This window comes from Macaca mulatta, chromosome 19 (assembly GCF_049350105.2).
Source record: "Macaca mulatta isolate MMU2019108-1 chromosome 19, T2T-MMU8v2.0, whole genome shotgun sequence".
Classification (NCBI taxonomy): domain Eukaryota; kingdom Metazoa; phylum Chordata; class Mammalia; order Primates; family Cercopithecidae; genus Macaca; species Macaca mulatta.
The window spans coordinates 5,069,922-5,306,509 of NC_133424.1; the positions used below are offsets into that span (position 1 = coordinate 5,069,922).

General features: G+C 53.8%; 9 protein-coding genes and 6 long non-coding RNA genes across 59 annotated transcripts; 9 read left to right on the plus strand and 6 right to left on the minus strand.

The window, feature by feature from the left end:
• Nucleotides 1-8,874: 8,874 nt before the first annotated feature.
• Nucleotides 8,875-30,555, plus strand: YJU2 (YJU2 splicing factor homolog). 2 transcript variants are annotated; one of them, XM_077979558.1, is made up of 8 exons: nucleotides 8,875-8,957; nucleotides 10,867-10,967; nucleotides 12,665-12,809; nucleotides 15,204-15,338; nucleotides 19,711-19,892; nucleotides 22,718-22,838; nucleotides 28,182-28,332; nucleotides 30,023-30,555. In XM_077979558.1, exons 1-8 carry the CDS (start codon nucleotides 8,934-8,936, stop codon nucleotides 30,133-30,135), a joined length of 972 nt encoding a protein of 323 aa, XP_077835684.1. In that variant the 5' UTR covers nucleotides 8,875-8,933; the 3' UTR covers nucleotides 30,136-30,555. The 2 variants fall into 2 exon arrangements, with proteins under 2 accessions (XP_077835684.1, XP_014977997.2); XM_015122511.3 differs by having other exon boundaries at nucleotides 30,045-30,555.
• On the minus strand, nucleotides 22,233-23,218 carry LOC144337015 (uncharacterized). The gene is made up of 2 exons (XR_013409607.1): nucleotides 22,474-23,218; nucleotides 22,233-22,339 (listed from the first exon to the last, which is right to left on the minus strand). It is a non-coding gene; the product is annotated as an uncharacterized LOC144337015 (long non-coding RNA).
• Nucleotides 30,556-40,099: 9,544 nt separating the features above from the next.
• Nucleotides 40,100-52,572, plus strand: SHD (Src homology 2 domain containing transforming protein D). Of its 2 annotated transcripts, none has more exons than XM_077979511.1 (7): nucleotides 40,100-40,115; nucleotides 41,104-41,408; nucleotides 44,252-44,357; nucleotides 44,436-44,624; nucleotides 46,864-46,987; nucleotides 50,500-50,619; nucleotides 52,297-52,572. In XM_077979511.1, the coding sequence occupies exons 2-7, from the start codon at nucleotides 41,112-41,114 to the stop codon at nucleotides 52,481-52,483; spliced, it is 1,023 nt and encodes a 340-aa protein (XP_077835637.1). In that variant the 5' UTR covers nucleotides 40,100-40,115; nucleotides 41,104-41,111; the 3' UTR covers nucleotides 52,484-52,572. The 2 variants fall into 2 exon arrangements, with proteins under 2 accessions (XP_077835637.1, XP_077835636.1); XM_077979510.1 differs by lacking the exon at nucleotides 40,100-40,115 and adding an exon at nucleotides 40,260-40,574.
• On the plus strand, nucleotides 40,498-119,863 carry MPND (MPN domain containing). Of its 5 annotated transcripts, XM_077979472.1 has the most exons (14): nucleotides 40,498-40,501; nucleotides 101,486-101,512; nucleotides 101,597-101,883; nucleotides 103,514-103,750; nucleotides 111,653-111,785; nucleotides 113,401-113,485; nucleotides 113,680-113,776; nucleotides 114,331-114,403; nucleotides 114,480-114,556; nucleotides 117,117-117,285; nucleotides 117,381-117,451; nucleotides 117,948-118,037; nucleotides 118,946-119,038; nucleotides 119,701-119,863. In XM_077979472.1, the coding sequence occupies exons 2-14, from the start codon at nucleotides 101,506-101,508 to the stop codon at nucleotides 119,785-119,787; spliced, it is 1,506 nt and encodes a 501-aa protein (XP_077835598.1). In that variant the 5' UTR covers nucleotides 40,498-40,501; nucleotides 101,486-101,505; the 3' UTR covers nucleotides 119,788-119,863. The 5 variants fall into 5 exon arrangements, with proteins under 5 accessions (XP_077835598.1, XP_014978007.3, XP_077835599.1 ...); XM_015122521.3 differs by lacking the exon at nucleotides 40,498-40,501 and having other exon boundaries at nucleotides 101,456-101,512; XM_077979473.1 differs by lacking the exons at nucleotides 40,498-40,501; nucleotides 117,948-118,037 and having other exon boundaries at nucleotides 101,456-101,512.
• On the minus strand, nucleotides 53,955-64,794 carry TMIGD2 (transmembrane and immunoglobulin domain containing 2). 4 transcript variants are annotated; one of them, XM_028840289.2, is made up of 5 exons: nucleotides 64,342-64,794; nucleotides 59,639-59,998; nucleotides 56,494-56,535; nucleotides 56,302-56,400; nucleotides 53,955-54,601 (listed from the first exon to the last, which is right to left on the minus strand). In XM_028840289.2, the coding sequence occupies exons 1-5, from the start codon at nucleotides 64,385-64,387 to the stop codon at nucleotides 54,333-54,335; spliced, it is 816 nt and encodes a 271-aa protein (XP_028696122.2). In that variant the 5' UTR covers nucleotides 64,388-64,794; the 3' UTR covers nucleotides 53,955-54,332. The 4 variants fall into 4 exon arrangements, with proteins under 4 accessions (XP_028696122.2, XP_028696121.2, XP_077835686.1 ...); XM_028840288.2 differs by having other exon boundaries at nucleotides 56,290-56,400; nucleotides 64,342-64,785; XM_077979560.1 differs by lacking the exon at nucleotides 56,302-56,400 and having other exon boundaries at nucleotides 64,342-64,785.
• FSD1 (fibronectin type III and SPRY domain containing 1) lies at nucleotides 66,832-81,995 on the plus strand. 5 transcript variants are annotated; one of them, XM_077979477.1, is made up of 13 exons: nucleotides 66,832-66,933; nucleotides 68,109-68,232; nucleotides 68,361-68,492; nucleotides 70,126-70,227; nucleotides 71,165-71,187; nucleotides 71,367-71,488; nucleotides 73,067-73,276; nucleotides 76,711-76,809; nucleotides 77,881-78,040; nucleotides 78,407-78,486; nucleotides 81,139-81,390; nucleotides 81,501-81,589; nucleotides 81,685-81,995. In XM_077979477.1, exons 3-13 carry the CDS (start codon nucleotides 68,442-68,444, stop codon nucleotides 81,793-81,795), a joined length of 1,299 nt encoding a protein of 432 aa, XP_077835603.1. In that variant the 5' UTR covers nucleotides 66,832-66,933; nucleotides 68,109-68,232; nucleotides 68,361-68,441; the 3' UTR covers nucleotides 81,796-81,995. The 5 variants fall into 5 exon arrangements, with proteins under 5 accessions (XP_077835603.1, XP_028696123.1, XP_028696125.1 ...); XM_028840290.2 differs by having other exon boundaries at nucleotides 68,109-68,204; XM_028840292.2 differs by having other exon boundaries at nucleotides 68,109-68,204; nucleotides 81,139-81,299.
• STAP2 (signal transducing adaptor family member 2) lies at nucleotides 82,210-96,112 on the minus strand. 15 transcript variants are annotated; one of them, XM_077979483.1, is made up of 14 exons: nucleotides 95,856-96,111; nucleotides 91,404-91,475; nucleotides 91,122-91,248; nucleotides 89,470-89,522; nucleotides 88,391-88,471; nucleotides 87,305-87,405; nucleotides 86,681-86,815; nucleotides 85,478-85,547; nucleotides 85,286-85,388; nucleotides 85,104-85,169; nucleotides 83,245-83,415; nucleotides 83,070-83,162; nucleotides 82,622-82,696; nucleotides 82,210-82,364 (listed from the first exon to the last, which is right to left on the minus strand). In XM_077979483.1, the coding sequence occupies exons 1-14, from the start codon at nucleotides 95,955-95,957 to the stop codon at nucleotides 82,300-82,302; spliced, it is 1,314 nt and encodes a 437-aa protein (XP_077835609.1). In that variant the 5' UTR covers nucleotides 95,958-96,111; the 3' UTR covers nucleotides 82,210-82,299. The 15 variants fall into 15 exon arrangements, with proteins under 15 accessions (XP_077835609.1, XP_077835605.1, XP_028696127.1 ...); XM_077979479.1 differs by having other exon boundaries at nucleotides 82,622-82,834; XM_028840294.2 differs by lacking the exon at nucleotides 88,391-88,471 and having other exon boundaries at nucleotides 89,470-89,526; nucleotides 91,126-91,248; nucleotides 95,856-96,112.
• On the plus strand, nucleotides 103,992-105,746 carry LOC144337022 (uncharacterized). The gene is made up of 2 exons (XR_013409615.1): nucleotides 103,992-104,126; nucleotides 105,474-105,746. It is a non-coding gene; the product is annotated as an uncharacterized LOC144337022 (long non-coding RNA).
• A 285-nt stretch (nucleotides 119,864-120,148) lies between the features above and the next one.
• SH3GL1 (SH3 domain containing GRB2 like 1, endophilin A2) lies at nucleotides 120,149-160,874 on the minus strand. Of its 12 annotated transcripts, XM_077979499.1 has the most exons (11): nucleotides 160,651-160,874; nucleotides 142,641-142,758; nucleotides 127,017-127,085; nucleotides 126,278-126,350; nucleotides 125,290-125,433; nucleotides 123,904-124,037; nucleotides 123,547-123,705; nucleotides 123,225-123,328; nucleotides 122,460-122,584; nucleotides 122,170-122,226; nucleotides 120,149-121,629 (listed from the first exon to the last, which is right to left on the minus strand). In XM_077979499.1, the coding sequence occupies exons 3-11, from the start codon at nucleotides 127,023-127,025 to the stop codon at nucleotides 121,433-121,435; spliced, it is 1,002 nt and encodes a 333-aa protein (XP_077835625.1). In that variant the 5' UTR covers nucleotides 127,026-127,085; nucleotides 142,641-142,758; nucleotides 160,651-160,874; the 3' UTR covers nucleotides 120,149-121,432. The 12 variants fall into 12 exon arrangements, with proteins under 12 accessions (XP_077835625.1, XP_077835622.1, XP_028694430.1 ...); XM_077979496.1 differs by lacking the exon at nucleotides 142,641-142,758 and having other exon boundaries at nucleotides 125,308-125,433; XM_028838597.2 differs by lacking the exon at nucleotides 142,641-142,758.
• Nucleotides 123,934-130,796, plus strand: LOC144337033 (uncharacterized). Its single transcript, XR_013409626.1, has 2 exons — nucleotides 123,934-124,609; nucleotides 126,573-130,796. It is a non-coding gene; the product is annotated as an uncharacterized LOC144337033 (long non-coding RNA).
• On the plus strand, nucleotides 142,953-146,514 carry LOC144337031 (uncharacterized). Its single transcript, XR_013409624.1, has 2 exons — nucleotides 142,953-143,278; nucleotides 144,752-146,514. It is a non-coding gene; the product is annotated as an uncharacterized LOC144337031 (long non-coding RNA).
• On the minus strand, nucleotides 144,332-153,829 carry LOC144337004 (uncharacterized). The gene is made up of 2 exons (XR_013409594.1): nucleotides 153,417-153,829; nucleotides 144,332-144,686 (listed from the first exon to the last, which is right to left on the minus strand). It is a non-coding gene; the product is annotated as an uncharacterized LOC144337004 (long non-coding RNA).
• LOC144337026 (uncharacterized) lies at nucleotides 147,164-151,626 on the plus strand. The gene is made up of 3 exons (XR_013409619.1): nucleotides 147,164-147,332; nucleotides 147,507-147,589; nucleotides 147,915-151,626. It is a non-coding gene; the product is annotated as an uncharacterized LOC144337026 (long non-coding RNA).
• Nucleotides 160,875-164,849: 3,975 nt separating the features above from the next.
• CHAF1A (chromatin assembly factor 1 subunit A) lies at nucleotides 164,850-207,180 on the plus strand. 4 transcript variants are annotated; one of them, XM_015122523.3, is made up of 15 exons: nucleotides 164,850-165,016; nucleotides 168,114-168,164; nucleotides 170,844-171,700; nucleotides 181,142-181,198; nucleotides 186,668-186,897; nucleotides 187,752-187,812; nucleotides 188,225-188,293; nucleotides 192,350-192,576; nucleotides 193,127-193,295; nucleotides 193,397-193,477; nucleotides 194,359-194,451; nucleotides 195,756-196,020; nucleotides 196,915-197,378; nucleotides 206,068-206,164; nucleotides 206,697-207,180. In XM_015122523.3, exons 1-15 carry the CDS (start codon nucleotides 164,965-164,967, stop codon nucleotides 206,795-206,797), a joined length of 2,874 nt encoding a protein of 957 aa, XP_014978009.2. In that variant the 5' UTR covers nucleotides 164,850-164,964; the 3' UTR covers nucleotides 206,798-207,180. The 4 variants fall into 4 exon arrangements, with proteins under 4 accessions (XP_014978009.2, XP_077835463.1, XP_077835461.1 ...); XM_077979337.1 differs by lacking the exon at nucleotides 181,142-181,198; XM_077979335.1 differs by lacking the exon at nucleotides 168,114-168,164.
• Nucleotides 207,181-208,788: 1,608 nt separating this feature from the next.
• Nucleotides 208,789-221,956, minus strand: UBXN6 (UBX domain protein 6). 4 transcript variants are annotated; one of them, XM_077976481.1, is made up of 11 exons: nucleotides 221,758-221,956; nucleotides 217,765-217,928; nucleotides 217,285-217,349; nucleotides 216,119-216,322; nucleotides 212,125-212,246; nucleotides 211,345-211,420; nucleotides 210,644-210,728; nucleotides 210,308-210,527; nucleotides 210,098-210,228; nucleotides 209,865-210,013; nucleotides 208,789-209,409 (listed from the first exon to the last, which is right to left on the minus strand). In XM_077976481.1, exons 1-11 carry the CDS (start codon nucleotides 221,838-221,840, stop codon nucleotides 209,284-209,286), a joined length of 1,425 nt encoding a protein of 474 aa, XP_077832607.1. In that variant the 5' UTR covers nucleotides 221,841-221,956; the 3' UTR covers nucleotides 208,789-209,283.
• Nucleotides 221,957-236,588: the final 14,632 nt, after the last annotated feature.

Genomic DNA, 236,588 nt, shown 5'->3' on the forward strand with positions numbered 1-236,588 from the left:
CCTGTAGTCCCAGCTACTCGGGAGGCTGAGGCAGGAGAATGGCGTAAACCCGGGAGGCGGAGCTTGCAGTGAGCTGAGATCTGGCCACTGCACTCCAGCCTGGGCGACAGAGCGAGACTCCGTCTCAAAAAAAAAAAAAAAAAAAAAATCATAGTTGAGGCCGGGCCTGGCGGTTCACGCCAGTAATCCCAGCACTTTGGGAGGCCGAGGCAGGCAGATCATGAGGTCAGGAGTTCAAGACCAGCCTGACCAACATGGTGAAACCCCATCTCTACTAAAAATACAGAAATTAGCTGGGCGTTGTGGCGCATGCCCATAATGCGAGCTATTCAGGAGGCTGAGGCAGGAGAATTGCTTGAATCTGGGAGTCGGGGGTTGCAGTGAGCTGAGATTGCGCTACTGCACTCCAGCCTGGGCAACAGAGTGAGACTCTGTCTCAAAATAAAAACAAAGAAATCATAGTTAAAATGAAAACTCCAGCTGGGTATGGTGGCTCATGCCTGTAATCTCAGTACTTTGGGAGGCTGAGGCAGGTGGATCACTTGAGGTCAGGAGTTCAAGGCCAGCCTGGCCACCACAGTGAAACCGTGTCTCTACTGAAAATACAAAAATTAGGCAGGCGTGGTGGCGGGTGCCTATAATCCCAGCTACTCGGGATGCTGAGGCAGGAGAATTGCTTGAACCTGGGAGGCAGAGTTTGTAGTGAACTAAGATTGTGCCATTGCACTCCAGCCTGGCCGACAGAGTGACTAAGACTCCGTTGGATAAAAAATACAAAGAAATGAAGATTCCTCCCTTCGATTAGATGAGATCCGGCGAGGACTCAGCCCTAAACCAAAGGACACAGACACCACAAATCCCCACTGCCATACTGTCAGGGCTAGACCAGGGGACATCATGGGCCTGGGGATGTCAGGGTGGGGGGCTGGAGGTTCCACCTGGAGTGGGATAGTAGAGTCCATTCAGGGGCAGGCATGGTGGCTCACACCTGTAATCCCAGCACTTGAGAGGCCAAGGCGGGTGGATCACAAGGTCAGGAGTTCAAGACCAGCCTGGCTAAGATAGTGAAACCCCATCTCTACTAAAAATAATAATGCAAAAAATTAGCCAGGCATGTTGGTGTCTGCCTGTAGTCCCAGCTACTCGGGAGACTGAGGCAGGAGAATCGCTTGAACCCGGGAGGCGGAGGTTGTAGTGAGCCAAGATCGCGTCACTGCATTCCGGCCTGGGTGACAGAGTGAGACTCCAACTCAAAAAAAAAAAAAAAAGAATCCATTCAGATTAGCAGTTAGGTTGATTCACTTCCTTCTTTTTCTCTTTCTTTTTTTTTATTGAGATGGAGTCTCGCTCTATTGCTCAGGCTGGAGTGCAGTGGCGCAATCTTGGCTCACTGCAAGCTCCACCTCCCGGGTTCATGCCATTCTACTGCCTCAGTCTCCCCAGCGGCTGGGACTACAGGAGCCCTCCACCACGCCCGGCTAATTTTTTGTATTTGTAGTAGAGACGGGGTTTCACCGTGTTAGCCAGGATGGTCTTGATCTCCTGACCTCGTTATCTGCCCACCTCAGCCTCCCAAAGTGCTGGGATTACAGGCATGAGCCACTGCGCCCAGCTGGTTCACTTCCTGAAAACCTGCCCAGATGTCAGCTCCATTGAGGATAGACACCCATAAGGTATGAGTGGCTCTGGGGAGATTTAACTGAACAGTGGGCAAGGAAGGCAGCCAGGCCCTGAAGGAGAGAGAAACAGCCTTGGGCTTGTCTGTGGGTTCCACTTGGGTCGCCAGTCAAAAGTCACCTCCTCCAAGAAGCCTTCCCTGACTACCTCATCTGTGGCAGGTAGAGTAACACTCCGCAATCCCTCAAAGACATCCATGTCCCAATCTCCAGAGGTCATGAATATTTTGCCTGACGCAGCCAAAGGAACTTTGTGGAAGTAATTACATTAATAATCTCAAAGATCTTTAAAGATTAAAGATCTTTCATCAAATTAATGAAAATGGGCCAGGCATGGTGGCTCACGCCTGTAATCCCAACACTTTATGAGGCCAAGGCAGGAGGATTGCTCGAGGCCAAGAGCTCCAGACCAACCTGGGCAACATAGTGAGACCCTCATCTCTAAAAAAATAAAACAGGCCGGGCATGGGGGTTCATGCCTGTAATTCCAACACTTTGGGAATCAAAGGCGGGAGGATCATGAGGTCAGGAGTTCGAGACCAGCCTGACCAATATGGTGAGACCCTGTCTCTACTAAAAAATACAAAAATTAGCCAGGCGTTGTGGCATGCACCTGTAGTTCCAGCTACTCAGGAGGCTGAGGCAGAAGAATCACTTGAACCTGGGAGGCAGAGGTTGCAGTGAGCTGAGATCGCACCACTGCACTTCAGCCTGGGCAATAGAGCGAGACTCTGTCTCAAAAAAATAATAATAAAATAAAATAAAATTTAATAAAATAAGTTAGCCAGGTGTGATGTCATGTACTCATAGTCTCCCAGCTAATCAGACTGAGGTGGGAGGATCTCTTGAGCCCAGGAGATCAAGGCTGCAGTGAGCTATGATCTCACCACTGCACTCCAGCCTGGGCAAAAGAGCAAGACCCTGTCTCAAAAAAAAAAAAAAAAAAATTGGCCGGTCTCAGTGGCTCACGCCTGTAATCCCAGCACTTTGAGAGGCTGAGGTGGGCAGATCACGAGGTCAGGAATTTGAGACCAGCCTGGCCAATATGGTGAAACCCCATCTCTACTAAAATACAAAAAAAAAAAAAAATTAGCCAGATGTGGTGGCACACACCTGTAGTCCCAGCTAATTGGGAGGCTGGGGCAGGAGAATCACTTGAATCCAGGTGGTGGAGGTTGCAGTGAGCCAAGATCGTGCCACTGCACCCCAGCCTGGCAACAGAGTGAGACTCTGTCTCAAAAAAAAAAAAGTATTTCTAAAAATTTAATAGATGCCAGGCACAGTGGCTTACGCTGATAATCCCAGCACTTTGAGAGGCTGGGGCAGCTGGATTGCTTGAGCTCAGGAGTTTGAGACCAGCCTGGGCAACACAGTGAGACACCATCTCTACAAAAAATACAAGTTAGGCAGGCATGGTGGTACATGCCGGTGGTCCCAGCTACTCTGGAGGCTGAGGCAGGAGGATTGCCTGAGCCCAGGAGGTTGAGGCTTCAGTAAGCTATGATCGTGCCACTGCACTCCAGCCTGGGTGAGACAGTGAGACCCTGTCTCAATAGAAAAAAAAAAAGACTAATAGGGATGGGGTCTCACCATGTTCCTCAGACTAGATTCCAACTCCTAGTCTCAAGCAATCCTCTCACCTTGGCCTCCCAAAGTACTGGAATTACAGGGCTGATGAGCCACCATGCCCAGTCCATTTTTTATTTCTGACCTGTAAAACTATAATGAATGTTGTAGACAGACGCAGTGGCTCATGTCTATAATCCCAACACTTTGGAAGGCCAAGGTGGGAGGATCACTTGACCCCAGGAGTACTAGACCAGCCGTGGCAACCTATCAAGACCCTGTCTCTCAAAATAATAATTTAAAATGTAGCTGGGCATACTGGCATGCACTTTTAGTCCCAGCCACTCAGGAGGCTGAAGGGGGAGGATCTCTGAGCCTGGGAGCTCGAGGCTGCAGTCACTGTGATCACAGCACCACACTCCACCCTGGGTGACAGAGCAAGACCCTGTCTTAGAAAAAAATATAAATACATAAAACAAATGCGTGTTGTTCTCAGACACTGAGTTGGTAGCCATTTGTTACAACAGCCATAAGCCCCTCAAGCATCACCTACAATTGCCCCCTTTCCATCACTATTCATGGTCAAAAGACAAAGCTGCAACCTTGGCCAGGCACAGTGGCTCACGCCTGTAACCCCAGCACTTTGAGAAGCTGAGGCAGGTGAATCACTTGAGGTCAGGAGTTCGAGACCAGCCTGGCCAACATGGTGAAACCCCATCTCTACTAAAAATACAAAAATGAGCCTGGTGTGGTGGCACAGGCCTGTGGCCCCAGCGACTTGGGAGGCTGAGGCAGGAGAACTGCTTGAACTCAGGAGGTGGAGGTTGTGGTGAGGTGAGATCACATCACTGCACTCCAGCCTGGGCAACAGAGTAAGACTGCATCTCAAAACAAAACAAATGCTGCAACCTATATAGTTCAGAGATCTTAATTGGGTTTTCTTTGCAATTCTGGAATCGGGCAACACCTCATTTCATCAGATCGAATTAGCTACTAAAACGCCAGCCGTTTGGTCTAGGTCTTGCTGCCGTCTGCACAGAAAGCCAATCACTGAGACAACAAGGATTGCCAGGGAGGAATGCTTTATCCTGGGGCTGCAATCAAGGAGAAGGGGTGGTAAAGTCCCATATGTCTCCCTGACCAACTAAAATTGGGGAGTTTACATAGCTGGGGAATGGGAGAAAACAAATTCAGGGAGGATGTTAAGGAAATAATCTCGATGGATGATGGGGTCTGGACTCTCATTGTCTGGATATGATGATCTGATGAGTTTCAGTTCCTTGCCTGATGGTCAGTTTCCTGAGGAAGGAACCAAGATGAGACAAATGTTAAGTTTCAAGTTTTAAGACTAGGGAGGATCCATTTCTTTGTTTATTCAAATAATCATAAGTGTTCGTTCTATGGAACAATTGGACCAGTTTCAGAATGTTTCCATGAGCTGAGCAGAGAATATTAGGGGTTCTTTTTCTTTCTTTTTAAAGTCTGTTGGCCGGGCGCGGTGGCTCAAGCCTGTAATCCCAGCACTTTGGGAGGCCGAGACGGGCGGATCACGAGGTCAGGAGATCAAGACCATCCTGGCTAACACGGTGAAACCCTGTCTCTACTAAAAAAATACAAAAAATTAGCCAGGCGTGGTGGCGGGCGCCTGTGGTCCCAGCTACTCGGGAGGCTGAGGCAGGGGAATGGCGTGAACCTGGGAGGCGGAGCTTGCAGTGAGCCAGGATCATGCCACTGCACTCCAGCCTGGGTGACAGAGTGAGACTCCTTCTAAAATAAAATAAAATAAAATAAAGTCTGTTAAACCTTCCACTTTTGCAAAGCAGGTTTTATTTATTTATTTAATTATTTAGAGACAGAGTTTCGCTCTTGTTGCCCAGGCTGGCGTGCAATGGTGCAATTTCGACTCACTGCAACCCCTGCCTCCCGGGTTCAAGTGATTCTCCTGCCTCAGCTTCCCAAGTAGCTGGGATTACAGGCATGCACCACCACACCTGGCTAATTTTGTATTTTTAGTAGAGACGAGGTTTATCCATGTTGGTCGGGTTGGTCTTGAACTCCCGACCTTCACCACCGTGCCTGGCTAATTTTTTTTTTTTTTTTTTTTGAGGTGGAATCTCGCTCTGTCCCCCAGGCTGGAGTGCAGTGGCGCGATCTCGGCTCACTGCAAGCTCCGCCTCCCGGGTTCAATTCACGCCATTCTTCTGCCTTAGCCTCCGAGTAGCTGGGACTACAGGTGCCCGCCACCACGCCCGGCTAATTTTTTGTATTTTTAGTAGAGATGGGGTTTCACCATGTTAGCCAGGATGGTCTCAATCTCCTGAGCTCAGGCAATCCGCCCTCCTTGGCCTCCCAAAGTGCTGGGATTACAGGTGTGAGCTACCGCGCCTGGCCCTTTCTTCTTTTTTTGAAACAGAGTCTCACTCTTGTTGCCCACAGTGGAGTGCAGTGGTGTGATGTTGGCTCACTGCAACCTCCGCCTCCCGGGTTCAAGCGATTCTCCTGCCTCAGCCTCCGGAGTAGCTGGGATTATAGGCGCCTGCCCCACGCCTGGCTAATTTTTGTACTTTTAGTAGAGTTGGGTTTTTGCCATGTTGGCCAGGCTAGTCTCAAATTCCTGACCTCAGGTGATCCGACCATCTTGGCCTCCCAAAGTGCTGGGATTACAGGCGTGAGCCACCGCGCCCGGCGACTATAACGATCGTAAAAGCATATATTGCTGCACGATATCAGGACCTCTGGACCTTCCATTGTTGTAGGAATGCATCCTCCCAGGCATTTGTAAGATGTTTTCTCAATTGTAAACATCTTATGACCCTGGGTCGTGACTGGCAGCAAATGTGCCTTGTTACTTTTAAGATGGAATTGATTTGTGGCCGGGTGTGGTGGCTCATGCCTGTAATCCCAGCCCTTTGGGAGGCAGAGGTGGGCAGATCACCTGAGGTCAGGAGTCCGAGACCTGCCTGGCCAAAATGGCGAAACCTCATCTCTACTAAAAATACAAAAACTAGCCAGATGTGGTGGTGAGTGCCTGTAATCCCAGCTACTTGGGAGGCTGAGGCAGGAGAATCACTTGAACCTGGGAGGCGAAGATTGCCGTGAGCAGAGATCACGCCACTCCACTACAGCCTGGGTGACAGAAGCAGACTCTGTCTCAAAAAAAAAAAAAAAGAAAAGAAAAAAATGGAGTTGATTTTAAAATGGTGTCACCCGGCTCTCCTATGCTCCTGTTTCCCTAACATTCTGATCATTCCTCATGCCCTGAAATGACCCTTTTTAATCTATTGTCTGTCTGTCCCATCAGACAGTGATCCCTGTGAGGGCAGGAATCTTGTGTCTTTTCTTTTTTAAAGTAGAGACGGGGTCTTGCTATGTTACCCAGGCTGGTCTTGACCTCCGGGGCTCAATCACTCCTCCCACTTCAGCTTCCCAAAGTGCTGGGATTCCAGAGGTGAGCCACCTTGCCTGGCTGGAGTCTTAGGTCTTGTTGTCTCATGGGTCCGCATTTAGTGAGCAAGTCATCTTGTTAGAGGCATTCGAAGCAGTGACTCCATTTTGAGTAGGGGCTGGGTAAAATAAGGCTGAGACCTACTGGGCTGCATTCCCAGACGATTAAGGCATATTGAGTCACAGGATAAAACAGAAGTTTGGCACAAGATACAGGTCATAAAGACCCTGCTGCCGGGCGCGGTGGCTCAAGCCTGTAATGCCAGCACTTTGGGAGGCTGAGACGCACGGATCACGAGGTCAGGAGATGCAGACCATCCTGGCTAACCCAGTTAAACCCCCTCTCTACTAAAAAATACAAAAAAAAAAAACTAGCCGGGTGAAGTGGTGGGTGCCTGTAGTCCCAGCTGCTCGGGAGGCTGAGGCAGGAGAATGGCATGAACCTGGGAGGCGGAGCTTGCAGTGAGCTGAGATCCAGCCACTGCACTCCAGCATGGGTGACAGAGCCAGACTCCGACTCAAAAAAAAAAAAAAAAAAAAAAGACCTTGCTGATGAAACAGATTGCAGTGAAGAAGCCGGCTGAGACCAAGATGGCAACAAGAATTACCTGTGGTTGTCCTCACTGCTACACTCCCACCAGCGCCATGACGGTTTACAAATACTATGGCAGGCTGGGCGTGGTGGCTCACACCTGTAATCCCAGCACTTTGGGAGGCTGAGGTGGGTGGAACACTTGAGATCAGGAGTTCAAGACCAGCCTGGCCAACATGGGGAAACCCTGTCTCTACTAAAAACACAAAAATTAGCCAGGCATGGTGGAACACGCCTGCAATCACAGCTACTTGGGAGGCTGAGGCATTAGAATCACTTGAATACTGGAGGCGGAGGTTGCAGTGAGCCAAGATCGCACCACTGCCCGCTAGCCTGGGCAACAGAGCAAGACTCTTTCTCAAAAGATAAATAAATAAATAAACGATTGCCACAGCAACGTCAAGAAGTTACCCTATATGGTCTAAAAAAGGGAGGTATGAATCATCCACCCCTTGTTTTAGCATATCATCAAGAAATCACCATAAACATGGGCAACCAGCAGCCGTCGGGGATGCTCTGTCCATGGAGTAGCCATTCTTTTATTCATCTACGTTCTAAATAAACTTGCTTTTGCTTTGCACTGTGGACTCGCCCGGAATTCTTTCTTGCACGAGATCCAAGATCCCTCTCTTGGGGTCTGGATCCGGACCCCTTTCCTGGAACAATCTGACATAGAGGAAACGTCCATGAAAGGTGGGGAGGAGGCTGGAGAAGGAATGGGATGGGAAGTCCTCTTTATTTTTATTTATTTATTTATTTATTTTTTTTTTTGAGACGGGGTCTCGCTGTGTCACCCAGGCTGGAGTGCAGTGGCGCGATCTCGGCTCACTGCAAGCTCCGCCTCCCGGGTTCACGCCATTCTCCTGCCTCAGCCTCCGAGTAGCTGGGACTACAGGCGCCCGCCACCACGCCTGGCTAGTTTTTTGTATTTTTAGTAGAGACGGGGTTTCACCATGTTAGCCAGGTTGGTCTCGATCTCCTGACTTCGTGATCCACCCGCCTCGGCCTCCCAAAGTACTGGGATTACAGGCTTGAGCCACCGCGCCCGGCCGGGAAGTCCTCTTTAAAGGGAAGGCACAGGTGGGCAATGGAGGGACATTTGGGAGACACTGCGTATGTTTAGGAAGTGGGTTTGGAGCCTGATCTTTAAGTCAATGTCTGTGACTCAAGAGGTGTCCAGGGTCCTCTTAAGTCATCCTATATGTGGCCCCAACCCCATGTGAAAGCTGCGGGCACAGGAACGATGTGTGGATTCCCAGAGCCCAGAATACAAGGCAGGCGCATAATACATATTTGCTGATTAAAAGAATGAAGAACAAGGGCTGTCGCGACCCGCAGCCAGGTCACGTTACAAAATTTTAATGAGCCGCTGCCCGCTTCTAGGGGGCGCAGCGCACTCTACAAAACTCTCCAATTCCGTATGGATCCCGGAACCCTTATTTCGCGCTACTCAGGTTGCAACTCCGGAGGGAAGACGCCGGGACTTCCAGCTTGATAGACGGGGATTGGAACCAATGAAAGAAGTCGGCTATGTATGCTGCAGCCAATAACAGGATGAAGGAAGTGACGTTTACGGAAGTGAGGCTTCCGTCCGACAAGCTTGGCACTTAGGCTTAGCATTTCTCAGGTGCTTGCGAGGTGATTAGGAGGCGAAGATGTCGGAGCGAAAAGTATTAAACGTAAGTGTTGGGCGACTGGGGCTTTCCAGTCGGAGCGGGACATCCCGGAACTCCGGGAGAGGGAGGAGCTTCCTGGGATCTCTTCTTTGGAACCCTTCTTTCCCAACGGCCCTCCATGGGATGGGGCTTCCCAGACTCTTCCCCAGACTCCTCCCCATCGCCTTCCGTGGGGGGTGGGCCTTCGCTAAGTCTTCCCTTCCGGGCAGGGGTGTAGCCATCACCTGTGGGGCGTGGCTTGGGCTTTTACCCAATCACTTCACCAGATAGGGTTTTTCGGAGGGAATGATCCAATCATGTTATCTGGGGGCGGGGCTTCCTTAAAATACTGGCGGTCTTGTGCCATCCTTTTGAGGGGCGTGGCCGTATGAAGCCCTGCCCCTCTTGGGGCCTGTAGCCAATCGTGTTCTTTGGAGAGGGGTGTGTGTGTTTGTTTTTGTTGGGGTCTGGTCATGCAGATACTCTCTGCCTGACAGTGGCCAAGATTCCAGACTTCCAGAAGAAAAGCAGAGGTTCAGTATAAACCATAGTGTTGGCACAGTTCTGTTTTTTTGTTTTTTGAGACTGAGTTTTGCTCTTGCTGCCCGGGCTGGAGTGCAGTGGCACGTTCTTGGCTCATTGCAGCTTCTGCCTCCTGGGTTCAAGCGATTCTCCTGCTTCAGCCTTCTGAGTAGCTGGGATTACAGGTGCCCGCCACCACACCCGGCTAATTTTTGTTTTGTATTTTAGTAGAGATGAGGTTTCACCATGTTGCCCAGGGTGGTTTCGAACTCCTGAGCTCAGGCAATTCGCCCACCTCAGCCTCCCAAAGTGCTGGGATTACAGGCGTGAGCCACCGTGCCCGGCCGCACGCAGGTCTTTCTAGGAGAGCGGTCCCAGGCTTGCTGTAGGAACTCCTGGGAAACAGGAGCCGCGGAATACAAAGGCAGTGTGAGTATGGATTATGACAGATAACTCTACTGCACCACTGGAAAATAAAGCACTTTGTGTTTGAAGCACCTGCTGGGTACCAGACACTGCAAAGAGCAGTTTATCCCCCTTGCCTCAAGGAACCTGTGTAAAGACTCTTGGAGACAGAAGACAATGTGCCCGTTTCACAGAGGAGTAAACTGAGCCCCGCAGGTTTCAGCTACTTAGGATTCAGATCCAGGGACATGACTGTGTAGGAAACGATGTAGTATAGTAATTGGGAGGCTGAGCTAACAGTGTCCTGGTTTAACCTCTACAGAGTTGCTGGGGAATTGGGACACCTTGGGGAACTCAGTCTCCTGCCGGAACAACAGAAGCACTAAGCAAAGCTTAACCTCTACAAAGGGCAGGGTATGGGGCCTCACACATGTAATACCAGCACTTTGGGAGGCCAAGGAAGGTGGATCACCTGAGGTCAGGAGTTCAAGACCAGACTGGCCAACATGGTGAAACACCATCTCTACTAAAAATACAAAAATTAGCTGGGTGTGGTGGTGGGTGGCTGTAATCCCAGCTACTGGGGAGGCTGAGGCTGAGGCAGGAGAATCGCTTGAACCCGGGAGGCGGAGTTTTGCAGTGAGCTGAGATCACGGCACTACACTCCAGCCTGGGCAACAAGAGCAAAACTCCGTCTCAAAGCAAAAACAAACAAAAAAACTGGCTTTTTAGAGCTTCCCGTGTAGATAACATTTCATGTGTATTGTCGTGACTGGTATTTAGGAGAATCAAATGCATCCTGTATGTCTCCACTGAGAGAGAGTCAGGAAGCTTGTGCCTGGCCTCCCTCCGACTGTACTGAGTCCTGCCAGTCCTCTCTGCCTATCGCAGAACCTAGGGTGGGCTTGGGGACCCCCGACACAGCTCCCCAGAGCCCCTTCCCTCTGCCATGTCCTGCCCCTGCTTCTGAAAATAACTCCTCCAATGTTTCCTTCCTCCCCCGCAGAAATACTACCCGCCGGACTTTGACCCGTCAAAGATCCCCAAACTCAAGCTCCCCAAAGACCGGCAGTACGTGGTGCGGCTGATGGCCCCCTTCAACATGAGGTGAGCACCCCCCGCGAGACCCTACACACCAGCCGTGGCTGAAGGACGCAGTGCCTGACATCGACAGAGGTGACTCGTCCTGTGTTCAGACCAGATCACTGGTCCTGGCTCAGACATTGACCACTCTGGCCCTCCTCCGCCTCACCATTTGGAATTAAGCTCTGGACCTTTTAGAACCCCCGCCTCCGCCAGTGCCTGCCTTGAGATCTTGGTGGTTAGTAAACATATGAGCAGAGAGGATAGGACCCCACAGAGTTGCAGCCCCATAGATATATTTCAGCTTCTCCAACAGCCAAGTTCATCCTATCCCAGGGTCTTTGCACACACTGCTGCCCCTGCTTGGAACTCTCTCCCTCTACTTTCTTTCTTTTGTTGTTGTTGTTGTTGAGACAGAGTCTTGCTATGTCGCCCAGGCTGGAGTGCAGTGGTGTGATCTCGGCTCACTGCAACCTCCACCTCCCGGCTTCAAGCGATTCTCCTGCCTCAGCCTCCTGAGTAACGGGGATTACAGGTGTGCGCCACCATGCTCGGCTAATTTTTGTATTTTCAGTAGTGTTGGGGTTTCACCACGTTGGCCAGGCTGGTCTCAAACTCCTGACCTCAGGTGATCTGCCCTCCTGGGCCTCCCAAAGTGCTGTGATTGCAGGCATGAGCTACCACGCCTGGCTTTCTCCTTCTACTTACACGTGGTGGGCTCCTCTTGTCTGCCATAGGTCATGGCTCCAATCTCACCCCCTCCGGGAGGCCTCCATTGTCCCCACTCACGGTACCCACATCTTGCCCTTTGTAGCACTTTAGAATTATTGTATTTCACCAACTCTAAACCCCACACCTCTTCATGCTGTAGCATATCTGAAATCACACACCTGACGAGGAAAGAGCCATCTGGGTCAGTGAAATCTGGTTCATGCCCATGTGTTGATGGCCTGTCTGCGCCTCCCCCTCCTTCATTCATTTATTCATTCAGCACTCATTTATTGGGCACCTGCTGTGTGCCAGGGTCTGTGCTGGGCGCTAGAAACAAAGTCCCTGGCCTCACGGAGCCCGCAGTCTACTGGGAAGTGGAGATCATTGGTAGTCAGGCAGGTGCACGGGCCCCGGAAGTCAGGCAGGAGAGGGAGCCCCTGGGGCAGTGGCGGAGGAGGGAGGGCTGTAGGTAGCGGGGGTGGTCAGGGCGACATCAGGCAAATTGCTGATGGCACTGAGGTCTGAGGATGAAGGGCGTCACCGGCCATGGGACCGTAGGAGCAAAGGCCTTGAGCTGGGACTGAGCGGGGGGTGTTTGCAGGCTCAGACAGGAGGCAGGCGTGCTGGGCTGGGGAGCAGAGCCCCGAGTAGGAGCGGAAGAGGGAGGTGGGGCGGCATTTTTCTGTGCAGCGTCTTTCCTCCTGGGGGGTGGGATGCCCCGTAAGCACCAAGATTGCTTCTAGCAGTGCATGACAGGCAGGCGTCACCTACTCCGGGGGCTTCCCAAGCAGGCGACCCTTGGACTGAGCCCCAGAAAGATATGAATGAGAACACAAAGCTCTCAGGTAGAACAAATTTGGACACAGGGTGGGGCAGCCTGCCTCGTGAAGGAGGAAGCTCTCCGTCGCTGGAGGCAAGCAAGCAGTGATCTTGCAGGATGCCGCAGGGACAGCCCACCAGTGGGAGCCAGAGTTCCAAGACAGCTCGCTCCCCTACATCCCGCCCCACAGGTGTAAGACGTGCGGAGAATACATCTACAAGGGGAAGAAATTCAACGCTCGGAAGGAGACGGTGCAGAACGAGGTCTACCTGGGCCTGCCCATCTTCCGCTTCTACATCAAGTGCACGCGCTGCCTGGCAGAGATCACCTTCAAGGTAGACGAAACGGCCAGCCAAGCCGGTCCCTCTCCCCCAGCACACCTCAGATCAGGGCAGGCCCCGGGGTTCCTTACTCCGATCCTCTCCATGCAGGGAATCTCATTTCAGTTTATCCCCAATTAACAGACAACAGTTTGGGGGAGATGTTCATGGCAGCATTCTATATAAAGGCAAAAAGACAGAAGCGACCTAGATAGATAATAATAAGGCATGAGAAGAACAAATTAGCTTGCAGGCTGGGCACGGCTCACACCTGTAATCCCAGCACTTTGGGAGGCCAAGGCAGGTGGATTGCCTGAGGTCAGAAGTTCAAGACCACCCTAGCCAACATGGCAAAATGCCGTCTCTACTAAAAATACAAAAATTACTGCGCATGGTGGCGGACTATAATCCCAGTTACTCAAGAGGCTGAGGCAGGAGAATCGCTTGAACCTGGGAGGCAGAGGTTACAGTGAGCGAAGATTGCACCGCTGCACTCCAGCCTGGGCGACAGAGTGAGACTCCATCTGAAAAAAAAAAGCCGGGCACAGTGGCTCATGCCTATAATCCCAGCAGGTTGGGAGGCCAAGGCAGGAAAGAGAGCCCCTGAGGTCAGGAGTTCAAGACCAGCCTGGCCAACATTGTGAAACCCTGTCTCTACTAAAAATACAAAAACAAGCCGGGCGTGGTGGCTCTTGCCTGTAATCCCAGGTACTTGGGAGACCAAAGCAGGAGAATTGCTTAAACCCGGGAGGCAGAGCTTGCAGTGAGCCAAGATTGTGCCATTGCATTCCAGCCAGTGTAACAAAGTGAAACTCCGTGTCAAAAAAAAAAAAAAATTAGCATGCAATGGAATATTACGCAGCCAATAAAAATCACAATTTGACTTTTAATTGTTACCCTGAGGATTTGAGGAAAGGCTGAAGAGAACTTAAAATTTTCTCTTCCTATGCTTAAGTACTCTTTGAGTACTTTTTTGCCATAAACTTTCTTTCTTTGATTAAAAAAAACATTTTGGGCTGGGCGCAGTGGCTCACAGCTATAATTGCAGCACTTTGGGAGGCCAAGGCAAGCAGATCAGTTGAGGTCAGGAGTTCGAGACCAGCCTGGGCAACATGGCGAAACCGTGTCTCTACCAAAAAGAAATGTAAAAATTAGCCAGGTGTGGTGATGCATACCTGTAGTCCCAGCTACTCGGGAGGCTAAGGTGAGAGGATCACTTGAACCCAGGAGGCTGAGGTTGCAGTGAGCCATGACCCTGCCACTGCACTCCAGCCTGGGCAACAGAGCGAGACCCTCTCCCAAAAAAACCAAAAAAACGGCCGGGCGCGGTGGCTCACGCCTGTAATCCCAGCACTTTGGGAGGCCGAGACGGGCGGATCACGAGGTCGGGAGATCGAGACCATCCTGGCTAACACAGTGAAACCCTGTCTCTACTAAAAATACAAAAACTTAGCCGGGCGAGGTGGCAGGCGCCTGTAATCCCAGCTACTCGGGAGGCTGAGGCAGGAGAATGGCGTAAACCCGGGAGGCGGAGCTTGCAGTGAGCTGAGATCCGGCCACTGCACTCCAGCCTGGGCAACAGAGCGAGACTCCGTCTCAAAAAAAAAAAAAAAACAACAAAACCAAAAAAACGTAGTGTTACTATTAGCATTTAGACCGAAGGTAGATTTCAGTTTTTCTGCTAATGTCACTTTTCTGTTCCAGTGTGTAATTGAAGATACCAGGGTGTATTTAGCCTCTCTATTCAATAAACAATAACAGGGGCATGCTCTATACATATTCGTACATAGGGTTTATAATCAAAGAAAAGGTGTTAATAAATACAAAGGGCAGAAATCACAACATGTGCAGAGCCTTGGAGATCTTTTTTTTTTTTTTTTTGAGACAGGGTTCCACCTTGTAGCCAAGGCTGGAATGCAGTGTCACAATCTCAGCTCAGTGTAACCTCAACCTCCCAGGTTCATGCGATTCTCATACCCCAGCCTCCAGAGTAGCTGGGATTACAGGCATGTACCACCTTGCCCTGCCTAATTTTTGTATTTTTAGTAGAGACGAGGTTTCGCCATGTTGACCAGGCTGGTCTTGAATGCCTGACTTCCAGTGATCTGCCCGCCTTGTTGGAGATTTTATTTGCAGTCATGTTGAGGGTAGGGAGTGGAGGCTGCGGGGAGGCAGTGGGCAGATGAGAAGAGTCTTAAAGTCCATGCCAGGGCGTTGGGCATTTTTGCCCAAGGAGATGGGAGGAGCACTAGAAAGAAATCTCACCGGCCAAAGCAATAAGACAAGAAAAAGGAAAGGTAGTAGAACCAGTAAAAATCAGAGACCAGGGGCCCTGAACTGCTGGCGCTGCTTTAGAAGATTCCGGTGCCTGGGGATGTAGGAGCTGATGTCTGTCTATCTTCCCCCCAGACAGACCCTGAAAACACAGACTACACCATGGAGCACGGAGCCACGCGGAATTTCCAGGCTGAGAAGCTCCTGGAGGAGGAGGAGAAGAGGGTGCAGAAGGAGCGGGAGGATGAGGAGCTGAACAACCCCATGAAGGTGAGTTGGGGGCCGTGCAGGTGTTCATGAGCACTGTGTGTGTGTGTGGGTGCATGTGTGTGCTGGGGAGTGTGCCCTTCCTGCCTCAGGTCCCCAAGGAAGGAAGATGGGGTGGGGGACGTGGTTGGCAAAACTTCAAGATGTCCCCAGGAGGCCAGGCATAGTGGCTCATGCCTGTAATCTTAGCACTTTGGGAGGCTGAGGTGGGAGGATCACTTGAGGTCAGTAGTCCTAGACCAGCCTGGCCAACATGGCAAAACCCTGTTCCTACGAAAATTTTAAAAAATTAACACTGGCCGGGCGCAGTGGCTCAAGCCTGTAATCCCAGCACTTTGGGAGGCCGAGATGGGCGGATCATGAGGTCAGGAGATCGAGACTATCCTGGCTAACACGGTGAAACCCTGTCTCTACTAAAAAAATACAAAAAACTAGCCGGGCGAGGTGGCGGGCGCCTGTAGTCCCAGCTACTCGGGAGGCTGAGGCAGGAGAATGGCGTAAACCCAGGAGGTGGAGCTTGCAGTGAGCTGAGATCCGGCCACTGCACTCCAGCCTGGGCGACAGAGCGAGACTCCGTCTCAAAAAAAAAAAAAAAAATTAACACTGGGTGCTGTGGCTCACGCCTATAATCTCAGCACTTTGGGAAGCCAAGGTGGGCAGGTCATGAGGTCAGGGGTTTGAGACCAGCCTGACCAACATGGTGAAACCCTGTCTCTACTAAAAATACAAAAATTAGCTGGGCGTGGTGGCGCGCTTCTGAAATCACAGCTAATCAGGAGGCTGAGGCAGGAGAATCGCTTGGACCGGGGAGGCGGATGTTGCAGGGAGCCAAGATGGTGTCACTGCACTCCAACCTGGGTGACAGAGTGAGACTCTGTCTCAAAAACAAAAAAAAGTTTAGTCAAGCATGGTGGTGCATGCCTGTAATCCCAGCTACTCGGGAGGCTGAGGCAGGAGAATCGTTTGAACCTGGGAGGCAGAGGTTGCAGTGAGCTGAGATCACACCACTGCACTCCAGCCTGGGCAGCAAAGCAAGACTCCATCTGAAAAAAAAAAAAAAAAAGAAATTATGTTCACTTCCAATAGGACAATTTTGTTTTTTCTCAGAAATAATAAAATGAGCCAGGCATAGTGGCTTGAACGTGTAGTCCCAGCTACTTTAGGGGTTGAGACGGGAGGATCATTTGAGTCTAGGAGTCCAAGACCAGCCTGGGCAACATAGTGAGACTCTGTCGTTATGAAACATTAAAAAATTAGCCCAGTGCTGGCCAGGCACGGTGACTCACACCTGTAATACCAGCATTTTGGGAGGCTGAGGCAGGTGGATCACGAGGTCAGGAGTTCAAGACCAGCCTGGCCAAGATGGTGAAACCCCATCTCTACTAAAAATACAAAAAATTAACCGGGCATGGTGGCAGGCGCCTGTAATCCCAGCTACTTGGGAGGCTGAGGCAGAGAATTGCTTGAACTCAGGAGACAGAGGTTGCAGTGAGCTGAGATCATGCCATTGCACTCCAGCCTGGGCGACAGAGCAAGACTCTGTCTCAAAAAAAAAAAAAAAAAATTAGCCAGGTGCTTTGGGAGGCCGAGGCAGGTGGATCACCTGAGGTCAGGAGTTCAAGACCAGCCTGACCAACACGGCAAAACCCTGTCTCTACTAAAAATACAAAAATTAGCCGGTCATAGTGGCCCATGTCTATAATCCCAGCTACTCAGGAGCTACGCAGGAGAGTTGCTTGAACCCAGGAGGTGGAGGTTGCAGTGAGCCAAGATCACGCCATTGCACTCCAGCCTGGGCGACAAGAGTAAAACTCTATCTCAACAATAACAACAACAAAAATTAGGCAGGTGCACTGGTGTGCACCTGTGGTCCCACCTATTGGGGGGCTGAGGCGGGAGGATCACTTAAGCCCAGGAAGTTGAGGCTGCAGTGAGCTATGATCATACCACTGCACTCCAGCCTGGGAGGCAGAGCCAGACTGTCACTAAAATATATACACACACACACACACACACACACACACACACACATATATATACACATACATATACAAACACATACATATATACATGTGTATATATAATAAATTTTAAATGACTGTTCCCTGCTGTCCCGTCCTGCTTCCATATTTCCCATCCATTCCTATCTATTCCTAGACCCACCCACCTCTGCCAAATGTGAGTTTTCTGAGCAAGCCACATCAGAGCAGATCCAACATTTTCTATGGCCATGTGGAACAACTGGGAGGGAAATGAGCCTTGGCGAGGGTTTGGTGTGTGCCTGGGCCTGTCGCACTGCTGTCTGCGTGTGAATTTAGTTACACTGACAGCAAGGGGCTCTTACCCTGGTATTAGTCAGCTATTGCTACATAACAGGTTATCCCAAAACTTAGTGACTTAAAACAACAAACATTTATCATCCCACAGTTTCTGAGTGTCAGGCATCCAGAAGCAACTGAGCTGGATGGTTGTGGCTTAGGAGCTCCCATGAGGTTGCAGTCAAGGTGTTGGCCAGGGCAGTATCATCTGAAGGCTGGACTGGGGCTGGAGGAGCCACTCACAAACTGGCTCCCTCTACTGGCTGTTGGCTGTCGGCCTCAGTTCCTCACTGTGTGGGGAGCTGCTTGAGCATCCTCACAACATGGCTGCTGCCTACCCCAGAGCACGTGACCCAAGAGTGAGAGCAAGGAGGAAGCCTTGTGCTTTTACTTCCTAGTCGCAGAAGTTAATATGTCGTCACTTCTGTCATATTTCATTAGAGCCAGCCCCTGCTCAAGGGGAGGGGAGTCACCTCCACCCCTTAAAAGGAGGGGCATCAGAGTTTGTGGACGTATTTTTAAACTGTCAGAATTGCCATTTTCCAAAGGGCAAATACGACAAGGTCACAGCACTGGGAAGCAGCCAGGCGGGATTCACTCCCAGCCCTGCCTGGCTCCTCAGGGGCCTGTGGCCGCCAGACTTGCCTCCCTCAGCCTCAGTTTCCTTTTCTGTAAAATAGGGGTTGTTAGGATTAAATGAGATGGCATATGGAAACATCTTAGCCCAGGGCCCAGTGTACAGTAGGTGCTCAGTTTGTCTTTTACAATTTTTCCTTTTTATTATTGTTTTTGAGATGGAGTCTCACTCTGTCACCCAGGCTGGAATGCATTGGCATGATCTCAGCTCACTGCAACCTCTGCCTCCCGGGTTCAAGTGATTCTGCTGCCTCAGCCTCCCAAGTAGCTGGGATTACAGGTGTGTGCCACTACGCCTGGTTAATTTTTGTATTTTTATTTTTATTTATTTATGTTTTTGAGATGGAGTCTCACTGTCACCCAGGTTGGGGTGCATCAGTGCAATCTCGGCTCACTGCAACCTCTGCCTCCTGGGTTCAAACAATTCTCCTGCCTCAGCCTCCCAAGTAGCTGGGATTACAGGCACATGCCACTACGCCCGACTAATTTTTGTTTTTTTTTTTTTTTTTTTTTTTTTGAGACGGAGTCTTGCTCTGTAGCCCGGGCTGGAGTGCAGTGGCCGGATCTCAGCTCACTGCAAGCTCCGCCTCCCGGGTTTACACCATTCTCCTGCCTCAGCCTCCGGAGTAGCTGGGACTACAGGCGCCCGCCACCTCGCCCGGCTAGTTTTTTTTTGTATTTTTAGTAGAGACGGGGTTTCACGGTGTTAGCCAGGATGGTCTCGATCTCCTGACCTTGTGATCCGCCCGTCTCGGCCTCCCAAAGTGCTGGGATTACAGGCTTGAGCCACCGCGCCCGGCCTAATTTTTGTATTTTTAATAGAGATGGGGTTTCGTCATATTGGCCAGACTGGTCTCGAACTCCTGACCTCAAGTGATCCGCCCGCCTCAGCCTCCCAAAGTGCTGGGATTACAGGCGTGACCAATAACACCCAGCCTGTATTTTTAGTAGAGATGGGGTTTCACCATGTTGGCCAGGCTGGTCTTGAACTCCTGACCTCAGGTGATCCGCCCCTGCCCCCCCCCCCCCCCGGCTTCCCAAAATGCTGGGATTACAGACATGAGCCACCGCGCCTGGCCAAATTTTTCTTTATTATTCTTACTGAAAGATGGCACCAGGCCGGAAATCCAGGCCACCTGAGTCCAGAGCCAGCCTCTTTCCACCCCACCCTGTCCAGGGGCTCAGATCCTGGCTCCACCACTGCTCAGCCCCATGTGGTCACTTTCCCTCCCCAGACCTGAATGTTCTCACCTGTGAAATGGACACAGAGCTCTGGGCGTGGGCAGGGGGTTCCCTGAGCAGGATGGAAACATGTGGGTAGGGGATTCCTCCCTTGGCCCGTGGTGGCCCGCGAGGCCGGGCAGGATTTGCCCCGGGGTGTGATCCCCATGCACTCAGCCCCACCACCCTGCCCCCACCAGGTGCTGGAGAACCGGACCAAGGACTCCAAGCTGGAGATGGAGGTGCTGGAGAACCTCCAGGAGCTGAAAGACCTGAACCAGCGGCAGGCACACGTGGACTTTGAGGCCATGCTGCGGCAGCACCGCCTGTCCGAGGAGGAGCGGCGGAGGCAGGAGCAGGAAGAGGACGAGCAGGAGACCGCGTGAGTCCGGGCGGGTCCAACCCAGCCCCACCTCACAGCCTCTGCACTGGCAGGCGCTGCCTCTGCCCCAAACCCTTCCGCTGCTCTCTGCAGTGTCGCCTTTTCAGGGACCCCTTTCCCACCGCCAATCTCACTTTCTCCCTTGTGGCGTCTGTCTCAGGGGTCCCCAGCCCACTGCCAGGCACGGTGACTCAGCACGTGGTCACCCGCATGACTGCGGTTTGTCACAGTGAGAGGACACAGCAGATTCAGCAAAGGGAAAAGGCATTTGGGATGTGTCGGGGGCCGGGACTTCCAGATCCTCTCCTGGTGCAGCTTCGCAGGACGCGCCTCATCCCCCAGCCCGAGCTGGGAGGACTCGAGAGAGGCGCCATCCCCAGGAAAGCTCCTAGAGACCCAGCGTGGGGTTCCTATGGGAGGTCCCACAGGCCCCGCTGCCTGGCCCATGCCGGGATTCCAGACTCGACAGGAAAACAGGGCTCCGGCATAAACCATGGTGTTTGCCGGAACAGCTGAGGCCCCAGAGCCCGTCCCATCCATGAGGGTGGGAGGTCCCCCGCACAGGCTCCCAGACACCCACCAAGGGCCACCCTCACCAGCCGCCTTCTGAGGACACAGCCTCAGGCCTCCCGGGTGAACACTTTTCTTTTCTTTGAGACAGGGTGTCGCCGTGTCACCCACGCTGGAGTGCGGTACTGCAGCCATAGCTCATTGTAGCCTCCATCTCCCAGGCTCAGGCATTCCTCCTGCCTCAGCCTCCTGGGTAGCTGGGACCACAGGGGCACATTACCATGCCCAGCTAACTGTTTTTATTTTTGTAGACGGGACCTCGCTATGTTGGCCAGGCTGGTCTTGAACTCCCGGCCTCAAGCGATCCTCCCGCCTCAGCCTCCCGAAGTGCTGGATGACAGGTGTGAGCCCCTGCAGCTGGCTGGTGAATGCCTTTGACGCCGACCACCTCTGAGCCCTCATGCTGATCCCCTCCTTTCCTGGTACCTCGTCTCCCCTCCGTCCTTTAGAATCTGAGCTGTAAGGACAGGGACGTGGTGGCCTCTCCTGCATCCCCAGGGCTTCCAGCAGGTTTGGGTTTATGGTAGGTTCCTCATCAGTGCATAATTGGTGCACAGATCAGCGATGCCGTGCAGAACAGTGTTGCGAGCCTGCATTCATCCCGTACCTTCCGGACGCCGGGCGCGGCTCTAACCTCACTACCCACACAGCCCTGGGAGTCAGTGTGATTTTCGTCATGGGCAGGAGGGCTGAGGTCCAGGGAGGTCCAGACATGGGCCCCACCAAGATGACCCTCCAGGCTCCATCCAGACAGGCTGGTTCCAGCATCCAGGCGCTTAACCCCACCACTGCCCTCAATGGACATGGAAAAGTTAATGTAAAAATGTAGAAGGGGCCAGGCACGGGGCCTCCTGCCCCCCATCCCGCACTGTGGGAGGCCGAGGTGGACGGATCACCTGAGGTCAGGAGTTTGAGTCCAGCCTGGCCAGCATGGCCAAGGGCCATCTGTACTAAAAATACAAAAACAAATTAGCTGGGCGTGGTGGTGGATGCCTGTAATCCTAGCTGCTCCGGAGGCTGAGACAGGAGAATTGCCTGAACCCAGGAGGCGGAGGTTACAGTGAGCCAAGGTGGTGCCGCTGAACTCCAGCCTGGGCGACAGAGCAAGATTACGTCTAAAAAAAAGTTAAAAATTAAAAAGCAGACTGGGTGCGGTGGTTCACGCCCGTAATCCCAGCACTTTGGGAGGCCGAGGCGGGCGATCACCTGAGGTCAGGAGTTTGAGACCAGCCTGGCTAACATGGAGAAACCCCACCTCTACTAAAAATACAAAAATTAGCTGGACATGGTGGTGCCTGCCTGTAGTCCCAGCTACTTGGGAGGCTGAGGCTGGAGAATTGCTTGAACCCAGAAGGTGGAGGTTGCAGTGAGCCAAGATCGCACTACTGCACTCCAGCCTGGGCGACAGAGAAAGACTCCATCTCAAAAAAAAAAGCACACACACACACACAAATTAGCCAGGCATGGTGGCAGGCACCTGTAGTCCCAGCTACTCGGGAGGCTGAGGCAGGAGAATCGCTTCAACCCAGGAGACAGAGGTTGCGGTGAGCCAAGATTGCCCCACTGCACTCCAGCCTGGGCCACAGAGCGAGACTTTGTCTCAAAAATTAAATGAAATGAAAATTAATGAGGCATAGGGACACACGCCTGTGGACCCAGCTACTCAGGAAGCTGCGTGGGGAGGATCACTCGAGCCCAGGAGGTGGAAGTTGCAGTGAGCTATGATTGTGCCACTGCACCCCGCCTTGGGTGACAGTGAGACCTTGTGTCTTTTGTTGTTGTTTTTAGACAGAGTCTCGCTCTGTCGCCCAGGCTGGAGTGCAGTGGCGCGACCTCGGCTCACTGCAAGCTCTGCCTCCCGGGTTCACGCCATTCTCCTGCCTCAGCCTCCCGAGTAGCTGGGACTACAGGCGCCTGTCACCGTGCCCGGCTAATTTTTTGTATTTTTAGTAGAGACGGAGTTTCACCGTGTTAGCCAGGATGGTCGCGATCTCCTGACCTCGTGATTCACCCGCCTCGGCCTCCCAAAGTGCTGGGGTTACAGGCGTGAGCCACCGCGCCCGGCCTAGACCTTGTCTCTTTAAAAAAAAAAAAAAAAAGACAGTAATCTGTGTGCCCCCACTCCCTCCCACCCCTGCTCACTGAGGACAAAAAGAGATCTCTAGGCACCCAGGCCCCTCGCCACCCCAGCAGGCGCATCCCAGGCCCTGTTCCCCGTGCAGAGCACGTCCAGGTTCCCATCTTCCATCCCACAGAGCCCTGTTGGAGGAAGCCAGAAAGCGAAGGCTGCTGGAGGACTCCGACTCAGAGGATGAGGCTGCCCCCACGCCCCTGCAGCCAGCCCTTCGGCCCAACCCCACCGCCATCCTGGACGAGGTGAGGGGGGCTGCCTGAGTCCCGGGGACTCCCAGGTGAACTAGGGATAACTGAAGCCAGGGGTCAGCTTGACTTTTTCTTTTGTTTGTTTGTTTGTTTGTTTGAGACAGAGTCTTGCTCTGTCACCAGGCTGGAGTGCAGTGGCACAATCTCGGTTCACTGCAACCTCCGCCTCCCAGGTTTAAGTGATTCTCCTGCCTCAGCCTCCCAAGTAGCTGGGACTACAGGCGCCCACCACCACACCCGGCTCATTTTTTGTATTTTTAGTAGAGACGGGGTTTCACCATGTTGGGCAGGATGGTCTCAATCTCTTGTCCTCGTGATATGCCTGCCTCGGCCTTCCAAAGTGTTGGGATTTCAGGCCTGAGCCACTGTACCCAGCCAGAGCTTGACTTTTTCTTAAAAGGCCAGTCTGCATCCTAACTCCTCCACTGTGTGGCTATAGCCCAAAACAACCATGATCAGGTGTAAATAAGTGGGCGTTGCCTGGTGCCAATAAAAGCTTTATTTATAGGGTGGGTGCAGTGGCTCTTGCCTGTAATCTCAGCATTTTGTGAGGCCAAGGCAGGAGGATCGCTTGAGGCCGGGAGTTTGAGACCAGCCTGGGCAACAAAGTGAGACCCCTTCTTTACAAAATTACAAAAATTAGTCATGGGTGGTGGTGCATGTCTGTGGTCCCAGCTACTTGAGAGACCGAGGCAGGAGGACTGCTGGAGCCCAGAAGGTCAAGGCTACAGTGAGCTGTATCAGTGTCACTGAACTCCAGCCTGAGCAAGAGTGAGACCCTGTCTAAAATAAATAAATAAAAATTAAGGCTGAGTACAGTGGCTCACGCTTATTAATCCCAGCTACTCGGGAGGCTGAGGCAGGAGAATCGCTTGAACCTGGGAGGCGGAGGTTGCAGCGAGCCAAGATCGTGCCACTGCACTCCAGCCTGGGTGACAGAGTGAGACTCTGTCTCAAAAAAAAACTTAATTTACTAAAACCTGTGCCAGGCCTATGGGTCTGTAATTTGCCAACCCCTGTTTAAGCTGCTGAAAGAAGGGAATGTAAAGAAAGAACATAGAAGTTTATTTCTCAATCATGTAAGAGCCCTGGGCTGACACTCTAGGACTTCCGGGCAGCTCTGCTCCATGGAGCCATTCAGGGATTCAGGCTCCTTCCTTCTCCTGGAGCACGGCTTCCTGCGCTGTGTTCACAGCTGGCTCAGAGCACCTTCGGGGTCTGGCTGTGGGAAGGCAAAAGGTGCGTGGAGGACCACTCAGCCTCAGATGCGGCCCAGCTCAGTTCTTCTCTCACGCCATAGGCCACAGCACAGGCACAAGGCCCCATCTGGCTGCGAAGGAAACTGAGATGCGTCCTCCAGCTGGTCTGTGCCTGGCTGTGCTGCTAACTAGAACGAAGGGAGGCCGGGCGCCGTGGCTCAAAGTGCTGTAATCCCAGTACTTTGGGAGGCTGAGGCAGGCAGATCATCTGACATCAGGAGTTCAAGACTGGCCTGGCCAACATGGGGAAACGCCATTTCTACTAAAAATACAAAAATTAGCCGGGCATGGTGGTGCATGCCTGTAATCCCAGTTACTCGGGAGGCTGAGGCAGGAGAATCACTTGAACCTGGGAGCACAGGTTGCAGTGAGCCGAGATTGCACCATTACACTCCAGCCTGGGTGAAAGAGTGAGACTCCATCTCAAAAAACAAAAAAAGAAGGGGGGCAGGATCTTTGGCAGATGACCAGCATTTTCCACCACAGCTGACTCATCCAAGGTGGCCTCAGCCACTCTGGTTTGTTCATTGAAGAAGGTGGTAAAAGTAGGGGCTCATAAACCAATAACACAGACACACAGAAACGATTGTTCTTTTTTTTTTTTTTTTTTTTTTTTTAAACACAGAGTCTTGCTCTGTTGCCCAGGCTGGAGTGCAGTGGTGCAGTCCCAGCTCGTTACAGCCTCAACCTCCTGGGCTCAAGCAATCCTCCCACCTCAGTCTCCTGAGTAGGTGGGACCACAGGCACACATCACCATGCCTGACTAATTTTTCTTTTCTTTTTTCTTTTTTTAGACAGTTTCACTCTTGTTGCCCAGGCTGGAGTGCAGTGGTGTAATCTTGGCTCGCTGCAACCTTCGCCCCCCGGGTTCAAGCGATTCTTCTGCCTCAGCCTCCCAAGTAGCTGGGATTACAGGTGCCTGCCACCATACCTGGCTAATTTTTGTATTTTTTTTTTTTTTTTGAGACGGAGTCTCGCTCTGTTGCCCAGGCTGGAGTGCAGTGGCGCGATCTCGGCTCACTGCAAGCTCCGCCTCCCGGGTTCACGCCATTCTCCTGCCTCAGCCTTCCGAGTAGCTGGGACTACAGGCACCCACCACTACGCCCGGCTAATTTTTTTGTCCTTTTTGGTAGAGATGGGGTTTCATCATGTTAGCCAGGCTGATCTCGAACTCCTGACCTCAGGTGATTCACCTGCCTCGGCCTCCCAAAGTGCTGGGATTACAGGCGTGAGCCACTGCGCCTGGCCCCTAATTTTTCAAATTGTTTTTGCAGAGATGCGGTCTGGCTGTGTTGCCCAGGCTGGTCTCCTGCTCCTGGCCTCCAGCAGTTCTCCTGCCTTGGCCTCTAAAGGCACAGGGATTACAGGCATCAGCCACCATGGCTGACCCCAAGACAGTTTTCTAAAAGATCCTTTCTTTGAAGCTATATCCCCTGATTCGAGTTCTCACACTGTGGTTCTTGCATAAACCACTCCCAGAATTCATTGTCTACTACTTCCTCTCTCTTTTTTTTTTAAATGAATCAACAGAGTAAAGCTACTTTGAAAGCAGTCCAACCTTTTATGATGTATTCCCTCAGTCTTGTGCCTGTACCTGATTTTATCGCAGGTGTTTTATTTGGTTTTACATGATACACCTTCATCAAGACTTTTCAAACCTTCACCCTAACTTTTATAGGAAGGAATATCTCCACACTTGCATTTTCTTGCTTTATTTTAGAGATGAGGTCTTGCTCTGTCACCCAGGCTAGAGTGCAGTGATGTGATCACAGCTCACGGCAGCCTCCAACTCCTGGGGTCACATGATCCTCCCACCTCAGCCTCTCACGTAGCTGGGACTACAAGTGCATGCCACCACAGTCAGCTCATTTTTAATTTTCTTTTCTTTTTTTTTTTTTTTTAATTAGAGATGAGTCTGTATGTTGTCCAGGCTGGTCTCAAACTCCTGTCTTCAAGCAGTCCTCCCACCTTGGCCTCCCAATCCTTCGTTTAGTTTAATGATGATGAGTACCACCTGTAGAAACAGGTTTGGGAACTAACCTAGGTATCTTATTTTTATTTTTGAGACGGTCTCGTTCTTTCGCCCAGGCTGGAGTGCAGTGGCACAGTCTCCGCTCACTGCAAGCTCCGCCTCCCAGGCTAAAGTAATTGTCCTGCCTTAGCCTCCTCAGTAGCTGGGATTACGGGCGTGTGCTGCCACACCTGGCTGTTTTGTATTTTATTTTTATTAATAAAGTGACAGGGTTTCACCGTGTTGACCAAGCTGGTCTTGAACTCCTGACCTCAAGTGGTCCACCCGCCCCGGCCTCCCAAAGTGTTGGAATTACAGGTGTGCGCCACTGCACCTGGCCATCTGTGCCTTTTGACTTGTTTTCCTCGTTCTAACATCATCCCAGAGCCACGACTTTTTTTTTTTTTGAGACAGAGTCTCGCCCTGTCACCCAGGCTGGAGTGCAGTGGCACAATCTCAGCTCACTGCAACCTCCACCTCCCAGGTTCAAGCGATTCTCCTGCCTCAGTCTCCCGAGTAGCTGGGATTACAGGCATGTGCCACCAAGCCTGGCTAATTTCTTGTACTTATAGTAGAGATGGGGTTTCACTGTGTTAGCCAGGATGGTCTCGATCTGACCTCGTGATCCACCCACCTTGGCCTCCCAAAGTGCCAGGATTAGAGGCGTGAGCCACCGCACCCGGCCCAGAGCCACAACTTTAAGGAGGCCTCTCCACCACCTTAGCAGTGGCCGCCCCTCACACCATCGGCTTGGCACTCAAGGCCTCTGCCCATTCTCCATCCCACATAACCTGCCCTGGCACTTCCTGAATCACACGGTGGCTTCTCATCACACCTTTACCTGTGCCATTCCCCTTACCTGGGATGCCCCCTTTTCCTTCTCGCTTGGTGAACTCCTACCCACCCTTCAATACCCAATGCAAGACACCCTTCCTTTGAGAAGCTCATCCTCACAATTCAAGCTCATGCCCCCTGGCTTCTCTCTCACCCAGATGGATGTAGTCCTGCGTGTTGGTCTCCTTGTTCCTCTCCCTCCCCACAGTGAGCTCCGTGAGGGTAGAGCACCCATTGGGACTTCCTTAACCCAGTGGTTACCACTTCCTCTATTTAAACATAAAACAGATTAAAGAGGCCAGATGCAGTGGCTCACGCCTATCATCCCAGCTCTTTGGAACGCTGAGATGGGAGGATTGCTTGAGCCAGGAGTTCGAGACCAGCCCGGGTAACAGAGTGAGACCCTGTCTCTATAAAAATTAAAAATGTTAGCCCGGCATGGTGGCGTGCACCTGCAGGAGGCTAAGTCAGGAGAATCGCTTGAGCCCAGGAGTTCGAGGCTGCAATGAGCTATGTATGATTGCACCACTGCACTCCAGCCTGGGCAATAGAGTGAGACCTTCTCCAAAAAGAAATTTAATAAATAAAATAGATTAACAGGTCCCTTCTGTTGCAGTGAAGGAACTGGAAGTCTTTTCTATCTGCCCCTAACTCTTTCCCAAGGCGGCTTCCTCCATTTTCATGCGTTCTCTCAAGTACATTGAGCACCTCCTTGTGCCAGGAACTGTTTGTGGCACCACAGAGCCAGCAGTGGGGAAGACAGGAGCTCACGGCAGAGCTGGCGAGAGAGTTATAACAGCCAGCAGAGGGCACTGTGGGCACTGTGAGCGTGGACATGCAGCCTGCATGTGAGCTTGAACCATGATGGGCTTCTCAGGAGGGGTGTCTTGTGTTGGGTATTGAAGGGTGAGTAGGAGTTCACCAAGTGAGTGCATGGAAAAGGGGCCATCCCTGGTGAAGGGAATAGCATAGGTAAAGGCGTGGAGATGAGAAGTCACAGTATGATTCAGGAAGTGCCAGGGCAGGCTATGTGGGATGGAGAATGGACAGAGACCTTGAGTGCCAAGCCTGGGGCAGTGGGGAGCCATAGAGGAGTTTAGAGCAGAGGAGGAACATGGTCAGTGCAGCAGTGGAAGAGTGTGAATGGGGCAGTGAGCAGGGGTTGAGGGCAGAGGGGCCTGACTGGGCTCTGGATCCGGGCCAGACCCCCACACATGTCCCCATCACTTGCAGGCCCCAAAGCCCAAGAGGAAGGTGGAGGTCTGGGAGCAGAGCGTTGGCAGCCTGGGCAGCCGGCCCCCGCTGTCGAGGCTGGTCGTGGTGAAGAAGGCAAAGGCCGACCTGGACTGCGGCAATGGGCAGCCTCAGGCAGCCCCCGCCCCAGGTAAGGTCACAAGAGTTCCCAGAGCCGGGCGCGGTTTCCATAGTGACCTCCAGGTGGTGGCAGCGCTCCCTGTGCAATTACAGAAGCTTCATGGGGTGGGTTGAGGGTGGCCTGCAACCCCCACAGGACCAATTAGTGGAGTGAGCAGAGAAGGCGGGCAGCTTATTTTTGTCTTTTTTCTTTCTTTCTTTTTTTTTTTTTTTGAGTCAGTCTTGCTCTGTTTCCCAGGCTGGAGTGCAGTGGTGCCATCTCGGCTCACTGCAACCTCCGCCTTCCCGGTTCAAGCAGTTCTCTGCCTCAGCCTCCCAAATAGCTGGAACTACAGCACCACACCCGGCGAATCTTTTGTATTATTAGTAGAGATGGGGTTTCTTCATGTTGGTCAGGCTGGTCTTGAACTCCCGACCTCAGGTGATCTAGTCACCTCGGCCTCCCAGAGTGCTGGGATTACAGGCGTGAGCCACCGCGCCCGGCCTCTTTTTGTCTTTCAATTACAAAAAGAGCCAGTGCTTGCTTTTAAAGCCCAAATCCTGTGGGAATGTATAAAATCAATGTTGAATCCGTGTTTCCCTGCCCAGCCTTCGCTGCCAGCAGGTGCCAGGATCCCCCGTCCCACCTCCGGGGCTGTCTGTATGGCATGTGTGTCTCTGTTGTCACACACCTGGTGCTCTGTAGGGACGAGAGTCCCACACCCCCAGCCCTGGGGGATGGAGGATGGGAGTGGGGTCAGCATTGCCAGGTGGTTAAGACCAGAATTCAGAGCCAAGCATCCGGGGGGCAGGTACTTTGCACCCCTACCTGCTTGTCCTATGGCCTTGGCCAAGGGACTTTCCCCCCAGCGGGGCCTCAGTGTCGTGTCCTGTGAAATGCAGCCAAGGGGACCTACCTCACGTAGGTAGAGTCGGCTCCCGGTTTGGGTTGATTCCGTGAGCGGTGGCACTTGAGTAGACCCTGGCACACGACGAGACTGTGAGACATTTGAGACATTTTTATCAGTGCTGGTAAAAATTATGCCGTCTGGCCAGGCGCAGTAGCTCACACCTGTAATCCCAGCACTTTGGGAGGCCAAGACCGGCGGATCACTTGAGGTCAGGAGTTCAAGACCAGCCTGGCCAACATCATGAAACCCCATCTCTACTAAAATTAGCCAAGCATGGTGGCGGGTGCCTGTAATCCTAGCTACTTGGGAGGCTGAGGCAGGAGAATTTCTTGAATCTGGGAAGCGGAGGTTGCACTGAGCCAAGATCGCGCCACTGCACTCTAGCCTGGGTGACAGAGCGAGACTCCGTCTCAAAAAAAAAAAAAATTATCCCATTTGTCAGAGGAAAAGACCGAGAGCCAGAGTGGCTTTCACAGCTGGGCATAGAATCTGCCCCTCTTAATTGCATTAGTATGATTTTTCCTAAGGTGATTAAGTCCACAGTGACTGGACTTTGAACTTTGCGCCATTTCCATTTTTGGCAGTGCACGTTGCCTGCCTGGGCAGGGTTTGCATGGGCCATTGTTCGGAAGCGAAGCTGTTGAGTCCCAGGTGTGCAGACGTAAATCTGCGATGGGTCCCATCAGGTGCCATCCGGAAAGGCCAGGCCATTCACATGCTGTCGCCTCTGGGCTTTGCAAACCTGCAGAGGTGGCCGGTCCTGTGCTCCAGGCCTTGTCCCTGGCCCGTCTGCTCTGGAGCTGAGATGAGCTAACTCTCCCTCTCCCCCCAGGAGCCCCGCAGAGCAGGAAGGAGGCCGACCCTGCACCCCCGACGCCTGGCGCGTCCTCCCTGAGCCAGCTGGGTGCGTACCTGGACAGTGACGACAGCAACGGCAGCAACTGAGCCCTCCTAGGACCCCTGCCCTGGGTCAGGGCCACACATCCAGCTTCAGCCACATTGAGGCCGGCGTTGCTGGTGGTCGGGGCAGGAGGCCTTGGCGTAACCGGAGACCCTACAGACAAGTGCCAGCGTGCTCCAAGCACGTAGGGCCAACAGGGACCTCAACCCCGGGAGGTCGCTTCTCTCTGCCCTCACCAGCCTCTCAACACATCGGGGACACCTGCTGCTCCTGCCTCCACCTGTCACCATGCTTAGGGCTGCAGTATCCCTAGTGCGTCTCAGCTTCCAACACTACTTCAGGGTGTCAGTGTCTGGGGCACTGGGCGAGCCCACTGGCCTCTAGACGGCCTCATCTCTTCCTTCCACAAACTGTCTAGAACCAATAAAAGGAAATCTGCCAACCGCCCGGGCCCCTTCTCTCTCCCAGAGTCTGAGGAGGGCCCAGGACAAGGCTCTGTTAGCACAATTCGAGGGGCATTCACAGAGGTTTGTTTTTTGAGACAGGATCTAACTCTTGCCCAGGCTGGAGTGCAGTAGCGTATTCTTGGCTCACTGCAGCCTTGAACTTCCGAGCTCAGGTGATCCTCCCTCCTCAGTCTCGTGAGTCGCTGGAACCTCAGGTGTGTGCCACCATTCCTGGCTAACTTTTTGTATATTTAGAAGAGACTGGGTTTTGCCATGTTGCCCAGGTTGATCTTGAATTCATGGGCTCAAGCGATCTTCCTGCCTCGGCCTCACAAAGTGCTGGGGTCACAGGCATGAGCCCAGATATTTATATTTAGTTGTCGCCTAAGTGTGCCCAGGCTTACCATCTGGGCTTTTTTTGTTTTCTTTTATTTATTTTATTTATTTATTTATTTATTTATTTTTTTTTTTTTGAGACGGAGTCTCGCTCTGTCGCCCAGGCTGGAGTGCAGTGGCCGGATCTCAGCTCACTGCAAGCTCCGCCTCCCGGGTTCGGGCCATTCTCCTGTCTCAGCCTCCTGAGTAGCTGGGACTACAGGCGCCCGCCACCTCGCCCGGCTAGTTTTTTTTTTTGTATTTTTTAGTAGAGACGGGGTTTCACCGTGTTAGCCAGGATGGTCTCGATCTCCTGACCTCGTGATCCGCCCGTCTCGGCCTCCCAAAGTGCTGGGATTACAGGCTTGAGCCACCGCGCCCGGCCTCTTTTATTTTTTTTTATTTTTTATTTTTTTTTGAGACGGAGTCTCGCTCTGTCGCCCAGGCTGGAGTGCAGTGGCGCGATCTCGGCTCACTGCAAGCTCCGCCTCCCAGGTTCACGCCATTCTCCTGCCTCAGCCTCCCGAGTAGCTGGGACTACAGGCGCCCACAACCGCGCCCGGCTAATTTTTTGTATTTTTAATAGAGACGGGGTTTCTCCGTGGTCTCGATCTCCTGACCTTGTGATCCGCCCGCCTCGGCCTCCCAAAGTGCTGGGATTACAGGCGTGAGCCACCGCGCCCGGCCTTGTTTTCTTTTATTTATCTTTTTTCTTTTATTTATTTTTTTTCTTTCTTTACATTTTTTTTTTTTTTTTTTTTTTTTTTGGAGATGAAGATGAAGTCTCGCTCTCGTCTCCTAGGCTGGAGTGCAGTGGCGCGATCTTGGCTCACTGCAACCTCCACCTCCCGGGTTCAAGCAGTCCTCCTGCCTCAGGCTCCCGAGTAGCTGGGATTACAGCCACCTGCCACCACACTCTGCTAACTTTTGTATTTTTAGTAGAGACGGGGTTTCACCATGTTGGCCTGGCTGGTCTCGAACTCCTGACCTCAGGTGATCCGCCTGCCTTGGCCTCCCAAAGTGCTGGAATTACATGTGTGAGCCACCATGCCTGGCCTTTCTTTCTTTCTTTCTTTAAAAAAAACAAATTGAGAAACAGGGTCTGGCCATGTTGCCCAGTCTGGACTCAACCTCCTGTCCTCAACCAACCCTCCTGCCTCAGTCCCCTAAAATCCTAGGATTACAGGAACATGCCGCAGTTCCTATCCTGGGCCTAGCTTCCCTCACCCAACCCCCACCTTTTTCATGCAGGATCTTGGTCTTTCACCAAGGCTGGAGTGCAGTGGTATAGTCACAGCTCACTGCAGCCTCAATCTCCCAAGCTCAAGTGATCCTCCCACCTCAGCCTCCCAAGTAGCTGGGACTAGAGGCAGAGCCACCACACCTACCTAATTTTTAAATTTTTTTTCTTTTTTTTCTTTTTCTTTTTTTTTTTTTTGAGATGGAGTCTCTCTCTGTCGCCCAGGCTGGAGTGCAGTAGCACTATCTCGGCTCACTGCAAACTCCACCTCCCAGGTTCACGCCATTCTCCTGCCTCAGCCCCCTGAGTAGCTGGGACTGCAGGCGCCCGCCACCACGTCCAGCTAATTCTTTTTGTATTTTCAGTAGAGACGGGGTTTCACCATGTTAGCCAGGATGGTCTCGATCTCCTGACCTCATGATCCGCCCGCCTCAGCCTCCCAAAGTGCTGGGATTATAGGCTTGAGCCACCACGCCCAGTCCCGACACCCCTTCTTATGTTAACTTTTTTTTTTTTTTTTTTTTTGAGACAGCATCTCACTCTGTCACCCAGGCTGGAGTGCAGTGGCATGATCTTGGCTCACTGCAACCTCTGCCCGCTGGGTTCAAATGATTCTCATGCCTCAGCCTCCAGAGTAGCTGGGATTACAGGCACACACCACCATGCATGGCTAATTTTTCTATTTTTAGTAGAGATGGGGTTTCACTATGTGGCCAGGCTGGTCTCGAACTCCTGACCTCAAGTGATTTGCCCACCTCAGCCTCCCAAAGTGCTGGAATTACAGGTGTGAGCCACTGCGCCCAGCCAAAAAAAAACTTCTATGTATTGTTTTACAATAACATACAAATAAATAATGTATACCAAAAGTGGTGATGACTATGATGAAAATAAAGCAGGTAAGTGAGTTCTAAGAGGGTGCAGAGAGGATGCCTTGGGGGACGTGTTTATTGCTCACCTCTCCCTCTGTTTGTTTTCTTGTGCTGCATAACAAATTATTCCAAAACTGAGCAACTTAAAAACAACAGAAAGCTGGGTGTGGTTTCACTGGGTCTCCTGCTTTAAGGTTTAGCAAGGATTCAATCAAGACAGAGGCCAGGCTGGGCACAGTGGCTCACGGCTGTAATCGCAGCACTTTCAGAGGCTGAGGCAGGCAGATCACCTGAGGTCATGAGTTCAAGAGCAGCCTGGCCAACATGGCAAAACCCTGTCTCTACAAAAAATACAAAAATTAGCTGGGTGTGGGTGGCTCATGCCTGTAATCCCAGCTACTTGGGAGGCTGAGACAGGAGAATCACTTGAACCCAGGAGGTGGAGGTTGCAGTGAGCCAAGATTGTGCCATCGCACTCCAGCCCGGGGGACAAAGTGAGACTGTCTCAAAGAAAAAAAAAAAAAAAAGGACACAGGCCCGGGCTGGGGTGTCATCTGAAGGCTCAACTGGAGAAGGACCTGCTTCCAAACCTTTGTGGTTGTTGACAGAATTCAGTCCCTCATGGCTGTTGGCCACAAGACACTCTCAGTTTCTTACCTACACAGACCTTGTCTGCAGCTTCTATCTTTGTCCATCTGCTGCTGCTTTCGCAGAACACCACAGATGGGGTAAATTATGCACAGTAGAAGTTTATTTGGGCCACACGTGGTGGCTGATGCCTATAATCCCAGCACTTTTGGAGGCCGAGGTAGGTGTTTCACTTGAGGTCAGGAGTTTGAGACCAACCTGGCCAACATGGTGAAACCCTGTCTCTACTAAAAATACAAAAATTAGCTGGGTGTGGTGGCAGGCGCCTATAATCCCAGCTACTCCAGAGGCTGAGGCAGGAGAGTAACTTGAACCCAGGAGGCGGAGGTTGCAGTGAGCCAAGATCGTGCCACTGCACTCCGTCCAGCTTGGGCAACAGAGTGAGGCTCCATCTCAAAAAAATTGGTGCAACCCAGCACACTGAAACCAGCCGGCACATTGTGCGTGCTCACAAATGGGTTGAGTGGGCATCACCCCATTCCTCGGTGAGGAAGCAGGCTCAGGGAGCCCCAGGTTTCACCTCCTCCCTTCCCACATGCCACTCTTTCATACATCACTGGAATTTTATTTTTATTTCTTTTTTTTTCTCCTGGGAAGCTTTGTTCTCTCACCCTGTGTCCCAGGGGCAATTCTGCTGTCGGCTCCCAGTTCACTCCTGGGGGTTCCCAGGGCTGAGGGAGTCGAGGGGCAGGCACAGCCATGCATCGGGCTCTGTCCTTCCTGACCAGTGGGGGCCCCTCCCTGCCCTGCCCCACCTCCCAGCGCCCCCTACCTTCACCCTCTGAAGCCTGCCCTTCCCCCATCCCTGCCGACAGTACCCGTTCCCCACCAGCCCGCGTCTGTCATCCTGTCTTCGGGAGCTGTCAGCCTTCATCTGAGATCTCCTCCATCAACTCCTCCGGGGCTGCCTGGCTGCTGGAGCACATCAGAGGGATGGGGAGGAGGGGTGATGGGATCCCCTTCCGCTGGAGCCCACTGCCACCCCAGCCTGGGCTTACAGGAGAAGAGGGGCCCACGCCGTGTGAACCTGGGGCTCCCTGAGCCTGTTTCCTTATCTGGGAATGGGATGACACCACCCACTCGGTCCACAAACACCCCCGGGGACACGCTCTGTTGCTGCCCCATTTATGGGTAAGGGAGGCTTCTCAACCTCCAGGGTGAGGGAGGGACAGGGCCCGGGTTTGAATCTCCAGGCTCCAAGGCCATGCCTTTGGTTATCCGCCCCACTGCAACTCCACTGCAATTGCCTGCATGTCAGACTGGAGTCCTGGACGGGCTGGATCATGCCTCCCCCATCAGATAGGGGCCTCTAGAAGGAAGGCTCACGTCTCCTCTAATATAGACTGAGACCTTGTGAGTTAGTTGGGGCCATGCCTTCCGTGTTGGACTGGGGCCCTTGAAGTTTACACCATGCCTCTGCCATCTGACTGGGGACGCTTGAAGTTTGGACTATGCCTCCCTTTTCAGACTGGGGACCCTTGAAGGCAGGCCTGTGTCTCCTGCATTACTCTGGGATGCTTGAAGTCAAGGCTATGTCTCCTGCATTAGACAGGGGGCCTCTGAAGGTTGGACCTGCCTCCCCCATCAGACTGGAGATTCCCAAAGATAGGTTTATGTCTCCTTCATCAGAGTGGGAACCCTTCAAGGTAGGGCCACATCTCTCCCATCAAATGGAAGTTCCTGAAGTGAGACCCACAACTCCTCCATCAGACTGGGGGCTCCTGTGGACAAGGCCATGTCTCTGCCATCAGACTGTGAGTTAAGAAAGGCAAAGCTGGCTGGGCACAGTGGCTCACGCCTATAATCCCAGCACTTTGGGAGGCCGAGGCGAGCGGATCACCTGAGGTCAGGAGTTCAACACCAGCCTGGCCAACATGGCGAAACCCCGTCTCTATTAAAAATACAAAAATTAGCCTTGTGTGGTGGCATGCGCCTGTAATCCCAGCTACTCAGGAGGCTGAGGCAGGAGAATTGATTGAACCTGGGAGACGGAGGTTGCAGTGAGCCAAGGTCATGCCACTGCACTCCAGCCTGGGTGACAGAGTGAGACTCCGTCTCAAAAAAAAAAAAAAAAGAAAGATGGCTGAGTGTGGTGGCTCTCACCTGCAATCCCAAAGTTTTGGGAGGCCGAGGCAGGAGGATCACTTGAGGCTAGGAGTTCAAGACCAGCCTGGGTAACATTGCAAGACCCCAATTCTAGAAAAAAAAAATTTTTTTTAGATGGAGTCTCATTCTGTTGCCCAGGCTGGAGTGCAGTGGCACGATCTCAACTCACTGCAACCTCTGCCTCCCAGGTTCAAGCGATTCTCCAACCTCAGCCTCCCGAGTAGCTGGGATTACAATGTGCCCGCCACCAAGCCTGGATAATTTTTGTATTTTCAGTAGAGATGGGGTTTCACCATGTTGGCCAGGCTGGTCTCAAACTCCTGACCTCAGGTGATCCACCTGCCTCAGCCTCTGCAAGTGCTGGGATTACAGGTGTGAGCCACCACACCCGACCCTCTAGAAGAATTTTAAAAATTAAAAAACACAGGCCTGGCCAGGTACGGTGGCTCAAGCCTGTAATCCCAGCACTTTGGGAGGCTGAGGCGGGTGGATCACGAGGTCAAGAGATGGAGACCATCCTGGCCAACATGGTGAAACCCGGTCTCTACTAAAAAATCACTGAATTGTACACTCTAAATGGGTGAATTGTAGGATATGTGAGTCATGGTTTTTGGGTTTTTTGGTTTTTTTTTTTTTTTTGAGATGGAGTCTCACTCTGTTGCCCATGCTGGAGTGCAGTGGTGCAATCTTGGCTTATGGCAACCTCCGCTTCCCGAGTTCAAGTGATTCTCCTGCCTCCCGAGTAGCTGGGATTACAGGCACATGTCACCATACTCAGCTAATTTTTGTATTTTTAGTAGAGACAGGGTTTCACCATCTTGGCCAGGCTGGTCTCGAGCTCTTGACTTCAGGTGATCCACCTACCTTGGCCTCCCAAAGTGCTGGGATTACAGGTGTGAGTCACCGCAGCCGATGTGAATTATGTCTTTAAGAAAAAACAACAACAAAAAAAAAACACAGCAAGTCTGTACATGGTGGCTCACTCCTGTAATCTCAGCACTTTGGGGGGCCAAGGCGGGCGGATCACAAGGTCAGGAGCTCAAGAGCAGCCTGGCCAACATGGTGAAACACCATCTCTACTAAAAATATAAAATTTAGCTGGACATGGTGGCAGGCACCTGTAAACCCAGCTACTTGGGAGACTGCAGCAGGAGAATCGCTTGAACCCGGGAGGCAGAGGTTGCCGTGAGCTGAGATCGCACCACTGCACTCCAACCTGGGCGACAGAGCGGGACTCAACCTCAAAAAAAAAAAAAAAGAGCAAGGAAACCAAGCAAAAAGCACCAAAATCAGTGCCTGGCCATAAGTGCTTAACAGGGGTGAGCTGTTATTCTCTCATTTACCCACTGTCATGGGCCAGTGTCTGACAGGCTGGGATTCTGGAACCTGGGAGAACCTCCTGAGGATAGTTCCTTGGGCCCCACCCACCCTGGAGGAGCCCCCCATGAGCTGCCTCTCAGACCCAGAATGCTGGGGAAGGAGGGTCCCCGCTGCCCCGCCCACCTCCTTGTTATTACCCACTCAGCGCCCACCTCCTGGTAGCCCTCCCTGGTTCCCTCCTCTCCTGGTCAGAAATCCAAAGCTGGTGCAGTGGCTCAGTCCTGTAATCCCAGCACTCTGGGAGGCCAAAGGGAGTGTAATCCCAGCACTTTGGGAGCGGGGAGGATTGCTTGAAGACAGGAGTTCAAGTACAGCCTGGGCAACATAGCGAAACCCCATCTCTATAAAAAAAAAATTAGCCAGGTGTTGGCCAGGTGCGGTTGCTCATGCCTGTAATCTCAGTACTTCAGGAGGCTGTGGCAGGTGGATCATGAGGTTAGGAGTTCGAGACGAGCCTGACCAACATGGTGAAACCCCATCTCTACTAAAAATACAAAAATTAGCCATGCATGGTGGTGCATGCCTACTATAATCCCAGCTACTCAGGAGGCTGAGGCAGGAGAATTGCTTCAACCTGGGAGGCGGAGGTTGCAGTGAGCCGAGATCACACCACTGCACTCCAGGCCTGGGCAACAAAGCAAGACTCTGCCCCCCAAACAAACAAACAAAAAAAATTAGCCAGGTGTGGTGGTGTGCACCTGTAATCTTAGCTACTGGGAGGCTGAGATGGGGGGATCGTTTGAGCCCAGGATGTTGAGGCTGCAGTGAGCTGTGATTGCAATGCTACACTCCAGCCTGGGCAACAGAGCGAGACCCCTGTCTCAAAAAAAAAAAAAAAAAAAAAAAAAGAAGAAGAAGAAAAGAAAAGAAAAAGAAAGACATCCAAAGCTCACGAGATTACGTGGCTGATTCAAGGTCACAAGGCAAGGTGACTGGACCCCCAGCCTGGATCTCTGTCTCTTCTACCTCCTCCTCCTGCCTCTCCTGCCAGCCTCTCCCCTCTCCCCTCCTTGGGGTAGGGTGGGGGTGCAGCCCCAGGAGAAGCCAGCTCCAAAGCACAGGAAAGTCAAGTGCCGTTTGATTCTGGCCCGGGGGCCTCTAATTGCTATTCCTGGCACAGACTGTAATTAGAAGGCCCCTTTCAAATATTTATACCTCAGACATCTAGTCTTATCCGGCAGGGAGACGACTCGGATTTGATGAGATCTGTCAACAGCTCATCCCCGCGCCCTGGAATTGCCTTGCGGCTGACAGAAAGCACGACAATTATCTGCTGTGCTCCCTGGCCGCCCCGTGGGACGCCGCCTTGTCGCTGATCTGAAAGGGTGGGGGGAAGCGGGGGTGACCATGCACCTCAGGAGGGAGGAAGGAGTTCAACAGGTGTGTGTTGGGGAACACAGCCAGTGCAGGGAAGGGGAGGAACAGAAGGGTCTAGACACCTGCATCCTTCAGGGGCTTTGCCTTGTTGGCTCCAGGCCTCAGTTTTCCCATCTGGATAATGGAGCTCATCATGGAAAGGAGTTGCAGAACAGATTCCATGAAGAGCACTTTGGGAGGCCGAGGCCGGCGGATCACCTGAGGTCAGGAGTTCACGACCAGCCTGGCCAACATGGTGAAACCCCATCTCCACTAAAAGTACAAAAATTAGCTGGGCGTGGTGGCAGGAGCCTGTAATCCCAGCTACTCAGGAGGCTGAGGCAGGAGAATCGGTTGAACCCGGGAGGCGGAGGTTGCAGTGAGCCAAGATCACAACACTGCACTCCAGCCTGGGTGACAGGGCGAGACTCCGTCTCAAAAAAAAAAAAAAAAAAAGAGATTCCAGTGCCACCCTAGGCCAGGTCCCATGGCAGTGTCCAGGCAGAATGAGCTGTGGAGTGGCTCTGAACAAGTCCCTCCCATCTCTCTGCCTCGGTTTCCCCATCCATAAAACGAGGAATCCAGGTGATAACTCGGTCCCTCCTGGAATCCTTCCTAGAGCTGTCTGGCTTTTCCTGTTAGAAACCACATCTTTCAAATAAGGAAAACCAAGACTCAGGGGGTGACAGACCCTGCCCTCAGCCCCGCCGGGCTGCTAGGAGGGCCCAGTCATAGCAGTGTTAGTTCTGACTGCTGTCTCATCCTCCAGCTGTCGCCTCCAAGCTATGACCTGTGCCCAACCGGGGGGCTGGCCACCAGAGGAGAGAATCTGGGGTCCCATCCTTCCTGGCCACCCCTCACTCCAGTCATTAGGGGGAGCTGGGCAAGCCCCTTTATGGGGAAAGAAAAAAAAATGGTTCTGCACTGGAAAATTGGCCAGTGGCTTCCTTTTCCTCTCCCACCCCCCAAACCTCTCAGTGCCCTCACCCTCAGACAACGGCAGCAGCAGCTGACAACAGGCAGCCAGTTCAGGCCAGGCCCCTCTCACTTCTGCCCCTCTTCCCGCCCCCCGCCCCCCAGAAGCCACAAAGGGACAGATGCAGAGGACAGGCGCCAGGCACAGATACCATCTCCCTTCCCCAGGCCAGCTGCCCCCAACCCTCCCCCTGCCCGCAATTAGTCCCCTGGGAAGGGATCGGGGAACAGAGCAGAGCCCTCTTGGGGGAGGGGAAGCCTGATCCCCACCGTCCCTTCCTTTGCCCCCCTCTTCCTTCTGCTGCGTCAATATCAATTTCAACCAGTGACCTCTCCACCAATTTCCACACCCCCACTCTGCCGGTCCGTTTCACCGCCAGACATCGGTTCCATTTCGACCCTCAGTGGCGGTCATTCCCACCCCCTCTGCTGGTCAATTTCACCCCTTCTGGCGGTCAAGTCCAGTCCCCCATTTCCCGGGCAATTTCCCCCTCCCCTCCTTCTCCCCCTCCCCTCTCTTCCCTCTCTCCCTCCCCAGCAGTGTCACTCCCAGCCGGTCCCCACCTCCCGCGCTCCGCGCTCGCTGCGGCCAGTCTCGGGCGTCCGGGTCAGTGTCCAGCTGCCGCGGCCTCGGCCCCGGCGACTCCCGCCCCCAGCCCCCCTTCCCTCCGCGGGCAGCGGCTCCCTCCCTCCCCAGAACAGCTGAAGGTCTCAGTCACCTCCGAGGGGAGCGCAGGGGGAGGGGAGGGGCGGGGGACGCGGCCGAGGGGAGGCGGGGGAGCCTGGACGCTGCTGCCCGGGACGCGGCCCGGGGCTGGTGGGAACCGGGGCGTCCTCCCGCGCTCTCCCCTCCCCAGCGTCCCACCTCCCGGCGGCGGCGGGGAAAGTGTCTCCGAAAGCGTGAAGAGGGATTGGAGGAGGTTTTTATTTCCCTTTGTGCGGGTGGCTGGGGCCGGATCGAGGCGGCCCGGCCGGGGACCGCGGGATTGGGGGCTCCCCGCTGAGCCGAGAGGAGCGCGACAAAGGATGCGTCCCGCCGGGGTCACCGTCTCCGCGGCCCAACTTTGCGCGCGGCGCCTGCGCCCCTGGGGAGCCCGCCCGCTGCGCTGAGAACCCAGGCGTCCGGACTGGGCGAGGGGCCGGGAGCGTCCGCAGGTGGCGCTGGCCCCGATCTCCCGACCCCAGGAAGGGATCCCGGAGCTTCCCGGAGGCGGCGGGCGGCCGAGTTGTTCCAGGGAACCGCGCTGCCCGCGGAAACTCCGCGCGCCTCCGCGGATGCCCCTCGCCCTAGCCCCTAGCGCGCGGCACTCAGGGCCCTGCGGGACGCCCCCTTCCCCTGCGGTGCTTGCCAAACCCGGCTAAAGCGGGCTTGTCCTCCCTCCCTCCTCTGTCGCCTCCTTTCCCCCCCCCCCCTTTCACCTTTTCCTTGCCTCTATCCATCCAGAACCCCGCCAAAGGGCGCACCTGATCTTTCTCCTCCTTCCCTGCTCTTCCCTTCCTCTCCTCCTCCTCCTCCTCCTCCCCCTCCCTGAGGAAAGGGGCCTGGAGAAGGGTATGTGGGGGCCCCTCTGACAGTGGCCCGATTGGGGTGACAGGCGCCCAAATGGCCAAGTGGCTACGGGACTACCTGAGCTTTGGCGGTCGGAGGCCCCCTCCGCAGCCGCCCACCCCAGACTACACCGAGAGCGACATCCTGAGGGCCTACCGCGCGCAGAAGAACCTGGACTTCGAAGACCCCTATGAGGACGCGGAGAGCCGCTTGGAGCCGGACCCAGCGGGCCCTGGGGACTCCAAGAACCCCGGAGATGCCAAGTACGGCTCTCCCAAGCACCGGCTCATCAAGGTGGAGGCTGCGGATATGGCCAGAGCCAAGGCCCTTCTGGGCGGCCCCGGGGAGGAGGTGCGTGGCTGGGTGGCCCCGGGAGACTGGGTGGAGGGGAGGCTCAGGCTGGGCTCTCTGGATCCTGGAGAGCTTGTTTTATGTGTGAGCACAGCGGGGAACCGGGACAGCAGACAGACCCTTCCCAGTACTCCAGACCCCCACCTGCCTGGGGAGGTCTGTTATTTTTATTTTTTTATTTTTCGAGACAGAGTCTCCCTCTGTCACCCAGGCTGGAGCGCAGTGGTGGGATCTCGGCTCATTGCAACCTCCACCTCCTGGGGTTCAAGCGATTCTCCTGCCTCAGCCTCCTGAGTAGCTGGGATTACAGGTGTGCACCACCACACCCGGCTAATTTTTGTATTTTCAGTAGAGATGGGTTTCACTATGCTGGCCAGGCTGGACTCAAACTCCTGACCTCAGTTGATCCTCCCGGCTCTGCCTCCCAAAGTACTGGGATTACAGGTGTGAGTCACTGTGCCCAGGTCGATATCTGTCCCTTTTCAATGCATAATGCTGGTTATCCTCCTGCCTCTCTGACCACCCTGCTTGGTCTCTGGATCCTCCTCCTCCATGGCCATCCCCCGTGCCCCCCCAGCCCCCTCCCCTCAGCAACCCTTCCCTACGAACCTGGTGGGATCTTCCTAAAATAGATCTGAGTGAGTTGCTCCCCCGCAGGGCACCTAAACATCCCCCCGATGACGCTGCCCTTCCTACCACCATGTCCCCATTTTGTGTAAGTGAAACTGAGGCTCGCAGAATGGCAGTGACTTGCCTAAGGTCTCATGGGGTTCTAGCTTACTAGGATTTGAACTCAGGCCACCAGGTGCAGTAGCTCATACCTGTAATTCCAGCACTTTGGGAGGTTGAGGTGGGAGGATTGCTTGAGCCCAGGAGTTCGAGACCAGCCCAGGCTAACAGAGTGAGACCTCGTCTCTACAAAAAAAAAAATCAAAACATTAGCCAGTTGTGGTGCACACCTGTAGTCCCAGCTACTCAGGAGCCTGAAGCAGGAGGATCGCTTGAGCCTTAGAAGATCAAGGCTGCAGTGAGTCATGATTGCGCCACTGCACTTCAGCCTGGGTAACAGAGCAACACCCTGTCTCAAAAAAACAAAAACAAACAAACAAAAAGCCTGGGTGTGGTGGCTCACATCTGTAATGCCAGCACTTTGGGAGGTCCAGGCAGGTGGATCACCTGAGGTCAGGAGTTTGAGACCAGTATGGCCAACATGGTGAAACCCCGTCTCTACCAAAAATACAAAAATTAGCCGGGTCGCCTATAATCCCAGCTAATCGTGAGGATGATGCAGGAGAATTGCTTGAACCCAGGAGGCAGAGGTTGCAGTGAGCTGACATCGCACCACTGCCCTCCAGCCTGGGTGACAAGAGCAAGACTCTGTCTCAATAAACAAATAAACAAATAAATAAGAAGTGAGACGTTGGTAAGAAGAGCCAGGGACTCGAGGAAACCCGTTACACGGGATCAGACTCTGCCTCTTACTTACCAGCTGTGCGTCCTTGAGCAAAACACTCTGTGCCTTGGCTTCCTTGTCTGGAAAATGAGGACGGTGTGCTTACTACGTGTTGGTATTACAAATCAGCACAGGTAAAACCTTGACAACAGTGCTGGCACCTGAGACGCATTGAAGTGGGCGAAGGAGGGAGGCAGGTGTCTGTGTCGGGGAAATGGGATCAACATAGAGGGAGACGTGGGAAGCCGTCATCTGTTTGCAAGCACTTTTGGGTAACAGACTCCCTCTCCAACCCCCAAAATGAACTCTTGGAAAGTTATTTTTGCGCGGTGGCTCTTGCCTGTAATCCCAGCACTTTGGGAGGCTGAAGCGGGCAGTTCATCTAAGGTTGGGAGTTCGAGACCAGCCTGGCCAACATAGCGAAACCCCATCTCTACTAAAAATACAAAAATTAGCCAGGTGTGGTGGCAGGCACCTGTAATCCCAGCTACTTGGGAGACTGAGGCAGGAGAATCGCTTGATCCTGGAGGTCAGAGGTTGCAGTCAGCCGAGATCACGCCATTGCACTCCAGCCTGAGCGAGGGAGCAAGACTCCATCTCTAAATTAATTAATTAATTAATTAGGGCCAGGTGCAGTGGCTCATGCCTGTAATCCCAGGACTTTATGAGGCTGAGGCGGGCGGATCACGAGGTCAGGAGATCGAGACCATCCTGGCTAACACAGTGAAACCCCGTCTCTACTAAAAATACAAAAAATTAGCCGGGCGTGGTGGTGGGCGCCTGTAGTCCCAGCTGCTCAGGAGGCTGAGGCAGGGGAATGGTGTGAACCCGGAAGGCGGAGCTTGCAGTGAGCTGAGATCGCGCCACTGCACTCCAGCCTGGGTGACAGAGCGAGACTCCATCTCGAAAAATAAATTAATTAAATAAAAATTAATTAATTAAAAATAAAAACTCGGCAGGGCGTGGTGGCTCATGTCTGTAATCCCAACATTTTGGGAGGCCGAGGCAGGCAGATCATGAGGTCAGGAGATCGAGACCATCCTGGCTAACACGGTGAAACCCCGTCTCTACTAAAAATACAAAAAACTAGCCGGGCGAGGTGGCAGGCGCCTGTAGTCCCAGCTACTCAGGAGGCTGAGGCAGGAGAATTGCTTGAACTCAGGAAGCGGAGGTTGCAGTGAGCTGAGATCATGCCACTGCACTACAGCCTGGGTGACAGAGCGAGACTCCGTCTCAAAAAATAAATAATAAATTAACTAATAAAAATAAAAAATAAATAAAAACTCTTGGAGAGGTGTCAGATGGCCCTGTGAGCAGGCAAGAGGTGCAGCATCACTTAGCAGGGATGCCCCTCTGAGTCCTTGTCTTCTCGCCTTCCTTCTCTCCACAGCTGGAAGCTGACACTGAGTATTCGGACCCCTTTGATGCTCAGCCTCATCCTGCACCCCCGGATGATGGGTACATGGAGCCCTACGACGCCCAACGGGTCATGAGTGGTGAGTGGGCAGGGCTTGGGAGAAGGTAACAGGGTCCCAGATGGGAGCAGGAGCTGAACAGTATCCCCGACCTCCTAGAACTGCCCGGCAGAGGGGTGCAACTCTATGACACCCCTTATGAGGAACAGGACCCAGAGACAGCAGATGGACCCCCTTCTGGGCAGAAGCCTCGGCAGAGCCGGATGCCCCAGGAGGATGAACGGCCAGCAGATGAGTATGATCAGCCCTGGGAGTGGAAGAAAGACCACATCTCCAGGGCGTTTGCAGGTGCTTCTCAGACCCACACTCTGACATCTGAATGCCCCATCCCTGCATTTCCTCACCCGTCATGTCTCCTGTTTCAGTTTACAAAGTAGAGTCCAATTGGCTGGGCGTGGTGGCTCACACCTGTAATCCCAGCACTTTGGGAGGCCAAGGCGGGTGGATCACGAGGTCAGGAGATCGAGACCATCCTGGCTAACACGGTGAAACCCCGTCTCTACTAAAAAATACCAAAAAAAAAAAAAAAAAAAAAAAAAAATTAGCCGGGTGTGGTGGTGGGCTCTTGTAGTCCCAGCTACTCGGGAGGCTGAGACACAAGAATAGCGTGAACCCGGGAGGCAGAGCTTGCAGTGAGCCGAGATCGCGCCACTGCACTCCAGCCCGGGCGACAGGGCAAGACTCTGTCTCAGGAAAAAAAAAAAAAAGTAGAGTCCAATCACTTGCCACTTTGGTAGTTTATTAATTCTCACTAGAGTGTGAATGACTGATAGTCCTAAATTCTTTCTTCCAAGACAACCTACATCTTCCTTGGAAACGCAAATGCTTTTTAGAGTGGAATGGAACCTACTTATCCTGCTCAGTGTGGTGTGGGGCGGGGAATATGGCTTGCTTTTGGAATAGGATGTGGGGGTGGCAGGGGCAGCGTTTCTTACTAGCTGCTGGTAAACTACAGGTTAATTTCCAGCTGAACTGGATGAGCTTAGACAAGTCTCTGAACCTTAGTTTTCTGTAAAAGAGATAATGATAAAATCAGCTTTAAAAAATAAAATAGCCTGTAATCCCAGCACTTTGGGAGGCCGAGACGGGCGGATCACGAGGTCAGGAGATCAAGACCATCCTGGTTAACACGGTGAAACCCTGTCTCTACTAAAAAATACAAAAAAAAACTAGCCGGGCGAGGTGGCGGGCGCCTGTACTCCCAGCTACTCGGGAGGCTGAGGCAGGAGAATGGCGTAAACCCGGGAGGCGGAGCTTGCAGTGAGCTGAGATCCGGCCACTGCACTCCAGCCTGGACAACAGAGCGAGACTCCGTCTAAAAATAATAATAATAAATAAATAAATAAATAAATAAATAAATAAAATAGTTGCCAGGCATGGTGGCTCAGGCCTGTAATCCCAGCACTTTGGGAGGCCGAGGCAGGTGGATCATTTGAGGTCACGAGTTCGAGACCAGCCTGACCAACATGGAGAAACCTCCGTCTCTACTAAAAATACAAAATTACCCGGGCGTGGTGGCACGTGCCTGTAATCCCAGCTGCTCAGGAGGCTGAGGCAGGAGAATTGCTTTGAACCCAGGAGGCGGAGGTTGCGGTGAGTCAAGATCGCGCCACTGCACTCCAGCCTGGGCGACAACAGCTAAACTTGCATAGCATAGCATAGCATAGCATAGCATAGCACAGCACAGCACAGCACAGCACAGCACAGCACAGCACAGCACAGCATAGCATAGCATAGCATAGCATTTGGACCAGATTCTAGTTGTGCAAACACGACTTTGCCCCCAAACACGACTTTGCCCCCAAAGTTTTATTACTGGGAGGGTATTTAGAGCTCAGTGCCTTGGTCCACCTGTCTGTAGATTGGGGGTGATTTTCCAGTTTTAGGACTTGGCTCCAGTCTAGCCTGAACCCAGAAGGGATTTAGGAAGTAGGGCTTCTCTCTGGAAACTTTTTTTTTTTTTTTTTTTTTTTTTTTTTGAGACGGAGTCATGCTCTGTCGCCCAGGCTGGAGTGCAGTGGCCGGATCTCAGCTCACTGCAAGCTCCGCCTCCCGGGTTTACGCCATTCTCCTGCCTCAGCCTCCCAAGTAGCTGGGACTACAGGCGCCCGCCACTTCGCCCGGCTAGTTTTTTGTATTTTTTAGTAGAGACGGGGTTTCACCGTGTTAGCCAAGATGGTCTCGATCTCCTGACCTCGTGATCCGCCCGTCTCGGCCTCCCAAAGTGCTGGGATTACAGGCTTGAGCCACCGCGCCCGGCCTCTGGAAACTTCTAAACCACCCCCTCTAGCCAAGATCCTTGTGCGCCTTGCCACCAGATTTATAAATGACCACACCTATTTCTTCTGAAGGCCAATAGGTTACACCTGTGGCCAATCCAGCCCCTGCCTTAAGCGCAGCCCCTGGGCTCTGATAGGTTGTCCCAAGCTGGCCCTGCCTTCCTACTGAGATTCCATTGGCTTGCCCCTGCCCCGCCCCCCCAAGATAGGCTGGACTTAACCCTTTCCTCTCTAAATCTCCCTTCCAGTGCAGTTTGATAGTCCAGAGTGGGAGAGGACTCCAGGCTCAGCCAAGGAGCTCCGGAGACCCCCACCCAGAAGCCCCCAGCCTGCGGAGCGTGTGGACCCAGCCCTGCCCCTGGAGAAACAGCCGTGAGTGGGGAAGCTGAAGGTGGAGGAGCCCCGTTGAACGTTATCTGCAGACTCCAATGTATCAGGCAGAAGTTTTTTCGTTTTCCCAGATTAGAGGAACTGGGAGAACTTCGATTCATTCATCCACTTATTTCATTTCTTCAGCTACTCTTTACTGGGCGCCAGAGCCTGCTCTGTGCCAGGCACCCAGCTAGACACAAAAGCGAATCTGATGGGGTCCCTTTCCCTCTGGTATCAAGTTCTGGGTTCAAATCCCTGCTCTCCCCTCCTGGCTGTGTAGCCTGGGGCAAGTCACTTAACCTCTCTGAGCCTCAGGTTCCAACAGAAAAGGGAATTTGCTTCCTTAACCTGGGTGGGACTTACAGCCTCAGAGCCAAGAGACAGAAATCATTCTCAGCCCGAAGTTTTTGGTTCCTGGGATGGAGTCAGGAGGCGCAGCATTTTGGTGGGCTCGCAACTCCGTGCTGGGGTCGCACATGAGCTGGGAGACGCTGACTATGTTCCCTTCCAGCCTGGGAGGTCCTTGAGGGACTGCCCAAGTCCCCAGAATCCAGGCCATGTTATCAGTCACCCCTAAATCTCTTCGGTGGGCAATACAGAACTGGCTATTTAACTCTGAGGCCTAGGGAGTGAAGATTGTTCTCTTTTTCTCTTTCTCTTCCTCCCTTGCTCCCTCCCTCCCTCCCCAAGTCTTGCTCGGTCGCCCAGGCTGGAGCACAGTGACGCCATCTCGGCTCACTGCAACCTCCATCTCCCAGGTTCAAGTGATTCTCCTGCCTCAGCCTCCAGAATAGCTGGGACTACAGGCCTGCACCACCACGCCCAGCTAATTTTTGTGTTTTCAGTAGAGACGGGGTTTCAGTATGTCGGCCAGGCTGTTCTAGAACTCCTGATCTCGTGATCTGTCCACCTCAGCCTCCCAAAGTGCTGGGATTACAGGTGTGAGCTAGTGCGCCCGGCCCTTCCCTCTTCCTTCTTTTCTCTTCTCTCCTCTCCTCTCTTCTGTCTTCTCTTTTCCCTTTTTTTTCCGACAAAGTCTTGCTCTTGTCGCCCAGGCTGGAGTGCAGTGGTACATCTCAGCTGACTGCAATCTCCGCCTCCCCGGTTCAAGCAATTCTCTTGCCTCAGCCTCCCAAATAGCTGGAAATACAGGCTCCTGATACCACACTTGGCTAATTTTTGTATTTTTAGTAGAGATGGAGTTTCACCATGTTAGCCAGGCTGGTCTCAAACTCCTGACCTCAGGTGATGTGCCTGCCTTGGCCTTCCAAAGTGTCGGGATGACAGGCGTGAGCCACTGCCCTTTCTTCTTTCCTCTCCTTCCTTCCTTCCTTCCTTCCTTCCTTCCTTCCTTCCTTCCTTCCTTCCTTCCCTCCTTCCTTCCCTCCCTCCCTCCCTCCCTCCCTCTGTTCTTCCTTCCCCTTTCCCTTCCCCTCCCCCTTTCCCTTTCCCTTTCTCTTTTTCTCTTTCTCTCTTTCTCTTTCTTTCAGACAGGGTCTCGCTCTGTTGCCCAGGCTGAAGTGTAGTGGCACAATCATAGCTCACTGTACCCCTGAACTCCTGGGATCAATCCATCCTCCTGCCTTCGCCTCCTCCATGGGACCACAGGCGCGCCATATGTGCTTATTCTCTTTTCAGATTTCTTTCATTATGAACAACAGCAAAGGCTCTGGTGCTTCTCTGTCTTTGATACCTTGCTTGCAACTGCAGACCCCTTTGTGAGCACATTGAAGCAAAACATTAGGCCGGGCGCGGGGGCTCACGCCTGTAGTCCCAGCGCTTTGGGAGACCGAGGCGGGCAGATCACGAGGTCAAGAGATCGAGACCATCCTGGCCAACATGGTGAAACTCCAACTCTACTGAAAATACAAAAATTAGCTCTGTATGGTGGTGCATACCTGTAATCCCAGCTACTTGGGAGGCTGAGGCAGGAGAATGTCTTGAATCCAGGAGGTGGACGTTGCAGTGAGCTGAGATCACGCCACTGTACTCCAGCCTGGTGACAGAGAAAGACTCCATCTCAAAACAAAACAAAACAAAAAAACATTAAGAAAGGGGCTGGGTGCGGTGGCTCACGCGTGTAATCCCAGCACTTTGGGAGGCCGAAGCAGGCAGATAACCTGAAGTCAACAGTTCGAGACCAGCCTGGCCAACATGGTGAAACCCTGTCTCTATTAAAAATAGAAAAAAATTGGCCGGGCGCGGTGGCTTACGCCTGTAATCCCAGCACTTTGGGAGGCCGAGGCGGGCGGATCACAAGGTCAGGAGATCGAGACCACGGTGAAACCCCGTCTCTACTAAAAATACAAAAAATTAGCCGGGCGCAGTGGCGGGCGCCTGTAGTCCCAGCTACTCAGGAGGCTGAGGCAGGAGAATGGCGTAAACCCAGGAGGCGGAGCTTGCAGTGAGCCGAGATAGCGCCACTGCACTCCAGCCTGGGCGACAGAGCGAGACTCTGTCTCAAAAAAAAAAAAATAAATAAATAAATAAATAAATAAAAATAGAAAAAAATTAGCCAGTTGTGGGCTGGCACCTGTAGTCCCAGCTACTCAGGAGGCTAAGCCATGAGAATAACTTCAATCTGGGTGGCAGAGGTTACAGTGAACCAAGATCGTGCCACTGCACTCTAGCCTGAGAGACAGAATGAGACTCCGTCTCAAAAAAAAAAGAAAAACGAAAGGGACAGGTGGGTGAGGTACAAGATGAAGCACAGCTTTTGTGAAAGTGATTGAAGTTGACAAGGACATGAGAGAGGCTGTGAAGATCAAAGTCAGGTATACTAATAACCAGGGCTCTTCTTGAAAAATCCAAGGGGATCAGCCAGGTGCGGTGGCTCAAACCTGTAATCCTAGTACTTTGGAAGGCTGAGGAGGGCAGATAACCTGAGGTCAGGAGTTCCAAACCAGCCTGGCTAATGTGGTGAAACCCCATCTCTACTAAAAATACAAAACTTAGCTGGGTGTGGTGCTGCGCACCTGTAGTTCCAGCTACTTGGGAGGCTGAGGCAGGAAAATCGCTTGAACCCGGGAGGTGGAGGTTGAGGTGAGCCAAAATTGCACCACTGCACTCCAGCCTGGCAACAGAGCAAGACTCTGTCTCGGACGCCACAAGCCCACGCACAAGCTGTGCATGGACCCAACTGATATCAGAATGTGTTGTTTGTTTGTTTGTTTGTTTGTTTGTTTGTTTTGTACGGAGTCTCACTCTGTTGCCCAGACTGGAGTGCAGTGGCTGGATCTCAGCCCACTGCAACTTCCACCTCCCTGGTTCAAGCAGTTCCCCTACCTCAACCTCCGGAGTAGCCGGGATTACAGGCACCCGCCACCACGCCCAGCTAATTTTTTTGTATTTTTAGTAGAGATGGGGTTTCACCATGTTGGCGAGTCTGGTTTCCAACTCCTGACCTCAGGCAATCCGCCCGCCTCAGCCTCCCTGAGTGCTGGGATTACAGGGCCCCAGAGTGTGTTTGAAGGGGAACAGTCCTTGATGAGACGTCTGTCTGCACTCCGTAGGTGGTTTCATGGCCCCCTGAACAGGGCGGATGCAGAGAGCCTCCTGTCCCTCTGCAAGGAAGGCAGCTACCTAGTGCGGCTCAGCGAGACCAGCCCCCAGGACTGCTCCTTGTCTCTCAGGTGAGCCCTCAGCCTCACAGGGATTGCATGGGTCACAGGATTGTATGAGTCACCCTTTTGGGTTAATTCAGAGGGAACGGGAGGGTATGGCTCCAGCAGCCATTGGGAAGGGCTTCCAGGCCAGTGGGTGGGACTTCTAGGAGAAGGGGTGGGACTTCCGGGGAGGCCATTAGCTGGCTGCAAATTGAGGATGAGCTCCCCATCACTGGAGGTATATAAGAAGATGGAGTGGAAGGCACAGAGGAGGTCCAGGCCTCAGGTAAGATGAGGAACTAGGTGCACAAGATTCCTTTGGACTTCCCTTGTCCAAAAATGGAGGTATATCAATTTGTGTCTGTCTGAAGCCAAAATTTCAGGGTGTGCCTGTAAGCGTTGTAGGTTGAGACCCTGTTTGTATGCACTTCCGTCCCTAAAATTCTGTCTAATTATAAACCACTCCTAAGATTCTGCTAGGTGTCTGAGTGTAAGATCTAAAAGCACAAGATTGGGGCTGGGCATGGTGGTTCATGCCTGTAAACCTAGCACTTTGGAAGGCCGAGGAGGGCGGATCACTTGAGGTCGGGAGTTCGAGACCAGCCTGGCCAACGTGGTGAAACTCCTTCTCTCCTAAAAATACGAAAATTAGTCGGGCATACTGGTGCATACCTGTAATTCCAGCCACGTCGGAGGCTGAGGCAGGAGAATTGCTTGAATTCGGGAGACGGAAGACTACAGGCACACACCACCATGCTCGGCTAATTTTTGTATTCTTAGTACAGACAGGGTTTGGCCATGTTGGCCAGGCTGGTCTCAAACCCCCGGTCTCAAGCAATCCGCCTGACTCGGCCGCCCAAAGTGCTGGGATTACAGGTGTGGGTCACTGTACCTGGCCTGTTACTATTATCATTTTTATTATTATTATTTGAGATGGAGTCTCACTCTGTCACCCAGGCTGGGGTGCAGTGGCACAATATCAGCTCATTGCAGTCTCTGCCTCCCAGGTTCAAGGGATTCTCCTGCCTCAGCCTCCGGAGTAGCTGGGACTGCAGGTGCCTGCCACCATGCCCGGCTAATTTTTGTATTTTTAGTGGAGATGGGGTTTCACCATGTTGGCCAGGCTGGTCTTTTTTTTTTTTTTTTTTTTTGAGACGGAGTCTCGCTGTGTGGCCCAGGCTGGAGTGCAGTAGCGCGATCTCGGCTCACTGCAAGCTCCACCTCCCGGGTTCACACCATTCTCCCGCCTCAGCCTCCGAGTAGCTCGGACTACAGGTGCCCGCCACCACGCCCGGCTAGTTTTTTGTATTTTTAGTAGAGACGGGGTTTCACCATGTTAGCCAGGCTGGTCTTAAACTCCTGACCTCAAGTGATCCACCTGACTTGGCCTCCTAAAGTGCTGCGATTACTGGCGTGAGCCACCGTGCCTGCCTAATTTTTTAATGTTTTTCTGTGGAGATGGGGTCTCACTCTGTTGCCCAGGCTGGTCTCTAAGTCCTGGCCTGGAGCAATCCTATAGCCTCAGCCTCCCATATCACCGGGATTACAGGTGTGAGCAACTATCCCAGCCAGCACACTGCTGTTTACCAGAGAATGGAGACGCATGAGCACCTGGCCCTGGGCACTGTGGGAGGTGGCTTTGGGGATGGTGGCTTTCTGGGTGTGTCTGGGGTGCTAGGAGTCCCTTTCTCACTCATCACCCAGGAGCAGCCAGGGCTTCCTGCATCTGAAGTTCGCACGGACCCGAGAGAACCAGGTGGTGCTGGGTCAACACAGCGGGCCCTTCCCCAGCGTGCCCGAGCTCGTCCTCCACTACAGTTCACGCCCACTGCCGGTGCAGGGCGCTGAGCATCTGGCTCTGCTGTACCCCGTGGTCACGCAGACCCCCTGACAGTGACCCTCGGCCCCCTTTTGAGTCCTCGGGCCCAGAATTGTATCCCAAAGCCGTCCCATGGCCTAGAAAATAAATAAGTTATTGTTTGTGTTAGTTTCCTTTCTGGGCTGCAGAGGGAAGTGGGATCGCTGACTCCCAGCGGGAAAGCCCTAGGCAGTGCTGGAGAGGGGGATGATGGGGTAATTGAAACCCTGGAGGAGGCCCGGCGCGGTGGCTCACGCCTGTAATCCCAGCACTGTGGGAGGTTGAGGCGGGCAGATCACCTGAGGTTGGGAGTTCGAGACCACCCTGACCAACATGGAGAAACCCCGTCTCTACTAAAAATACAAGATTAACCGGGCGTGGTGGCGCGTGCCTCTAATCCCAGCTACTCAGGAGGCTGAGGCAGGAGAATCGTTTGAACCCAGGAGGCGCAGATTGCAGTGCGCTGAGATCATACCATTGCACTCCGGCCTGGGGAATGAGAGCGAAACTCTGTCTCAAAAACAAAACAAAACAAACAAACAAAAAACCTCGAGGCCTCACGGGCCAAGCACATCCCCAGCTCTTTGTTTTGGGGGCAGAGTTGGGATTGGAACCTGAATCTCCCATAGGGAGGGATCAGAACTCAGAGAGTAGGAGACAGAGCAGTCTCTTAGTGCTGAAGAAAGACAGAAGATGAAAACCGCACTCCACAGAAACCGACACACAAAGATGGAGAAACCGAGGGGGCCAGGCTCTCGGACCAGCCCCGCTCCCTCCTCCCGGCAGCAGGGGCTTGATCTGCAGAAAGGACATCTGTCCCCATGGAAACAGCAGAAGTAGGGGAGGGGAGCTGGGCCTAGCTGGTGTCACTTCAAGGTGACAGTCAGGCAGAAGACCCGGGGGGCTGGTAAACACCACGAATCCCCTGCCCTGCCCGCTCCTCCCCCTACCTCCAGGCCTGCCTGGGGGTGATGCCAGCTGAGGAGGGGGTCTTCCAGGGCAGGGGACCGTTTGGAAGCCAGAGCACCACTTCCTGCTCCTCGGATTTGTCCCTACAAGTATAAGGTGGGAGGGGGGCTTTGAGTTGTCACCAAGTCCCTTGGCCACAGTGGGCCTCTCCAGCCACCCCTGGGAGCTCTGGGACCCCCACATGACCCCTTAAATCTTTTTGGTGCATGTATGTGACAGGGACTCTACCACCCAGGCTGGAGGACAGTGATATAATTATAACTCACTGCAACTTCAACCTCTGAGGCTCAAGTGATCCTCCCCCCTCAGCCTCCCAAATAGCTGAGACCACAGACATCAGCTGCACCACTACGCCTGGCTAACTTTTGTATTTTTAGTAGAGATGGGGTTTCTCCATGTTGGCTGGTCTCGAACTCCCGACCTCAGGTGATCCGCCCACCTCGGCCCCCAAAGCGTTGGGATTACAGGCGTGAGCCACCGCACCTGATTTCTTCAGGTCTTTTTAGCACTCCCAAATCACCACAAACACACCAGCTTTGCTTTTTCTTCACAAGTCTTTATTAAGCGTTCTTGGGGGGAAAAGTGGGAGCGAGATCCATCATCATAGAAATGAGGACGGGGTCTCAGGATGGGGCTGTCGGGCTCCCAATCCTCCCGCGTCTTTTTTTTTTTTTTGAGACGGAGTCTCACTCTGTGGCCCAAGCTGGAGTGCAGTAGCGCAATCTCAGCTCACTGCAACCTCTGCCTCCCAGGTTCAAGCCAGGCTGGTCTCAAAGCCCTGACCTCAACTGTTCCACCCGCCTCAGCTTCCCAAACTGCTGGGATTACAGGCGTGAGCCACCGTGCCTGGCCTCGATCCCCCTTTTTTGTGTGTACCTATGGGTGGGGTCCCGTCGAGGTCGCCTGGGATCTCTTACTCCTCTCCCACTTTGGGGAACCCTCTTGGCCTCGGCTGCTGGGTGGGGCCTGGGCTAGGAAAGACCCTGACCATAGAAATGGGGTGGCCGGGCCTGGGGCTGGGGTAGGGTCTGGGAGCCAGATGCGGCTGGCAGGTGACCGGCTGCGGGAACGAGGTTGAATAAATGCTCTGGCCTCTCTGGTCCTTCGCCTCTCCAGAGCAGTCCTCAGTCTTCTTTGGAGCCCCCCGGGGCCGGTATAGGACATTGCTATAGAATGCATTTCCTAGGATGGATAACACAGATCGAGAGGGAACAGTCACTAAAGACAGCCCAGCCCTCTCTGGCTAACCTCAGGGGGATTTATCTCTCTTTTCTTTGTGTATGTGTGAGACAGAGTCTCGCTCTGTCGCCCAGGCTGGAGTGCAGTGGCGCGATCTCCGCTCACCGCAAGCTCCGCCTCCCGGGTTCACGCCATTCTCCTGCCTCAGCCTCCTGAGTAGCTGGGACCACAGGCGCCCACCACCACGCCCAGCTAATTTTTTGTATTTTTAGTGGAGATGGGGTTTCACCGTGTTAGCCAGGATGGTGTTGATCTCCTGACCTCATGATCCACCCACCTTGGTCTCCCAAAGTGCTGGAATTACGGGTGTGAGCCACTGCGCCTGGCCTTTTTTTTTTTTTTTTTTTTTTTTTGAGACAGAGTCTTACTCTGTCACCCGGGCTGGAGTTCAGAGGCGTGATCTCAGCTCACTGCAAGCTCCGCCTCCCAGGTTCAAGTGATTCTCCTGCCTCAGTCTCCCTAGTAGCTGGGATTACAAGCCCCTGCCACTATGTCTGGCTAATTTTTTGTATTTTTAGTAGAGATGAGGTTTCACCGTGTTGGCCAGGCTCGTCTTGAACTCCTGACCTCGTGATTCGCCCACCTTGGCCTCCCAAAGTGCTGGGATTACAGGCATGAGCCACTGCGCCCGGCCATTTTTTTTTTTTTTTTTTTTTTTTTCAAACTTGGTTGTTTGTTTGTTTTTTGAGACAGGATCTCTCTCTGTCACCCAGGCTGGAGTGCAGTGGGGAAACTATAGCTCACTGCAGCCTCTGCCTCCCAGATTCAAGCAATCCTCACACCTCAGCCTCCTGAGCAGCTGGGACCACAGGCGTGTGCCACCAAGCCTGGCTAATTTTTTTGTTGTTGTTGAGATGGAGCTTGCTGTGTCGCCCAGGCTGGAGTGCAGTGAGGCAGTCTCGGCTCACTGCAATCTCCGCTTTCTGGGTTCCAGTGATTCTCCTGCCTCAACCTCCTAAGCAGCTGGGACTACAGGCACAGGCCACCAAGCCTGGCTAATTTTTGTATTTTTAGTAGAGACTGGGTTTTACCATGTTGCCCAGGCTGGTCTCAAGCTCCTAACCTGCCTCGACCTCCCGAAATGCTGGGATAACAGGCATGAGACACCATGCACAGCCTAATTTTTCTTTTTTTTTCTTTTTTTTTTTTTTTTGAGACCAAGTCTTGCTCTGTCACCCAGGCTAGAGTGCTGTGGCGCGATCTTGGCTCAATGCAACCTCTGCCTCCTGGGTTCAAGCGATTCTCCTGCCTCAGTCTCCCAAGTAGCTGGTATTACAGACGTCCGCCACCATGCCTGGCTAATTTTTTGTATTTTTAGTAGAGACAAGGTTTCACCATGTTGTCCAGGCTGACCTCAGGTGATCCACCCACCTCGGCGTCCCAAAGTGCTCGGATTACAGGCATGAGCCACCACGCCCAGCAATTTTTAATTTTTTTTGTAGAGATGGGATCTTGCTAGGTTGCCCAGGCTAGGGGCTTTGTCTCTATTTCTGAAAAACATGAGTATAGGATATAGGAGCCAGGCTTCTCTTCCATCCCTCCTCCCTCCTTCCCCTGGGTGGGAGCACAGATGCAATGGGTCAAGCAGCTGCAGTTCCCACCTCCACCTCCTCCGCCCCACCCTCCCTTACCTGGGCTGTTACCTGAATCCCTTTGCTGGCAGCAGCGGCGGCCCCTGAACCAGGCGCCCAGCACGATCGCCACACCCACGCTTCCCGCCCCCAGCAGCACGAAGAGGAGTCCTGTGCTGGGGCGAAGAGATGGTCTGAGCAGGAGGGGAAGGGGTGGTGGTGGGGGAGGAAGATGCTGGGGGAGGAACACAGGGCAGGGCTCACCTGGGAAGCTTGGGGTCGGGTTTCTGTTCTGTGTGGGGTCATCTGCAGAGAAGAAATCTATGTCATGGGGGGGTGCCAGGCTTCTGCACCCTCCAAGAACAGAGCTCACGTCGGGGGACCTAAGTGTTCCTCCTCCTGCCAGGTCTTGTGGTTTTGGGCAGGTGTTCACTCTGAACCTCAGTTTCCTCTTCTGAAAAATGAGGCTCGGCAGGATGCGGTGGCTCAGGGCTGTAATCCGAGCACTATGGGAGGCTGAGGCAGGAGAATCACTTGAGGTCAGGAGTTCGAGACCAGCCTGGCCAATATGATGAAACCCCATCTCTACAAAAAATATAAAAATTAGCCGGACATGGTGGTGGACGTCTGTAATCCCAGCTACTCAAGAGGCCGAGACAGGAGAATCGCTTGAATCCAGGAGGGGGAGGCTGCAGTGAGCTGAGATCGTGCCACTGCACTCCAGCCTGGGCGACAGAGTAAGACTCCGTCTCAAAAAAGACGAAAAAAGAAAAAAAAAGAAGGCCGGGCGTAGTGGTTCACATCTGTAATCCCAGCACTTTGGGAGGCCAAGGCGGGCGGATTATGAGGTCAGGAGATCAAGAGCATCCTGGCTAACACGGTGAAACCCCATCTCTACTAAAAATACAAAAAAATTAGCCGGGCGAGGTGGCGGGTTCCTGTAGTCCCAGCTACTCGGGAGGTTGAGGCAGGAGAATGGTGTGAACCCGTGAGGCGGAGCTTGCAGTGAGCCGAGATCGTGCCACTGCACTGCAGCCTGGGCGACAGAGCAAGACTCCGTATTCCTCCATCTTTATCCTGGGATTTATCACTCTCCGGATCCTGTTTGGTTGTTTTTGTTTTTGTTTTTGTTTGAGCCTCTACTCCATGCCATGCCCATTTTATAGACTGGGAAACCGAGGCTCAGAGAACCTAAGTCACTTGTCTAGGGTCCCCTACCCAGACGGCAGCGGGGACCAGCTTTGAACAAAGCCCTGCCTCACGTCAGCTCAGAGATCCTAACACTTAGTTTCCTTGAGCACTTACTATGTCTCAGGCCCTGTGCTAAGCATTGTTTTGTTGTTGTTGTTTGTTTTTCTGGAGACAGGGTTGTTCTGTGTCGCCCCAGCTGGAAGGCAGTGGCGTGATCATAGCTTACTGCAGCCTCCAGCTCCTGGGCTCAAGTGATCCTCCCACCTCAGCCTCTCACATAGCTGGGACTATGGGTATGTGCCACCATGCCCGGCTAATTTTAGAATTTTTTGTAGAGATGGGGTCTTGCTGTGTTGGCCAAGCTGGTCTCGAACTCCTGGCCTCAAGCAATCCTCCTGCCTCGGCCTCCCAAAGTGCTGAGATATCAGGCGTGAGCCACTGCACTTGGATGATAGGAAGCACTTTAGCGATAACTGCTCTAAAGTCACCTGACCTGATGAGGAAACACTGTATGTATTTTGACAGCTAAGAGAACTGGCACAGAGAGGTCAAGTCACTTGCTCAAAATCACACAGCAAGTAAATGAAACAGGCTTGAATCCAGGTTTGTATAATTTACAGGAACCCCAGCTAAAGGCTGTGAATGCCACAATTAAGATAAGGTCCAGCACCCCAACTCCCTCCTCTTGCAGCCTCTGAGGTTGGCAGGCGATCCCTGGAGGCTGCCAAGCTGCTGTTCAGGGTTGGTGGGGGGTGGGGAAGCCAGCTGTGTGGGGCTGGACCTGCGCCCATTCTCGCAGCTGCCAACGCACAGCCTGGTGCCTCCACCACCCCGCCTCCTCTAATTGCTAATTGGCCCCTTTGACATTGGAGGGGTGGGGAGAGGTAGGCAACGCACCATAACACGCCCCTCCCTTGAGGCAGGCACGTGTCCCCGCCAGCAGGCTGGTCCTACCAGCTGGAGAGGAATGAGCATCTCGAGGGGCTGAGAGCTGGGTGCTTCATTCTGCCAGAGGGGGCTGGTCAGAGGCCCAGGGCCCACAGGCACCTCTCACAGAGCAGGAGGCAAAGCCTGGATCCCCTTGGGTTTCCCGATTCTGCCCAGGGTGGGTCCATAAGTGGGGGACATGGCAAAGGGGACAGTGCACGGGGAGCACCCCTACCTAGTGCGTAACGCTAGACATGTCTTGGCCCTCTCTGGCCTCCCCGTCTCCTCTGTAAAATGAGGCAGCTGGTGTTGCTGGTCTGGAGAGCTATCCGGAGGGTTTCTCCCAACTTTGAGAGTCTATGGCTTTATTTATTTATTTTTTTATTTTGAGACGGAGTCTTGCTCTGTAGCCCAGGCTGGAGTGCAGTGGTGCGGGTGTGATCTGAACTCACTGCAACCTCCCTCTCCTGGATTCTCCTGCCTCAGCCTCCTGAGTAGCTGGAATTACAGGCTGATGCCACCATGACCAGCTAATTTTTGTATTTTTAGTAGAGAAGCGGTTTTCATCAGGTTGGCCAGGCTGGTCTCGAACCCCCGACCTCAGGTGATCTACTCACCTAGGCCTTCCAAAGTGCTGGGATTACAGGGATGAGCTACCATGCCCAGCTGATGGCTTTATTTTATTCAGAGACAGGGTCTGGCTCTGTCGCCCAGGCTGGAGTGCAGTGGTGCACTCATAACTCACTGCAGCCTCCAACTCCTGGGCTCAAGTGATCCTCTCACCTTAGCCTCCCAAAATGCTGGGATTAGAAGCATCAACCACTATGCTTGGCTGATGACTTTCAATTCTGTATTCTAGAATTCTTGGATTATGGGCTAGGCATGGTGGCTCACGCCTGTAATCCCAGCACTTTGGGAGGCCGAGGCAGGCGGATCATGAGTTCAGGAGTTCGAGACCAGCCTGGCCAACATGGTGAAACCCCGTCTCTACTAAAAATACAAAAATTAGCTGGGTGTGGTGGCACGTGCCTGTAATCCCAGCTAATCAGGAGGCTGAGGTAGGAGAACTGCTTGTCCCGGGACCCGGGAAGTGGAGGTTGCCGTGAACCGAGATCACCACCATTGCACTCCAGCCCGGGCAACAAGAGTGAAACTCTGCCTCAGAGAAAAAAAAAAAAAAGTTTGATATGAAGAATTTAGAGCTTTTTATTTCTCAGAGTTTGAGACTCAAAAGTCTTAAGATTTTAGGATCCTCCCCACCGCCCTTCCCTCTCCCCACTGGCTTCAGTACCTGGGTCCACTAAGAGCCTTGTTACGTTGCCCTCAGCCTCCTCCAGCTCAGGAATCTCTATGGCCGCTGAGCACACATACGCCCCGCTGTGGTTGAGGCTCGCAGGGTCCAGCTTCAGGATGAGATGGCTGGGTGCCTGCCAGGAGAGCTGTCCCTGGGGCCCGCAGACCCCCAGGCTGAGGCTGCCGTTGGTGATGTATGGTTGGCACAGGATGGCCCCATCCTTGGTCCACCTAACACGGAGCCGTTCCCAGGCCGGCGCCTGGTCCACCTGGCAGACCAGGGTGGCCTGACTGCCCTGCCTCACCTGCAGGGAGTTGGGCCCCTGCTGCACACTCAGGCTTGAGGCTCCTTGCAGGGCTGGAAGACAGAAGAGGTAGAGGCAACCTTTCTGACGGTGTGCATGTGAGGCTGCGTAACTCACTCCCCTAGTGAGCCGGCAGTCTGGGTTTGAAACCTCACTTGCCTAAGCCGGGTGCCGTTCGTGGCTCACGCCTGTAGTCCCAGCACTTTGGAAGCCTGAGGTGGGAGGATTGCTTGAGCCCAGGAGTTCCAGACTAGCCTGAGGACATAGCAAGACCTCATCTCTACAATAAATATTTTAAAAGTAGCTGGGTTTGGTGGTGTGCACCTGGGGTCCCAGCTATTTAAGAGACTGAAGTGAGGGGATCGCTTGAGCCCAGGCATTTGAGGCTGCGGTGAGCTATGATCACACCATTGCACTCCAGCCTGGGTAACAAAGCAATACCCTGTCTCTAAAAATTAAACATAAAGGCCCCGCGGTGGCTCACGCCTGTAATCCCAGCACTTTGGGAGGCCAAGGCGGGCGGATTATGAGGTCAGGAGATCAAGACTATCCTGGCTAACAAGGTGAAACCCCATCTCTACTAAAAATACAAAACATTAGCCAGCGTGGTGGCGCACGCCTATAGTCCCAGCTACTCAGGAGGCTGAGGCAGGAGAATGGCCTGAACCCGGGAGGTGGAGGTTGCAGTAAGCTGAGATCAGGTGCCACTGCACTCCAGCCTGGGGGACAGAGTGTGAGACTCCGTCTCAAAAAAAAAAAAAAAAAAAAAATTTAAACTAAAAAAAAAAAAAACCCAAAGAACCTCACTGTCTGTATGACCTTTGGAAGGTCATGACTTGCTGAGGCTCAACAACCCCACCTGTAAAATGGGTATAAGTCGCTCAGAGCTTGTGGAATTCTGAGATAGTCTCCAGTACTCCACTACACAAATACCGCCTAGCATGTGCCAGGCCCTATGCTGGGTGTGGGGGACACAGACACAGGGGCGACCAAAGCAGATGAAAATCCCTGCCCTTCAGAAGCTGACAATCTAGGGTAAAAGAGACACAGGAAGTCATGAAATGAGAACTGCAATGGGGGAAAGGAATGGCAGTGGCCACAGAAGACACCAGTGAGGTCAGGGAACATCTATTCATTGAGAGTAATCAAGGAAGGCCTCCTTGAGGTGGTGACTTTTTTATTTTTTTATGTTTTTAGAGTTGGGGTCTGGCTCTAAGGTCCAGGCTGGAGTACAGTGGCACCATCACAGCTCACAGCATCCCTGAACTCCTGGGCTCAAGTGATCCTCCTACCTCAGCCTCCCAAGTAGCTGGGACTACAGGCATGTATCACTATGCCTGGCTGATTTTTTTGGTTTTGTAGAGGTTGGGGGTCTCATTATGTTGCCCAGGCTGGTCTTGAACTCCTGGGCTCAAGTGATCCTCCCACCTACACCTCCCAAAGTGCTGGGATTGTAGATGTGAGCCACTATGACCAGCCTTTTTTTTTCTTAAGACCACGCCACTGCACTCTAGCCTGGGCAACAGAGCGAGACTCCATATATAAGAAAAAAACGACTCCGTCTCACTCTGTTGCCCAGTCTGGAGTGCAATGGCACCATTAAAGCTCACTGCAGCCTCAACCTCCTGGGCTCATGGGCTGGGTGCCATGACTCATGCCTGTAATCCCTGCACTTTGGGAAGTCGAGGCTGGTGGATCACCTGAGGTCAGGAGTTCGAGACCAGCCTGGCCAATGTGGTGAAACCCTGTTTCTACTAAAAATACAAAAATTAGCCATTGTGGTGGCAGGCGCCTGGAATCCCAGCTACATGGGAGGCTGAGGCAGGAGAATTACTTGAATCTGAGAGGCAAAGGTTGCAGTGAGCTGAGACCATGCCACTGCACTCTAGCCTGGGCAACAGAGCAAGACTCCATATCAAAGAGTAAAAGACTCCATCTCATTCTGTTGCCCAGTCTGGAGTGCAGTGGCACCATCATAGCTCACTGCAGGATCAACCTCCTGGGCTTATGGGCTGGGCACAGTGGCTCACGCCTGTAATCCCAGCACTATGGGAGGCCGAGGTGGGTGGATCACCTGGGGTCAGGAGTTCAAGACCAGCCTGGCTAACATGGTGAAACCCTGTCTCTACTTAAAATACAAAAATTAGCTGCGCATGGTGGCAGGCACCTATAATCCCAGCTACTTAGGAGGCTGAGGCAGGAGAATCACTTGAACCTGGGAGGTGGAGGTTGCAGTGACCTGAGATCATGCCGGTGTACTCCAGCCTGGGTGACAGAGCGAGACTCTGTCTCAAACAAAACAAAACAAGGCCGGGTGCAGTGGCTCATGTCTCCAATCCCAGCACTTTGAGAGGCCAAGGCGGGCGGATCCCAAGGTCAGTAGATCAAGACCATTCTTCCCAACATGGAGAAACCCTGCCTCTACTAAAAATACAAAAATTAGCCGGGTGTGGTGGCACACACCTGTAGTCCCAGCTACTTGGGAGGCTGAGGCAGGAGAATCGCTTGAACCCAGGAGGCGGAGGTTGCAGTGAGCTGAGTTCGTGCCACTGCACTCCAGCCTGGGCAACAGAGTGAGACTCTGTCTCAAAACAAAAAAACAAAATAAAACACTCCTGGGTTCATGTGATCCTCCCACCTCAGCCTCTCAAATTGCTGGGATTACATGCACATGCCACTGTGTCCAGCCTGACCACAGATCTTAATGGAAAGGGGTAACCAGTGTGAGAAGGAAGGTATTGGAGGGTAAGAGCATTCCAGACAGTGCACAGTCCATGCAGAAGCCCTGGGGCAGGACTGTGTCTGACGTGTTGGAGGAACAGTGAGGAGGTCTGTGTGGCTGGAGCAGAGTGAGGAAGGGGAGACAGGGAGGAGGGAAGGAGGAAGGGTTGATCAGGGCCTGTGAGCCTTGGGGTGGTGTGGAGAGATGAGGAAAATTGGAAAATTAAGCAGTTTACGTTATAATCTAAGTGTGATGGAAAATCAGACAGCAGGGTAGAAATAGTCCAATTTAAGTTTTTGTTTGTTTGTTTGTTTTGTTTTTTTGAGACGGGGTCTCACTGTTGCCCAGGTTGGAGTGCAGTGACATGATCTTGGTTCACTGCAACCTCTGCCTCCTGGGTTCAAGTGATTCTTGTGGCTCAGCCTCTTGAGTAGCTGGGACTACAGGCACTCGCTACCATGCCTGGCTAATTTTTGTATTTTTAGTGGAGATGGAGTTTCACCAACATGGCCAGGCTGGTCTGGAACTCCTGACCTCAAGTGATCTACCTGCCTCAGTCTCCAATTTAAGTTTTAATAAGAAAGACCTTGGTTGGGCGTGGTGGCTCATGCCTGTTATCCCAGCACTTTGGGTACTCAAGACTGGATGATCGCTAGAGGCCAGGAGTTCAAGACTAGCCTGGGCAACATAGTGAAACCCATCTCTAAAAAACAAAAACGGCTGGGCACAGTGGCTCACGCCTGTAATCCCAGCACTTTGGGAGGCCGAGGCGGGTGGATTATGAGGTCAGGAGTCCTAGACGAGCCTGGCAAAGATGGCGAAACCCCGTCTCTACTAAAAATACAAAAAAAAATTAGCCAGGAGCGGTGGCCTGCGCCTGTAATCCCAGCTACTCGGGAGGCTAAGGCAGGAGAATCGCTTGAACCTGGAGGGTGGAGGTTGCAGTGAACCAAGATCGCGTCACTGCACTCCGGCCTGGGTGACAGAGCAAGACTCCTTCTCAAAAAACAAACAAACCAAAAAAATACGAAACAAACAAACAACAAAAAAAGTGCAAGCGGCTGGAATTGGAAGAGAGGGAAAGAGGAATGGAGGATTTCGCCGGAGGAAATGTGTGAAGGGCAGTAGCTTTTGTCCTTAATTTGAAACACAGAGGGAGCTGCTGCCGGAGTAGAAAGTTTGCTTTTAGCTGTGAGAAGTCTGACGTGTCTGTTAGAGTCCCGGAGAAGGTGAGGTTATGTGAAGTTCCCGGCATTTGAGATGCAATTGCAGAGGAGGGTAGAGACATGAGATGTGGAGAAGGGTATTAGGCAGCTGGAACAGCAGGTGCAAAGGCTTGAGGGCCAGATCCAACCTTCCCACTGGGGAAACAGAGAAAGAAAAGCTTCCAGGCTGGAGCAAGGGGGAGGGAGCAAAGGCATCGCGGAGGGTGAAGATGAGAGAGGTCAGGCCAGGCTGGTATGTAGGGCAAGGTTTAGATTGTATCCTAGGGGCCCTCAGAAGATCCTTCCTTAACCCTCCAGCCCCCATCATGTTCTGAGTCTCGGAGGGAGATGAGCCTTATCTGACAGAGTAGAGAGACTTAAGTTTAGAGGGGCCCTGAGCTGGGGGGGCAGGCAGCCGGGGATGACAGCAAGAGGTGGGTTCGGAGGGGAGGGAGACCCAGATACTCACCCCAGAACTGCACCAGGAGGCCCAGCACCATACCTGGGGACCCCATTCCTGGCCCATCAGACCCCTCTCCCCCTCCCAGTTGACAGACTTCCTGCCACAATCTCCGCCTCCCGCTGCAGAGACAGATGTGACACCCAGGGCCAGACAGCAGACGTCCGGTGTTCCAGGCTGCTGGGGGCTCCACTTCCTGCCACCTCGTGCCTCAGTTTCCCCAATGCATTTCCTATCTGAAAGGCAGCGTACAGACCAGGTGACATGGCTCATGTCTGTAATCCCAGCATTTTGGGAGGCTGAGGCAGGTGGATCACCTGAGGTCAGGAGTTTGAGACCAGCTTGGCCAACATGATGAAACCCCATCTCTGCTAAAAATACAGAAATTAGCTGGACATGGTGACGGATGCCTGTAATCCCAGCTACTTGAGAGGCTGAGGCAGGAGAATGGCTTAAACCCGGGAGGTGGAGGTTGCAGTGAGCCGAGATCACACCACTGCACTCCAGCCTGGGTGACAAGAGCGAAACTCTGTCTCAGAAAAAAAGAAAAGAAAGGCAGTGTACGTAAGTGAGTTGGGGGAATGCACCCCTGTGAGCTTTCTGGAAGGCTCTACATAAACACATTTGGGTACAGGAAGACAGTGTGAGAGCAGGTGGCTCCGTGGGGGAGGGGCAGGCAGCCTAAGCCTGAGCAGTGAGTTAAATGACAGGGTCCCTACCTCAATTATTTTGCTCCCAAAATGTCTTTCTTTTGCTGGGCGCTGTAGCTCACACCTGTAATCCCAGTACTTTGTGAGGCTGAGGTGGGAGGATCACTTTAGCCAAGTTTAAGATCATCCTAGGTAACACAGCGAGATCCCATCTCTATTAAAAAAAAAAAAAAAAAAAAAAAGATACAGGCCGAGCATGCTGGCCCAGGCCTGTAATCCCAGCACTTTGGGAGGCCAAGGCAGGTGGATCACCTGAGGTCAGGAGTTCGAGACCAGCCTAGCCAACATAGCAAAACTCAGTCTCTACTAAAAATACAAAAATTAGCTAGGCCTAGTGGTGGGTGCCTGTAGTCCCAGCTACTCAGTGGGGTTGAGGCAGGAGAATTGCTTGAACTGGGGAGATGGAGATTACAGGGAGCCGAGATCCTGCCACTGCACTCTAGCCTGAACGACAGAGTGAGACCCTGTCTCAAAAAAAAAAAAAAAAAAAAAAAGATACAAAACCGTTCCTGTCTCTAAAAAAAGAATAATAGGCTGGGTGCGGTGGCTCACGCCTGTAATTCCAGCACTTTGGAAGGCTGAGGTGGGTGGATTGTGAGGTCAGGAGATCGAGACCATCCTGGCTAACACGGTGAAACCCCATCTCTACTAAAAATACAAAAAAAAATTAGCCGGGCGTGGTGGCGGGCACCTGTAGTCCCAGCTACTGGGGAGGCTGAGGCAGGAGAATGGTGTGAACCCAGGAGGCAGAGCTTGCAGTGAGTCGAGATCGTGCCACTGCACTCTGGGCAACAGAGTGAGACTCCGTCTCAAAAAAAAAAAAAAAAAAAGAAAAGTCTTCCTTTGAGGTTCAGAGAAATAGATTTCTGTTGATAACTTTGGGTCCTATTACATGGCCTGGAGAAGCTTGGGGGTCCCGTGGAGGAGGTTCATGGGCTCTGGAGTTCCTCCCAGCCCTGCACCCCTCACCCCTGATTCTGTAGTGCCTTCTGGGAGGAGGTGGTGAACCCACAGACCTCAATGTCTCAGACCCAACTGCAGAGTGACCTCCTTTCTCACTCGGACGGAGAAGGCCTGCATCGTACGCAGCGCTCCTCTCCACCACAGTGAGGTTCTGCGGTGCCTGTGCCTGCACCTCCCCTGCAGACACACACACCCTCCCAGCCTCCCCTGCCCACTCCTTCCCGTAGTCAGAACATTCTGAAGCTCCACCCTTCCCCCCACCGTCTGCCGAGGGACCCTGGATAGATTAGGTCCCAGGTCCTTCCAAAGCTGGACACAGACATTCTTAGCTTCGCGCCTGGGCTGGCACGGAGACTTCTGGAGGAGCTGTTGGAACCTGGGGCTTTGTGGGGTGTATAGGAGTTTAGTTGTGACATAGGGACAAATGGAAAGAAGGCATTGGAGGCTGAACACCCTCTTGGGCAAAAGCCTTAGATTTTCAGTAAATGCAAGACGTGAGAAGGCGGGCTAGACAATTTGAGTAGCAAGGGATAACCTGTGTGAGTGAACAAGTGAGGAAACTGAGGCACGGGAGCACTAGAGATGATTCTGACGTCCCACGGCAGGGCCGGGGGTCGAGCCCCCTGTCCTCTGAGCCAAGGCTCTCTCCAGCTCACATATCACCACCGACACGGCCCGGTGAGCCCCAGGCGCTGGACGTGAGGGCTCTCGGCGACGCCAGCGCGGAACTACATTTCCCAGACGGCCGCGGCGGGCGCGCCTGCGCAGTGCGCGCGGTGATGGAGCGCTAACCGGGGGCGCGGCGGCAGCGAGGACTCGGCGGGCCATTGGCTACCGGCCGCGGCACAGGCAGCTTGGGGACTCAGCGTGCGCGGGGCCCGCGGGCCGGGCCGGGGTGACCTGGGCTGCAGCCATGGAAGAACAGAGGGTAGGACGGGGTGGGGCGGGGCGGGCCCTCTGGGGCGTCGGGGGCGGGGGAGGGGACCAGGTGTTGCCGCAGCGCCCCCACTCCCTCCCCGCCTCCGCCCCAGCTGCTCTGCGGCCGAGGCCCCACCCCGTCGCGACCCCGCCCGGATCTAGCCCCCCACCCCAGTTTGGGACGCAGTCCCCCCGACATCTTGGCTTGGGGCCAGGCACGTGCCTTCTAAGCCCCCCACCCTGCCCAGTATCCCAGTCCCATCCCTGACCCCCATCCCCCACGCCCTCCTTCCTGGCTGCGGACCAGGCATCCCGGCCCCCCGCCCCACCCTCGGAGGACGCCCCGCCAGCTCCGCAGTGCGGACCCCACCGACCCTGCCCCGGGGAAAAGAGCCAGTCGGAAGCCTGGGTCAGAGCAAGAGGCTCCTGAGCAGGATCCTCCCTCCCAGAATACCCTGCCCTTCCCCAAGACCTCCCTGCCCCTCCCCACTTACCTGGCGCCCCTGCATCCCTGGCCCGCAGGTTCCACCTTTGCCCAGGTAATTTCTTTCTCCTTGCTTGTCCTTGTCCCCCAGGTAGGCCCCACCCCTGTTCTGAGGCTAGCCCCTATCCCAGGCTATCCCACCTCCCTGGGATTTTTCTTCCACCGAGAACCCTTTCCCCAGGTTAGCCCATTTTCCAGCAGGCAACCTTTTCCTCTGGGGTTTTCTGTCCCCAGGCTAGCCCCTCGTGCCCCACCTTCAGGATGTAGGTATCGGGTTGTAGCCTTTGTGCTCAAGCACACCTGGTTCGGGCCGGGGTCTGTCCCTTCCTGAGAGGTTCTCTGTGAGCGTCAGTTTCCTCTCCTGTAATATGGGGTAGCTTAGGGCGCCCAGCTGCTATAGGTGAGTTGTATCAGTCCGGAGCTTCACCTCCTGGCTGGTGCCCAAGTTCGAGAACGTGGCAGCCCCCACATGTCCTCTCTGGATCCCTGGAGGGGAGCATGGGTCAGGGAGCCCGGCCAGGCTGAGGGACTCACCTGCCTGCCGTGTGTGTGTGCACGCGTGTGTGCATTTGTGTATGTGTGTGCATATGTGTGCACGTGTACACGTGTGCGTATACGTGTGTGCACGTGTGTGTACCTGTTTGCACACCTGTGTGTACGTGTGTGTGCACCTGTGTCTGTCCACACTTCTGGTGGTGCAGGAGGCCCTGAGGAAGATCATCACAACACTGGCTATGAAGAATGAAGAAATTCAGAGCTTTATCTATTCCCTGAAACAGATGCTGCTGAATGTGGAGGTGAAGGTGGTGGGGGAGTCCTGGGCAGGTGGGGGGAGGGGAGGAACCTGGAGGGTGCAGCCATAGGAACTGGCCTCTTGCTGTTAATGCCTGTGGGAGGTCTCAGTTTCCCCCTCTGAACACGGGCTTTGGCCAATCCTGGCTGTTCCGACCCAGGCGAACTCGACGAAGGTGCAGGAGGACCTCGAAGCAGAGTTCCAGTCCCTCTTCTCCGTCCTGGAGGAGCTGAAAGAAGGCATGCTTATGAAGATAAAACAGGACCGTGCCAGCCGCACCTACGAGCTGCAGGTGAGGGCTGGGGGCATCTTCCTCTCTCCGCCCACCCCCCTACTCAACAGAACGTAGCTGGCTCTCATCTTCTTCCCAAAACTGGGTGCTTCTTGAGTTTCTGATCTCTCCCCTGACCCCTCCCTGTCCATGGCCCCATCAATGCTCCATCCACCTGTACTCTCTCTTTTTTTGTTGTTTTTTTTTTGAGATGGAGGTCTTGCTCTGTCACCCAGGCTGGAGTGCAGTGGCAAGATCTCGGCTCACTGCAACCTCCACCTCCTGGGTTCAAGTGATACTCCTGCCTCAGCCTCCCAAGTAGCTGGGATTACAGGCACCCGCCACCATACTGGGATAATTTTCGTAATTTTAATAGAGATGGGGTTTCACTGTGTTGGCCAAGCTGGTCTCGAACTCCTGACCTCAGGTGATCCTCCCGCCTCAGCCTCCCAAACTGCTGGGATGACAGGCGTGAGCCCCTGTGCCCAGCCTGCCTGTGCTTTCTCTGAATCCCTTCTCCATCATGGTGTCCCCGCGTCTGGCTCAGATCTTCCCCTTCTGTCTTCACTCAGTGCCTCCGGTTTCTCAGCCCTTCCCACTGGCCCCCCAGATCTGAAGGTATCACCTCCACTTATACACCACCCATGGCTCCCGTGGGCTCTCACTCAGACTCCAAGCTGGGGTCACACAGGCTGCATCCAGACCTCCTGGGCAACTTCCTGACATCCCAGATTCCTGTCCCCAGGCAATCTGGCGCCCTGGAGCCTGGGTGTGGCCTGGGCATGTGAGTTTTTGGTTTGTTTGTGTTTTGAGACAGAGTCTTGTCCTGTCATCCAGGGTGGAGTACAGTGGCGCAATCATGCCTCACTGCAGCCTCCGCCTCCCAGGCTCAAGCGATCCTCCCACCTCAGCCTCCCAAGTAGCTGGGACCACAGGAAGGTGCCACTACTCCCAGCTAATTTTTGTATTTTTTGGTGGAGACTGGTTTTCACCATGTTGCCTAGACTCGTCTTGAACTCCTGGGCTCAAGCGATCTTTCTGCCTTGTCCTCCCAAATTGCTGGGATTACGGGTATGAGCCACTGCACCTGGCTCATGTGAGTTTTTTTTGTTCTGTTTTTTTTTTGGTTTTTTTTTTGTTTTTTGTTTTTTTTTTTTTGAGATGGAGTGTCGCTCTGTCACCCAGGCTGGATCAGTGGCACAATCTTAGCTCACTGCAACCTCTGCCTCCCAGGTTCAAGCGATTCTCCTGCCTCAGCTTCCCGAGTAGCTGGGATTACAGGTGCACACCACCACACCCGGTTAATTTTTTCTACATTTAGTAGAGATGGGATTTCACCGTGTTGGCCAGGCTTGTCTTGAACTCCTGACCTCAGGTGATCCTCCCGCCTCAGCCACCCAGAGTGCTGGGATTACAGGCATGAGCCACCGCACCCAGCCTTATGTGAGTTTTTAAGGAAGGAATTCCCCATGGATTCTGTTCTGCTCCCGGAGCCCAGCCCCATTTGGTGGGGCGCTTGAGGCTCCAATCTCCGTCTCTCACCTGGAGTTCGAGAAGGGCGTGGTACCCTGGATTCTGAATGGGGTGGGGAGCCCTCGGGGGGCCTGAGGCAGTGGGGTGAGTTGTCCCCTCCTTTGGTGCCTGGTGTCCACAGAACCAGCTGGCTGCCTGCACGCGGGCCCTGGAGAGCTCCGAGGAGCTTCTGGAGACAGCCAACCAGACTCTCCAGGCCATGGACCGCGAGGATTTTCCTCAGGTGGGTGCCTGTGATGCTGCCAGGCAAAGAACGATGCGCCCGGTCACGTTCGCATTTCAGGTGAACAAGCACATTTTTAGTGTAAGTGTAGCCCACCCATGCGATACTTAGCCAAAGCACATACTGATACCAAGAAAGTGTCCAGGCCGGGCGCAGTGGATACACCTGTAATCCCAGCACTTTGGGAGACCAAGGCGGGTGGATCAGCTGAGGTCACGAGTTAAAGACCAGCCTGGCCAACACGGCGAAGCCCCGTCTCTACTAAAAATACAAAAATTAGCTAGATGTGGTGGTGGGTGCCTGTAATCCCAGCTACTTGGGAGGCTGAGGTGGGAGAATCGCTTGAACCTGGGAGGCAGAGGTTGCCGTGAGCTGAGACTGTGCTACTGTACTCCAGACTGGGCAACAGAGCGAGACTTCATCTCAAAACAAAAAAAAGAAAAGAAAAGAAACAAAGCGTTCAGGCTGGGTGCAGTGGCTCATGCCTGTAATACCTGCAGTTTGGGAGGCCAAGGCAGGAGGATTGCTTGAGGCCAGAAGTTTCAGACCAACATGGGCAACATAGTGAAACCCCATCTCTACAAAAAATAAAGTTATTGGCTGGGTGCGGTGGCTCACGCCTATAATCCCAGCACTTTGGGAGGCTGAGGCAGGCGGATCACGAGGTCAAGAGATCGAGACCATCTTGGTTAACACGGTGAAACCCCGTCTCTACTAAATATGCAAAAAGTTAGCCGAGCATGGTGGTGGGCACCTGAGGTCCCAGCTACTCGGGAAGCTGAGGCAGGAGGATGGTGTGAACCCGGAAGGTGGAGGTTGCAGTGAGCTGAGATCACCCCATTGCACTCCAGCCTGGGCGACAGCAAGACTCCGTCTCAAAAAAAAAAAAAAAAAAAAAAAAAGAAATCTTTGAATGTTGTTCTGTTCCTCTCTCTAGGCTGCCAAGCAAATCAAAGATGGGTAAGACGCTGGGGTCTGGCCCCCACCCCACTTCCCTGCCCCTGGTGTGAAGACAGGGGCCGCCTGGTGAGGGTGTCTCAGCCCAGAGCCCCAGACGGGAGCCCTGGGGAGGGGCCCGCTTGCACCACAGATGACCAGGTCTGGGCCCCCGCGCAACGTCTGCCACCTCCTTCCCGCAGAGTGACCATGGCCCCTGCCTTCCGGCTATCACTGAAAGCGAAGGTCAGTGACAACATGAGTCACCTCATGGTGGACTTCGCACAAGAGCGGCAGATGCTACAGGCACTCAAGTTTCTGCCTGGTGAGAGGGGCACGCACTGGAGGGCCAGGACTTCCGGGGAATGACCTGGGAGGCTGTGAGGCCCTGAAACAGGACCTGGAGTAAGGTGGACGGCCAGGTGTCTGAATTCTACCTGGGGGAGGTGGAGCCCTAATAATTCCACGCCCTGTGGGGGGTGGAGTCCTCATGAAGCCCCACCCCTGGGTGGAGTCATGGGAAGACCCCACCCACTGGGTAGTGGCATCCTGGGAAAACTCTGTCCTCAGGAATGGAGCCCTGGGAATACCACGTCCGGGATGGGGGGGAAGTATTCATCAAGCCCCGCCCATGGGTGGAGCTATCAGAAAGCCCCACCCACCAGGGGGTGAGGTCCTGGGAAAACTCTGTCCCCAGGGGAGGAGCCATAAGAACACCACACCCTGTTGGGGGGGGGTCTCATGAAGTCCCGCCCATGGGTGGAGCCATCAGGAAGCCACACCCACCAAGGGGTGCAGTCCTGGGAAAACTTTGTCCCCCGAGGGTGGAGCCCTGAGGATACCATGTGCTTGGGGGAGTGGAGTCCTCCCGAGACCTCCTCCCTGGATACAGCCATGAGAAGGGCACACCCACCACATGGTAGCTCCTGGGAAAACCCTGTCCGCAGGGGTGGAGCCCTGAGAAGGCCATGCGCCCGAGGAGAAATGGGCTGAGAACCCAACCTGTCTATGATGCAGCCTCAAAGAAAGTCACGCCGGGCGCGGTGGCTCAAGCCTGTAATCCCAGCACTTTGGGAGGCTGAGACGGGCAGATCACGAGGTCAGGAGATCGAGACCATCCTGGCTAACACGGTGAAACCCCGTCTCTACTAAAAAATACAAAAAACTAGCCGGGCGAGGTGGCGGGCGCCTGTAGTCCCAGCTACTCGGGAGGCTGAGGCAGGAGAATGGCGTAAACCCGGGAGGCGGAGCTTGCAGTGAGCCGAGATCGCACCACTGCACTCCAGCCTGGGTGACAGAGCCAGACTCTGTCTCAAAAAAAAAAAAAAAAAAAAAAAAAAAGAAAGTCACATCCCTCATTGGCAGAGAATTTGCAATAATTCTGCCCCTAAATGATGGAATCCTGAGAAAGCTCAGCCCTCCCCCCACCCGCTGATGGAACCTTAGAGTCTCCATGGCTGGGCACGGTGGCTCACGCCTGTAATCCCAACACTTTGGGAGGTCGAGGCGGGTAGATCACCTGAGGTCAGGAGTTCAAGACCAGCCTGGCCAACATGGTGAAACCCCGACTCTACTAAAAATACAAAAAATTAGCCGAGTGTGGTGGCGCATGCCTGTAATCCCAGCTACTCGGGAGGCTGAGGCAGGAGAATCGCTTGAACCAGGGAGTCAGAGGTTGCAGTGAGCCAAGATCGTGCCACTGGACTCCAGCCTGGGTGACAAGAGAAAGACTCTGTCTCCAAAAAACAAAAAGTCTCCACCCCCGCAAGCGTGGAACCCCCCCAAAATTGGGGGCCATGCCCCCAAAAGTGTCCCTCATGTAGTTGGGCGGCGCTGCAGCAAGCCCCCTGCCCCCTGCACCAGGCACAGAACCCTGACCCCCTCTCCCTTCCGTCCGGGGCAGTGCCCAGCGCGCCGGTGATCGACCTGGCCGAGTCCCTGGTGGCAGATAACTGTGTGACCCTGGTGTGGCGCATGCCGGATGAGGACAGCAAGATTGACCACTACGTGCTGGAGTACCGGCGGACCAACTTCGAGGGCCCGCCCCGTCTCAAGGAGGACCAGCCCTGGATGGTCATCGAGGGAATCCGGCAGACAGAGTACACTCTGACAGGTAAGGGCAGCGTGCGCCAGCTCTGCCCAGCTGTGAACAGCAACCCCTTCCAGGCTGCCGTCTCGCCATCAGTCACTGGGGGCCTTGGGCACGATCCCCAAGACTCACAGAGTCTGGAAGCAGCCTGAGGAGGCGGATCAGAAGTATGAGACAGTGGCCGGGCGCGGTGGCTCACGCCTGTAATCCCAGCACTTTGGGAGGCTGAAGTGGGCGGATCGCCTGAGGTCAGGAGTTCAAACCAGCCTGGCCATCTATGGTGAAACCCCGTCTCTACTAAAAATACAAAAAAAATTAACTGGGCATGGTATCAGGCACCTGGAATCCCAGCTACTCGCGAGGCTGAGACGGGAGAATCGCTTGAACCAGGAAGGCGGAGGTGGCACTGAGCCAAGATCACGCTATGCCCTCGCACGAGATGCCCTCCAGCCTGGGCAACAAGAGCGAAACTCATCTCAGAAATAATAATAATAATAATAATAATGAATATATTTTTCTAGACATGGGATCTTGCCATTTCCCTAGGCTGGTCTCCAACTCCTGGCCTCAAGCAGTCCTGCCTCAGCCTCCCAAATAGCTGGGTACTGTCCTCGGAGCAGGGCACAACGCAGACAGTAATCTTTTCCCTTCTGGAGCTAGCATTCTGGATTCACCCTCCAAGTATTTGGGGTCCTCCTTGGCAGTTAAAGAAACTGAAAGCTGACCAGGCATGGTGGCTCAATCCTGTAATACAGCACTTTGGGAGGCTGAGGCAAGAGGATTGCTTGAGGCTGGGAGCTGGAGACTAGCTTGGGTAACAAAGCGAGAGCCCATCTATAAAAAAAATTTTTTTTTTAAAGTTATCTGAGCATGGTGGTCCCAGCTACCAAGGGAGGCTAAAGTGGGAGGATTGTTTGAGCGCAACAGTTGTAGACTACAGTGAGCCATGACTGCACCACCGCACTCCAGCCTGAACAACAGGGCGAGAGACCCTGTCTCTACAAAACAGAGAGAGAGAGAGAGAGAAAAGGAAGGAAGGGAGGGAGGGAAACCCAAGGAATCCACTCAGGTGTTGGAGGTAGGGTCTGAAGGGGGAAAGCCTCATGAGATTAAAAAGCCATCCTGGCCGGGTGCGGTGGCTCACGCTGTAATCCCAGCACTTTGGGAGGCTGAGGCCGGTGGATCCCTTGAAGTCAGGAACTCAAGACCAGCCTGGCCAGCCTGGCCAAAACATTAGCCGTGTGTGGTGGCGGATGCCTGTAATCCCAGCGACTCAGGAGGCTGAGGAGTGAGAATCACTTGAACCTGGGAGGGGAGGCTGCAGTGAGCAGAGATCGCGCCACTACACTCCAGCTTGGGCAACAGAGGGAGACTCCGTCTCAAAAAAAAAAAAAAAAAAGCCATCCTGATCGGGGAAACCCTCAGGGGCGGGGAGATCGGGGAAACCCTCAGGGGCGGGGAGAAGCTGGCTGAAGGGTTAACTGTCCACATTCTCTAGCTGCTTTTGGGCTGTAATCAGCCGGCTGGTTATCTGTAATTAGCATACAAGGTTAATCATGAGCTCGCTAATTGCAGGGGAAAAAGTCACCAGCCGCAGGAGAGCTTGCGAACAGCTATTGGCTTATCCTTCTCTTGAGAATCAAAATAAACACACCCCTTTTATTTGTTGTAAATAGGATTCCTCAAATCCCTCCTCCAAGCGTCCCCGCCTTTTTGGTTTTGTTTTCTGGTAACTTTGTATTTTGAAATAAATATAGATTCACAGGGAGTTGCCAAAACAACTAATACAAAAAGTACAGAGAGGACCCATGTAGTTAGCATAAAACCCGGGAAATGGACATGGGTGCAGTGGACTCACATCTTACCAGTTTTTTTTTTTTTTTTTTGAGATGGAGTCTTGCTCTGTCACCCAGGCTGGAGTACAGTGGCGCAATCTCGGCTCACTGTAAGCTCTGCCTCTGGGATTCCCGCCATTCTCCTGCCTCAGCCTCCTGAGTAGCTGGGACTACAGGCGCCCGCCACCACGCCCGGCTAATTTTTTGTATTTTTAGTAGAGACGGGGTTTCACCGTGTTAACCAGGATGGTCTCGATCTCCTGACCTCGTGATCCACCTGCCTCGGCCTCCCAAAGTGCTGGGATTACAGGCGTGAGCCACCGCGCCCGGCCACCAGTTTTTTGTGTTTTGTTTTGTTTTTTGTTTGTTTTTTTTTGAGACACCTGAGTCTCGCTCTGTTGCCCAGGCTGGAGTGCAGTGGCGTGATCTCAGCTCACTGCAACCTCTGCCTCCTGGGTTCAAGCAATTCTCCTGTCTCAGCCTCCCTAGTAGCTGGGATTACAGGTGTGAGCCACCGCGCTCGACCTTTTTTTTTTAAAGACAGGTTCTTGCTAGGTAGCACATGCTGGACTGCAGTGATGCAATCATAGCTCACTGCAGCTTCAACCTCTTGGGCTCACATGCTCCTCCTCCCTCAGCCTTCTGATTAACCGGGACTACAGGTGTGCACCCACCACACCTGGCTAACTTTTTTTGTGGGGGGATGGAGTTTTACTCTGTCACCCAGGCTGGAGTGCAGTGGCGTGATCTTGGCTCACTGCAACCTCTGCCTCCGGGTTCAAGCGATTCTCCTGCTGCAGCCTCCTGAGTAGCTGTGATTACAGGCACCACCCACCCCCCAGCCGCCCATTTTCATATTTTTAGTAGAGATGGGGTTTCATCATGTTGGCCAGGCTGGTCTTGAACTCCTGACCTCAAGTGATCTGCCCATCTTGGCCTTCCAAAGTGCTGACATTACAGGCGTGAGCCACCGCACCCAGACTAATTTTTTATGTTTTATTATTTATTTATTTGAGACAGAATCTCAAATAAATGTGTCGCCCAGGCTGGAGTGCAGTGGTGCAGTACAAATCTCTGTATTTTGTGACAGGATCTGAAAGCATCCTGATTGGTCTATGTGAGTTGGAGGTAGAGTCAAGTAATTCATAGCCCCTCAGGGAGAGGAGGGCAAGGATGGTTTCTCAGGGATAGGATGTTTATTTTTTATTTTTTCTTGAGACGGAGTTTTGCTCTTGTTGCCCAGGCTGGAGTTCAATGGCATGATCATGGCTCACCGCAACCTCTGCCTCCCGGGTTCAAGCAATTCTCTTGTCTCAGTCTCCTGAGTAGCTGGGACTACAGGCATGCGCCACCATGCCCGGCTAATTTTGTATTTTTAGTAGAGATGGGGTTTCATCATGTTGGTCAGGCTGGTCTTGAACTCCCAACCTCAGGTGATCCGCGTGCCTCGGCCTCCCAGAGCGCTGGGATTACAGGCGTGAGCCACTGCGTGTGGCCAGGTAAGGTGTTTATAAGGTGGTTCTTTGAATGGCGTTGGGAATCACAGTGGGACATGACAGCTTTAACCCATGACTCAGAGTCTCAGGGAATACACGGTGTTAAAATGCCTCTCTTGCCTCCCAGGTCTCAAGTTTGACATGAAATACATGAATTTCCGCGTGAAGGCCTGTAACAAGGCAGTTGCAGGAGAGTTCTCTGAGCCGGTGACTCTGGAGACACCAGGTGACTGGCTTCTACCCTTGCCCTACCTTTGACTCCATGGCCCTTTCCTCCCACGGCCCCCAGAGACCATGAGAATCCTCAAAGCAGGGCAACTTTGTTGCCCTGGCTGCCAGGAAGCTCAAAGCTCCGTCCACAGTGGCTTCCTTAGCCTGAGTATCTGCTATAACCCTGTTTTTGTCCTTTGCTTCTGAGGTTTACCCCAGTGTATCTCGATGGTTTTTATATACAGCCACACACACCCTCTCTTTGCCCAAAAATAGATAAGTCTTCTGTAGAGCTGGGGATGAGATTTGAGTAGTGAAGACCGATTCCAGAACCTTTCACAGTGACACCTTCGCATGCCCTGCTAGGAAGTCCCTCTGAAATCTAGCCTAACTCCCTCGTGCTGTAGCCCAGCCCCTTTCTTGGGATTAGCCCTCCATGGAAGCACAGGGTAGTGCAGTTGGCTTGAAAATGCCTCCAGAGGTCGGGCGCAGTGGCTCACGCCTCTGATCCCAGCACTTTGGGAGGCTGAGGTGGGCGGATCACAAGGTCAGGAGTTCGAAACCAGCCTGGCCAATATGGTGAAACCCCGTCTCTACTGAAAATACAAACATTAGCTGGGTGTGGTGGTGGGCACCTGTAGTCCCAGCTACTTGGGAGGCTGAGGCAGGAGAACTGCTTGAACCCAGGAGGCGGAGGTTGCAGTGAGCCAAGATTGTGCCACTGCACTCCAGCCTGAGTAACAGAGCGAGACTCCGTCTCCAAACAAAAAAAAAAGAAAATGCCTTCAGACCTGGGAGGGAGGCCTTTAGGCCACAACCCTCGGCCTTCGCGCCTCTGGCTCCATGTTCTGTCCCCTCTGCCCTTTGCCATATCGTCTCTCTTGTTGTCTTTCTGCTGGTCTCTCTATATCTGTCTCTCTCTGAGCCTTTGTTGGTCTCTCTGTCTCCGTCTTGGACCCTTGTCTCCTCGGCTCTCTGATTCTCTGTCCCTGTCTTGGTCTGTCTTGGTCACTGTCTGTCTCTCTGTCTCTCTCTGTGTCTCTCCGGGTTTCCCATCTCTGTGACTCCCACGTCTGCCCGGCCCCAGCGTTCATGTTCCGCCTGGATGCGTCCACATCCCACCAGAACCTGCGGGTGGATGATCTCTCCGTGGAGTGGGACGCTATGGGCGGGAAGGTGCAGGATATCAAGGCTCGCGAGAAAGATGGCAAGGGGCGGACGGCGTCTCCCATCAATTCCCCGGCCAGGTAGCCTGCCCCCTCCCCTCCCTAAGTCTCTGGTGGAGAAGATCAATCTGGACATGGACACAGAGCCCAGTGTGGTCACAGCTGGGGTGGAGAGGGGACCCAGGGCTGGGGGAACCCAGAGAGGGAATGAGGGGAGAGGAGATTTTGAGTGGGGTTTTGATGGGTAAATAGGAGTTTCCCAGATGACAGAGGGCACAGGCATATTCTGACATAAACATGAGATGCTAGATATATAGAAAGAGCCAAATACTGCCAGAGATTGACCCAACATCCACAGTGGCTGGGGTGGACTAGGGGAGCCATACCCTGGGAGAGATGAGTGTTAAACTGAGTCTCCTGAGACTGCCTACTCCCTGCCAACCACAGAGGTACTCCATCTCCCAAGAGGATGCCCTCAGGTCGTGGGGGTCGGGACCGCTTCACCGCTGAGTCCTACACAGTGCTGGGTAAGGAAGGGGAGAAAAAAGGGGAGAGGGGAGTTTTGGGCAGGGGCCTAATGGTGGGGGTTGAGGGAGAAGCTTTGCCTTTGGCTGCGGAAACAGGCAGCCATCAGCAAATCTGCTCCCGAAATAATAGGTTGTTCTGTCACTGCCGAAAAGGAAATATTTGGGGATAAGGGATTGCTGGGGAAAGCCAGAATTTATGGAGTGAAGGAAAGAGACTGTGGATCAGATGGTGCCTGGGCAGGAGCTTGGGGGCAATTGTCTGAACTCCGTGGAGTATCTGGGACTTGGGGAGTAGCTGGGATTTGAGGAGTAGCTGGAAAGAATGGTTGCCTGTAGAGCAGCTGGGTTTGTGGGGAAGCTGAAGCCAGGCAGGAGTTTTGGGGGATTGTCTGAGGGTATGTGGAGGAGCCAGAGAGAGCAGCCTGAAGAGAAGTCAATAGCAGCATAGGAATGATTGGATCCTGTGAAGAAGAAGCTGGAGTTAGTGGAGGAACTGGAGTTTAGGGGAACTGCTACTGTTCAGAATAGAGCTGGAGAAAGAGGCTAAAGTATGAGGAAGTCAGTGTGGTCAGGAATATCTAGGGAGAAGGAAGTTAGGGGGTAGCTGGGGTCATGAGGATAAGCTAGGGCCTGAGGGGAAGTTATGGTTCTGTGGGGATCTAGATTTTCTTGGGAGCACCAGGGATTGGTGAGAGTTTGGTTTAGGGAGAAGCAGAAGATACAGGGAGTTGTCACTGGAGTTGCTGAGATTTGTGAGAGAGAAACAGAGAGAAAGAGAGAGACATAACCCTTGGGAAAGGGCCTGGATAATTTGTGATTTGGGGAGTAGCTGAGATCAGGGAGGAGCAGACCTGGAGAAGACATGTATATAGAGGTTCATTTTGTATCTGGAGAGGAGCTGAGATATGATACAAAGATCAACTGTGATCTGGGAGGGGCAAGAGTATGAGGAGAAGCTGAAGCTCGTGGAATACCTGCACTGGGTGAAGGAGTAGCTGAGATGGCAAGAACCTGGATCTGGGGCCTGGAGAGGATCTCAGCTCTGGAGAGAATCTGGACTGTGTACAGAGCTGAAGCCAAGGGGTATCCCAATTCAGAGGGTTCCTGGAGAGTGTAATGGAGGTTTGAGGAACACCTGGATTCCAGGAGGAGCTGAGGCCTGGAGAGTATCTGGCTTGAGGAATGCCCTGGGGGAACTTCTGGCCTCAGCAGTAGCTGAGGCCTGGGAGAACCTGCCTTCCACGCGGAGTTGGGGTCTGGATAGAATCTGGATTCAGAGAGCAGGAGGAGGGAGTCTTGAGTCCTGAGGAGTATCTGAACTCTGTCACAACCAGGAGCTAGAGGGAGCTTCTAGACTCTGCCAGAGCCAAGAAGTAGGGGGAGCATCTGGACCCTGCCAGAGCTGGGAACTGGGGGGAGCATCTGGACTCGAGGAGGACTTGAGGGCTGTGGGAACACTATGAGTCTTCCAGGAACAAGGGTTTGAGGATGATCTAGTTTCTGGGAAGAACTGAGGGGCATTTGGACATGGGGAGGAACTGAAGGAAGTTTCTATGGCCTGGAGGAGTCTGGAAGGAGTAGCTTGGGCTTGTAGAGAATCTGAAAGGAGTAACTGAAGCTTGGGGAGTGTCTGGGCCTACTAAATTTCTGGAGGAAGTTGATAAAGCTTAGGAGTATCTGGGGGGAATACCCAGGAATCAAGGAATATTAGGAGGGAATAGATGGGACTTGAGGAGCATCTGGAGGGGAATCACTGGGACTGAGGAGTATCTGGGGGGAATAGCTGGGACTGAGGAGTATCTGGGGGGAATAGCTGGGACTGAGGAGTATATGGGGAAATAGCTGGGACTGAGGAGTATCTGGGGGAAATAGCTGGGACTGAGGAGCATCTGGGGGAAATAGCTGGGACTGAGGAGTATCTGGGGGAAATAGCTGGGACTGAGGAGTATCTGGGGGAAATAGCTGGGACTGAGGAGTATCTGGGGGAAATAGCTGGGACTGAGGCGTATCTGGGGGAAATAGCTGGGACTGAGGCGTATGTGGGGGAAGTAGCTGGGACTGAGGCGTATCTGGAGGGGAATAGCTGGGACTTGAGGAGCATCTAGAGGGGAATCGCTGGGACCAAGGAGTATCTGGAGGGGAATCGCTGGGACCGAGGAGTATCTGGGGGAAATAGCTGGGACCCTGAAGAGTATCTGGGGGAAATAGCTGGACTCGAGGAGTATTTGGGGGAAATAGCTCGAACTCTCAGGCATATCTGGGGGTAATACCTGGGATCCCAAGGAGTATCTGGGGGGAATAACTGGGGTCTGAGGATATTTGGAGGGAATAGCAGGGACAGTGGAGTATCTGAAGGGAATAGCTGGAGCCCAAGGAGTATCTGGGGGGAATAGCTGGAGCCTAAGGAGTATCTGGAGGGAAAACTGGAGCCCAAGGAGTATCTGGAGGGAATAGCTGGGGCCAAAGGAGTGTCTGGGGGGAATAGATGGGAACTTGAGGAGTATCTGGGGGGTACAGCTAGGAACCTGAGGGGTATCTGAAGGGAGCAGCTGTGGTGTAGGGAGCACCTTGGGGGCTGGCCCTTTGTGGAAGGGCATCTGTGACCCGGTTCTATCCAGTTCCCCTGTTCACCCCTCCTGCCCTGCGCCACAGGGGACACGCTGATCGACGGCGGGGAGCATTACTGGGAGGTGCGCTATGAGCCGGACAGCAAGGCGTTCGGTGTGGGCGTGGCCTACCGCAGCCTGGGCCGCTTCGAACAACTGGGCAAGACGGCCGCCTCCTGGTGCCTGCATGTCAACAATTGGCTGCAGGTCAGCTTCACGGCCAAGCATGCCAACAAGGTCAAGGTGCTGGACGCCCCCGTGCCCGACTGCCTGGGTGTGCACTGTGACTTCCACCAAGGTGACCCCAAGCCCCAGCTGCCGTCTCTGGCTGCCCCTGCCTGAGTCCCCTCCTTCTTCCCCCATCCCACTTCTGACCGTTCCCACTGTCACTCTGCCCCCCCACCCCAGGCCTCCTGTCCTTTTACAACGCCCGCACCAAACAAGTGTTGCACACTTTCAAGACCAGGTTCACACAGCCCCTGCTGCCTGCTTTCACGGTGAGCTGCCCTCCGCGGCCCAGGGGGAAGAGAGGGTGGTACGGGCGCTGGGGTTCGAAGCGGAGCCCCTCCCACCTCCCCCTGCTCTCCCTCAGGTATGGTGTGGCAGCTTCCAGGTGACGACAGGCCTGCAGGTCCCCAGTTCTGTGCGCTGCCTGCAAAAGCGAGGCAGTGCTACCAGCAGCTCCAACACCAGCCTCACCTAGGCCCCCAGGCACCCACCCAGCTGGGGTGTTCTTGGGGGAGCCGCTGCCAGGCCCAGGCTGCTGGAGCGAGGCACCCTACTCTGTCATTTGCTGCTTGGAGCCTTAACTCTGGATGGGGGGTCACCAAGAGGGAGCGGGCACCCTGGCGGGCCCTCCTCCCCACCTCACCTCTTAATAAAGGTCAAACACTGGCCAGGCCAGGCCGCGGTGCTGGTTCTTCGGGCCTGGGTGGTCCTCTCTGCTGTGTGGCACTGGGACCTCAGCCTTCCTGGCTGTAAAATGGGCTTTTCTCACAGGATACGCTGGTAGATTTCACTGAGCTGAGGGTCACTGGGAGTAAATGGGGCCATCTGTAGGCAGACATCTGACGGACCCCTCGTCCCCTACTCCCCGAAGCCAAACCAGACACATGGGTCCTGGGGTCAGAGTTTTAATCCTGGGAGAAAGAATCTGGCCACTGGGCCATGCCCTGGGACTGGCCCACTGGTCCCCGGCGTGTCCGAATCAGTGCTCCAGTGCCCGCCTCTTCTCCAGCTTCTTCTGTAGCTCTGCCGTCATGTCCGCCAGCCCTGGGGGTTCAGGACCGGGAGCTGCAGCTGGCCCAGGGATCCCCAGTCCATGTCCTGCCCACTGACAGCCACCCATGACCAGCTACAGATTTGCAGGGCCCCATGCGACATGACAGTGTGCTCAAAGGCATTAGGAATTTCAAGACAGAAACAGCAGAGCCTTAAAAGACAGGGTGCTTAGGAGTGTGAGGCCCTGTGTGACTGCATGGTCACACGCCTGGGAAGCCCGCCCCGCACTGAACCCACAGACCCCTTACCAGCTGCGGGGAAGAGAGGCTGGGCTGAGCTGGCTGGCAGCTTCCTGGCCAAGCCACCATTAAAGACTCTGGGCTCTGGAAGAGAAGACAGATGAGGCCAGGTGCGGTGGCTTACGCTGGTAATCCCAGCACTTTGGGAGGCTGAGGTGGGTGGATCCCTTGAGGTCAGGAGTTCAATACCAGCCTGGACCACATGGTGAAACCCCTTCTCTACTAAAAATACAAAAATTAGATGGATGTGGTGGCAGGTGCCTGTAATCCCAGCTACTTGAGAGGCTGAGGCAGGAGAATCGCTTGAACCTGGGAGACAGGTTACAGTCAGCCGAGATCGCACCGCTGCCTGGGGCGACAGAGTGAGGTTCCATCTCAAAAATAAACAACAAAGACAGATGCGGGCTGAGGCTGGCGTGCCATCAGGTGAGGGCAGGATTTGTGGGGGGACCCCTACCTGGCTTGGGTCCAATGGAAGGCTTTGGAAGCTTTGCAGGAGGCTTTGGCAACTTCTTTGGCTTCACAATGACCGGCCGACTAGAGGAAGCCACTGCGTGGACAAAAGTGTAATGTCACATCAGCTGTTAACCTGCTTCCCCAGCCCCCAGCTCTCAGCAGCTCTCCCCACCCACCATCTTGGTTCTCATAGTCAACAACTGGGGCATCTCCAATGGGGGTCACGTAGTTCTCTTCCTGGTTCGGTAGTGGGGGCAGTGGGGGTAACAGGGGCAGCTTGTCCTGGCTGGACACAGGCACAGATGCAGGTGGCAGCGGCTTGGGGCCACCTGTGCAGGGTGCAGGACCTGATGGGGAAAGGTGGTCACTGTCAAGACCCACATCATACAGGGACACCTTGGTGGGGGGTCTGTGTGCGTGCCTGGAGACATGCATATGTCCCTGTGTGTCTGTGTGCCCCCATGTATAAGTCTGTCTGTCTGGGCTGGGCGCAGTGGCTCACACCTGTAATCCCAGCACTTTGGGAGGCCGAGGTGAGCGGATCACCTGAAGTCAGGGGTTCAAGACCAGTCTAGCCAATATGGTGAAACCCTGTCTCTACTAAAAATATAAAAATTAGCCTTGGCCGGGCGCGGTGGCTCAAGCCTGTAATCCCAGCACTTTGGGAGGCCGAGACGGGCGGATCACGAGGTCAGGAGATCGAGACCATCCTGGCTAACACAGTGAAACCCCGTCTCTACTAAAAAAAATACAAAAAACTAGCCAGGTGAGGTGGCGGGCGCCTGTAGTCCCAGCTACTCGGGAGGCTGAGGCAGGAGAATGGCGTGAACCCAGGAGGCGGAGCTTGCACTGAGCTGAGATCCGGCCACTGCGCTCCAGCCTGGGCAAGAGAGCCAGACTCCGCCTCAAAAAAAAAAAAAAAAAAAAAATTAGCCTGGCATGGCAGCAGGCTCCTGTAATCCCAGGCAGGAGAATCGCTTGAACCCAGGAGGGAGAGGTTGCAGTGAGCTGAGATCGCGCCACTGCACTCCAGCCTGGGTGATAGAGGGAGATTCCGTCTCAAGAAAAAAAAAAGGTCTGTATGTCTTTGTATGGCATATGCATGTACACTAATTGAATCTGGATAAGTTAAAGTACCAGGTTTGTACAAACATGCCTGTTGTGTGTATACATGTGTGACTCTGCACGCCTGCTAAGGTAGCTGCTTTAGTCCTTGTCTAGATGAATGTGTTATGCCCATGTATCTAAACATGTCTGATTTTGTGCCTGTGCATGGATGTGTCTGCATTTATGTGTACACATGTGATTGTGGGATGAGACAGGTGTATCTGTGCTACATAGTGTGTGTATGTGACTGGAATTGGGGGACATGTGTATTCATGCATGTGTGGATCTGTTGTGGCCACACAAGTGTATGTCAACTTCTGGCTAGGCAGGTGGCCATAGTTCATGAATTATGCATGTGTGTGTGGATGTGGCACTTGGGGGTCCTTGCATACGCCCAGCCCAGGGAAGACCAGACTACCCACGCTACGTTCCTTTCTAGTGTGTTCTCTGCCTCCTCCTCTCACTCCATAAACAGGACCAATTCCCACCTCTTTCCCAACACCCACCCTGATTCCCGGTCCCTGGGGGGCTACTGCTGCTCTGGATGCACCTTCTGACCCCCTCAATGCCCATTTCTACCTAAGAAGATCCTTTGGGACCATCTACAAAGACCCACTCTTCTAGGAAGCTCTCCTTGCTCTGCCCCCATCTTCTCCCGAACTCCAGGCGCCTCCCCCAAGCCCAGGTTTTTCCTCCAAATTCGACCCTACAGGATGAGAGTGTCTGTGTTTAGTTCTGTCCCAAGCTGGGACTCCCGCCCTCTCCCCCAACACACACCCCGATGGCAGGGTCTGAGTCATTTCTGTCCTTGCAACTTTGGGAACAACATCAGACACAGGCGGTGCAGCCACCAAGCTGAGTGAGGGGGCGTGGCTGAACGCGGGGTCCTCGATCCCTCCCACCTCGGCCCGCGGGGAGGGGGCGTCACCTGGGCCCAGGGCGGAGGGCGCCACCCACACACTCTCGCCATTCTCCTTATCGGCTTCCACGTAGCCTGGAACAGAGAAGGCGTCCTGGAGGAAGCGCGGCGGCCAGGGGCGGCTCCGTCCGTCCAAGCGGGGGCGGGAGAGGTGAGAACTGGGCCCCCAAACTCCCCGAAGGCGCACCCACCTAGCACCTTCTCGTAGTCCTCGTCCAACAGGAATGGCACCAGCGCCTTTTTGGTGTGCGACACGAAATAGTTGACCACGGCGTCCAGGGAGGTGCAAGAGAACTGGGGGCAGATGGGGGAGGGGTCAGGCTGCTGGGGAAGGGACGCGGATCCCACAAAGGCACTTCTAGGGACCCCGGCCCAACGCTCACCGGCTCTTCCACGTCGATCACGTACTTGGGGCCCTCCCGCTTCACCTTGTAATGCCGGACCACGTGCGTCCTGCACCAACAGAAAGCGAGTGAGTGGCTCAGCCCAGGCTCCCACACCGCCCCCCAGGGAAGGCCCCGCTCCGACTCCAGGCTCCTCCCCCAATAGAAACAGGTCCATACTGGCTCTGTCCCCACAGAAGGTCCAGCCACTGACTGGCTCCACCCTGTGAAGGACCTAAGCCCCTCTATCCTCCCGCAGCATTGACTGAACCGACCCACCCCCACAGAAGACCCCACCCCTAGTTTTGGCACCACCTCTAGGGAGGGACCAGGCCAGACTGACAACTGTCTCGGAAAGGTCAGCCCCTAATTCTGGCACCGCGCCTAGGGCGAACCAGGCCCTAAAAACTCCGCCCCAGGTAGGCCCCTCCCCCTGTAGTGGCTCCACCCCCCGGCCCCGACTCCACCTTCTACATCGCCTTGCCCAACCCTGGACTGGGCTTGAGGATTTGGCAAAAGGCTCTAACTCCGCCCCTAGGGTGGCCCCGCCTCCATAGCCCTATTCAACTTCCAAAGGGTCATGGCCGTGACTCCACCCATAGATCCGGACTCTGCCCAAAGAGCCCATTCCCACCCTTGGATTTGACTTCATCCCCTCCAGTGGCCCAGACCTGGCCCTTGCGTACCTGACGTTCCGGAGGAGCCGACCCTAACCGAGGGGTCTGACTCCACCTGCAGGGAGTCCCAGCTCCTAACCCAAGACCTGACTCCTCCTGCCTGGGCTCTACCTTCTTCCCCAGGCATTGACCCCGTACTTGGGGCAAGGCCAACCTCAGGATCCCACGACCCCGGAGCTCTGACTCCGCCCCCAGCCTCTCCTGCTTAGCTCTGACTGCACCCCCATCCCGCCCACCCCAGCTCTGACTCCGCCCGCAGTGTGCTCTGCTCAGCTCTGGCTGGGTCCCCAGTCTCCCCTGCTGAGGTCTGACTCCGCCCCCAGTCTCCCATGCTCAGCTCTGACTCCACCCCCAGCCCGCCCAGCCCAGCTCTGACTCCTCCCCCAATCCGCCCAGCTCAGCTCTGACTCCGCCCCCAGTTCGCCCTTCTCAGCTCTGGCTCGGGTAGGGCTCCGCCCCTGCTTCTAACCACGCCCCCCCGCCTACCCTCCTCCCCACCCAGGGCTCCCGAGACGCGCATGCGCACCCATTGTGCATCTGCCGCGTGGTGACCGACACGCCGTCAGCACCGTCCCCGCTGGGCCGCAGCAGCAGGTTCCCGCACTCGGGGTAGCGCTCCAGGAGCAGTTGTGCCTCCAGCCGGCTCACCTTCAGGAAGCACCTGTGGAGGGCCGCGTCACCCACTCGGGACCCCGGAGACCAAGTCCGCTCTTCCGCACGTAAACCCCGCCTCCTCTGAGACCCAGCCCCGTCCCCATCCCCTAGGCCCAGGAGACCCTGCCCTGCTCTCCAGACCCAGGCCCCTTCCATGGAGGCACAGTCTGGCCTTCCAGGCTCCTAGTTTTTGTGGCTTTTTTTTTTTTTTTTTTTTTTGAGACAGAGTTTTGCTCTTGTTGCCCAGGCTGGAGTGCAATGGAGCGATCTCGGCTCACCGCAACCTCCGCCTCCCGGGTTCAAGCGATTCTCCTGCCTCCGCCTCCCAGCATGTGCCTTAACTCCCCCTCCCCCTTCCCCACCCCCCAGCCCCAATGCCATCGTCTTGCAAAATCCAAGACCCAACTCCAGGGGACTCAGCTCACGGCCCACCCTCAGCCACACACCCACCTCCCGTCCCCATTCTGAAGCCCCTCGGGACAGGCGGGGCACTCACGAGGGTGTCTCCAGTGCACGGCGCGCCTCCTCTTTGGCCAAGACTTCAGCCATCATGTATAGGTGCCCAGGAAGCAGGGTCAGGTTGGACGGGACACGGAGCTGAGGGGCGATCGAGGGACAGTGACTGCACCCGGCCGGCCGGGAATGGACGGCTGTGCCCAAGTCACAGAGTGGCAAACTGAGGCCAGAGCTCAGAGCCATGAACTCTGACACCTCAGAGGGCAAAGAGGGCATCGAGAGGGTGCAGAGGAGTTGAGTGAAAGTAGATGCTGGGGCTAGGCGCGGTGGCTCACGCCTGTCATTCCAGCACTTTGGGAGGCCGAGGCGGGCAGATCACCTGAGGTCAGGAGTTTGAGACCACCCTGGGCAACATGGCGAAACCCCGTTTGTACTAAAAATACAAAAAATTAGCCGGGCGTGGTGGCAGACACCTGTAATCCCAGCTACTCCGGAGGCTGGGGCAGGAGAATCACTTGAACCCGGGAAGGCGGAGGCTGCAGTGAGCCGAGATCACGCCATTGCACTCCAGCCTGGGTGACAGAGTGAGACTCCGTTCCCCGCTCCCCTCACCCACCAAAAAAAAAAAAAAAAAGTAGGTGCTGGAATCTCAAACTAAAGTCTTCAGGGGCCAGTCTGGTCTCAAACTCAATGGCCTGCCAGGGCGAGGCAGGAAACAGTCAAATCAGAGGGAAAATGGGAAGGTAGACTAAAATTCCCTGTTGATAAATGATGTCAGCTAATTTTTTAAAATTTAACACTCTGTGGCGAGGCATGGTGGCTCACGTCTATAATCCCATCACTTCGGGAGGCCAAGGAGGGTGGATCACTTGAGCACAGAAGTTGGAGACCAGCCTGGGCAACATAGTGAGACCCTGCTCTACAAAAAATTTTAAAAATTAATGAGATGTGGTAGTGTGTGCCTGTAGTCCCAGCTACTTGGGAGGCTGAGGCAGGAGGACTGCTTGAGCCTGGGAGTTGGAGGCTGCAGTGAGCTATGATCACACCACTGCACTCCAGCCTCGGCAACAGAGAGAGACCCTGTCTCAAAAAAATAAAATAAGAGACCGGGAGCGGTGGCTCATACCTGTAATCCCAGCACTTTGGGAGGCTGAGGTGGGTGGATCACGAGGTCAGGAGATCGAGCTGACACAGTGAAACCCCGTCTCTACTAAAATACAAAAAAAATTAGCCCGGCGTGTTGGCGGACGCCTGTAGTCCCAGTTGCTGGGGAGGCTGAGGCGTGAACCCGGGAGGTGGAGCTTGCAGTGAGCCAAGACTGTACCACTGCACTCCAGCCTGGGCAACAGAGCCAGACTCCATCTCAAAAATAATAATAATAATAATAATAAAATAAAATAAGAAATACAGCTGGTCGCTGTGGCTCACGCCTGTAATCCCAGCACTTTGGGTGGCCGAGGTGGGCCGATCACTCGAGGTTAGGAGTTTGAGACAAGCCTGGCCAACAGGTTGAAACCCCATGTATACTAAAAAAACAAAAATTAGTCAGGCGTGGTGGCGGACGCCTGTAATCCCAGCTACTCGGGAGGCTGAGGCACGAGAATTGCTTGAACCGGGGAGGCAGAGGTTGCAGTGAGCTGAAATCGTACCACTGCACTCCAGCCTGGGCAACAGAGCAAGACTTAGTCTCAAAAAAATAAAACAAAATTTAGCACTCAGTTGATAAAACAAAGGATGTTTATGGGGTATATTTGCTCCAAGGTTTGAGGCCAGTGTACTATACTCTGGAGGCTTGTTTGGAGAATGAAAGATGGAAAGAAAAAGGAGGCCTTTTTTTTTTTTTTTTTTTTTTTTTTTTGAGACGGAGTCTTGCTCCGTCGCCCAGGCTGGAGTGCAGTGGCCGGATCTCAGCTCACTGCAAGCTCCGCCTCCCGGGTTTACACCATTCTCCTGCCTCAGCCTCCCGATTAGCTGGGACTACAGGCGCCCGCCACCTCGCCCGGCTAGTTTTTTGTATTTTTTAGTAGAGACGGGGTTTCACCGGGTTAGCCAGGATGGTCTGGATCTCCTGAGCTCATGATCCGCCCGTCTCGGCCTCCCAAAGTGCTGGGATTACAGGCTTGAGCCACCGCGCCCCGCCAAAAGGAGGCTTTTTGAGGAGATCTGGCGAATGGGACAGAGGGCGCAGAGAGCCACTGCTCTTACCTCCACCACCGTTAAGATGAAGCCTTTCCACATTTCCCGACACTCCAAGGTCTCTACCTAGGGAACAAAAGAAAGAAAAGAATCCATGTCAGTGAATCTCAGTCTACTCATCAATGAAATGGGACTAGGGAAGAGTCCCTGCTTCAAAGGGCTGTTTTCTTTTTTCTTTTTTTTCTTCTTCTTCTTTTTTTTTTTTTGAGATGGAGTCTCATTCTGTCTCCCAGGCTGGAGTGCAGTGGCATGATCTCAGCTAAGTGCAACCTCCACCTCCCGGGTTCAAGTGATTCTCCTGCCTCAGCCTCCTGAGTAGCTGGGACTACAGGCATGCACAACCTCGCCCAGCTTTTTTTTTTTTTTTTCTCTTAGACATGAGGGTCTCACTTTGTTGCCCAGGCTAGTCTTGAACTCCTGGGCTCAAGCTATCCTTCTGCCTTGGCCTCCCAAAGTGCTCAGATTACAGGTGTGAGCCACCATGCCTGGCTGATGTTATAATTTTTGATGTTATTATATCTACATTTGAAAAACATAGGTCAGGCTGGATGCAGTGGCTCACCCCTATAATCCCAGCATTTTGGGAGGTCAAGGTGGGAGGATCACTTGAGCCTAGGAGTTCAAGACCAGACTGGGTAACATAGCGAGCCCCCGTCTCTACAAAAAATAAAGTCTTAGCCAGGCATAGTGGAGTGTGCTTGGCTGAGGTGGGAGAATTGCTTGAGCCTGGGAAGTCCAGGCTGCAGTGAGCTATGATCTCATTACTGCACTCCAGCCTGGGCGACGAGCAAGACCCTATCTCAAAATAAAATCATAAATAAAATAAAATAATAGAAAAACATAGATCAGTTCGCAGACCTGTCATGCTCTAAACCCTTCCATAGGCCAGGCACAGTGACTCTCGCTTGTAATCCCAGCACTTTGGGAGGCCGAGGTGGGCGGATCACTTGAGGTCAGGAGGTCAAGACCAGCCTGGCCAACATGGTGAAATCCTGTCTCTACCAAAAATACAAAAATTAGCCGCACGTGGTGGCACACGCCTGTAATCCCAGCTACTAAGGAGGATCACTTATACCTGGGAGGCAGAGGTTGTAGTGAGCCAAGATTGCGCCATTGCACTCCAGCCTGGGCGATAAGAGTGAAACTGTCTCAAAAAAAATAAAATAAAATAAACCCTCGGCTGGGCGCGGTGGCTCACGCCTGTAATCCCAGCAGTTTGGGAGGCCGAGGTGGGTGGATCACCTGAGGTCAGGAGTTCGAGACCAGCATGGCCAACATGGTGAAACCCCGTCTCTACTAAAGATTCAAAAAATTAGCCAGGAGTGGTGGCACACACCTGTAATCCCAACTACTCGGGAGGCAGAGGCAAGAGAATCGCTTGAATCCGGGAGGCGGAGGTTGCAGTGAGCCAAGATCGTGCCATCACACTCCAACCTGGGTGATGGGATGAGACTTGGTCTCAAAAAAAAAAAAAAAAGAAATAAAATAAAATAAAATAAACCCTCCCATAGCACCAGCTCCTTTGGGGTCAAGACCCAAGTCTTACCCAGGGCCCACAGGGCCCTGTAATACCTGCCCCTTTGTGGTTGGCACAGTGGAGGGGAGGGGCATTTGAGCATCTCATGCCAGCACCTCCCCTCAGCACCCCTCCACCGAGGGACCTACCTTGAACTTGATCTCCTGATTCCGGAGAATCAGGCTGAAGTGGGTGCCAGGGTCACGTGAGCTTCCCCAGGGAATCTCATCAGTGAGTTTCTCAAATGCTCCCAGGTTGAGCTTCTCCACGTGCTGGGGGCACAGAAGCAGGGGGTCTGGGCACCAGTTCCTTGGCCTCCAGGCCCCCTGGATGATGTAGCAGCCATCATGGCCACACCATCCTCATTGTCTGCTTGGTCTCTGGGGTCAAGGGAAGGCCAGCTCTGGAGCCTCCATTCCCATCTTACCTGGAAGTCCCGATTGCTATTGTAGAAATAAATGGTGAGACCCTGGAGGCCTGCCCAGAACTTCTTGTAATCCTGGGGACCAGAGGTGCAGAAAGAGGAGGTGAGGTGGCCAGGCTGAGTACCTCTCATGTACTCAGTGCTGCCTCGGGGCCTTTGCACTGATCGTGCTCTCCCACGCTGCCCCCAGATCTTGATCACCTCCTGCCTTGAGTTTCTGATCAAATGTTGCCTTCTCGGGGAGACCCACCCCACCCACATCCCAGCTTCTGGGTATCCGTTTTCCTCTGAGAAAGGACCAGACGGAACCTTGACATGATGAAGGACCCAGAGCAACCCCCGCCAATCTATAGAGATGGGGGCTCTAGGGGTGAGTTGAACTAACTGGTTTAATGGTGTCCCATCCATCTTCCATCATCCAGCTACCCACTAGCCATCTATCTATCATCCATCTATCCATCCATCCACCCACCCATTCATCCATCCACCTACCATTCACCCATTCATCTATCCATGCATCCACTCACCATCCATCCACCAATCCGTCCACCTACCCACTCATCCACACATCTATCCATACAGTTACTCATCCACCTACCATTCACCCATTCATTCATCTATCCATCCACCCACCATCCATCCACCAGTCCGTCCACCCACCCACCCATCCACACATCTATCCATCCAGTTACTTATCCACCCACCTGCCCACCCATTCATCCATCCACCTACCATTCACCCATCCATTCATCTGTCCATCCACCCACCATCCACCCACTCATCCATCCATCACCCCATCCATCTATCCATCATCCAACCATTCATGATCCATCCATCTGCTCATTCATCCATACATACATCACCCACCATCCATCCAGTCATCCATCCACCCACTTATCCATCTGTCCACCCATCCGTCCATCCATCCATCCCTACATCATCTATGCATCCATCTATCAATCCACCCACCGTCCATCATCCATCCACCCACTCATCCATGCATCCATACATGCATCTACTCATCTATCCATGCATCCCTCCATCATCCATCCATTCACTCATCCATCCATCTACTCATCCCTCCATCATCCATCTACCTACTCATCCATCCATCCACTCATCCCTCCATCATCCATCTATGCACTCGTCCATCTATCCATCATCCATCCACCCACCCATCTGCCCATTCATCCATCCATCCCGCAACTCATCCATCCATCCAGCCATCCACTCATCCGTCCATACATCCCTCCATCATGCATCCACCTACTCATCCATCCATCCACTCATCCCTCCATCATCCATCCATGCACTCGTCCATCTATCCATCATCCACCCACCCACCCAACTGCCCGTTCATCCATCCATCCCCCAACTCATCCATCCATCCAGCCAGCCAGCCAGCCAACCATCCACTCATCCATCCATACATCCCTCCATCATGCATCCACCTACTCACCCATCTGTCATCCATCCACGCACTTGTCCATCCATCCATCATCCACCCACTTGTATATGCACTCATCCTTCCATCCACACATCCTCTCAGCCACCATCCAGCCCGCATCTATCCATTCACCAAGCCTCCACTCATCCCTCCATCTACTCATCCACCTGTCCATCCGTAGACACACGCACAGGTACACACAGGCATTTACCTAACATTTGCTGAAGGCTTTTTATGTGCTAGCCCTCCTCCGGGCACTGGGACTAGATCAATACGGGATTAAACACCGTATTACCAGTTACCATATTGCTTTACTATGTACCCACGATGTGCTGTTGGGCAAGTTATTTGAGCCATCTTTTTCTGTTTCCCCAGCTGTAAAATGGTGATAACAATGGTGCCAAGTCTGGAGGATCTCATGAGAATTAGGTGACTTTCCACATGGGAAGCACCGGGGCCTGCGCTGAGTTGAGTCCTCAACATGTGAACTGTGACTACAGCCCTAACTCCCCTATTTCCGAAGACAAAAAACTGAGACTCAAAGATTAAGTCACTTGCAAAAGGCCTGGGAGTAAGGAAAGTGTGGAGCCGGGATTAGAACCTGGGTCTTCTGAATTTGGGTCCATGATCTTTTTTGTTTTGGTTTGTTTTTTGTTGTTGTTTTGGGTTTTTTGTTTTGTTTTATTTTGTTTTTGAGGCAGAGTCTCACTCTGTCACCCAGGCTGGAGTACAGTGGCATGATCACGGCTCACTGCAAGCTCTGCTTCCTGGGTTCACACCATTCTCCTGCCTCAACCACCTGAGTAGCCGGGACTACAGGTGCCCGCCACCACGCCCGGTTAATTTTTTGTATTTTTAGTAGATACGGGGTTTCACCGTGTTAGCCAGGATGGTCTCGATCTCCTGACCTGGTGATCCGCCTGCGTCGGCCTCCCAAAGTGCTGGGATTACAGGCGTGAAGTGTTGTGTTTTGTTTTGTTTTGTTTTTAAGAGACAAGTCTCGCTCTGTTGCCCAGGCTGGAGTGCAGTAGTGCGATCTCGGCTCACTGGAACCTCTGCCTCCCGGGTTCAAGCGATTCTCCCGCCTCAGCTTCTCAAGTAGCTGCGACTACAAGTGCACACCACCACATCCGGCTAATTTTTGTATTTTTTAGTAGAGATGGGGTTTCACGATATGTTGGCCAGGCTGGTCTCAAATTCCTGACCTCAAGTGATCCACTAGCCTCGGCCTCCCAAACTGTTGGGATTACAGGTGTGAGCCGCTGCGTCTGGCCTTCTTTTTTTTTTTTTTTTTTTTTTTGAGACAGAGTCTCACTCTGTTACCCAGGCTGAAGTACAGTGGCACCATCTCAGCTCACTGCAACCTCCGCCTCTCAGGTTCAAATGATTCTCCTGCCTCAGCCTCCCAAGTAGCTGGGATTAAGGTGCCTGCCACCATGCCTGGCTAATTTTTGTATTTTTTAGTAGAGACGAGGTTTCACCATGTTGGCCACGTTGGTCTCGAACTCCTGACCTCGGGTGATCTGCCCACCTCGGCCTCCCAAAGTGCTGAGATTACAGGCATAGCCACTGTGCCCAGCCTTCCCCATTATCTTTCTTCACCGCAGTGATCCACTGCCTCCAAAGTGTTTGCTGGTTGGGGAGGATTTGGATGCATGGAGGTAGAAGGGAAGTCCACTCCACTACAGGTAAGGGAACCTCAGGGGCAGAGGCGGGGACATGGGCAGGGCAGGGAAGAGCTGAGGTGTTTGTTTTGATCTGTATCAGAAAATGAGGCAGGCACGGTGGCTCACACCTCTAATCCCAGCACTTTTGGAGGCTGAGGCAGGAGGATCACTTAAGGCCAGGAATTTGAGACCAGCCTGGGCAACATAGCAAGACCCCAATTTTTATTTTTTATTTTTTATTTTTTTAGACGTAGTCTAGCTCTGTTGCCAGCCTGGAGTGCAGTGGCACAGTCTCGGCTCACTGCAACCTCTGCCTCCTGGGTTCAAGCGATTCTCCTGCCTCAGCCTCCCGAGTAACTGGGATCACAGGTGCGCACCACCACACATGGCTAATTTTTGTATTCTTAGTAGAGACAGGGTTTCACCGTGGTGGCCAGGCCAGTCTCGAACTCCTGACTTCAAGTGATCCACCTGCCTCGGCCTCCCTAAATGCTGGGATTACAGGCGTGAGCCACTGCACCTGGCCAGCAAGACTCCATCTTTAAAAAAAAAAAAAAAAAATTAGGCCAGAAAAATTAGGCCAAAAAATTAGCCAGAAGAGGCGGTGCACGCCTGTAGTCCCAGCTCCTCAGGAGGCTGGGGCAGGAGGTTCACTTGAGCCCAGGAGTTTGAGGCTACAGTGAGCCATGATCATGCCCCTGCACTCCAGCCTGGGTGACAGAGTAACTCTGTCTTTAAAAAAAAGAAAGAAAGAAAATGAATATGGGGCATAGGGAAGGAGAGATGGGGCCTCAGGGAGAACGGAGGGGCTGGGGGAGACATAAGGATACACACACACATGCACGCACTGTCCATGGCCACTATCTGTCCTGTGGAATGTGGCCCCCACCAGCTCTTACTGTCCTCACATGTCACCTGTCCCGGCCTTCACCCCAGCAGCTGAGGTTCCCGGAGTTTGTCCTGGGCTGGGAGCAGGAGGAAGCCCGGGAGTCAGAGGGCTCCCCGTTTCCTGGAGAAAGTGCCTGATCTTGTTTGTATTCAGGAGAATGAATGAGAGACAAAAGCAAAGATTGAGACGAGAGAGAGAGAGACTGAGACGGACATTGGGAGAGACAGAAGGGCCAGGGAGAGAGAAAGAGAAAAAGAAACCAAAGACACATGGAAACAGAGATGACGCACAGAGAGGCAGATGGCCAGAACCCATGCCAACCCCCAGCACGCGCCCTGCCCCATCCAGCACCCACTGCACCCCTCTTGGCGAGTGAGGAGACTGGGGCTCAGAGAGGTGCTGCAGCTCCCCGCGGTGACCCAACAGGGCCAGCCCCCGCCTCCCTACCTTACCCGGTCACAGGACCCCTTCTTCTCTAGAAAGCTCTCATAGTAGTGTGAAGGCAGGACACCCTTAGGCTTGGGGACCCGGGGTGGCCTCACGGCAGAGGCCATGGCAGGGCCAGGGTCTTCCGCCTGGCCTCTCCTTCCAGTGGGTGCCCCAGCTGGGCCAGAAAGCTGAGAAACAGGTTCCAGGGGAGTTTCCTGTGTCAGCCCGTCAACTCCCTCCCCTGCCAGGGCTGGGCAGAGGCTGAGCCGGGCAGGTCCATGATCCTAGGGAAATCCCCGCCTCTCTGGCATGGAACCAAGAAGAAAGAGAATGTATACGTTTACTTTTTTTTTTTTTTTGAGATAGTCTCGCTCTGTTGCCCAGACTGAAGTACAGTGGCACAATCTCGGCTCACTGCAAGCTCCGCCTCCTGGGTTCACACCATTCTCCTGCCTCAGCCTCCCAAGTAGCTGGGACTACAGGCGCCCGCCACTATGCCTGGCTAATTTTTTGTATTTTCAGTAGAGGTGGGGTTTCGCTGTGTTAGCCAGGATGGTGTTGATCTCCTGACTTCGTGATCCAAGCGCCTTGACCTCCCAAAGTGCTGGGATTACAGGCGTGAGCCACTGCGCCCAGCCAAGAATGTGTAAGTTTACTTGAATGGGAGAATAATCTTGGCTATATCTGCAAAGAGAGATACATTGTCTGTCTCTTTATTTATTTATTTATTTATTCTATTCTGAGACGGAGTTTCACTCTGTTGCCCAGGCTAGACTGCAGTGGTGCAATCTTGGCTCACTGTGACCTTTGCCTCCCGGGTTCAAGAGATTCTCCTGCGTCAATCTCCTGACTAGCTTGGACTGCAGGTGCTTGCCACCACGCCTGGATAATTTTTATATTTGTAGTAGAGACGAGGTTTCACCATGTTGGCTCAGGCTGGTCTCGAATTCCTGACCCCAAGTTTTCTGCCTGCCTTGGTCTCCCAAAGTGCTGGGATTACAGGCATGAGCCACCACGCCTGGCCCTTTCTCTTACTTTGATGGACCCTAATGATTACATTGGGCCCACCTGGATCATCCACACTAATCTCCCTATTTTAAAGTTAGCTGACTAGTAATTTTAAGTTCATCTGCAATTTTTTTTTTTTTGACGGTGTCTCGTTCTGTTGTTGATGCTGGAGTGCAGTGAGATGATCATAGTTCACTGTAGCCTTCACCTCCCAATCTCAAGTAGTCCTCCTGCCTCAGCCACCTGAAGAGCTGGGACTATAGGGTGGCAGCACCACACCCAACTAATTTATTTTACTTTTTTTTCTGACACAGAGTTTCGCTCTGTCGCCCAGGGTGGAGTGCAGTGGCGCGATCTCAGCTCACTGCAAGCTCCGCCTCCTGGGTTCACGCCATCCTCCTGCTTCAGCCTCCTGAGTAGCTGGGACTACAGGCGCCTGCCACCACGCCTGGCTAATTTTTGTTTTTTTTTGTATTTTTAGTTGAGACAGGGTTTCACCGTGTTAGCCAGGATGGTCTCTATCTCCTGACCCCATAATCCGCCCGCCTCGACCTCCCAAAGTGCTGGGATTACAGGCGTGAGCCACCGTGCCCGGCCATTTATGTTACATTTTTAAGGATGTGTTCTCACCATGTTGCCTAGGCTGGAGTACAGGGGGGCAGTCATAACTCACTGTAGCCTCGACCTTCCAGGCTCAAGTGATCCTCCAGCCTCAACCTCTAGAGTAGGTGGTACTACAGTTGCATGCCACCACACCCAGCTACTTTTTTCACTTAGTAGAGACAGGTTTTTGCTATGTTGCCCAGGCTGGTCTGGTCTTTTTTTTTTTTTTTGAGCGGAGTCTTGCTCTGTCGCCCAGGCTGGAGTGCAGTGGAGCCATCTTGGCTCAGTGCAACCTCTACCTCCCGGGTTCAAGCAATTCTCTTGCCTCAGCCTCCCGAGTAGCTGGGATTACAGGTGCAAGCCACCATGCCCAGCAAATTTTTTGCATTTTTTTTTTTTTTAGTAGAGGTGGGGTTTCACTGTGTTAGCTAGGATCGCCCCAATCTCCTGAACTTGTGATCCACCTCCTTCAACCTCCCAAATTGCTGGGATTACAGGCGTGAGCCAGTGTGCCTGGCCCTCAGGCTGGTCTTGAACTCCTGGGCACAAGTGATCCTCCAGTCTAGGCCTCCCAAAGTGCTGGGGTTACAGGTGTGTGCCACTGTGCCTGGCGTCTATCTTTAATCTTCAAACCCGTTTGCCACGTATCCTAACATATTCACAGATTTTGGGAATTAGGACATGGATATCTTTAAGAGACCATTATTCTGCCTACCACAGCCTGTTTAAGATGGTGGACAATTGATGAATTTTTGAATATTGAACCAGTCTTGGGTCCCTGGAGTAAACCCCACTTATGGTGTATCATTCATTTGATATATTGTTGAATTCTACTTTCTTTTTTTTTTTTTTTTTGAGACGGAATCTCGCTCTGTCACCCAGGCTGGAGTGCAGTGGCCGGATCTCAGCTCACTGCAAGCTCCGCCTCCCAGGTTTACGCCATTCTCCGGCCTCAGCCTCCCAAGTAGCTGGGACTACAGGCGCCGCCACCTCGCCCGGCTAGTTTTTTGTATTTAATAGAGACGGGGTTTCACCGTGTTTGCCAGGATGGTCTCGATCTCCTGACCTCGTGATCCGCCCGTCTCGGCCTCCCAAAGTGCTGGGATTACAGGCTTGAGCCACCGCGCCCGGCTGAATTCTACTTTCTAATATTTTGTTAAGGATACCAAAACCTGGTTTTGGTATCAGGGTCATAGTTCCATAAAATGAACAGGGAAATATCCCCTTCAATTTTCTGGAAGAGACTATGTGAAACTGGTGTTAATTCTTCTTTGAACCTTTGGCAGAATTCCTTAATGAAACCATCTGGGCCTAGAGATTGCTTTGTTGGGAGTTTTTTAATTACAAATTCAATTTCCTTAATAGTTACCAGGGCTAGACTTTGTATACGTAGCAGAACAGGTGTTCTAGAAACCACAGAAAGGCCGTGGGACTATGGGCAATGTGTTCATCTACTGAACTGTCTGTTAAAGTTGATAGTATCAGCTATACTAAGTAAGGTCAGTGAGTTCGTTTTTGTTTCGTTTTATCTTTGTTTTTTTTTTTTTCCAGACAGGGTTTCGCTCCTTTTGCCCAGGCTTGAGTGCAATGGCATGATCTCGGCTCACTGCAACCTCCACCTCCCAGGTTCAAGCGATTCTCCTGCCTCAGCATCTGGAGTAGCTGGGATTACAGGTGCCCGCCACCACCCCCCAGCTAATTTTTAAATTTTTAGTAGAGATGGGGTTTCACCATGTTGGTCAGGCTGGTCTCAAACTGCTGACCTCAAGTGATCCCAAAGTGCTGGGATTACAGGCGGGAGCCAACGCAGCCAGCCAGGGTCGTTAGTTTTCATTGTATTTGTCTAAGGCAATGTGGAGCCACAGGAGGATTTAGAGCATGGGAGGGGGGCAGGGTGCGGTGGCTCACACCTGTAATCCAAACACTTTGGGAGCCTGAGTGGGAAGATTGCTTAAGGCCAGGACTTGGAGACCAGCATGGGTAACATAGTGAGATCCCCTTCTCTTATAAAAATATTAAAAATTAGCCAGGCATGGTGGTCACACCTGTTGTCTCAGCTACTCTGGAGGCTGAGGCAAGAGGATCATTTGAAACCAGGAGGCCAAGGCTGCAGTGAGTCATGCTTGCACCAGTGCACTCCAGCCTGGGAGACAGAGCAAGGCCCTGTCTCCAAAAGAAAAGAAAATAGGCTGGGCGCAACGGCTCACACCTGTAATCCCAGCATTTTGGGAGGCTGAAGCAGGTGGATCACCCAAGGTTGGGAGTTCGAGACCAGCCTGGCAAACATGGTGAAACCCCTTCTCTACTAAAATTACAAAAATTAGCTGGGTGTGGTGGCGTGCATCTGTAGTCCCAGCTACTTGGGAGGCTGAGGCAGGAGAATCGCTTGAACCTGGGAGGTGGAGGTTGCAGTGAGCCAAGATCTTGCCATTGCACTCCAGTCTGGGTAACAGAGCAAGACTCCGTCCCAAAAAAAAAGAAAAGAAAAAAAAAGAAAAAATAATAATATGGGAGGGAGGTGGTAACGTTGGTAACATGTGCATCTTAGAAAGAGCCCTCTGGGGCAACGGTGGAAGACCGACAGGGTGGGGCATGAGTTTGGAGGCCTGAGACCCATTGCGACGGCCAGGATTCGGCCAGGATTCGGGTGCAAGAGGCTGGAGGTGTGGCTCAGGGTTTTGGAAGCCAGGGGACGGGCAAAAGCCAAAGAGAATGTGTGTAAGGACTTGGGGAAATAAACTGAGGCCGGTTTGGGCCATGCTGCGTCTGGAGGCCTTGGGGATGCCGGTTGTTGGCTGGACAGTCAGGGTGGGGCCCCTGAAGGGTGCCTGGGCTGAACAATAATAATGATAATAACAATAGTTCACATGTACCCAGCTCTTGCTCTATGTTAAGTCTTCTTCCTGAGAACATTCCCGAGCACCCTGGAGAGCCTCCCTCGCACCCCTACTGTCCAGTTCCCACTTCCCGACTGCGTTCTGGGCAAAGCCACCCGTATTTGAGCCCATCCCACGGCGTCCCGGAGCTTTAGGAAGTCCCCATCCTGGACTTTCAGCCCTGCTAGGGACTGAGGGAAATCCCAGCGCTCAGGCTTGGGGACGAAGGTCCCAGGACAGGGTCGAGGACGAATTTCCCTAAACAAGGTAGGTGACAAAGGCCGGGGATACACTGATCCGGCGCGCAACCAGCCCGGCCCCGCCCCCTGCTCCGCCCAAGGGTATGGAGGGCTGGACTCGGCTGGCCTTATACCCGGAGCTGATTGGCTGGTAAATCCGGTCCCTGCCTCTGATGGTTTGCGCTCTGAACTAAGGGTTTCTGCTGATTGGCTTATGTGGACGTCTGCCCATTGGTCAAATCCGAGTTGGTGTAATCAGAAAGTTAATACGGATTGGTTGGTGCGGGAATGCAGCAGCTTGTTATCGATTGGTTGAGGGTGAAATAAATGGGACTCTTATCATTGGCTGGCCGGCTCCGCTACGGTCCAATCACGGAATCAGTCGAGGGCCGCCCAGGAGGGTGGGAGTTAATTCTTTAGCAACTGAGGCCGGCTGGAGCATTTTGACTCCACCTGTGTCTGCGCGAGGCTGTTGCCTATTGGAGTCCGCATTGTTCCCCCGGACCTCAGTTTCTCCCCTGGCCCTAAAGACCGAGGCCTCTGAGTTTCTCAAGTGCGGTGGCCGCAGGCCTCAGCTTCTCCTCTCCTTGCAGCAGGCTGGGCCACTCGCGCACCCGCCCCAGGCTTCCACCTTGCAACCTCTATCCCTGGACAGCGAGGCCTCAGTTTTCCCATTAGCACCAATGAGCTCCCGGTCACCACCCCGTCCCCATGGAGCGGTGCTTCAAGCCTCAGTTTGCCGAATGTTCCCGGAGGGCTGAGTCCCCGGTGTCTCCCGCGTGGACAGCCCGGAGGCCTCAGTTTCCCCGCCCACCCCAGCGCACCGAGTCCTTCCCCCGACCCCGGCGCCGGCCAATGGTTGGGGCCCCCCTCCCCTCTCCGAGGCGGGGCCGCGTCACGTGCCGGGAAGCCGGAGTCTGGGGCTCCGGGCGCGGGGAGGCGCGGCCATGGCAGGTACGGCGGGCCCGGCGGGGCGGAGGCGCGGGGCTGCAGCTGCTGGGGGCGCGCGGCCTCCCTGCAGCCTCTCGCTGTCCGCAGCTCCGGAGCCGCTGTCCCCGGCGGGCGGCGCGGGCGAGGAGGCGCCGGAGGAGGACGAGGACGAGGCGGAGGCCGAGGACCCCGAGCGGCCGAATGCGGGAGCGGGCGGCGGACGCAGTGGCGGCGGCGGCGGCAGTAGCGGCAGCGGAGGAGGCGGCGGCGGGGCCGGGGCGGGGGGCTGCGGCGGGCCGGGGGGCGCGTTCACCAGGCGCGCGGTCACGCTGCGGGTGCTCCTCAAAGACGCGCTGCTGGAGCCCGGCGCCGGGGTGCTGTCCATCTACTACCTGGTGAGCACCCCGCCTCCCTCGTCCTTTCGCGGCTCGGGCAAGAAGAGGAAACTGAGGCCCGGGGCTCCCTTGCTGCAGGACAAGCCGCAGTGTAGGGAGGGGAAACTGAGGCCCGGAGCGTCCCTGCTGAGGGACGAGCCCCGGTGTGGGGAGGGGAAATTGAGGCCCAGAGCTCCCTTGGCTGCAGGAAGAGCCCCGGTGTGAGGAGGGGGAGACTGAGGCCTGGAGCTCCCTTGCTTTAGGACAAGCCCCAGTGTGGGGAGGGAAAACAGGCCCGGAGCTCTTTTCCTGCAGGAGGAGCTCCTGTGGAGGGGACACTGAGGCCCGGAGCTCTTGTTGCAGGACAAGCCCCATGTGGAGAGGGGAATCTGAGGCACAGATGGGTCCTTCTGATTGGGAGGACGTAGATTTCCAAACACCCCATCCCACAAAGGAGAAACTGAGGCTCAGAAAGGAGCCGCCACCCGCCCAGGGTCAGATGGGCAACACCCCCCGGCCTTCTTGTAGTTTCCCAGCCGTAAAATGGAATATTTCCCCACCATGGGAAAATTAGGGGAGGGTTAAATGAATGAAGCCTTTAGCAGGCGCCTGCCACGTGCTAAGCGCTTTCTTTGTGGTCGGTATTACTTTTTTTTTTTTTTTTTGAGACGGAGTCTCGCTCTGTGGCCCAGGCTGGAGTGCAGTAGCACTATCGCGGCTCACTGCAAGCTCTGCCTCCCAGTTCAAGCGATTCTTTTGCCGCAGCCTCCCGAGTAGCTGGGACTACAGCTATGCGCCACCACGCCTGGCTCACTTTTTTTTTTTTTTTTTGTAGTTTTAGTAGAGACAGGGTTTCACTATATTGGCCAGGTTGGTCTCGAACTCCTGACCTCGTGGTCCGCCCGCCTCAGCCTCCCAAAGTGCTGGGATTACAGGCTTGAGCCACCGCACCTGGCATTTTTTTTTTTTTTTTTTTTTTTGAGATGGAGTCTCAGACTGTTGCCCAGCCTGGAGTGCAGTAGCATGATCTTGGCTCACTGCAACCTCCGCCTCCCAGTTCAAGCAATTCTCCTGCCTTAGCCTCTTGAGTAGCTGGGATTACAGGCACCTGCCACCACGCCTGGCTAATTTTTATATTTTTACTTGAGACGGGGTTTCACCATGTTGGCCAGGCTGGTCTCAAAACTCCTGACCTCAGGTGATCTGCCCGCCTCAGCCTTCCAAAATGCTGGGATTACAGGCGTAAGCCATGGCGCCCGGCCCTGTGTTATTACTATTACTGCTATCATTATTGTTTGTGAATGGGAGCACGTTGTTCACCTTGTGAATGGGAGTTTCTGAATTGAGCAACTGCTGAGTGTGTTGCATCCTAGAGACACAGCAGTGATCAAGACAGACCCTGTCCCCGATCTTAGGGGTTTGTTGGTCCTGGTGGGCGGGGTGCAGGTACCTGCTGGCAGCTTCGTGCAGGCCGATCAGGTGTGTGGAACTGGAGTCCCAGGCACTGAGGAGGCCCTGCAGCCGTCCTGGGAGGCGTTCCTGAAAGTCCTGTAAAGGGATGCCTCAGGGAGTGTGGGGCTGGGGAGGACCCCTGGGAGAGAGGGCATGGTGGATGTTGGTCCCAGGCCCAGCCAGCTGACTGTCACTGCAGGGGAAGAAGTTCCTGGGCGACCTGCAGCCGGACGGAAGGATCATGTGGCAGGAGACTGGGCAGATCTTCAACTCACCCAGCGCCTGGGCCACCCACTGCAAGAAGCTGGTGAACCCTGCCAAGAAGTCGGGCTGTGGCTGGGCCTCTGTCAAGTACAAAGGCCAGAAACTGGACAAGTACAAGGCCACCTGGCTCCGGCTGCACCAGCTGCACACGCCTGCCACTGCTGCTGATGAGGTATGTGCTGCAGCCTCCTCCAGGAAGCCGCCCAGGTCACTGTGGAATGAGGGGTGCCCAGCCTGACACAGCTGTCTCAGGAGGAGGTATTATAGTAATATATATAAACATGGATGGAGCCCTTACCATGTGACATGCCTCTTCCATCCCTCCAAGACTGGAGTGGAGAGAGGGGACATGGGAGCTTGGGCTTTGAGGGATGAGCAGGAGTTTTTCAGAGCAACTTGAAGGGAAGGGCTTTCTTTTCTTTTCTTTTTTTTTTTTTTTTTGAGACTGAGTCTCACTCTTGCCCAGGCTGGAGTGCAGTGACGTGATCTTGCCTCACTGCAAGCTCTGCCTCCTGGGTTCACGCCATTCTCCTGCCTCAGCCTCCTGAGTAGCTGGGACTATAGGCGCCCGCCACCACCCCCGGCTAGGGAAGAGCTTTCTAGAAGGATGGAATGGCATATGCAAAGTCACGTAGGCAAGAAGACAGACATGCTGGTGTCGTGGGTGGCTGAGGGGGCTGGAAATGTTGGCAGGGACCAGAGGGGCCCTGGGGAACTTCCAATGCTATAATAATAGATGTTCTTTGAGTGTTCACCAGCCGGGTGAACTTGGCCAAGAACCCTTTGTGTACCTTAGTTTTTTTCTTTTTCTTTTTTTTTTTTTTTTTTTTTTTTGAGACAGGGTCTCACTCTGTGGCCCAGGCTGGAGTGCAGCGCCCCCATCTCGGCTCACTGCAGCCTTCACCTCCTGGGCTCACGCAATCCTCCCACCTCAGCCTTCCTTGTAGCTGGACTACAGACATCCGCCAACACACCTGGCTAAATTTTGGATTTTTAGCAGAGATGAGGTTTCACCTAGGAGTTTGCCTAGGCTGGTCTCAAACTCCTGGCCTCCAGCGATCCTCCCACCTGGGCTTCCCAAACTCTTGGGATTATAGGCGTGAGCTACTGCACTGGCCAATGTTTTTTATTCCTTATGTGAAATGGAGATGATAGGCCAGGTGCAGTGGCTCACGCCTGTAATCCCAGCACTTTGGGAGGCCGAAGCAGGCAGATTACAAGGTGAAGAGATCGAGACCATCCTGGCCAACATGGTGAAACCTCATCTCTACTAAAAATACAAAAATTAGCCAGGTGTGGTGGTGCGCGCCTGTAGTCCCAGCTACTTGGGAGGCTGAGGCAGAGGGATCGCTTGAACTTGCTAGGTGGAGGTTGCAGTGAGCCGAGATCACGCCACTGCATTCCAGTCTGGCGACAGAGTGAGACTCCATCTCAAAAATAAACAAAACCCCAAAATGGAGATGTGAATAATGCCCATGTGTGAAATCTGTAGGGCAGGCAGGAAACTGAGGCAGGAGCAGATGCTGTAGTCTTGTGGCAAAATCTTGTTTCTTTTTCTGTGTTTGCTCTTACGGCTTTCAACTGATTGGATGAAGCCCACCCGTAGTATCAGGAGTAACGTCCTTTCTTCTTTTCGTACATGCTTTTATAAACTTTTTATGTATGAAGTTTATTGCATGAAGGCGTTAACACTAGTCCCCGTTAAAAGCAGACCACAGCCGGGCGCGGTGGCTCACGCCTGTAATCCCAGCACTTTGGGAGGCTGAGGCGGGCGGATCACAAGGTCAGCAGATCGAGACCATCCTGGCTAACACGGTGAAACCCCGTCTCTACTAAAAATACAAAAAATTAGCCAGGCGTGGTGGCGGGCGCCTATAGTCCCAGCTGCTCAGTAGACTGAGGCAGGAGAATGGCGTGAACCCGGGAGGCGGAGCTTGCAGTGAGCCGAGATCGCGCCACTGTACTCCAGCCTGGGCGACAGAGCAAGACTCCGTCTCAAAAAAAACAAAAAAACAAACAAAAAAAAGCAGACCAAAACTGCTTACCTTATACAAGCTGTGAGGTTTTTAAACTTGTGACAAAGGACAGAAAGGAAATTCTACTCATTGCAAGGCAATCCTCACTTAAGCTTCAGTGAGCCACAAGCACTTAAAACCCATGAACCTGCCCGGCGCAGTGGCAAAAAACCCCTGACCCTCGACATGATCCTGCTCACTGCAACCTCTGCCTCCCGGGTTGGTTCAAATGATTCTCCTGCCTCAGTCTCCCGAGTAGCTGGGATTACAGGTGCCCACCACCACACCCGGTTAATTTTTTTTTTTTTTTTTTTTTTTTTTGAGACGGAGTCTCACTCTGTCGCCCAGGCTGGAGTGCAGTGGCCAGATCTCAGCTCACTGCAAGCTCCGCCTCCCAGGTTTACGCCATTCTCCTGCCTCAGCCTCCCGAGTAGCTGGGACTACAGGCGCCCGCCACCTCGCCCGGCTAGTTTTTTGTATTTTTTTGGTAGAGACGGGGTTTCACCGTGTTAGCCAGGATGGTATCGATCTCCTGACCTCATGATCCGCCCGTCTCGGCCTCCCAAAGTGCTGGGATTACAGGCTTGAGCCATCGCGCCCGGCCAAATTTTTATATTTTTAGTAGAGATAGGGTTTCACCATGTTGGCCAGACTGGTATCGAACTCCTGACATCAGGGGATCCGCCCGCCTCGGCCTCTCAAAATGCTGGGATTACAGGCGTGAGCCACCAAGCCCAGCTGACTTATCCATATTCTGGATGCTCAATTACAGCATCATTGCAGGCGGGCAAATTGCAAATTTCTTTTCTTTTTTTTTTTTTTCGAGACGGAGTCTCGCTCTGTTGCCCAGGCTGGAGTGCAATGGTGCAGTCTTGGCTCACTGCAACCTCTGCCTCCCAGGTTCAAGTGATTCTCCTGCCTGAGCCTCTTGAGTAGCTGGGATTACAGGCCTGCACCACCACGCCCGGCTACTTTTTGTATTTTTAGTAGAGATGGGGTTTCACCATGTTGGTCTGGCTGTTCCCAAACTCCTGACCTTGTGATCCGCCCCCCTCAGCCTCCCAAAGTGCTGGAATTATAGGCGTGAGACATCGCACCCGACCTAAATTTCTTCTTAAACACCTTCACTAGTTTCTTTTTATCATAATCGTCTCTGATCTCTTGGACAGTAGTAAGGGTTTTCCTTCTATTTCTCTGTTGAATTCTCTTTTTTTTTTTGAGATGGAGTCTCGCTGTGTCACCCAGGCTGGAGTGCAGTGTCGTGATCTTGGCTTACTGCAGCTTCTGCCTCCTGGGTTCATGCCATTCTCCACCTCAGCCTCCCAAGTAGCTGGAATTATAGGTGCCCGCCACCAGGCCTGGCTAATTTTTTTATTTTTATTTTTATTTTTATTTTTATATTACTTATTTATTTATTTATTTATTTTTGAGACGGAATCTCGCTCTGTCGCCCAGACTGGAGTGCAGTGGCCGGATCTCAGCTCACTGCAAGCTCCGCCTCCCGGGTTTACGCCATTCTCCTGCCTCAGCCTCCCGAGTAGCTGGGACTACAGGCGCCCGCCACCTCGCCCAGCTAGTGTTTTTTTTTGTATGTTTTAGTAGAGACGGGGTTTCACCGTGTTAGCTAGGATGGTCTCAATCTCCTGACCTCGTGATCCACCCGTCTCGGCCTCCCAAAGTGCTGGGATTACAGGCTTGAGCCACCGCGCCTGGCTAATTTTTTTATTTTTTGTAGAGACGGGGTTTCACCATTTTGGCCAGGCTGGTCTTGAACTCCTGACCTCGTGATCCACCTGCCTCAGCCTCCCGAACTGCTGGGATTACAGGCGTGAGCCACCGTGCCTGGACTCTGTTGAATTCTTATATGGATACAATCCTCAGTGCCAGCAGGAAGCAGGTCATCACTGTTACTTGCATCAGCAAAGGGGTCGAAAGAGTGGAGGTTCTGGATAGTGGACGAAAGATACAATTCCGTTTTTGAGATGGAGTCTCGCTCTGTCATCCAGGCTGGAGTGCAGTGCCGTGGTCTTGGCTCACTGCAACCTCCCATTCACGGGTTCACACAATTCTGCCTCAGCCTCCCCAGTAACTGGGACTACAAGCGTGCGCCCCCACACCCAGCTAATTTTTGTATTTTTAGTAGAGATGGGGTTTCACCATGTTGGTCAGGCTGGGCTTGAACTCCTGACCTCAAGTGATCCACCCGCTTTGGTATCCCAAAGTGCCAGGATTACAGGCATGAGCCACCACAACCAGCCACAATTCCTTTTCCTTGGTGGGAACGGCCTGTGGAAGGCATTGGTGGTGGGAGAAGGTGGATGGTATAGATGGAGCAGTGGGAAGTGAGGGTGTTCAAGGTGAGGCTGCAAAGTCCTTAGTGGCTCAGTGACTGGGTCTCTTTTCTTTTCTTTTCTTTTCTTTATTTTATTTTATTTTTTTGAGATGGAGTTTCGCTCGTTGCCCAGGTTGGAGTGCAATGGCGCGATCTTGGCTCATCGCAACCTCTGCCTCTTGGGTTTAGGCCATTCTTCTGCCTCAGCCTCCCGAGTAGCTGGGATTACAGGCTCCCACCACCATGCCCAGCTAATTTTGTATTTTTAGTAGAGACGGGGTTTCTCCATGTTGGTCAGGCTGGTCTTGAACTCCTGACCTCAGGTGGTCCGCCCACCTCTGCCTCCCAAAGTGCTGGGATTACAGGTGTGAGCCGCCGAGACTGGCTGGGTCTGTTTTCGTAAATTTTTTTTTTTTTTTTGAGACAGTCTCACTCTGTTGCCCTGGCTGGAGTGCAGTGGTGTGATCTCGGCTCACTGCAGCCTCCACCTCCTGGGTTCAAGCGATTTCCTGTCAGCCTCCTGAGTAGCTGGGATTACAGATGTCCACTACCACACCCAGCTAATTTTTGTATTTTTAGTAGAGACAGGGTTTCACCATGTTGGCCAGGCTGGTCTCAAACTCCTGACCTCAGGTGATCCACCCGCCTCTGCCTCCCAAAGTGCTGGGATTGCAGGCGTGAGCCGTGGAGCCTGGTCAAGAGCTATGTCCTTTCTGAAAGTCACCTTACTGTAGAAGTGAATCACATGTAACAAATGCCATCGAAGTAATGCCTAGATCAGTGTTCCATTAAATTACCAGGCACTGTTGCCTAGCTAAGTTGACACAGGAAACTATTCTTTCAGTATGTATTCAGTAAGCGCCAACTGTGCGCAAGCCCTGTTTCAAGCACTGTACATAAAGCAGAGGGCAAAGAAGTAAAAAACCCCTGTCTTTGGGTGGTGTTGTGGGGGAAGAAGGTAGTCAGGGGAGGCTTCCCTGAGAAGGTGACATTTGAACAGAGAACTGAAGGTGGGGAGGGAGGGAGGGAGCTATGATGACTTCTGGGAAACGGCCCCTGCAAAGGCCCTGGGTCACGACTCTGCCTGGGGTGTTGGAGGAACAGTGACGACCTTGTGTGGCTGGAGCCGAGTGAGTAAGGGGGAGAGAAGGAGGTGGGGAGGATGGGAAGGGGACAGGGCCGGTCATGCAGGTCCTTGTGGGTCATGGGGAGAACTTGGGCTTTGACCTGGAGGAAGGTGGGAGCCATGGAATGATGCAGGCAGAGGAAGGACAGGATCTGACTGAGGTGCTCACAGGCGTTCTCTGGTGGCTGCTGCGGGGACTAGACTGTTGGGGGTGAGGGTGGGATCTAGGGACTAGGACAGAGGTGAGGGAGCTGGTCCAGGTGAGGGATGATGGAGTGGCCCAGGCCAGCCATGAAGCAGGGAAAAAGTGGGCAGGTTCCAGGTATTTTTGGAAGTGTATCCGCCAGGTTTACTGATAGATCAGATGCTGGAGTCCTGAGCAAGTGGGTGGATGGAGCTGCCAAACTGGGGCCCAGCATGGCTGTGTTGAGTGTGACCCTGTGAGGCCCCACATGGAGACATGGAGAGGCAGCTGGGCCCTGAGTCTGGAGCCGGGCGAGGCCTGGGCTGGAGACAGGACCCTGGGCAACATTGGGTGTAGACAGGATTTGGAGCCCTGAGAGGGCACGAGGCCACCTGGGAGGGGTGTGGAGGGAGGAGGCCTGAAAACCCAGCCTGGGGCCAGCAACAGGGAGAGGGGAGGTGAGAGGGAGCCAGGCGAGCATGGGATCCGGGGGTCATGTGAGGACCATGTCCCTGTAGGTAGGAGGATGCGCTGGGTCGGATGCTGCCGAGAAGGTGACGAAGACAGGAACTGAGATGTGACCCAGAGAGGTCACCTCCACAAGGGTGGTTTAGGACAGAACCGGAGGAGAGGTTATTTTTAATTTTTATTGTTTTAGACAAGAGTCTCGCTCCATCACCCAGGCTAGAGTGCAATGGTGTGATCTGAGCTCACTGCAACCTCCGCCTCCTGGGTTCAAGTGATCCTCCTGCCTCAGCCTCCTGAGTAGATGGGATTGCAGGTGTGCACCACCACGCTTGACTAATTTTTGTATTTTTAATAGAGATAGGGCTTCACCATGTTGGCCAGGCTGGTCTCGAACTTCTGACCTCAAGTGATCCACCAACCTCAGCCTCCCAAAGTGCTGGGATTACAGACGTGAGCCACCATGCCCGGCTGGGAGGAAAGGTTACTGAAAGACATTAAAATCATCTATGTATGGTGCTAGCTCGCTCAATGAACGGAGCATCTGTGTGTATGCTAAATGATTTGTGTGCATGATTTCATTTCACCCTGATGAAATGACCCCATGGGGTCATTCATGGGGTCAGAGGTCATTATGCCCTTTTACAGATAAGAACAGAGTTGGCGGCCGGGCTCACACCTGTAATGCCAGCACTTTGGGAGGCCGAGGCGGGTGGGTCACTTGAGGTCAGGAGTTTGAGACCAGCCTGGCCAACATGGCAAAACCTCATCTCTACTAAAAAGACAAAAATTAGCCAGGCGTGGTGGTGGACAACTGTACTCCCAGCTACTCAGGAGGCTGAGGCAGGAGAATGGCTTGAGCCCGGGAGGCAGAGGTTGCAGTGGGCCAAGATCATGCCACTGCACTCCAGGCTGGGTGACAGAGTGAGACCCTGTCTCAAAAAAAAAAAGGAAAGAAAGAAAGAGTTCAGAGAGTTTAAATCCATTTATGCCTGAGGTTGCAATTCTTTGAATTTTTGCAATCAGACCCTGGCGAAGACTTTGAGCAGTTAGATGTAAATAGCTCCCATATGCTTGGCGTTCCAATAATGGAACACTAGGCATAAATTGCGGTGCTCACCCTAGGTTGCAGGGCTTGTATTATAAAATGCGAGGTCAGGCCGGGCGCAGTGGCTCACGCCTGTAATCCCAGCACTTTGGGAGGCCGAGGCGGGCGAATCACAAGGTCAGGAGATCGAGACCATCCTGGCTAACATGGTGAAACCCCGTCTCTAGTAAAACTAAAAAAAAAAAACTAGCCGGGCGTGGTGGCAGCCGCCTATGGTCCCAGCTACTCGGGAGGCTGAGGCAGGAGAATGGCGTGAACCCGGGAGGCGGAGCTTGCAGTGAGCCGAGATCGCGCCACTGCACTCCAGCCTGGGTGACAGAGCGAGACTCTGTCTCAAAAAAAAAAAAAATGCGCGGTCAGCCGGGTGTGGTGGCTCATGCCTGTAGTCCCAGCACTTTGGGAGGCCGAGGTGGGTGGATCACTTGAGGTCGGGAGTTCGAGACCCGTCTGACCAACATGGAGAAATCCTATCTCTACATACAAAATTAGCCAGGCGTGGTGGCGAGTGCCTGTAATCCCAGCTACTCCAGAGGCTGAGGCAGGAGAATGGTGTGAACCCGGGAGGCGGAGCTTGCAGTGAGCCGAGATCGCACCACTGTACTCCAGCCTGGGCGACAGAGTGAGACTCCGTCTCAAAAATAAATACATAAATTACAAATATATAAATGAGTAAAATGTGAGGTCTTAGCTTAAGACCTTCTCTGCTCCCTCCCTCCCTCTAGTGGTCAGCTGGGGCAATGGCACCTACGGCTTAGGCCGAAGGGCTGGGGTGGGACTTAGTAGGGAGAGTAGGGGGCACCCAGCCAAGGGTCCCACAACTGTCCCTGACCCCTAACCCCTCCAGAGCCCAGCCAGTGAAGGGGAGGAGGAGGAGTTGCTGATGGAAGAGGAGGAGGAGGACGTTCTGGCGGGGGTCTCAGCAGAGGACAAGAGTCGGAGACCACCAGGGAAGAACCCTTCAGAGCCTGCCCACCCGGGTGAGAGGCGTGGGTAGGGGAAGCAGGCTGGGGGGCGGGTACAGCTCGGGTTGGGGAGGAGGCTGGGGAGAGGTTGGGCCTTGATCTTTCCCTAGGACCCCCAAGATGGCGACATGGAGAGGCAGCTGGGCCGTGAGTCTGGAACCCGGTGAGGCCTGGGCTGGAGACAGTCCCACTGCCCAATTTCACTGGCTGCCTGACTTCTCAAGCTCAAGTGCTGGATTTTATTTTATTTTATTATATGTATGTATTTATTTTTTTTGTGATGGAGTCTCTCTCTGTCGCCCAGGCTGGAGTGCAGTGGCGCAATCTCGGCTCACTGCAACCTCTACCTCCCGGATTCAAGCGATTCTCCTGCCTTAGTCTCCCAAGTAGCCGGGACTATATAGGTGCACGCCACCACGCCTGGCTAACTTTTGTATTTTTAGTAGAGACGGGGTTTCACAATGATGTCCAGGCTGGTCTTGAACTCCTGAACACAGGTGATCCACCTGCCTCGACCTCCCAGAGTGCTGGGATTGCAGGCATGAGCCACTGTACCTCTCTTTTTTGAGACAGGGTTTTGCTGTCCCCCAGGCAGAGTACAATGATGCAATCATGGCTAACTGCAGCCTCGACCTCCTGGGTTCAAGTGATCCTTTCACTTCAGCCTCCTGAGTAACTGGGACCACAGGCGTGCGCCACCACACCCGGCTAATTTTTTTTTTTTTTTTTTCTTTTTTTTTGAGACGGAGTCTCACTCTGTCGCCCAGGCTGGAGTGCAGTGGCCGGATCTCAGCTCACTGCAAGCTCCGCCTCCCGGGTTCACGCCATTCTCCGGCCTCAGCCTCCCGAGTAGCTGGGACTACAGGCGCCTGCCACCTCGCCCGGCTAGTTTTTTTGTATTTTTTAGTAGGGACGGGGTTTCACTGTGTTAGCCAGGATGGTCTCGATCTCCTGACCTCGTGATCCGCCCGTCTCGGCCTCCCAATATGCCAAGATTACAGGCTTGAGCCACCGCGCCCGGCCATTTTTTTTTGTTTTGAGATGGAGTCTCACTCTGTCACCCAGGCTGGAGTGCAGTGGCACAATCTCGGCTCACTGCAAGCTCAGCCTCCCGGGTTCACCCCATTCTCCTGCCTCAGCCTCCCGAATAGCTGGGACTACAGATGCCCGCCACCACGCCCGGCTAGTTTTTTGTATTTTTAGTATAGATGGGGTTTCACCATGTTAGCCAGGATGGTATCCATCTCCTGACCTCGTGATCCGCCCTCCTCGGCCTCCTAAAGTGCTGGGATTACAGGCGTGAGCCACCACGCCCAGCCTGTATTTTTTTTTTTCAGAGAGCTCATCATCTTGTCCAGGCTGGTCTTGAACTCCTGGACTTGAGCAATCCTCCCACCTCAGCTTTCAAGTGAAAAAAAATTTCTTTTTTGTAGACAAGAGTCTCACTCTGTAACCCAGGCTGGAGTGCAGTGGTGTGATCACAGCTCACTGCAGCCTCAACCTCCCATGCTCAAGCGATCCTCCTGCTTCAGCACTGGGATTATAGGCATGCACCACCACACCCAGTGGCCACCTAGTTTGTTCCAACTTGGGCTGGGGAGGGACTGACCCTGGCTTTTTCTCCTCCCAGAGGCCACAACCCCAGGGAAGCGGGTGGACAGCAAGATCCGGGTCCCGGTCCGCTACTGCATGCTGGGCAGCCGCGACTCGGCCAGGTCAGACTCACCTCAAGCTCTGCCCGTGCCCCAGCTCACCTGGATCTCTTGCTGGTCTGAGGGTAGCAAGGGCAGGGATGGGGGGTGGGACAGAGCCTCAGATCCTCAGAGCTGTGGGGTGGGGGGAGTCAGCGTGGGGGTGAGGGAAGAGCCTGGGGGTTCCTGAGACTATGTGACCCTCCTGGCCCCTACAGGAACCCCCACACCCTGGTGGAAGTAACATCCTTTGCAGCCATCAACAAGTTCCAGCCGTTCAATGTGGCTGTTTCCAGCAACGTGCTGTTCCTGCTGGTGTGTGGCCCACCTTGTCCAGGGGCAAGGGGTTCCCAGGCCTGGGCAGGGGCCTGGGGAGCCCAGTCAGTGGGCAGCGGGTAGGGCTCCCCTGCGTATCAGCTCCATGAGACCTGGGACCTTGTCTGCTTTGTTTGCTACTGGTACACTGTGGGTGCTCAATAAATGCATGAAGGAGGGTGCATGGCCAGGCGCGGTGGCTCACACCTATAATCCCAGCACTTTGGGAAGCTGAGGCAGCCGGTCACCTGAACTCAGGAGTTCGAGACCAGCCTGAGCAACACTGAAACCCCATCTCTACTAAACATACAAAACTTGGCTGGGCGTGGTGGTGCATGCCTGTAATCCCAGCTACCTGGGAGGCTGAGACAGGAGAATCGCTTGAACTGGGGAGGTGGAGTTTGTGGTGAGCTGAGATCGTGCCACTGCCCTCCAACCTGGGTGACAGAGCAAAACTCAAGTCTCAAAAAAGGAGAATGAGGGCACAGGCTGGCTCCAGCATTGGGGCAGGGCCACAGCCTGAGCCAGTCTTCTGCTGTTGCTCCCTTCCCCAGGACTTCCACAGCCATCTGACGCGGAGTGAGGTCGTGGGTTACCTGGGGGGCCGCTGGGACATCAACAGCCAGAGTGGGTATCCAGGGCCAGGTGGGCAGGGGGCGTTGGGGGACCGGGGTCACGGGGTCACAGCTGCCCCTCCCCACAGTGCTGACGGTGCTCAGAGCCTTCCCTTGTCGGAGTCGGCTTGGGGATGCAGAGACTGCAGCTGCCATCGAAGAGGAGGTGAGGGGCTGCCTGGGAGGTGGCATTCTGGGGAGGGTTGGGAAGGGACATAGCTGTCCTGGCAACTGCCCAGTGGTTGGCAGTGTCAACACCCAGCAAGTGTGCAGGTGAGTATGCCTGCCTCTGAGCCTGGGACCCCACGGTGAAGGGTGAAGAACACTGCTTTTTTTTTTGTTGTTTTGTTGTTTGAGACGGAGTCTTGCTCTGTTACTGAGGCTGGAGTGCAGTGGCGCGATCTCGGCTCACTGCCACCTGCACCTCCTGGGCTCAGGCAATTCTCCTGCCTCAGCCTCCCAAGTAGCTGGGACTACAGGCGCGTGGCACCACACTTGGCTAATTTTTTGTATTTTTAGTAGAGACAGGGTTTCACCATGTTGGTCAGGATGGTCTTGATCTCTTTACCTCATGATCTACCCACCTTGGCCTCCCAAAGTGTTGGGATTACAGGTGTGAGCCACTGCTCCCGGCCAGGATGGTCTCAATCTCTTGACCTTGTGATCTGTCCACCTCAGCCTCCCAAAGTGCTGGGATTAAAGGTGTGAGCCACTGCGCGCGGCCTTTTTTTTTTTTTTTCCTTGAGACAGTCTCGCTCTGTCGCCCAGGATGGAGTGTAGGGTGTGATCTTGGCTCACTGCAACCTCCACCTTCTGGATTCAAGCGATTCTCCTGCTTCAGCCTCCTGAATACCTAGGATTACAGGTGTGCGCCACCATGACCAGCTAATTTTTGTATTTTTAGTTGAGACAGGGTATCACCATGTTAGCCAGGCTGGTCTCGAACTCCTGACCTTTGGTGATCCACCTGCATCAGCCTCCCAAAGTGCTGAGATTATAGGCGTGAGCCACCGCGCCCAGCCTAAGAGCACTGCTTTTGGATCTCCTAGCCCTGGTGCTGAAACCTCGCCAGCCCCCTCCCCTCTCAGAGCCTTGGTTTCCTTGTCTGTATAATGAGTGGCTTCGATGAAAGGTCATCGGATCCAGGCGTTCACACCTGGCATCCCATCACTTAGGGAGGCTGAGGCAGGAGGTTTGCTGGAGCCCAGGAGTTCGACACCAGCCTGGGGCCACAGCAAGACCCCGTCTCTACAAAAGATAAAAAAAATTAGCCAGGCATGGTGGTATGCTCCATCTATTTGAGAGGCTGAGGCAGGAGGATGGACTGAGTCCAGGAGGTTGAGGCTGCAGTGAGCTGAGATGGTGCCACTGCATTCCAGCCTGGGTGACAGAGCAAGTCCCTATATCTAAAAAAATAAAAAGTGAAGGGCTGCCAATATTGAATGCTCAGTGCCAGGCCTCATCTATTCAAGGCTACTTTAAGTGCCAGCTGCTATTCTTTTTTTTTCTCTCTTTTTTTTTTGAGACGGAGTCTCGCTTTGTCACCCAGGCTGGAGTGCAGTGGCGTTGGCTCACTGCAAGCTCCGCCTCCCAGGTTTACACCATTCTCCTGCCTCAGCCTCTTGAGTAGCTGGGACTACAGGCGCCCGCCACCTCGGCCGGCTAGTTTTTTTGTATTTTTTAGTAGAGACGGGGTTTCACTGTGTTAGCCAGGATGGTCTCGATCTCCTGACCTCGTGATCCGCCCGTCTCGGCCTCCCAAAGTGCTGGGATTACAGGCGTGAGCCACCGCGTCCGGCCTTTTCCTTTTTTTGAGACACGATCTTGCTCTGTTGCCCAGGCTGGACTTCAGTGGCGTAATCACGGCTCACTGCAGCGCCAACTGCCCAGGTTCAAGAGATCCTCCTGCCTCAGCCTCCACAGTAGCTGGGAGTACAGACACGTGCCACCACACCTGGCTAATTTTTGTATTTTTAGTAGAGAAGGGGTTTCTCCATGTTTGCCAGGCTGGTCTCAAACTCCTGACCTCAAGTGATCTGCCTACCTCAGCCTTCCAAAGTGCTGGGGTTACAGGCGTGAGCCACCATGCCCAGCCTATTTTTTTTTTTTTTTTTTTTTTGAGACGGAGTCTTGCTCTGTCACCCAGGCTGGAGTGCAGTGGCCGGATCTCAGCTCACTGCAAGCTCCGCCTCCCGGGTTTACGCCATTCTCCTGCCTCAGCCTCCTGAGTAGCTGGGACTACAGGCGCCCGCCACCGCGCCCGGCTAGTTTTTTTTTTGTATTTTTAGTAGAGACGGGGTTTCACCGTGTTAGCCAGGATGGTCTCGATCTCCTGACCTCGTGATCCGCCCGCCTCGGCCTCCCAAAGTGCTGGGATTACAGGCTTGAGCCACCGCGCCCGGCCCGCCCAGCCTATTTTTAACTATTTGTTGAGTGCTTACTGTGTGGTGACCATTATTCCGTAAGCTGGGCTACAGCAGTTAACAAAATGACTTCCATGTCCCAGCTTTGTGGCAGGGTGCGCCTTTTATATTAACAGATGTACTTGTTGGCTGTCTCTCCAGCTCCCACTGGACTCAGTGGTGATGGGGGCAGGGCCTGTCTTGGTCATCACTGTGTCCCCAGGCCTGATACACAGCAGGAGTTTATTCAGGGCTGGCTGGCTGCATGAGCTCACTAGAGCCATTCAGGTCCCTGTGCCCCCTGAGCTGTGCCTCTGTCCCCAGGTCTACCAGAGCCTGTTCCTGCGGGGCCTGTCCCTGGTGGGCTGGTACCACAGCCACCCGCACAGCCCGGCGCTGCCGTCTCTGCAAGACATCGATGCACAGATGGACTACCAGCTGCGGCTGCAGGGCTCCAGCAATGGCTTCCAGCCCTGCCTCGCCCTGCTCTGCTGTATGCCGGATGGGGCGGTGGGGGGAGCAAGGAGGGGGGATGCTGGGCCAGCCGAGCCTCCCAGGCCCAGCCCCTCTCTCCCTCTTCTCTGCCAGCCCCTTACTACTCTGGCAACCCAGGCCCCGAGTCCAAGATCTCACCTTTCTGGGTGATGCCTCCTCCCGAGGTAGGTGGGGCTGCTGGGAGAGCCTGGGGGGCCCAGGGACACTGGGGCATTTGGGTCACAACTAGGCAGGGGCCCCTGGTTCCGGGCTCCACTGGAGAGTTGGGGCCCCAGTTTCTCTGTCTGTGAAATGGGGACATGACTGCTGCCCTGCTGAGGCTTTGGTGAGGGCTTGGGCAGGGTACCTCCATGGGTAGCTGGCTGCTTGGCACAAAGAGGGCTCCCTTCCTGACCCAGCCTGGCTTCACTCCCCAAGCCTGCCCTGAAGTCAGAGGTCAGCCCTGGGAAGTCATTTCAGGGCGCTGGCTGTCTTCGGGGCCTCTCCCGGAGGGAAGATGCTACCCCGCCTCCCTAGTCCCACCGCCAGGTGCCGATCCCGGTGCAGAGCTGGGCCGAGGTGTGCACTCTCCCATTCCCAGCCCAGGCACTACCCGTTGTCCCCAGCTGCTATGGGCTGGGGGCTAGTGAGGCTTCTCTGACTGGTCTGTGTCCCTGCCAGCAAAGGCCCAGTGACTATGGCATCCCCATGGACGTGGAGATGGCCTACGTCCAGGACAGCTTCCTGACCAATGACATCCTTCACGAGATGGTGAGCTCGCTGCAGGGTGGGCAGGCGGGGGCTGGCAGTGCGCAGCTGGGCACACAAGATGGGCTGGTCTGCTTCCCACTGGTGGGCTTGGGAAGCTATGGCTGGTGGCGCCTTGGGGGCCTGGGTCAGGGCTTCTTCCATCACTCAGGACAGAGTCCCAGGCCCTTGCCAGGGCCCCAACTTCTGCTCTCCCTCACCTCCCCACCTGCTATTCTCCAAGGCGCTGGCCTCTTCTGCCAGGCTGTCCAGTAGAGAAACCCCAGGGACTTTGGGTGGTACCTGGATGAACACTTAACAATTATGTGTTCAATGTGCATTTAAAAACACTAAACTAAGCCAGACATAGTGGCTCACGGCTGTAATCCCAGCACTTTGGGTGGCTGAGGTGGAGAGACTAGTCTAGCCAACATGGCGAAACCCTATCTCTACCAAGATAGAAAAACTAGCCCAGGAGTGGTGGCAGGTGCCTATAGTCCCAGCTACTTGGGAAGCTGAGGCAGGAGAATCGCTTGACCCCGGGAGGTGGAGGTTGCAGTGAGCCGAGATCGCACCACTGTACCCGTCTGGGCCACAGAGTGAGACTCCATCTCAAGGAAAAAACCCAACAAAACCCACACTAGTTCATCAAACCTGTGACCTCACAGGTGTCGCTGCTGGGGATGAGGCCGAACCAGGGGGCCATGTCAGGCCTGCGTGGTTCTGGAGAGCTGGGCTCAGTGGGTGCAGGTCCAGGTGGACCTCTCGTGGCAGCCACCTGGGCAACGCTGCTGCCTCCCCGATCTCTGTGGTTGCTTTCTTAGTGACTGGGCTCATGTCTCGGGGCTGCCTGAGACTGGAGCCCCAGGAGAGGGGCTGGTGCACCTCCGGCTGGGAGGGAGTCTGGGAGTCCATGCTCCCCTGTCCTGTAGATGCTGCTGGTGGAGTTCTACAAAGGTGCCCCTGACCTCGTGAGGCTCCAGGAACCCTGGAGCCAGGAGCACACCTACCTCGACAAGCTTAAGGTGAGCCCCAAGTCCCTGCAGGCCTCCTAACGAAGCTCCAGGAGGGGCCCCCGGGCAGCCTGAAAGGTGGCAGCAGTGAGCCCTGTGGGCCTCAGTGGCCCGGGACAGCCCAGCTGGCAGAGTGCTCCTGACCCTGGTCACCCCGCAGCCACCCCAGCAGGGTGCAGGCCAGGTTTGATTGGACTGTGGAGCTTTAAGCTCCTGCAGTGCTGGATGAGGTCCCAGCAGCGGGTTTGGGAGTGTTTCCCCTGCAGAGGGCCCAGGGTCCTGGCCACCCCTGAGTGTCTCAGGGTAGTAGTTCCTGGTCTCCCTCCACCTGGCATAGAAAGGGGCTCCTTCTGCTCAGCTCTTGGCTAGCTCTGGAGGCTGTGGTATCCCCATGGGTGTCTGGGACCCAGGCAGGGAGGGGCTGAGGTGGGGGCAGGATCGGGAGCGTGCAAGAAAGCCCCACCCCTCCACACAGCACCACTGCCCCCAGGAGCCAGGCCTCCGGTTACACACCGCCCCACTGGGTAAGCAGCAGGCTGTGCTGCGGGACCCCAGCCCTATGCCTTGGTCTCAGGGGGGGTCACTCAGGATGCTGGACTTGGACAGTAGACTGTGAGGTACCGGGCTGGCTAGGACCCCCGGGTGCAGCCTGAGGCCCAGCCCCCTTGTTTCAGATCTCCTTGGCCAGCAGGACGCCCAAGGACCAGAGCCTGTGCCACGTTCTGGAGCAGGTGTGCGGCATCCTTAAGCAGGGGAGCTGAGCCTCCCAGGGCAGGGTGGGCTCCAGTTGTCTGGAGGGTCCGGATGGGCTCAGGTAATAAAGAAATGGAAGCAGCAGCCAGCCACGCTGGTCTCCCCAAGGCTGGGGTGAGGGTGGCTGGGTGCCCAGGCTGGTACCATCACCCCAGCTTCCTCACTTCCAGGGCAGGGCATTAAACTCCAGGGCACCCCTCAGCCCCTGCACCTGGGAACTGGCACAAAAGCCTCAAGCCCTATCCCACCTGCCTCGAGCACCTGGGGTGTCGGGGGGACCTCCTGGGGTGTGTGTGGCCATGGGGAGCCTGCCCCTCGGGAAGGCGGTGGGTGGCAGGCCCACCCCTGCACCAAGATGAGGCAAGGGGCTGTAGAAAGAGACATTTAATACTTCTGTTTACAAAATTCAGGTGTACATTTCAGTTTGCCCTGGACCATGCCCAAGGCTGTGTGCTCACCTCTGCCGGGTATCTGTGCCCCTCATGTACTTCTGACGAGGGGGGTGCAGGGCAGAGCCTGGGGTCCAGAGGCTTCACTGGGCCACAGGGGGAGGGGAATGTGAATGTGGCCCAGCCCAGAGGAGCCCCCATTTCATCGATTTTGGATTGGGCAACAGGAAGCAGATGTTGGGGCTACAGACCTGCTGATCTGGGCAGGGGTCTGGGGACCCTGGGGCTGCCTGTGTTGGTCTAGAGGAGATGGCCGGGGCCACTTCCCACAGGATGGGGTGGCAGTGGCTTGGCAAGGGGAGGCCTGGCCACCAGGGACTGGAACTCGCTCACTGGAGCCTTTGTGCTTGGCCCTTGGTAGCGCAGCTGCGGCTGGGGCTGTGGTCCCATGCGAGGTGTGCTGGGGGGGTGTGTGGGTGGCTGGTGATGGCAGCTCGTGCCAGAGTGACACAGGCCTCCATGGGCCTGGCTGGGGGCAGTTAAAAAGCTGAAAAGGTACTTGGCTTTGTAAGGGTGGGGCTTGGGAGGCAGGGCCCTGCAGGAGACCATGTTCTCTGTCCTCTGGCAGATCCCAGCTGGCCTCTGTCCCCAGGCTGTAAGCTGACAGCAGGCCGGGGAGGCGGTGAGGCCCTCTGCCCTGGCCTTGGGGAGAAGGAGTGCATGTGTGAGGCGGAAGTGCAGTGGCCCTGGAGAAGGGCCAGGGCCCATCGCCAGCACCAGGCTGGGAGGGGATTTAAAACCAGGGTCCTGTCTCTGAGCCACCCCACAGGGATGCTCGATCCCATCCCGTTAAGGCTGTGGGACTCGAGGGTAGGCAGTGGGCCGGGCCCCTGTGGGGTCAGGATGGAGGTGGGGGCTGCCCTGGAGGAACATTAGTGTTTCTGAGAGCACCTTAGTGTTGCCCCGCCTGGGCCAGCTGGGCGAGGAGTTGGGGAGCTGGGAGGAGGCCGGCGCCATGGAGTGGGGAAGGGAGCCGTCACGGTTGGGGGTCAGCGCTAGTGTAAACAGGCATCCCCACCCACCCAGATAAACCCCCTCACCCAAGTGTGGGGCCCTGCCAAGGGAGTACCTCGAGGGCCGGGGCCCAAGTGGCGCCAGCAGGCTCAGACACTGCCCTGGCAGCAGGGGCTCCGTGGAATGCAGGAGACCCAGCAAAGGGTGCCAGCCAGTGTGGACGGAGGGGTGGGGCGGGGGCGCCGGCGAGTCACTGCGGCAGGGGCACAAGCACCTCCACATAGCTGAGCGGAAAGAAGCCCGACTGGCCGTCCAGCATGCCCTCGTACCAGTTCTCGTCAATCTGGTTGGTCAGTGTGATGACGTCGCCCTCACGGAAGCCCAGCTCCCCGTCATTCTCCGGCTCGAAGTCGTACAGCGCCTTGCAGCTTGGCTGGTCCAGGGGCACTGGGGGAGGAAGCAGGCTGTGGGGATGGCGCCTAGGGCTGGGGCTGCTACACCTCACCCCTCCCAGTCTGGGGTCTCAGAGCTGCTGTGACCTGGAGCCTGTGGGTGGGCAGAGGCCTCCCTCCACCCTGCCTGGGCCACCCCCTGCCCCTGCCATTTCTTCTGGGGTCTGGCCTCTACTGCCACCCAGGAGGGAGAATGGGAGAAGCTTGGTAAGTGGTCACCAAAGCTACTCCTGGGAGGTGCTGGGGACACCCAGTGCTGCTGTGGTGACAAGAAATGACCAGATGCCCTCAGCCCTTGCAGCCACCACATAGCCTAGAACTGGGCTAGTGCCTTTGGCAATCCCTCATTCACACAATGAGGCTGAGACCCAGAGGGGTGGCGTCTCGCAGGCTGTGGGGCCTGTGCCCCCCGCTGCTGTCTGAGCCTGGCTCCTCCCTGCTTGAGATGGACAGAGGACAGAGGAGGAGGAGAAACACCCTCCCCGAATGGCTGAGAAGGCAGCACTGAGGTCAAGGCAGGCCTGGGAACACTCACGCATGCTCCGGCTAGGGGTTCGGATAGGCTTGTCGGAAGATCGGAAAGACGACGAAGCTAAAACAAGCAAAACGAGGAGGTTGTGGGCTTAAGACCATCGGGCAGGGCCCCTTCTGCAGAGGACCGGGACCAGCCCTTCCCATCTGCCTTGGTGGTCCAGATGGAGTAGGGCTGAGAGCTGCAGCCAGGGGTCTGGGGTCTGGCACTCAAGAAAGCCAGGACGAGGCCAGCCCTCGGCCACTCCCACCCGCTGGCATGTGCCTCCAGAAGATGGCTCCATGTCCGGTTACCTGCGATCTTGGGGGCTGTGGTGCAGGGGAAGCCCCCGTTGGACTGCTCAGGCTCTCCGAGGTCAAAGGGCTCCCGGGGCTTGGGCTTATACTCCCGCCTGGGGCGTGACGAAGCTTCCCGCATCCTGTGAAGGGAGAGATGTGAGTGGCCCGAGCCCGTGAGTGTCACCGCTGAGGCAGCCCCACCCCTGTATTTATGCTGCTGCCTAGTAACCTAGCCTAGGACTGCAGGAAGAGGCTGTCAGTGGGGTCGTGACACATGGACCCTGGGACACAGCTAGACTGGGATGTCTACCCAGAGGGCCTCCAGCCTGGACCCCCACCTTGGAGCCATCTCAGAGACTGCCAAGCAGCTGGGTCCTGCCACGGCCTCTACCTACAACGCCCCCAGTCGCATCCCCCCACCTCCACCCCCCATTCCCTACCACAGCTGGTGCCTGACACATGCCTAGGCCCCCAAAGCAGGTCTGGCCTCTGTTCAGGGAAGGGAGCCTGGGTGTTCCTGTGGCAGCAGAAAGTGCAGCCAGGGAAGGAACAGGCACGTGGTTAGGAGTCGCCAGGGCCTGCATCTGGGGCAGGGCTGCGTGTTGACTCAGAGTTCTCACAGACCGGGTTCCTCCTCCTTCAACCTTGTGGCCCCCCAGGCCATTCCACTTGGTCCCCAGGAAGAATCCAGGATGCTGCTCTGCCATGCCATGCGCTCACCCCAGAGTGAGGTGTGCTGCCCACGCGTGCTGGCAGAGGCCCATGGCAGCCCAGGCTCACCTGCGCTTGAGCTTCTCGGCCAGCTCATCCAGGATCTGCACGGCCTGCCGGTGGTAGTCCAGCTGTGCGTCCACCAGGGCCGAGAGCTGACTCACCTGCTCGATCTGTGGGGACAACAGGGCTCAGGGGCTCCTGCCAGCACCACTGTCCTGTGCCTTCCCTGACTCACGAGGTGAAGCCACAGGAGGCAAGGGGGCCGAAAGGGGACAGGGGACTGGGGCCTGTACCCTCAACCTCCCCTGCTGCAGAGGCCAGGTCACTGCCGCCTCCGGCCTCCCAAGGGCATGGGGCTTGTCAGGACGTGGCAGCCCCAGCTACTCACGTCGGTCTCCAGGAGGTTGTGCATGCTGGTTTCTGCCACCTCCTTGGACTCCTCGAACTTCTCCAGTGCCTGGCGTAGCTCCTCATCAGGGATCTTGCCCTGCCGCTTCTTCTTGTAGTCAAAGTCCAGGCGGCGGCCCTCCAGCTTCTTCAGGTGGTGCTGGAGATAGTGGGGGACATGGGTCAGGCCAGCAGCGGCCAGAGACCTGCCCGATGCATGGCCCTGACCCACTGTCCCTGCACCACTGGGGATCCCACCTGCCCGCGACCCAGAGGGCAGTGCCAAGGGTGGCAGGAATGGGGCTGCCCCATCCAGCAGGGGGAAGGGATAGGCCCTGGGCTGGCGCAGCAGCAGCACCTGGATCTCCTTCAGGTCTTTCTCACACAGGTTCTGGAGGGGGTCAATGAAGTTCTGCTTGACCTCTATGTCCAGGGAGTCCTTCACCTCTGCCAGGCGCTTCATGGATTCGCCGGCATCCAGCAATGCGTCGCCTGGGGAGAAGCCGGGCCTGAGACCACTGGACTAAGACACTCCTCAGCCTTTGTTTTTGAAACAGGGTTTCGCAGGCTGGAACACAGTGGCGCTGTCCCAGCTCACTGCAGCCTCGAACTGGGCTCAAGCCATGCTGGCACCTCAGCCTCCCAAGTAGCTGGGGCCACAGGCGTGCACCACCACACCCGGATCCTTTCCAACGTCTTTTTTTGAGACGAAGTCTCGCGCCACTTAGTGCAGTGGCGCGATCTCTGCTCACTCAAACCTCTGCCTCCCAGGTTCAAGTGATTCTCCTGTCTCAGCCTCCTGAGTAGGTGGGATTACAGGTGTGCACCACCACACCCAGCTAATTTTTGTATTTTTAGTAGAGATGAGGTTTCACCATATTGACCAGGCTGGGCTCCAACTCCTGACCTCGTGATCCACTCGCCTCGGCCTCCCAAAGTTCTGGGATTACAGGTGTAAGCCACCGCGCCCAGCCTTTTTTTTTCTTTTAGATGGAGTTTAGCTCTTGTAGCCCAGGCTGGAGTGCGATAGTACAATCTGGGCTACTGCAACCTCCACCTCCTGGGTTCAAGTGATTCTCCTGCCTCAGCCTCCTGAGTAGCTGGGGTTACAGGCATGCGCTACCACACCCGGCTAATTATATCATATATATATATATACACACATATATATGTATATATATACACATATATATGTATACACATATATACATATATATATATATATATATATATATATATATGTTTTTTTAGTAGAGGCAGGGTGGGGTTTCTCTATATTGGTCAGGCTGGTCTTGAATTCCCAACCTCAGGTGATCCACCTGCCTTGGCCTCCCAGAGTGTTGGGATTACAGGCATGAGTCACTGCACTCAGCCCCATCCCAACTTCTAACAGCCCCCACACTCCAGGCCAAGGGCCTGGAAATTGGAACTCAGAACAAAACAAAGGATCCTAAAATCCCAATCAATACTGGATGTTAAACCAGCCCCCTCCCCACGCTCCTAAAAGGGCCTAGGTTTGCCCTTAACAGGCTGAAGGTGGTGGAAGGATAGATGCTGGCGGGGGGGGGGGGGGGGGGGGGGGCGGCGCGTCCAGACTCTGGGGAACCAGCTGGCTTGAGCTGGGGAAGGTCTGGAGCTACAGGAAAGGGCCCCATCGGCTGGACCTGGACCTGCACCTGCCCTGCCTGTGTTGAGGCGTGGCCTCCAGGGAGGGTGGGCGTGGCTTCCAGAGAGCACCACTCACCAAAGTTGGACTCGCCGCCCAGCTCCTTCCCGTGGCGGATCATGCACTCGCCCAGGAGCCCCTCCGACTGTGGGTAGCCGGGGTTCTTCACCTGGCCCCGGATCTTGGACACCGTGTTGAGCATGGTCAGCTTAGCCCGCGAGGCTGGGATAGGATGGCCAGGTAGGTGTGGGCTGCGAGGCCTGCACTCCTCCGCCCTGGCAGGCTGCAGCCCCCACATCCCCTGCCCCACCTTTGCCTCCCGTGCCTGTGGACAGTCCAGGCCACACAAAGCACGGTGGAATCCCTAGAGGGTCCCTTCCCTGCTCCCCCGCTAGCCTCGAAGGAACTGGCAGCGGGTGGAGAGGTGACCAAGCTCCTCAGGGGGCAACACATCCTCCTTCCAAGGGCTGCTCCTCTTGGAATGTGGCTATACCTCTCATCTGGGGGGTCCCAGGGAGGAGGCACAGCAGTCATATGCAGTGGGGGGTGGTGAGGCCAAGGCTCCCAGGGTAGGTGAGGAGCCGTGTCCCTTCTGCTGCCTGCTCCTGGCAGGGCCTGAGTGGACGCTGCTGGGTGTGCGTCTACCCACTGTCCTTGGCCTCCTATGGAGCCAGTGTTTGGGTTTTCCTTGGGGAAAGGTCCGTCTCTCGGCCAGGGAGACCCATCCCAGGGGCACTGGGTGAGGGGGCGGCCAATACAAATAGGTCCCACAAGTGAGCTGAGGGAGAGGCTCCCTGCCAGGACTGCTGGCTGGAAGAGGGGTTTAAGGCTGGGACAGCCTCGAGGAATCAGTCGGCATGATAGTGAAGTCAACAGGGGGACTGAGCTGCTGGCTGAGGTGGAAAGGCAGCATGTGGCGCCAAGGATGGTCTCTGCACCCCTGAATCCAGCTGTGCCTGAAGCCTGCCACCCATGAGCCTGGTGGTTCTGTCATCCCCTACGTTCCCTCTGACTGACAGAGGCCAGAGGGCCTGGGGCAGGCCCTGGCAGTGGCTAGAGCACCCACCTGGGTTGGGCTGCAGGTACTCGATGGTCCTGGCCAGCACTTCTGTCACCGCCTTGCTGGTGACATCCACCTTCTGTGGAGAGAAGCAGCATATAAGATTCCACAGCCAGGCCGGGTGCGGTGGCTCAAGCCTGTAATCCCAGCACTTTGGGAGGCCGAGACGGGTGTATCACAAGGTCAGGAGATCGAGACCATCCTGGCTAACACGGTGAAACCCCGTCTCTACTAAAAAATACAAAAAACTAGCCAGGCGAGGTGGCGGGTGCCTGTAGTCCCAGCTACTCGGGAGGCTGAGGCAGGAGAATGGCATAAACCTGGGAGGTGGAGCTTGCAGTGAGCTGAGATCCGGCCACTGCACCCCAGCCTGGGCGACAGAGCAAGACTCCGTCTCAAAAAAAAAAAAAAAAAAAGACTCCACAGCCACTGGGGGCCCAAGGCACACAAGGCCCCCACTGCTGCACCACCTCCTGCCGTACGAGCCCATACCAGGACCCCCCAACCCCCTCTCCATGTCTTCAGCTCAGCCATGTCCCCACAGCTGCCTGCCCAGGGCAGGGGAGAGAGCTGGTGCCTGTCAAGTCCAGCTGACGAGGCCCCCACACCACCCCAGCTCTCCACGCCTGCAGGGCCCCAGGAGTCCAGACCCAGGCCCATCAGCGTTGGCCGCCTCCACTATGCCCTGCAGAGGTCAGGCCCCAGCAGCGCCGCCACCACACAGAGCATGCAGTTTATTCCTCACCTTCTCCATCTCTTTGAAGTCATCGTCCAGCTTGGTCCCCTCGGCCCCTCCGACCTTCTCACTGACCAGCTAGAGGGCAGAAGAGGTGAAACGCTGTGAGCCCAGGGGGAGGATAAAGAAGAGCACAGGAGGCCCTGGGTGGCCTTCCAGCCACATGGCATCCACAGCCAGAGGCAGTAGGCCAAGTGATCAGGACACATACCTCGGGCACTGCCGTGGGCACCCCAGGGCCACACACTGCCTGTGGAGCAGGACGGGCCTGCAGGACAGGGAGGGTGAGGGTGGGGGTAGCCTGCCCGCCTGTGTGTGTCCTGACTGCCACTCACATGCCCACTGGGGACCCCGCCACAGTAGGCCCCATCTCGGCCACGGTGGAGTCCAGAACCTCAGCCTGGGAACACATGGCTCAGAAGACACTGCTTCCAGAAGTGCCTACACAAACATCCCCACAGATAGCAATGTGGGGATTTGCCCCCATCCTTGAGTATTTGGGGTCTACTTAAAAAAAAAATCCTGCCAGCTCGGTGGGGAGAGGCAGCAGGAGCTGACAGGAGCAGAGGTGCAGGCGGCTGGGCAGGGAGGCCACCACTCTCCTGTGCTCTGGTGCCCGTGTCTCAGGATGGGACAGCCTGGCCCCTGCCCCATGTGGACACTGAGTTTCACAAGGCAGTCGACACAGGCCTGGCACACCTCAGTCCTCATGGCTCTCAGCTACAGTGAAAGCGATGACAATGACAGGCACTTACAGCATCTCTTTCCTCGTGTAGTGAGAAGGCAGAAGCAGGCACTGAACTCCCAAACCACTCCCTCTGACAGCGCCTGGGATGCGAAGAACAGCCCTGAAATGTCCCATGGAACATAGCAGGAGCCCCTGAACCCCAGCACCGCTGTTGGTGCACAGGCGCTGCTTTCTTCACCCCGGGCACTCCATGTGTGCCTGGCGCCAAGGGATGCCGAACAGAGCGAGAGGGATAGTGTGAGGCCCTTCCCAGCAGACAGCACTTCATGAAGAGCCGAGTGGCTGCCGGGTCCTGCCAGAAATGGAGGCTCCCAGAGGGAGGCTGCCTGAGGTCACACGCTTGGCCCTGCCCTCTGGGGGCAAGTCATCGGCAACTTTAACGTCCCGGGTCTGATCACTTGTGTGAAGATGTGCACACACAGCCTGGGCAGGAGAGGGAGGTGTTGTGTGCCGTGGGCTGGTGACTATTGACACGGGCCATGGCCTGTGCCCCTGGACCAGGCAACCATGGTGCTCTCCAGGTCCGGTTGGTGCTTGCCTGCCCTGAGCTGTCACAAGATGTCGCCAAGGGATGTCATGAGTGTCCCTGCGGTGCCACATTGCGTTGGCTGTGTGGGGCTGGGGGGTGTCCAGCAGGGCAGTCAGGAGTTCAGGACCTAAGAGCAGGAAGTGCGGGGGCGGGAGAAGCTTGAGCCTGGGGCTCTGCCCATGCCAGGCACCTGCTGTACCCTCCAGCCCATGCCTGGAGGTCACAGCCCAGGGCACCACGAGTGCAAATGCCCCCAACCCCAAGCTCTGCAAAAGGTAGCCTGCCCAGAGTACACTGCTGGTCTTGTGTCCTGGCATCCTGCCCAAAAAGACAGCCGCCCCTTTCCCAAGGAATTCCCGGCCCTCCTCCAAGGCTTGGCTCTGGAAGCCCCCACACCACGGGACTATCCTCACCCACGCATCGGGACCCTTTCTGTCCACCTGCCTTCATGTGCGCCGGGCATTCAGTGAACACACGACCTCCAGGCCCCACGCCTCTGACCCGTCCCTTCCCTGCCTGTGAGTTGGTGGTTCTCAACTCAGCCACACAACACCTTGGAAGCTTCTTAAAAACCCCCTCGTCACACCCACCGCGGGAGGGCTAGACTCTGGCACAGGTGAAAGGCAGGAAATGGCCCTTGCACGGCAGGAGAGTGGGGCTGCCCTCCATTTCTGCTGAAGGCAGGAGGAGGAAGGAGCCGCCCTCCCTAGGTGTTTTTGGGGCGTTCCACTCTATTTCCTGGGACAGTTTCACTTCTTGTGATTGTGGCGAGAGAGGGCGTGCTCAGAGCCAGCGGCTGCCGGAGAGGGAAATGAGTGGCTGATGTGAGACTGGACTCTTCTGGGAAGCCGGGAGGAGAACTGAAGCCAGCGGGCCGCGAAACCACATCTTCTGGGCTGAGGCCACCCCGGCCCCATGACCTGCCCAGGCAGGACCTGGTGTGCAGGCTGGCAGGAGCGGCTCCGTCAGGGCCCTTCCCCAGCCCCCTGCCTCACATAGGGCAGGAGGAGAGGCCCTGCCGGCGGGGACCACATCCTGCCTCTGAGGGGAGGGGCTGGGGACCCGCCATGGCACCAAAGACCCATCTGGTGGCCTCTGGCTCTGGCCCCGGCCCCGCCTGCCCATCTCACCTGGGAATCCAGGACCCTGCCTTCCTGAGCCCCAGAACGACTTCTTGAACCCCCACAACCACCTGACTCCTCACACCCCTGACACCCAGGAGGCTGTGTCCTAACTACCCAGGTCCCTCTGCTCAGCTCCAGCTAAGTCCCTTGTGGTGACTGATAGTCCCCCACGGGCCAGGCACTGGGCAGGGGACACGACCCTGTAAGGTCCCTTCTCTCCAAGGCTCACAAACTAGAAACCGGCACAGATGGACACAGGGATGAATGGCCACAAGGGAAACACGGGAAAAGCAAGGCAGCCAGGCCAAGTGCAGCGCCAGCTGCAAGCGCGGAAACCAAGCGTGGGCTCCTGCCCGTCAGAGCCCTACTCACTGCGGCCTCAGCACCAGCACTGCTGAGCACGGAGGGGACCGAGAGTCTGTGGCAGAGCTGGGCGCCACAGGGAGGCTCAGCAGAGAGCGCCTCTGGGCTCGCTGTCTGGAGTGGGCGTTCCTAACCCTGGTGCCATCTACCCGGCAAGAGCTGCCTGTTGTGGGGCACCCAGCCCCGATGCCCCTGCATCAGAGACCCTGCCGGTAGGGAGGGAAGACCGAGGCCATGGTCCCAGCAGTCCAGCCCTGCCGAAGGAGACTGCAAAGACCACCCTCCACTGACTGAGCCTGTATCAGGGTGGCAGGATGGGTGGGGGACCCCTCCCCACTCCCCCAAGGGCCCCACCTGGACAGGGTCAGAGTACCAGCTGCAAACCCCAAGTGACGAGCCGCAGGCCCCACAAGGGCTGCCATCCTCAGAGCGACACCAGCGCCTCCTCTCACCAGTCCTGGAACAAATATAGGCCAGGCCCAAGAGGGAAGACTCTGCCCCTGCTTCAGATGCTGTCCTCCCACAGAGGCTGTGACATGTCCCCACCTGGGGCAGGGGGAAGTGAGGTTTGGCCAACCCTGCCAGGTGAGAAGTCACCATGGGAGAGGCCCCGGCTCAGTCAAGCCTGGCAGTGGCTTCTGGGAAGGAACCCACTGTTGCCTGCCAGACACTTCCCCAGGGCTTGGCCAGACTGGCTCGTAGTCTTTCAGATCTTTGCCCAGAGGCGCCCAGCGGAGACCTGCCCACTCCATGCTCACGCATCCCACCTGCACCCACCACCTGCACGCCTCATGCATTTTCTGCCTGACCCTGACTTGTCACCTGTGAGCCAGGCGCCTGGGAAATGACAGAGCTGGACACGAAGAAGGGCTTTTGCCCCAGAGCATGGGACTCCTGTGCCCCTGGGAGAAGGGGGCTATTCCTTTGAAGCCTGGCATTCATTAGAGTTTAGACCTTTGGCTCTCTTTGGAGAGGAGCAAGGGATGTGACATACAGAAGAACAGAGAATACATGGTGGAAAAACGCAGAAATGAACTGTGAAGATGCTGTGGACCGAGAGCCAGGGCAGGGCTGCCGCAGGCAGGAGAATCCCAGGTTTTACCCAGAGGGATGTGGGCTGCTGCCCTGCGCCCGGCAGGCTCAGCTGTGGTGGCCACTTGGCAGGAGCAGGAGGAAAATTCTGAATCCTGCCGAGTGGAGCTGGCTGCTGATTTAAACATCTCAGCCGCGAAACCTGATCCACACGGCACGGAACACAAATGCCCGTCTCAGGCTTGGTGCCCCAGCAAACAATCTGCTCTGATGAATTAACAGGGTTGTGTTTTTTTTCTCTTTTAAAGGAGAAGGCCAGCATGGGGGAGGGCAGGGGAGGGCTGCTGTGGCCCAGCCTGCAGGGATGCGCCACATTTGCCTGCGGAGGGGTCGGCCCCAGGGTCCTCAGGTCTCACTGGCAGCCATGATGGGGCGCTCGGTAATTTCTAGGTTCACAGCAGAGGTCACCTGTCCTCCCTCGGCTGGGAAGCGCATCTCTGGCTGGTGTCCACCTGCCCACTGGCGTTGGTGGTGCTGTGGGGGTGCCCACGCTGTGCCACAGAGCCACCTCCATATCCCTCCCTGCAGTCTTCCTCAGCGGACTCTGTGAGCGCACAGACCACAGGGGCCTCACCCAGTGCCAGACACAGGATGAAATGGCAGGTGGGCACAGCTGTTAACCACAGCGAATACCTGTGAGAAAGCCTCATTTTTTTTTTTTTTTAAAGAGGCAGGGGTCTTACTATGTTGCCCAGGCTGGTCTCGAACTCTTGGCCTTAAGCAATCCTGCTTCAGCCTCCCAAGTGCTAAGACTACAGGGGTGACACTGTGTGCCTGTCCAAGGCCATATATTTACAGGACTAGGGGACAACAGCTCTGGGACAGGGCACGGGTTGGGGAGCTGGGGACCATAGTAAGGGTCCAGGCCCAGCCACCTGCAGGACCAGGGACAGGGCAGGCAGGACACATGGAACAAGAGCCACTATTCACAGTCCCCATGCTAGGTACTCTGTGCGCGGCGCCCGACACCACGAGGAGAAAGCTGAAGGGGACGTGGAGGAGGTGAGGGCTCAGCCCCTCCTCACAGTGGGCGCAGTTCTAACACTGCAGCCATGTTCAAGGCCTGGTCGGCCACGGAATGGGGCGAAGTCAGGGTAAGGCCTGCAGGAGCAGCAGAATCCTGATCAGACCTGTGTGCAGAACAACTGGAATGCAGGGTTGGGGTGGAGGCCCCAGGGAGGGACGCAAGGATCCCTGCAGCGTAGAAAAAGCCCTGACATGGGATGAGGGCAGAGGCAAAGGATATAAGGATGTATCATATCCGTGTGTCTCTAAATCCCTTTACAACTGCAATGCCCTTCCCTGATTGCCCAACACACATGGCCACCTCCTCAGGTCCATCACAGCTTCTTTCCCATGAGTCAAAAAGTCCAAGACGCGCACAGCCTGGAGGCGGCCTGCTGCCCGGCAGCACAGGAAGCCACTGGCCTTCGTGTCCCCTTTTCCATGTGTGCTCCCAGGCTCCTAGCTTGGTGATGTGTCTGTCTGTCCTTGCTGGAAACCTCCAGTGGCCCCAGTGGCACGGGGACTCTCCGGACCTGAGGCCCTTGTGTGATGACTATGAAAGCTCACCTATCCACAGGGGCTGCACTGCTGCAAGCAGCTCTGAGCTTTCGCATGGCAGTAAGCACAGGCGTGGGTGGGGTTGTGGCCGGGGGCTCCTGGTCCAGGAGCCTGCAGGGCATCCCCAGGTGGAAAGCAGTAGTAGTCATTCCTGAACATGTGCAGGGACGAGGCCGGGAGCGGGAGGGAAAGGAGCAGTGGGAGGGGCCACAGGAACACCACGGGTGCCAAGTGACCCTCACGGGTGCCAGGTGATCCTCATGGCCTGGCAGTGAGGAGTCAGATGGCAGAAACCCACTCCCCAGCCCAAGGGAAGATGGAGGGAGGCTCTGCCCCGGGGCCCACTGGGTCATCACCCACTGTGTGTGATGCATGGAGGGAAGGGTCCCGACAGCCGGGGCTCCCCTCAGCATCTGGGCGTTCTGAGAGCCCTGCATTTGCACTGTCCTTCAAGCCTCCAGCCTCTCAGCAGAGATCTCCCCTCCTGTCCATCAAGGCTGAATGGTTTTTAAAAAGCAGTCTTTGGGAATGGGGGCACTGAAAACAATGAATCGGGACAAAGTTTCTGAAATCATTTTCCCACGGAAACCCCAAACCAGACGCCGCCACCATGGCCAGATCGGGCACCAGGGGACAGCCACAGACCCACCTCTGTAGTGGTTCAGGGGCTCCTCTGGGAACGAAGCTCTGGCAGCAAAAGGACAGTGGCTCTGGAAGCCCCAGGCATCCTCTTAGCCAAAGGGGCAGTCCCTTGGGCCTGGGCTGGCAACCGAGATACTGGCTCTGGACTGGAACCAGAATGGGCTCTGCCTCAGACCAGGCCACAGAGGGCCCCCTGAGAGCCTGGGTTCGCCATGGCCTCCAGCCTGTGGGGACAGGCCTGCCGCAGACTTCCTGGCCAGAGGTGGGGCTAGGTGCCATGGTAGGGAAAGAGAGCCAGACACTGGGGGCCATGGTCAGGCCCAGCCACCGCAATCTAAATCGCCTCAGGAGTGCATTTCTGCCAACTGTGGTGCTGGCCATTCATGCCATCTCTCAGGTTGTCTGGGCCCTGCCCTGCCTGGCTCCTGGCTCTTGGAGCTAGAGAAGGGACTCTCAGGTTGGCAAAAGAGAGATAAATGCTTTGCTGTGTGTGTGGCAGCGAGCCAATACCATTTGAAGTCACAGACACCGCTCTCTTGCCCGGTACATGAAAATGAGGGGGAGAAAAAAACTTAGGCAAGATAAATCCTCCAGATAGGCCCTGGGGGCCCCATCCAAGAGTCTGAGGCCGACGCATCAGGGGAACTGGAAGCAGAGTGGAAATCAGCCACCGGAAAGAAGTCACGCAGACGAAGTGGTGATGGCCACGGGGCAGCTCTGTCACCATCCCCGAGACAAAGGGGACAGTCAGGCCTGATCTATGATGGTCTGGTGGCCGGAGGCTCTGTGAGGGCAGCCCCAGGGCCAGACGGACCTCTCCTGTGCTGACAGCGAAGTCACCAGCGGGAGTCCAGCCCACACTGCCTTTCTGATGAGGCCTCCAGCTCTGGCTGCTGACTTTAAGCCCCAAGGAACCCTGTGCAGGGCCTGCATCCCAGAAAGCCTCCACCAGCCCGAACCTGACCTGTCCGCCCTAGCTGGGGCAATCAGCGTTTCTCCCGGGACAGCCTCCTCCCTGGCCTCCTGGCCCTCATCTGCATTGAGAGGCTCGGCCTCTGGTCCACATGCTGCCCTTCCCATGCCACGGCCTTGCAGCCTGGCCTCTCCCGTGCTGACCCCTTGGCTCTGGCCTGGCCCCTGGGCCTCGACCTCTGCGTTTCTTCTGTGAGGGGCTTGGGAGCATGGGGGCTCCGGGTCTGTCCCCTCAGTCCAAGTCGCAGGCCAGTCCCCAGAGCATGGGGCTGCGTCTTGCTCTCTCCCGTGGCCACTCCCCGCCCCACATCAAGTTGCCCTGGGGACAGCCCTCACTGGCCCTCTCATCGCCCCCACACCCTGGGCAGTGCCTGGCACTCAGGAGATACCCACAAACGTTATGCTCTTGGTCAGGGTCCCACACCCCAGCCTCTCCTTCACTTCCCAGACGACCCAGAGCTGTGGTACAGGCCTCCGAGATGCGGGCTACGGAATCTGACCACGAGGCTGGGAGCAGGGAGTGAGGGGTCAGGTGGACTCGGGTGGTCGCTCAGGGCCTTTCTCTGCAGATCCAGCTCCAGCTGCAACAAGGCTGGGAAGGTGCCTTGGCCCTGGTTGAGGGAAGGGCCTCCTCCCCAAGGTGACTCAGCAGTCCTTGGAAACCCTTGCTGAGGACGCACCCTGCCTGGCCCAGCTCCACATGGGTGTGGGGGAGGCTGCGGGCTGCGCCCGGCGGCCGTATGGGTCCCAGGCTGGCCAGCGCTGCCCAATGGTGGGGGCTCCATCACGGCCCATCTGGCAGAAGCCATGGGTCACACACTCTCCCAGCACATGGTGGCGGGGTGGTGAGCTGGGCTCGGCTCTAATGACCAGCAGCCCTGGGGCTCCCATCACCGCTACCAGTCTGCCCAGGAGGAAACAGCACTGAGCCCGACCTGCTACTCTCTGGCACCTAAGAGACCCACCTACCCCTCCATGCGTGGTGAAGGAGGGGTGCCCTCTGCTGTGGAAAGCTGGGACCTACTGTCTGTGGCGCGAGAAGGACCCCAAAGAGCTCCAGGACAACCCCGTGAGGAGTGGACAGAGCCAGACAGGCCCAGCAGCCGCCTCTGGGCAGATGTCTCCACATGATAAACAGGACAGCTAAGGGCCTAGAAGGGATGAGCCTGGCCCAAGGCCAGACGGCAGGGGTGGTTAGGGAGGTCAAGGGATCCCCACTGCAGGCCCCACCAACCCTGGCTGTGCCTGGAATGCAGTCCGGGCAGGTGGAAGGGGAGGGGCAAAGCCCCAGGGCTGGCTGAGGAATCTGGGAGCAGGTGGAGTGGGAGCCAGGAGCTCATGCTACCTTCCCAGCAGATGGGAGGACTGACCTGCTGACCAGGGGGCTCAGCTATGTGGGACACATGCTCCCGCCCTTGCCCGTGCACAGGGTTTCACCCAAACATGGAGATGCCAGTGAGTGCTTGGGGCTCCTCTCCTAGGACCAAGCCACACCCGGAACTCTAGCCCAAGCGAACACATCTACATGAAAATCAGCCTCGTGCATCATGCATTGTAATTTCTCAGCTTGGGGACCAGGCAGGAGGGCCGTGTGACATACAACTGGTAAAATCAGTTTCCGATGAAAACTTATAAAAGGAAAAAGCCAACCCACAAACAAATGAGGCGCTAAATCCCCTGAGACTCCGCCTGACGGGGAAACACCAGCTCTGCAGCACTGAGCGCAGGCTGGTGTTCCCACTGGGGGCAGCACCCAGCGTGGAGGATCTGCATCCAAGGGGCAAAGTGTGATGACATCACCCACGTGCAATGGAACCATAAGGCTTTCTTTCTTTTTTTCTGAGACGGAGTCTTGCTCTGTCGCCCAGGCTGGAGTGCAGTGGAGCGATCTCGGCTCACTGCAAGCTCCGCCACCTCCCGGGTTTGCGCCACTCTCCTGCCTCAGCCTCCCAAGAAGCTGGGACTACAGGCGCCCGCCACCACACTTGGCTAATTTTTTTTTTTTTTTTTTTTTTTTTTAGTAGAGACGGGGTTTCACCATGTTAGCCAGGATGATCTCGATCTCCTGACCTCATGATCTGCCCGTCTCGGCCTCCCAAAGTGCTGGGATTACAGGCTTGAGCCACCGCGCCTGGCCAAGACTTTCGCAAAAATGGATCTTTTCTGAACAGCAGAGCTGAGGCAATGCACAGCCCTGCAGTTTGAAGAGACTGGAAATGGGGCTTGGAGAGAGAGCCGCAGGGCATGGTGACAGCGCTGGGAGGCTGCAGGTGCACAGGTCTCAACGAGGGGCTGTGAGTTCCCTCACTCCCTGAGAGCTGAGGTGACTGGCCCAAAAGCCCAGAGCCCTTCCTGAGACACAGAAACCATCTTCACTATCTCTAAGATCCCTTCCATTTCTGAAGGACTAATGAGAGGCCTCCCACAGGAAGCCCTCCTGATTGATCCCCATCACTGGTCTCCTGACCCTCTCCCACCACACCACTGATGCCTCATCTCTCGTGCGCCTGCCCCTTCACACCTCATCTTACACCCCCATCTGCCTGGGTGCTCCCCCACCCCTCCTCAGAGCTTTTGCTCTCTCTGTTCCTTCTCCTTCACTGCGCCTCCCTGGATCTTCCCAAGCTGGGTCTTAGCCACCAGGGCTCCGTCGTCCATCCAGATGGGTCCCCATGGCTGCCAGGCTGCCCCGCCCACCCCGCCCGTCCCACCCTCCTGCTATCCTCTTGCTTGCTTGCTTGTGGGGCCCCTGCTGTCCCGTCTCAGACACAGGAAGCACTCTCCAATGCTTAGCGCCCTAGAATGAAGGACTCCAGGAAACCTCTTGGGGGTCCTTGCCGCATCCCACCCCTTGACAGCGGCTAAGCTCTGGGGGCAGCAACTCCCCGCAGTGACCCAGAAGGCAGCCAGATGATACTCCTCCCACCACCTTCTTTTTTGTGGCTCATGGACAGTTCACCTGGGCTGATACTGACAGAGGCCACCAGGCCCATTCCCAGCCTGGAGCTGGCTCCCTCCCCAGAGAGCTGCAAGGTTGGGAGAACTTGGAAAGAATAAAACGTGAGCTAGGCAGGCTGATCCTGACTCATCCTGGGGACCCAGTTCCCACAGTTGGGCAGTTTCTTATCTAGGAGGATGCCCAAGAACACTGACAGGTCTGAGGTCTGGGCGGATAGCACATGGGAGAGGCAGGCACCGGAGGCCAAACAGAAACCGCCTAAATCCCTGCCTGGCTGCCAGCAGGGAGGAGGGTGCTAAGGTTCTCTACAGAATGCGCGGTGGGCAGAGCTGTGAGCAGGCTCTGAGGAATGTGCCTTCACCTGTCTCCTCTGCCCACCTGGCACACCTGCACAGGGACACCAGGCTCTGGTGACAGGTGACTCATGCCCACGGTGGCTCACAGTCACGGAGGCTGGTTTTCTGAGGTGTGGCTACCAAAAGCACCCAGGCTGGAAGTCATCCCAGGCGGCACGGGGCAGGGCAGGTGGTGGTGAGAGGCGGTCAGCAGCTCTACACAGCCAGCCGCGCCTGTGCACTGGGACCCTCCACGAGCGTCAGGTGCCAGCAGCTGTCACCTTGCAATGGCCACCCCTGCCCATCGCCAGGTCGCGTGCACTGGCTCTGGTGCATGGGTGCCCCCAGCCGTTCAAAGGCACCACCTGCTCCTTACACAGTGACGTCGGTGGTGGAAACCCGGGCTGGGAATCTCAGGATTGCTGACCACGGCCTCAGCACAGAGGAAGCAAGCACATGGCCCGAGTTCGCCCGCCATCTCCCCTGCAGCGAGAAGACTGCAGCCTCTCCTCTCTGAAGACTGGTGTTTGGGTCCCAGGCCCGGGAGATGCTGGCGGGTACAGCCTGCTTCCCAGGGCCCCTTCTGCCCCGCTGTGGCTCATCATCCTCGGAGGGACACCACTCAGGACAGGCTCTCGTCACCAACCCATCCCAAGTCCCCTGTTCTCAAACACGAGCTTCCTGCCAGCAGAGCCGAGCACGGGGACAGGACTAGCAGAGGCAGCACAGGGCCTGGCATCCAGGTGGAGTCAGTCACTGAGTACATGTTGAGATAATAAATACTATTTGTTGAGATAACAAACAAATAAGAAGTGGCCCTGCCCTCGGGAGCTCAGGTGTGCCAGTAACACATCAGAGCAAAGGTGTGCCACGAGGTCACGAGGCAGGCAGGCTGACGCGGGATGAGGGTGCCTGGATGGGCGGCACCAGGACTGGATATGGTTCCAGCTCTGCCATTCGGGGCAGTGACTCCGAGCAGGAACGCAAACCCCTCTCTCTTGGGTTCCTCAACTGTCTCAGGCGTGGATGTGCTTTAGAAACCACATACCACCCTACGATCCTAGGCTACTGTGCACTGAGCAACTGAGTCCCGAGGAATGATGGGTGTGGGGCCAGGAACTTCGCCTCCACCCCGTGACATGACCTCTGAGCCCAGTTTTTCTGGAGCAAGAGGCTTCATGCAGGCCTTTCTTTAAGAAGAGGGAGAAAAGGAACACGCCTTCCCTGAGTTACACCCATCTCCAGGGCACCCTGGTGAGGCACTCACAGGACCACACACACCAGGAAAAACCATCTACAGCTGGCTGACTGCACGAACTCTCACGCTGCGCCCAGAGCGCCTCCAGATCAGCCACAGAGTCAAGTCCCGGTTCCGAAACACTCACGGCACCGGACATATTTGTCAATGGCCGTGACACAAATTCTGAGGTTCTACTGGGGGACGAGGGCGGGAGGAAAGAAGCAAAGGACTGCCGGGCTTGGTGGCTCATGCCTGTAATCCCAACATTTTAGAAAACCAAGGAAGCAGATCACCTGAGATTGGGAGTTCAAGGTCAGCCTGGCCAACATGGTGAAACCCCAGGCATGGTGGCTCATGTCTGTAATCCCAGCTACTTGGGAGGCTAAGGCAGGAGAATTTCTTGAACCTAGCAGGTGGAGGTTGCTGTGAGCCAAGATCGCACCACTGCACTCCAGCCTGGGTGACAGAGCAAGACACTGTCTCAAAAAAAGAAAAAAAAATAAATAAAGAAGCAAAGGACCAAGAAAGAAATGACTCGACTTAAAAAGGTTGGTAGAAAATTCCCCACGTCCCTGACACATACCTGCTGCTGTGTCACACCCCAGGCAGCTGCCACAGCCTCTGTGCCCCTTCTCCTGTTTCCCAATCAGCCTGCATTCCTGTCTTCCTACCAGCCGGCAACACGGCACGGCTGCCCATCCTGACCTCCTGAGCACCTGACTTCCCGCCTTGCCCATGGTGAATACAACTCTTTCCCTGGGGATGTCCCGCCCTCCCTCCACCTCTGCACACCCACACTCTCCCTGCCTTCCAGAACGTGCCTCTGTGCGTGAGCGAGCCTGTGGCCGTGACTGTGACCCCTCACTGCCAGGATGTCTGCTGCTGCGACGCCAACACAAAGCATGCCGCAGCCCTGCCTTATGCTTACTTGTATTTTGGGGGGGAAAGCAGCCCTGCCTCCCGGGCCCGCAGCCCTTCTCCCTAGGGTTTGCTTCTCTGTTGTCATTGCCCCAGAGAACAAGGGACTAGTGCTGCCACTTCCTGAGCTAGGAGCAGTAAGAATATTCAAATCTCTCCCACCCTGCCATCACAGTCTGCTAGCCAGGCTCCTCCCAGCACCCAGGGCGGCTTCCGCTCCCCTAGAAGGACTGGCCCCATGGATGCTGCCTGGGCTCAGGATGGAGGGGAGGGACACGGCAAGGCAGACCCACGCTGCTGGGGCCTCCCTCCAACACCTGCCTAGGGGATGCCCAGGGCAGGGCTCTCTCCCTGCACCAGAAACTCTCCCTCCTTTCCTTGCTTCTTCCTACATCCAAATTCTAACTATCCTTCAAAGCCATGGTCAGGAGCCATCACTGAGGTCCAAGTCAGGTTGAATGAGTATTTACCTGTCAGGTACAGTGAAAAAGGAAAGACGTATAACCCAGGCTCACACACACACAAGAACCTAAGGCCTTATGACAGACAGGAGGCCAGCGGGGAGGGAGCCAGGGTGAGTCAGGAAGGAGGTGGCTGTGGCCGTGGGCTTTGAAGGATGGGTGGGATCTGGGCGTATGCAGGAGAGAGGGGCACGACATGAGGAAAGGCAGGAAGGGGAGACACGGGGCCTGCAGCAGTGAGGCTGGCTTGGAAACAAGCCCAGGACAAGGTTCGGAAGTGCCCGTTTTGAAGATGTGGGAGGGCATCACGGGTGGGTATCTGGTGTGGGCTCCAGCTCCTGGATCGGAAAAAACGTGCCGTCAAACTCAGGAACTGTCAACTGTCTTCGGGACAGTCAGTGGTTTTGAACATGATCTGCTCTGGTGTTTCCGGGGTGCGTGGTGCCCTCAGGCTTAGACAGGCAATAGCATGTTCTGTGTAAACCTGAACAAGTGGGCGGTTTTCAAAATCCAAGTTAAATTATAGGAACTGAATTTCCTATCAGTCCACTAGCTTTTAAGTCACCAAGGTGGGATTCCAGAGACCAGGGAACAACTTCTGCGGAGCTGAAGATTAGCTCCACAGAGCGTCACAGCCAAGGAAGGCTGGATGGAACCCCAGCTCTTAGCAGGGCACCTCAAGCCAACACAGCAAAGTGAACCGGTCCTATTTTCTTGATTTCAGTTGATTTCAGGGATGAGAGCTAACAGAGGACAAAACAATTTTCTCTCCACAAGCCTCCTCTGCCTCTCTCTGTCCCCCTGCCTCTGTCTCCCCTGCCTCTGTCCCCCTGACTCTGTCTTCCCTGTCTCTCTCTGATCCCTCTGCCTCTCTCTGTCTGCCTGCCTTTTGCTGTCTCCCCTGCCTCTCTCCATTTCCCCTGCCTCTCTCCATTTCCCCTGCCTCTCTCCATCTCCCCTGCCTCTCTCCATTTCCCCTGCCTCTCTCCATCTCCCCTGCCTCTCTCCATTTCCCCTGCCTCTCTCCATCTCCCCTGCCTCTCTCCATCTCCCCTGCCTCTCTCCATCTCCCCTGCCTCTCTCCATCTCCCCTGCCTCTCTCCATCTCCCCTGCCTCTCTCCATCTCCCCTGCCTCTCTCCATCTCCCCTGCCTCTCTCCATTTCCCCTGCCTCTCTCCATTTCCCCTGCCTCTCTCCATTTCCCCTGCCTCTCTCTGTCTCCCCCCACATGCCTCTTAAGGATTGAGATGAAAACCATAATCAGGACAAGGCTTTAAGACAGTGTGAACCTGTGTGAGTTTCTTGTTGCCACCATAACAAATCGCCATAAACCTAGTGACTTAGAGCCACATACACGTCTTCAACAACACGCTAAAGCAACACAAAGTCTTCACTAAGTTAGATCCTGACAGGGATCTCCCCGGGCTAAGATTGAGATGCTATGAGCTGCACTCTGTTCTGGGTGTTCTGGGGCTTTCCTGCCTTTTCCAGCATCCAGAGGCCACCCACATCCCTTGGCTCACAGTCCCCTCCTCCCTCCATTGTCAGAGCTAGCAGGCACTGGCCCCTCAGCAGCTACCTCTGTTCTCTCTTGTTTCAGCTCCCTCTGACCACAGCGGGGAAGGTGCTCCGCTTTCTGAGGGCATTCTGATGGGACTGGGCCCTCGTGGATAAGCCAGGATAACCTCCCACCCCCAGGTCTTTACCCTTCGTCCCACCCGCAAAGTCCCCTTTGCCATGTGAGGGAACAGTCATGGTTCCAGGGGTGGAGGTGAGGGGCAGCTGTGAGGAGTACTGTCCTGCCTGCCACAGGAGCTGGTCACTTCTCGTTATTCGTGGCAGCTCTGTTCTAGAAAGTTACCTCAAGCACAGAGTTGGCCAGTACCAAGCCACTGCTCACAGGGGAAACACACAGCTAGGTTTCTGTGAGCCTCTGGTCACAACATGTTCACCAAATGATCACTAGGTAACCGTTCTGTGTATTCCATTTTTTCTTTTTTCTTTTTGAGACAGAGTCTCACTCTGTCGCCCAGGCTGGAGTGCAGTGGCACAATCTTGGCTCGCTGCAACCTCTGCCTCCCGGGTTCAAGTGAGTCTCCAGCCTCAGTCTTCTGAGTAATTGCGATTACAAGTAATTACAAGTAATTGCGATGACACCACCATGCCTGGCTAATTTCGTATTTTTAGTAGAGAAGGGGTTTCACCACGTAGGCCAGGCTGGTCTCGAACTCCTGACCTCAAGTGATCCACCTGCCTTAGCCTCCCAAAATGCTGGGATTATAGGCATGAGCCACCGGGCCTGGCCTTTTTTTTTTTTTTTGGAGACCAGGTCTTGCTCAGTCACCCAGGCTGGAGTGCAGTGGCATGATCATGGCTCACTGCAGCCTTGACCTCCCAAGCTCAAGCAATCCTCCTGCCTCAGTCTCCGAAGTAGATGGGACTACAGGCATGCATCACCACACCCAGCTTTTTTTTTTTTTTGGTATTTTTCTAGAGACAGGGTTCCACTTTGTTGCCCACGCTAGTCTGGAACTCCTAGGCTCAAGCGATCCTCCCGCCTCAGCCTTCCAAAGTGCCAGGTGACAGGCGTGAGCTGCTGCACCTGGTCTTTATGCGTATTTCCTTAGTCCATATCTACCGTGATTCACCCACACTGAACTCCAGGACACGGCGCTATCACTCCTACCTGAGCAAGCTGCTCTCACACATGGTTTCTCTGTGAGGCTCATCCCAGTCTCCTCGCACTGAAGAACACGAGATAGCGCTGCTGCATGATGCTGGGGCCGTTCTCAACAGTGAAATCACTAACAAAATCCACATAAATGTGAGAAACATGGCGCTAAAAAGCCTGCAAATCCATGCCGGAACACAGCGCAAGAGCCGGCAGAAGGCAGTGTGGCTTTGTTTGACCTGGGCTAGGAACATACGCACTGGGTGACCAAAAAAAAAAAAATTTTTTTTTTTTTTTTAGATGGAGTCTCGCTCTGTTGCCCAGGCTGGAGTGCAGTGGCGCGATCTCGGCTCACTGCCAGTTTCGCCTCCTGGGTTCACGCCATTCTCCTGCCTCAGCCTCCCTAGTAGCTGGGACTACAGGCACCCACCACCACGCCCAGCTAATTTTTTTTTTTTTTTTTTTTTTTTGAGACCGAGTCTTGCTCTGTAACCCGGGCTGGAGTGCAGTGGCCGGATCTCAGCTCACTGCAAGCTCCGCCCCCCGGGTTTACGCCATTCTCCTGCCTCAGCCTCCGGAGTAGCTGGGACTACAGGTGCCCGCCACCTCGCCCGGCTAGTTTTTTGTATTTTTAGTAGAGATGGGGTTTCACCGTGTTAGCCAGGATGGTCTCGATCTCCTGACCTCGTGATCCGCCTGTCTCGGCCTCCCAAAGTGCTGGGATTACAGGCTTGAGCCACCGCGCCCGGCCTTTTTTTTTTTTTTTTTTTTGAGACGGAGTCTGGCTCTGTCGCCCGGGCTGGAGTGCAGTGGCCGGATCTCAGCTCACTGCAAGCTCCGCCCCCCGGGTTTACGCCATTCTCCTGCCTCAGCCTCCCGAGTAGCTGGGACTACAGGCGCCCGCTGCCTCGCCCGGCTAGTTTTTTGTATTTTTTTTTTTAGTAGAGACGGGGTTTCACCGTGTCAGCCAGGATGGTCTCGATCTCCTGACCTCGTGATCCGCCCGTCTCAGCCTCCCAAAGTGCTGGGATTACAGGCTTGAGTCACCGCGCCCGGCCCTTTTTTTTTTTTTTTTTTTTTGTATTTTTAGTAGAGATGGGGTTTCACCATGTTAGCCAGGATGGTCTCAATCTTCTGACCTTGTGATCTGCCCGCCTCGGCCTCCCAAAGTGCTGGGATTACAGGCGTGAGCCACCGTGCCTGGCTGCTACAAATAAATCTTAGCAAGTAGGTGAATTTGCACGGGGAGCGTGTGAGGAATGGGGATGGTTCGTGCGTCCTGGCCCGAGCTGCCCTCTGTGACGAGCCTGGGTGCTAGGTGCTTTCTGTAAGCATGGCCTCACTGTGCACAACAAAACTGAAAACATGGACTCCAGAGGAATTTACAGGCTGGAAGGGATGTTACATCTGTGAGGAGAGCGCCAGGCAGAAGCAGAGTCCTCAGAAGTGATGGCGCAGGAGCCACCCCAGTTCATCCCGCTCCGGACCACACAGAGCTAACCCTGAGCTGGAAGCCTCCTCCCCGTCCACTTGGCTTCCTGGCCAAGGCCCCAGGCACATACAGCACAGTGGAGGAGGGCTGAAATAACACACTTTACGAGTGCGCAACACATGATATTGCTAGCCACAGGTCCAAGACTTTGGGTCATGCAAATTGAACGGGCTGTTTTTTTCCAGGCTAGGACCGTTGAAAACCTATGTGGCTATTTTTCTTTTTTTGAAAGCAGGGTCTCGCTATGTTGTCCAGGCTGGAGTGCAGTGGCTATTCACGGGCACAGTCATCAAGCACTACAGTACATGATCATATTAAGTATGGTACCACGCTGGAGAAGCTCTCAGATGTGTCGCAAAGGACTGCTCACTGCCAGGCTGTGCGAAAATACAGAAACTTGGAGACTCTAAATGTCCACTGGCCGGAGAATGGATAGACACGCTGTGGAATAAGCACGAGGGAAAGCCACACAGCTGCGGATGTGAGCAGAGCCTCGTGTGCCAGTGTGAATGGTACTCACAAGCAGTGCTCAGCCTAAAAAGCAGGTCACCAGGTACGGTGGCTCATGCCTGTATCCCAGCACTTTGGGAGGCCGAGGCACGCAGATCGATGGAGCTCAGGAGTTCGAGACCAGCCTGGCCAACATGGTAAAACCCTGTCTCTACTAAAAATATGAAAATTATCCAGGTGTGGTGGTTGGTGCCTGTAATTCCAGCTACTCGGGAGTCTGAGGCAGGAGAATTGCTTGAGCCCGGGAGGGGGAGGTTGCAGTGAGCTGAGATCGTTCCATTGTACTCCACCTTGGGTGACAAGAAACTCCATCTCAAAAAAAAAAAAAGTAGGGTACAAGAAACCAAGCAAGAAAGCACATGATCCTGCTGACAGGCCGTGTAGACTGCCACACAACCCCGCACGTTTTGGAGCAGTGACCCCACGCGCAGTAAAGGTGTGCCTGCCCTGCTCTGGCTTCATTTGGGTGGCGTGGTGGGCACCTGGTCATCAACTGGTCATTCTTAGGTGTCTTTCTGTATCTGAAACCCTTTATGATACAACCTTTATGAGGTGCCTGAACAAGGGAGGTGTCCTGTGCCACATATTGGTGCCGACCAGCGTGCGGCCCGGGGAACGTCTTCTGAATGCAGTAAGAAGCAACCCTTCTTGGAAGGACGGCGACCCCCTACCGGCTCCTCTTGACAGCCGAGTGGACTCCTGGGCTCCAGAAACGTGATTGCAGCAGACGGACCAAAGGTCTTTCCCCTGCCCTCCCTCTCAGGGCCCCAAGGACCCTCCCTGGTTGTGCAGCTGCCCACTATGGAACCCTCAGCCAGTCTAGATGGTGACACAGGGACCCCACTCAACAGAGGGGCCCACTAGTGCCTTCTTCTGACGGGCACAGGGTGCTCTGGGGCTAGCCGGGGAGGCTGTTGTGGGAAGGCTGGGCGTGGGAGAACACTGGAAAAATACACAGGATTCTGCAAGTATGAAATAAAAATGTAAAAGCTGGGGGAGCAAAACCACCCACAGGGCAGCGTTCCAGCGGCCTCCGAGTCGGCCTCTGCAGTGGGCAGTACATACCTCCTGGACACCCACACTATGCTCAGCCAGGGGGCCGGCAGCTCCAAGGTTTCTCATGGGTGGAACACTGACTTGACCAGAGTAAGCAAGAAGCAAGAGACTTGCTCTGCAGTTCTGGGGGTTGTTCTTCCTTCCTAAAATAATAGCGGTGATTCTCAACCTCAGAGAAAACCGTCAGAGGCCTCAGGAGAGGATGAAGACGATCTTATGCTGGGGTGGGTGAAGGCTGGGAGATGGAGAAATTCCATCCAGGTCCCTGGGCTACCCTCTTCTGAGCCACAAAGGCTGGTCTTGAAGGGCCAGGGCTGCCCGTCTGTTTCAAACAATCGAGACTCTGATGAGTGAGGCTGTTAGGCTGATGGATGCCTGCCTGAGTCAGCCGTGGGGCCTCATCCCACAGAGGCGGGTGGCAGGGGATTGCGGCGAGGGCGGGCAGAAAGTTCCCAGAACTTCCTTCCGCAGGGGCTTTCTGAGAACAAGGGTCTCTGCTTAGTACTGGGGTAGAGTCCCGAAATGACAGCAGAAAAATAATCAGTCAGCAGTTCTGCTTCCAGCAGGCAGGGCTGGATGGGGGGGTCCTGGAGGAAGATATTTGCATTACTGCTTGGGTGATGTTTGGGAACTCTTTTTATTTCTTTTTTTACCTTTTTTTTTTTTTCCTGGAGAACACAGTCTTGCTATACTGCCCAGGCAGGTCTCGAACTCCCGGCCTCAAGCGCTCCTCCTGCCTCTGCCTCCCTCAGAGCTAGGATTACAGGTGTGAGCCACCGTGCCCAGAGATACTTGGGAACTCCCTAAGAATGCTGACTGCAGGGTCTCCAGCCTCCATGCCTTTCCCCAGGCACTCAGGACCTGGCTGTTACCAAGCCATCAGCCCTCTTTCCTGAGCTTGAATCCCAGTGTGCGGGATCCCTCGATCCTATGAGATGAGACTGCAGAGGGTATGGCAGCAGGCCCCAAGGGAAAAGGCAACGTGCCTTCTGTGAGGCATTTCCCACAGTGTGGCAGCTAACACAGGCACAAGGCACACGAATCATGTGGTCAGAACACAACTGCCGCAATTCCCCTTCCATATTTCTTATTCTGGCAAGAAGGAACTTCCAGGTGGGCACTACTATAGCACAGATTTTTTTTTCTTTTTTAAGCAGGTTCTTGCTCTGTTGCCCAGGCTGGAGGGCGATGGCACGATCACAGCTCACTGCAGCCTTGAACTCCTGGACTTAAGTGATCCTCCCACCTCAGCCTCCCATGTAGCTGGGGCTACAGGTGTGCACCACTATGACTGGCTAATTTAATTTTTGTACAGACGGGGTTTCATCATATTGCCCAAATGAGCTTGAACAACTGGGCTAATGCAATCCTCCTGCCTCAGCCTCCCAAAGTGTTGGGATCACAGGCAAGAATCACCACGTCCAGCCTGAACAGCTCTTTCACAAGAGAGGACACCTCAGGCTCAGGGGTGGGGTATCCAGGAAGATTTTATTCCATTGTTTTGTTGCTGTTGTATTTGTTATTCCACTTACTGTGTGGGTTTTTGTTTGTTCTGTTTTGTTTTTGAGACGGAGTGCAGTGGTGCTGTCTCGGCTCACTACAACCTTCACCTCCAGGGTTCTAGCGATTCCCCTGCCTCGGCCTCCCGAGTAGCTGGGATTACAGATATGCACACTACCACACCCGGCGAATTTTGTTTTGTTTTTGTTTTTTTGAGATGAAGTCTCGCTCTGTTGCCAGGCTGGAGTGCACTGGCGCGATCTCGGCTCACTGCAACCTCTGCCTCCTGGGTTCACGCAATTCTTCTGCCTCAGCCTCCTGAGTAGCTGGGACTACAGCCACACGCCATCATGCCCAGCTAATTTTTGTATTTTTAGTAGAGAGGGGTTTTCACCATATTGGCCAGGCTGGTCTCAAACTCCTGACCTTGTGATCCACCTGACTCGGCCTCCCAAAGTGCTGCGATTACAGGCATGAGCCATTGTGTCCGGCCTATTCCAGTTACTGTTATTGAGCAAGGAAAACACCACTATCCCCTTTAAAATAAATTTTAAAAGTGATAAAATAAAAGTAATTTAAGAGGAAAGAGGCCGAATCAACCAATGGGTTCAAGCTAAAGGACAGGCGATGAACCCTGGCTGTCGGTTCAGGGCATTACCGCTAGCCAGCTGCATGCTGTGGTCTGCGAGTCATGAGAGTGTCACGTCTGAACGCCGGAACAGGGGATGCAGGCTTAGAAGGCAGGTACAGAGAGGGGTGGCGAACGCACAAGAGACAGCAGGCTCAGAGACAGAAGGGGCCGTCCACAGGAAGAATGGGGAGGAGCTGCAGGGCCGACTGTGGCAATCAGACAGAAGTCACTGCAGCGCCTGGGCACCGAGGCCAGGGAAGGAGCTGCACAACGAGTAGCCAGGCCCAGCCATGGCGAAAGCCCTAAGAATCTTGGCAAACAGGGCTGGGGGAATGGTTTAGCTTGGGGAAGCATTCAAGCCAGGGAACCACCAACTCTGAGCAGACTGGCCCAGCCGGGCAGCAGCAGGTACACTTCAGCCTGGCCTCAGTCAAGGGGGGAAGCAGACGTCTGGGCTCGGCTTCCTCGGGACCCTGCTCAGGCAGGCTCCGGGTCAGAAACTGCCTGTGACACAGTCAGGCCCCTCTGACCTGGCCAAGTTCAGGTGACTGTCAGCTGCAGCCCTGGAGCTGGACACACACCCTAAACCACAAGAAACATTCTCCGAGCTGCTGATTTTTTCAGAGCAGTTGGACCTGTTCCCAACCGAGTTCTCCGAGGCCTTGCCAGCCACCTGCCCCCCTGGTGTTCTGTCACAGCCTGGTCAGATGCCTGGCTGGCGGACCAGGGCTGCTGCTGAGCCACCACCACGGGGACACTGCAGGGGCCCCGTGGAGGACAGCCCCCCACTCTGAGAAGGAGCCCCCCAGCTCAGCCTCTGCAGGGAGCGTCTCTGGCGACCTCATCAGCAGGCTAGTGCCCAGCGGAACATGGCCCATCACACATGCCCGGGCACAACCCAGCCTCAGGAGCTGCCATCCGACAGGAGGAGAGCACCTCACACAAACACCAGCGTGTGGTGTGTGGGTGGGGGACTCCAAGGCCAGATGCTCCAAGGGCTGAGAACTCAGTTCCCACATGCAGCCCCAGAAGATGCCAAGGATAAGGGGAGACAGAAACGCATTCATTATAGGGCAGACAGGAAGTGGGGAGAGAGTGGGGTTGGGAGGTAGAAGAGGCCAGTGACATGGACAGGAGGCAGGAGAGCACAGGGCCCCACACAGGATGGGCGGGAGGGGTTGACTGTGTGAGTTCCCTATGCAGGGGAAGAGTAGCATTTAAAGCTGGGACCAAGGCAGGGGCTCCGGAAGCTCCCAAAAGTCAGCTGAGAGCTTGAACTGTACCCCAGGCCAGGTGGGGACATGCTTCTCCTCTTCCTCTAGGGCGTGCTCACATAAACCTGACACACAGCCATCCGCTGTAGGGTGGGGGTCACAGTGGCCCATCCGTCCTTCCATGTGATATTTACCGGCTTCCTGGGGCAGGCTAGCCATTAAACCGAACACTGGGGATGCAGCAATGAGCAGAAATGCCTGGCTCTGACGGCAATGGGCTCATAATCCAGTGGCAAAGGCAATGGAATAACCACTCCCATCAGCCTGAAACTACGTGGGGATCTGTCCACTCGGGCCAGGGCAGAGAAGACGCCCGTTTCCGGCCCAGGGAGGGGAGTGGGCCCACTCACCCCATGCCCTCGCTGGCCTGAGGCCGTCTGGATCCTGGGTATCTGCCATGACCACCGCCCCTACAGACACGCGGCATGACCCCTGCTGGGTGCTTTGTCACCCTTACCCACGTGTGGAACTGCGGCCCGCCAGGCGGGAGCCCTCTCTCCCAGGCGGTCAGTGGGCCGCTGCTGAGTCAGGTCCAATGGAGGAAACGGTCGGTCTATTTTCCTGCTGTGGTGAGGAAGTCTCCCCATGACCCCGCTCTCAGGGCCTGGTCAGCAGGTTTTTCTAGGAGTGCAGAGGAAAAGGAAGACAGGGCCGTCCTCCCAGAGCCTGAGTTCAGGGAGCCCTGGGTACTGCTTAACAGGAAATGAGCAGAAATGCACCAAACTGCAGCGCTCAGAAAAAGTGCTTGCCAAATCCAGCCCTGCAAAAGGCGAGAGACAGAGAAAGACAGAGACAGGCAGGCAGACAGACAGACAGGAAGAAGGCGTGGAGAAGAGAGAGAGAGAGAGGAAGAAGGGGTGAGAAGGCAAAAGAAGGGAGAGACAGAGAGAAAGACAAGGAAAGAGTGAGAACAGAGAGAGAGAGGAAGAAGGGGGGGAGAGAGAGAGAGAGAGGAAGAAGAGGGGGGAGAGAGAGAGAGAGAGGAAGAAGAGGACAGGAGAGAAGGGAGAGAGAGAAACCTGCTGTAGCCCTGGCCACCACATTCTTCCATATGCTCTCCGCTCTCCGGGGACAGCTTTGAAAGAGAACCAGAAGAGACCGCCCCTGACACTTCAGCTCACACATTAAAAAGCCATTAGAGTTGGAGAGCTCAAGTCCAGCTGAGATGCCTCCAGAGCCTCTTGAGCTTCCTGACACCCACCCCACCCCCGCCCCGGGGCAATGCTTCCCCATCCAACCCTCCTGGAGCTTAGAGACCTCAGGGGCTTGGAAAGGAGAAACATGGAGGCCACTCTGAGCTCCTCCTTTAAGCTATGCCCATGGCAGCGGCGAAACCTGCAGCTGCCTCCGAAATCCTACTGCGGACGTTGGCAGCACACTCCAACACGACGTTTCCCCAGATCAGATCAGTTACAAAACACTGGCGACAATCACAGAGGCGGAAAAGGGCCAAGGCAGCAGTGAAGGCTTGGCTGTACCCTAGGCCCCTGGATCAAAGTCCACTGGACCAGAGACACGGGCAGGTCTGAGCAGGACGGGCCCCAATCCGCAGATTTCTCCTCTGAGAAAAAAATGCAACACACAGAGACACCTGAGGGGCCCAACAGCCAGCTTAGACCTCAGGTGGACTGCGCACATGACAGCGGCCACCCCTGGGCAGCCGGGGCGGAGTGAGCAGTATCACGTTCTCTGTGTGCTTGATAGGTCTGGGGTCTCAAAATGTGACAGGCCCCAATGTCTTCAGCTGAGCGGGATAAGGTGAGACACCTCATCTTGCACTCGCAGGTTGTTATTAGGGGCACCCGGAATGCAATTATGCACTGCAGGGCTGGGTTTTAACACACACCCAGATCAGCAGGGTGATCGGGACCCACAGAGCCCCAACTGGTCTTTGGTGAACACGGGATTCTGAGTCAGAGATGAACTTTTGGCCGAACTTTCAGACCTTGACTTGATTTCCAGGGCCTGATGTACAGCAGTCACGGGTGCAGACACCGGAGTTTGTTAGACGGGAAAACGCAGGATGCTGCTTGATTACAAAGTGCCCAGTGACCACCAACAGCCAACCCTGCAGGCCAGGCGAGCCAGGTTTCACAGACAGGCCCGAGGAGCAGCAGGGTGTAAGGAGCCTCCAGCTTCCTTCGAGGAAGGGCAGTCTCAAACCTCTGTGTCTACACAGCCCAGCCAGCACACAGCTCAGGCCTCCACACAGCTGCTGGTTCCACCCATCTGCAAGCCAGAAACACAGCGGAGTGGGGAGAGTGAGCCCTGCCTGTCCTGGGGGGAGCCCAAGGTCCACACCGCCGGCTCCAATGCCTCAAGGCACACACCAGCACATGCCGCACGTTCCAGACTCAGTCACCAGAGCTTCCTGCAAGGGTGGACTTAACCCCATTCCCATCATACATGGACATCACAAAGCAAAGCCCGTTCCTACATCTGTTGCCAGCACCTCCCCGAGGGAGACGGGGCTTCCGGAGGTCAGCCTGCAGCTGCTGGACTCACCGGCCTTGTCTCGGGCACAGCCTCTGAATCACCAACACCGCCCCTTACCAGCCCACACAAAAGGGCCTCGGAATCACCTGTCATTCCCAGCACAAGGGTATACGTTTTTATCTGTGCCAAGGTTAAGGGGTTATGAACCCCATATTGGCCGGGCGCGGTGGCTCAAGCCTGTAATCCCAGCACTTTGGGAGGCCAAGACGGGCGGATCACGAGGTCAGGAGATCGAGACCATCCTGGCTAACACGGTGAAACCCCGTCTCTACTAAAAAAAATACAAAAAACTAGCCGGGCGAGGTGGCGGGCGCCTGTAGTCCCAGCTACTCGGGAGGCTGAGGCAGGAGAATGGCGTGAACCCAGGAGGCAGAGCTTGCAGTGAGCTGAGATCCGGCCACTGCACTCCAGCCTGGGCGACAGAGCGAGACTCCGTCTCAAAAAAAAAAAAAAAAAAAAAAAAAAAAAAGAACCCCATATTTTTGTATCTTAAGATCATTCCCAGGGGCTCACGCCTGTAATCCCAACACTTTGGGAGGCTGAGGCAGGAGGATCACAAGGTCAGGAGTTCAACATTAGCCTGGCCAACATGATGAAACCCCGTCTCCACTAAAAATACAAAAATTGGCCAGCTGTGGTGGCGCACACCTGTAATCCCAGCTACTCAGGAGGCTGAGGCAGGAGAACTGCTTGGACCCAGGAGGCGGAGGTTGCAGCGACCTGAGATCGGCCCACTGCACTCCAGCCTGAGACAGAGCAAGACTCCGTCACACACACACAAAAAAAGATCATTCCATGTTTATGGCTTAACAAGTCAAGCACTTTGGTAGGAAAACCAAGAGTGGCCCCACAAAGTGAGGTTTTAAAAAAGAGGTCAGGGTTGGGCGTGGTGGCTCACGCCTGTAATCCCAGCACAATGGGAGGCCAAGGAGGGCGGATCACCTGAGGAGTTCAAGACCAGCCTGGCCAACAAGGCAAAACCCCGTCTCTACTAAAAATACAAAAATTAGCTGGGCACGGTGGCAGGCACCTGTAATCCCAGCTACTCAGGAGGCTGGGGCAGAAGAATCGCTTGAACTGGGCGGCAGAGGTTGCAGTAAGCCAAGATCGTGCCACTGCATGCCACCTTGGGAGTGGAGACAGAACAAGACTGCATCTCAAATACATAAAATGTTTAAAAAATCATAATAACCCAGGCATGGTGGCTCACACCTGTAATCCCAGCACTTTGAGAGGTTGAGGCAGGAGGATCACCACCTGAGGTCAGGAGTTCGAGACCAACCTAGTCAACACGGTTATACCCCTTCTCTACTAAAGATACAAAAATCAGCCGGATGTGGTGTGACGCGCTTGTAATCCCAGCTACTTGGGAGGCTGAGGCAAAAGAATTGCTTGAACCCAGGAGGCAGAGGTTGCAGTGAGCTGAGATTGTGCCACTGCACTCCAGCCTGGGCAACAGTGTATAATCCCAGCTACTTGGGAGGCTGAGGCAAAAGAATTGCTTGAACCCGGGAGGCAGAGGTTGCAGTGAGCTGAGATTGTGCCACTGCACTCCAGCCTGGGCAACAGTGCGAGACTCCGTCTCAAAAAAACAAAACAAAACAAAAAACCACAATAAATAAACTAAAAAGAGGTCAGGGCCGGGCACGGTGGCTCACGTCTGTAATCACAGCACTTTGAGAGAACGAGGAGATAGGATCACTTGAGCCTAGGAGTTCAAGACCTGGAGTGGTGAGGTTTAAGAAGTCTCCAGCCTAGACAACATAGTGAGACTCTGTCTCTACAAAAAATTAAAAAAGAAATAAAAATAGGCCAGGCATAATGGCTTACACCTGTAATCCTAGCACTTTGGGAGGCCAAGGCAGGTAGATCATGAGGTCAGGAGTTCGAGACCAGCCTGAACAACATGTGAAATCTGTCTCTACTAAAAATACAAAAATGAGTTGGGCGTGGTGGTATGTGTCTGTAATCCCAGCTACTCAGGAGGCCGAGGCAGGATAATTGCTTGAACCCAGGAGATGGAGGTTGCAGTGAGCCAAGATCGTGCCACTGTACTCCAGCCTGGGTGACAGAGCTAGGCTCTGTCTTAAAAATAAAATAAAATAAAAATAAAAATAGGTCAGAACAAGCAGTATCGTGGACATTCTGAAACACCAGCCATGTCACAGACACTGCTTACTCTGACCTACAGGCCCCCAATAGGTGGGGCCCAGGATCCCCCAGCAGACAGTTCTCCCTCAACCCCCCAGCCTCTCTTTTTCTCCTAGGCACAAACCCAGGGCCTAAGGAGCATCAGACAGATTTCAAAGCTACGGGAGGTGACGCTTGTGAATGTTCCTCCTAGCTCAGTCTGAAGCAATCTTTCCGTTCAAACGTTCAAACCCTCTCCCTCCTTTCACACAAAAAAGGCCAGCATTCCAGGCAGCTGCCAGCTCTATCCCTAGTTACACTCTCAATCTCACACAGCCCGGCCACAAGATTTATCAGGAAGCCAGTTAGCAGCTTAGGCCTGGAAATAACGTCACCCAAACCCCCAGCACACCAAGGGAACTTCTGAGAGCAGCTCTCACTAGTGGCGTTCTTTAACCCTCCTTAGTCCCCCAATTCTAGTTGCGAACGGATGCCAGGAGGCTCTTGAGGGAGTGGGTGTCACACAGGCAGAAAGGAGGGAACCAGGGAGATGGGACCACGATGGATGGCTATTTCTTTTACCGCTTTCTTCCAGAAGATTCAACTTTCCCCAGCTCAGGCCTTCAACCAGTCTATGGCCAGTTCATGATAAGAAGTAAAAACTCACAAACTGCCCACTCAAGCCCAAACCAATTTTGAACAAGTTCCCAAAAGGTTTCGCAGGCAGATGAACTAGCCTGGAATCCACTAAGGTTCTTACCATTACCAGCAATGAGATCAGAAACTCGGAACCAACAACACAGCCTCGCCTGCTAGAAAGTAAGTTTATCTTTCCCAGCACTCTCTCCCGGATCCTCCCGGCCTCTGTTTCTCAATTTAGAAAGGGCACTGTGAGAACCCTTGGAAGTCTAGAGCCTGGTTTAAAGCAGGGTTTCTTAAGCTCAACTCTACTAACATAGGGCTGGAGAATTCTTCCTTTGCAGCGGGGGGAAGTTGTCCTATGCATTGTAGGATGTTTGGCAAGCATCCCTGGCCCCATCCCCTCAATGCCATGAGCACTCTCTCCCAATCGCCAAGCGGAGGAGTGAGGAGGAATGAGGACGGGGTCTGCGCTGTCCCCGGCTGACAGCGCTGATGGGAGTGTGCACCTCCTTCAGGAGCCCCGATGCCTGTGTCTCTCAACTATCAGATCAAGTTCTGGCAAAGAACTGGAAACCTTTAAGCTGTGTATAGAACCATTGTGTGTAGCACTGGAAACTCTCCCTTTTCTAAGTCCCTGTAAATGGTGTTTTTTTTTGGAGACAGGGTCTGGCTCTGTCTCCCAGGCTGAAGTGCAGTGGTATAATCAGGCTCCCTGCAGACTTGACCTCCCCAGGCCCGAGCGATAAAGGTTCCTCAAGATCAGTTGGAAGGTTCACACTGAAGAACATTAGTGGATGGTGGCATTTGGGGCCAGGAGTGAAAGTGTTTCCTCTAAAATAGTTCCCTACACAGCGGGAGACATGGTTCTTCTGAGATTCATGTAATATGTTCTGTGTTTCTCTGTGAACCATTTTTCAGTCTTTGTTTCTGTCATCAAATATAAGGGAAATTCCATAGAGACTATATCAGACAAAACTGACACTGTTAATTAGGAGAAAATACAGGTGCTTACCTTTTCAAAGCTTATTAATACATATGGTTGCCACAATACATGTATGTGATAAACAGTGTACATATACATACGAATTGTTTAGGCCAGGCATGCTGGCTCACGCCTGTAATCCCAACACTTTGGGAGGCTGAGGCGGGCGGATCACTAGGTCCAGGAGTTCAACACCAGCCTGACCAACATGGTGAAACCTCGTCTTTACTAAAAATACAAAAAAAAAAATTAGCCAGGCGTGGTTGCGGGCGCTTGTAGTCCCAGCTACTTGGGAGGCTGAGGCAGGAGAATGGCGTGAACCTAGGAGGCAGAGCTTGCAGTGGGCCTAGATCATGCCACTGCACTCTAGCCTGGGCTACAGAGCGAGATTCCGTCTCACAAAAAAACAAAAATTTAGCCGGGCATGGTGGCGTGTGCCTGTAATTCCAGCTATTCGGGAGGCTGAGGGAGGAGAATCGCTTGAACCTGGGAGGCGGAGGTTGGTTGCAGTGAGCCAAGATCGTGCCACTGCACTCCAGCCTGGGCGACAGAGCAAGACTCCATCTCAAAAAAAAAAAAAATATATACATATACACACACACACACACACAAGTTGTCACAATACATATACGATAAACAGTGTACACATACACATAAAACGTTTGATGGACCTAGCTCCCTGCTAAAAAAGAGGCCCAGACACTGAAAGATACGTGAGTGTTTCTAAAGACTTGGGGGTAGGCTTGACCTTGGGGTCTGGAAGTTGAATTTTATGTAAATATCTACCTGTGGGCGGGGCACCATGGCTTACGCCTGTAATCTCAGCACTTTGGGAGGCTGAGGCAGGTAGTCACCTGAGGTCAGGAGTTTGAGACCAGCCTGGCCAACATGGTGAAACCCCGTCTCTCCCAAAAATAAAAAAAAAATTAGCCGAGCATGGTGGTGGATGCCTGCAATCCCAGCTACTCGGGAGGCTGAGGCAGGAGAATTGCTTGAACAGGGGAGGCGGAGGTTGCAGTGGGCCGAGATCATGCCATTGTACTCCAGCCTAGGCAACAAGAGAGAAACTCTGTCTCAAAAACAAAACAAAACAAAACAAAACAAAAAACAAAAAACAAACTACGCCTGTGGCTATCTGTGTTTAACAAACTAGGAAAATCTTTATTTTATTTTTTACTTTATTTTTTTTTTTGGAGACGAAGTCTGGCTCTCATCCCCCAGGCTGGAGTGCCTCCCAAACTGCTGGGATTAAAAGCGTGAGCCACCGCACCCGGCCAAACTAGGAAAATCTTAAGAATGGCTCAGTGGGGATTTTTTTGTTCCTTTGTTTTGGTATAATTATCCTCATTTTTTTTCAAAATCTTAAAGCAGGGTTTCTCAAATTTGGTACTATTGACATTTGGGGCCAGGTAATTCTTGGGGGGCAGTGGGGAGCCCTGGGCACAGGAGGATGTTGAGCAGCATCCCTGACTTCTACCTACTAGTAGCCAGCAGCACCTCACCAAGCTGTGACAACCAAAAAGATCCCAGACATTGTCAATGTCCCCTGGAAGACAGAAGTGACCCTGTTTTATAGAAAGATAAACATCCCCAAATCCTTTTGTGTAAAAGGGGGAATGTTTTTACCCTTAGGCCGGATAAGCAAGACCAGCTGAGACCTAATGGTATAAAGCATACCGCCCGTTCACATGGTGAGAATGCAGTAAATGTTCATACCACTAGGTAAGGAGACATCCCGAGAGATGTCACTTTTCAACAGGCACAGGAGAGGGTGAAAGAGTTGTTATTATACTAAAAACAAAAAAAGAAACACAAATAGTTGGATATGTCCAGATAACAGCTGAGATGTCAGAGGGAACCATGGCAATGATCGCAGAAGAGCAAGGAACGCAGTCAGGGCGACTTCTAAGAGCATGACTCGAGACACAATTGACCAGGAGGCCAAGACGACAGCCCTGACGGTGGGCTGTGGCCATCGTGCTTTGGGACTAGGCCTCAGGATGTGGAAACAGGCAATCCTAAGCCCAGCTAACACCACACTGTGCTTTCCAGGGTTCAAGGCGCCATTCACAGATCTGAATGCAGGTCATCCTGCTTCCCTCGAGAGAGACAAAGTCCTGGTGGCTGGCATGAGAGGCCTGGCTCGTTCCTCCAAAGAGGGTGTCAGCTCAGGACAACATGGGCACAGGCCCTGATCGCTGGGGGTGGGGGAGGGGGTGGCTTCCAGAAACCTGTCTATGGCACGGAACAAAGTGGCCCAGGAATTCCTCTGAGACCTCTGAGAACATCTTTCCTGCTAGGGAGCAGCGCTCTACGATGCTCTAATCCGCAGGTGAGGGTCTGACACCTGCTGGGCAAGGTCTAACCCAGGGCCAGGCCATCTGATTTCAAACTGCTGGGGCAAGGGGGTGGGGCTATTCTCAGCGACAATCCTAAAATTCATCCGGATTAAATCTTTCTCCAGGGTTTAACCATCACCTGGGGTCTAGAGATAGACCCTAAGTATCTATATCCCTAGACAACCACTAGGGTTGTTACTTTATTTTTTGAGACAGGGTCTCACTTTGTTGTCCAGGCTGGAGTGCAGCAGCACGATCATAGTTCACTGTAGCCTTGCACTGCTGGGCTCCAGTGGTCCTCCCCCCTCAGCCTCCCAAGTAGCTGGGACTACAGGTGCACATCACCACACCTGGCTAACTTTTCGATATTTTGTAGGGATGAGATCTCCCTATATTGCCCAGGCTGGTCTTGAACTCCTGAACTCAAGGGAACCCCTGCCTCAGCCTCCAAAGTGCTGGGATTACAGGCATGAGCCACAGCACCTGGCAGGGTCCTTACTTTTTTCTTTCCAGGGACAAAAGGTACCAGCTGGGTGTTACTGGGGACTTGTTTCTCTTTGCTCCCACTGGGCCTCTCCAAACTGTGGGCAGAGAACCCTGTTTGCCACCTCGGCCCAAGCATTTGCTAAGATCATTGCTCAGGCCGGGCGCAGTGGCTCCTGCCTGTAATCCCAGCACTTTGGAGGCTGAGGCGGGCAGATCACAAGGTCAAGAGATCAAGACCATCCTAGCTAATATGGTGAAACCCCGTCTCTACTAAAAATACAAAAAATTAGCCAGGTGTGGTAGCCGGCACCTGTAGTCCCAGCTACACGGGAGGCTGAGGCAGGAGAATTGTGTGTACCCGGGAGACAGAGCTTCCAGTGAGCCAAGATTGCGCCACTGCACTCCAGCCTGAGCGACAGAGTGACTCCATCTCAAAAAAAAAAAAAAAAAAAAAACACATCATTGCTCATTCCTCGGTGGACTCTATCCACACAAATTCCACACAACCTCACCCTGCAGTGCATGGACCAATAGGATTCAACAATCTGAGGCTTTTTTTTTTTTTTTTCCAAGACGGAGTCTCGCTCTGTCACCCAGACTGGAGTGCAGTGGCGCAATCTTGGCTCACTGCAAACTCTACCTCCTGGATTCAAGAGATTCTCCTGTCTCAGCCTCCTTAGTAGCCGGGGTTACAGGCAAAAATACAAAATTTTTGTACTGTTAGTAGAGATGGGGTTTTGCCATGTTGCCCAGGCTGCTCTCAAACTCCTGGCTTCAAGTGATTCTCCCACCTCGGCCTCCCAAAAGTGCTGGGATTACAGGTGTGAGCCACCGTGCCCAGACAAATTTGAGGCTTGCTAGATTTGAAGTTGCAAAGTGAAAATTTTAAGTGTGCCCAGTTTTACGGAGAGTGGATCCACAGCTTTCACCACATTCATGGGCAATGGGTCCTGGACTTTCCAAAAAACCCTTTATCTGTCCAAATCAAATGCACTTAGGCTGGGATGCAACATTCTACTTCCGGGAATTCATCCTATAAAACGAATCCCACTGGTGAGCAAAGATATTCACTGGCTATTCATTGTAGTAATGGTAGCAGAAAATTCCGGTAAACAGAAATATCTATCAACTGACAACTGGTTAAATAAATTACGGTACACCTAATGGAATGAAATACAATGTACCCATTAAAAAGATCCAAGTAGGCCAAGCACAGTCGCTCACACCTGTAATCCCAGCACGTTGGGAGGCCGAGGCAGGCGGATCACTTGAGGCCAGGAGTTCGAGACCAGCCTGGGCCAAATGGAGAAACCCTGTCTCTGCTAAAATTACAAAAAGTAGCCGGGTGCGGTGGCACATGCCTGTAGTTCCAGCTACCAGGGAGGCTGAGGCAGGAGAATTGCTTGAACCCAGGAGGTGGAGCTTGCAGTAAGCTGAGATTGCACCATTGCACTCCAGCTGGGCCGACAGAGAGTGACTCCGTCTCAAAAAAAAAAAAAAAAAAAAAATCCAACAAGTGTGGAGTATGGTCTAGTGCAGTAGTCCTGGGGGACAGGGAAGGAAGGGAGGAAGGAAAGAAGAGAAGGAAGGAAGGGAGAGAGACAGGGAGGGAGGGAAGGAGGAAGGAAGGAAGGAAAGTAGAGAGGGAAGGAGATTGATTCTATTCCTCAGGGGACACAGGGTGATGTCTCAAGATATTTTTGGTTGTCACGACTTGGGGGTGCTCCCGGCCTGGAGAGGGTGGAGGCCAGGGCGCTGCTCAGCACCCCGCAGTGTCCAGGATGGCCCCACCACGGAGAACAATCCGGCCCCAGATGTCAACAGTGCTGACGGAGGGGTAGAAATCTCGCTCCAGTGTGACCTCCAAGTAATGAAAACCACAGCACACAGGATTCTGTGGCAAATGCTATCAGTGTACGTGTTTTTAAAGGAAAGGCACACACGTATCTTACGAAAGGGACATACGGAGTCGATGACAGTCCCTGTCTCTGGGGAGAGAGACGGGGCTGGCTGCCCGAGGAGCAGAGAGGGGAAACTGACTTCTCCCTCTACCTTTTCAACTTTGTACCTTGCCCATCCGGAGGATTTTGAACAGAACTGCTCTAGAAGCAATTTTCCCTGGCTCTGGGTTATCTGGCAAGAATCCTGTGTCGACAGCCTCGGGACTCCTCTCTTCCCCTTCTCTCCCCGCACCCCGCCTTTGCAGGGGAGGGGAGGAGGGGTGAGGTCCGCGTCCCTGGGCAGCCCCTGGGTGCCTCTCCCCTCCTCCCAGGGGTTCTGTCCCCGCTTCTGGAGCCCGCATGGCGGGCAGGGCCTGAGCCACCTCATCGCCCCCGTCCGTGCCTTGCTCTTCCCACCCGGCGGGGGACACGCACCAACGTCCCTACCTCGGTCCCTCCGGCCCCCTCCCGAGCCAGGTCGGGCCTGGCCCCCTCATCCGGGCAGCCTGGGGCCCAGGACTCGGCCCCTGCCTGGGCCTGAGCTCACCTGGCTCGCCTTGTAGAACTGCTTCTTCAGCCCCGCCACCGACATGCTGCCGCCTGCCGCCGAGCCTCCCGCCCGGACCGCGCCAGCGACAGGCTCCCGGGCGCCGCCGACCCTCTGCGCGCCTCAGCAGCCCCCGTCGGCGCCGCCTCCGCCAGCCGCTTGCCAGCTCCGCGCCCGCCCCGGCGCCGCCTCAGCCGCTCGCGCGCCCGCGCGGCCAGGATATTACATGGCAACCGCACGCTTCCGGTGCCGGCCCCCGCGCGCGCCCCCGGCCCCGTCTGCGCACGCGCGCCCTCTGCCGGCTGGAGAGCGCACGTGCACGTTGTCTGCCGGGGGAGACACCGCCTCTGTCAGTGAGTTGAGCGGGGGGAGCCTAGAGGGGCCGTAGCAGGTTCAGCGCCCTCTGGAGTCCCGGAGGTGACCCTAACGTCTTGGGAAAGGCGCTTAGTTTAAACCTGGCCAGGGAGGTTGGGAAGTAGAAGGGGCCTCTGCCTGGTTACGATTCTCCAGATTCCTGTTTGCTCATCTTAGCTAAATCTAAATCCAGTTCCTCTAAGTGTTCAGGCTCCCTCCCCTTATTTCTTTTTTTTTTTTTGCTTTTTTTCTGAGACGGAGTCTTGCTTTGTCGCCCAAGCTGGAGTACAGTGGCGTGATCTCGGTTCACTGCAACCTCCGCCTCCCGAGTTCAAGCGGTTCTCCTGCCTCAGCCCTCCGAGTAGCTGGGATTACAGGCGAGCACCACCACGCTCGGCTACTTTTTGTGTTTTTAGTAGAGACAGGGTTTCGCCATGTTGGCCACGCTGGTCTCGAACTCCTGACCTCAGGTGATCCACCCTCTCCTCCCCTAGCCTCCCAAAGTATTGGGATCACAGGTATGAGACACCGTGCCTGGCCACCTCTCTTCCTCTCTCTCTGTCCTGTGTTCATCCATTCAGTTGCCCACGTGACACATGGAGACATCTAGGTCTGTCTTCATGCCCTGGCATGGCGGCCAGAAAGATGCTTCTAGAATGCAATTCAGGGTCGGGCGCAGTGGCTCACGCCTGTAGTCCCAGCAGTGAGGGAGGCAGAGACGGGTGGATCACGAGGTCAGGAGTTCAAGACAAGCCTGGACAACATGGTGAAACCCCGTTTCTACAAAAAAAAAAAAAACAAAAAACACACACACACACACAAATTAGCTGGGCGTGTTGGCGCACTCCTGTAATCCTAGCTACTCAGGAGGCTGAGGCAGGAGAATCGCTTGAACCTGGGAGGCGGAGGCTGCGGTGAGCAGAGATCGCACCACTGCACTCCAGCCTGGGCGATGGAGTGAGACTCCATCTAAAGAAAAAAAGAGTGCAATTCAGATCACACCAGTCCCCTGTTTTAATTCGGCCTACCACCCTTAGGATACACTCCAGACTTCCTAACATATTTTACAAAGCCTGCATAATTTGGCCCCATCAACTCTCTCTGTCTCTGTTTTCTTTCTTTCCTTTTTTTTTTTTTTTTTTTGAGATGGAGTCTTGCTCTGTCGCCCAGGCTGGAGTGCAGTGGCACAATCTCAGCTCACTGCAAGCTCCAGCTCCCAGGTTTATGCCATTCTCCTGCCTCTGGGAGAATGTAGCTGGGACTACAGGTGCCGGCCACTTTGCCTGGCTAATTTTTTTGTATTTTTAGTAGAGACGGGGTTTCACCATGTTAGCCAGGATGGTCTCGATCTTCTGACCTCGTGATCCGCCTGTCTCAGCCTCCCAGAGTGCTGGGATTACAGGCGTGAGCCGCCGTTCCCAGTCCCCATAGATTCTTCTCAACTATTCTTTCTTCCTCTTCTATAATTCATAATCCTTGCTGTCTATGAGACTCTGCTAACGTCGTTTCCCTCTTCTACATTATTCCTGAGTCTTTCCTCCACCCTTTGTACCTAAAGAGGATGCTGTGTGGTGTGTCGCCTCTTCCAGGAAGACTTCCCAGGTTGACACCTGGTTATTGATATGGATTTTTATATCAACCGTTATTGATAAAAATGTACAAAATGAATTGGAAATAATTAATTGGAATGACTAAATGAATCAAAAAAGAGAAACTAGAAAATGACTACAGTTAAAAAGCTTGGTACTTAAAAGTGTTGAAATCGCTGAGAGATTTTGTTGATTTTTTGAAGCAGAAGATTGCTGGAAGTTTCCAAAAGCCTCAAAAGAAAGTAGTAGACTAGGCCGGGCGCAGTGGCTCACGCCTGTTATCCCAGCACTTTGGGAGGCCAAAACGGGCGGATCACGAGGTCAGGAGATCGAGACCATCTTGGCTAACACAGTGAAACCCCGTCTCTACTAAAAATACAAAAATTAGCCAGGTGTGGTGGTGGATACCTGTAGTCCCAGCTACTTGGGAGGCTGAGGCAGGAGAATGGCGTGAACCTGGGATGCGGAGCTTGCAGTGAGCCGAGATCACGCCACTGCACTCCAGCCTGGGCTACAAAGCGAGACTCTGTCTCAAAAAAAAAAAAAAAAGGTAATAGACTAGGTCAATCAGGGGGTTATTTCAGAATATATACACCCTAACCTCACTTCCCAAGATTTTTATGAGGCTATTAGGAATACTTTGAAAGAGCTTATTGATGTGCTCTGATAAGCTCTGATAAGAGCTTGTTCATATGCCCTTAACTGTGATCCACCGCTGTAAATCAATGAAAAATGCCAGAATGTCAGAGAAGGGGTTGAAAACATCTTCATAGCTCAGACAGGGAAAATGAAATATTTAGCAATGATATGACTTGCCCAAAGTTGTGTCCCCAAATTTTCTATTTCTCCACACTTTTCCCAACAAACACTACTGGCTTAATTATCCAATCTACTTCAATAGAATTTCAAACTTGGGCTAAAGTCCAATCTTCTCTGCTCACCTCTCCTTCTGAGATTAAATTGGTGTGGAAGAAAACCTGTTTCCGCTGGGCGCGGTGGCTCACGCCTGTAATCCCAACACTTTAGAAAGAAAAAGGAAAGGAAAAAAGGAAAGAAAGAAGAAAGAAAAAAGGAAAGAAAGAAGAAAGAAAAAAGAAAAGAAAGGAAAGAAAAAAAAGAAAGAAAAAAGAAAGAAAAGAAATAAAAAGGAAAGAAAGAAGAAAGAAAAAAAGGAAGAAAGGGAAAGAAAGAAGGAAAGAAAGAAAAGAAAGAAAGAAAAAAAGAAAGAAAGAAAAGCAAGCAAGCAAGCAAGCCAGCCAGCCAGTCAGCCTGTTTCTAGACTCACAAGCTGACACTGAAGTTCTCTGTTTTGTGTGAGGCTTTGAATCTGTTTGATCTACACAGTTCAATCAAATATTTATATATTCACTCAAATATTTATTGACCTGGTAAATATGATCAGTTACTAACAGGTTCTGGGGTTCCAGTGAGGAATGAGTCCTACCTCGTCAGAACTAATGACAAAAGCAGAAATTAATTCATTCGTCAAATAACAAACTAATACAAAGACACAGCTGTAATTGCTTTAAGAAAAAGAACAGTGCTGTAGGCACTTGATCTTGTCAGGGTTGGGGAAGATGGGGAAGAAAAGGCTTCCTGGGGTGCCGATATAAGATCTGAAAAGTATAAATTATCCAGGAAAAGAGCTGCGAAAAGATTGTTCTAGGCAGAGAAATAACATGTGCCAATTTCCCGAGGATTAAACCAGAAACCATTTCGTCCATTTCGTTCATTCTAAAGGTTATTTACTGAATGTCAAATACGTCTGAAGCGCTCCCCAGACTTCGTTTTATTGTTCTTGTAGAAAGCAATTTATAATTTTAATTGCTGTTGCTATATTTAGCCGATGTCCCATTAGGATAAACTCAAAACTCCAGGTTCCTCATCTAAATCCCACTTTGAAGTTGTCATCTGCGCCCTGCGTAAAACGTTCTCCTGGTGACGTAAGAGCCTGGGCCTCCCTCCTCTTAGGGACTATCCCACGCGATCAGCCAGTCACAGCCCAGGACAATCAGCTTGACACATTCTTTCCCCAATCGCAGGGCAGCTCCTCCCAGCCAATGACAGGCCTCCGAGGGGAAGCCCCGTCCCCCGCGGAAATATCAATGGGCGAGCCCTGGGAGGAATAGAAGTCACGGCTCTCGCGAGGATGCCCCCGGCGCTCCTCAATTCCCGAGGCGGGCCGTCACGTGACCCGGGCTCGCCCAATTAGCGCGCGGACCACTGGGGTAGTCGCGGTTCCCGCCAAATACGAGCGCGGCGGCCGCGGCGGCAGCAGCTGCGGCGCGGGCGGGAGGGCGAAGAGCAGCGGCCGCCTGAGGGGAGCCCGCGCCTCCGCCGCCTGAGAGGAGCTCGAGCCGCTGCCGGGGTGATGCTGGAGGAGCCGGAGTGCGGGGCGCCCGGCGCCAGGGGAGCCACCGCAGGTCGGTTCGGGCTCGCGCCGAGGGGAAGGGGGGGCGCGGCGCGCGGCCTGGACGGGCCGAGGCGGCGATGGGAGGCGGACGGGCCTCCCGGCGCCGAGCCTGGTCCTGTGGGCCGGGCGTTCACCCCCTGGAGTTTTCTCATCCCCAGCGAAGGCCTGGTGTCCCCAGGGGCACCCTCCTTGACGTTATTGTTGTAGCCGCGACCATATTGTTTCCGGCGCTTTTGGGTCAGTTCGTCCCTCCAGGGCCCTCTGGGGCGACGGGTCGGAGGAGCCGAGAGGGGAAACTGAGGCCCAGGGAAACGAAAGGGCTTGCCCTGAAGGTTACTGGGTGCGTTTGTGTCCCTTGACCATGTTGGATCTTGCAACGGGTGGGGAAACTGAGGCCCGAGCTCACACGAGCTCGGGGACCGGGACCGATGCCTCTGCGGGTCGGGGCAAGCCCGGGTAAGAGACCCGGATGGTGGGGATGGCCAGGAGGCTGGGACTCCCAAGTTCTTGCTACTGCCTGATAAGCACCGTGACTTTCTCCTCCCTGTGCCTTGGAACGGGGTCTTTGGATCCCACAACAAGCCTTCCCGAAACGTGGGAGGGTGAACCAAGGAAGACCAGACTGCTCCTCTCCCTTGCTGGACTCTGCATTACATAACGCTTTGGCAGCGCTTGGCATTACGCTTTGGCACATAGTAGGTGCTCACTAAATAATGTGAACGAATGAAGGGCTAGAATGGACACCAGTCCAGTTTCTCAATCTCAGCAGTGTTGATATTTGTTGCTGTCCTGGGCACGGCACTGCAGGGTGCTGAGCATCATCCCTGGTCTCCGCCTTTTGCAGGCCAGTAACAGCCCCTCTCCCCAACTCTTAGTAACAACCAAAAATACCATTGCCCTGTGTTCCCTATGCAGCAGATTCCTCCTTGGTTGAAAATCGTGGCTGTAGTTCCTTCTAGCCTTTGGGATTTCACGGAGACATGAAATTAATATAAAGTTGGTACTGTCCTGGAGCTGTGATGTTTTAAGTCAGGATGTTTAACTTTATTTTATTTTATTTTATTTATTTTGAGACAGTCTTGCTCTGTTGCCCAGGCTGGAGTGCAGTGGCAGGATCTCAGCTCACTGCAACCTCTGCCTCCCCGGTTCAAGTGATTCTTCTGCCTCAGCCTCCTGAGTAGCTGGGATTACAGGCTTGCACCACCATGCCTGGCTATTTTTTTATTTTTCAGTAGAGACGGGGTTTCACCACGTTGGGCAGACTGGTCTCGAACTCCTGACCTCAAGTGATCCACCCGCCTCGGCCTCCCAAAGTGCTGGGATTACCGGTGTGAACCACCATGCCTGGCCAGGATATTTAATTCAAAAAAAAAAAAAAAAAATTGCTACTCGCTAGGACCATACTATCATGAAAGGAAAGTATATTTTAGTGCCAAATAAAATTAGGATGTAATCGCAGAATAAAGAGCAGTTAGTAACTTTATACACACATATGTGTTAATTGTGTGTATCTTTGGATCCCTGGATTGGGAGTGTCCATTTTATATACAGGATTTTTTAATGAGGGGGGTCCTGTTTTTAGTGAGGTTGTTTCTGTTCCACTTGCATCAAAGCTAGTGACTCAAAACCACACAAATAGATCTTTGTGATTGTCCTGAAAATAAAGTTAAATGACTAAAAATCATATCCTTCAGCTGGGTGTAGAAATCCATGTCTTTTGGTAACTGGAAACTTGAGAATGATATTCTCTGAAGTGACTAGAAAGGAAACGAATTTTCTCAGTACCTTTACTTATTCGCTAAGCTTGGGGCAGAGGGTGGGGTGGTTTCATGTATGGATGATGTTTTTTAGGAAGCTCCAGTCTGCTTTTAAAAAATACTCATATAATGCTTATAAAACATACGTAGATTAACCAAAATAACTAGGTTTTTCCAAGCCAGATGTCTTGGTAAGTGTGAACTTCCTAAACTTACTCTGTTTAAGGTATTTATCTAAAGACTCGGTTCTATTTATGGTCACTTCGGCATCTGCTTTGACATTATTAGATGCTTTTCTTGAGATTTTTTTTGCAGGAAAATGTTCTGTCTTACATCTCTTGATAGCACTTCAGCTCCTGCCTGGCATGCTCCAGGTGCTTTAAATTGTGGTACCTTCATGAATTCTCTTTAAAAAGGAAAGGATCCCTTTTCTAATTTTACAAATTTGGTGGTGGTGTGGGGGCTTGGGTTGGAGGAGGATGTTTGGGGATCATGTGAATGAAATAGGTAATCCGATGTTTTCTCTCATCCCTACTTTTACTCATTCCACTTTCATTTCATGAAACAGTTCCTGTTTCTCTCTTAGCTGGCTTTCTGATGTATTCCAGACCCTAACCAGGTACCATAGGTGCAGCATGGAACAAATCTTTCTGCTATCATAGAGTTGGCATTTTGTTTAGGGAGAGACATAATAAACACGAAAGTTTCAGATTAAATGCCACAAAGAAAATAAAACAAGACATGACAGTGTCTAGGGTAGGATTTCTCGAACTATTAACATTTTGAGGCCAGGAGCTGTGGCCAGCAGTTTGGGAGGCCGAGGCGGGCAGATCACGAGGTCAGGAGTTCGAGACCATTCTGGCTAACATGGTGAAACCCCGTCTCTGCTACAAATACAAAAATTAGCTGGGGGTGGTGGCACGCGCCTATAGTCCCAGCTACTTGGGAGGGTGAGGCAGGATAATCACTTGAATCCGGGAGGTGGAGGTTGCATTGAGCTGAGATCGTACCATTGCACTCCAGTCTCAGCGACAGAGCAAGACTCTGTCTCAAAAAAAAAAAAAAATTTTGTTTTTGGCCATATAATTCTTCATTGTGGCGTGCTGTGCATTGCACTGTGGGATATTTAGCAGAATCCCTGGCCTCTACCCACCGGATGTGAAAAGCATCCCTTCGAGCCCTCCCCACATCATGACAACCAAAAGCATCTCTAGACTGTGCCAAATGGCCCCCGAGGGCAGAGGGGTCAGAATTGCCTCCACCTTGTACATAATTGGCTCTACATATGTGTTTGCTAACTTGATTATTTGCAACATTTAACAATTTACCCTTTGACACTTTTATTTGCAGCCATGAATTGCAAAGATAGACCAGCTTTTCCAGTTAAGAAGTTAATACAAGGTAATTATTTGGAAATGGGTTAAAGAGTTGTTCCTAGTTTATAGTCTTCCTTGTCTCTTGATGGAGACCTCAGTGGAAGCGTGGAGCTAGAAGGGAGAGAAACAGTCCCTCTTCAGACTAGGAAGCTGGGAAAATGCTTTTCACACAGTAATGTCTGGTGGGATTCCCACAAGTAAACCCCGAGGCCTCCACTCACCCACAATTGGCATTTTGTAACCTGCAGCTGGGGAGCTGTCCTGTGTATTGTAGGGAGCTTAGCAGCAGCCCTGGCGTCTTCCCACTGGATGCCAGTAAGTGCATCCTCCAAGTTGTAACAACCAAAAATATCTCCATATGTGGCTGATGTCCCCTGGGAGGTAGAACTGCCCCCGTGGAAAACCACTGTTGTCCTGGAAGATAAATGTTCCCAAATCCTTCTGTGTAAAACGGGGAGTGCATTTACCCTTAGGCCACATGAGTGGTCGGATTTTTTTTTTTTTTTTTTTTTGAGACGGAGTCTCACTCTTGTCAGGCTGGAGTGCAGTGATGCCATCTCAGCTCACTGTAACGTCTGCCTCCCGGGTTCAAGCAAATTCTCTTGCCTCAGCCTCCCAAGTAGCTGGGATTACAGGCGTGTGCCACCACACCCAGCTAATTTTTGTATTTTTAGTAAAGACAGGGTTTTAGCATGTTGGCCAGGATGGTCTCGATCTCCTGACCTTGTGATGCCCCTGCCTTGGCCTTTCAAAGTGCTAGGATTACAGATGTGAGCCACCGTGCCCAGCCCAGATTGTATTTTTAGAAACTACAGTTTTGGGTTTTTCAAACTTGGGCTGGGTGCAGTGGGTGCATACCTGTAAAACCAGCTATTTGAGTGGCTGGGATGGGAGGATTGCTTGAGCCCGGAAGTTCAAGGCTGCAGTGAGCTATAATCACACCACTGTACTTCAGCCTGGATCACAGGAAGACTCTGTCTCTTTTTTTTTTTTTTTTTTTTTTTTTTGAGACGGAGTCTCACTCTGTCACCCAGGCTGGAGTGCAGTGGCCGGATCTCAGCTCACTGCAAGCTCCGCCTCCCGGGTTCACGCCATTCTCCTGCCTCAGCCTCCCGAGTAGCTGGGACTACAGGCGCCTGCCACCTCGCCCGGCTAAGTTTTTGTATTTTTAGTAGAGACGGGGTTTCACCGTGTTAGCCAGAATAGTCTCGATCTCCTGACCTCGTAATCCGCCCGTCTCGGCCTCCCAAAGTGCTGGGATTACAGGCTTGAGTCACCGCGCCCGGCCGACTCTGTCTTTTAAAAGAAAAAAAGGGAGAAGCCAGACACGGTGGCTCACACCTATAATTCTAGCACTTTGGGAGGCTAAGGTGGGCAGATTGAGCTCAGGAGTTTGAGACCAATGGTGAAACCCCATCTCTATTAAAATACAAAATAGCTGGGCATGGTGGGGGACACCTGTAGTCCCAGCTACTTGGGAGGCCGAGGCAAGAGAATTGCTTGAACCCGGGAGGAAGAGGTTGCAGTGAGCCAAGGGTGTACCATTACACTCCAGCCTGGTGACAGAGTGAGACTGTCTCAAAACAAACAACCCCCCCCCCAAAAAAAAAAACAGGTTTTTATTTGGTCTATTACATGATGAAATAGTTAATAAAAAGATGAATTGGCATGGAAGTAAGTGAACATAGGTTCCTTGGGATGTTCACTCTCTAAAGTGTTTCTGCGTCCCTCCTAACGAGCCCGAATCCTGGCAGGCTCTGGGAGAACAGTCTGATTGATGAGAAAAGCCTAACAGAGCCTGGGGTGCTGAGGCCAGGAAAAAAACAAAACAAAACAAAAAACCCTGTCCACAAATATGTCTGTGTATTTTCTACTTGAGAACCAGATGCAGTTATCATCAAATGAGATTTTCACCCATTATAAATAAATTTGGAATATGAACTGGATCTGAAATCAAAAAATGTCTGTTGAAATTCTGGCAGTAGCTCTGCTAAAAGACTTGTCAGGATTTTGTTTTTGTTTTTTTTTGAGACGGAGTCTCGCTCTGTCGCCCAGGCTGGAGTGCAGTGGCCAGATCTCAGCTCACTGCAAGCTCCGCCTCCTGGGTTTACACCATTCTCCTGCCTCAGCCTCCTGAGTAGTTGGGACTATAGGTGCCCACCACCTCGCCCGGCTAGTTTTTGTATTTTTTAGTAGAGACGGGGTTTCACCGTGTTAGCCAGGATGGTCTTGATCTCCTGACCTCGTGATCCACCTGTCTCGGCCCCCCAAAGTGCTGGGATTACAGGCTTGAGCCACCGTACCCGGCCAGGATTTTGGTTTTTTTTAAATTAGGATGTTGAAGTGGGGCATGGTGACTCACGCCTGTAATCCCAGCACCTGGGTTCAAGCTGTTCTCCTGCCTCAGCTTCTCAAGTAGCTGGGATTACAGGCACGTACCACTACACCCAGCTATTTTGTATTTTTAGTAGAGACGGGGTTTCACCGTTTTGGTCTGTCTGGTCTCGAACTCCTGACCTTGTGACCTACCTGCCTTGGCCTCCCAAAGTGCTGGGATTACAGGTGTGAGCCACCACCCAGATAGACCCTTTTTAAACTTTAAAATTATCCCCCACGCCTGTGTCCCAACAAGTCAATAATTTTCAAGCTCATGAGTGGTTGTAACTTTAAACGTTCACTAAAGATGGCTTTCTCTTTGTTTCAGCCCGTCTGCCGTTTAAGCGCCTGAATCTTGTCCCAAAGGGGAAAGACGATGACATGTCAGATGATCAGGTTACTTCTGTGCAGAGTAAAAGCCCCGATTTGGAGGCCTCTTTGGACACCTTGGAAAACGACTGTCCTGTGGGTTCTGACATAGACTTTAGACCAAAACTTGTCAACGGGAAGGGTCCCTTAGATAACTTTTTAGGAAACAGAGTCGAAACCAGTGTTGGCCAGAGCACAGTCATCATTGATTTGACAGAGGACTCAAATGAGCAGCCAGACAGTCTTGTGGACCACAATAAACTGAGTTCTGAAGCTTCTCCCTCCAGGGAAGCAGTAAATGGCAACCGAGAAGACACTAGGGATCAGCAGGGGTCGTTGAAGGCCAATCAGAACGACAAGTTGGCATTTCCTGGAGAGACCCTTTCAAACATTCCTTACAAAACAGAGGAGGAGGGTGTTGGCTGTGGAGGTGCAGGGAGGAGAGGTGACTCCCAGGAATGTTCACCACAGAGCTGCCCGGAGCTGACGAGTGGTCTGAGACTGTGCTCCAGAAAGGAGCAGGACAGTTGGAGTGAAGCTGGGGGCATCCTGTTCAGAGGGAAGGTGCCCATGGTGGTCTTGCAGGACATCTTGGCTGTGAGACCGCCCCAAACCAAGTCCCCTCCAGCCACACCCCAAGGCAAGGACATGACCCCTGAGAGCGGGGCGCTGGAATCTTGCCCTGAAGAAGACTCTGTACTCAGCCATTCGTCCCTGAGCTCTCCCTCTTCCACCAGCTCTCCCGAGGGGCCGCCTGCTCCCACAAAGCGACACAGCAGCACCAGTCCCTTCCCCACCTCCACGCCCGTGCGCAGAGTGAGTATCTCCCATGGAGTCCCTACACATCAGTGCTCATGGATCTCAGAGCACGCTGTCAGTCTCCACCGGGTCACCCAGCTGGTCTGTGGCAGAGTGAGCGGGGCCACAGGCTGGGTCCTGGGACTCGACACGGAGTTCTTGTATCAAAACTCAGTGTTCGGTTCTGCATTCGTTGTGATGCGCCTGGGACTTAATTCATCAACAGTGTACCTGGTGTACTGTGTGGATAACACCCTGCTGTTTTGCTTCGTTGTTTACATCTAATTAGTGATAGCTTAGCCATTTTAGGGAATTAGGATCTGAGCTGGTGCTGTAACCCCTCACTTGAGATTCCAGGTCCAGCTCTCTCTGTGCCCCTCCCATCCAAGCATAGAACTGTAGGGACGGGGCTATGGAGGCATTGAGCACTGAAGTGGCAGTGAGACGGCAGGAAGCATGACATGGGGAATTCTGTAGAGTCAGCACAGCCACCCATCTAAAAAACCTCACCTGGGGCCAGGCGCAGTGGCTCATGGCTGTCATCCCAGCACTTTGGGAGGCCGAGGTGGGAGGATCGCTTGAAGATCAAAACCAACCTGGACAACAAAGACACCATCTCTACAAAAAAAAAAAATTATTTTTATTTTTTTGACAGAGCCACTCTATCACCCAGCCTCTGGAGTTCAGTGGCGTGATCTCTGCTCACTGCAACCTCCGCCTCCCAGGTTCAAGTGATTCTCCTGCCTCAGCCTCCCTAATAGCTGGGATTATAGGTGTGCGCTACCACACCTGGCTAATTTTTATATTTTTAGTGGAGACAGGGTTTCACTATCTTTGCCAGGCTAGTCTTGAATTCCTGACCTCAAGTGATCTGCCCATCTTGGCCTCCCAAAGTGCTGGAATTACAGGCATGAGCCACTGCACCCAGCCCTGCAAAAAAATTTTTTTTAATTATCCGGGCATGGTGGCACATGCCTGTAGTCCCAGCCACCTGGGAAGCCGAGGCAGGAGGATCACTTGAGCTGAGGAGGTGGAGGCTGCAGTGAGCTGTGATCACACCACTGTGCTCCAGCCTGGATGACAGAGTGAGACCCCATCTGGAACCATTTTTAAGGACCCCATAAGAGGGACTTTTGCATGGACTGTCTCTGTTACTGTTTTTTTATTAGCACGATGGTGTCCTTAGGATCTTATGGACCAAACTGATAAAATCAGTCACAAGTTCCATGCTGTGTTTAATGGTGTCTTTTTTTGGTTTATATATTTTTACTTTTTATCTTAAGTATGTAGAACCAGAAGAGACAGTGCCTTTTTTTTGTTTTTGGTTTTGTAGCACTTTTGTTTGTTCATGCTGGTTCTTTATAAGAGAGTAGATCCTGAGATGGGTCATTTAATCTCTACTTGTAAGCAGGTACAGTAGACCACCTGGACTATAAACCACCAACCTTGTTCGCTTTTGGGATTTTGAGCTCTAAGGAACAATTTCTTTTTCTTTCTTTCTTTTTTTTTTTTTTTTTTTTTTTTTGAGACGGAGTCTCGCTCTGTCGCCCAGACTGGAGTGCAGTGGCCGGATCTCAGCTCACTGCAAGCTCCGCCTCCCGGGTTTACGCTATTCTCCTGCCTCAGCCTCCCGAGTAGCTGGGACTACAGGCGCCCGCCACCGCGCCCGACTAGTTTTTTTTTTGTATTTTTAGTAGAGACGGGGTTTCACCGTGTTAGCCAGGATGGTCTCGATCTCCTGACCTCGTGATCCGCCTGTCTCGGCCTCCCAAAGTGCTGGGATTACAGGCTTGAGCCACCGCGCCCGGCCTCTTTTTTTTTTTTTTTTTTTTTTGAGACAGTCTTGCTTTGTCACCCAGGCTGGAGTGCAGTGGCGCCATCTAAGCTCACTGCAACCTCCGCCTCCTGGGTTCAAGCAATTCTGCCTCAGCCTCTCAAGTAGCTGGGATTAGAGGCACCCGCCACCAGGCTCAGCTAATTTTTGTATTTTTAGTAGAGATGGAGTTTTGCCATGATGGCCAGGCTGGTCTTGAACTCCTGACCTCAGGTGAGGGGAGGCCTTGGCCTCCCAAAATGCTGGGATCACAGGCTTGGCCGGGACCATTTATTTTTCCGAACGACATCATTTCTTGTCTTTCACTTGAGAAGAGGCAAAAGGAAAAAATGACTTCCTCTTTAGGTTCATGAAATGTTGATTAAAAAATGGAGCAAATTTTTTTTTTTTTTTTAGACATGGTCTCACCCTGTCGCCCAGGCTGGAGTGCAGTGGCATGATGTCAGCTTACTGCAACCTCCACCTTCTGGGTTCGAGAGATTTTCCTGCCTTAGCCTCTGAGTAGCTGGGATTACAGGTGCCCACCACCATGCCTGGCTAATTTTTGTATTTTTTTGAGTAGAGAACAGGTTTCACCACGTTGGCCAGGCTGGTCTCAAACTTCTGACCTCAAGTGATCCGCTCGCCTTGGCCTCCCAAAGTACTGGGATTACAGGCATAAGCCACTGCCCCGGTCTTCTTTTTTTGTGTGTGCTGGTTTGTTATATAGGTAAACTCTTGTCATGGGGGTTTGTTGTACAGATTATTTCATCACTCAGGTACTAAGCCTAGTACCCTTTTCTAAGATGCTAAATGTGACAGACTGGGATGTACACATTTCAACTTCTACCTAAGGCACCACACAGTCTCCCAAAATCAGAGTTGAAGTCATTCCCCATTGGCCATCCTGTAGTGTACATTCGATCACTTTAATTTCTTCCAGGCTGCTGCCGCTTTGCAGAATTTCGTCCTGTGGTGTGTTGCAGCCGTTTAGCAAGAACAGGACACATGGCCGGGCACGGTGGCTCACACCTGTAATCCCAGCACTTAGGGAGGCCGAGGTGGGTGGATCACCTGAGGTCGGAAGTTCGAGACCAGGCTGACCAACATAGAGAAACCCTGTCTCTACTAAAAATACAAAAAAGTAGCTGGGTGTGGTGGTGTGTGCCTGAAATCCCAGCTACGCTGGAGGCTGAGGCAGGAGAATCGCTTGAACCCAGGAGGCAGAGGTTGCGGTGACCTGAGATCGCGCCACTGCACTCCAGTCTGGGTAACGAGCAAAACTCCGTCTCAGGAAAAAAAATTAAAAAAAAGAACAGGGCCGGGCGCGGTGGCTCAAGCCTGTAATCCCAGCACTTTGGGAGGCCGAGACGGGCGGATCATGAGGTCAGGAGATCGAGACCATCCTGGCTAACACAGTGAAACCCCGTCTCTACTAAAAATACAAAAACTTAGCCGGGCGAGGTGGCAGGCGCCTGTAGTCCCAGCTACTCGGGAGGCTGAGGCAGGAGAATGGCGTGAACCCGGGAGGCGGAGCTTGCAGTGAGCTGAGATCCGGCCACTGCACTCCAGCCTGGGTGACAGAGCGAGACTCCGTCTCAAAAAAAAAAAAAAAAAAAAAAAAAAAAAGGACAGGACACAAGCACATGTTTCCATTAAGTTTGTTTCCATGTCCACAGCCTAGTCTGCAAACTGGGAAGTCCCCTCGTTGGTCATCATGGTGACACATCCTACCTGCTTTCTAAAACAGCTGAGCACATGAACCCAGTGTGCGACATTTAGGAAACCCTGCATTTAGGATGCTAGGTCTTGTTCTGAACACAGGCTCGAGGTTTTGGAATGCACTCGAAGGCAGTATTACCCCAACTCTTCAGATAATTTGCAAGTGGTAAAGGCTTCAAGCTGGCCCAGAGCCTATGGCAGAAAGCGGCCACAACCACTCCCAGAGGGCCTGTCAGTCACCGAAGCTATGAGGGAAGCGATTATCAGGAGGCCTCCGCATGCCCTGATGGCAGGGCTCCCTGAGATCCCAGCTGGAAGAGACTTCACCCCCAACCCCTAAGTTATCTCTGTACCTTTGAGGAGTCCTGCATTTTTGGGTTGGTTGATTTGCTTCATGCTTGGTACCTAACTGTTTTTTTTTTTTTTTAATTTATTTTAATTTATTTTTTTGAGACAAAGTCTCACTCTGTTGCCCAGGCTGGAGTGCAATGGTGTGATCTCGGCTCCTGCAACCTCTGCCTCCTGGGTTCAAGTGATTCTCGTGTCTCAGCCTCCCAAGTAGCTAGGATTACAGGCATGTGCCACCAGGCCTGGCTAATTTTTGTATTTTTAGTAAAGACGGGGTTTCACGACGTTGGTCAGGCTGGTCTCGAACTCCTGACCTCGTGATCCACCAACCTCAGCTTCCCAAAGTGCTGGGATTACAGGCATGAGCCACCGTGCTGGCCAGTTGGTACCTAACTCTTAATACCTTTCCTTGCCATGAGGTCCGAGCCACCCCCTGCCGACAACCCCTGTTACTCTGGGGAATACATTGTTTTCACACTTTCCCTCCCCACCAGCAGCTCTTTCCAGATTGCAAGGGCGAGCTGGTAGGAAGCTTGCAGATTGTTTCGTGCTGCTGTGTAATCTGTGTGCTTGTCACTGGGGTCTGTTCTTCGTGGAGTTGGTACAGTGAAATCTGCATTGAGCCCCGGGGCAGCCATTGCCACTGTACTTTGTGGGCTGGCTTGCCTTCTTTTTTCCTTCTTTAAAAGAAAATGGGAGTTTGTTTCTATACAGATCCTGCTGTCCTTTTTCAGGGAGCTTCAGGGCGTGTTTTTGTTTTGGTTTTTGTTGTTTTAGTACTGCAGGATCTGAAGAATCTCACTTTGGAAAACAATGATTTAGAAAGATCCGTCCTTTGAATGGCTGAAGTGTTCCTTTTTAGTATTAAGAGTTTTCTACCCTGTGGGAAAGAACCATTTCTGAAGTTTGTTTGCAATCAGACTTGTAATTTAGCCTTTTCTGTTAGTGATCGAGATGATTATTCCACAAATGATCATGTTGGTGCAGTTGTATTCCTGGAATCTTTGGCTTGCCTCTCTTCTGAGATTGCTGGAACTTCTTTCCATATACTTGAACTTACATTTGTAATAAATTCTCCATGTTTAAAAGAAATAATGGTCCAGGTGTGGTGGCTCATGCCTGTAATCCCAGCACTTTGGGAAGCCGAGGTGGGAGGATCGCTTGAACCTAGGAGTTCAAAACTGGCTTGACCAACATGGTGAAACCCTGTCTGTATAAAAAATACAAAAATTAACAGGGTGGTGGTATGCACCTGAAGTCCCAGCTCCTTGGGAGGCTGAGGTGGAAGGATCACTTGAGCCAAGTAGGCAGAGGTTGCAGTGAGTCATGATTGCACTACGCTCCAGCCTGGGCAACAGTCAGACCCTGTCTCAAAAAAACAAAAAGGAAAGAAAGAATGGAAACCTCGCAGCCCTCTGTTCTCCCAGGAGGTTGCCATTATTATCATCATCATCATTTTGTATTTTTCTGTGTCCTGCATATCCAGAGAGATCTCTAGGAAACACCCAGTATCATTTTGTTTCCTTGTGTATAACATATACTGTAAATATCTGTCTTTGTTACTCAGGGGTGTCTTAGATGTTTTTTATGTTAGGATGGAAAGATCGAACTCTCTGTTGCGTGATATCCCATAGTGTGGGTTACAGAGCTGTCTTCTCAGTTCTGTTGTTTCCGTGTTTGGCTTTCACAAAATGATTGTTCCCTTGAGCTTCCTTCTACAAGTGGCCTTGGGCTGTTAAGGAGAACTGTGCGTTCTTATTTTCCCAGCTTGCACTCTACTCGGGCCGATTTCAGGTTTTCTCTTTTCCCCCTGCCTTCGCTCCCCTGCTGTTAGGTTTTATCTGCTTATCTGGTCTGGGCTTGGAAATTAGATACCCTTTAGTATAAAGTCAGAGTCCATAGGCTCTGAGAGGATTATCCGGGAAAGGGTGCAGGAATTTTCATGCCCACACATAGTGAGCTCTGTCCCGACTCCTTGGGATTGTCGGGTTTTGTGTTTTGGCTTCCTTCTGGGATCCTGGATCACGTTTTTGGCAGTTGAGGGTGCTGTGTGACCCGGCTGCAGCTGGGTAGAATGTGGCAGCGTTGCATAGAATTTTGAGAGTGAGATCTATAAACACCTGGGTCAAATTTCAAGAAGATAAAGTTCCGCCAGACATCAAGGTCTGTCTGTTTGGTAAAATAAAAGAGACACTGGTTTTAAATTAAGCCGTAATTGCTCTGTTTTGGTTGTTGGGGATTATTGAGCGGGCTCTTGCAGGTCACATCAAGTCTATTATTCCTGGACTCACAGCAGAGGGGGGAGCATTGTAAAAGGCAGGAGATTGTGCAGCTGAGCTTCAGGTATGGGCAGGACTAAGCAACTGAGTTCCCCGCCGCCCCAAGATCACATTCCATACTATAATCTCTGAACACAAAGGGCAGCCCCGGAGAGCTGCACGTCCCACATTCTGCAGTTAAATCCCTCAGAGGGGGGCGGGGGGCACACAGCCTTGGCAGGCAGAATGGATGCTGGAAAGACATGCTTTTTCTGCAGCATTTGGTGAGGCTGCCTCTGGCTGGCATTTCTGTTGCCACATTCTCAGTAAAGACTGAGCACCCTGCCCGATCTCGGTGGTGAAGGAGCTCCCGCCAACATGGGCAGCCTTCTCACAACGACTTGGCCTTTCCCTAAAGAAAGGTTTAGTCCAGAAAGGACTCAGTGGGACCCAGGTGGAAAGGCTGTCTTCTTGAGTTCATTCATCTGAAGCTTTTATTCTGTGAGGGCCTAGTCAGGGATTCAGCTTTCCCAGATAAAGAAATCACTGTTGGCCAGGTGGGGTGGCTCACGCCTTTAATCCTAGCATTTTGGGAGGCCGAGGCGGGCGGATCACGAGGACAGGAGATCGAGACCATCCTGGCTAACACGGTGAAACCCCCGTCTCTACTAAAAATACAAAAAAATTAGCTAGGCATGGTGGTGGGCGCCTATAGTCCCAACTACTCAGCAGACTGAAGCAGGAGAATCGCTTGAACCCGGGAGGCAGAGCTTGCAGTGAGCCTAGATTGCACCACTGCACTCCACCCTGGGCGACAGAGTGAGACTCCATCTCAAAAAAAAAAAAAAAAAAAAAAAATTCGCTTCCATAATTTTGTTGACCCATCAGACCATTGCTAGGAAAATGGGCCTTTGGTTTTTCAGTTCAACTTCAGCCTTACACTGCAAGTCTGCAATTAACCCAGAGAACTATTTCTTCCCAGTGTTAAGCCTGTCTTCCCACTGCTCTTCACTTCTACTGGTTTGGTTTTCAGGATTCTCTGTCCCGGTGGGAGATAGTTTAGGCCAAAGTCCAGACTCCCTGTTCGTCTTCCTCCCTGGGACCATTCAGGTGGATGGTGACTCACACCATGGGTCCTATTGGTAATTCCTAGTAGTTCATGCTCGGTTTGAAGGTAGGTGATAGAAAATATTGTGCCCTAGAATGTAGAGGTCCTAGACAACCCCAGCAAGTTTCCCTTTTTTCTTTTTTCTTTTTTTTTTTTTTTGAGACGGAGTCTCGCTCTGTCACCCAGGCTGGAGTGCAGTGGCCGGATCTCAGCTCACTGCAAGCTCCGCCTCCCGGGTTCACGCCATTCTCCTGCCTCAGCCTCCCGAGTAGCTGGGACTACAGGCGCCTGCCACCTCGCCCGGCTAAGTTTTTGTATTTTTAGTAGAGACGGGGTTTCACTGTGTTAGCCAGGATGGTCTCGATCTCCTGACCTCGTGATCCGCCCGTCTCGGCCTCCCAAAGTGCTGGGATTACAGGCTTGAGCCACCGCGCCCGGCCCCCTTTTTTCTTAAGCTTTCACTCCACACTCTAAAAAGCAGAGTTGGCTAGGCATGGTGGTTCACGCCTGTAATCCTAGCACTTTGGGAGGCCGAGGTGGGTGGATCACCTGAGGTCAGGAGTTCAAGACCAGCCTGGCCAACATGGCAAAACCCCGTCTCTACTAAAAATATAAAAATTAGCCGGGCGTGGCAGTGCATGCCTATAATCCCAGCTACTTGAGAGGCTGAGGAGGGAGAATCGCTTGAACCTGGAGGTGGATGTTGCAGTGATCAGAGATCATGGTACTCACTGCACTCCAGCCTCTGCCACAGGAGTGAGACTCCATCTCAAAAATAAAATAAAAAGCAGAGTTGAGCTAGACAGAATGTAAATTAGTGGTGCACAGGAAACCAGCCTGGAGACATGTTTTATTTGATTTAGTAACCTTTTTTTTTTTTTTTGAGACAGTCTTACTCTGTCACCCAGGTTGGACAGCTCAGTGCAGCCTCAGCCTCCTGGGCTCAAATGATCCTCCCACCCCAGACTCCTGAGTAGCTGGGACTACAGATGCGCACCACAACACCTAACTAATTAAAAAGTTTTTTTAAGGCCGGGCGTGGTGGCTCAAATCTATAATCCCAGCACTTTGGGAGGCCGAGACGGGCGAATCACGAGGTCAGGAGATGGAGACCATCCTGGCTAACACGGTGAAACCCCGTCTCTACTAAAAAAATACAAAAAACTAGTCGGGCGAGGTGGCAGGCGCCTATAGTCCCAGCTATTAGGGAGGCTGAGGCAGGAGAATGGCGTAAACCCAGGAGGCGGAGCTTGCAGTGAGCTGAGATCCGGCCACTGCCCTCCAGCCTGGACGACAGAGCCAGACTCCATCTTAAAAAAAAAAAAAAAAAAAAAAAAGTTTTTTTAGAGACGGGGTCTTGCTTTGTTGCCCAGGCTGGTCTTGAACTCCTGGACTCGAGCGATCCTCCTGCCTTGACCTCCCAAAGTGCTGGGATTACAGGCATGAGCCACTGTGCCCATCTGTGTTCATTTTTTAACACCTAAAAAAATTCACATGAAATTCCCAATATCAGCTTCTCTTGAAGAAATTGGAAGGATCAGCAAACAGGGACCTATGTTCCTGTAAGAGCTCCATTCCCTTTGGACAGGCAGGTCCTCTCTCATTTGCTACAAATCCATCCTCCCTGTTGCCCAGGCCAGCTGTCTTTTTTTTTTTTTTTTTTTTTTTTTTTGACAGAGTCTCACCCTGTTGCCCAGGGAGGAGTACAGTGGTGCAATCTTGGCTCACTGCAACCTCCTTCTCCTGGGTTCAAGTGATTCTTCTGCCTCAGCCTCCTGAGTAGCTGGGATTACAGGCACCCGCCACCACACCCGTCTAATTTTTGTATTTTTAGTAGAGATGGGGTTTTGCCACGTTGGCCAGGCTGGTCTCAAACTCCTGACCTTAAGTGATCTGCCCACCTTGGCCTCCCAAAGTGCTGGGATTACATGCATGAGCCACTGTGCCCAGCCTTGTCTGTTGCCTTTATTTCTCAGCTTGCCTTCTTTGTCTTGTGCATGGCATGCTTCACTCATTTCTTTATCTGCCTCCACAGTCTCCCCTGTTATCTAATCCCAGATACACACATGTGTGCATGCTAACTGGAGTTTGTGACCCTACTATGACATTTTGGTTCTATTGGTGGAAAAACTGATCACCTGGAAAGGTTTCTCTTTTTCTCGAAGCGATTGAAATAACCCATGTTTAAAGATAAACGTCTTCTGTTTCAGATAACTAAGAAATTCGTCAAAGGCTCTACAGAGAAGAACAAGCTCAGACTGCAAAGAGTAAGACATTTTCCCTGAAATAGAAAATTAACCTGCTGTGCTTTTTGCATTAAATAGTAAGCAAAGCCCTTTGGAGTTCCTTTGGTCCAGTTTTTATGTTTTCCCCAGCCTTCTCTGACCATCATTTTGATTCCTGCTTCATTTTAAGTACTTGGACTTCATGGATTGTGGATTGTGTCATTTTTTGCTTTGCTGAGTGAGTCCTAAGGTTTTGTGTGTGGCCTTTTCTAAGCTTTTATCAGTAGTACTACCACTGTCTTAACGGTTCAGCATCCCATTGTAGCTTCAAATTACCTTCCAAAAACGTAGTACATTTCCCTGTAGTCCTGTCTCTCTTTTTTTTTCTTTGAAATGGTGTCTCGCTCTGTTGCCCAGGCTGGAGTGCAGTGGTGTGATCTCGGCTCACTGCAAGCTCCACCTCCCAGGTTCACGCCATTCTCCTGCCTCAGCCTCCCGAGTAGCTGGGACTACAGGCGCCCGCCACCACGCCCGGCTAATTTTTTATATTTTTAGTAGAGACGGGGTTTCACCATGTTAGCCAGGATGGTCTCGATCTCCTGACCTCAAGATCCACCCGCGTTGACCTCCCAAAGTGCTGGGATTACAGGCGTGGGCCACCGCACCCGGCCAGTCCTGTCTCTTTAATAGGGATTGAAGTTCCACTTATTCCTAAGTGCTGTAACTTCTTAATAGCCCCTACACTCAGTGGGTGATTATCCTTTAGTGACTCTGCTGAGTCTCTTATTCTCTGGGGGGATCACCACATTTTCCACACAGCAATGCAGGGGTCTTTTGTTTCGTTTTGTTTTTGAGACGAAGTCTCGCTCTGTCACCAGACTGGAGTGCAGTGGCGCGATCTTGGTTCACTGCAACCTCTGTCTCCCGGGTTCAAGCAATTCTTCTGCCTCAGCCTCCTGAGTAGCTGGGACTACAGGTGCATGCTGCCATGCCCAGCTAATTTTTTTTTTTTTTTTTTTTTTTTTTTGTATTTTAGTAGAGATGGGGTTTCACCATGTTGCCCAGGCTGATCTGAAACTCCTCAGCCCAGGCAGTCCGCCTGTCTCGGCCTCCCAAAGTGCTAGGATTACAGGCCTGAGCCACCACGCGTGGCCGCAGGGGGCTTTTTACTTATAGCTTAAAGGTTAGAGAAATTGAACGTCAGATCATACTGAAACAAACCAAAACTCCAGGGAAGGCCTCTGGGCTTTGCCTACCCAGTGCCAGCTCACAGGAGGGCCCTGGTGACCACGGGCTCTGCGTTTACTCAGGGTTTCCTGAGCTTCCTGATGTTCACTGGGTGTTTCCCGAGCTTCCTGAGGGCCGCACTGAGTTTTTGTGGGTCAGATTTGGGGTTGATTTTTATTTTACTATTTTTTTTATTGAGACGGAGTCTGTCTCTGTTGCCTAGGCTGGAGTGCAGTGGTGTAATCTCAGCTCACTGCGGCCACTACCTCCTGGGTTCAAGCGATTCTCCTGCCTCAGCCTCTCGAGTAACTGGGATTACAGGCACACACCACCACGCCTGGCTAATTTTTTTGTATTTTTAGTAGAGACAGGGTTTCGCCATATCACGCTGGTCTCAAACTCCTGACTTCAGGTGATCCACCCACCTCGGCCTCCCAGAGTGCTGGGACTACAGGTGTGAGCCAACGTGCCTGGCCTGATTTTTATTTTTACAGTTTATCTCATTCTTTGGAACAAGAGCTCTTTTAAGCTCATTGGAATCTCCGAGTCCTGCATACCTGGTTGGGGGTGCGGAGAAAATGCCCAAGTGTGGCTGAAGACACCTGATTCACCTGCAGTTTCTAGAAGCCTTCTTTATATTTCCTGCTTAGCAACAGGGCGGGAGACTCTTCTCCACCCAGTTATGTTTATAGTCTACTTGTTCAGTCCAGACGGTCATCCTCCTCATGTGTCTCGTATGTCAGATGCAGTCACACAGGACGCTGGCAGGAAATGAACATCAGACATCTTCCAGGCCGTGTCTCCGTGGCTTTTGTTAAAGCTGCCAGAGATGTATTGGAATACATTTAGAATATTTCCTTAGAGACAAGGGCAGATACTCCTAACCCAAACTGAAAGCTGAGCTGTCAGACTCCAGACACGTGGGAAGCCCATATTGGATGACACGTGGTCCTCATGCGGTGTTAGGAGCGGGTACCTGTGGAGCTGGGCAGGTGAGCGTGGGTTTTTGTTTTTGTTTTTGTTTTTGTTTTTTTGAGACAGAGCCTTGCTCTGTTGCCCTTGCTGGAGTGCAGCAGCGCGATCTCGCTCCCTGCAACCTCTGCCTCCCAGGTTCGAGCAATTCTCCTGCCTCATTCTCCTGAGTAGCTGGGATTACAGGCGCCTGCCACCACGCCCAGCTAATTTTTGTATTTTTAGTAGAGATGGGGTTTCACCATGTTGGCCAGGCAGGTCTCGAACTCCTGACCTCAAGTGATCCGCCTGCCTCAGCCTCCCAAAGTGCTGGGATTACAGGTGGGAGCCACTGCGCCCGGCTCAGCATGTTTAACATTGAACTTCAGATTACGTAAATGATTCAGTGTCCCAGGCCACTGCCAAGTCTTCGGAATGAGGAATGTAGTGATGAAGTGTTACTCCCTTAAAGAATTTGAGGCCGGGGCCGGGCGCGGTGGCTCAAGCCTGTAATCCCAGCACTTTGGGAGGCCGAGACGGGCGGATCACGAGGTCAGGAGATCGAGACCATCCTGGCTAACACAATGAAACCCCGTCTCCACTAAAACTACAAAAAAATTAGCCGGGCGCGGTGGCGGCGGCGCCTGTAGTCCCAGCTACTCGGGAGGCTGAGGCAGGAGAATGGCGGGAACCCAGGAGGCGGAGCTTGCAGTGAGCCGAGATCGCGCCACTGCACTCCAGCCTGGGCGACAGAGCGAGACTCCGCCTCAAAAAAAAAAAAAAAAAGAATTTGAGGCCGGGCGTGGTGGCTCAAGCCTGTAATCCCAGCACTTTGGGAGGCCGAGACGGGCGGATCACGAGGTCAGGAGATCGAGACCATTCTGGCTAACACGGTGAAACGCCGTCTCTACTAAAAAATACAAAAAAGTAGCCGGGCATGGTGGCGGGCACCTGTAGTCCCAGCTACTTGGGAGGCTGAGGCAGGAGAATGGCATGAACCCAGGAGGCGGAGCTTGCAGTGAGCTGAGATCCGGCCACTGCACTCCAGCCTGGGTGACAGAGCGAGACTCCGTTTCAAAAAAAAAAAAGAATTTGAAACAAGGCTGAGTGCAGTGGCTCACCCCCATAATCCCAGCACTTTGGGATGCCAAGGTGGGAGGATTTCTTGAGCCCAGGAGTTTGAGACAAGCGTGGGCAACATAATGAGACCTTGTCTCTACTAAAAAGAAAAAGAATTCCTGGGCTGGTTGCAATGACTCATGCCTGTAATCCTAGCACTTTGGGAGGCTGAGGTGATCAGATTACTTGAGCGCAGGAGTTCAAGATCAGTCTGGGCAATATAGTGAGACTCTGTCTCTACAAAAATCAGCCAGGTGTGGTGACAGGTGCTTGTGGTCCCAGCTACTCAGAAGGCTGAGGCAGGAGGATTGCTTTGAGTCCAGGACGGAGGTTGCAGTAAGCCAAGATAGCACTGCTGCACTCCCTCCAGCCTGGGCACTAGAATGAGACTCTATCTCCAAATAAATAATGTTTTTTTGTTTGTTTTGTTTTTCAGACAGAGTCCTGCTTTTGTCACCCAGGCTGCAGTGCTGTGGTGTGATCTTGAACTGCCTTGTGGGTTTAAGCGATTCTTGTGCCTCAGACTCCTGAGTAGCTGGGACTATAGGTGTGCGCCACCACATTCAGCTAATTTTTTTGTATTTTTGGTAGAGTTGAGGTTTCACCTTGTTGGCCAGGCTGGTCTCAAACTCCTGGCCTCAAGCAATTTGTCTGCCTCAGCCTCCCAAAGTCCTGGGATTACAGGTGTGAGCCCCGTGCGCCCAGCAGGATTGTGTTTGAAATGAATCTTACATTGAATTGCCCACAAGTACCGGGACACAGGGCTAATTCTTAACATTTTTCTCATGATGGAAGGATGCATAATGGATTATAAAAATCACTCCTGTGGCTGGGTGCTGTGGCTCACACCTAAAATCCCAACACTTTGGGAGGCTGAGGCAGAGGGATTGTTTGAGGCCAGGTGTTCAAGACCGGCCTGGGCAACACAGCAAAACCCCATCTCTAGGAAAAATACAAAAATAGCTGGGTATGGTGACGTGTGCCTATAGTCCCTGCTACTCAGGAGTCTGAGGTAGGAGGTCACTTGAGCCTGGGAGGTCGAGGCTGCAGCCAGCTATGACCGCACCACTGCACTCCACCATGGGCGAGAGTAGACTTCATCTCAAAAAAAATAAAATCACTTCTAGGCCAGGCACGGTGGCTCAAGCCTGTAATCCCAGCACTTTGGGAGGCCGAGGTGGGCGGATCACAAGGTCAGGAGATCGAGACCACAGTGAAACCCCGTCTCTACTAAAAATACAAAAAATTAGCCGGGCGCGGTGGCGGGCGCCTGTAGTCCCAGCTACTCAGGAGGCTGAGGCAGGAGAATGGCGGGAACCTGGGAGGCGGAGCTTGCAGTGAGCCGAGATCGCGCCACTGCACTCCAGCCTGGGCAACAGCGTGAGACTCCGTCTCAAAAAAAAAAATAAAATAAATAAAAAATAGAATAAAATCACTTCTGTGTAAGGTTGTTGACTGGAGGCTCCTCCTGGGGCTGGTCTCTGAATTCTTTCTTATTCATTTATTTTTTTTAACTGAGTCTCACTTAGTTGCCCAGGCTGGAGTGCACTGGTGTGACCTCAGCTCACTGCACCCTACGTCTCCTGGTTCAAGCGATTCTCCTGCCCCAGCCTCCTGAGTGGCTGGGACTACAGGTACCTGCCACCACGCCTGGCTAATTTTTTTTTTTTTTTTTTTTAGATGGAGTCTCACTCTGTCGCTGAGGCTGGAGTGCAGTGGCACTGTGTTGGCTCACTGCAACCTCCGTCTCCTGGATTCAAGCAGTTCTCCCGCCTCAGACTCCCAAGTAGCTGGGATTATAGGCGCCCACGACGCCTGGCTAGTTTTTTTTTTTTTTTTTTTAGTAGAGATGGAGTTTCACCATCTTGGTCAGGCTGGTCTTGAACTCCTGACATCAGGTAATCCACTCGCCTCAGCCTCCCAAAGTGCTGGGATTACAGGCGTGAGCCACCGCGCCCGGCCAATTTTTGTATTTTTAGTAGAGACAGGGTCTCACCATGTTGACCAGGCTGGTCTCAAACTCCTGACCTCAGGTGATCTACCCACCTCGGCCTCCCAAAGTGTTCGAATTACAGGCGTGAGCCACTGCGCCCGGTCTTGGTCCCTGAATTCTGTTCTTCCCATCCAGGCCCAGCTGTCCTGCATGCTCTGAACCGAGCTTCCTCCTGGGAGCTGGAGGGAGGGCCACCTGTCACCTGCCACACTGTCTTGTAGGATCAGGAGCGTCTGGGCAAGCAGCTCAAGTTACGCGCAGAAAGGGAAGAAAAGGAGAAGCTGAAAGAGGAGGCCAAGCGGGCCAAGGAAGAGGCCAAGAAGAAGAAGGAGGAAGAGAAGGAGCTGAAGGAAAAGGAAAGGCGGGAGAAGCGGGAGAAGGATGAGAAGGAGAAGGCGGAGAAGCAGCGGCTCAAGGAGGAGCGGCGCAAGGAGAGGCAGGAAGCCCTGGAGTGAGTGCCCTCAGAGGCCGTGCTGGGCCTGCCTCCTTGCTGCTGGATTCCGCTCCTGGCCACTCTGATGGGGCCTTTCCACTTTGCAGGCAGATGGCGGCACCCTTCAGTTCCTTCCCATTTCTCCCGCGTGAGGTGCCCGTGCGGCCCCAGCGTGGGAGTGGTGGAAAGCAGCTCCCTGCTCTTTTGTGCTCCTCTACGTCCAACTCACCCCGGGCCCCTTGTCTCTGCTGACTGTCCTTCCAGTTCCCAACCAACTTAGACATTTGCATCGCAGGATTGTGGGTTTTGTCTGTGCTAATTATGCACCGGCTGGCTAAAGGTTTTTTTGTATATATTCTAGTCACAGGAAAAATTTTATTGACTCTCTTCCTTTTTTTTTTTTTTTTTTTTGAGACCGAGTCTCGCTCTGTCGCCCAGGCTGGAGTGCAGTGGCGCGATCTCAGCTCACTGCAAGCTCCACCGCCTCCCGGGTTCACGCCATTCTCCTGCCTCAGCCTCCTGAGAAGCTGGGACTACCGGCGCCACCACCATGCCTGGCTAATTTTTTTGTATTTTTAGTAGAGACGGGGTTTCACCGTATTCGCCAGGGTGGTCTCAATCTCCTGACTTTGTGATCCACCTGCCTCGGCCTCCCAAAGTGCTGGGATTACAGGCGTGAGCCACCGCGCCCGGCCAACTCTTTTCCATTTTTATTGTGAAGACCTATGTAAAAGCCTTATAGTAAACATGAAAATAACTTATATTCATTTAATGTAAAATGAAATACTAGTCATATACTAACAGTTGAGTGCTGCGGTCCCTTCCAGAGCCAAAGCAAAGAGTTGGCTGAAATGTCATTTGCTGTCTCACAGGGCTAAACTTGAGGAAAAAAGGAAAAAGGAAGAAGAGAAACGGTTAAGAGAAGAAGAGAAGGTAGAGCCTTTCCCACAGAGCTTCCCCATCCCAGCCTGTTGGAGAAGCAGATGCCCAAAGTGGGAATTCTTGCCACAGCCGACACCTAATATTCTCTTGGTTTGGGGAAACCAAATGGCGCCCACAGGGAGGGGCGGGTCTGTCTAGATGTGTTCTTGTTGCTTTTTCCCAGTGCTGGCCTGTCACATGCCTACTGGCCCCGCAGTCCTGGCGCTTCTGCCCACAAGGGCGACTCGGACATTTTGAGATTAGCTGCCTCGGTTTTGGGTCCGTGGGTTTTGAGAGCTAAAAATCACAGTAGTGCCTTCACGCTAAAACGCTTGAGCTTCGGTTCTGGGGCCTTTGCATGTTTTGCAACATGTACTATTTCTCTTCCTCTCTTCTTTCTCATCACCGTCTCTTAACATCACAGCGCATTAAAGCAGAGAAGGCCGAAATCACGAGGTTCTTCCAGAAACCAAAGACTCCACAGGCCCCCAAGGTGAGCAGCCGGCTGCCTTTGCTTTCGGGTTTCAGCTCTGTTCGACTTTTCCTTTCTGAAAATGAAAGGGTCTCTCCCCAGCCAGCTCCTCTCATGAGGATGGGAGCCTCCGGTGACCTCGGGCACTTCTATTTCTAGTAAAGTCTTGAGGCTCAATATTTTGTCCTTCGCCTTGTCCCAAAGAGGTAAAAAGTGGCGTGTCTGATTAAACAGCGCTGTTTTCAGAAGTTACTTCATGAATAATTTTGTGTTAGGCGTAGGAGAAATTCACCATGTTTTTACCCGTGGGAAACTTACGCTTGAGGGAGCAAGGTTAGCTGTAAAACAACAGTAGAATTCACAGAGGTTTACTTTCCCTGCCTGGCATCGGTCACCTGGCATCTCAGACCTCCTGAGCCACCATCTGTGCATGAAAACCGCAGCCTCCTTTCCTTTTACCCTCTTCCCTTTTACCCCATCTCCGATGTCAGGGGTTCTTCAGTGCCTTTCCCTGCTCCACTCACTGTGTTTATACACGTGTACTTAGCCACCTCAGATTTGTGCCACGTTGCCACATTTAGATGTATTTCATTCTTTTTAATATATCTGGCCTTTATTTTTTGAGGAAGGGTCTCGCACTGTCACCCAGGCTGGAGTGTAGTGGCACAATCATAGCTCACCACAGCCTTGACCTCTCAGGCTCAGGTGATCCTGTCACCTCTGCCTTCCGAGTAGCTGGGACTATAGGCATGTGCCACCACGCCTGGCTAATTCTTAAATTCTTTTTTGAGATGGAGTCTCACTCTGTCGCCCAGTCTGGAGTACAGTGGTGCGATCTCAGCTCACTGCAACATCTGCCTCCCGGGTTCCAGTGATTCCCCTGCCTCAGCCTCCCAGGTAACTGGGATTCCAGGCGCATGCTATCACACCTGGCTAATTTTTGTATTTTTAGTATAGACGGGGTTGTACCATGTTGGCTAGGCTGGTCTTGAACTCCTGACCTCAGGTGATCGACCGCCTCGGCTGCCGAAGTGCTGGGATTACAGGCGTGAGCCACCATGCCCGGCCTAATTTTTAAATTTTTTGTAGAGACTGGGTTTTGCTGTGTTGTCCAGGTTGGTCTCGACAACCTGGCCTCAAATGATCCTCTAAGCCTTGGCCTCTCAAAGTGCTTGGATTATAGGCGTGACTCCCAGCACCTGGCCTGTCCTTTGTATCTTGAAGCATTTGACAACAATTGCATATCTTGAAGGTGCACAGTGTGACATTGTTGTACCCACACATCCTGTCGTGACAGCCAGAGATCCACATCATGTATTTTCACTGCTGCATAATACTTCATAATGCAATGATACGGTTTACAGTTTCTCTCTTTTTTTACAAAAATTATTATTTATTTATTTAGAGACGGAGTCTTGCCCTGTCACCCAGGCTGGAGTGCAGTGGCGCCATCTCTCGGCTCACTGCAACTTTTGTCTCCTGGGTTCAAGCGATTCTTCTACCTTAGCCTCCCGAGTAGCTGGAATTACAGGTGCCCGCCACCACGCCCGGCTAATTTTTTGTGTTTTTAGTAGCGACGGGGTTTCACCATATTGACCAGGCTGGTCTTGAACTCCTGACCTTAGATGATCCACCCATCTCAGCCTCCCTGATTTTATTTTTAGTAGAGACTGGGTCTCACTGTGTTGCCAGGGCTGGTCTCGACCTCCTGGGCTCAAGCAGTTCTCTCGCTTTGGTCACCCAACGTGCTAGGATCATAGGCGTGAGCCACAGAGCCTGCCACTATCTCAGCCTCTATGCCCCTCAGTGGTGCAGTGGAGGTCCCTGCGCATGCTTCTCTGCACACATGCATTCCTCCGGGACAGCCAACTAAGCATGAGTTTGCCTCTAGGACAAAATAGCACATTGCTGAAGCGTCATGAGCCATGGCCAGAGTGCCCGCCAGACGGGAAACTTAGATGCACATTCCTGGCAATACGTGGAAATCTCCCATTTTCTGCTATCACTCCATGGGGATTAATTTTCTTTTAACTTTGCCAGTCTGATGGATTACAAAAAAAATTTATACTGTTTTACTTCCCATTTTTACTTGACTCTTGGTGCAGTTGAGCATCTTTTTCTTTTCGTTTGCCATTTTAGTTCTTCTATGACTTGCCAATTCCTTTTTTTTTTTTTAACCTATTTTTCTACAGTATTTTCTTTTTTTTTTTTTCTGCTCTGTAAGAGGTTTTTTTTTTTTTTTTTTTTAAACATAGTCTGGTATTTGATCCTCTGATATTTTGTCTCAGCCTGTTACCTCTTCGTTACAGTGTCTGTCTTTTTTTTTTTTTTTTGAGACGAAGTTTCACTCTTGTTGCCCAGGCTGGAGTGCAGTGGTGCGATCTCAGCTCACCACAACCTCCGCCTCCCAGGTTCAAACGATTCTCCTGCCTCACCCTGCCGAGTAGCTGGGATTACAGGCATGCGCCACCACACCCAACTAATTTTATATTTTTAGTAGAGACGGGGTTTCTCCATGTTGGTCAGGCTGGTCTTGAACTCCTGACCTCAGGTGATCCGCCTACCTTATCCTCCCGAAGTGCTGGGATTACCGGTGAGCCACCGCGCCCAGCTACAGTGTCTTTATTATACTGACATTTCTCCTTTTGGCCAGGTGCGGTGGCTTAGGCCTGTAATTTCAGCACTTGGGTAGGCCAAGGTGCGTAGATCACCTGAAATCAGGAGTTTGAGACCAGCCTGGCCAACATGGTGTCTCTACTAAAAATACAAAAATTAGCCTGGCATGGTGGTAGGCATCTGTAATGCCAGCTACTCATGAGGCAGGCAGGAGAATCGCTTGAACCCAGGAGGCAGAGGTTGCAGTGAGCCGAGATTGCACCACTGCACTCCAGGCTGTGCAGTGAAGCGAGACTCCATCTCAGAAAAAAGAAGAGGAGTTGTGATCTTTCATTAAAAAAAATTTTTTTTTTTTTTTTTTTTTTTTTGAGGAGTCTTGCTCTGTTTCCCAGGCTGGAGTACAGTGGTGCGATCTGGGCTCACTGCAACCTCTGCCTCCCGAATTCAAGTGATTCTCCTGCCTCAGCCTCCTGAGTAGCTGGGATTACAGGTGCCCACCACCATGCCCAGCTAATTTTTGTTTTGTTTTGTTTTGTTTTGTTTGAGACGGAGTCTCACTCTGTCCCCCAGGCTGGAGTGCAGTAGCACGATCTCGGCTCACTGCAACCTCCGTCTCCCGGGTTCAAGTGATTCTCCTGCCTCGGCCTCCCAAGTAGCTGGGACTACAGGTGCATGCCACCATGCCCGGCTAATTTTTTGTATTTTAGTAGAGACCAGGTTTCACTATGTTGCCCAGGCTGGTCTCGAACTGAGCTCAGACAATCCACCCACCTCGGCCTCCCAAAGTGCTAAGTTTACAGGCATGAGCCACCACACCTGGCCTAATTTTTGTATTTTTAGTAGAGACGGGGTTTTGCCATCTTGGCCAGGCTGGTCTCGAACTCCTGACCTCATGATCCACCCGCCTCATCCTCCCAAAGTGCTGGGTTTACAGGCATGAGCCACCACACCCAGCCTAATCTTTGTGTTTTTAGTAGAGATGGGGTTTCACCATGTTGGCCAGGCTGGTCTCGAATTCCTGACCTCAGGTGATCTGCCCTCCTCGGCCTCCCAAAGTGGTGGGATTACAGACATGAGCCCCTGCCCCCAGCCTTTTTTTTTTTTTAAAGCGAGGTTTGTTGAGATATAATTTACATCCAATAAAATACACCCTTTTCAGGACATTTGTGTTGACAAATTACAGGGCCAGCTAACCATAATGAAGATAATACACTATTTCCATCACTCAAAACAGCTCCCTTGTAGTCTGTCCCCCCACCGCCAGCCCTTGAGACTACCAGTCTGCCCTCTGCCCTGTATCTCTGGAAACTCGCCTCTGTGGACCCACACAGTGCCTGGGCTTTTGAGTCTGCGCCTTGACCTTAGCCTGGATGAATCCCACCAGCACCCCGCTGTGTGCGTCCATGGTGCCTCCTTTCTCCCATTGCTGGAAGACCCCATCGGGTCTCTTCTTGATTTCAGACCCTGGCCGGCTCCTGTGGGAAGTTTGCCCCCTTTGAAATTAAAGAGCACATGGTCCTGGCCCCTCGGCGTCGGACCGCCTTCCATCCAGACCTCTGCAGTCAGCTAGACCAGCTCCTCCAGCAGCAGAGCGGCGAGTTCTCCTTCTTGAAAGACCTCAAAGGCCGGCGGCCCCTGAGGTCCGGACCCACCCAGGTTTCCACCCGGAATGCAGATATTTTTAACAGGTCAGAGCCTGAGGAGGTTGGCCTTCACCCACTAGTGACGCTGGAGGGCAGCATCCTGAACCCTGGGGTCCCCGAGGTGGGAACTTGGGGTCCTTCTGCTGCTTGCCTCCTAGTGCCCTCGGGCCCTGGACTTCGGTGCTGACTAAGGCCTCTCTCCACCTGGCCTTCCTGTGAGCCCCTGAAGTCTTCCTCTCCCTGTCTTCCTTGCTCTTCCCGGAGGAATCTTACTTCCCTGCTGGTCTCCAGTGAAGGATACCCCTCCCTTCCCCCCATCTTGCAAATTTCCTGTTTCCACAGAACCTCCCTTGGTAAAAATGCTCTGCAGCTGCACCTGGGCAGCCTTCTTCCCTCTCCCCTGCAGGCTGCACCCTCCTCCGTCTGTCCTTCCAGTCCATGTTCCTGACCTTTCTTTGGGGATAGGCAATGCTGCTTTTTAACAAATGCCCATCTTTCTAGAATTGTTAGGCCATCTTCACTGGGAGGTTCCCGAGAGGTTTGTGAGCACGTCTGTAAGGCAGCGCAATCCTGAGCCTGGGGTTTTCCTTCTCAGTGACGTCGTGATAGTGGAGCGTGGGAAGGGCGATGGCGTTCCCGAGAGGAGGAAGTTTGGCAGGATGAAGCTCCTGCAGTTCTGTGAGAACCACCGGCCGGCCTACTGGGGTACCTGGAACAAGAAGACGGTGCTCATCCGCGCACGAGACCCCTGGGCCCAGGACACGGTGAGCCGGCCCCGGAGTGCCTCTGTCCCTGCATCTCCTCACTGTGCCCCTTTCCTCCAGCCCCGAAGGCAGCTGTGAGTCCCGTGTGTTTCTTTTCTCAGAAGCTCCTCGACTATGAGGTGGACAGTGATGAGGAGTGGGAAGAAGAGGAGCCCGGGGAGTCCCTGTCCCACAGTGAGGGGGTAAGGATGTGCCCTAGCTGTGTTCACTGACAGATGGCTTGTATTTGAGTCCCTGTCCCACAGTGAGGGGCTAAGGACGCAGCCCAGCTGTGTTCACTCACTGACAGCTGGTGTTTGACCTGCTGTGCGGCCTGAAACCCGAACGTACCTCCTCTCCCAAAATCTCATCTGGTGACACTCGCCCACATGGCTGCTGGGGGTGGGAGCCCATCCGCATCTGCACCATGGCCCCACAGCCCCCTCTCGCCTCCTGCCGGCCTGCCACGCACCATTTCCACCTGACTGCCCAGCTGCTGTGACCTAGTGGGCTTTCTGCCGACGCTCACAGTGTCTGTCAGGAGGCCATGCCGAGCAGATGTTCACAGCTTTACATTTTTTTGTTTCTTTAAGACAGAGTCTCACTCTATCGCCCAGGCTCGAGTACAGTGGCGTGATCTCAGCTCACTGCAACTTCTGCCTCCCAGGCTCAAGTGATTCTTCTGCCCCAGCCTCCAAGTAGCTGGGACTACAGGCGCCCGCCACTACGCCCAGCTAATTTCTTTTTTGTATTTTTAGTAGAGACGGGGTTTCACCATGTTAGGCAGGATGGTCTCCATCTCCTGACCTCGTGATCCACCCATCTCGACCTCCCAAAGTGCTGGGATTACGGGCGTGAGCCACCGTGCCCGGCCAAGATTTGTATTTTTAGTAGAGACGGGGTTTCACCATATTGGCAAGGCTGGTCTGGAACTCCTGACTTAAGATGATCCACCCACCTCAGCCTCCCAGAGTGCTGGGATTAGAGGTGTGAGCCACTGCGCCTGGCCTACTTTATGTTTTTAACAAGGCATATACTCTGCTTTTCTATCTGCTGAACTCTTTTTTTTTTTTCTCCTTTTGAGGATGATGACGACGACATGGGAGAGGATGAAGATGAGGACGATGGTTTCTTTGTGCCCCATGGGTACCTGTCTGAGGACGAAGGTGTGACAGAGGTGAGGGAGTGAAGAGGGAGTCACTGGCTCAGAAAAAGCTCATTTCCGGACTGGTGCTCAGTGGCCTGACCTGGCAGGGTGACGGGGGTCCCAGCCCAGCCATACGAGATTTGGACTGCCTTCTCAGCAAGCAAGCTCACTTGTGGGAATGGCTGGGCCTGAACTTGGTATTACCTGGAAGGGTGGCAGACAGAGGAGGAGCTTGCAAGTGAGGGGAGCCATAGGAGGAGACACCCTGGTGAGGGAGCGTGGCCGTGGTCTGGGTTAGAAGGCTGGAAACCACCCTAGCTGACATACAGTCAGCATGCAGCAAGACGTGTGCATCATAAGTTTGCATTTGATGACTTACAACAATCAAGTGAATGTGGGTAACCACCACCCAAAATAAAACATAGAACTTCCCTGTCTCTCCAGAAGACTCCCCACGTCTCTGCAGGTGAACCTGCCTGCCACCCCTTTCTGGATTCCGTAAGGTTGTGGAACTTTCTTTCTTTCTTTTTCTTTTTTTTGTTTTTGAGACGGACTCTCATTCTGTTACCCAGGCTAGAGTGCAATGGCCTGGTCTTGGCTCATTGCAACCTCCACCTCCCGGGTTCAAGCAATTCTACTGCCTCGGCCTCCCGAGTAACTGAGACTACAGGCATGCGCCACCACAACTGGCTAAGTTTTGTATTTTTAGTAGAGACAGGGTTTCACCATGTTGGCCAGGCTGGTCTTGAACTCCTGACCTCAGGTGAGCCACCGCACCCGGCAGGAACTTTCTTTCAAGCAAGTTGTTTTGGGGCTCTGAAGGCCTGTCATTTGGGAAATGGGATTTGGTGGGAGTATCTCAGGCCTGTTGTTTGGGAAGTGGGGATTTGGTGGGACTGTCTCATGGTTGTGTTGGAGGGCTATGCATTCCTTGTGCATATCTGACCACCAAGGCCTGAACTGTCTGTCAGAGAGTGGTCTCAGGCCCTACATGTGTCTGCCAGATGCCCGGGCCATGTGGGTAGGCACCCGACCCTGTTAAACAGCTCCACGATCACACATTCACCAGAAATTCAGAGGGGTGTTAAAAGAGGCCTCATGGGTGAGCTCAGAAATATCTTGTGACTCTCCCAAAGGAGACCAGGTGTGAATTACTCCATCTGGAAGAGGGGCAGCCAGCGCACGGTGTGCTCTGCCCTGGCCCTGACACTGTGAGTTTTGCGCCCCTGTCCTTTCCTCTGGCTCCCCAGCCAGCTGAGACTGGAACCTCAAAAGAGTGCCCGGGCATAGGGGAGCATGAACCCCAAATAAACTTCTGCTTTCTAACCCACAAGGAGTGTGCCGACCCTGAGAACCATAAGGTCCGCCAGAAACTGAAGGCCAAGGAGTGGGATGAGTTCCTGGCTAAGGGGAAGCGCTTTCGCGTCCTGCAGCCCGTCAAGATTGGCTGCGTGTGGGCAGCTGACAGAGACTGCGCAGGCGACGACCTGAAGGTACTGCAGCAGTTCGCAGCCTGCTTCCTGGAGACCGTGCCTGTCCAGGAGGAGCAGACGCCCAAGGCCTCCAAGGCCTCCAAGCGGGAGAACAGAGACCAGCAGAGTGAGTGTGGGTGGGGCTTCAGGCAGGGCCTCCCCTTCTCAGGGGCGTGGCCGGGCCACCCACCTGTTCCTGGGCCCAGCTAATTTCAGGGCTGAGGGCAAGAGTCTCACAGGCTAGTGGGTCCATGGTGCAAATGTTCTTTCCACAAATAACAGAGGCCAGCCCTCTTCCCGCACACATCCGTACATTCGATGATGTCCCCAGCGGCAGGACGAGGCAGGTCCAGGCTTGTTTTATCAACCAGGACTCAGGCGCAGAGTGTGCTGGAGTGGGGGCTACGCTTTCTCAAAAGCCAGGGAGGGGCCGGGCACAGTGGCTCAAGACTGTGATTCCAGCACTTTGGGAGGCCAAGGTGGGAGGATCGCTTGAGCCTAGTGCTTCGACACCAGCCTGGGCAACATGGCAAAACTTCATCTTTGCAGAAAATACAAAATTACCTGGGCATGGTCTCATGCACCTGTGATCCCAGCTGCTCATGAGGCTGAGGTGGGAGGATTGCTTGAGCCTAGGAGTTCCAGACTACAGTGAGCCATGATACTGCCACTGCACTCCAGCCTGGGTGACAGAGCGAGACCCCATCTAAAAAAAAAAAAAAAAACTCAAAAAACTGGGGAGGGACTATGGCACACAAGGAGAGCAGGGCTGCCATTTGGGTAGGAACAGCAGGCATTTGAAGTCAGCCCTGGCAACGCATGTGCCCGGCCAAGGCTCACTTCTGGGCAGGTGCGTGGGTGCTGCCCTGTCTTACGACCGCCCTCATGAGGCCACCTATCCCTGAAGCTGGCCATGCCCGGAGCCTCAGTGGCGAGGAGGAGCTGTGTGTGTTTTGGTTTTTGGCCTGTGGTGATAGGTGGCTCCCCAAACCTCATGCCCATCCATGTTCCCTCCCGCCAGTCCTGGCCCAGCTGCTGCCGCTCCTGCATGGCAACGTGAACGGGAGCAAGGTCATCATCCGGGAGTTCCAGGAGCACTGCCGCCGGGGACTGCTCAGCAAGCACACCGGCAGCCCCCCAAGCCCCTCCGCTACCTGCCTGCACACCACCAGCGAGGACGCTGCCATACCCTCTAAGTCCCGGCTCAAGCGGCTCATTTCCGAGAACTCAGTGTACGAGAAGCGGCCCGACTTCAGGATGTGCTGGTACGTGCACCCGCAGGTGCTACAGAGCTTCCAGCAGGAGCACCTGCCCGTGCCATGCCAGTGGAGCTACGTGACCTCAGTGCCCTCGGCCCCCAGAGAGGACAGTGGCAGCGTCCCCTCCACGGGACCCAGCCAGGGCACTCCCATCTCACTGAAGAGGAAGTCAGCGGGCAGCATGTGCATCACCCAATTCATGAAGAAGCGCAGGCACGACGGCCAGGTGAGGTGGGGCGGGCAGTGGGTGCCCCTGGGGGCAGTTTTCTTTGTTTGTTTTTTGTTGTTTTGTTTTATTTTTGAAATGTAGTCTTGCTCTGTGTCACCCAGGCTGGAGTGCAGTGGTGCGATCTCGGCTCACTGCAACCTCTACCTCCCGGGTTCAAGCGATTCTCCTGCCTCAGCCTCCTGAGTAGCTGGGATTACAGGTGTGCACCACCACACCTGGCTAATTTTTGTATTTTTAGTAGAGACAGGGTTTCACCATGTTGATCAGGCTGGTCTCAAACTCCTGACTTCGTGATCCACCTGCCTTGGCCTCCCAAAGTGCTGGGATTACAGGCGTGAGCCACCTCGCCCGGCGCTTTTGTGTTTTTTTAAAACTACTTTTTTTTTTTTTTGAGACGGAGTCTCGCTCTGTCACCCAGACTGGAGTGCAGTGGCCAGATCTCGGCTCACTGCAAGCTCCGCCTCCCGGGTTTACGCCATTCTCCTGCCTCAGCCTCCCGAGTAGCTGGGACAACAGGCGCCTGCCACCTTTCCTGGCCAGTTTTTTTGTATTTTTTAGAGATGGCGTTTCACCGTGTTAGCCAGGATGGTCTCGATCTCCTGACCTCGTGATCCGCCCATCTCGGCCTCCCAAAGTGCTGGGATTACAGGCTTGAGCCACTGTGCCCAGCCTAAAACTACTCTTAGAGCAGTTTTAGGGTCACAGCAAAATCGATTGGAAGGTACAGAAAGTTCCCATACACCTCCTTCCCCAAAGCCAAGCCAAGCCACGCGTTACCAACATCACCTTCCAGAGCAGTGGACTGGTTACAGTCATTGCACTCAGGCCGGGCACTGTGGCTTAAGCCTGTTATCCCAGCACTTTGGGAGGCCGAGGTGGGAGGATCACTTGAGCCTGGGAGTTGGAGACCAGCCTGGGCAACATGACAAAACTCCATCTCTATAAGAAAAAATTTTAAAATTAGCCAAGCAGGCCGGGCGCGGTGGCTCAAGCCTGTAATCCCAGCACTTTGGGAGGCCGAGGCGGGCGGATCACAAGGTCAGGAGATCGAGACCACAGTGAAACCCTGTCTCTACTAAAAATACAAAAAATTAGCCGGGCGCGGTGGCGGGCGCCTGTAGTCCCAGCTACTCAGGAGGCTGAGGCAGGAGAATGGCGGGAACCCGGGAGGCGGAGCTTGCAGTGAGCCGAGATCGCGCCACTGCACTCCAGCCTGGGCAACAGCGTGAGACTCCGTCTCAAAAAAAAAAAAAAAAAAAAAAAAAAAAAAAAAAAAAAAAAATTAGCCAAGCAGTGGCGGTGGCATGCATCTGTAGTCTCAGCTACTCAGGAGACTAAGGCGGGAGGATTGCTGGAGGCTAGGAGATAGAGGCTGCAGTGAGCTATGATCATGCCACTGCACTGCAACCTGGGCGACAGCGAGACCCTGTCTCTAAAAATAAATACATAAAATCACCACCACCCAGAGTCTACGGTCTCTGTTAGGGTTGGTTCCTGGTGTAGAGGGTTCTGTGATTTGAATGGATGTTGGATGCTGTGCGTCCACCTTTATTGCTCTGAACAAAGAGGCCTCTCCCTGCTGAAAGGCCCCTGTGCTCTGTCCATCCAGTCCCCTGGAAATCGCCAACCTGTCTGTCTCGGTGGATCGGCCTTTTCCAGATTGCCCCGTAGCTGGAATCGCACCGCGTGTGGCTCCTTTCACTTGGCAGTATGCATTGACAGTTCCCCCATGTCTGTTCGTGGCTTGATAGCTCATTTTTTTTTCACACCGAATAATATCCCATGTGGTAGCATTTTTATTTTTGTTCAACGGTTCTTGAATTTTGCATTCAAGCACAGTTATTAAGCACTTACTGTGTGCCAGGCACTCTGATCGGTCTTTCAGACACAGGGATATGCAGAACGCCGCCCAGTGTAAGCCACAGACAGGAGCCTGTAAGGGGAATGAATGGCTGTGTGATTCCAGCCTCATGGGTGCCTCAGAGGCACAAATGCATGGAGCCATGGGGTGTGTGATGGGGGCACTGCCTGATCTTAGGAAAAAACTCCCATGCCCATAGAGCCAGTGGCCCCTGGCACCCACCCCTGGCCATAGATCAGCTTTAGTAACATTCATTGCATACTTTTTGTCCTTATCACACTGTTTGTAACTGAGTTTCTCTCTTTTTTTTTTTTTTGTTTTGTTTTGTTGTGTTTTTTGAGTCGGGAGTCTTACTCTGTTGCCTAGGCTGTAGTGCAGTGGTAAGATCACCACTCACTGCAGCCTTGACCTCCCCAGTCTCAGGCGATTCTCCCACCTCAGCCTCCTGTGTAGCTGAGAGGGACTACAGGTGCATGCCACCACACCCAGCTAATTTTTTGTAGAGACAGGGTTTCACCATGTTGCCCAGGCTGGTCTCCAACTCCTGGGCTTAAGCAATCCCCTTGCCTTGGCCCCGCAAGGCACTGGGATTGTAGGTATGAGCCACTGTGCCTGGCTCCCTGAGTTTCATTTCTAATCTGTACTCTTAACACAGACCTATCTGTCCCTGTGAACCTTAGGCTTTCCTCCGAGGCCACGATCTGATGGAGTTACAGGTTTTCAGAGACTTGGAACAAGGAGCAAGACAGTGGATAACCCCAGGCCCCCACGTGCATCCTCTTCTCTGAGGTTAAAAGTGGTTGTTGGCTGGGCGCGGTGGCTCGCTCCTGTAACCCCAGCACTTTGGGAGGCCGAGGTGGGCAGATCACCTTGAGTCAGGAGTTCGAGACCATTCTGGCCAACATGGTGAAACCCCGTCTCTACTAAAAATACAAAAATTAGCTGGGCATGATGGCAGGCGCCTGTAGTCTCAGCTACTTGGGAGGCTGAGGCAGGAGAATCGCTGGAACCCAGGAGGTGGAGGTTGCAGTGAGCCGAGACCATAATATTGTACTCTAGCCTGCGCAACAACAACAACAACAACAAAATGGCTGGGCGCGGTGGCTCACGCCTGTAATCCCAGCACTTTGGGAGGCCGAGACGGGCAGATCACAAGGTCAGGAGATCGAGACCATCCTGGCTAACACGGTGAAACCCCATCTCTACTAAAAAATACAAAAAAAAATTAGCCGGGCGTGTTGGCGGGCACCTGTAGTCCCAGCTACTCGGGAGGCTGAGGCAGGAGAATGGCGTGAACCCGGGAGGCAAAGCTTTCAGTGAGCCGAGATTGCGCCACTGCACTCCAGCCTGGGCAACAGAGTGAGACTCCACCCCAAAAAAAAAAGGTGGTCATTAGGGGCAGGGAGGCGAGAGAAATGGCTCCTGAGATGATGCTGCCAGCATAGCGGGGCCTTGATATGCTGCGAACCTCCCTCAACTGTCACAGCAGGAGGGGCCATCAGAACATCCCAAAGGGTCTGGGGCTGTGACTGAAACTGTTCCTGGCACTCCCTAGAGCCTCTGTGCCTTTACAGCGTGTCATATGCATAGCTCCCCTGGCTCTGTGGAGGCCGCTTGGCGCCAAGGGGAGCCCAGTGCATTGGAGCTGGGGCCCCAGGAGGCCCCCACACAGCTTTGCTGGACGTGTTTTGTCCAGGCCCTGTGTGAGCAGTGCTTTTTTCCCTGGTCACCTGAACAGCCTTAGAGGGAACCAGAGCTCCCCAGTCTGAAAATGATCGGGGCGGGAAGGTCCTATCTGGCTGTGTCACTATGCAAGCAATGTTCCAGGGCCTTTACCAATCAGCCCTCCCCTGGGAACCCCTGTGTCCCTCAGATGTTCCTTCGGGGTCTCATGCTCCACACAGCAGTCCAGACCCTGGACGGCCTCCTTCCCCACCCACCGCCACTGATTTGATGTGGCAACTGACTCTCCCAGCTGGGGTGTGGTGCCCTGCCTCGGCCTCCCAAGCACTGCTCTTGCTCCCTGTCAACATGTGGAACCTGCATTTCCCCACCCAGAAAATGGCGCCCTGAGCCCTACACGCCCAGCACCACGTGTGAGTTACTGTGTTTTGGGGACAGTGAGTGCCTATTATCATCCCTAACCACAAGGAAAGAGGGGTGCACCCAGTTTAACTAGAGTGGGTCAGAGAGGTTGGGAGGGCCTTGGAGTCAGCAAAACATGGCATCTCACCTGTTAATGGATGGCAGTGGTGGCTGTATGTGCATGATTGGTGGTCTCTGCTGCGTGGCCCAGGTGAGGGCCTCCTGGGGCTCAGCAGTGCAGTGGACGCACGAAGGTCACACGTGAAGGAGTGGAGACCCAGGCCCAGCTTGATGCTTACCCTCCAGCGCTGAACCTCCTGCAGTTTGAGACAAACGTGCCAAAATTGGTTGGCACCACACGTGCCACCATGCCCAACTAATTTTTCAGTATTCTGTAGAGACAGGGTCTATGTTGCCCAGGCTGGTCTCCAACTCCTGGGCTCAAGCGATCCTCTCTCCAGCCTCCTGGCATTTGGTAAAGCTGCTGACTGATGCTTCTGCACCCCGGGTAGTGATAAGCCGTTCATCTGCAAGTGGGTGTACGTCCATATGTTTTTACTAGGTTACACTTTTTGTCCCGATTTGAGAGTTTTCATCTTTTTTTGTTTTGTTCTTGTTTTGTTCTAATTTAAAGAAACAGGGTGTTGCCCTGTTGCCCTTTATTATTTTAGGTTCAGGGGTACATGTGCAGGTTGGCAAACTGATGTCACAGGGGTTTGGTGTATAGATGATTTATTGGGTATTAAAGTATTTTTTCTGAATTTTTCCCTCCCACCGTCACGTAGGCCCCAGTGTCTGTTGTTCCCCTCTTTATGTCCACATGTTCCTATGAGAACATGCGATGTTTGGTTTTCTGTGCCTGCGTTAGTTTGCTGAGGATAATGGTTCCCAGCTTCATCCATGTTCATGCAAGAAGAGGTTTATTATTATTATTTGTAGATATTGGGTCCTGCTACGTTGCCCAGGCTGGTCTTTGAACTCGTGGGCTCAAGCAATCCACCTGCCTCGGCCTCCCAGAGTACTGGGATTACAGACCTGAGCCAAGGAGTCTTTAAATCTTTTCATTTAGAGCTCAAAAGAGATACTCATAAGGCATTCTGACCTAGTGGGGTGAAGTGCCATGTATCTGTGAAGCCCTAGGACACCTCAACTCTTTGGGCCTCCGTTTTATTTAAAAATTTTAAAATACAAGGAAGGATGTGTTTGCCCTTGCCGACAAAACATTATGTGATCGAGATAAAACTAAAGAAGCATAGGTGGCTGGGTGCGGTGGCACAGGCTTGTAATTGCAGCACTTTAGGAGACCGAGGCAGGCGGATCACTTGAGAGGCCAGGAGTTAGAGACCAACCTGGCCGACGTGGTGAAACCCCATCTCTAAAAACACAAAAATTAGCTGAGCATGGTGGTGCATGCCCATGATCCCAGCTACTCAGGAGGCTGAGGCAGGAGAATCACTTGAACTCAGGAGATGGAGGTTGCACTTGAGCTGAGATTGTGCCACTGCACTCCAGCCTGGGCAACAGAGCAAGTCTCCATCTCAAAAAAAAAAAAGGCGTAGATGTTAGTGACACCATCTTCATCCCATGTAGTCGCTAAACATTTTCCTGACTCCCGTTTTCTATAGTCTGCGCTCCTCCGTGTCTGCGTTTAGCACTTGCAGTGTTGCTGGCGAGATGACAGCTATCCCCGTGAAACAAGCTGCCGGCTTGGTGTCATGTGTTAAAGCCTGTCTTGAGCCTGAAGGGTGAAGAGTGGTGATTGCTCTGAAAAATTTTGGATCCAAAAAAAGCCTAGTGTGTCAGCACGTCTCCTGTGTGGAGCAAGGGCCCAGTGACTTGAGGTGGCTCTGAAGAAATTGGCGTGTTCCTTTTGTTTAATGTCCCCAGACACCTCCAAATCAGAATGTCCCTCAGCAGAGTCTACAGGGGACTCTTAGACTCTTCTTTGCTTAACTCTTCTTTCAAAAAGGTAGTTGAAAATGGCCATAGGCCAGGCTCCGTGGCTCATGCCTGTAATCCCAGCACTTTGGGAGGCTGTGGCAGGAGGATCACTTGAGGCCAGGAGTTCGAAGGTGTAGTTACCTATGATTGCACCACTGCACCCCAGCCTGGGTGACAAAGCAGGACTGTTTCTCCTATGTCCTCACAGGGTCAACCCATGCTGCCTGGGGAGAGGGACAGCCTGGGCTCCCAGCCACTGAAGAGGATCCAGGAGGGGAGCCCCTACCCAGGCATTGATGGGGCTACGATAGGAACCCAGTCTGCCTGGCCAGGCGCTGTGCTCTTACGTGACAGCCCACGAAACCAGCCTACTGCCTGGCCGTTGTGTTGCTGTGCGGTCACTTTTCTAGGCGAATGGAGGTTTTTGTAGAGGAAGACTTCCTGGAGTGTTTTGAGGACGAGCCTCCCTGCTGAAATAAGTGTGGCTCTGTGTCCTGGGAGGGACTTGTGTTCATGCACGGAGGGTCAGCACTGATGCAGAGGCTCGTGGGGGCCTCCATGCATCCTGTCTTTCTCCTTTGGGGAAAGCAAATGGAAACGGCTCAGGAATTTCACTAGGGCCAGGTGCGGTGGCTCACCTGTCATCCCAGCACTTTGGGAGGATGGCTTGAGCCCAGGAGGTCGAGACCAGCCTGGGCAACATAGTGACACCCCCTTGTCTCTACTTAAAAAAAAAAAAAAAAGCCAGGCGCAGTGACTCACGCCTGTAATCCCAGCACTTTGGGTGGCCGAGGCAGGCGGATCACAAGGTCAGGAGATCGAGACCATCCTGACTAACATGGTGAAACCCTGTCTCTAATAAAAATACAAAAAAATTAGCCAGGCGTGGTGGCGGGTGCCTGTAGTCCCAGCTACTCAGGAGGCTGAGGCAGGAGAATGGCGTGAACCCGGGAGGCGGAGCTTGCAGTGAGCCAAGATCTGGCCACTGCACTCCAGCCTGGGCGACAGCGAGACTCCACTTCAAAAAAAAAAAAAAGGCCGGGCGCAGTGGCTCACGCTTGTAATACCAGCACTTTGGGAGGCCGAGGCAGGTGGATCACGAGGTCAGGAGATCGAGACCATCCTGGTTAACATGGTGAAACCCCGTCTCTCCTAAAAAGTACAAAATAGCCGGGCGTGATGGTGGGCGCTTGTAGTCCCTGCTACTCGGGAGGCTGAGGCAGGAGAATGGCGTGAACCCGGGAGGCGGAGCTTGCAGTGAGCCAAGATCTGGCCACTGCACTCCAGCCTGGGCGACAGCGAGACTCCACTTCAAAAAAAAAAAAAAGGCCGGGCGCAGTGGCTCACGCTTGTAATACCAGCACTTTGGGAGGCCGAGGCAGGTGGATCACGAGGTCAGGAGATCGAGACCATCCTGGTTAACATGGTGAAACCCCGTCTCTCCTAAAAAGTACAAAATAGCCGGGCGTGATGGTGGGCGTTTGTAGTCCCTGCTACTCGGGAGGCTGAGGCAGGAGAATGGCGTGAACCCGGGAGGTGGAGCTTGCAGCGAGCCAAGATTGCACCACTGCACTCCAACCCAGGCAACAGAGTGAAGAGTCCATCTAAAAAAAAGAAAAGTAATCACAAGTCACAGTCATCGCTTCACGTCAGGGATGTGTTTTGAGAGGTGTCCTCAAGCAATTTCATGGTTGTGCTGATGGGCTAGGTTGCTCTTACATACCCCAGATGGACAGCCTGCCACACGCCTGGGCCATGTGGTACATAGCCCAGGGCTCCTGGGCTGTGGACCTGTGCAGCAGGTGACTGACTGACTGCTCAACCCCGTAGGCACTTGCAACCCAGTGGTATTTGTGTCTCTAACATAGAAAAGGCACAGCAAAGGCCAGGCACGGTGGTTCACGCCTGTAATCCTAGCACTTTGAGAGGCCGACACGGGCGAATCCCAAGGTCAGGAGTTCGAGACCAGCCTGGCTGACATGGTGAAACCCCGTCTCGACTAAAAATACAAAAAATTAGCTGTCCATGGTGGCGGGCACCTGTAATCCCAGCTACTCGGGAGGCTGAGGCAGGAGAATTGCTTGAACCTGGGAGTCGGAGGTTGCAGTGAGCCAAGATAGCACCACTGCAGTCCAGCCTGGACGATAGGGCAAGACTGTCTCAAAATATATACATACCAAATAAGTAAATATACAGTTGTCTGTAATCCCAGCACTTTGGGAGGCCGGGGCGGGCAGATCACAAGGTCAGGAATTTGAGACCAGCCTGACCAACATGGTGAAACCCCGTCTCTACTAAAAATACAAAAATTAGCCTGGCGTGGTGGCATGCACCTGTAATCCCAGCTACTCAGGAGGCTGAAGAATGAGAATCACTTGAACCCAGGAGGTGGAGGTCGCAGTGAGCTGAGATTGTGCCACTGTACTCCAGCCTAGGTGACAAGAGTGAGACTCTATCTCAAAAATCAAAAATAAAAATAAATACAGTTGTAATCTGATGGGACCACTATCAGGTATGTGGCCTGTCACCGACGAGATTATTCTGTAGTCGGCAATGATGGCCATTTGTGGAGATATGAATCCAGTTCATTTGAGGGAACCCCCAAGGTTCTCTGGTTGTGGCCTCTTGAATAAACCTCACATTTGGACAGTTTGTTACCAAATTGGGTTCTGGATGTTGGGTTCCCTTCAGTGTTGGGGGTGGGAGGGAGGGGTCACACCCGCAGAGGCCCCCCACCCCCGCCAGCATCAGTGTGGCTGCCACCTGTAATGCTGATGGCCATGCACCTTGTCTTTCCAGGTTGGTGCTGAGGACATGGACGGCTTCCAGGCAGACACAGAGGAGGAGGAAGAGGAGGAGGGCGAGTGTATGATCGTGGATGTCCCGGACGCTGCGGGTGAGAAGGGCTCTAGATAGCAGAACGCACTGGTGAGGGGTGGGGGAGGTAAACCTCAACAGGGAAGGGATGGCGCCGCCTAAGACTCGCTCCATTGTGAGCTGCCAGGAGGGTTTGCAGCTGGAAGTGGCTCCTACCCTGCCATGTCCTCTGCCACTTGGGCAGAGCCACAAGGGCCTGTGCTGGGAGTCTCAGGTGGCGGGACGTTAGATGGGGGTCAGGGGAGACTGCACTGAGGCGGCAAGGGAGGGCCAGGTGGATTTCTGGAGGACTCCCCAAAGAGGAAGTGCAGAGGCCTTGCAGCAGGCTGTGCGGGAGGAGTCTGCCTAGGTGGTGGGGGGCAGGGTCAGCCTGAGAGCAGGTGAGCAGGTCACCTCTAGAAGGGGCACAATGCCCCAGCTTCCGCCTGCCCCCACTGTCAGGTGAAGGGTTCTGTCCTGGGGCCGTTGCAGGCCCCATGAGGCAACAGGTCCTCCCCCAGGGAGCCCAGCAGGCACAGCCAGCTCAAGACCTTCCCTTTCTTGCCCTGCAGAGGTCCAAGCCCCGTGTGGAGCCACTTCCGGAGCTGGGGGTGGTGTGGGGGTGGACACCGGCAAGGCCGCCCTGCCTGCGAGCCCACTGGGCGCGTCATGAGAGCAGTGGTGACGTACGTAGAACGCTTAGGGTGTCCTCCCCACGGAGCAGATACTTGAACCGACTCGATTCCTGTGTAAAGAGCACTTTGTCCTGCTTCACGGACCTCCCCAAGGTGTGCAGAGTTCTATATAGGATGCTGGATTAGTTCCTTTGATATTTGTAAAAATTCCCCCAAGAGCTGCATATGAATCTGCCCTTTAATAAAGCATTATTGAGATTGCTGGCCTATCGGGGAAGCCTGCGGGCACAGGAGCAGGCGTGGAATCCAGTACTTGTAAATGAATTGAAGAGCCAGGACCACCCACCTGGCCATGTGCACGGGCCCCGTGTATAAACGAGGCAGTGTGTAAAGAGGCAGTGTATAAACTTATTCTCTAGCACTGAGCTGCTCTGTCTTTTCTGAGAACATCGTGTTTCTCTCCGAGTGCGTCGTGTCTGGGGCCAGCCTTGTGCCCTGCAACAGCGCTGTCCCATCTGTTTGACACTAAGTCATCCTCATACCAGGCTGACCTGGGTCAAGGTGCAGGTTTTCCGCATATGCTTCTGTCCAGCGATCCCTCCTGCCCTGGGTTGGGGGGTTAGGAGGGGGTGTTCCCGGGGACCTGCTGGGGTCTCCTTCCTCAAACCAGAGCTGCTGGGAGCTGAGTTGGCTTGGAGTCTGAGACTTCGTGAGAGCCCACCCCTAGGTCGGGTGCATCTTTTGTGAGTGCTGGAGCTAGGAGGTGACCTCCTCCCTGCCCCACGTTGAGTGGGCTTTATCCCCACTGTCCCCGAGGGAGGACTCTGTGGTGCTGAGCAGCTCAGAGCACACGCAGCCACGGGGAGGGTTACGCTCGCCAGCCCTGCTCCTGGTCACACCCTACCTGAAATCTAAGCTTCCCTTCAGGGAACCCCATGTGGGAAAGGTGTCAGCTACCTCCATCCACCCAGTCAGGGACGGCAGGAGGCCCCGGCCAGGCCTTCCTGCTGGGAAGCAGGATTCGGCTGTGCATGAAGCAGAGGCTGCCCCTGTGCCACACCTTTGACGAGCTTTAGAGGGGCTCCCGACAACCCAGAGTCAGGGGTTCCTGACAACCTGGAGTCAGGTCCTGGGGCCTGCAGGGACGCAAGACTGGAGTGACAGCCTTCATTCTCAACAGGCCCACACCAGCTAGGGCAGTATCAGGGGCGAGGGAGGGACCAATGCAAGGTCAGGGGCAGGAGCATAGGCCCTGGGCACCTCCCCCAGGTGCAGACCTGCATCCCCAAGTCAGCAGTGGGCCCGGCGTACGCATGCCTTCCACACTGCAGGGCGGAGTCCCTGTGTCTCCTGGGGCTGCCACACCGCAAACCACCTGGTTTAAAGCAACAGTCACCATCTCACAGCCTGGGGGTCAGAGTGCACGCGTGCCTCACCAGGCTGACATCAAGCTGTGGGCAGGAAGACCAGGCCCTCCTGAGACTTTCCCAGTACTCAGAGGCACTGCATCCCTCAGCTCAGGGCCCCCTCCTCCACCTTCACAGCCACAGTGCAGCCTCTTCCAGTCTCTCTCTGACCTCTGCCTCACCCTCCTGCCACCTCTTGTGAGGACACTGGGTCCCGGACCACCCAGGATCATCTCAGCTCAAGACCTTTCATCATACAATCCAAGCCCCTCTTGCCAGGTGAAGTCGCGCATCTGCAGGTTCCAGGAAGAGGATGTGGCTGTCTCAGGACACCCTGTTCTTCTGGCTACAGGGAAGCCAGGCCTGTGACAGCACTCGCCTCCCAAGCTGGGGGAGGCCCGCGGGGACTGGGCCTTTGTGGGCACAGCACAGCCTCCCCTAGCGCATGGGATTTCCTCCCCAGGCAAGTGGCTCATCGGGCACTTGTGGCCAGGCATTGGCCCGAGAGCAGGTATCCGCCTGGTGCCGCTTTGACAGGGAGCCATGCCCAGCCCCCGTGCCGCCTGCTCTATAGCAGGTGAGCCTGCCCTGTGTCCCATGGTTTCAATGGAGCACCAAAAAACTAGATTCAAACACCCTGTTTATTTGGGCTTATGATTTACTAACTGCAGGTCTGTGTGCGGGAAGGCCAGCGTCCCCTCCTGCCGTCGTCACCCACATCCACAGAGCAGCCCTAGTGCCAGGCGCAGCCGCTGCCACCCACAGCACACGGGAACGGGACCCGTGCTGCAGGCCTGCTCTCCTGCCCAGGGAGATGCCACATGTGTCTGCCTGGCAGCTTCATGACACAGTTACCAGCAGCTAGGGAGGGCTTAGATTTGATGGCATCCCCAGGCCTCTCCCTCGGGGGCTTGGGCGCATCTCCACAGCCCCCAGGAGATGGCGGCTCTGCCACAGGGCCCAGTTCCACAGCTCCACAGCTAGCTGGCGCCCCTCCCGTGCCCATGGGGCAGAGCCAAGTGTTTCCAGAGGTGGCTTGGAGGCCCTGGGGTGGTGGGGGGAGGAACAGGGAGAGCATGAGACAGACCCACAGGGCTGAGGCCAACCCTGCTTTTATTTCAAGAGAGCTTCTCGATGGCTGACAGGAGCTCAGGTTTCAGGATGGCGTCCGGCTCGACCCCCGCAGCCTTGATGTCCTCCAGCACAGCCATGTCCCACGAGAAGGTCAGGAGGGCAGAGGGCACCTGCAGTGGGGGCAGGCTGTCATTCTGTCTCCACGTGGCCGTGCAGTGGAAGGACAGAGCCTAGCACAGTCGGCCCTTCCCGCTGCGGGAAACTCAGCGGGCAAGCTGGGCTCGGGGATACCCTGGCCTGGAAGCCATCTCAGCTGGTGGAGGCTGTGGCTCACACCCCGGCCTCCTGCCCTCTCCCTCCGGGACTCCCAGAACCTAAGCCTAAACTTACTGCACTAGCTAACATGAGTCACTGCTCCCATTTGACAGGGGAAACTGAGATGTGGAGTAGTTCTGAACTCGCTCAAGGCCCTGTTGCCAGTAAGTGGGAAAGTGGGATTCAAACCCAGGGACCTGTCCAGGCCCCCTGTTCTGAAACAAGGAGGCTCCCTCCTGAGGGGCTGTGCCGGTCCGCGGAGAACCTGCAGAGGCACCGGGTCAGCAGTCCCCTGCGGGCCAACACTCACCAGCCCGCACTCATTCAAGGCCAGGTTCTCGTCCTCCGACAGCTTCTGCCCTCCCGAGGCCAGCAGCTCAAAAGGCAGCCAGTCGCTCTGCAGGGCCTCCCGAACAAACCCGTACACTGCCCCCAGCCGTTCCCGGGCGTAGAAGGTCCCTGGGGAGTGGGGAGGTCAGAGGAGGTGGGGCCCACGGCCCCCACCAACCCAAGCCACCCTCCCTGAGTGTCGCAAGTGCCCACCCTGCAGGAGGCAGCCGTCGGGGAGGCGCACGCGCAGCAGTGTGTAGGTGTACTTGCGCAGCCCCCGCTGCTCCTCCTTCTCCCGCATGGCCTTGGTCCGCAGCACGCTCAGCCGCTCCACTGCGTCGGACCTGCACATGAGGGCCAGGTCAGGAGCTGGCCCGGGTTCTCTCACCCCGCCCCACTCCGCTCCGCGGACACCAGGCCCACCTGAGCCTCTGCTCCCGCTTGATCTCCTCTGCCGTGAGGTTGAAGAAGTCCCCGGGCAGTTCGAACTGCGAGGCCAGGGGCGAGGGCTGGAAGACGCGGCGCTGCCGGTCCAGCTTGGCGCGCACGGGCTCCGCAGCCAGCAGCTGTTCCTTGTGCCTCTCCAGGCTCTGGGGCTGGGCCAAGGTGGTCTCGCTCAGCACGTAGAACTCCTCGGGGTCCTCTACAGCGCGGCAGGATATGGGTGTCACTGTGCAGCAGAAAGACCCCCAAGCCGGGCCCTCCTGCCCCGAGGCCCCTTGTCCCCATTCCCCACTCAGCCAAGCCCTGTCCGCTTACCCTGATCCTGGATGGGAAGCAACACCTTCTGGAACCCAATGGCCTCAAAAAACTCGTGGGTCCCTTCCAGGCAGTTAATGCGCTCCTGGGGGTGGAGATGGGGGTCACTGGGGACCCCTGGCTTCCTCCATGGCCCGGCCACGCCCCACCCGGTCCAGGGGCCCAGCTCTCGCTATTGGGAGCAGCTGTTGACCCCTGTATGGGGCCCAGCCCTGGGGGTGCCTCAGTACTAGGTGCAAACCTGCTTTTCTAAGGTGGGAGTCTCCACCAGCTCCGCACAGAGGAAAAAGTCACAACCAGGCACGAAGAGTGAGGCTGAGGAGCCAGATACTGCTGGGGCCTGAAGCGAGGCTAACACAGGCCAGGGCGGCCAGACCCTGCCGTTTCCCCCAGAAGAACCAGACATCTGGTTTGCATGAGAAACCTCCCCACTGCCGACATGTTCCCAAACAAGCCCAACTGAAGAGGAGGAAAAGGATGTGGGTGAGGAGAGGCAGAATTTGTTGATTTGGGGTGACTGGTGCATTAAAATCTTGCTCCCTATCTTGTCCTGCTACCTTCTACCGGCCAAACGCTTCACTGCTTGGGGCTCAACTCTCGCTAGCTCCTCCAGGGACTGCCTGGTGTGGGCCACCACCGGCTCCTGCAGGCCGGCTGCCCCCACCCCCAGCCTGGGCCCAGGGGCCACAAGGCACGCCCACCTGGAACACCTTGTTCTGCAGCTTGATCTTCCGGTACTTCTCCTCCTCGGGGTGCAGGTGGATGTTGTCCAGGTACCTGGGGTAGGTGGAGAGGGTGAGTGGGGCACAGCCGAGGCTGCCCGCCCGGCCCCTCTGTGCCTCCTGCCCCAGGTCAGTGGCTCAGCCACACTTGGCCTCTAGTCAGAGGGAAGAAGCGGCCCAGTGACCCCAGGGCAGGAGACCGTCTCCGGGTGGAAGGCATACCTCGCACACCCCACGGAGCCCACCCCTGGTGCCGGCAGGAGCCCCATGGAACCCCTCACTGTCCCACCAGTCCTAGAAGGGCACCAGTTAACCACAGCGGTGGGGGAGCCACAGGGCCGGAAGAGTGGAGAGCCAGAGCCGGGGGGCCGCAGCGGCAGCAGGGGGCTCCTGTGGGGGGCTCCCTCGGGGCTGGCGGGCAGCGTGGACTTCCAGGCCTGCCCCCAATCCTGAGACTCGGGGAGTGGGGTGGGACCCCGCCTCCTCCACACGCTCCCCGAGTGGTCCCCAAGGAAGCCAGGGTGGGCAACCCCTGATTCCATAAACACCTTCATTTCACACATGGGTAAACAGACCCAAAGAGGCCCAGTCCTTTGCCCGAGGCCTCTGGGTGGAGCTGCCTCACTACTCTCGGCCTGTGCTCCCTTCCTAGCCCACCTCAGCAGGTCATGAGGGGACCAGAGAGGGTGACAGCCCCAGTGGGAAGGGTGCTGGGGCGAGCCGGAGGGGCCAGGCAGGGCAAAGGGGCCACGCACTCACTTGGCAATGGTGTCCACGCCCAGCTTCACCCGGTCCCGGTCTTTGTTGAACGTGTGGATCTTCATGATGGAGGCAGCCACTGGGTCGGTGGAGAAGTGCTGGGAGGAGGGAAACAGGGAAAGCTGCTCACTGAGAACCCCGGCCACACGGCCCTCCGCTGCCCAGGTAACAGGGACAGGAAGAGGAAGGCAGAGCGGCGGCGTGGAGCAGCCCTTAGCTGTGCACTCATCACAGAAAGGAAAAGAGAGACCCTCGAAGACCCCGGCCCTGCCCACACGCCAGGGCAGAGGCGACACAGCCAAGACGGAGCAGAACTCAAGTCTGCCCTTCCGCCTTCTCAAGGCTAGACCCACGGGACTTGGGGGCCGGTGTGACGTGACAGAACTTTGCCTCACACTCTGGCTTTAGAACCCGACCTCAGTGCTGAGATCCACCAAGGCCGCTGCCCCTTACAGAACCTCCCGCCACCATGGACACCGCATCCCTCCTGACCTCACAGCCCCATGATGGACGTTCTGGAACGACTCCCGGGTCTCATGTCAAGAAAGAGACCCAGAGGCCCCTTGTCACAGGGATGGCAGGTGGCAGAGAGGACACAAATGAGTCTGCAACCCTCAATGTCTGAAACTCAATGGCTGGAAGACGGATACCCCCAGCCCCTGCCCCACCCCGAGGTCCCGCCTATGTTACTAGGGGAGGGGAGAAGTCACAGCCGGAATTCCTGGGGTTTCCCAGAGCCAGCCCTGCTGACTGTGAGGTACAGCGTCCCAGCACGGAGAGGCTGAGAACAGGTACCCTAAGACCCGGACAACACTGAGGCACAAATCCATTCACGCTCGGCACAGCTACCGCACACGGCCACACCCAGAGAGCCACCCATGGCCTGAGAAGCAGGGCTGCCACCCGCACCTCCCTGGGCTGCCCAGATGAGGGCGGGTGAACAGCAGGGCCGCCCAGGACCACGTGTCAGGATTCGGGCCACCTACCCAGGCAGCCCAGAGCTCCACCCACCATCCCCCACCCTCAACTGCACAACAGGGTCCCTCAGCAGCCCCCTGCGTCACACAGACCCATGACCCACACGCTGAGCCGGGGCTCAAGCCAACAGAAAATTGGGACCCAGCCCAGTCTGCCGGTTTAGTTGCCGAGGTGATGTGGGGAGTGGGGCAGAGCACGCGGCTGCAGAGAGAGGCAGAGCTGCGAGACGCCCCCGCCGTCCCCAGGACAACAGCTTCCTGGGGATCAGAGTGCCTGGGACAGCACACCTGCCAAGGGAAGGGCGTCAGCTCCAAAAGCGGCCCTCGGGCGTTTTGGGCAACTGGCTGCCAGGCTTAGGTCAGGAGCTGGGTACGTGCACAGACAAGGGACAAAGCAACAGTGGCCGGGAAGGCGACCATATCCATACAGGAATGTACTTTGTAAGAAAGGTGGGATTTCACAGCTGTGAGCAAAAGACAGGTGCTCTCCACAGGTGGGGCTGAGACGAGAACTGAGCCAAGATCTAGAAAAAAATAACATCAGCGCCACCCTGCCGGGTTACATAATAACACGCTCCAGCTGGATCAAAGCTTCAACCATAGAAACAACAAGCCAGCAGTCAGTGAGAAGCCAGAAGAAAAGCACTGGAGGCCGGGCGCGGTGGCTCACGCCTGGAATCCTAGCACTTTGGGAGGCCGAGGCGGGTGGATCACGAGGTCAGGAGATCGAGACCATTCTGGCCAACATGGTGAAACCCCATCTCTACTAAAAATACAAAAGTCAGCCGGGCGTGGTGGCGGGCACCTGTAGTCCTAGCTACTTGGGAGGCTGAGGCAGGAGAATCCCTTGAACCCGGGAAGCGGAGGTTGCGGTGAGCCGAGATTGCACCACTGTACTCCAGCCTAGTGACAGAGCAAGACTCTGTCTCAAAAAAATAAAATAAAATAACCCTGGAGAGGCCACAAAAGAATTCTCTCAGCATGGAAGTGGGTAAAGCATTTCTAAGAATAGCCCCAAACCCAAAAGCCATGAAATAAGACTGACACATTTAATTATACAGAGATCAAAAAATCCTACGCAGCAAAGCGACCATAAGCAGAGCCAGCATATGAGCAACTAGAGGGAAATATGTGCAACTCATATCATAGGCAAAAGCCTGAATTGCCTAATATATAAAGAGTGCCTACAAATCACTAAGAAAAAGACAAACTATCTAATAATGTACAAAGGATGCATTTTCATATGAAACATGGCCAACCCAACCTAAAATAAGGAAAGTGTAAATTAAATCTATCCTGGGATGTTATTTTCACTTGTCAATAGGGGTAAAGATCAAAGTTTGGTGATTTACAGTACGGTGAGAGGATGGGGACACGGGTGCTTTCGCACACACTGCTGGAGTAGGTGTGAGTCTGGAGAGTCTCCATGGAACTGTTACTATTTTTTTTTTTAGACGAAGTTTTGCTCTTGTCGCCCAGTGCCCAGGCTGGAGCTCAATGGCACGATCTCGGCTCACGGCAACCTCTGCCTCCGGGGTTCAAGTGATTATCCTGCCGCAGCCTCCCGAGTAGCTGGGATACAGGCGCCTGTCACCATGCCTGGCTAATTTTTGTATGTTTAGTAGATACGGGGTTTCACTATGTTGACCAGGCTGGTCTTGAACTTCTGACCTCAGGTGATCCACCCGCCTCGGCCTCCCAAAGTGCTGGGATTACAGGCGTGAGCCACCGCGCCTGGCCACTGTTATTACTTTTTGAGGCCGGGCGCGGTGGCTCAAGCCTGTAATCCCAGCACTTTGGGAGGCCGAGGCGGGCGGATCACAAGGTCAGGAGATCGAGACCACAGTGAAACCCCGTCTCTACTAAAAAATACAAAAAAAAATTAGCCGGGCGCGGTGGCGGGCGCCTGTAGTCCCAGCTACTCAGGAGGCTGAGGCAGGAGAATGGCGGGAACCCGGGAGGCGGAGCTTGCAGTGAGCTGAGATCGCGCCACTGCACTCCAGCCTGGGCAACAGCGTGAGACTCCGTCTCAAAAAAAAAAAAAAAAAAAAAAAAAAAACTTTTTGAGAAAGGGTCTCACATATCACCCAGGCTGGTGTGCAGTGGCCTGATCACGGCTCACTGCAGCCTCCACCTCCCAGGCTCAAGCAATCCTCCTACCTTGGCCTTCTGAGTAGCAAGGACTACAGGTACACAGCAGCATGCCCAACTAATTTGTTTCTGTTTTTGTTTTTGGTAGAGACAGGGTTTTGCCATGTTGCCCAGGCTAAAGCCGAGGTTTCTGAGAACCTATTGATGGTGTTAAGTGAGGACTTGCTGTATTAGGGGAAAAAAGATGCTGTGGAAGTTATTTTTGTTCTTTTGTTTGTTTGTTTTTTGTTTTTTGAGACCGAGTTTCGCTCTTGTTGCCCAGGCTGGAGTGCAATGGCACGATCTCAGCTCACCACAACCTCCGCCTCCCAGATTCAAGCAATTCTTTTGCCTCAGCCTCCCGAGTAGCTGGGATTGCAGGCATATGCCACCACACCCGGCTAATTTTGTCGGAAGTTCTTTCTGTACTGAAGCAAATAATACATAACCTTTTATGAAAAACAAAACCAGGCCAGGCACGGTGGATCACACCTGTTATCCCAGCACTTTGGGAGGCTGAGGCGGGTGGGTCACTTGAGGCAAAAGTTCGAGACCAGCATGGTCAACATGGTAAAACCCCATCTCTACTAAAAATACAAAAATTAGCTGGGCGTGGTGGCAGGCACCTGTAATCCCAGCTACTTGGGAGGCTGAGGCACGAGAATCGTTTGAATCCAGGAGGCAGAGGTTGTAGTGAGCCGAGAATGCACCACTGCACTCCAGCCTGGGTGACAGAGTGAGACTCCATCTCAAAAAGAAAGACAAACCTAGCTGGGAGAGAGGAGATACGGATGCATACACAATGGTGTGCCTGGATTCGGGGTATCAGAAGAGGGACTTCACTACCAGCAGTGGGCTCTGGGGACTCTGGGAGGGACCTGTACCACCTGGGCTTCCGATGGGGGGTGGCGCAGGCACAGGAAGCTACAGGTTGGGGCAGGAGCACACGGGGCGCCACTCACCGAAAGAATGGCTTCCTTGATGCGGGCGTCCCGCTGGTCCTTCCTCAGGGTGGCCCCAGTGAGCGGACAGGTGAAGTACACACCAGGCACGGCCAGGTGGGCAGAGCCTTCCTCTCTGGGCTCAGATACCTGGGGCGGTGAAAGTGTCCGAGTCTGGACTGTGGACAGAAGCCACCCCGAGCCTCGCCGAGCACCACAGTCCTGAGTGTGGCCCGCAGAACCAGACATCTCTAGCCCCCATGCTGTCCCTTCCACTTGGTGGCCATGGGAGACACCCTGGCCAAGTGACTGGATCCCTCAGCCTGTTCCCTGGTATGTCAAATGTCCCTGTGGGGCCTATTCAGAACTAAACAAGGTAAGGAAAGGAAAGCACGGAGCAGCTTCTGACACGCAGGAAGCACTCAGCAGACGGCAGCTGGGCTCCTGCTGGTCCTGTCCCCAAGCTGGTGAGGAAGGAGCTCTGTGTGGGAGTCCGTGGGCACAGTGCCCTGGACAAGGCCTGACTTTTGGGCCTCCGTTTCTAGGCCATCTCTAAGGTCCCTGCGTGCTAAAATTCACTGAATCCTCGAGGATCAAGCTGCTTAGAACTCCTTTCAGCAGAGCTCTCAAGGCCCACCTCCTACAGGAAGGCCTCCCTGATTCCACCCGTCTCCACGGAGCCCCTTGACCTCCAAGCCAGGCAGGAGCAGGCAGTGGTAGGGGACAGGCTCTGAAGCCACAGACTAGCCAGTCCTGTCTTTGCTGGTTCTGGGGGAATAGGAGAGAGGACAGCTGGTTTGACCTCTCTCAACCCCGGTTCTCTTTCTGAAAAGTGAGAACTGTAACTGCATCCACCTTAACGGGTTAAGGGGAAGGAGCGATGGGCTTATGTACCTGAGGCCCACTTCTCCAGGCCTGAGCCAGCATCCTCAGCTGCCGAGCCCCGAAGGTCCGGACAACACCATGTTCCACCACAACCCGCCTCCACCTTGCAGGGCAAGGTTTCCTAACCACCCTGGAGCCCCAAGGGCAGTGGCCACATCTCCCCCATGAAGAAGTCAAGCTGTCCCCACCCCTCAGCGTGGGACAGTGCCACCAGTGGCTGTTCTTACCACGTTGGTCCCTGGGGCCTCGGGGCTCCCGCTGACGGTGGCTTCGGCTTGAAGTTCCTTTCTCACTGGAAGGCAGCCCAAGAAGGAGAAGCAGAGCCAGGGTGGTGAGCACGCCTCTGTCCTGGCCCGAGCCCCCTCATTCCTGGGGTGGGCCCGTGAGCCATGCACAACACCCCAGCCTGCTGCTGCTGGAGGTCAGGCTGGAGGTCCCCTGCAGGACTCGCTCTGCACCCACCCCTCAGCCTGAGCCAGCACCCCACTGCCTGCGCAGTCCCTGTTTCTGCTCCAAGTCTCTGCTCCCACCCGCTCCCCAGGAAGCTGCCCTTCCCCCAGCACCTGCCCTTGGTGAGTCGCTCCCAAGGGTGACCCTCACACCCCCACAGCTGCTTCCAGGCCCTGGACTTCTGCGTCCAGGGCCAGGCACTAAGGCTGGGAACCTCAAACAGCCCCGACCTGGGCCCGGGGCGGGCCACATCTCACCCTGGTTTCGGATGCTGTCCTGCGACGTGGGGCCCCAGGCCCGGGACTGCTTCTGCTCCAGCCGGGCCAGGGCGGCAGCGGCCGCCATCTGTGCCTCATTGGTGGGTCCCTGGCGGGGCGGCCTCGGGGCCGGCTGGCTGGACTTCTGTTTGGGGGCCTTTTCCCTGGGGACAGACCGAGGGAGAGCGAGTGTATCCTCCTGAGGTGGCCGGCAAACCTGACGTGCGGTCACACAGGGGAGCTTCTGCTGCTCCCCAGCTCCTGCCACCAGCACCACCAGTCAGACGTGTCCCTGCCTATGCGGGCCAGGACGCCTGCTTCCCAGGGGCCACCCGCAGCCACCAGATGGTTCTTCTGCAAGCGGAAGAGCCCCTGGAGGAAGGAGATGCTGGTTCCGCTCAGTTCTGCACCACAGGGCAAGTCCTGCCCCACTGGGCCTCAGCATCCTCGTTTGTAAAATGGGGTGGCAGCACCCCTCCCGAGGCGAAGGCACCTTGATATCCTCAGGGCCTTTTTTTTTTTCTTTTTGAGACAGGGTCTTGCTCTGTCACCCATGCTGGAGTACAATGGCACGATCACGGCTCACTGCAACCCTGAGTTCCCAGGCTCAAGGAATCCTCCCGCCTCAGCCTCCCGAGTAGCTGGGACTTGGAGGCAAGCATCATCACGCATGGCTAATTTTTCTTTTTTTTTTTTTTGAGACGGAGTCTCGCTCTGTCGCCCAGGCTGGAGTGCAGTGGCCGCATCTCAGCTCACTGCAAGCTCCGCCTCCCGGGTCTACGCCATTCTCCTGCCTCAGCCTCCCGAGTAGCTGGGACTACAGGCGCCCACCACCTCACCCGGCTAGTTTTTTGTATTTTTTAGTAGAGACGGGGTTTCACCGTATTTAGCCAGGCTGGTCTCGATCTCCTGACCTTGTGATACGCCCGTCTCGGCCTCCCAAAGTGCTGGGATTACAGGCTTGAGCCACCGCGCCCGGCCACGCATGACTAATTTTTCTATCGAGACAGGGTCTCGCTGTGTAGCTCAGGCTGGTCTCGAACTCTTGGCCTCAAATGATCCTCCCACCAGGGCCTCCCAAACTGCTGGGACTACAGGCATGAGCCACAGCACCCAGCCCACATCCTCAGGAATTGAGGAGACTCAAGGGATGCCACATCCTCCCCCACTCCCTGCTGTGAGAGTCTCCACCCTCAGGTCACAGCTTCGTTTGCTGAGCACCTACTGTGTGCTGGGCCCCTGCTGGGAGCCGGTCGGCTTGGTTGGTTGACTCCTCCTAACAAGCTGCCAGGGAGGCCTCACCATCCCGTTCCCAAACCCAAGAGGGTCAGGAAGTCCGGGCAATGTGCCCCATGCCACACCACCCTTGTGGCAGGACCCTGGGGTCAGCGGACAGCAGAACCAGCCTCGCCCTGGCCACTCCATGCCAGGCCCGGGGCTGTGCAAGTACCAAGAGCTCATGGACTCGCGGTTCCGCCCTGTTGAGCCCTACACCAAGGAGGGTTCCATAATCCACTTGGCACAGTGGCCTGGCAGAGAAGCCCTTTCTGCCAACCTGCTCGGACGCGTCTGTCTCGCCTGTGTCCTCTCGGGCCCCTCCCGTGAATCCAGGGACTGTGTCACTTTCCATGTCGTAAGTCTCTTAAAACTTCCTGGAGGCCAGGCTCTCAGTTCAAGCCCTGTACTCCTCTGGCTCTGCTTAGATACTCGGGCAGCCCTCCCTCCTCGTCTCGAGGCTTAGCTTCGTGCCCACCCCTGCCTATCTAGTCCTCCCACAGCGCAGCATCTTGGGTGGAAGAGGAGATGACTCATGAAGACCCATCCCAGCCCCATCCGATATCTAGGTCTTTCCAACAAAATGGCATTTCCCAGGGCACCTCACCCCAACCGGTCATGGACCCTGCCCGCCCTGGGCAGCCACAGGGACCCTTCTGCAACCTCAGCCAGGGAGCGTCAGCATCACTCCACTGCACGACGCCCCCCCACCACGAAATCCTAAAGCCTCCCTCGGCCGGAGAGCCCTTCCCGGCCTGGCCCACTGCCCTCCCCTGGCCTGGCTCCCCTGGGCTCCCCGCGGTTCTTCCCATACCCCAGCTGCTCCCCGCCGCAAGGCCCTGCACTGTCTGCGCCTTCTGCCCACAGTGTTCTCCTGCGGGGAGGGAGGAGGACAGGGGATCTGGAAAGGGCTAGAGCTGCCACAGGGAGAGAAGGAGGGGGCTGATTTCCCCACGGCTGAGTCTCTCTGTGTCCTGGGAGAGGCCTTCCCAAACCACCTGATGGCGTCTGCTCACCCTCCTTCAAGGCCCTGGGCACCGCCTGAGCCCTCCTCTGAGGTCTGTTGGTTTATTTGTCCATCAGCTCCCTCTAGAAGTTGAGCCCTGGGACAGCAGAGGCCTTCTCCTGTCCACCACTGCAGCCTAAAACAGGACTTGGTGCCCACACGCCCCACACACCCTGGATATCCAGTCTCGCTCCAGAGGGGACCTCCGCACCACTTCCCTTCCCGAGTCTCCCCTCTGACCTTCCCCTCTCCGCCAGGCTCTGGGCTGACCCAGCCATCACCCTGATGCCCTGCATCCTTCCTGTCACGCCCAGTCCTAACCCCACCCACTACTGGTTGAATCAATGAAGGGCTCCCCCCATTTGTCCACTTCTCTCCCTGACCCCCCTCCCTCTCTCACTCAGCCTTTGCTCTCCTGCTCTCCCCTAGGAACCCTGAATTCCTCGCTATGCCCCTACCTCCATCACCACCCCACCAACCCGTGATTCCCTGACCCCCACTTCCTGCCACCTCCCTGCCTCTCCTCCTACCCCCTCCCAGCCCCCACCCCTTCACAATCCCTTCCATTATTGCTTACAGACCCCTACCCTGGCTGCCTGGCTGACCTCCTTCCTCAGTCACTCTCCAACAGTCCCCACCACCCCCTGGCCAGCCAGCTCCCTGCAGCAGCCCCAGCTCTTCCAGCTTCCCTTTTCTCAGCCCAGCAGCCCTCAGCCTCGCACCCTCTCCAGCGCCACTTCTTTCCCGGCCCTCCACCTGCCCTCCCAGCTGGCTCAGCCCTGCTCAGGCCCTTCTCTCCAAGTCCTCCCTAGACGATCCCGAAGCCTGCCCGGCACTTATCTCCTTTCCCCTCCCCTCTCACCTCCATAATCCACTTGGCACAGTGACCTGGCAGAGAAGCCTCGTAGAGAAGGCCTTTCTCCCAACCTGCTCAGAGGCGTCAATCTCGCCGGTCTTCTCCTCTCAGGCCCCTCCCGTGTCACAGTCCATCTGTCAGAGTCCCTCACCTCCAGTCTCCTCACACACCTTCCTCAGCCCCTCCCAGGTGACTGAAGACGCTACCCACCCCGGCCTCCTTGGCCTTCCAGACTCTTCCTGGTCTCCCATCAGCCTCCCACGTGCTCCAGATCCCAAGTCCAGAACCCCTCTTCCCATGGATGCCTCAGAACAACTCTCCACCACCCCACCCCACAGTTGTGCGTCTTCCTCCAAGCTCAGCTCTCATCCATGGTCACCTAGATTCCCCCAAATCATCCCGGCCACTTAAGGACCAGCCGGGTCCCCAGACCTCTCCCTTATCACCCGTCTCAGAACTGATCATCCCTTTTTTCCCCCAGGGTCGCTCCACTGACCCCCAACTTCCTGCAGCCCCGCCGCCCTAATCCCCCGCCACTGCCTCGGACCCTCCTGCGGCCCCGCCCCCGAGACTTCCCCGCCCACCCGGCCCCCTTGCCCCGCCCCCTGCGCATGTTCCCCTCCCCCCGCCTCCCTTGCCCCGCCCCCGGCTCACACCCGCCCCCTCCTGCCCTGACCCCAGATCTCTCTCCCCTCCCCCTGACGCCCATCCTCGGCCCCGCTTGCCCCGCCCCCGGAGCCTCTCCCCCTCCCCTGACTCTCGGCTGCCGCTCCCCAGCCCCTCGCCCTCTCCGATCTCCCGAGCCGCCCGAGGCCCCAGACCCCTCTCCCCGGCCGCCCCTGCGTTCCTCACGCACCCTACGGACTCTGTGAGCTTCTGACCGGGTCCCGCGCTCTTGAACTTGATGTCGGCCTTGAACTCCTGAAAGAATTTCTTCATGGTGGCGGCTGGCCCGGCGGCGAGGGGCCGCGGGGGCGGGGGGCACAGGGCCCAGTCGGGGAGGGGCCGCCCGGGACCAGCCACCGGAAAAAAAATACCGCGCCGCCGGAAGTCCCGCCTTCCCGAGGCCGACCACGTGACAATAGGCTAGAAGTGCCTCTCTAGCGCTCGGTGCCTCGCTGGCCCAGGGCGGCCGCTCTGTACGCTGGAGCCGCATCTCTGTGGTTCTTCCGGACTCCGTTGCCAGGGCGACGAGTGCGCCTCTCGATTAGAGTCAGTGCCTTGCCTGGCAGCTTCCGTGGCGCTCCCCAAACGGTGACAGACGGTGACAGGACGACTGAACCTCGCAGAGAAAGCACTGGGCCCTGTCCCTTTCGCTGCTCAACCTAAGCTGGGCACGGTGGCTCACGCCTGCAATCACAGCACTTTCGGAGGCTCAAGCGGGAGGATTGCTTGATTCCAGAAGTTGGAGACCAGTCTGGGCAACATGGCAAAACCTCGTCTCTATTTAAAAAAAAAAAAAAAAGTAAAATAAAATAATAGCCGAGGGTGGTGGCGCGCACCTCTCAGCTACTTGGCAGGCGGAGGCGGGAGGACCACTTGAACCCAGGAGGTCGAGACTGCAGTGAGCTGTGATCAAGCCACCGCATTCCACCGCATTCCAGCCTGGGCAACAGAGAGAGACCCTGTCTCAAGCAAAACAAACAAAAATCCAACCTTCCCTGTCTCCCCAGAGCTTACGTGATAAAGTCCCAATTTAATGTGGGGTATTGGAGGCCCCCACCTTCTGGCCCTGTTTTGGTCCCTGAAGCCCCCCGCCCCACCCCACCAACACCACCACCACCACCACCACCACTTACCCTAGGTAGAAGCTGTTTAAGAGGATGCATCCAATTGGGACCTGGGGATCCACTTTGGTGAACAAGACAGAGAAACCAGTTAATAGTGGCGTACTTTGGGCTGTGCGATTCGCAAAGAAGATACACAAACTGACAGTTAAAACAAGCCTCCAAAAAAGGGAGTTGGGGGTCAGACGTGGTGGCTCATGCCTATAATGCCAGCACTTTGGGAGGCCGAGGCCGGCGGATCATTTGAGGTCAGGAGTTTGAGACCAGCCTGGCCAACATTGTGAAACCCTGTCTCTACCGGCGCCGGTAATCCCAGCTACTTGGGAGGCTGAGGCAGGAGAATCGCTTGAGCCCGGGAGGTGGTGGTTGCAGTGAGCGGAGATCTCACCACTGCACTTCAGCCTGGGCAACAGAGGGAGACTGTGCCTCAAAAAAACAAAAACAAAAACAAAACAAAACAAAACAAAAAAGGAGTTGGAATGAGATACACAAAGACTGAGGGAGGAGAGGCCTCCAGGTAAGGAAACAGCCCACTCTAAGACTGAAATTGAAATAACATGGGTTGGACAAGTGACTCAGGCCTGCAGTCCCAACATTTCGGGAGGCCAAGGTAGGAGGATTGCTTTAGCCCAGGAGTTTGAGGCTGCAGTGAGCTATGATCACACCACTACACTCCAGCCTGGGCAAAGAGCCAGACCCTGTCTTATTAAAAGAGGAAAAAAAATTGGGCTGGGCACAGTGGCTCACACCTATAATCCCAGCACTTTGGGAGGCCAAGGCGGGTGGATTACTTGAGGTCAGAAGTTCAAGACCGACCCAGCCAACATAACAAAACCCCATCTCTACTAAAAATCCAAAAAGTAGCCAGATGTGGTGGTGTGCGCCAGTAATCCCAGCTACTTGAGAGGCTGAGGTAGGAGAATCGCTTGAACTCAGGAGGTGGAGGTTGCAGTGAGTTGAGATTGCGCCATTGCACTCCAAAAAAAAAAAAAAAAAAAAGAACATACTGCTGAGTTGGTTGTACTACTCTTTTCTTTGTTGTTGCTTTTTTTTTTTTTTTGAGACAGTCTTTTTTTTTTTTTTGAGACGGAGTCTCGCTCTGTGCAGTGGCCGGATCTCAGCTCACTGCAAGCTCCGCCTCCCGGGTTCACGCCATTCTCCTGCCTCAGCCTCCCGAGTAGCTGGGACTATAGGCGCCCGCCACCTCGCCCGGCTAGTTTTTTTTGTATTTTTCAGTAGAGACGGGGTTTCACCGTGTTAGCCAGGATGGTCTCGATCTCCTGACCTCGTGATCCGCCCGTCTCGGCCTCCCAAAGTGCTGGGATTACAAGCTTGAGCCACTGCGCCCGGCCTTGAGACAGAGTCTTACTCTGTCACCCAGGGTGGAGTGCAGTGGTGTGATGTAGGCTCACTGCAACCTCCGCCTCCCAGGTTCAAGCGAGTTTCGTGCCTCAGCCTCCTGAGTACCTGGGATTACAGGTATGCTCCACCATGCCCAGCTGATTTTTGTATTTTTAGTAGAGACGGGTTTTCACCATCTTGGCGAGGCTGCTCTCAAATTCCTGACCTCAAGTGACCCACCTGCCTCAGCCTCCCAAAGTGCTGGGATTACAGGCATGAGCCACTGTGCCCAGACTCTTTTCATCATTTCTTAATATTTTATATGGAAAACGACAGGCTGGAATCAGTGACTCATGCCTATAATCCCAGCACTTTGGGAGGCTGAGGCAGGCAGATTGCTTAAGCTCATGAGTTGTTGTTGTTGTTGTTGTTGTTTTTGAGACGGAATCTTGCTCTGTTTCCCAGGCTAGAGTTCAGTGGTGCCTGCGATCTTGGCTCACCACAACCTCCACCTCCCAGTTTCAAGCAATTCTCCTGCCTCAGCCCCCCAGGTAGGTGGGATTACAGGTGTTCACCACCACACCCAGCTAATTTTTGTATTTTTAGTAGAGGTAGGATTTCACCATGTTGGCCAGGCTGGTCTCCAACTCCTGACCTCAAGTGATCTGCCTGCCTTGGCCTCCCAAAGTGCTGGGATTACAGGTGTGATTGACCATGCCTGGCCAAACTCATGAGTTTGAGGCCATAATCGGCAACACGGTGAGACCTCTTCTCTACAAAAAATACAAAATATTACGCCGGTGTGGTGGTGCACACCTGCAGCCCCAGCTACTAGGGAGTGGGCGGTGGGAGGATCACTTGAGCCTAGGAGGTTAATGTTGCAGGGAGCTGTGATCCTGCCACTGCACTACAGCCTGGGTGACAGAGTGAGATCTTATCTTAACAAATAAAAAATAAAAAAGGAAGAAAAAAGATGAAAAAGAAAGGCAAAGTCTATTTCTTCTCTCTTTGATTGTCAGCTAGACTTTGTGACTCATTTTTAACAATAGAATAAGGCAGAAGCAACAATGTGGGACTTCTGAAACTAGGACATAAAATTCACTGATGCTTCCTCTTTGCTCTTTCTCTGGGCTCACTCACCTGGGGAAAGCCATCCGCCATGATGGGAGGAAGCTCAAGCAGCTCCACGGAGAGGCCCACGTGGTGAGGAACTGAGGCCTCCCGCCAACAGCCACATACAGCAGCCACCTCGGAAGGGGCTGGGTGACAGAGCAAGATCATGTCTTAAAAAAAAAAAAAAAAAAAAAAAAAGGGTGGACACAGTGGCTCACACCTGTAATCCCAGGACTTTGGGAGGCCAAGGCAGGCAGATCATGAGGTCAAGAGATCGAGACCATCCTGGCCAATATGGTGAAACCCTGTCTCAACTAAAAATACAAAAACTAGCTGTGCATGGTGGCACGTGCCTGTAGTCCCAGCTCCTCAGGAGGCTGAGGCAGGAGAATTGCTTGAATCAGGGAAGTGGAGGTTGCAGTGAGCCAAGATTGCATCACTGCACTCCAGCCTGGGCGACAGAGTAAGACTCCGTCTCAGAAAAGAAAAGAAAAGAAAAGAAAATTACAGCTCATTGTTGTGAATAAGGAATTGTATACCCTATAACTGAAATAAAGGTACAACACTGGGCCAAAGTCACACAGCTAGAAAGTGGCAGAGACCTGGCCAGGTGCGGTGGCTCACACCTGTAATCCCAGCACTTTGGGAGGCCGAGACGGGCGGATCACAAGATCAGGAGATTGAGACCATCCTGGCTAACACAGTGAAACCCCGTCTCTACTAAAAATACAAAAAAAATTAGCCGGGCGCAGTGGTGGGTGTCTATAGTGCCAGCTACTCGGGAGGCTGACGCAGGAGAATGGTGTGAACCTGGGAAGCAGAGCTTGCAGTGAGTGAGATCTTGCCACTGCACTCCAGCCTGGGCAACAGAGCGAGACTCTATCTCAAAAAAAAAACCAAAAGAAAAAAAAGAAAGTGGCAGAGACCCACCCCACTTCTCCAAGAATAAAATCCTATGGGGCCCCTCAGCCTGGTCTAAGGAGGTCCTAACATTAACAGGCCCTAATAAATTTCTTTTTCAGGTTCTAAGTATTCTGGGGGTTTCAGAAACCTCTTTTCTTGTTATTGCCCACGTTTCCACCTCTGCCTCAGTTACCTGGAATTATTTCCAGCTCACCTCTGCGCCTTTGCCTAGGCATTCTCCTTTACTAGAAGGGACTTCTCTTCATCTGTCTTACCTCAATCATCTTCCACCATGACACTCTCCTTGACTATCTTCCTCATGTCGGATGAAGTTATGAAATGGAATAATTCAACATTTCTGCCAGGAACTGTCGGTGGCTCACGCCAGTAATCCCAGCACTTTGGGAGGATATTTCTTTTCCTTTTTTCTTATTTTATTGTATTTTATTTATTTATTTATTTATTTATTTATTTATTTATTTAGACAGGGTCTCACTCTCCTCCCCAGGCTGGAGTGCAGTGGCAAAATCATGGCTCACTGTAGCCTAGAACCCCTTCTGGGCTCAAGCAATCCTCCCCACTCAGCCTCCCAAGAAGCTGGGACTGCAGGCATGTGCCACCACACCCAGCTAATTTTTTTTGTTTTGTTTTGTTTTTTGAGACGGAATTTCGCTCTTATTGCCTGGGCTGGAGTGCAGTGGTGCAATCTCAGCTCACCACAACCTCCATCTCCCGGATTCTCCTGCCTTAGTCTCCCGAGTAGCTGGGATTACAGGCACCTGCCACCACGCCTAGCTACTTTTTTGTATTTTTAGTAGACACGGGGCTTCTCCATGTTGGTCAGGCTGGTCTTGAACTCCCAACCTCAGGTGATCCACCTGTTTCAGCCTCCCAAAGTGCTAGGATTACAGGTGTGAGCCACCGCACCCAACCTCTGGGTAATTTTTAAAAACTTATTCAACCATGCACAGTGGCTCACGCCTGTAATCCCAGGACATTGGGGGGCCAAGGGAGGAGGAATGCTTGGGCCCTGATGTTCAAGACCAGGATCGGTAACATAGTGAGACCTTGTTTCTTTTCTTTCTTTTTTTTTATTTGAGACAGAGTCTCACTCTGTCACCCAGGCTGGAGTGCAGTGGCATGATCTTGGCTCACTGCAAGCTCCGCCTCCCGGCTTCATGCCATTCTCCTGCCTCAGCCTCCCAAGTAGCTGGGACTACAGGCGCCCACCACCACACCCGGCTAATTTTTTGTATTTTTAGTAGAAACAGGGTTTCATGTGTTAGCCAGGGTGGTCTCGATCTCCTGACCTCGTGATCCACTCGCCTCGGCCTCCCAAAGTGCTGGGATTACAGGCGTGAGCCACCACGCCTGGTCAGTGAGACCTTGTTTCTTTTTTTTTTTTTTTTTTTGAGACGGAGTCTTGCTCTGTGCCCCAGGCTGGAGTGCAGTGGCGCGATCTCAGCTCACTGCAAGCTCCGCCCCGCCGGGTTCACGCCATTCTCCTGCCTCAGCCTCCCGAGTAGCTGGGACTACAGGCGCCCACCACCACGCCCAGCTAATTTTCATGTATTTTTAGTAGAGACGGGGTTTCACCGTGTTAGCCAGGATGGTCTCCATCTCCTGACCTCGTGATCCGCCCATCTCGGCCTCCCAAAGTGCTGGGATTACAGGCTTGAGCCACCGCGCCCAGCCAGAGACCTTGTTTCTACTAAAAAATAAAAATAACAGGCCAGGCGTGGTGGCTCACGCCCGTAATCCTAGCACTTTAGGAGTCTGAGGCAGTTGGATCATGAGGTCAGGAGTTCAGGACCAGCCTGGCCAACATAACGAAAATTTGTCTCTACTAGAAATAAAATACAAAAATTAGCCTGGGGTGGTGGCAGGCACCTGTAGTCCCAGCTACTTGGGAGGCTGAGGCAGAGAATTGCTTGAACTTGGGAGGTGGAGATTGTAGTGAGCCAAGATCGAACCACGGCACTCCAGCCTGGGCGACAGAGCGAGACTCCATCTCAAAAAATAATAATACTAAAAAACAAAATAAAAATAACACCCTGGCAACATGGTGAAGCCCTGTCTCTACAAAAAAAAAAAAAGAAAAAAGAAAAAAAAAAGAGTGCTGGTGCATCCCTGTAATCCCAGCTACTTGGGAGGCCAAGGCACAAGAATTGCTTGAACCTGGAAGGCAGAGGTTGCAGTGAGCCGAGATTACACCACTGCACTCTGATTTGTGAGACTCTGTCTCAAAAAACAAACAAACAATAAATTAGTGAGGCATGGTGGCGCGCACGTGAAGCTTCAGCTACTTGGGAGGCTGAGGCAGGAGGAGGTTGAGACCAACCCGGCTAACACAGTGAAACCCTGTCTCTACTAGAGATACAAAAAATTAGCCAGGTGTGGTGGCGGGCACCTGTGCTTCCAGCTACTCGGGAGGCTGAGGCAGGAGAATGGCGTGAACCCGGGAGGCGGTGCTTGCAGTGAGTGGAAATCGTGCCACTGCACTCCAGCCTGGGCGGCAGAGCGAGACTCTGTCTCAAAACAAAACAAAAACCAAAAAAACTTTAAAAGGTAAACTCAAAGTAAATAAATAACTTTTAATTTTAAAAATAAAATTTTGCCAGGCGCGGTGGCTCACGCCTGTAATCCCAGCACTTTGGGAGGCCGAGGCGGGCAGATCACAAGGTCAGGAGATCGAGACCACGGTGAAACCCCGTCTCTACTAAAAATACAAAAAAAATTAGCCGGGCGCGGTTGTGGGCGCCTGTAGTCCCAGCTACTCGGGAGGCTGAGGCAGGAGAATGGCGTGAACCCGGGAGGTGGAGCTTGCAGTGAGCCGAGATCGCGCCACTGCACTCCAGCCTGGGCGACAGAGCGAGACTCCGTCTCAAAAAAAAAAAAAAGTAAAAATAAAATTTTATTATACTGATGGGGTCTCGCTAGGTTGCCCAGGCTGGTATAGATCTCCTGGTCTCAAGCGATCCCTCTTAGCCTCTCAAATCACCAGGATTAGTGGTGAATGCCCAGCCTTTGATTGTAAAGCTGTTGGAAGTTTAAATTCTTCTTCTTCTTCTTCTTCTTCTTCTTCTTCTTATTATTATTTTTAAGATGGAGTTTTTGCTCTTATCGCCCAGGCTGTAGTACAATGGTATAATCTCAGCTCACTGCAACCTCTGCCTCCCAGGTTCAAGTGATTCTCCTGCCTCAGCCTCCTGAGTAGCTGGGATCACAGGCGCATGCCACCATGCCCAGCTAATTTTTGTATTTTTAGTAGAGACAGGGTCTCACCATGTTGGCCAGGCTGGTCTTGAACTCCTGACATTATGACCGACCCACCTTGGTCTCCCAAAGCAGTGGGATTACAGGAGTGAGCCACCATGCCTGGCCCAAAAATTTTTTATACAGATATGATCTTCCTATGTTGCCTATGCTGGAGCACAACTACAGTGGCCATTCACAGGCGCAATCACGGGTCACTGCAGCCTGGAACTTCCAGGCTCAAGTGATCCTCCCAACTCAGCCTCCTAAGTAGCCGGGACTACAGGCATGAGTCACTGCACCTGGCTTAACCATTGCAACCTCCGCCTCTCGAGTTCAAGTGATTCTCTTGCCTCAGCCTCCCGAGTAGCTAGGATTACAGGCATGTGCCACCATGCCCAGCTAATATTTGTATTTTTAGTAGAGATGGGGTTTCACCATCTTGGCCAGGCTGGTCTAGAACTCCTGACTTCATGATCCACCTGCCTCAGCCTCCCAAAGTTCTGGGATTACAGGTGTGAGCCACCGTGTCCCGCCTTTCTTTCTTTTTTTTTTTTTTGATAAGGAGTCTTGCTGTGTTGCCCAGGCTGGCTGGAGTGCAGTGGTGCAATCTCGGTTCACTGCAACCTCTACCTCCTGGGTTCATGCCATTCTCCTGCCTCAGCTTCCTGAGTAGCTGGCACAAGTGCCCACCACTATACCTGGCTAATTTTTTGTATTTTTAGTAGAGATGGGGTTTCACTGTGTTAGGATGGTCTCGATCTCCTGACCTTGTGATCTGCCTGCCTCAGACTCCCAAAGTGCTTGGATTACAGGTGTGAGCCGCCGTGCCCGGCCATTAACCACTTTTTTTTTTTCTTTTTTTAAACGGAGTCTCGCTCTGTCGCCCAGGCTGGAGCGCGGTGGCCAGATCTCGGCTCACTGCAAGCTCCGCCTCCTGGGTTTACTCACTGCAAGCTCCGCCTCCCGGGTTTATGCCATTCTCCTGCCTCAGCCTCCCGAGTAGCTGGGGCTACAGGCACCTGCCACCACACCTGGCTAGTTTTTTGTATTTTTTTAGTAGAGGCGGGGTTTCACTGTGTTAGCCAGGATGGTCTCGATCTCTTGACCTCGTGATCCGCCCATCTCGGCCTCCCAAAGTGCTGGGATTACAGGTTTGAGCCACCCTGCCCAGCCCATTAACCACTTTTAAGTGTACAGTTCAGTGGCCTCAGGAACATTCACATTGTTGTGCAACCTTTACAGCAATCATTACATTTCATCTTGTGAAACGTAAATTCCGCCTAATTAAGTAATAACTACCCCCAACCCCTGGTAACCTCTAGTCTCCTTTTCCTCTCTAGAATTTGACAACTCTAGGGACCTCCTACAAGTGGACACATAGAAGACAATACTTGTCTTTTTACGTCTGGCTGATTTCATTGAGGATAACGTCCTTAAGGTTCGTCTACGTTGCAGCCTGTGTAACAGATAGCTTTTAAAACATATTGCAGGCCAGGCACGGTGGCTCATGCCTGTAATCCCAGCAATTTGGGAGGCCGAGGCTGGCGGATCACTTGAGGTTGGGAATTCAAGATCAGGCTGGCCAACATGATGAAACTCCGTCTCTACTAACAATACAAAAATTAGCCGGGTGTGGTGGCAGGCGCCTGTAGTCCCAGCTACTCGGGAGGCTGAGGCAGGAGAATGGCGTGAACCTGGGAGGTGGAGCTTGCAGTGAGCCGAGATCGCGCCACTGCACTCCAGCCTGGGCGATAGAGTAAGACTCTGTCTCAAAAAAAAAAAGAAAAGAAAAGAAAAATTGCACCAGCCTTGGCAACATGGTGAAATCCCATCTCTACAAAAAAAAAAAAAAAAAAAAAAAAATTAGCCTGCCATGGTGGTACACATCTTTAGTCCCAGCTACTTGTGGGGGCTGAGGCAGGAAGATTCCTTGAGCTCAGGAGGTCAAGCCTGTAGTGAGCCAAGATTACACCACTGCACTCCAGCCTGGGTGATATAGTGAGACTCCTTCTCAAAAAAAAAAAAAAAAAAAAAAAAAAAAGGCCGGGCGCGGTGGCTCAAGCCTGTAATCCCAGCACTTTGGGAGGCCGAGGCGGGCGGATCACAAGGTCAGGAGATCGAGACCACAGTGAAACCCCGTCTCTACTAAAAATACAAAAAAAAAAAAAAAAAAATTAGCCGGGCGCGGTGGCGGGCGCCTGTAGTCCCAGCTACTCAGGAGGCTGAGGCAGGAGAATGGCGGGAACCCGGGAGGCGGAGCTTGCAGTGAGCCGAGATCGCGCCACTGCACTCCAGCCTGGGCAACAGCGTGAGACTCCGTCTCAAAAAAAAAAAAATTGCATAGGGCCGGGCAAGGTGGTTCATACCTGTAATTCCAGAACTTTGGGAGGTCGAGGCAGGAGGGCTGCTTGAGTTCAGGAGTTTGAGACCAGTCTGGGTAACAAAGTGGGACCCCGTCTTTATAAAAAATTAAAAATTAGCCAGGTGTGGTGGCACATATCTGTAGTCCCAGCTACTCAAGACGCTGAGGCAGGAGGATTACTTGAGTCCAAGGGTAGAGGCTGCAGTGAGCCGAGATCATTTCACTGCATTCCAGCCTGGTCAAGAGAGCAAGAGCCTATCTCCAAAAAAAAAATAATAGTAATAATAATTGCTGGCCGGGGGCGGTGACTCATGCCTGTAATCCCAGCACTTTGGGAGCCTGAAGCAGGCAGATCATGAGGTTAGGAGATGGAGACCATCCAGAGAGGCCAACATGGTGAAACCCCATCTCTACAAAAAATTAGCTGGGCGTGGTGGCGCACACTGTAGTCCCAGCTACTCGGGAGGATGAGGCAGGGGAATCACTTGAACCCAGGAGGTGGAGGTTGCAGTGAGCCAAAATCGCGCCACTGCAGTCCAGCCTGGTGACAGAGCAAGACTCTGTCTCAAAAAAATAAATAAATAAGCCGGGTGCGGTGACTCACGCCTGTAATCCCAGCACTTTGGGAGACTGAGGCGGGTGGATCACGAGGTCAGAAGATCGAGACCATCCTCCCTAACAAGGTAAAACCCTGTCTCTACTAAAAATACACAAAATTAGCTGGACGTGGTGGCGGGCGCCTGTAGTCCGAGTTACTACGGGAGGCTGAGGCAGGAGAATGGCGTGAACTTGGGAGGTGGAGCTTGCAGTGAGCTGAGATCATGATACTGCACTCCAGCCTGGGCGACAGAGCGAGACTCCGTCTCAAAAAAAAAAAAATAAATAAAAATAAATAAATAAATAAAAATTGTATGGGGAGATATTTATAATAATAAATCATTCAGCCAGATGTTGTGGCTCATGCCTGTAATCCCAGTACTTTGGGAGACAGAAGTGTAAAGATCTCTTGAGCTCAGGAGTTCTCAATCACCTTAGCCAACACAGTGAGATCCTGTCTCTAAAACAAAGAAAATCATGTGATGTGTATATCTGCTCTTCAGATGTAACTTGACATACTGAATTTTAACTGGAAATTCTAACTATAGCCCTTCTCAATGTAGCAGGCTAAAGGATCTTTTTTAAAAAATGGCTTTGGCTGAGCGCGGTGGCTCACGCCTGCAATCCCAGCGCTTTGGGAGGCCGAGGCAGGCAGATCGCAAGCTCAGGAGTTCGAGACCACCTGGCCAATATGGTGAAACCCCGTTTCTACTAAAAAGTACAAAAATTAGCCGGGCGTGGTGGTGGGCATCTGTAGTGCCAGCTACTCAGGAGGCTGAGGTGGGAGAGTCACTTGAATCCGGGAGGCAGAGGTTGCAGTGAGCCGAGATTATGACACTGCACTCCATCCTGGGCAAGAGAGCAAGACGCTGTCTCGGAAAAAAAAAAAAAAAAAAAGGCTTTCTTTGTTTCTTTATGTTTTGAGATGGATTCTCACTCTGTTGCCCAGGCTGGAGTGCAGTGGCACGATCTTGGCTCACTGCAACTTCTGCCTCCCAGGTTCAAGCGATTCTCCTGCCTCAGCCTCCTGAGTAGCTGGGATTACAGGTGTGTGCCACCACACCCAGCTAATTGTTTAGTATTTTTAGTAGAGATGGGGTTTCACCATGTTGGTCAGGCTGGTCTCGAACTCCTGACCTTGTGATCTACCGGCCTTGACCTCCCAAAGTGCTGGGATTACAGGTGTGAGCCACCGCGCCCAGGCTTTGTGTATATGTATATAAAAAATATATATAAATATATATATAATGTATATACAATATATAAAAATGTGTAAATACATCTTTATATATAAAAACATATATGTATGTTTTTTTTGAGACAGATTCTCGTTCTACTGCCCAGGCTGAAGTGCAGTGGTGCCATCTTGGCTCACTGCAACCTCCGTCTCCTGGGTTCAAGCAATATTCCTGCCTCAGCCTTCTGGGTAGCTGGGATTACAGGCGCCTGCCACCACGCCTGGCTAATTTTTGTATTTTTAGTACAGATGGGGTTTCACCATCTTGGCCAGGCTGGTTTTGAACTCCTGACCTCGTGATCCACCTGCCTCAGGCTTCCAAAGTGCTGGGATTACAGGCGTGAGCCAGCACACCCAGTTCCTGTTTGTTTATTTTTAGTATGGACAGTCTTGCTATACTGGCCAGGGTGGTCTCAAACTCCTGCCTTCAAACAATCCTCCCACCTCAAGTGCTAGGATTACAGGCATCAGGTACCATGGTCACCCAGCTTTATTGATATGTAATTAACATACCATCAATTTCACTTCTTTTAGTATATAATTCAATGAAGTTTATAACGTATTTACAGAATTGTACAACCATCATCACAATCTAAATTTGGAAAGTTTGCATCATCCTAAAAAGACACCTCAGGCCGGGCTTGGTGGCTCACACCAGTGGATCACGCCTGTGGTTCACTTTGGGAGGCCAAGGTGGGCAGATCACCTGAGGTCAGGAGTTCAAGATCAGCCTGGCCAAAATGGTGGCATGCACCATCACTTCAGGTTAATTTTTTTTTTTTTTTTTGAGACGGAGTCTCGCTCTGTCGCCCAGGCTGGAGTGCAGTGGCCGGATCTCAGCTCACTGCAAGCTCCGCCTCCCGGGTTCACGCCATTCTCCTGCCTCAGCCTCCCCAGTAGCTGGGACTACAGGCGTCCGCCACATCGCCCAGCTAGTTTTTTGTATTTTTTAGTAGAGACGGGGTTTCACCGTGTTAGCCAGGATGGTTTCGATATCCTGACCTCGTGATCCACCCGTCTCGGCCTCCCAAAGTGCTGGGATTACAGGCTTGAGCCACCGCGCCCGGCCACTTCAGGTTAATTTTTGTATTTTTAGTAGAGACAGGGTTTTACCATGTTGGCCAGGCTAGCTTCAAGCTCCTAACCTCAGGTAATCCACCTGCCTTGGCCTCCAAAAATGCTGGGATTACAGGTGTCAGTGACTGTGCCTGGTCAGCCTCCTTAAAGGCCATATCCATGGGCGGTCTGTGCTTCCACATGTGCATTTGGGAGGACGATACAAATTCAGTCCCTAGCAGCTAGAAATGGAATTGCTGGGTCATATGGTAAGTCTATGTTTTTTCTTTTTGTTCTTATTTTGAGACAGAGTCTTGCTCTGTCGCCCAGGCTGGAGTGCATTAGCACAATCTCGGCTCACTGCAACCTCTCTCTCTCGGGTTTAAGCAATCCTCCTGACTCAGCTTCCCAAGTAGTTGGGATTGCAGGCATGCACCATCACACCTGGCCAATCTTTTTGGTATTTTTAGTAGAGACAAAGTTTCACCATGTTGGCCACGCTGGTCTCAAACTCTTGACCTCAAGGGATCCGCCTGCCTCAGCCCCCCGAAGTGCTGGGATTACACGTGTAAGCCGCGGCGCCTGGCCTATGTTTAATTTTTATTTTATTTATTTATTTAGTTTTTTGAGACGAAGTCCCATCTCTCTCTGTCGCCCAAGTTGGAGTGCAGTGGCGCGATCTCATCTCACTGCAACCGCTGCCTCCGGGCTCAAGCGATTCTCCTGCCTCAGTCTCTTGGGTAGCTGGAATTACAGGTGCGCGCCACCACGCCCAGCTAATTTTTTGCATTTTTAGTAGAGATGGGGTTTTACCATTTTGGCCAGGGTTGTCTCGAACTCCTGACCTCAAGTGATCCACCCACCTCGGCCTCCCAAAGTGTTGGGATTACAGGCGTGAATCACCGCGCCTGGTCTTGTTTTTTGAAACGAAGTCTCGCTCTGTCACCCAGGTTGCAGTGCAGTGGCGCGGTCTCGGCTCACTGCAACCTCTGCCTCCCAGGTTCAAGTGATTCTCCTGCCTCAGCCTCCCAAGTAGCTAGGACTATAGGCGCCACCACCACGCCTGGCTAAGTTTTGTATTTTTTCTAGAGATGGGCTTTCACCAAATTGGCCAGGCTAGTCTAGTACTCCTGACCTTAAGGATCAGATGCTTGTTTTTGCTCTTCCCTGTGCTCCTCATGCCCTCCCAGGGCTCGCCTCACTATAGCGTCCAACTTCTGTTCATCCTCCCAGTGTCTGGTTAAACTGACTTCATCCAGTAACCCTCTGTGATCCCCCAGGAGAGAAGTCGTCTCCATTATTCAGCTTTTTTTCCTCAAGCACCCTGGTTCTTTTTAGTTCTTACCATGGATCCTAATTACAAAAAAAAAAAAAAAAAAAAAAGCAAAACAAAACATAACAACATCAACGAATTTAAAAAGTTAACATTTCTTGGCCCTGGTATACTTGATTCCTGGAAGGTAGAGTTATAGCTTCTTCTTTTTTTTTTTCCCGCTCTGTCGCCCAGGCTGGAGTGCAGTGGCGCGATCTCGGCTTACTGTAACCCCCACCTTCTGGGTTCAAGTGTTCTCCTGCCTCAGCCTCCCGAGTAGCTGGTATAGGTGAGCGGCCACCACGCCCGGCTAATTTTCGTATTTTTAGTAGAGACGGGGTTTCACCATGTTGGCCAGGCTGGTCTGGAACTCCTGACCTCGTGATCCGCCCGCTTCGTCCTCCCAAAGTGCTGGGATTACAGGCGTGAGCCACCGCGCCCGGCCGAGTTATAGCTTCTAATACTTCCTGTATTTCCTGTTGCCCGGCTCAGTCTAGAGCAGGGTCCTCACAATCCTATAAGATCTTGTAAGATTGGAACCATCATGGGCCCCATTTTCCAAGTGCAGAGACTGAAAGCCCAGGACAATCAAGCGCCTCGGCCCCACGGTATTCAGTACATTTTTCTTGAATGAATATGTCTGTGGGGCGTTTGGCGGCCCTGGCATATAGTAGGTACTCAGTAAGTTTTTAACTAAGTGAAGAAATAACTATTCTGTGCA

Excerpts from the sequence above, each read along its gene's own strand:
- SH3GL1 (XM_028838596.2), bottom strand. The coding sequence starts at position 128,023 with ATGAAGTGCTGTCTGCTGGGAAGGGCCTCACACTATCCCTCTCGCTCT. Across the intron at positions 127,086-127,762 it reads TACACGAGGAAAGAGATGCT|CTGGTCAGTGAGAAGGTCGG; the intron begins GTAAGTGCCTGT and ends TCTGCCCTCTAG. Across the intron at positions 123,706-123,903 it reads AAGACCTGAAGGAGATCCAG|CACCACCTGAAGAAGCTGGA; the intron begins GTGCTGCTGCTG and ends CACTATCTCCAG.
- UBXN6 (XM_077976481.1), bottom strand. The coding sequence starts at position 221,840 with ATGAAGAAATTCTTTCAGGAGTTCAAGGCCGACATCAAGTTCAAGAGC. Across the intron at positions 210,528-210,643 it reads GCTTCCCATCCAGGATCAGG|AGGACCCCGAGGAGTTCTAC; the intron begins GTAAGCGGACAG and ends GCCGCGCTGTAG. Across the intron at positions 209,410-209,864 it reads CCTTGAATGAGTGCGGGCTG|GTGCCCTCTGCCCTCCTGAC; the intron begins GTGAGTGTTGGC and ends CCCCCACTGCAG.
- SHD (XM_077979510.1), top strand. The coding sequence starts at position 40,535 with ATGCGTCCCGCCGGGGTCACCGTCTCCGCGGCCCAACTTT. Across the intron at positions 41,409-44,251 it reads TGGGCGGCCCCGGGGAGGAG|CTGGAAGCTGACACTGAGTA; the intron begins GTGCGTGGCTGG and ends TTCTCTCCACAG. Across the intron at positions 46,988-50,499 it reads CTGCCCCTGGAGAAACAGCC|GTGGTTTCATGGCCCCCTGA; the intron begins GTGAGTGGGGAA and ends TGCACTCCGTAG.
- CHAF1A (XM_015122523.3), top strand. The coding sequence starts at position 164,965 with ATGCTGGAGGAGCCGGAGTGCGGGGCGCCCGGCGCCAGGGGAGCCACC. Across the intron at positions 187,813-188,224 it reads GGTTAAGAGAAGAAGAGAAG|CGCATTAAAGCAGAGAAGGC; the intron begins GTAGAGCCTTTC and ends TTAACATCACAG. Across the intron at positions 206,165-206,696 it reads GGATGTCCCGGACGCTGCGG|AGGTCCAAGCCCCGTGTGGA; the intron begins GTGAGAAGGGCT and ends CTTGCCCTGCAG.
- TMIGD2 (XM_028840288.2), bottom strand. The coding sequence starts at position 64,387 with ATGGGGTCCCCAGGTATGGTGCTGGGCCTCCTGGTGCAGTTCTGGG. Across the intron at positions 56,536-59,638 it reads AAGGCTCTTAGTGGACCCAG|ATGACCCCACACAGAACAGA; the intron begins GTACTGAAGCCA and ends TCTTCTCTGCAG. Across the intron at positions 54,602-56,289 it reads GGATTCAGGTAACAGCCCAG|GAAATGCATTCTATAGCAAT; the intron begins GTAAGGGAGGGT and ends TATCCATCCTAG.
- FSD1 (XM_077979475.1), top strand. Across the intron at positions 68,233-68,360 it reads GGTGGGGGAGTCCTGGGCAG|GCGAACTCGACGAAGGTGCA; the intron begins GTGGGGGGAGGG and ends GTTCCGACCCAG. Across the intron at positions 78,487-81,138 it reads TGAGTCCTACACAGTGCTGG|GGGACACGCTGATCGACGGC; the intron begins GTAAGGAAGGGG and ends CCTGCGCCACAG.
- STAP2 (XM_077979479.1), bottom strand. The coding sequence starts at position 95,957 with ATGGCCTCTGCCGTGAGGCCACCCCGGGTCCCCAAGCCTAAGGGTGTC. Across the intron at positions 91,249-91,403 it reads ATAGCAATCGGGACTTCCAG|CACGTGGAGAAGCTCAACCT; the intron begins GTAAGATGGGAA and ends CTGTGCCCCCAG. Across the intron at positions 88,472-89,469 it reads TCATCTTAACGGTGGTGGAG|AGACGGGGTTTCACTGTGTC; the intron begins GTAAGAGCAGTG and ends GTATTTTAGTAG.
- YJU2 (XM_077979558.1), top strand. The coding sequence starts at position 8,934 with ATGTCGGAGCGAAAAGTATTAAAC. Across the intron at positions 8,958-10,866 it reads CGGAGCGAAAAGTATTAAAC|AAATACTACCCGCCGGACTT; the intron begins GTAAGTGTTGGG and ends CCTCCCCCGCAG. Across the intron at positions 15,339-19,710 it reads AGCTGAACAACCCCATGAAG|GTGCTGGAGAACCGGACCAA; the intron begins GTGAGTTGGGGG and ends TGCCCCCACCAG.
- MPND (XM_077979472.1), top strand. Across the intron at positions 117,286-117,380 it reads CTGCCTCGCCCTGCTCTGCT|CCCCTTACTACTCTGGCAAC; the intron begins GTATGCCGGATG and ends CTTCTCTGCCAG. Across the intron at positions 118,038-118,945 it reads ATGACATCCTTCACGAGATG|ATGCTGCTGGTGGAGTTCTA; the intron begins GTGAGCTCGCTG and ends CCTGTCCTGTAG.